The sequence below is a fragment of the Propithecus coquereli genome, unplaced genomic scaffold (assembly GCF_000956105.1).
Source record: "Propithecus coquereli isolate 6110/MARCELLA unplaced genomic scaffold, Pcoq_1.0 Scaffold85, whole genome shotgun sequence".
NCBI classification, from domain to species: Eukaryota; Metazoa; Chordata; class Mammalia; order Primates; family Indriidae; genus Propithecus; species Propithecus coquereli.
The window spans coordinates 4,391,185-4,628,761 of record NW_012154729.1 but is presented as its reverse complement, the minus strand read 5'-3'; the positions used below and the strand labels follow the sequence as shown (position 1 = coordinate 4,628,761).

Below are 237,577 nucleotides of genomic sequence, written 5' to 3'. Positions count from 1 at the left end.
CTGTAGTCCCAGCTACTCGGGAGGCTGAGACAGAAGGATTGCTTGAGCCCAGGAGTTTGAGGTTGCTGTGAGCTAGGCTGACGCCACGGCACTCGCCCCAGGCAAGAGAGTGAGACTCTGTCTTAAAAAAAAAAAAAATGATTAATTCTTGTTAGAATGCATGATATTCCTGTTATGGACAGAACTCTGTTATTTGGCAATAAAATCCCATAGAGATATATTAACACTTTAAAATAATATTAAAGTTTACATTGAAAAGAATCCTGAAGCTGCTGGGGATTTCTCAGTCTACTAATAACCCTATGGGAGGGGTGAAGGAGGTACAGATTACTATCTCTTACTCTGAAAAAATAAAATCAAAGCATGTAGACTTGAGGTAATAAGTAGCTAAAGTCAGTAGCTTTGAATTCTTTTCTCAATCTCACTGGTGTGGTCTTGGGTATAGCATTTTTAAATACACAAAGAGAGTCATATATGCTTATTGTTTTTCAGTGTGTACTTTTTTGGGGGTATATAAAAGAATATTTAATTGCCCCTTTGTGGACTTAAAATATCCTACAATCAGTAAATAAATATATTGAATATGTATATATTATTCAAAGGAATAAGTAAATAGAGTCCTAAAGAGAAATAAAAACTTCCCTCTATAACTCTGGATGAAACTGTGCTAATGCACTTACTCTTGATAGAACTTTTCTCCCCATTATAACCAATAACAATAGCTAGCATTGATTAGAGACTTAATGTATGGCAGGCCTTGTTTTAAACACTCTACCTACACAATGTATTCAAGCTGTTAATTAAGCTCGCTATGCTTCTAGTTTGATTTTACCTATAGGTTTTAATTACCTTGGATAGTTTCCAATCCTAAACTTGTGCTGTAATTTCACCTTCACCTTCAGACCTCTCAGTCACCCTAGGGAGAGACCATCAATCGTCATCCTCATTTTACAGATGAGTACTGAGACTCACACACCTAGTTAGTAACATAGCCAAGACCATAACCCAAACCACTGGACTCCAAAGCCCATGAGCGAAACCACTATGTTTCTCATGGGTCTTTGGAAATATAGAAAAGCAGTAAGTAGGGCAAACCCATCATCCACAGAAACCAGTTTTCATTTTGGTGTAACTCCTTCTGATCTTGTATCTATCCGTACAATTTCTGTTCCATACTCTTTTCACTTATTACTATTTACTTATTAGAAATTCTTCATGAATATCAATTTTCATGGCCAAATACTGTTCCCGTGAGTAGCTATACCTTCTTCTACTTAATGGTACACTTATTTGGATACTTGGGCTATTTCCAGATTTTTGCTATATTCAGTAATACTTTTACAGCTATCTCTGTTAATTAACTATTTTCTTAATCTGGGATTATTTTCTTCTAATCATTAAAATGGAAATACCAGGTCAAAGGGAAGGTACATTTAGGCGACATTGTCAAATTTCTTTCCAAAAAGGTTGTATCCATTTGTACAACTATCACTGATATATGGTGCCTATTTCACTTCACCCATACTAGCATTGGATATTATACTTTAAAAACAAAAATTTCCTAATTCAGTATGTGAAAAGTGATATTTTTGTTTACATTTCTTTGCTTAGATTATACATAAAATTGAACATTTTTAATGCTTTCTAATCAGTTTTATTTCATTATTTCACTAATTTCCTAAGGTGGGATTTCCTAATTTCCTAAGGAAGTTAGACCTTTCTTTGTTTCTAACATATGCATTTAATGCTAAAAGTTTCCCTCTCATCACTGCTTTTGCTATGTCCCACAAATTTTGATAAGTTGTACTGTATTTTTATTTAATTCAAAATATTTAAAAATTTCTTTTGAGATTTCTTCTTTTGCCCATGGGTTATTTAGAGGCATGTTGTTTAATCTGAAGATATTTGGTGATCTTTCTTTTATTTATTTCTAGTTTAATTCCACTGTGGTCTGATAATATAGTTTGTATGATTTCTATTCTTTTAAATGTGTTAAGGTATGTTTAATGGCCTGGCATATGGTTTACCTTGGTGTACATCTTATGTGAGTTTGAGAAGAATGAGTAGTCTGCTGTCGTTGGATGCAATATTCTATAAATGTCAACTAGATCAAATTGGTTGATCTGTTCAGGTCATCTATAGCTTTATTATTTTCACCCTTTTCAAATGATAACTCACTTTAGCAACTAGTGAACAAGACAACAGAAAAGTAAACAGAAAACCAAATTACACTTAAAGTGTGTATTGTAGAAAATGGATTGCCATGCATACCTTCCATGAAGTTTTTCATTTGCGTCTATCACTTCTTTCTAACAATGAAAATGATGCATGAAAGGGAAAGCAGGGTGACAAGGTAAGCCAGAAACACAGAAGAAAAGGATGAAAGGAAACACCAATCATGTCACTAATCTGAGATTTTTCCATTTTCTATATGATGCTTTCATGCCCACTGGGAAAGAAAAAAAAGCTTTTTGACCAAGGATTTTATCTTTATCTGTGTCCTTGAGAATTCATAGTGTTTAATGCAAAAGTAATAGTATAAAAAGGGGGTATCTATAATCTTGTATTTTGTACTGGCTCTCTTTTCATTGAAAAGTACCAAAAAGTCACAATTATAGAGTTAGAAAGGTAACTGTGGTACAGAGAGTTTAACTGATTACATAGTGTTATAGTTTTAAGAGCTGCTTCAAAAGCAATCAGACTATTCAGAAAAACTGTTTCATAACAAATGTGTTCTTCCTTTAAAATGTAAACAATGAGCCAATCTTAGAAACAAACATTGACTGCATACTCATATCAAGTCAGTTGTTACAAGTACTTTAGTTATAACAATGCAAAAACGTGAAGCATAGGTTTACTTTTTAACTCCAACCCTGTTCAAAGATCACTTATTGGCCTCTGAAGGAACAGGTGGCATGCCTGTTATAGTTTAACAAGTGGCCTTTGGGTGAGGTATAGTCATTCAGATACCCCTGGATGCTTTGGATGCTCTCATGTGTGGCAGTGTGCACTTGCTAAAACATTCTCCTCTCTAGATCTGGAAGCCTAGAGTCTATATCCATATTAGGAACTGGGCAGGTATTCCAGACGTCCCTTCTGAGTCATGGATGAAAAATGCCATCTTGTAACTGAGACAGCAATTCCTTTGCTAAGAAATCACATTCTTAATTTCTAATGTTGACATAAATATTTCAGTATTCTTGGTAAATAAGATAGCTTTTCTATTTGCAATGTATTTCTGAGCATTCATCCTTTTGAAAACAGAATTTACAGGGAATTTTTTTTTCTATCAGAGGTACTATTAATTATACTAGGCTCCTGAAAGAATTCCAGATTCACTTCAAATATCAGCAACTCAATTCTATTCCAATACTCCTATCTGTTGAGTTGGGGTGAATTGAAATTGTATTATGTTTATAGTTAATTTAAGGAATATTTACATCTTTAGGGAATTGAGTTTACATTTTTGTATACATGGTATAATTCTCCATATATTTAGGTCTTCTTTAAGATATTTCAATAAAGTTTTATAATTCTCTTCATAACAATCTTGCCAATATTTTATTAGATTTATTCCTAGACATATTCTTTGTTATTTTTATAAAAGATATCTTTTTATTTTTTTAATCAAACATATTAACAGAATTTTTTTGGATATCTTTTTAAAAGTAATATTTTCTAACTCTTTATCGTTGGTATATGAGGATATATAATTGATTTTCGTATATTGATCTTATATCCAGCAACCTTACTAAATTCTTAGTTCTAATAATGTGTAATCTGTTAGATTTTTCTGTATAAACAACCATATCATGTGCATTTAGGTACCATCTGTTTATTCTTTTCTAATCTTTATAATTTTTATTTATTTTTTCTAATTATGCTCGCTAAAATATTTAGTACATTTTGAATATTCACAATATTGGAGGACTTCTCTTATTGTCTTGAGAGGTAAGTAATGTGTTTAAAAACATATTTACTTGTTTTTTGCCCAGCACTAGGTGTTTTGTACTAGGAGAATTCAAGCTATCTAATCTGCGCTATTACTAGAGTCATTTCCTGTCTTAAATCTTTTCTCCTATCTTTACCTTTTCTATTAGTTGATTTGCTCTTTACATACTTTATAAGTCCAAATTTTACGTTTACTTTTCTCATTTCCAATGGTGTATTTTTGTGAAATTGCATATCGATTGTGAAATCCCCCACTGAGAGATTCTTGTCTCTTTTTATTTAAATTACTTCTTAATACTCATGGTTTCTAGGAAAAAAATAATTAAAAAATAAAATTTAGGCCGGGTGCAGTGGCTCACGCCTGTAATCCTAGCACTCTGGAAGGCCGAGGTGGGCGGATTGTTTGAGCTCAGGAGTTCGAAACCAGCCTGAGCAAGAGCGAGACCCCGTCTCTACTAAAAATAGAAAGAAATTAATTGGACAACTAAAAATATATAGAAAAAATTAGCCGGGCATGGTGGCGCATACCTGTAGTCCCAGCTACTCGGGAGGCTGAGACAGAAGGATTGCTTGAGCCCAGGAGTTTGAGGTTGCTGTGAGCTAGGACACCACGGCACTCTAGCCCGGGCAAAAGAGTGAGACTCGGTCTCAAAAAAATAAATAAATAAATAAAATAAAATAAAATTTACTTTCAAAGAAAATGAGATGACCACAGATCTACCTAACATTTTAGGGAAATATTTTTTATTTCTTCCTTCAATGTTTCTGATACCTCCAAACATGCAGGTTGCTTTGTTGCACAACATCAGAGATGCCACTCGCATCACTGTTTCTGAGTAGCACACCCTGGAATTGTGCAGTGCACAATATGCAAGGCTGAATGTGGTGGCCCTGCCTATGCATCTCACTTTTCTATCTAATTAGAACTGTGGGGTCTCTCTCAATCAGTAATGATAATCTGCTAATGCCTGACTCCAAAAACAACTCTAAATGTGTTACAAAAAGATTTTTACCTTTGGCTACAAGCAGAAAAATATCATGTCTGGAAGATACATTGCTATAATATAGCTTTAGTAGGCAACCTCATTCCATCCCAAATCAGTATTGATATTGTGTTCTTTCAGTTTAGTATCATGTAATGAAATAAACTGTCACTTCTCTTTATAGAAAGACAATTAGGCTGAGGTTAAAAAAATGAGAAAAGAGGACAGGCATTCCTTGGGTCAAAGAATTAACATAAAAGTTATACAATTACAACTGTCATTAGTAGTAATGATAATATTTGTGATGAAATAGTAATAATGGTAAGATGGTCATCATCATCATCGTGGTATACCCATGAACCCTAGTTGTTTAGATTAGTTCCAAGTTTAAGTTGCATTATGGCTTCGATTCTGCTCTGAAGAATTCTTCAAAAAAAAGAGATGGGGGTTGAGGTGTAGAGGATTATATAGCATAGCTGCTGTTTTCTCACTAAAAGAATGTCATTGTTGATGATATATGCCAAACTAACAGTGACATCAGATTACCAATGTATTATAACTTTTTGAACTCTCAGCCTGTGCCCAAGCAAGGTCAAAATTAATTTTATCTGATTGAAGCCGTAAAACTCTCTTTAGAAAGGCATGTCTTTAGTCATGTACTAAAAAGGGCAAAGACCACAGCAAACCTGTAGTTCTCTGTAGCTGCCTATCTGGAGATTTAAGTTACATATATATATTATATGATATATAATATAGACACAAATATATTTGTGGGATACTTATTCATTCAGTATTGGATAACACAGGTCTGGACTTCGCAGGGGGTAATACCACCAAGGGAATAATGTGTGCAATGTGCAAAGTAAGTGCATGTAACTAGCTTGCACTAGCAGAAAAAAGCACTGGATGGAGCCAAAAGAGGAGTATAAATCAATCATGACCCTGATAGAAAAGGATAAAGTTTAGATGCTTTGATGTACTTGCAAATAATTATGCTAGCACAGGAGCTAAACAGGAAGCAAAAATAGAGGCCACAGGTTAGAAGAAAAAGTTATGAATAGTCAAGATTTGGAAAGTAACTCAACTGTAGAAAAATAAAACACTCTGCCCTTGCAATGCATAAGGCATATTAAGCTTCCCACTACTACGAAGTGACCAGGGACATTCATCTTTCTATCACTGGTGCCAAGCACAGAATAAGTTCTCAATAAATATTTGTTAAAAATGGACAAAGAATGATAAATTAGATAGCTATGTGGCCTAGTTAAAAAATCCCAATTTACCAGCGTCACATGTGGTTAAAGAAAATCTGTTTCTGAGTTGTTTTGTGGGTGTGGTTCACAGACAGCTTTGGTGACACATCAGGAAAGATGGCAAGCAGTCTGAGAACAAGTGCTACGAAAAGTGATCTCACTATAACAGCATGGGTGGGCCTGGTAGTCATTTCTCATGCAAGCACATTAGTTCTAGATAGTTCTCACATGACTATGAAGCTGATAGAAATTGAACAGATTTCATCATTAAACAAATAGAAAATATCAAATAGGTGAGGGAAAATTTTGAATGAGGATAGGAGGAAACATTTTTAGATACTTTTATAACCTCCTGCCTCTTTCATTCCCTCTCACACTCAGCTCTCTCTTCTCACTCTACCCCCTTATCCTCTCCCTCTCTTAGCCCAGGAACACTAACAAAGCAGGGATGTTTCCCTATAATCCATTCAAGAGCACTGTCTTTGGAAGTTAAGTAACTCGCGCAAGATCACCTAAGAAGAGGCTGCTGTGCTCTGAATATTTGTGTTCCTCCTAAATTCCTATGTGAAAACCTAACCCCCAAGGTGATGGTTTTAGGAGGTGAGGGCTTTGGGAGGTGATTGTCATCTCATGAATGGGATTAGTGCCCTTATAAAAGGGCCTGAGGGAGCCTGTTTGCCCTTTTCACCTCCTTCTGCCATGGGAGGATGTCATAAGATGCTGCCATCTTTGAGGCAAAGAGCAAGCCCTCACCAGACATTGAATCTGCTGCTGCCTTGATGTTGAACTTCCCAGACTCTGAAACTGTGAGAAATAAATTTCTGTTGTTTATAGATTACCCAGTCTAAGGTATTTTGATATAGCAGCAAGAATGGACTAAGACAGAGGCAGAGCCAGGATTTGGAAAACTGGACTTCAGAGCTCCTGGTCATGATTATTTATACTAAACTAGATCATGCAGTAGTTACATTGCAGGTAGAAAACAAAATGCCTTCAAAGTTTTCCTTTTTTTTTTTTTTCTGTTGTGAAGCAGCAATTATCCTTCAACTCAATCCTAAATCAAAGGTTGCAAACTTCCTTACCAAAAAAAGGCACCTGAAAGTTTCTAAATCACCTATCAATTTAAAACAAGAAAGCACCAAAGATCCAGAAATCTCCAATAATGAAGAATAGAGAAAGGAGAAAGCAGGGCGAACATGTTACTTCTCACTTAACCTCATTCACAGAGTGGGAATAATAATAACACATATCTCATAAAGTTGTGGTAGGATTGAATGTGTTAATTAAAGACTTAGAATAATGCTTGACACATAGTAAGCAACTCATAAAAGTTAATTATTACTGATCTTTTTCCTAGTGGGTGCAGTGGCATACTTTTTTCTTTTTTTGCTAACTAGCCTATAGAAAATTTGAATATCACTATGTGTCTTCAGTTCCTGAAGCCTGAGAATGTGATTTCTAGCAATGTAATCATATTGTTAAAAATATCTATACAACTTATTTGGATATTCCATGTTGTAATAGAATACCAACCTACCATAACTTGTTATTTTAATCAGATATTCTTATTGCTTTAACAAAAGTGAATTAAAAGGTTACTGATCACACTGCAAAAGCAGAACGCTGAAATGATTAAGAGCCTAGATTCTAGCATTCTAGCTCTAGGTTAGAATCCCACTCACTAGCAGGGTAGCTTTGGGCAAATGATCTATCTTCTGTATGCCTCAGTTTCCTCATCTGTAAATTGGGAGAGTAATAGTATCTACCTCATAGATTTGTTGTGAGGATTAAATGAGTCATTGCATGTAAAGTTCTAGGAATAGTGCCTTGCACATAATATGCACTTATGTGAGTTATTTCTTTTATACTTTTTCCATACAGTTGAAAAAAATTTATTTTGTCAGTTGACTTTTTATAAATTTATTAGTAAAATGTTTATAGAACAACATTCAAATTTCTCCTCTCTAAATGTCCCAAATATATTTAATTTGTGGTTGAAATTCAAGCCTTTCTATCTCCCTAATTTTAATATGTTGTAGTTATTGCTTTAATTCTATTTTAATGTTCAGATACTTAATTAAGGTCATTGCCTTTCATTGTCCCAGCCTATTTCTTTTCCTCAAATCCATGCACAGGTTTAGATTATAATGTTTCTATAATTTAGGAGAAAATTCCCTGACTAACAAAATTAACTATTAGACTATAACAAATGCGATATATATTTAGAATATTTTCATCCTTTTATACAGACACTGCTAAACATCATAAATCATAAGCCTTAAAGATTAAAAAAATACATGTATGTATTTTTAATCTTTATACTTAACTACTGCTTATAAAGTATTAAAATTAACAACAGGCTCAAATCAAGTAGTGAAATATGCTAGTGACTCATCACATTTTAATGCTGCTTAATTTTTAGGCTTCCTGTGTGAATTAGCTAAGATATATAGCAAGTTAAAGAATAATGACTAAACCCTTTTCTATTTCCTGCTTGATTTCCTTTTAAAGGAGAGTATTGGTTTTTGTTTTTTTTTTAAATTACTCAGATATTCTTTACATAAAGAAAAGCAGGGAATTAGAATTCTCTTAACAAGCATATCTTCTAGAGTGAAGAATTCCAGATGAAGGAACAAGTGACTAGAACAAAAGCACTTTCATAAGTTTAGAAATGATGGCTCTATCTAGATCTACATAAGAACAAAAAAAAAATGAATCAAATGCTGTCTGTGTCGTGCTGATATAATAATATCTTGTTGAATCTTGCAGTCTCATCCCAATGTCTGGCATCCTACACATACCTGCACGCCAGGTGTAAGTGGCATTAAGGCAGCCCAACAGTGATAACAGCACCTTGAGGAATACGATAAGCAGAGAATGTTTGCCATTTGGGTCACTCCCAGGAAAATTGCAGAGACGTAATAGAAAAAAGAACCAAAACTACAAAGGCATTAAAAAAAAGGTTAACTTATAAAGAAACCAAAGTGACAGTCTTCTTATTTATAACTATGGAAAGCATTAAACGCACGTTACTGTGAGTGTAGATAAGACTTTCTTTATCTTTAGCTATGTACTCTCGGGAAACTGAATATTTTATGATGCTTTATACAAAATTTTTGAACTTTTCTTATTGAAATCAATTGACTATCCAAAAATATGTGTCTTTCTCTGCTTCCATTCCGTGATTTATAAGGAATTAGCTTTAGCACTCTCTTTAGAGCGTAGGTTGCGAAGGCATTTTACTTTCCACCTCACAGTAATTTTTAAACCACATCAATTATTTTTCATGTGCAGCTGTTTTCTATCCACAAATTATTGCTCTGGGCATTTTAACTTTACCACACATTTCAGAAGAGAAGGAATGAAGGGGAACCAGCTAATCTACAAATGTTTCACCTATAGTAGATCCGACCAAAAAATGGGGAAGGATGTGACCCAAAACTTCTTTAGAAATAGGAATTGCTTATTAATTGTCTAAACATTGAATATATAAGCCACTTTACTAGCATTTACTTATCACCAAAGAGTTGATCTCCAATTTACTTTTACCCTTACTATTTTTTCATGCAATAAATACTTATATGCTGGGAAACATAAACAAAGCATAAGGCTGTCCTCAAAAGGCTTACAATCTGATTTGGCATGTGATAATTTGCACATAAAGCAATAAGAAAATACCACACCAGACACTGGGAGGCCCAGAAAAAGGAAAAAAAGCTGGCTGGAGATGGTGATATGGTTTGGATGGGTTAAAGATGGGCATGAAAGACATTCTCTAAAGGCACGAGTGAAGGTTTAAAACAAGTAAGGAATGTGTGGGATACATTGGTAGACATGTCTTATGGGAGCAGGGTAGAATAACAGAATTTAGCACTGCATGGGGGCTTAGAGATCTTCTAAGCCAATCTTTCTGAACATGCAAACATCTCTTTTATAACACCTTTGGACAGTAGCTGTTTAATATCTATTGATATATTTCTTGTTGGTTTGTTTAGCAGAACACTGACTATGCTCCAGGTACTGATGTAAAGACTTAACAAACATTAACTTGAGTGGTCCTTATGACAGAGAAATTATCATTATTTCCAATTTACAGGGGAGGAAATGAGACAAGGAGAGGAGAAGTGATTTGCCTCAGGTCCCAGAGCTGGGAAGTGGCCAGGCCAACATCCTCTGGCTGTTGACTCTATGCTCGGACGAGCACTCACCCTTGCCCAGGATAGATGCTCCTCCACTGCTGGCAGCTAAAATGTTTGGACAGGAGGTTGGAAGCTACTAAAATTTTTCCTGCTTTCCAGAATTATTTGTGATGTCAAGTTGCCTCATACAAATTCAGATTTCAAGCGAAGAGTGATGTGGAACTTTAAGGATTTGAGTATAAATGCATTGAAATTGTCACAAAGTATAGTTACTTAGTACTTGTTTAATACTAAAATCACTGAGTGATATCTGTGATTTTTAAAAATTTCTTTTAAAATATACAAATTGAATCTAATTTGACAAATTTAGTGATTCTATATATAAAAATAGATATACTCAATCTATTAACTTGTGGAAGTCTTTAACCGATCCAGTGGCACAGGATACTACAAAATATATAGAGGCCAGGGATCACTTTAGAGATAGAATTTTCAGATCAATTGAACAATTTGTCTCTCAGATGCCTTCAGTTGAAGAACTTGTCCCCGGATATTTGTCCTAAAATGTACTAAAACCACAAGTCAAATTGTTCAATTGATCTGAATTTTCTCCATGAATTTTAAGAATATTTGTAATTAAGAATTCCTCTTGGTATTCTTTAGCAATCACGATGCTTCTTGGGGAGGGGAGATGACAAGGACTGCGATAAGCTTCTTCTCCCAAAGCCAGATTCACATAGTCCTAAATACGGGATTTGCTCTTTCATCACTCAGTACTAACCATGCACCCTCCTTCCTGTGTGCCAGGCATCATTTCAGAAACTGGGGATTCCCTGGGGAATAAGACACACCAGGTTCCTGCTGTCGCGACACTTACGTTCTTTAGGGGTGGCAATGGGGGATTTAATGGGAAGGAGAATAATGTATTTTCTGTTTGCTAAAACTGTACTATATTGGATTCCCCTCAATTGCTTCTACTGAGTTTTCTAAGAAGTAGAAAAAGCTGCAAGACCTTGAGATAGTCATCTGTCAATGAAAAGAAGATATAACTTGGCCCAGAAACAAAATCTGTTGATGCAAGGAGTAGCTTAAAGAAGTGGAGCTTGTTTTCAGTATTACCCAGGTCTAATGCTGTCCGCCAGCAGTCCTCACTGAGCTTCTTCCCAAGTTGGGTAATCCCAAACTTTTTCAAATGCTATAATTTCTAATGTGTCAAGAATGATGGTAAAATGAACACTTAAATTTGGTATATAGTATGAACACATGCAACCAAAATGTTTTAGCATAGAACAAGAAATTGGCAGAATGATCAAATGTGATTATATTAATAAAATCATGGCTATAGAAATGGAAATACAAGTCCTTTGATTAAGCTTACCATGACTCATGTAGGATAGTTTCTTCCAGAGAAAAATAGTCATTCAATCAAGCATTTTTGATAGCAGTTTTTAGAGAAAGTCAGATGATTCCAAGTTCCAAGGCCAGAGAGAAATAGTTAAATTAGTAGCTGAAAATTTACAGATTTTATTGGATAAATGGTTAAGTATCTAGTGGTGAAATTATAAATTTTTCTTCGTAGAGTTAAAATGCCTCAGTCCTGACCTTTCTTTGTTTGTAATTGACACTATCCCTAGGATATTTTCTTAAAGAAAATTATCAGTATAAACATCTTAACTCCATGGAGAAAATTTAAATATACTGAGAGGGTTGTGGAAGCTTTTGGTGTTGAATAATTAGAACCCAAGTTAGATTCTGTTCTCTTAAAGCAGGACCAATTTTTCCCTTGTAAGTTCACAAGGGGTACTATGATCAGTTAGGCCTATAAACAGTCACTGCACCAAATCAAGACTCTAAGATACTATTGGATTACTTTACTATGGCCTAACACATAAAGCAAAGTTGGATAATAGAAGAAAAATATAAATCCTGGTTGTACCATTCTTATAGCATTAACATAATCTCTAGTGAGTAAAAATTTATCTATTGTAACTATAGCCAAAGTATTAATAGTTTCAATAAAAGGGTGGTCATGATAAAGAAGAATCTATTTGTCATTCAACATCTGACTTTGATAGATTAATAATGTGGTTAACAGAACTAAGGTTTCCTGAAAAGAGAAGGTCTTTTTAATACGGAAAGAATCTGGAGCAAAGAAGATAAAGAAGTTTCAAGCTTATTTGATATAGAGTATATTTATATTATACAGTGAAATTTCATTAACTCATATTCGTAAAAGCAACTAATTTCACCTAGTTTGGGCAAAAACTTGTGTAATATCCATGATGTAAGAAAGTCAGTAATAAAATTATACTTTCCAGTTAAGAGGTGTAAAATGAAAACAATTGGACAAATATTTATGTACAAGAAAATAGTTTTAATATGTGGAGTGGAGCAATTCCTGGGATTTAGTTTGCTCCCCAAGGAAGAACAAGCTTCCAAATAAATGCAAATAAATATGTTACATTTTTTTCTTTTCTTAAATATTCTGAGAGAAAATAAATACATAAACACTTTGATTGGTACCTATAAGCCAAATATTTCCAAAATAGATATTGCCCACATTTGGTTAATACCTGAATTTACAGGGTTAGTTTCCATTCCATTCATTCATATGATCACATTGTTTAGCCCACATGATGTGTGCTGGCGTCAGCTGAAATTCTGGTTATTGCAGGGTGTGAAAACAGAGTTTAAGAAAGCTCGGTTTTTAAAGGCATCTGGGCAAGTCAGGGCATCCTAATGTGGGGTTCATGCATGAGCTTTAAGGAAGTCTGCAAGTCTGTAGAAACTGCGTGGAACAATTTGTATGTGTTTATATGAACATTTCCAGAGAATACACAATTTTCATGAATATCAAAGGTTCTTCTCCTCCTTAAAGGTTATGATTACTGATTGGAGTCCTTATTTGTCAAAAATCTAATGTTCCAATAAACTGAGATACAACCTTGGGTTAAAAGATTTGAAGCACTGTCTTCCCTCCATTGACCACAAACTGAGCTTTGCAACTAGAGTTATAACCTTTCCCTTGCAAGTCTGCTTAAAAAACGTTGCTGCCATTTGAAAGAAAAACTGTACCAAATGTAATTTTATACATTTTGGAGATATTAAACATTTCTTCTGTCGAAGTCTCACGTATCCTTTGTCTATTCAGTTAACGATATTTTTGCAACCCTATTATGTGCATTAGAGATGCTGAGGATGAAAAAATGAACTCAAGTAGACATGTCCCTCACCTTCCTGGATGGATGTGTAGCAGAGAGCACTCTCATATTTCATCGTTCTCTATATCTACTGGAGAAAGAAAATGATAAAACACACACAAATTCATCTAATTTTAACCAGAAAACTCTCAAATGCATGAAGTAAAGTGACATCTAGTGTTGGTTAAGTGGCAGTGAAATATGTGTCAGGACAACGTAAACTTTAACTCATTCTTTAGACATAATGTTAAACTTGGCTTTGTTAAGTGGCCAACTCTTAAAAAGCATCATTTAGTTTCACCTTTTAAAGTATTTTAGAGTAATTTTGAAATAACTCGAATTTAAATGTTAATAATATTGTTTTCATTATTTTCAAAATAAAATACTCAAAGCATATAGACAAGTATAGAGAATAAAATAATGCTCATGTACCTATCACTCAACTCTGGTGATCTCATCATTTTGTTTTATTTACTTCAGATATTTTAGGAATAAAGCATAGTAGACATATTTGGTGCCCTATGAATTCTTTCCTGATTTCATCTCCATCTTTTTCTCCTCAGAAGTAACCACTATCTGGTGTATTTTCTCCGTGATTGCTTTTGTATTTTTATTACATATTTATGTATGCATAAAATTTATAATACTGCATTTTTTATATTTGATGTTAGTGATATCATACTGTACAAATCCTTCTCCAACTTGCTTTTTCCAGTTCAATATTATGCTTTGGGGATTTAGTGACATTGGACATCTAAGTTTAGTCCTTTATTGTAACTGTTGTGTGGTAGTATTGCACTGAATGAATTATATCACAATTTACTTATTTTACAGCTGATGGATATTTAGGTTGTTTCTAGTCTCTTACTCTTAAAAACTATGCTACAGTGAACACTTTTATACATGATCCTTTGTGCACATGTTCAAAAGTTTCCCGAGGCTATACGACTAGGAAGTATTGCTCAGGTATAAACTTTTAAAACATCTATAGATATTGAGCATTTGCTCTCTAAGATGGTTGTATCAATTTACACCCTCACCAGCAGTGTAAGAGAATTTCTTTTGCCTTACGTTCTTGTCAACACTTGGCATTGTCAGGATTTTTAATTTCTGACAATCTGCTCAGTGTAAAATGTTATCTCATTGTGGTTTTAATTTGCATTTCTCTGATGAGTACAAAAACTGAGCTTTTTTAAAAAATGCGTTTTTACCACTCAAGTTTCTTCCTGTGAATTTACTATTTCTACCCTGTGTCTATTGTATTGCTGGCATTTTCCTTATGGATTTGTTGGAGTTCCTTACATATTTTTGATACAAGTGCTTTATAGGTTTGATATATTGCAAATATTGTTTCCCAGTTTATGGCTTGGCTGTTCACTATGTTCATGGGATCTTTTCATTTTAAAGTAATCAACTTTATGAATCTTTTCCTTTTTATAATTTATTTAAGAAATCTTTCATTAAGTTTTTCTTCTTTATTTTCTTCTGAAGTGTTTACAGATTTTCTATCCATATTTAGGAGTCTAAGTTGTTAACTTTTTTGTGTTATGTGTGGTAGGGACTTCATTTTCTTTTGTGTTATGGATAATAATTGTCCTAGCCGTTATTCATTAAGAGACCATCCCTTCCTCATTGTTCATTTTCACCAAAGTCACTTAAGAAATCAATTTTGTAGGCTGGGCGCGGTAGCTCACACCTGTAATCCTAGCACTCTGGGAGGCTGAGGCGGGCGGATTGTTTGAGCTCAGGAGTTCGAGACCAGCCTGAGCAAGAGGGAGACCCCGTCTCTACCAAAAATAGAAAGAAATTAATCGGACAGCTAAAAATATATAGAAAAAAATTAGCCGGGCATGGTGACGTGTGCCTGTAGTCCCAGCTACTTGGGAGGCTGAGGCAGGAGGATCGCTTGAGCCCAGGAGTTTGAGGTTGCTGTGAGCTATGCTGATGCCACGGCACTCTAGCCCGGACAAGACAGTGAGACTCTGTCTCAAAAAAAAAAAAAAAAAAGAAATCAATTTTGTGAAATTTCTCTGGTATAGCACTACTTGGCTCCTTGAGGTCCTTCCTTTAAGTCAGGTGTATATACTGACCTCCACCTATGGGTTTATCCCTACTCACTCTCAGCCTGTTTTGCCATCTGGTCAGGAAACCACCGCATGAGAAATATTGGTCATATCAAGATCATTCTTCCTAATGTTTCCAGACTCTGTGTCTTTGTTCCAACCACTGTTTGTTTCCTTGGGGTCAATATCCGTATTTGCACTTCTATTCTGGGTTCTGAGCTAGGGTGACCAACCATCCAAGTTCACCCAGGACTGAGGGGTTTCCCCAGATACAAGACGTTAAGTGCTAAAACTGTGACAGTCCCTGGCAAACGGGGCCAGGTTGGTCACATTAGCTGTGTTCTCCAGTTTCAGCTTCCTCCTGTGTTGACCTCTTTAGTTCAGTGTTATCTCTGTGCTCACAGATCATATTTACATTGAATTTATATTTGTTGAGTGCCTACTATATGTCAGAAGCTGTGAGAAGTATTTTCACATATAGTATCTCATTGAACAGTTATCTCATTGAACACAGCTCTGCCTGTGTTCCTTTTACAGATGAGGAGAATTTTATTTAATTGGCCAGGATCACAAAAGTAGTGACACAAAAGAATTAAGCCCAAGCCTCCTGACTACAAACTTTTTATTTCTACCGAATTTGTCACCTTCCCAGCCTGATCAAAACACAGCTGGAATCGCATACAGAGGGCATGTATGTACTAACCGAACTTCCCGGTGGAAACCCATCATGCCTAGCCTCTTGCTGTCCTTCATATATCTTTGGCTTAATGTGATTCCTGGTACATATGACAGTACGTGAAGTTAATTTTGTGTGTCGTAAAACACAAATTACAATTCCACTTGTTATGCAATGGTACAAACATCTCAAATGTTTCATTAGGAAAAGAACTAAGAAGATAGAAATATAAATATTATAGCATAGCACATCACACTGCCACATCAGATGGCATCTCTCCAGTCAATACTTCACTGCATGGGATCTGAGATCTTTTCTTTTTAATGTATCCACTTCATCAATCTTTCCATTTTTGTAGCTTATTTAAGAAATCCTTCATTAAGTTTTTCTCCTTTTTTGCTCCAACTTCCAAAAGTTATTTCTAGATTATGAATACAAAATATTATTTGTGGAATATTAGTTCCCCAATTATTAACAAGAATTAGGTGTGTGTGGGGTGGTCCAATTAGTTTGGGATACAAATTTCTTTATTATAGAACTTCTCGATCTCTGTTTTGCATTGTGACTTTCCAACACAGAGATATAGCGTATAGCATTTTCCAAATGCTATGAATTTTCCAAAGGACCAGAAAGCTTTTTGTTTTGTTTCATGACTTCTGACGTGCCTTGGAATATCCATTGGGAAATACTGTTTTCATCTGGAACAGCACAGTGCCCTCCAGAGGGCAGCAGATTCCCTTGCCATGTGGCCAATCACCTGTTCATTGAGCACATTGAAGAGGGGCCTGGAGTGTGTTCTATTATTATTCAAGTCAGGGATGTAAAATTGCTAGTTCCTGTAGTAGAGATGGGCATTAAAATTTAGCTTAAGGCTGATAATAAAATAAATGTTTGCCACTGAGATATAATACTAAAAAAAAAAACCAGTAGAGTCTCTGATTGATTACAATTGCATGCATTGTATTGTGAAGTCCAGATCATGTCTTCCATTTTTCTTCTTATTCTCAAACAAACAAATATTGACTGAGTAGTCCATAAGGAATAAAATGAAGTATTAGAATTATAATATAACTTTAGTTCTTTGGTTTTCACGCCTGGCTGCAAATCAGAATTACCTTCGGGTGCTTTTAAACGATAATTATGCCCAGGTCTCACCTTAGAACATTACATTTTGAATCTCTGTGTTTGGTTCCAGGCATGACATTTAAAAAAAAAGTTTTCAGGTGATTACAATGAGCAACCAGGGTTGAGACCACTGTATTAAGATGGTAAAATGATGTTTGCAGGAAGGGGTTTTTGATCTTTTCAAGGAGGAGGAGGAATTTAGAATTTTTTCCCCCAGGGGAAATGTTTTAAATGCAGAAAAATATAAAAGATAAAATAGTCACTCTTACATTCTCTGTCCAAAGTTAACCTTTGTTAACATCTTTATTTTTTCTTAGCCGTCAGGATTGCATAGAATAAAATCAAACAAAACCAAACCCACAATTTATAGTTCTTAAACTTAATTTTAGGAAACGTTTCATAGGCTCAGAGTAAAAGAAAAATTTTTTTTGCCTCCAGAAATGCATTATAGCTCACCCTAGTTAACAAATAGTCTGGCATATTCCAAATAGATCCACTGGGCCATGGGCCTCATCTGACAAAGATGAATTCTGTTCATTTGCTATGTGAATAGAGCTAAGAGGCTTATTTGTGCAAAGACTAACTGATGAGGCGGAAAAAGAGAGAGCAAGAGAGCAAGAAAATATTAACAAATATGTACCTTCTGGTTGCAAAGATATATGGAGCAAGCACCTGCCTAGATGGTTGGAATGAGAACTATAGGCTATAGTTGTAGATGGGAGGTTTCCTTTATGCAAAATTAAGTTGCTTGCAGTGGGAAGTGAATGCATGGAAATGTGTCTCGTTAACATCATGTTCTAACTTACTGTGATCTCAGTTAGGGTCAATAACCTAATAGGATAGCTGTTTTTAGGACTAAAGACCTCCTGAAAACAGTTAAAAGTCTTCGAACTAAATGATGGTTTTGAAAGCGAAATACAAGCCGAAATATGTCCTCTGACAGCTGATAGATATTTTAAGCAATGAATCTTATCCATCTTTTACAAAAGTCTCTTGAAATTAAACTAAAAATGCCTACCTAGGTCTAATTAAGTTTATCTTGAGTGATCCAGAGGAAGATATCATTATCATCCACATTTTATAGATGAGGTATCTAAAATCAAAGTCATTGAGCAATTTTTCCAAGGCTACAAGCTAATTAAGTAGCAGACTGGGATTTGAAACCAGGCAGACTAGCTCCATAGTCTATGTGCTTAAACACTACATGCGCTGCCTCAGAACTTACAGAGAAGAATTCACATTTCAATACAGAAAACGTATGTATTCACACCTTACATGTATTACCCATTCTAAGGTACACATTTTAATGTCTCTAAAATTGGGATATTACTAACAATTGGTGGTGTCTGCAATTATAGTCAACACATATATTGATATATACATGACATCTATAATTATAATCAACATATAACTGGTACATAAGACAGTGGTGCATCTTTGAAATAGACTAAAATAAATCTCATAGGCACATGGTGTAGTTGTTCCTTTTCTTTGGAAGATGTTTGTAAACTCAGAAATTCTTTTCTTTTCCAAGAAAAGTGATGAAATAAATACAAATTTCTGCAAATGGAAGTTCACTCATTTATTTGGCCACCAAAGAGTTTTTGACTCTGGAGATCAAAGTAGTAAAGAGACCCAACTCTAGAGTCAGATCTGAATCAAATCCTGGCCAAACCAGTTTCAAGCTACGTAACCTTGAATAAGTTCCGTAATCTCCCTAAACCTCAATAAAATGGAGATGTTAACAGTATCTCATAGGGTTATTATGAAGATTAAATGCAATAATGCACTTAAAGGATAGTACAATGTTTGGCACATTAATAAATGGCATCTATTATTATCATTATTAAATTAAAAAATCTGTTAAACACCTCCATTTTGTCATATAATGTTCTAAGGTTTCATAATGGCCTTAGAAAAATGCAATAAGGAAAAGATTTTGCTCTTTTAAAGCTTATATCCTAGTAGGAAAAGACACAATTATTGTATTCATGTGGTTATCACTGGGCAAGTCACTTAGAGGATAAGGTTGAAGAAGATGCCTTGCATTTAGTGATTTAGAGTAGTAAACTAGTTATCTAATAGTTATAATCTCACTGTAGAAAGTCTCTTCGAAAGTAGCTTATGTTCCTAACAATGTCATTCAAGCATTTCTATTTGTGATCTAGTAAAAGATTTAAAGTAGGCAATCCAAAAAGATTTGTTGAATCCAATTGTAATGCATATCTCTTCTCTTAATAATTTGCTTTGAGTTGGGAACCACAAGGAAACTTCTCTCGGTTTTTTTAAAAAAAGTTTTCCTTTAAAAATCCAACTACCAGATCACAGGAAATTTTTAAAATTATCAAATATATAGCATCCACCTTCCAATTACACATTCAAATGTTTCACTTATGTGTGTTATCGCCACATATTAACTGTTATCCTTTATCACTATAATAGTTGTCTTTTATTACCAACTGTATATTGTCACCAGAAATGGAATTTACCACATACAGTGAATTAAGCCCCAATGATTAATTCATACTGATCTTTCCCCCAACTCTACCAACCCTCATCTTTATGTAAAATGAGAACGAGAGGAAGTGAAATGGTTTAGTGTCTCCTACCTCACCTCTAAAGAGTGGTTGAGTCATTACAGGTTTTGGTTCTACTCTAAGGCCATGATCCACCCACAAAATGTTCCTGGCTTGTTTCCTTATTTGAAAATCAAAAAACATGAAAGATTTTTTCAAATATTTTTTTCAAGTATTTTTTGTGAACACATAAAATATATACTGATGTCTGAACATTTTGAAAATATAGAAAAATATGAAAATAAAAATAACCTATAATCTTATCACTCAGAGCCACTGTTAACATTTTGATATATTTCTCTACAGAAAGAGGAAAAGAGAAAGGCAAAAAAAGGCACATGTATACAAATTAGGGATGGGCTATAACCAGATGTATAGATGAAATCAACAAATAGAATACTTATTACTTTATGACAATATATTAAAACAAGGTATGAACAATTTTGAACAAAATATAAATTGACATAATTGACTCAAGAATAAACAACAGAAAACCTTAATAGATCTATAATTATGAAAAAAATTGAAAAAATACACAGCAATTTATTTCCATGAGTTTGGTATCATAACGATTCCCATTTTACAGAATGGGGAAATTTGAAAGGCTACATGTCAAGTAATTGGCAGAGCTGGGACTTGTCAATAATTTTTATGATCATAATTACCATACTCTAAGTAGATCTGTCCCGCAACAAGAAAAATTTCATACAATGGGCGGGACGTCATTTCACAATCAACAATGAATAAGGCAAGTCCTTGTTTTCCAGGAGATTCCAGTGAGTCAAGACAGATGAATAATTATACAACCTATACTGCAACATGTTAATGGTTATAACAGAGGTAGAAAAAGGTGTTGTCAGAGTCCAGAGGAAGGAGCAATGCCATGGGAGACAGGGAAGGGCTCACACTGAATGCACCATTTGGGCTGGCTCTTGAAGGGAAGGGAGAGAAAGGCATTCCATGCAGAGGAAACAGCACACGCAAAAGCAATATGCTATAGAGTCTGTATGCTGACTTCTTCACTTACACCTCTCTCAAAAAATAGGGCAAACAGACATTATGCCGCTTTCGACAAAAGGCAATCATTCTCAGCGGCATCCTTGGCCTCTTCCATCACGATAAAAACTGCTGTTAAGTCGCATTAAAATTGTAGTGATATTTGGCGAAAACCTACTGTATCCTTCCTTAATGAGTTGTCAGAAGTTCTGCCATGCCATTTGTCTTCTAAGCGAGTTTTTATGAAGGCTGTCAGTAAAAAGTAAAGATGGGGATAAGCAGTACGTTCGCCAGTCAGCAGGGGGCCGAGAATCTGTTCATTCAGCATCAGCAGGGGACCGTGGGAAAATGTCCATTCCTTAAGCGTGCCTATGAAGGACTACCATTCAAAAGAGTGTGTAAGGTTTGTAAGAAGCTAAGAAAGTCTTCCTCTAACTTAAACTCCCAGGAGCCTTCTGTAGGCCCTCTGCCTGCTTCCAGAGAATGAAATCAAGCCTAGGGCACATTCTAATGAAAGAGTGATCTTAATTTTGACCACTCACCAAAACTTTATTCAGAGATCAACAGCTGAATCTGATACTATACAGAAGGTCATGTGTATGGGTAATTACAGCGACAGTCACAGATCTTAAAATAATTCCCACTCAGGCTGCAACACGGGAATTTCACTGTCTTACTGAGGTTAGTAACTCTGTGTAGAATTAAGAATTAAGGGTTTTTTTGTTTGTTTTGTTGTCGTTTGGGTTTTTTTCTGAAGTGCTTACAGTTTGGGTTAGGAGAGCTAAGGAGGCAAACAGATGCTGGCTCTGTGACTTGTTCTTTGTGACACCTTGAGCAAGTTACTTAGCAATTCTAGCTAGCAATGCCTATTTCAAGTAAGGACTAAATGAGATAATGAATGGAAAGCATTGGCACGGAAGTGCTCAATAAATGGCACTCATAATGATGAATATTATTATTATGTAGGTCCGAGAACAGTCTAGACTTTCCCCAAAACAGAATATGTACCTATAGTGAGATGAAAACTTTTATTAAATGTTAATAATTATGGATCAATGAATTGTAAATAAAATATTTTACACCAATATATCTTCTATACTGTCAATAATAATCTAGCCTGTTACCTATAATCAGGCAGAAAGCAGAACCAGTTTTTTACCCCCTTCTTAATTTATCACATTTCTAGTTGCTCTACTATACTTTGAAATCAAGAAACAAGTTTTAGCATGATTGTGAAATCTCATTTTACAGTGTATGGTTTAAAAATAATTATATTTCCACTCTCTAACCTCCTCAACATGCATGGAGAACTGAAAGATTTATCTACAAAAAAAACTTGTTTACTTAAACGGAAAAGCTAGCCTGTCCTTTATTTTAGGACTACTTGTCTACACGATTTATATAATTGAAAGCATAGTTACAAATCAAAGGATATTCTTTATTGTAATCTTCATTTTTGCAGTTATTAATTTAAGCTATAAGTAAACAATATTATCTTAACGCTAGAGAGATCCTTGAGATTATCTATCTCAAGACTTAATTTGACTAATGCAAAACTAAGGCCTGGATAGGTCAAGGGACTTAAGCAAGTATCTATAGCACCAAGTTTAATATTTTAAAATTTTTTGTTTCCAGAACTACAGCAAGTGTAAATAGTATAGCCTAATAATTGCTGGAAATAAGTAATAGAACTAATTTCGTATAGAATAAACCTGACTTTTTCTGTCTTAACTGGTTCTCACACCTAAGGACAAACATCAGCTATTTAGAACATTGTGAATAACATTAAGTGCCTCATTCCTACAGATTCTTAAATAATAACCCACATCATTTCTATAATACATAGAAAAATGTTCTTAAGTGCCTTAAAAGTTGAAGTACTACTTAAGGTCCCTCATTTTAGGTGTTAGATAGAATTAGAGACAGAATCATATATGGCTTTGGGAAATGTCATGTTTTCTAGCACACAATTAATATATCTCTCAAATATTTGTCTATACTGTCTTGTTCACTGTAACTACAGTATATATTGGTACAAGATGAAACATAATAATAATCCTTAACAGAAGATACTCTTTCTGTGTGAGAATAACATAGAATCACTATTTTTCTGCAAGTCAGTTGATGCCACTCTATAAAACATGCAGCAATTATGATAAACACTAAAATAAATTTAACCTTATACTTCAATAATTTTTAGCCATACACATGCAGTCATGCATATGAAGCTGTCATTTCTAATCCAGACTTTTCTGATTAGTCTTAGCTATTCTGAAGCAATGCCAATCAGAGTAATTATGTTATATTACTGTTTAGGCAATTAAATGCTCTATTTGTTTACTACTAAAAGCACAATTGATCTGGTACATAGTCAAGTTTCAAATAGTTCTGTGTCTGATATTAATGAATGCCCATAATGCATTTTTACAAAGTTATTTCTTCAAGTTAAAATGGCACAACTTACAATGAAAATTCTTCCCCTTTAAATTGGTGGTTCTTAACTAGGGGTGACTTTGCCTCCCAAGTGACATTTGGCAACGCCTAGAGACATTTTTGATTATCAGGACAGGGGTGGGGGGTAATGCTTTTGGCATGTAATAAGTGGAGGCCAGGAATGTTGCTAACCATCCTACCATGTACAGGAGAGACCCCAAAACCTCCCTAACAAAGAATTATCCAGTTCAAAATGTCAATAGTTAAAAAGTTCTGGAGATGGATAGTGGTGACAGTTGCACAACAATGTGAACCTACTTAATGCCACTGAACTGTACACTTAAAAATAGTTAAAATAGTAAATTTTATGTTATGTATATTTTACCACAATAAAAAAAAATCAATAGTGCTGAGATTGAGAGCTTTATTTATTTATTTAGAGACAGGGTCTCATTCTATTGCCCAGGCTAGAGTGAAGTGGCATCATCATAGCTCACTGCAACTTCAAACTCCTGGGCTCAAGCAATTCTCCTGCCACAACTTCCTGAGTAGCTGGGACTACCACCACGCCCAGCTAATTTTCTGTAGAGATGGGAGTTTCACTATATAGCCCAGGATGCTCTCAAATTTCATGGCTCAAGCAGTCCTCCCGCCTCAGCCTCCCAAAGTGTTAGGATCACAGGTGTGAACCACTGTACCAGACCAATTGAGAGCTTCAAATTGTTAAGAGTCGTTTTGCAAGGCAAGTATTTCAGTATTGCTAGGAAGACCAAAGGGTACTCTGCACCTGGTAAGATGCCTTTAATGAAGCAAACAACTTTACTTTTCTCTTGCATATCATATTTTGTTTTTTCTTGACTTGCTTCCAAATTTCTTTCAACCACGAGTAAATGATCCCAAACAATAGTTTCCTCACCTGCATGCCTACTGCTGCCATAAAAATGAAAACGAAAACTATAATTAGGTTTTTTTGGCTTAAGCTAGTTTGACTTAAGTTTTGGTTACATACAACCAAAACTCTTGACAAATAGAAGAGGCAGCAAAGAAATTTGGACAAATATTGTTTCACAGAAAGTAAGAAAACTTAAAGTCACGTGGGTTGCATAGACAGGAAAGAAGAACAAGACAGTAAGAAGCAACATGCTTCCAACAACACTAAAGATAGCAGGAAAGATTTATTGACTTTTTCTGGCATTAGTCACAAAGAAAGGTGAATGCAGGAGCCCACTCAGCAGTGTTCCACTGAGCAAGTTTATCCTTTGAGGCAAGTGTTGCCTCAACCTAGGCGTCTCCAGATCCACTGGCTCCCTACTTCATAATAATCTCACCTGGGTTCAGAGTTGGAGCCAGTGATAATTAAACACTTCACTTACACACAATTTAACTTCCCGAGTATTTTTTATCAGTAGCCCTTCTCCCCCAATTTAGTCAATGGTAGTTAAAATATTTCTACTTTTTCTGTGGTTTTATAACTATAGTTGACAATCAGCAGTTAGTTATCATCCACATTGACCGTAGATTTTTGAAAGTGGTAACAGGTACATAGGTAATTAAAGTATAGAGCTTGTCTGGTGAATCTTCATCCTCATTTAGTTTTCTGGACAACTGCGCATGGATATGGTACAGGGCATTCCTTATTCCTTTGGCACAGACAGCTTTGTTGAACCTGGTATCCATGCATACATTTGAACTTCCCATCTCCTTCATGGCAAATTTCCAGATCTCTTTGAGTGCCCAAGGGGCTTCCTTCTTGAAGCCTACTCCATGGAGGTGCCTGTGAATGTTGATGCTGTATTCTTGTTGATGGCAGATTGGCCCTTCTTCTCCCCACCCTTCTTGGCAGGAACCATTCTGCTGGGCCCAAGTTGGAAAGTGTAATTAAAATATTTGTACTGGAACAGCAGATATTATTAATAATCTTTGCTGAAGCTGAATTAGAGATTATCAGTAAAGCCATGGCCCTTCAAAACTTTTGATAGTAATATAAGTGAAAATGTGGCTCTAAAGTTGGAACACAGTGATTAAAATCAAAAGTTCCTTCTCACCTATAATACAGCTACATCATTAAAAATAAATATCTTACACAATTTTTGCTAAAATTACTCTTTCTTGGCTCTGTAATAACAAATTAGAAAAAAAGATGTTTATAATTTGTTAAAATAAGAGTTTTAATCATCTACGTAGAAAAATCCTTGTCACAAGACTGTAAGAATTTTAACACACAAAAGAGATGGGGAGAAGACTGTATAGGAAAATATTTTAATGACAACAAGTAAAGAGAAAATGTAAATGAAACAGAAAATAAACTATAAAGGGAAATCAATGCATTAGAAACATTAAAATTAAAATTTTCTGTATGGCAAAGACACCATAGCCGGGGACAATGTCTCTCAGAAGCACATAGGCAGCACCTGGGGAGCTTTAAAAAGTACTGATTCCTAGGTCTCACTCCCCAAAATTCTGATTTTAAATGGTTGAAGGCACAGCCAGGGTACCTAGAGTTTTGTTTTTTGGGTTTTTTTGTTTTTGAGACAGGGTCTCATTCTGTCACTCGCTCTGGAGTGTAGTGGGATCATCATAGATTACTGCAGCCTCCAATTCCTGGGCTCAAGCAATCCTCCTGTCTCAGCCTCCCAAGTAGCTTAATTTTTAAGTTTTTTGTAGATATGGGGTCTTTCTGTGTTGTCCAGGCTGGTCTCAAATTCCTGAGCTCAAGCAATCCTCCTGCCTCAGACTCGCAAAGTGCCAGGATTACAGGCATGAGCACTGTGCCTGGTCATACCTAGAATTTTAAAAGCTCCCTGAGTGACTCTAATGTACAGCCAAGGTTGAGAACAACTCACTGATCCAGGAGAAAAACGTTGCAATAACCTACAAAGTATTTTTATCCAGAATTATAAAGTCTGATAGTCAATGAGAAGTCAAACAGCCCAATATAAAAGTGGACAAGATTTAAGCAGGCAACCAATTGAAGAGAAAACTCACATCAATAAACATCCAAAAACAAAAGAATACTCAATTTTCTAGTAGTCAGGAAAATCCAAATTAAAACAAAACACCAGTTCACACTAAGCAGATTGGCAAAATTTAAAAGTTTGTTGGTAAGGCTATGAAGCAACAAGAACTGTCAAAGGTGTTTGTAGGAGTATAAACTGGTACAACCCTGTGATGGCTAATTTTATGTATTAACTTGGCTAAGCTAAGATGCCCAGTTGTTTGGTCAAATCCCAGTTTAGATGTTGCTGTAAAGGTATTTTTTGGTATAATTAACATTTAAATCAGTAGATTTTGAATACAGCCGATTACCCTCCATAAAGTGTGTGGGCTTCATTCACTCAGTTGACGGTCTTAACAGCAAAGACTCAAAAAGAAGTAATTTTGTCTCAAGACTCCAACACAGAAACCCTTCATGAGTTTCCTGTTTGCTGGACTGCCCTGCAGTTTTCGAACTCAAGACTGCAACATCATCAACTCTTACTTGAATCTCCAGCCTGCTGGGTTGCCCCCTAGATTTTTGACTTGACATCCCCACAATCATGCGAGTCAATTCTATAAAATAAATCTATATCTATATCTGTATTTAGATCTGTGTCTATACCTATATTCATATCCATTTCCATACCCATGTCTATATCTATGTATCTCCATTTATATTCCTGACTTTGTTTCTCTGGAGAACCCTGACTATTACAAACCCACTTTACAGAACAATTTGGCAATATCTAGAAAAGTTGAAGATGGGTATAGTCAATTTCAATTCCAGGTATATAGCCTGTAGTCCCTGGCATTTTGGCCAGGAGGTGGAAAATGTAATGGGAGGGTGGGATTTCTCCTGTATCTTTATGTCTCTATTTGTTAATCATTGTGTTCCCAGGGCTTACAATATGGTCAGTGATAAGTAGATACTCACTGAAGAAAGGGAATAAAAAGGAAGTGAGAGAGACAGAAAGGGAAAGAAGAAAAGGGGAGAAAAGAGATGGGAAAAAGGAAGGAAACGATTGATCATATTAGATTATCAATATATTCCTTAATATTTATTTTATGTTCCATGATCTCAATAACATTGAGCTGTATTGATTTATAATATTTTCTCTCTCTTAAATTTTTTTTCCAAAATTATATTGTTTTCTTACTTGATGCCACCCTAGGTTTACATTTTTTCTATTGATCATTGCCCTTAAATAAATAAAAGACTGCCTGTCGGTTTTAATGCCAAGCAATTAATTTTGAAAGGTGAAACTTCTAGTGCTCTAGGAAAGGAATGGGAAATACATTTTTTTTTTCTTGAGACAGAGTCTCACTCTGTTGCCCGGGCTAGAGTGAGTGCCGTGGCGTCATCCTAGCTTACAGCAACCTCACACTCCTGGGCTCAAGCGATCCTACTGTCTCAGCCTCCCGAGTAGCTGGGACTACAGACATGCACCACCATGCCCGGCTAATTTTTTCTATATAGATTTTTAGTTGTCCAATTTCTTTCTATTTTTTTAGTAGAGACGGGGTCTCGCTCTTGCTCAGGCTGGTCTCGAACTCCCGACCTTGAGTGATCCACCCGCCTTGGCCTCCCAGAGTGCTAGGATTACAGGCGTGAGCCACTGCACCCGGCCAAGGGAAATACATTTTTGGTGAGCAAAACTTTTGGCTACCTTCAAGATATGTACTACTGTGTATTAGGCCACTATTTTCTTCTGTCTATATGTTGCGCAGGCTCTGGTGATGAACCATTGAGAAAATTGTCAATAGCATCATGAATCACAAGACCTTAAAACTGAAAGAACCATTGGGAATCTTGTTTTTTATTCATCTGACATTTGAATCATCTTTATATCTCTCATAAGTATTTCCTATTTAAAATGATCCAAGGAATAATATATACAAAGAGGAAGCCCATTCAATTCTTGTGCAGCTGTAAAAGCAAAAAAGTTCTTCTTTAGGTTGAGCAAAAATCTACAATTTCCATCCTTTGGCACAGGTTGTTATGTCCAAAGTGTCTTTCACATGGAAAGCTTTCAAATGTTTTAAGAGAGTCATATATTCTAAGATAGATGAAGTTTCCTATTCCCAGCTCCCTTCTCTTTTCCAAACCAGTCAGTTCCTTCAATCATTCTGCCCGGGACACGCTTAAAGACCATTTTTCAGTGTATCCGGACCTGGCCTGACCGTAATACTTCATAGGTGATCTGACTGTTGTAGATTCTAAAAATATTACCTATTCCTTTGCTTTACTTATTCCTTAAAAATATACTTGCTGTTTACTATATACCTGGTGTGTATTTAGGCACTAAATATCCAGCAGTGAATTAAAAAGCCAATCTCTGACCTCAGAACTTGTGTTTTAGTGAAGGCAGACAGACAATAATAAAAATAAACAGTAAACTATATGAGTAGGAAGTAAGTAAACGTTACAGAGAAAAATATAGCAAGGAGGCTCTAATTTGGGGAAGGAAGATGCTGAGTATCTTCTGTTTGTCTCTCCAGACCCACCCTTTTATCCTTCTCTGCCTTGCTCTGTTCCCCGAGAGGTTAATCTATATGGACTTTATCAGTGGCCTCCCTTGCTCTCTGACTTTCAGCCCTTTAATTTGAGAATACCTTAAAAGCCTTAATTGAACATAACCTGTGATCAAACAATCTCATTTTAAAGACTTTAGCCCAAGAAAACAATCAAAGATGTCTGCACAAATAAGTATGCATAAGGATGTTCACAGCACTGTCACAATTGCAGAAAAGCCATACCCAAGCCAAATGTCCAACAATAGGTTAAGTAAATGGCATGGGATGGAATATGATACAACTATTAAAAGTCTTGTAAAATAAATATATAGGCATGCGAAAATGTTCATGACATATTGCCAAGTTAGAAGAAAAGTTTAGCAAGCTGTATTAACATCTATTTCTGGTTAAAAAGATACAATATATATTGAGAAATGATCTGAGGGTAATCATTCAAAATGTTAAAGTTATTATCTTTAAGTATGGATTTTGGGTGTTTTTTTTCTGTGTGCTTTTTTTGATTTTCTAAGTTCTTTGAATTAACTTTGTATTGCTTTTGTGGATAAAAAGAATACTATACAAACAAATCCCATTTCATATTTTACAAATAAATTAACAAACTTGGCTTAATGGAGTGTTGCTCAGGAGTAGAACAGAATGGTAATGATTATCAGGTAATCTGACTAGACTTGTAAACCTTTATTTCTATTGCAATTATACATTTTGATGATATCAAGGATGCTTTTTAAAAGTTAGAAAATATTCTTTGTAAATTGCTAGTGATTTCTTCTGCATTCTTGTTTACACAACTAACTTTCTTAGCAAATTTTTCTTTTCAGAGAACAATGATAAATTCAGCTCCAATGGAATTCCCATAAATTCCAAATTAGTCACGTTTATATTAATGCGGATTTATTATAATCCAGAACAAAATGATCAAGAACAGTGTATCCTCCTTTCCCCACAAATAGACCACTGATATATCAAATCATCTTATGAAAAAATTATCTCTTTTGATCTCATATGAATTCCTATTATTTGTCATGGACGGAGACCTTACTCAATATTTGCTCATGTATAATTCAATTCAAATTACTCATAAAACAAGTGTGTGACTATGCTGGCTTGTCTGTCATCCATATTCTCATATTTGAGTGTATCCTTATTCTTGCCTGGAAAAAGCATACGCTGCCTTGGGCACTGTTCTAGTTACTCATTTCAAATAGTTTATTGATGAGCATTCATGAAGGCAATTAAGTAGCAGGCAGGCTTTGAAAAGCAATAGGGAAACAATCCTTAATTGTTCTAGCTGAGACTAATTCAAATGTTATGTCCAAATTAAAAGGGATCTTCATTACCTCTTTTATCCCATTTGCTAAGGAAAGGCTAGATATGTTTTGTTCCGATCATTTGGGTAGGTGAAGATATTTGGCTTAAAATTCATATCATATACGTTTTCTCTCCCCATCTCTTTTCACTTTCATCTTCTTGCCCAGCATAAGAGAGTTAACTCAGCAAGGAATGTGGGTAAATACTGGAAATGTTCTCAGATACAAAGGAGACTGTGGCTCAGGATGTTATTACAATGTTCAGAAAGCAGGGAAATCGTTGGCTTGAGTTAATGCCAGCTCCCTAGTTTACTGTCCAAGTCTGCTTAAGAGATAAGTCTTTGGAGCGTATGTGTGTGCGGTCCATGTGTGTGTGTGTGTGAGTGAGAGAGAGAAAGAGAGAGAAAAAGAGAAAGAGAGAGAGAGAGAGAGAGAGAGAGACAAAGAGAGAGAGAGACAAAGAGAGAGAGAGGTTTATGGAGAAAGATCACATCATACATGCGGTTACTTTTTTGCAAGATTCTGAAGTTCTGCTGGATGATTTTGATTATAACAATATGGTTAATGTTACTTGTTTATTTAGCCCAAGATATTGTTTAAACTATTGTTATTCTAATATGACCAATGCTAACTTTAAAAATGAATATATTTCTACCACCTCTCAAATGACAGATTCACTGGCTAAACTTCCTAGATGAATATATTCTTGGGTGAACAGCTACATATTTAAATTAAGATTAGTGGATATGCAAGTGAGTTAAGGGTGGCGGTGATCATAGTCTTCTATAAATCACTGGAACATAATTGTGAAAAAATGGTTATAGGCATGAACATTAATACATGTTAAAAAGCTTTAAAAACTGAGGTAAAAAGTATTCTCCCTGTTATTAATGTGGTATGTTCTAATGACAAAAATTTTTTAAAGGAAAAATACACAAAATTATAAAGAAAAAAATATAAACCATCCCTAATTCCATAACCTAAAGATAACCATTGATAACATTTTGGTGTTTCTCGCATCTTTTTTTCTAGACACATATACACAAGTGTCTATATTTTATTTAACATTATTAAGGTCTATTCACATATTTTGGTGTCTTGTATTTTTCTGTGTCATTAGAAGTCTTTGTAAATATTATTTTAAATTGTTATATTTTGGCCAGGCGCGGTGGCTCACACCTGTAATCATAGCGCTCTGGGAGGCTGAGGTGGGAGGATTGCTTGATGTCAGGAGCTCAAGGCCAGCCTGAGCAAGAGAGCAAGACTCCGTCTCTACTAAAAATAGAAAAAATTAGCCAGGCATGGTGGCGTGCATCTGTACTCCCAGCTACTTCAGAGGCTGAGGCAGGAGGATCGCTTCAGCCCAGGAGTTTGAGGTTGCTGTGAGCTAGGCTGACGCCATGGCACTGTACCCAGGGTGACAGAGTAAGACTCTGTCTAGATAAATAAATAAATAAATAAATAGTTCTATGTTATCATATGAAAGAATTGTTGCCTATAGAAGTATTATTTAGCCACTCCACTACTATTGACCATGAACATTTTTGTATACGCCCACCTTTTATCTTGTAAAAAAAGCGTATGTGTTACGATAAATAGTATACCAAAAAAGTTGTTTTCTTTGATTGGTGGGATTACTAGTGATTTTAGTAACTTTTTAGCACTTTCTATATTTTCCAAAATTTCCTCAAAATATATGTATGCCATTTATAATTAGCAAGCAGGCTTTGAAAAGCAGTGGGGAAACAATCTTTAATTGTTCTGAGACTACTTCAAATGTTATGTCCAAATCAAAAGGGATCTTCATTACCTCTTTCAGTGATCTATACCCATTTAATTTTAATTAGGTATTTAAGATTAATATTTAACATGAAGAGAAAAACCAATTTTAAACACAACTATCTTTATATAGATGACTGTAGTATTTTGTTTCACTTCATTGGGAAAACAGCTAAAAGATAAAAGTCAGACTTCCAAAGTACATACTGAGCTTTTGAAAGCTAGCCTTATGAAGTAGAAAAAGCAAAAAGTTTTGGGGTTGACACCCAGCTGTGTAGCCCTGGGCAAGTTACCCGCTGGGCCTGCTTCCTCATCTCTAAAATGGGGCTGTAACCCGAAATCAGACCATTTGGTAAGACTGCCACAATTGTGAAAGAGCTCAACACACAGTAGGAACTCAAAGTCTGTACAAAGGCTAAAGATTCATGAAATGATCGACAAACTAAGAGAAAAATCCACTGAACTTTGGGGTAAATAATTGCAACAACTGTTAGGTAAGAACTACACTAGAAATTACTGTCTTGTTAGTTTCTCCAACATTCACATGGACAATATTAAAATAATAGTTAGCAGCTACTGAGCTCTTACAAGGCCAAGCGCAGTTTTAACCGCTTTTACGTTAATTACGTAATTCTCAGGACAAGCTTGAGGATGCTACTGTTTTTAAAGCCATGTTACAGCCGGGGAAACAATGGCCCTAGGGGATTAAGACACTGCCCAACACCATCCCCGCGTGGATGGAGGTTCTGAACTCAGGCTATCTCCCAAGTCTTACCCACTTCTCCCTCTTGCCGCAATACGCAAGAGTTCATCCTCAATTCCAAATTCATCTCTTAACGGCTGGGGGTGGGGTGGGAAAGCAGTACTTCCCAAAGTGTGTATCTCCAAGAACTGCATTTAGCATTTCAAATCAAAGTGAGCCAAACATTGAGATTACGGGAAAAACCCCAGTGAGATTCTGATTAATACCGTTACATCAGAAGAATTAATCCGTGATAGCGTAAATATTCCTTACATCCTTAATTACAAATTCACGTAAAAAGACCGGGCCGGATCTCCTGGCAATGCAAAAGAAACAGACCAGCGGATCACTGAAATAAATTCTGTCCCTGACTCTCTTCGGTGCGTTTCACCCCTCCTAGTCTAGTCTCTTTCTTCCCAAGGAGTAGCAAGGGTTTAAAAAGGCTTGAAACGGGCGTTAAATAGAGAGCACCCAAGTAGAAGGGGGTCGTGGCAGAAGCGCCCACAAATCACGGAACCTGCTCAAGAGTGAGGACGAAAACTCTAGAGCCCCGAATTTGTTCTCACTGGTGTAAAAAGACAAAGCAAACCCCCATTTGTCAGGCTGACGGGAAGTCACGTCGGCTCTACAAGGGTACACGGCCTCTCTTAGGCCGCCCCTTGAGGCACCGGAGCAAACTAGAAACCCGAGTCCGGCTCCGCGGCCTTTACAGCCGGCTGCTACAGTCCGGCGGAGCTGAGCTGCCGAAGGTTTCCCACAAGCCAGAGTGCCACGGGCAAGTAACAAACGCACGCCAGGCCTCTGGTTGCCAGGAAACACTGCCCAGCCATCTCCCCCAATCAGCACGCATCTCTTTGTGTCCAATCACAGAAGCCAGGAGAGCAGTGGTGGGAGGTGAAAGGTTATACTGCTGTTTGGCGGCCATTTCTTTTAAGCTCAGCGGTTCGGGACCTGCGGTAGCTACTGCAGTCACGAGGGACAGGCTGCAGCTTGGACGGTGGCAAGTAGCCTGCAGCATTCGCCCGTAGTTACGATGGTAAGGAGAAATAGAATGGCCGGGGAGTGGAGAGGGAGAGAGAGAAAGAGGGAGAGAGAGCGACCAGCCTCGCCGGGCCTGGTGGTTGCTTCGCGCGTTTCCCATTGATCCGCGTGTGGCGCCGCACACCCGGTCGCCAGCCCCTTTCTTCCTGCTCTGCGAGTTGTCAGGCGCGCGCTCTTTCCAATGCACTTCCCTCCCCAGGAGTGTCCCTGCCTTCTTCTCTCTTTTCGTTTGCATCCTGGCCGAGGTATTCTTGCTGGTCGAGGTAAAGCTGAAGGAAGTTTTCACTTCTCACTTACTACATTCTAAAATCCGCTTTCATTCCATAAAAGCACTGATGATGCGACCATGCCTCAGATAACTCCGTCGGGTGTGGGAGGTGTCCCTAAGATCACCTTGTTGCATCACTCTTTCCTCCTTTTACATAGGTAGCCACTCTTGCCTGGAAAAGCCTTTTTCCCCTCTGGAAGTAAGCTCAAATGATAGCAAATACGCAATTGCAAATGATGATAAGTGCTAAGAAGAAAGCAGACAAGGATGCTGTGGGAGCGCGCGTTTGTATATTAGAGGCTTGGTCGGAGATGTCCTCCCTAGGCTAAGTGACGTGAAATATGGCTCCTTAAAGAGCAGGAGGAAGAGTGTACCGAACACTGGGAAGAGGAGCATAAGGCCTTCGGCCGGAAAGAAAGCTTGACCAGTTGGACGAATTGACAGAAAGCTACAGCCACTTGCAAGAATAGTGGTTATGAGATAGGGTCGGAGGAGCAGGCATCAGGCAGGACCTCTTAGGCCCTAATGGGAGGTTTGGATTCTACTCCAAGTGCAACTGGAAGCCATTGAAGCGTTTTAAGCAGAGATAAAGACATGATTTACTGAAAAAAATGATGGTTGTTGCATGGATGATAATATAAGTTGGAGAGAGTGAAAACTGGAGACCCATTAGGTTATTGCAGTAGTTCCCATGTCCTTTAAGATTACTCTGAAGATGCTTATCTTAGAGAGGTTTAGTAGCCAAGTTTCTTGGTTCTTTTTTTTCTTTGGGATGACAGGTGAGCAGATGGAGAAGGGGGTGTCTGAATTTACTGGAGGTACTACTGGTTTGCTGAATAAACAAACATTAAGTGATTGTTTTAAGTAAGAGGCAGTGCTGGTGACACAAAGTCAGGTAAGACCTACTCCTAGCTGACAGAATTAAAGTGAAAGACTGTCATATGAGACCTGCCCCCTGCTTCCTTTTGTAGCTTCACATTTGGGACTCTGACTGACAATACTGAATTGTTTATATGTCCCTAAGGTCACCTTATGGCATCACTCTTCCCTCCTTTTACATAGGGAGCCAGTGTTGCCTGGAACAGCCTTTTTTCCCTCTGGAAGTAAGCTCTTATTCTTTAAAACTGAGGTATTGTTTCAGGCAACCTTTCCTTTTTTTTCTCCTGGATTGGTTTGGTACATTTATGCGTAGCATATCTCTTATTACATTACAGTATACAATTCTCTATTTGTATGTGCCCCCCCCCCCCACCTCCAGCTTCTTGACAGGGACTCTCTCATTGCATTTTGTTTGTTTGTTTGTTTTTGGTTCCTTTACCTTTGTTTCTTTAGAACTTGGAACAGTGTGTGATACAGGTATTCAGTGTTTCTTAAATGAATAATGAATATTTTGTTTTAATGGGTTAGAGGTGAAACTGGATATTTAAATTTCCCTATCTTTAGTAAACAAAAGTGAAAATTATGTCGTAAAGTGATGGGGAGTCAAGAGTTTGCTTCATTTGGACACTGTAAAATATTGATTGGTGATTTAGTAGAGGAAAGTGGGTGGTAGAAGCCAGGCTAAGGAAAAATAATGCATTGGATCCTTTTTTTTGTTCTTTGTGCAGAGTTTACCCCTCAATCCCAAACCTTTCCTCAATGGATTAACAGGAAAGCCAGTGATGGTGAAACTCAAGTGGGGAATGGAGTACAAGGGCTACCTGGTATCTGTAGATGGCTATATGAACATGCAGGTAAGCTAAAGAGTTATAAAGGGCATAACATTGTATTTATTTTGCTTCACTTTATCCCTCAAAGGTTTAGAGTGACTAATACATATAATTAAATTAACAAACATAAAGCAAAGTTCAAAAATAAAGTCAAGATCAGGGAGGATGTTACAACTGTGATATGCTAGGTATAAGACATGGGCCTAAACCAAAATTCGACAAGATTTTACTCCTAGTGGTTAAAGTAAGACCTCAGATACTTGATTCATAAAACCAGAGGGAAACACTAATTTTCTGGAGAAAACAAAACTTCCTAGCATTTAGCTCTGAAAGAAATCTTTCAAGTGAAATTCTTAAGTCTTTTAGTGAATGCTAAAGGCACAACACCAAAGTAATTCAATAAATGCATTCCTTCAGTGGGAAGACAGATCAGCCAAAGGAAATGAATTGACTACATGTCAAACTACTTTTTCTAAATTAATCAGCCAGGTTTTTTGTTGTTATTTTTTTGGGGTAAAATATACGTTAAAAATTTGCAACTTTAACCATTTTCAAATGTATAATTCATGGCATTAAGTACATTCACATTGTTGTGCAGCTATCACTGGTATCCATTTCCAGAACTTTTTCATCATCTAAGAGTTTTATCCTTTTGTGTCTGGTTTGTTTTGCTTAGCATAGCGTATTGAGGGTTCATCTGTGTGGTAGCATATGTCAGAATTTCATTCCTTTTTATGACTAATATTCCATTGTGTGGATATAGCGTATTTGAATCTATTTACCTCTTGATGGACACTGGGTTGCTTCCACCTTTTGGCCATTGTAAATAATGCTACTGTGAATATGTTTGAGTCCCTGCTTTCAAGCTTGTTTGGATATATATCCAGAAGTGGAATTACTGGATCATATGGTAATTTTGTGTTTAATTTTATCTTCTTTGGAGAAATGCTTATTCATGTCTTTTGCCCATTTTTAAAATGGAATTGTTTGGTTTTTGATTGTTCAGTGGTAGTAGTTTCCAGCCAGGTTTTTAAAGGTTACCTTGTCAGGTGCCCAATCCAACCATGAATCCAGGGACTTCATACTTGTATGCAGAGTACTAACAGGAGTACTTGGGTAAGGAGAGAGCTAAGATTTTCCTTAAGTATTTACCACCGGAACAGATGACGCTAAGGTCCGCAAAATTCTTACAGAACAGGGTTTTGGTCTAGAAAATTCTCCAAACAGGAATCATTTACCAAGACCTTGAAAAAAATCTGAAAAGTGTACCCATTGTGATGAAAATGCTCTGAGTTAGTGATGATAGTTGCACAACTTTGGAATATACTAAAAACCACTGACTCGTACGTTTTAAAAGAGTGAATTTTATGCTATGGAAATTACATCTCCATTAAAAAAGGATAAAAAATAACCACTTAATATTTGGTTTTAGAATTAATATAGCTTGCTGGTGAGCCTGCTAGAGTTACAAAACAAAATATTAAATATCTCTGAGTAACCAACCTCTTTGAGTAAATAAGCACATTGATAGCAGCTTATGAGTTTGTTCACTCATCAGATACTTATTGAGTATCTTATTATGTACCTGGCACTGTGAATGTAGCAATGAACAAAACAAAGTCCCTGCCCTCAAGAGTTTATGTTTTAGTGGTGGGAAATGGTAATATAATTTGATATTAGGTATGATAGAAGCTATGAAGAAAAAGAAAGCAGAAAAAGGGAATAGAGTGACAGTGTGTACACTACTAGATAGGATAGCCTTTCTGAGGAAGTGAATTTAAGCAGAGATCAGAATTAGTGAGCAACTCAAGTTCTGTGGAAAGAGCATCCTGGTTTTAGGGAATAGCAAGTACAAAGGCCCTGTGGCAGAAGCATGGTTGGTGTGTTAAAGGCCACAGCAGAGTGAATGAAGGGAAGTTAGGTTGGAATGGTAGCCATGGAGAGCCTTTTAAGTGATGGTGAGGACTCTGGATTTAATACATGATAGAAAGCCTTTGGAACATTATTGTATGATGTAGAAACCAGTTAAGTGTTGGTGAACATGCCAAAAATAATTACTTTTTAAAAATTAGTTGCCCTTAATACATTATTTCTCTCTCTCTCTCTTTTTTCTTTTTTTGAGAAAGGATCTCATTCTGTTGCCCAATGTGAGGTGCAGTGATATGATCATAGTTCACTATAACCTCCATAACTCCTGGGCTCAAGCATTCCTGCCTCAGCCTCTGGAGTAGCTGGGACTACAGGTGTGTGCCACCACACCCGGCTAATTTTTCTATTTTATGTAGAGAGAGGGTCTTGCTATGGTGCCCAGGCTGGTCCCGAACTGCTGGCTCAAAAGATCCTTTTGCCTCAGCCTACCAAAGTGCTGCGATTACAGGCATGAGCCACTGCACCCGGCCTAATAATTATTTCTGATAGCTGTTATATGCAAACTAATTGTCTGAACAACCACATATATTTTGTACAGAAACCATATTCTCTGCATAATAGAGGTTACTTTTCTATTCTACAGGAGAAGGAATAACATTCTGTAGTCGTATTCATTAACATGTTTTAAATACCTTATGTCACATCCTCTTTAAACCCTATTTTTCTTTCCCTTTTCCACTTGCCTAGTTATGACAGAAACCTCCCTCTCTCCCTTCTCTTCTTCATTCCTTTATTCCTTTTGTGAGTCCCAGATGGCAATGACTGTGATTTTTAAAAATCACATGTAAAGTTATTACCTATATGTAGAAGCAAACAAACATTTGATGTAAGGTTAGAAATAATAGAGCTAGAAATAATAGAGATTAGAAAGGTTAAAAATAATAGAGTTCCCTGAAATAACTACAAAGGTCCCAATTAACTGTTTAACCTTGTCTTAAGAACTTGTTTTTTCCTGTTTACTAGTACATACATTTTTTTAAAAATTCATATTCAATGTTTTGCTTTGGTTGACTAATATAAAAGTATTTTGTATTTTAGCCATAGCTTTTGTACACCCATTTGGATACCTCCATATGATATATCATGTTGTTATTCTGAGAAAAGTTAATGTCTGGTTCTTTAGAACTGAGTTTTCAGAAAACTTTTTAATCACAACTTATTTGTAAATTGGAGACTGCCTTCCTCCACACACTGTCCTGATATCTGATAGAAAGAAATATTACATAACCTGGGAGATTTAGAAACTTAGGTTGAAACAAGCTTTATTATATATTAGTTCGACATCCTTGAATGTTAATTTTACTGAATGTTTATATGAAACTACAAAGTACTACAATAGTAACAGAAAACTAATTATTATTTATAGATAAATTTGACTTATTGGTGTAGAAAGGTCTCAGTTAATAAGTTCTCTCACCAGTGTTAGTTATGTTGTACTATTTTCCTTCTGTGTGATATTATACTAATATATTTCTTTTTATTGAAAGCTTGCAAATACAGAAGAATACATAGATGGGGCATTGTCTGGACATCTGGGTGAAGTTTTAATAAGGTAACAAACAGCAGTAGTATATGTAAGGAATTACAGCATTAGAAATAACTGTTTAAATAAATTAGTACAATTTTGGAATTACTTTTTAAAAAAATTACTAGTAATTTAACACAATACTTTATAACTAGATTTTAGAAGTCTTTGGAATTATTAAACTTGTCAAAGGTAAGGTTTAAATATTTTGGAGCTGTTCATCCTTAAGATTTTTCTGGTGTTGATATTACATTTTCTAGCTCTTAGCTGTAACCTTTTTCAGTGGCTTTAATTGCAGGAGCTTAGTTTTAAATTTTAGTTGGGACTGGCTGCTGTTAAGGATTTCTGTTATACCGATTTTCAATATTAGCTTCAAACCTCCAAATTCTAGTAATTATTTCTTTTGGAAAGTCATAAAGATGTCATTTCACATGGTGAAAAGTAAGTGCCATGTGCAACTCTTTAAAAACAGAAAGAATGGTATGTTGTAAATTCAGCATTCAGTACTTTCATTATGGAAAAAAATCTAGTAATAGTAATTCAGATCACACATAGTTTCTGGTTGGAACAACAAAATGGACTATTTTTCTATTTACAGGTGTAATAATGTCCTTTATATCAGAGGTGTTGAAGAAGAGGAAGAAGACGGGGAAATGAGAGAATAGCATCTTTTCTGGGTTTTTTTTTATATATATATTTCTAGACAATAAAGATTTGTTTGTTTTTCAACTTGACTTGTGAACTTTTCATATTCAGATATTATGTTGAAAGCTCAAATGTTGAAGCAACTGAGATTATTCGCAGAATTATTTATTAAAAGCCACCCAACTGCACTTGTTGGCTTTCTTTTGTAAGCCCAATACTGTTTTTTTTCTGTAAGGGATAATTATATGCTTTAGAAACTTTTATGAAGGTGGATTTCAGACCTTTTCTTGTAATTATATATTAACTGAGACCTTTTAAAAGCATCTTTTTCTTTTAAAGTTATTTTTGAGCCACTCTTTACATGTGTAAAGTTAAACATTTTCTTAGTATTAATATATACTGTATTATTCTATGTAGTCAATAAGTTACATGTTAATTCTATATTGATATAAGCTAAATGTACATATTATAGCTAAAATTGATACATCATCTGTAAATTAAAATGACTGTGAAGATAGGGTACAACTGAAATTGTGGACTAACATTTAGGCTGAAGGCATACATATAGTTTGTTCAAAATTTTCTGAAGAGAACTTAATGTGAAATAAAAACCAGTCTCCAAGTTATGTTCTAGACCATAATCTAGTGGTTTTCACTTAAGTTTGAAACCCCTTGGATATTTTAGAGTTGTACATTGTTAAAATGTATATTCCATAGTGATAACCAAATGCTATGAACTTCCCTATAGAAGGGTTGAAAAAATATATCATTTAAATTTTCATGTTGTCAGAAAATGGCCATTGTTACACTTCAGTGGTCATTTATCATATAGTTTTATCAAGAAACTATCTTTGGATTTGTATCCCCAACTGGGACAACTCAAAGTGTAGATATAAATGTTTAGCTATATAGAATAATACTTTAGGATATAAATACTGAAAGGCTTCAACAATAGAAAATAATCCTGTAGCCCTTAGAATAAGGGCCTGTCTTCCTCAAATTGATTAGGCCAGTATATGGGGCAGAATGTTGCCATTACTGAAAGCCAAAATCAACAAAATATACCTAAAACATTCTGGCAATGAAATGTCTTACTGCTGCTTTTCAAGTAAAAAAATATTCTTCCTCTTGTGTTTTTGTTCTTGTATCACTGATTAAAAGTAGTCTGTGTTTGTCACCAGATGGAGGTTTTGAACGATAGATAAGTCGTCTTCCCAACTGAAACAAAAGAAAAACAAAATACTTAATATTCTTCAGCATAGCCATTTTCTGTTGAAGTATGTAGAATACCAATATTAACTTGATTTTTACAAGGAATAATATGGTTTAAAATACTGAGTAGTCACAGTTAAAAGAGATTGATAACCTAATGGGTGTCTAACATGCTAGGCAAATTTGTGCACCCATAGTATGCAGAAGAAAGCAGTTAGGTTTTATGGCGAAGTGGGGAGATTTAGGTAAAGTCATCAAATAGCATGTAGTTCAAATGTGGTCAGCCTAGAAAGGCACCATGTTGGAAGCCAGCATTTATTTCATTTCTCAGTAAGTACCATAGCCAGTTGCATTGAGAAATCTTGTTGAACGAAAACATCAGAAAACTGTACTGTCTTCTTAACACTAGTATTAACTGTTGGCTCTTGGAGGGGTTCCCACCAGGAGAGAGTTAGGGAAATCCCTAGTTCACACCTATTCATTCTTTCTGGGGCATATATACTCAAACATACCACTACTCATTTTTTTTCCCCTTTTTGTTTTGGGATTTCCTACCCTCCTACCCCCCCATTTTTGTTTGCTTTTATAGCTGAATTTTTGTAAAAATTAAATGTATAGATGAGGAAACTACATACTCTGTTAGACATGAGATTTGATAGGACATCTCCACTCTTGTTGAAAGGGACAATATTCACGTTTTAGGCAGGACAATTCTCATGTGAGACTGTGCCTTGCATTGCAGAATTCTTAACATTCCTGGCCTAAGAGAACCTAGAGAACCTAAATAACAATAGCACTCTTCCCCATCATGTAACAACAAGAGTGTCCTTGGGGAACTGGAATACCTGAATTCCTTTTTTAATGTCAAATTTTTTTTGAGACAGTCTTGCTCTGTCAGCCTAGCTCACAGCAACCTCAAACTCCTGGACTCAAGGGATGCTTCTGCCTCAGCCTCCTGAGTAGCTGGGACTATAGGCGTGTGCCACCACACCCAACTAATTTTTCTATTTTAGTAGAGATGGGGTCTCACTCTTGCTCAGGCTGGTCTCGACCTCCTGAGCTCAAGCAATCCTCCCACTTAAGCCTCCCAGAGTGCTAGGATTACAGGCGTGAGCCACCTCGCCCCTAACTGCAAAATTTTTAACCGTCAAAGATCTTTGGTAACCTTTTTAATACTGTCTGAAAATTACCAATGATGAAGTGTCCTGAGTAAACATCAGAGGTCTTTGTATATTGTTGATTTATCAGATAGCCAATTTTTTTTTCCAGTTTTAGTTTTCATGCTCATTTTTAGTCTGTTAATAAGCATTTATTCAGTATCCACTGATATGCCAGGCATTGGGGATACAAAGATCATAAAACTCAGGGCCTACAAGAAAGATGAATATACTAAAAAATAATTTCAGTTTGGTGGGTTGATGAATAGTTAATCCTCCCTTGGGAGGAGAGGATAGGTGAGGAAAGTCTTCACAGGCAGAACTGAATTGGACTAGATAAATACAGATTCCTTTTAAGATAAAGTACTTATTTAAATAAAATAATCACTTTTGACATGGTACATAATAACTGTTACACTTCAGAAGTTTTTTCAAGTTCTTCAAGAGGCTGGTTGTAAGGCACACAGTAAGCACTTGCTATGTGTCAGCTATTACTATGGTAAGAATCAATGTCCACGTTAGCTTTGCAGGTAACCATGAGATTGTCTTCCTGGAGTATATTTCAGACCCTACCCCAGAAGGGGGAGAGTGGCATATAGAAACTAAAGGCCCTCCTTCCTCCTGTGTGGAAGGAATGGCCACATGCACTCAGTGACTGCCTAGTCCCAAACTTCTGATTGGACAGGTAATCTTTGCAATATAGAGAACCTTGGCTTCTGGTCCTGATTCTGCCGCTAAATCAGAAGTGACTCTGGGCAAATCATTTTAACATCAACTATCAATCTCATTACTTTTACAATGTGGGAATTAGAAGGCCTCTCCAGGTTTCTGCAATTCTCTGGGTTCACTATCTCTAAACCATTGAGTGAAAGAAGCAAGCTTCATAGCTACTATTGGTAAAGAAAAAGAATAAATATACAAATACGTAGAATATTTCCAGGAGGATGGAGATGAAACTGTTAACAGTGGTTGCCTCCAGGGAGGGGAACTGAAGAAGACAGACTTCACTGAGTATTTTGTGTCTTTTTAACTTCGAACCATATGCTTGTATAGCCTATCCAAAAAAACTTTTTAAAAATTCTCTAGTTTTATGAACCTACGGCTAAAGAAAAAGAGGAGAGGGAAGAGGCTTCTTTTACTGAAAAATGGGTCTAATTGAGAACTTTAGGCCCAGTAATTTGAATTATTCTGAAAGTAACAGGGAACCAGAGAGAGACCAATTGAAGCTGTGAGTGCGAAAGATTATTTTACTGAAGTTTATCCTGGATAAGTTAGACAAATAAGGTATTTTGTTTTGCACCACAGAGACGCCCACATACCAATGTGTCTGGATCTGTTGATACTAATAGCAAAACACAAACCTTTTTCTTTGGTTCTGCTACTGCCCTTTCCAGAGCAGCTTTTAGCCTTTCCTCCTGGTGTTTTTGTTTTTCTTTCATTTTCTCATCACGCAACCTGTCGCAAGAGGGAAGAAACATTTTTATAAGTCATAGAAAGTATAAAAGATCTATATCATTACTGTTTGATAACGAACTACCTAAATATAAGACCTTTACAGTTAAGTGAAAATGACACTTCATCCGTAACAATGGCTTTTGAATAGTCAGGTAAATCTCAACAGCAAAGTTTTGAAATGGGAAGAAATTTAATTTCACCATTTTGGAAGAAATAAAATTTACCCAGATCTTGGTCTAAAATGAAACCAGCACTCTCATCACTACAATTATATTTCAGCACTTTATAGTTAGTTTGTACAACAGATATTCAAATTAACTTTCAACTATTTTTCCCCTTTTTTAGACCTTTTAATTAAAGTGTGGCATATATACAGAAAAGTACACAAATCACAAATGTATAGCTCAGTGAATTTCCACAAGTGTACTTTCCAGTTAATCTTTTTGAACAATGTCTTCAATAGCAAGAAATGCTATTTGTCTTATTTTCTCTTTCTTTTATAAGGGAAAAATTAAATGAGATAACCTATGCAGTCTATCTAGTAGAAGATGGTGAGGAATAGGTACTCAATAAGTGATAGCTATTTTATGGGCCTATTTAATTATATCCTAAGTCTCAGGTTATATACTAGGGGATGGAAATATTTACTGAGCATTTTTTATGCAAAATTAGATGCTATGTTAGGTGCCTCCAAGCCATGGAGAAAATCAACTAAAATTCTCTTTTTAATAAGAATGGATATAATTGGAATTACATTTGTGTATCACTGCTGAAAATAAGTTGCAATTACACTTTGATGAGAATATGTTTGCTACTGTAAAAAATGCAAGTGTTAGTCTAATCAGTCATACCGAGGTCATCTTATGGAAGCAGTAATCTCCTTTAGAATCTTTTTTAGAGAAAGAGTCTTGCTCTGTCACCCAAGCTAGGGAGCAGTGGCACAATCATATCTCATATCAGCGTCGAACTCCTGAGCTCAAGAGATCCTCCTGCCTCAGCCTCCTGAGTAGCTGGGACTTCAGGCATGTACTACTGTGCCTGGCTTTTTAAAAATTATTTTTATTTTTTTAAATACAGACTGGGTCTTGTGAGGTTGCTCAGGCTGGTCTCCCAACTCCTGGGCTCAAGCAATCTATCTTGGCCTCCCAAAGTGCTGGGATTACAGGCGTGAGCTGCTGCTTCTGGCCTAGAATTTTTTTATTAAGTTTGCTTTATGTTCAATATCCCATCAGGATCACCTAAATATATATTCTGGACTTCATTTTTACATGGGGGAAACAATATTCCCCATGCTCTAGTAATGTAGTAAGCAATAACAAAATATCTAATACTAATGGCTAATATTTGCTTACTATGTACCAGGCATGCTTTGGTGCTTTTACATGGATTAATTTAATCCAAACAACAACCCTGTAGGTACCATAATTACTACCATTTTACAGATAAGGAAACAGACTAGAGAGGTTATGCTGCCTGCCTAAGGTCACAAAGTCATAAATAGTTGGACCTGTATTGAACCCACTCAGGCACAGTTTCGTGCCCACGCTGGTAGCCATAGTACTAGTCTGCCTCCCGAGACGTTGTTTGCTATTACAGAAACATTATCCCACTTGTAAACATTTCCTACATGCCACATTATGCTAAGGGTCATGTTACATTTATAATCATTGTCTCAAACTAGTACAGTTGGCCCTCTGTACCCACAGTTGCACATGTGGGGATTCAAAAAAGTGCAGGCTGAAAATATTTGGGGGAAAAAAACAACAAAAAATAATACAAATTTTAAAAAAACAGAACAGTAGCTACTTAACTAGCATCTACATGGTATTAAGTGTAAGCTAGAGATGATTTAAAGTATACAGGGAAGGTTATATGCAAGCGTTGTGCTATTTTATATAAAAGACTTGAGTATCTGAAGATTTTGGTATCCTCAGGGGTCCTGGAACCAATCCTCTGCAGAGGGACAACTGTATGTACATAATCCTTATTTAACTTGGTGTGGAAATTTGTAAATCAGTGCGTTGTGAAAGGCCTCAGCTTATGGCAGTGACACCCTGAACTTGTGCCTGATCTAGTCTGAAAGGCCCCAAGCTATGCAAGGATATGGCAGGTGGGGGGAGTTCCAGGATGATAATCTTTGTGAGGTTATTCTGAGGAATAAATAAATTAATTTGTAAATGCTGTGTAAGTGTTGGCAGTCATGCACTGAGGAAACCCTTGTTGTGTGGCTCATTCAAACAATTCCTTCACAGAGTAAGTCTCCCTGTGGTTTTCCAATGTAGGGCTTCTAATTCTATGCCTTGGGTCATTCACCATAAGTATAATTCTCTTTCCACATGATAGCTCTTCAAAAATTTGTATATAATTAGTGCGTTCACCCTGAAGATTTGCTTTTCCAGCCTAAAAGGACGTTCTTGCCCATCCCAAACTAGGTCACTTGCCCCTGGTGAACTCTCTGTTCACCCAGTTCCTTCCTTCACAGTGCTCATCGCCATTGGTAATGACATTTATTCAATAAGAATATTTGATGAATGTGTCTCCCACCCTAAACAATAGCTCTGGGAAGACGGCAGGTCTGGGTTTGGTTCCTCCCCACCGCATCCCTATATGGCAGTCCTGGCCATATAAGAGAGACTTGCTAAAAATGTGCGGAATCCACACAAAAATGGCTGCTCATGAAGTAATTCACTATATTTATATCACAAGACATTGTACTTTTGCCGCCGTTCTTTCTGTTTCATCCTCTCAATTGCCTCCACACTTTCTTTGGGAATGGTTTCAATGAGGTCACTCAGTTCCACCAGGCGAGACTCTACTTTTACCAGCTTTTGAACTGTGTTGAGGCTGCTAACCTCAGCATCTCCAATGCAGACTTTGTACACTTGATTAATTTTTCTACTGAGTGAATCTATCAGTTTTTCCTGAGTATAAGAAGAAAAGAGCAGAAAACACATCGCATCACTATTTGGTTGCTCATTCAGTAAGTGTAAAACTCCATTTTACTATATTACAATGAAAAGTCCTTTATATCCTACTAAATGTTTCCTTTTTTAATAGAAAAACTTCAATATGACATAGACCAGTGAGAAAATGCAGCAGTGATATTTAATCTATTTCGTATAGTCAGATCATTACTATAATAACACTCTGTATTATTTTCTTAAAATATATTTAGGTCTAGGTATAAAAAGTAATTATAATAAGATGGAATATCTTTTTGCTTGAATGTTTTTGTATATTTGATTCTCTTAAGCATTCAAGTAGAGGCAACATAAACATTTTAAATCCTCTTTTGCCATTCTGATGCATTTCCTTTTGGCACAATATGTGAGCCTCCCTTTTTTTGCATTTATTACTCTATTGCTAAACTGTAATCATCCTATATGATAGTTATTTGCATACGTGTTTTATCTCTCCTTCTAGGCTGTAAGCACCTGGAGGATATGCCTCTGCTTACACTTGTATCTAAAACAGTGCCTTGCACATAACTATGCACGTAATAAATGTTTGCTGAATAAATGACTGAATGCATTCTCAGAAAAAAAAATTCCAAGCAAACAGATTCCCAGGCTGGCCTATGTAAGCCTTTTTAGGACTCTCCATTGGGAAGCCACTGCAGTATTCCAGTCTAAACAGAAGCTTAGGTCAAACCTTGCTGATCCCTGTACCTCCACACTGCGCTGTTTTAACTGTCGGCGGATATTCCTGAGTTGGTGGATAACATGTCTTGGGACCACAAGAAAATTGTCATCCTCTTTCTCCACTGTTAACGGGGCATTCGCAGCTAAGAGGAGCTCAACAAACTGCTGGGCAATGTAAATCGCCCTCCAGGCAACATTCTGCCCGAATTGCCATTTCTGCTCAAGAAGATGGGAGTTACCATAAAGCCAAGGACAAATGACACACTCAAGACAGACGTGGCTCCTGGAGCCATGGGAAGCCCCTTCTGGAACCACAGACTCCTTGCAGAATCATCAAAATTACAAGCCAAGATCTGATACCAAGAGTGTACTTCCAACAGCGTTTCTCGCACCTCCTACTTTAACAAGCTATCTGATTGCCCTATTTAGCATAAAGCTCCTTTTTTCTCTCTGATGTAACACTTATAATAGTTCCTATTTATATTAAAAACACACTCTTTTTAGAAAACTTAGGGAAATACAAAATAACAGAAAAAAAACCAAAAGTCCTATTTGCCATAAATCCCCTTTTGTCCCTCTGTAAAACAGCACTTGGTGTGTTAACTGTTTATATGACAACACATCTTTTTTAGAAACATTTCTTTTTAGAGGAAACCATAGAAGGAAAAAAAGTAAAATTAACCATTAGGGGCTGAAATATTGTACATTCCATATGGAAAAACAATACTGCTGAAACATAAGTCACTAATAAAGCAGAAAAAAATACTTTAAAAATGTACTGGAAACTGGTTTTGAGGAAAAAAACTTTAATATGAGAAGGGTTTCTGGTTGATAGATTTCTTGAACACTTAGAAAGAGCTTTAGAGATGGATGGGCAGTGGCTTTTTAGGATGTCTTCTCTTTTTTCTTTTTTTTTTCTTTTTTAAAGTTCCCTCATCAAACGAGAAAAAGACGAGAAGAGTCGTTTTCTTAAGATAGCAAGTTAAGAATAGGAGAGAGGAGAGGAGAATGAGATTAAAGAAGATGACTCACGAATGAAAGACAGACTGAAGCCCGGGCCTGACAGAGCAAAAGGGCGCAGAGAAAGCGAGCACAAGGCACAGCCCACTGATGAGAGAGAAGGGACGTTGCAGCCCGATCCCCGGAACTGCCGCCAGATGGCAGGCCCAGCCCAGGACAGCTCCGAGGAAGCGCTGCCACCGGAGGCTGCGAGGGCTCCGAGGGGCTCTGGAGTCTTCAGGAGGCACAGGTGGGGCAGGATTATGGAAGACCCATGAGAAATCAGACGCCTTTCAACAGTGAATGGGAAGCGATATGACCAGAGCAACCTTTTAGGAGGACTCACTGTATCAAAACTGGAGAGGGGATGGGGGGAAATATCTAGATGTCTCTGAAAGTCCTTTCCAACTCAAGGATTCTGCAATTCTAATGCATGTCCCATTCTGCTGTGTGCTGACTGTGCACAGCTCTCCCGGTTGAACCTGATCAGCTTCCTGTGCAAAAGAACAATAAAACCAGAGATAAACACATTCTGCGAACTGAACAATGGAATAGCTTATGTTCCATTTCATGTTCAACGAACACGAACCAACAACCATTACACAAAGCAACATGGATGAATCTCACAAGCATAATGTTGAGAGAAAGAAACCAGACACATTACGTGATTCCATTTCTATAAAGTTCAAAACCAGGAAAGCTACTTGGTGGTGAGAGAAGTCAGGATAATGGTAAAGAGGGACGGTAAAGGCTGGAACGGGTATGAGGGAGGTTTGTGGCAGGGTGGGGTCGGGGGGACCGATAGTGGTCTATTCCCTGATCTGGGGGGTGGTACAAAGGTGTGTTTGCTTTGAGCAAATTCCTTGAGAGGTACACTTATGATTTGTGCACTTTTCAACAGTACATTATACTGGAATTTAAAATTTTTAAAGTAAAATATTGGATCAAAGAAAAATAGTTTAGGGGATTAAATACAGTTGGGAGTGTGAAAGTTTTTAAGAGAATAAAATATGCATTTCACAGTTACAGCTCCAAAGTAACTGTGATAATTTATTAATCAAAATTAGATATGTCAATTATACTTCAACAAAGCTGAAAAAGACAAAATTTAAAAAATTGGGCACAACTATGTTTACTCATAAAGGATTATGTTTTCTGCATTTTGAGATCTGAACAAACATGGGAGGAGAAGCAGACAAATTCTAAGTATACTTTTCCCTCCCCGTTGTCCTGCTCTACCTCCCTGCTCACACCCCACGTTTCTTATTTCTAGGAGACACTAGGAATCATCAGCCCCATTTCCCCAGAGTGTACAACACATGAATGCCACATTTACACTTGTGACCAAAATTTTATGGATAGTCTTTAAAAAAGTAATTTTCAGATCAATTCTACCTTCTCTGTTTAGGAATCTGGTTGCCTCATTGTATCAAAAATGCCACTTTTTAATATGATGCCCTAAACTTGGATGAAAGGGGCTTGGTTGGGGTGGGGCAGATGGGGAAGAGCGATCACGGATATTTATCTGACATTTTGCATGTCAGTCACCTTCAGAATTATTTGAAACAGAGTCGAAGGATGGAAATGACCCAAGTGTCCCTCAACAGAAGAACAGATGAATGGATAAACAAAATATGGTATAGTCATACAATGGGATATTATTCAGCCTTAAAAAGGAATACAATTCTGATACATGCTACAACATGGACGAACCTTGAAAACACTATGCTGAGTGAAATAAGCCAGACACCAAAGGATGAATACTGTACAATTCCACTGTACCTTATATGAGGGACCTAGAATAGTCAAATTCATAGAGACAGAAAGTGGAGTGGTGGTTGTCAGGGGCTGGGGGAGGGAGGAATGGGGAGTTATTGTTCACTGGGGAGAGTTTCAGTTTTGCAAGACGAAAAAGAGTTCTGGAGACGGTTGCAAAACAATGTGAATGTACTGAACGCTACTGAATTGTACATTTAAAAATGGTTAAGAGTCTAAATATTATATTGAAAAATTGAGAAAGTTCTGGAAATAGTGGTGATAGTTATACAACATTGCAAATGTACTTAATGCCTTTGAATTGCACACTTAAAATGGTTATATGGTAAATTTTATGTATATTTTATTACAGTAAAAAAAAGGGGGGGAGTTTAAAAAGAATCACTGAATTGAAAGGTGGCTGTCATCACGCTTCTTGCTCTAGCAGTGCACAACCCCATCCCCTGCTAACTTAGGGTGCTACAGCATCCTAGGAAATGGGGTGTGTGTGTGTGTGTGTGTGTGTGTGTGTGTGTGTAGAAGCCATAAACGGCGTGTGCTTTTTGTAACCCTGCCCACCTGTGGGTAGGGGAGGACAGTCATCTTTTTCTCATACAGTTCCTCCAAATCTACCTCCGTTTGGAAATCAAGTTCATCAATGCGATATTAGCCCCACAGATTAGCTTTGAATTTTTATTTATTTCATTTGAGGTTTTTACAAAGAAACCCATGTTAGATGGAGCCTGTTGTGGGTCTGAAAACTAACCTAATCATTCATTCAACAAACATTTATTGAGCACCAACTTGATGGAGACATTAAACTGAGCTAAGAATGGTGAGGCAATCCCTGCCCTGGAGGGGTTGGCATCCAGCCGGGACAGGTGAGCTCCTCAATAAGTAATGTGCCAGCACATGCCACTGGTGCTTTGATAATGAGTCTTACCTACGCAGGCCCAAAGAAGCTGAAATCTATTACAGGCCTAGTGTTGGGCAAATTTCCCATTCAGTGTTGATTCACTGTTAATTGTGTTGATTCACTGCTTCCTCTGTTAATTACTTGCTTCCTGAATTACCACCAAAATGATCCCAGGCAGTGAACTGCTTCATATGTATACACTCCGACTAAAAGAAATGTATTCACAGGGGAAACCTCAATATCATGGTGTGTAATACTCAGAGCAACGCTGTAAGAGAACCCCACTGCCAATGTGAATGCTTTCTGTCTGTGTCCACCGACTGTTACCTGCCGGCAAGATAATGCCAAGCTGGTTCTTCACTTCCATCATCAAACTGGGACTTGTGGTTTGCTTTAACTCCTCTATTCAAATGTTTAGTACACAAGGAATGCAAATTACTGTTATCATGAGGCAACAGAAAATTCCTGTAGGCAAAAAAAGATTACCTGGGCATCTGAATTAAATTCTCCAAAACTAAATAGCCGGGACCTTAATTCCAATTCTGCTGCTTTTTCCTCTTCTCTCTCACAGTTAGCCTTAAGCATTTCCTTGTGCTCCAAAAGAAACTCTATGTTGCTATTTCTATTGCAAAAGAAGAAAGAGACCCTCATCTGAAATTTGTGGTTTAGAGAAATAACCATCAATCGGGAGCTCCAATCATATGTCAACATCCTGTATCTATTTGAAGACACTGCCAGAAGACCCACAACTTTTCAAGTTAAAATGAGAAAAATAAATGTACAAAATGCTGCTTTTAACTTCCATCAGAAGGCATTTTTCTTCCTCTCCCCTATTTTTGTGGCTTCCCCTGCATCCCCCAGAGAGGAGCAGAGTTGAGGTGTCAGGAACCCACGTCGTGCTGTGATCCAGGAACATCAGTATTCTCGAGCCTGATCCTCAGGGTGTCTGGAGAGCCAAAGGGAAATACAGACTCCTGACTCGCCCGCTTAGAGATTCTGATAAGGATCCTCTACAGATAGAGTCTGACGTAGATCTTCTCTTTCTGCCCTTTTGTACCCACCCTGTCCCAGAAAATCATACTGGGGCCGGAGGGACGCCATACACTGTCAGAACAAAATTAATTTGTTCTGAAGTTAAATGTACTTTGATCGATTGTTTAAAAAGATTGCCATCTTCTGGCCCAGAAAACTGATCTGAAAAAGGTTTTACACATTTTTATAGTGAGTAGATAGATATAAAGATCCATTCTCTGGGATTCAAAACTTTTTCAGTTGTAATAATATAAAATTTTAGAATAGGAAGGAATTTTGTGAGTCATCAAATCCAGCCTCTTTCCCCACACGGAAATCCCTTCTGTAATAGCCCCGATATATTGACATGTACATTCTAATATGATATAATATTTAATTGCAAAAATTATGAGATTATTATTTTGCTGAGAGTCACAGCCAGGGAAAATGCATATTATTAGCATTATCATCCAAAGCATGATTTGATTAAGGAAATGACAGCTAGCCAAGTGACAGGGTGAAAACGACACTGGACTAAAATTAAGGCAGTAGGTACCATTTGAATTCTTTTTAGTTTTTTAAACTATCTTTTATTATTACTATCTGGGAAAATATTTTGACCAAGTGAAAGAAAGTAAGGACAAAATTAAACTAAAGCCCATCTATTCTGTGTAAATGTAGCTTCTACCTTTTACACCCTGCAATGCAAACTCTTATTAATAAAACCCCCAGCCTGAATCCAGAGAGACCATGAGAAAGAGCCACACGTGAATAAGCTGGACCCAGACCCCGGTTAGAAATTGCTTAATGGAACAAATCATCTTGTTTTAACGACTTACATTTTATCCTGTATAACTTTTTCTCTTTTGTTTACATCGTCAAGATTTTCATCTACATCTTGGGAATATTGGACCAAAGTAAGATTCTGCTCTTCCAGCTCTGTGAGGACTTGAAGCAACTCTTCTGGTTCTTTGAAATACAGCACTGGGTCCTAATCAGTCAGTAATGAAGAACATAACTCACTTAAAAATCTCCTACCTGTGTGCATGTGAGTTATCTAGAAAACACAGCGGAGTAAAGGAATTCTGTTCCGATTACGAGGGAGACGTGGCTAGAGAATTGTAGACGCCTCGCCTCTGTCCGGATGAGAGCCGGCTCTCCGGAAGAGGACATTTTGGGTGCTGGGGGCAGATGAGAGGCGTTGGAGAGGGGAAGGGGAAGGGAAGATGGAAGAAGAGGACGAGGAAAAGAGAAAGAAGAGGGAATAGAGAAGACGAGGAGGTGAGGGCAGGAGGAAGTGAAAGGGAAAGGCAGAGAGAAGGAAGAGAAAAAGAGAATACAGAAGGCTCAGTGAAGGTCATTATCTCCTCACATCTTAATTATTTTATATTTTCCAAATGTTTAAGATGAAGTATGTATTACTTTAAGCAATTTTTTTAAAAAATGACTTGGGTATTTGCATACACAAATAATGATGTTCATCATTATTTGCAATAGCCAAGACATGGAAGCAACCTAAATGGACAGGTGAATGGCTAGAGAAAATGTGGTCTATACAGACAATGGAATATTATTCAGCCTTAAAAAGTAAGTCCTGTTGTATGCTACAACATAGACAAACCTTGGGGCCCTCATGCTAGGTGAAAGAGGCCAGTGACAAAAAGACAAAGACTGCATGTTTCCACTTATATGAGGTGTCTAAAGCAAACTCCTAGAAGCAGACAGTAGAATAGTGGGTCTGGGTACGGTGGCTCAAGCCTGTAATCCCAGCAATTTGGGAGGCCAAGGCAGGAGGATTGCTTGAGGCCACGAGTTGGAGACCAGCCTAGGCAAATAGATCCCTATATCTATAAAAAATTTAAAAATTAACTGGTTATGATGGTGCACGCCTGTAGTCCCAGCTACTTGGGAGGCTGAGGCAGGAGGATCTCTTGAGCCCAGGATTTTGAGGTTGCAGTGAGCTGTGATCACACCACTGCACTCCAGCCTGGGGGTGGGGGGTTGGGGGGAACACAGAGTGAGACCCTATCTACAAAAAAAAAAAAGAAAGAAAGTAGAATAGTGGTTGCCAGGAGCTATGCATGGGGTGGGGGGGCGGGAGGTGGTGTTTAATGGGTATGGAGTTTCACTTTTGCAAGATACGAAAGTTCTAGCTATCTATCACACAACAATATGCAAATAGTTAACACTACCATATTGCCCACTCAAAATGGTTAAGATGGTAAATTTTATGTCATGTGGGGTTTTTTAATCACAATTTTTTTTTTTTTTTTTGAGATAGAGTCTCACTCTGTCTCCCGGGCTAGAGTGCTGTGGCATCGACCTAGTTCACAGCAACCTCAAACTCCTGGGCTTAAGCAATCCTCTTGTGTCAGCCTCCTGAGTAGCTGGGACTACAGCCACGTGCCACCACACCCAGCTAATTTTTTCTATTTTTAGTAGAGACGAAGTCTCACTCTTACTTAGGCTGGTCTCGAACTCCTGAGCTCAAGTGATCCTCCCGCCTCGGCCTCCCAGAGTGCTAGGATTACAGGCGTGAGCCACCTTGCCCGGTCACCACCATTTTTAAAAAAGGTGACTTGGGTAAGGTTGTGTAATATACAATAATGGATGATGTTTTTTGTTCCTTTTGAGTTTCGGTGGTTGTATTTAGGGTGAGGTTAGCTCAAAGTCAATCTTGCAGCAATACAGGGCTGCTTTGTTGGAGGCCTATTTATCTTACAGTTCAGTACCCAGCACATCTCAAGCTCCAATGAAAGATAAGCCATGAGAAAGTGGCTGTTTTTGCAGAAAGACTGTAGATTGCATCTATCTCCTAAATTATTACCTTCTAGTAGACATTTATTTTTCATAAAACGTCTGATGGCAAAGACGGACTATATATCCAATTGGAGAACAGTATCGAAATCCTATTTCCTTCTGGAAAATTTGTGGAATATTTGGAATAGAAAATTTTAATTTAATAAGAAGAAATGAGCATCTGTACTTTTCACCAAACACAATATTTAAATCAAGAAATATAATCTGGTTACCACATCAAAGTCCATATCATCTGAAAATAATTCCAAACTGTCTTCTGAACTGACACTTTCAGCCTGGCTGTAAAAGAAAAAAGAAAAAGAAAATGATTTCTGAGCCATTTTCTGTCAACAGATTTGCTTTCATTTCTAAATTGTCTTTGGAACCTAACTGTAACACTGCTCTTTTCAATGGCCTGTCTCGCCTTTTAGGGAACTGCTGATTGCAGAAATCAACGGATCCCTGAGTGTGCAAAAAACATCAGATTCAGTCCCCGCAGAGCTGGCACACACGAAAGATGAGGCCACATGCCAGGGCCCTACCCTATGATACCAATTATTTGAGGTGCATCTATGAAGTAAGGTCACTTTATTTTTTAAGAAACACAGCGGCCGCATTGCCACATCCAGGGGTTAAGGTGAGGTGGAACAGGGAAATGGGTGTGGCTATAAAAGGGGACACGAAGAATCCTGTGTGATGTTTTGTACCAATGTCAATGTCCTGGTTGTGGTTTGTATGACAGTTTTGCAAGATGTTACCGTTGGGAGAAACTGGGTGGGGTACATAAGATCTCCTTGTATTATTTCTTACAACTGCACATGAATCTACAATGATCTCAAGATAAACATTTAATTAAAACAAAAGTGACTGCTAAATGCCACAGAAATGGAACAACCCTCAGGCCCCTAGAATTCAGAGAAAAATGTGTCTGTTTCCCTCAGCGATTGTCATGAGAATTCTGATCGTGTTGTGATTGTAGTGCCAGCCCAGTTCCTGTCCTCCGAGCCGGTGTACCTGTCCCAGGCATCAACACATTTTCTTAAAATTCCCTTGGAGTAGCCAGGGTTGACAACTAGCGACTTCTGAAATAATGAGTATAAAGGAATCCGCAATCCAGTAAGGGGAGAAACAAAAAATAAATTAAAATAAAATACTTTATGGTCCTATTGCAGCAATTTCGAATGACACAGTGAAATTGCCAACACCTAGGCTAGCAGAATAGTTTAATAAACCAAAGGGCAGAGGATGCTGGGAGGCAAAGACCCAAGATGCAAGGGGCAGGTAGTTTCTGCAAACAGTGGTTGCAGGTACTTATCAAAGAATGCAGAGAGACCCGGGAGATCTCAGGAGTACACAGGAATGTCACCCCTCGCTCCAGTATCTGTTACCGCAGGTGTGGACACCTGATATATGTGTTGATGACAGGCTAAAGGAGTTATTTGCTAAAAACCATCCACAGTTTCCAAGAGAGTTAATCAAGTATGTACTGTACTTTGATACAGTTGATTTCGTTTTCTCTGGGATGAGAATGGACTTCCTCCTGAGTGGCTTTCCTGTTCAAAATATCCAGGTGAAATCCATGCCGTTGGTGATGGTGGAGTGGAAAGAAATAATATGTAATTGGAAATGAGTCCTTGTCGCTTGCTATAAGTTATTCATTTTTCTGCACAGACATACCCATTATTTTTTTCAAAATATTTTATTATTAGAATGATATTCACATAGAAAATGGAGGTCTTTTATCCCGTTGAAATTGGGTTTCAAGCATAAATGTAAAATCAAAGTCACAGTGGCTGGGGTGGGGGTGGGGTGTATTGTCAGAAGCAGGCTACAACTATTGAAGGTCACAAATTGGGGACATAAATTGTGAAATATACATCAGAGTTCTATTTTTGCCTAATCATATATATATTTCTAGCCACAGGTCGTTTCGAATCAAGGGAGAAAATAAAAGGGATGGGCACTTTAATGATTACGTCTTGGAGACAGACCAATCGTTGCCACACACAAGTCACCTGGCACTCATTCCCCTCGAACCTACATGCACTCGTGCCCACCACGTCAAGGTCTGGGCTTGACCTTGGTCTGAAACTGAGAAGTGGTCAAAACTGGTTTTGATTCACTCATCCACTGTCCCCCAAACCCTGTCCCCTGGGCATGTTTCTTCACACCAGTGCTTTTATGGCTTCCAACCCCTCTTCCTGCTATTCTGTCTTAAAACCGCAGCGGGCCTCACTCTCCCCACCCGCCACCTGGCAGGCTCCTACTCATCCTTCAAAACCCAGCTCAGGTGTGACTTTGTCTATAAAGACTCTTCCAAATGCCTCAGGCAGAGATCACATTTTTGGCTTTTGCCCCCAGAGCCCCCACTGTCTGTCGCTACCGTATCACTTGCTCGATGGTCGTGTGTAGTTCTGGGCTGCAGAACCATATCTGACTCGTCTTTGTCTACTCGAGCCCTTGAAGAGTGCCTGACACACCGTTTGCCTCCAATAAATAGACGGTGAGTGAAGGAAGGAAGGGAAAAACTGGGTGAGGAAGCAGATGGGTCCCGCTACCATCTTAAATTATCATCTTAGCTTTTAAATCTGGTTCCCTAACACATGCTATAAAAAAGTACTGTTAAGGGGTGTTATTTAAACGGAGTAACTTCTATATTCAAGATTTCAAAGAGAACATTGACACTCCCACGCACTGCAGATCCTCCTTCAGGCAAAGTGATATGTCTTAAATAATTTGGATCCAAATTGGCTTCACAAGCCAAAAGAATTCAAGTTTTCAATCAGCTGGCTGAACGTACAGGGCAGCGGGCCATAGCAGGGTCACTTCTGGGTGGGCAAATTGAGCTTTATCGGCTGGTCGGCAGCAGGATAAAGGGGAGAAGGGTCCCCAAGAGTCAGCCTGTCTTGGGGGTTGCAGACCCAAATGAATGCAGGGAATGAATACAGGTAAAGCAGGGAAGTGGCCCAGGAAGGACTCGGGCAACTGGCGAGGTCAGACCCCTCCCATGGGAACATTCCCAACTTGGCCCCAGACTTCAGATCTTGTGGTTTTCAAGAGAAGACAGAGATATAGGTTTTTTTCATCTGCTGAGATTTAAATGTTGGCCTCCAAGCCAACAATGTTAAAACACTGGAGCCACACAGAGCAGCTCAGTGGGCCACATCTCCAGTGTGCGGTTACGATGGAGAGTGGAGGGAGGGGGTTCGTGCCACCAAAAGAGGGTGGTGATGTTGAAGGAGTTCTTGGAGCTGATCGTGGGCATGTTAGAGTCACCTCAGTTTCTCTCCAAGAGTTACTTCTCTGAGTCACTGGCTAATGGCAGTCACCTGGTTGCAACCGGCCTGGTATCCTGGGCCCTGGGAATGGCCTGTTGATTGCAGAAGGCAGGACTGAGCCAGAGGAATGAGGGGCCCCTGTGGGGAAGGCCCACAGCACGTGTGCCAGGGGGTGGTTCATGGCCTCATCTCCTGATTCTCCACCTGTTCTGTCCACGTGTGCCCCTCTCAGAGTTTTGTGATAATGTCAGAGAGAGAACTAGAACTCCTGGCTCCCCAGGGTTAAGGGTGAGGTGAATGGACACCACCCTCTAATTCCCAGGTTGGCTTGTAAGTCCAAGTCCGCCATCTCCGCTTTGAGATGGACACATTCTGGGGTTTTATTTTTGTGAGGGAAGTCCCAAATCTCTGCTTTACCTCGGCTACTTTTCTGAGAAGAGTCTTCTGAAAAGACTGATGTCTGCCTGGGCTCCTCCAAGGTGTCTTCTTTTTGATTTGAATGTAAGGAGAATTCTAGAAATGGAAAATAAAGGGGCAGAGGGAGAGAGAGATAGGGAGGGGAAAAAAAACCCTACTTCTGAGAATAAGAGCTTCATCTTGGGGTGAAAGTCGAGTTATCGTCAAAGCTTCCAGGAACGGAAATACAAGGTGGAGACATTGTAAACCAGCAAACCTATCATGCGGATGCCAAGGGCTAGTCTGGGGGGAAGGCAGAATGGGTGATAACTGCCCTGCCTGCCGCAGCTCCTAAAATCCCAGGATTAGCTATTCACTCCTCTGAGCGCACAGCTTAACTCATGTGTGAGCATCTTCTGTTTACATGACAAATCTAGCAGGACTGAATCTTAAGCTGTTGCATGCGAATCTAATACTTCTCAAGTTTCTTTTTCCCATTTGTTTTCTCTCTTGTTCAACACCATTTAGTGAGCTTTCACCAAATGTCATCACTGTTCTCAACACTTTACACACATGACCTAATTTAATCACACTTGTCACGGTGAGAGGCACAGGGAACTGAGCAGGGCACCCATCAGTGATGTGCTGGCCCATGTGTAACAACCAGCTCTCTGGAAAACAAATTCTCCCTGATGCGTAGTTTGCCGATTGCTGTGGTGTAAATGCTCCCACCTGGACTAGCAGCAGCAGTTCTCAGCTAGGCTCCACCAGGGCTCCCCATCCCTCTGCTACAGCCTGGAAACTCTCCCCCCGCAGTAAACTGAGGCAATCCCACTGCTCACCTCACTGATTTCCCCTCTGCTAAGGATTACTCTGCTTTCATTCTTGATGTCCAATGTCCAAAATCTATTGTTTCATATATTTACCCAGTTTTTCAGATTTTTCAGGCAGGAGGGTAAGTCCAGTCTTTGTCACCCAAATGTTTCCGGAAGTGCAAATCTTGTCCTTTGATTTGTGACCCGACTTTTGTCATTTATTAAATTCCCTCAAATAGGTAATAGAATCTATTTCTGGTCCATTGAGCTGACCTCCTGATGCCACCAGTACATTACTGTTTTAATTACTAAGACTCTGCAACAATATATTATATAATATTTTAAAGGGTTAGTAACCTTCTCCCATTACCTTCTTAATTCAAAAGTATTTGTTTATTTTTCTAGATGAACCTTAGAATTATTGTGCAAAGTTCTCTCCACCCAACACCCAACTCCCTGACAAATTTTTGGTAACATTTTTATTATAATTCCATAAAACTTACATGTTAATTTCAGAAAAAATTGGCAACTTTACAACATCCATCTTTCTGTCTGAAAACATGACATATTTTTCTATTTATCAAACCTGTAAGTCACACACGTTAAGGTTATTGTTTTCTTGGATTTAATTTCCTTGTATATTTTCTAATTAATAAAGTTAGTTTATTTAGGTTAATACGTTACGTTAATAAAGTATAATTAACTTTGTGTCCATTTACTTTAAAGAATCCTGTAATAAAATAAAAGTTTCTCAGTTTTTTTGGGGAGAGTGAGTTCTAGTTATGCTATCATATCATCTGCAAATAATATATTTTCTATTTCTCCATGCATATATTTTTATTGCTTTATTCTATAGTTTGGATACGGGACCCTCCAAACCTCACAGTAAGATCTGATCCCCAGTACTGGAGGTGTGGCTTAGTGGCAGGTGTTTGAGTCACGAGGGTGGATCCCTTACGAATGGCTTGGTACCGTACTCACAACAATGAGTGAGTTCTCACTCTATGAGTTCCCACAGGAGCTGGTTGTTAAAAAGAGCCTGGCACGTCCCTCCCTCCCCTCTCACTTCCTTTCTCTCATCATGTGATCTCTGCACAGGTGGCTCCCCTCCCCCTTCAGCCACAAGTGGAGGCAGCCTGAAGCCCTCACCAGGTGCTGGCGCCATGCTTCTTGTACAGCCTGCAGAACTGTGAGCCAAATAAACCTTTTCTTTATAAATTATCCAGCCTCTGGCATTCCTATATAGCAACGCAAATGGTCTTAGACACTTTATATCTGAAATTAGCCTGAGTTTCCAAATTAATAATATATCAAAAATGTGAGAGTGTGAGAATCCTTGTTCAGGTTTTGCTTTAAAAATTCTGACTATTTAAATAACAAACATTGAAGCATATTATTTTAGAGTTAGGGATAATTACTTAATTGGAATTAAAAATACGTGACTTACTTGTTAATAGTTTTGGAAGGATGGTATTTGTTTTTGTTGCCTGCGCTTTTTTAAGTGCCTGCTCCATTTGCCAATGCTTTGGAGACAATTTCAGCAGAAAAAATCCGTATCTCATGTACTCGTTAAGGAGGAATTCTGTTTTTGCTATTTCACTACTCAAAAGAAACGAAGATACGATTAGGTATATCTGTGTGACAGCATGTGAATTTAACAAATATTTGACAAAATTCATTCTCTTGATTGTATTTGGACAATAATTGAACTATCAAAAAGTATAAATATGGCTATAACAATATAGGCTTCAATAAAATACGAAATGAGAAGAAATCTGTAAGCTGTTTGAATAAAACATGCCCAGAGATATGCATGCATAGACTATACTGATGATACTTTTATCCTACTTGTTTATTTTTGTGGGAAACATTGTGTTAAGTTTTAGACACAGGGAGAAATTAGAAGGTAGCAAAAGATGGTACTTTTGCAAGGGGAAGAAAGAGACTAACACTTAATGAGCACCTACTATGTGCTGGGCAATACACAGGACACACTACAGACATGAATTTCATCCTGGCTACAGCACTTTAAAATAGGTACTCTTATTCCCATCTTTGGAGGGAGAACAGAGGACTTGCAAAGTCATTTGTCTAGTAAATGGTGGAGCCAGCACCCAAACCTGGGTCTGTCGGACTCACCTGCCTAAGCTCTCACCAACACCACCAAGTGACTTGGACCAAAAGCTTCTCCCCAGCTTTCCATGGCTTTATGGTAATCATGTTACAAAGCGGATCCAGGGGAATGTTTAAAATGACAGAAAAAGGCTCGCATAAAAGGAGCTCCCATACCTGTACCTTTAAGAGCCTCCCTTATTCATATCCTATTTGAAACACATTTTTGGTTAGTGCAACTGGATTTAGAGAAACTACCATCTGGTTCATTTGCTTCATTTTAGACAAGTTATTGTTCTCCTCCCAAGAAAAGTTCAGGTGTAAGAGGTCTAGGACTTAGTTCTAGAGGAGAGATAAACATCAAATTCTCAGAAAAAGTTCTGGCCAGATGCAGTGGCACACACCCATAATCCTAGCACTGTGGGAGGCCCAGGCGGGAGGATGACTTGAGCTCAAGAGTTTGAGACCAGCCTCGGTGACAGAGTGAGACCCCATCTCTACAAAAGAATTTAAAAAATTAGCCAGGCATGGTGGCACATGCTACTGGGGAGGCTGAGGCAGGAGGATTGCCTGAGCCCAGGAGTTTGAGGTTGCTGTGAGCTTTGATTGCCTCACTGCGCTCCAGCCCAGGTGACAGAGCAAGACCTTGTCTCTTAAAACAAAAAAAAAAAGAAAAAAGAAAGAGAAAAACAAGTTTTAGCATGACCTGATACCAAGACTACAATGTCTCCTGAATCATGAAATTATTGTCCAAGGATGATGACAGAAGGAAATTTCTTTATATATTTACAATTAGTTCAAGTGAGTTTCCTTGATCATGGAAGGAAACATCCAGGTTTGAAAAAGAGTGGTAGACAGTACAATTTTATCCCAACTCCTGCTCCTATAATTTTTCTCATTACAGATCTTACTTTAAAAAATTTTTATTTATTTATTTTTAGAGATGGGAGTCTCACTATGTTGCCCAGCCTAGACTGAAACTCCTGGGCGCAAGTGATCCTCCTGCCTCTGCCTCCCAAGAAGCTGGCAAGAGAGCAGCACACCAGGCAGATCTTAGTTTTTCATAGCAATACTAGGTTCTACTAAGTATAAATATAAAAAATGCTGCCAATCATAACTTTAACAAGATGGTAAAATGAATCCCAATTTCAGAGATGTTAAAGTATAGGAAAAAATGTGTCTGAATGAAGGAAAAAGGGCGCTTAGAAAATAATTTGTTTATTCCTAGCATTGGTTTGCTTCTTTTCAACTCATTTCTTTGCTCTTGTGTTCACGAGTTAGGGAAACTTTTCAGCCAGAGGCCACATACTGTCCTGACACTCGGGCAGGGACAGTCTGTGATGGGCAAGTTCCTTATTTTAAAAACGTGTTCAAATTTATGAAATCATCACTTGCCAAGGATTATCAGGATTACTGGGGCTTCCTAGGCACAAATAGGTTTTAATGGGTCATGGAAATTTGGGCACAAGAAGATGGTGTCCCCTCACCTCTTCATGGCCTGCAGCTCTGTACTCGCTTTCTTCAGCTCTGCCGTCGTTTGGAGTTTGTTTATAGTTTCTTGTGCTGCACTGAAAAGTGATGGAGGTTTGTTAGTTTGTTTTGTTTCGTGTTGTGTTCTGAAAAACTAAAAAAATAAAATAAAAGAAGGAGGGGAAGGGATTTGGCCAGAGTGAAGAAACTGACATCTTAAGAGCATCCACAGATCTCTGGTCATTTTCTCGAAGGAACTCTTCAAAGGCCATCGCGTCATCTTGGAGCTTTCTTTCTGCTTTTGCGAGCTGCCTTTCTTTCACTGCCATGTTTTTTTCAAACTTTTTAATTGTGTTTCTTTTGGTTGACAGAGTATACTAGGAATGTTGAAAACAGAAGTACAAGAACATTATCCCTCATTTCTAGTAGTACATTTCAATAGTCTCATCCTAAAGGGGAAAGTTAGCGTGCACAGTAAGTGGTCATTTGCATTAGAAATAATATTAACAGTTTGCCCAAATCTTGGGGCAATGGTCTTTATTTCAGGAAAGAATTTTATCTGGAGGGATAGTTAAAAGGGAGACTAATCTCTCTTGCTTACTATTAGGCTCTGTGCTGTTCCCAACTGGCTCTGCCCCACAACTCAAAAATAGCTCTGTAACCCTCCAAAGGGCAGGTCCATCTGGCATCACCCACAGTGTGTCACCCTCCAGTACTTTCTGGGCCTTGGGAAACTGGCCTGTCTGCAGACACAAAGGCCACCAGCCTCTCCTCCAACAGGAGGCACCACGGAAAAAGGCAGTTTCAACTCCGCCAGGCCAGTAGTGGTGCATTCCCGGGAGCCAGCCCAAGGGTGTGGGTGTTTAATCATACTCAAGAGGCCTGTTTAGATCCTCAAACACAGCTTCAACATCTGCCTTCTATGTTTTTAGTACAGAATATAAGAATCCACTTGGGTTTTTAATGTCATACATGAAAAATAAGTTATAAATGAACAAAGCCACAAATAAGATAAATTTAAAATATGGAAAGAGATAATTTTAAAGAAATAACAAGCAATAATTAGACCCTCTAAGCTAGTAACAAAAAATATTTCATTCATTAGTTTATTCACGGAGTATTTATTTAGTGCCTACTGTGTGCCAGGACTGTTTTAAGGGGTGAGAATAGAGCAGTGAACAAAATAAACATAATTGCTTTTAGGGAGCGTCCATTCTAGTGCAGGGAGGGATAAAAGGGGATGGGGCGCTCACAGGCAAGGGCAGGGGCTGCTATTATGTATAGAGTAGCCAAGGAAAGGCTCCCTGATGGGATGACAATTAAACAGAAACTGGAAGGCAGCAGGGAGCCAGTCATGAGGCTATCCCAGGGAGCACGGTTCCTCCTAGAAGGAAGAGGCTCCAGTGCAAAGCCTTGAGGTAAGAGAGGGATTGGTGTGTCGCAGGGACAGCAAGGAGGCCACCGTGGCTGGAGCAGAGTGAGCAAGAGAAAGGGTTTGGATCACAATCCTGAAAGGCACAATCCCGAACACTGAAATCTTGAAAGATCAAAATTCCCTTTTCTTATTCAATTTTCTGGAATAGTATGTGTAACATAAAAATTATTTCTTCTTTAAATGTTTGGCAGAATTAACCAGTGAATCTGGATTTTTCTTTGTGAGACGATTTTTACCTACAGCTTCAATTTCTTTAAGAGACATAAAGCTATTCAGCTGATTCATTTCTTCTTAAGAAACCTTTAGTAGTTGGCATCTTTCAAGGAATCTATTTCAACTATGTTGTCAAATTTATTAGCATAAAGTTGCTCATAATATTAAATTCATAATATATTAACATTAATAATATTTTCTAAATGGGTAATTTAGGTCCCAACTCTGCCACAAACAAAAAAAGAAGAAAGAAAGAGGGAGAGAGAGAGAGAGAGAGAAGCCATGCAGCCACTTCAGTTTTTGAAAACTATTACAAGTCACCCTGAGTTAGCCAAACTACAAAATTTCAGAGCATAGTCCCCAAGGTCCCCAAGACTGCCCTCACTTCTGACACCAACTGCAAGTTTGAGGTGTTCCCCCAGATACCCTCAGTTTTGATAATTTGCCCGAAGGACTCACCGAACTCACTGAAAACTATTATACTCGTGCAATGGCTTATTACAAGGAAAGGATACAAATTAAAATCGGCCAGAGGAAGAGACACACAGGCAGGGACTGGGAGAGTTCTAAATGCAAAGCTTCCCGTGCTCCCTCCCCCTGCACTCAGGATGGGTTACCCTCCAGCATCTGTATGTGACAGTTACACACAGAGCTTCAGTGGCCTTTGTGTTCGCTGGGGCTTCATCGGGCAGGCATGATTAATTGATCCACCATGTGGTTCATCTGTCTCCAGTTTCTAGCATGGAGACTGTGACCCAAAACCCCACTCCAAGGCACATTGTTAATATTTCTGGCATGCGGGCATGGTGGCGCACGCCTGTAGTCCCAGCTACTCGGGAGGCTGAGGCAGGAGGATCGCTTGAGCCCAGGAGTTTGAGGTTGCTGTGAGCTAGGCTGACGCCACTGCACTCTAGCCAGGGCAACAGAATGAGACTGTCTCAAAAAAAAAAAAAAAAAAAAAATTTCTGGCATGGCCAACCCCCACCCTAAGACTGTTGGATGTGCCAGCTCTACCTTAAAGGAAGATACCTTTATTAGGTATTAGGTATGACATGGATTACCTCCCAGAAGTCAAGGGCAAAGGCCAGACTCTTTTTGGACAAGGCCAAAGTTTTTGCTGCATACAGTTGTTTCTCAGTATCCAGACGGAATTGGTTCCAGGACCCCCAGGACACCGAAATTCATGGATGTTCAAGTCCCTTACATAAAATGGCGTAGTATTTGCATATAACGACGCTCATCCTCCCGTATATTTTGAATCATCTCTAGATTAGTTATAACACCTAATACCATTTAAATGATACGTAAATAATTGTTATACTGTACTTTAAAGAAATTGTACTATTTCTTATTGTTGTATTGTTATTTTTTTATAGTTTATTATTATTATTATTATTTTCTATCTGCAGTTCATTGAGTCCACAGGTCTGGAACCTGCAGATACAGAGGGCAGACTGCACAGTCTTTTTGATAAATGGACTCCATTGAGTCACTTTGGGACAGGCAGGTGGGGGGAGGGAAGGGTAGTACAGAAGGGGAATGAGGCACATTTAATACAAATGTCTTGAAATCCTCGTGTATTGGTCAGGCACCACCTTAAACTGTCTGGGGCATCAGGTATGTCAGCAGGATTTTATAATAAAGGCCAAACTCATGCCCAGGGAATGATATTTAATGAACAAAAGCATCAGGTTCTCAGTTACTGTAAGTGAGATCTTTTATGCTGATTGCGGCTGGCAGCCTACGACAGTATTAACTCACTAGATTTATGCTCCAACATGTGTGATGTGAAATTATGCAAAGTCAAGTACATTTTCATTTACTCATTAGCATCAAAGACTTTAATCAAGAAGATTATCTTCTGTAGGTGATCAGAGACTTGACAACAGAGGTATAAATAAGATTCAGTTCATTTGTTTTGTCATCATTCTCCTACTGTTAAGTGCTTGGTGTCTCTGTTTCATCTATGGCAGAGGAGGATGCCTATAGAGATATTAAATTATGTTTTCAGGTATAGGCCTGGCTTCTAGTTAAAGGTAGAATGGTAGGATGAAAGGTTGATGGTAGGATAGAAGCCTCTATTATTTTTATAAAAGATGCCAACAGGGACCTGGCATTCTCTTCTGGCATCAGTGGGTGTCAGGGAAGCTGAAAGAATTTCAGGATTCTCTGGACTTCCAGAGTGCTTGGATTCCCACCATATTCAACCAAAGGAAAATCTGGATTAAAGTGGGACTCTCCGGTGCTACCCTGGTTGTGTGAGAAAGAATTGGGAAAAAGGCAGAAACTGGGACCAGACATTTCCTAGAATAAGTTTCCTGATCGATTCTAGAAATATGGAACCTCACCTAGGCTACTAGAATGTAAGCTCTCTGAGGGCATGGTCTTTGTTTGCCACACTGCTTGGCACATAGTAAACAATAAATATTTTTCAAATAAATGAACACAGAAATGAATCAATCTGTTCTGCCAATGGATTTGGGGCATATAATGGGAAAATAAAATGTCAAAGTAAATACTGGACAATGCTATGCAAGAAGTCTTCCATTTGGCTAATGGGAGAAAGAAATTATTTCTACTACCTCAAGCAGAAATCTGTCTCTCTGGTCATTAATAAATTCATGGACAGTCCTTTTTGAGTCTGAACCTATAAAGGAAATTGAAATAGACTTAAGTTTAGTTCATTATGCTTCAAAGATGTTGTCTAAAATAAAAGCCATATAGTTAAATTAATGCATATAATATGTATCTAAACATTAAAAAAATAATATGCCTTCAAATAAACTTTTCCTAACCACTCAAAAATGAATTTAATAATAGTATCTACCATTTATTTTGTGTCCGGCATACTCCAGGAACTTCATTAGACACTTTAAATACATTTAAATCATTTAATCCTAACAACCTGAATTAAGGCACTTATTACTACTATTCCCATCCCATTAGTGAGGTCCTAAACCTTAGAGCTGTCAAAATTCTTGTCCAAGATTACACAGCTAATGAATGGCAGAGAAGAGGGATATATCGCCTAAGCCCATTTCACTCTAAATAAGACTGCTTTCAATCTTAATGCTTGGCCAATCTAGACATAAAACTGAAGTCCTTAGGCAAATGTTTTTGGGAATCACAAACCAAATTTGTGGCAGTAAAGGAAAGGAAGACAACTAATTTTACCATCCAGCAATAGAAAATACCAAAAATTTCCTTTCAAGTTTTCCTCATTCTGGAAAACTGTACATATATTGCATCTCAATAATGTTTGCTGTGTGAAAAACCAACAGAATGTGGTACAGAATAAACTCTCTTAGTAAAAATGAAGATAGAAGTAGGAATAAAATATTTCCCAAATAACCACTGAGCCTGCGCTGCACTGGAGGCCACAATCTTTCTGGGGTTGTATTTGGCCTCCACCTCTTGCTAGCTCTATGCCTCAGTTTCCTCATGTGTAAAATATGGGTAGCAATGGTGGTAGATCACTGTTCTCAAACATTTGCTGCCGCTATCTGTGAGGGGATTATCTCCTCCCCCAGTAGATGTCAGGCTCGACCATCAACTGGATGTAGTCCATGGAATGGAGGCAGACGTGCTCTATGTTGCTTCCAAGAAGCAGCTTCGAGAACCATCACCCCGTTTTCTCTTCTTCCCTTTGCCATCCCAGGCAGAAACAGTTCCTTCAGCAGAAGACCCGGTGAAGAGCACCAAGGTTGAAAAGTAAATGAGAATTAAACTTCTGTTGTTGGAAGACACTGAAATTTAGGAGTGGTTTGTTCCCAAAGCATAAATAAGCCTAAGTAGACACATTACTTCCTCATGGTGTTGTAAGAAGGAAGTAAGGCAATGTATTATAAAACACATAGTATTTACATTATAACTTCTTGATAATTGTTAGCCATTATCATTTAAACAATACAATTGGAATGAGTGCTCGTTTAACTTTTTGAGGTCAATAACAATGGCTAAATGATTATTATAATCATTACTAAATATTAATTGGGAGGTAACGAACAACAAGCTTTGGAGCTTGGTTTGAATTCTGCATTCACTCAGAGACTTTGGGTGAGTGACTCAGCCCCATTAACCCATTTTCACCAGATGCAAAGAGGAGGCAAAAACATTTAACAGCGTTTTGTTGAGGATTAAATAAAATACATACGAAAGCAATGAGCACTTAGCACACAGTCATCTTTTCCACACTTCTTCCTACTTTATAGTATGTAAATCACCAACATTCATAAAAGGAGAGAGTCATACAATGAACCTGTACCTTGTCACCTACGTCAACATTATCAACATTGTACCAGTCTTGTTTCATTTACTGCCACCCCTCCTCAATTTTTCCCACCTTGGAATATTTTAAAGCAAATCCAAGCCCTTGTATCAATTCATCCATAAATACTTTAGTATGTATCTCTACTAGATAAAAAGCATTAAAACATAACTATAATACCATTATACCTCTAACAAAATGAACTCTACTTTAGTGTCATTTTATACTCAGCCTGGGTTCAAATTTTCCCAGTTGTCTCAAAAACACATTTTTGAATTTAAAAAATTTAAATCTAAACAAAAATCAGTTTGGTTGGTACAGCTCCTAAAGTCTCTTTTTTTGTCTATAACAGCCAACCCCCTTTCCCCACACCTCCCAACACTAACTTTTTCCATGCCATTCATTTGTTCAAGAAACCAGGTCAATTTCTCTGTAGGATTTCCCACGTAAGGGGTCTGGTGCGGGGAGTTAGCTACGCTCCCAGCAAAAAATCGGGTCCCTTAGGCAGGGGTCTTCGCAAAGGATAAGGAAATAATAGAAAATAGAAATAAAAGAATATAGAAATAAAAGAATACACAGAGACGAAGATACAGTTTTATAATAGTATGGATTTATAAAGTGGGGGACTCGGGAGACCCCCACAGCATTTCTGTGAACTGTGAGGCCCAGAATAAAGTTTCACATGGGTATTTATAGGTACAGAGATCGGTTGCCAGGGGTAACAGGTTTACATAATAACAGGTAGTTCGTTTTAGGTTAAAAGTCTTTCAGACGGCTTCTATAGATCCCTTAACTAACTCTATCTCTGTGAACAAACGGTTACAAAATCTTTCAAGGACAAACTTCTAAGTTCTAAGATAAAGCTACCACTTAACAGAAGGGTTAAACAGAGATATAGTGGCTCTATATTTCTTTATCTAGTTATTGTGGATGGAGAAAGGTAGTCAGGAGTCAAGCAGGAACTGTCCCTTGGGCTAATTGCTTTTAGCCGCAGGTGTCTGTCTCTCTGGCGGGCACTCTTTGATCAGCTATCATCCCTTGGCTCCATGCAAACCTGCTTTGTCGTTCAAAGCAGGCAAAAACCACAGGTTTGAGACTGCAGTGTCACCTTGGAAAGCAGCTGTCACTGACCTTTGAGATGCCCTCCTGAGGCGAGGCAGCTTTCGATATGCAAACTAACACATTCACATATTCCTTTAGGGCAAAGCCCTGCAAAACTCCTGAGACCATTTCTGTCTCTAATACAGCAATAGTAATCTATGGAGCGACAGTATGGCATATTGCATCCTTGTGATGTTATTTAACATGGTCCTCGATCCCTCATATTTACTCGATTAGATTCAGGTTCAATTTATGCCAACATTTTTAATAGAAAAAAAGAATGAAAGTGCTTACTGTAGCTTTCATTTGGTTACTTCCAATGGTGTGGCTGAATTGAAAATAATCTCCTGTGCTGTCAACTTACTAAATATTAGAGCCACGCTCAACCCACCATTTCAGGCTACTTTAATGTGGTACTGTCAGGCTGAGTAGACGGAATTTTATTCTTTGACACTAATTAGACTCATTATAGTGGGTTTCCCATCTTGGCTAACCTAGCTGTCGGGCAGATCTTTCCCCAAAGTGTCAGTGCTTCTTGGCCCCAGAGCACCTGCATCACTCACTGTGGATGTAAGGCCAGCCAGAGAGACCTGAGTCTGTAGGGTTCTGCAACGGAGACACTGTTCAGAGGTGCTGCACTTTGAGGGCTGAACCAAAGTCAGGCGTCCGGCGTGGAGATGGTAGTGGCACTTGTATCATGTAGGCTATCTAATCTATGACACTCGGTTGCCTGTGTGATTTCTTTGATGGGGACGTAGCAGTTTGCTGCTACTGCATACACACAAATAACATATCCTAGGCTCCCAAAGTGATGTCACTTGTTTATTTTACTTTCATGTACGTTTGTTTTCAATCAGAATTCAGGCAGGGAACGTAAGGGTGAGGAATAGGGGTTTTGCTCAATTCTTGATTGGAAACACGGTCTGAGGGCGATTTTATTTTAAGTGAAAATGTCCAAATTGCTTATCTGTGCAATAAGCAGAAACTGACAACCTGGTTTCCATTGCTGACAGAGACCAGTGTGCCTTGGATAATGTCAAACGATTTTACTACTTCCTTTTTAAGAGTCTACACGATGCCATTTACTCTTAAGAGACCAGTAACCTCTCCATTAAATATCAATGGTGTCGAAGCAGGCTATCTGCAACACCATACTTCCTAGTTATATCAGAACGGCTGGAGTGGCAAGGAATTTAAAAATCAGCCACTTTGTGCAGAACTCTCTCGAAAACACATCACATGTCATTTTTTATTTATTTATTTTTTGAGACAGAGTCTCACTCTGTTGCCCTGGCTAGAGTGAGTGCCGTGGCATCAGCCTAGCTTACAGCAACCTCAAACTCCTGGGCTCAAGCGATCCTCCTGCCTCAGCCTCCCGGTAGCTGGGACTACAGGCATGCGCCACCATGCCCGGCTAATTTTTTCTATATATTTTTAATTGGCCGATTAATTTCTTTCTAATTTTAGTAGAGGCGGGGGTCTCGCTCTTGATCAGGCTGGTCTCGAACTCCTGAGCTCAAACAATCCGCCCGTCTCGGCCTCCCAGAGAGCTAGGATTACAGGCGTGAGCCACCGCGCCCGGCCCACATGTCATTTTAAACACTCTTGATGACCTAGAGTTCACCACTTTACAGAGGTGAACTATGAGACACAGGACTGAACCTAGATACACCCTAGAGCTTGTGGTATAGTCACCGGCATCACCTTGTTGCCTGTCACTTGCTGCTTTTTCATACAATTATATATGCACTTGCAAGATCTTCTAAATAAGTGAACACGGCTTCCTTTTTCTATATTAATTATTGAACCCAAAGCACTTTCCTAAGTGGTTTTTTTCTTGTTCTCTGAAGATTTTTTTTTTCATAATTTGGGAAAGTGCATGGGCTTTGGGAGTCAGATGATTTTTTTTTTATAAGTTACCAAAGCAAATCCTGGGCACTTTTATGTATGTCCTTCCCTCCTTTCTTCCTTCTTTCCTTCTTTTAAATTTTTTAACTTAAAAATTTTGATAAGATTCATTTTGGTCATGCCTGTAATCCTAGCACTCTGGGAGGCCGAGGCGGGCGGATCGTTTGAGCTCAGGAGTTCAAGACCAGCCTGAGCAAGAGCGAGACCCCGTCTCTACTAAAAATAGAAAAAATTAGCCGGGCATGGTGGCGCATGCCTGTAGTCCCAGCTACTCGGGAGGCTGAGGCAGGAGGATCGCTTGAGCCTAGGAGTTTGAGGTTGCTGTGAGCTAGGATGATGCCACGGCACTCTAGCCCGGGCAACACAGTGAGACTCTGTCTCAAAAAAAAAAAAAAAAAAAAAAAAAGATTCATTTTGGGGGAAGATTTTATGACTCCATCATTCTACCATTAATCACTTTAACTTCATTAACTTCAAACTACTTTCTATCTCATTTAGAGGCACTTCTTGGTTTGATAAGCAGGAAATATCCATGACACTTGATGACCAGATTGCCCTCGTTCATACAGCAATAATCATCATCTTATAGTATTTTAACATATTGCCGCCAAAGGTCATTAAAACCAGTTATGTTTTTGCAACAATGGGTAAGCTTATTTAATTCTATTAATATTAGTTTCTTGATTCTGGATATATGAGTTCTATGTCCTGGACAGCCAAGGCTTCTTCATCTTTAGAAAGTTTCTATAGTTCCACATCTAGAACTGAGCCGTTACCTTTATATTTTATCCACCTTTGCCAACTCTAATACTATATTATTTTGGCAGTAACTTTCTTCCTGGGAGCCATGAAAATGAGTAACAGTCATCTTGGAAAAGTATGTTTCTTATTTGAAATAGATTTTCTCTCAACTCTCAACCTCCATTTACAAAGAGCTTCCCCCTACCACTATAAGACAGCACACTTTCTGTTTTTCTTACCCCCAATAAGTCCCCTAAACCTGACATTAATAATAAATATTCAAAACAATGTTCTTAAACAAAGAGTGTTAGACTTACCTTCCGTTAATTTGAGAAGAAGAGTAGGATCTAGCCCAAACTTTTCAAAGCTACCACCTGTGTCAGAGCGGAAAACTAGTTGCTTCAGGTGTGAACGACTCTTCATTCGGGATGAAAAAGTAGACTTTTGGTGGATTTTCATGTTATGGTTCATAACTCTTTCCTGCCCAAGTAGAAAAGTTTGGAAGAATTTTTAACGTGCTAAAGTAATGTTGTCTTAAAATTAGTGATCATATAAAAAATATCATTTGCAACAAATGATATTAACATTAAAGAAGCATCCCCAAGCTCTTATCATCGAAGGAATGTGAGCAAAAATATAAAAAAATTTAACCTTTATTAAACATGTGCATTACAAATACGAGACTAGAAAATGTCTTCCTGGCTTTCTTTTCACAATTTTGTCTTGCTCAAAATGCAGGCAAATTGTGAAAATTCCAAGGGTTGGTTCTGTGGCATTGAAAACTTGAGAGGAAATGGATTCCCCAGTAGATTTTTTTTAAATCAGGCTTCTAATTTCATTAATCTTTTCTCAATTTAATTTTGGGTAATTTCAACAAAACTACAACACGTGCAAAAAAAAACCCAGCAGACAAATCAGTCATTAACCATTTCTAGATATTTTCCTCATTCTAATTCGAGTAAAGAAAGTCTGTAATCAACCTTTTCCTCTGGGAGGAAAGAAAGTAAGTCTCCTGACCTGTGAACCAGGCTATGTAAGGAATGACCACACAAGTAGGGAGATGAACTCTGCAAGACACAGTGGGAAAGTTAGCCTCATTGCTGATTTAGCTTCAGACCAAATAATTCTAACCCCCTCCTCCACTTGTATCCACACACACATATGCATTGTCTTATCCATATCTGCTTGGCAAATTTGACTTATTCTTGAAGACTCAGCTCCTGTTGTCTCCTCAGTGAAATCTGTACACACACCACCACCACCCTCTTCCCACAAACAAAGATGGGCACTCCTTTCTCTATATCTCCTTTGCATACCTCTATGACTGTATTTCATCAACTCTAAGATGCCACTTACTGTAAGATGCACTATTATTTTATGCACAGTCAATGATGTATGACATCCAGCTATGCAGGCTAGATTCCAATTCCAGAAGTACAAAAACGTGGAAAAAGTGGGTGTTAGAATCAATGAAGTAGGGTACACAGTACTTGTCACACTGGACTGTAGGGGTGTCTTTGTCTTCCTCCATTAGGTGGCAGTCTTTGCGGGTCCCTACCAGGTGCTGGATGTTGTTCCTTTGTTCCGGTTCATGCTGTCCCCCTACCTGTGTGTGTCAGTAGCTGACTCCACATCTTAACCCAGCAGAGTTCACAAGAGCAATGGCTAAGAGGCTATGATTGTAACATTCATTGGATTGGGGTTTTAATAAAACCTTACCTTTCTCTTTGCTGCCATTTCATTTTCTTTGAACATAAAGAGATCTTTGAAAAAGATCTTATAAGGCCTGTCCTTTTTGATTGAGTCATCCTTTACTTTATCTGTTAAAAAAGAAAGAAAAAATGAATGAATTCTGTCACCCCTCCTCTGTTGACCAGAATGGTAAGGATCCCACCAGCCGGGGTAGAGTGAGTGAGATATGGGGGTCTCTGAGAAGGGAGGATGCAGAGAGCCTCACCTCCACATCTCCTGGGCAGGAGCCTCAGCTTCTCTGTCTGTTTCTCACAGCATGGAGCACAGTGATTAGTGCTTCATGGGGAATGAGTTGATAAATAAGGAGGTCTTTAACAGAATAGTAGGATCATATTTTGGGATATTAAGATGTTCCTTCCCATCACTATACGTATCTCCATCGTTACCCTTACACCACCATTTCAACAGCAACAGACACAGCCACCAGCCTCTGGAAGAGCTTCAGTCCCGACTAGAGAGTCTTTGAAAAGAAAGTCAAAGATAATAACAAGTGCTGGAGAGGATGTGGAGAAACTGGACCCAAATACACTGCAGGAATGCAAATGGCGCAGTCACTTTGGAAAAGTCTGGCAGTTCCTTAAAAAGTTGAACACAGAATTGCCATATGACTTATAGAAGTAGAGCCCTTAATTCTAGCTTGGCACATGAGCATCCAGAGTAAAGACTATGTTTCTCAGCCTCCTTTGGAGCCAGGTATAGGCATGTGACTAAGTTCTGGCTAAGGGGATATCAACAGAAGTAGTGAATGCAACTTCTAGGCATCTTTCCCACATCCCCTTTTCTCCTCCTTGCTGGCAGGAATATGGACATGATCGCTGGTGCAGAAGCAGCCATCTTGGACCAAAAATACAGCCCAGCAACAAGCTAGGAGGGGCCTGAGCCCTTGATGTACGCCTCCAGGTGGGGCCTGGAATGCTTATATACAGACTTCTTTTACCTGAGAGAGAATAAACGTCTGTCACGTTTAAGCCACAGTTGTTTTATGTTTCCTGTCACTTGTAGCCAAACTTTTTAATTCTAAATACAGATAGTACCAAATTGTTTCCCAAGGAGGATGCCTATAGAGCATGTGCTACCCATAACAAACTCTTGGTGTTATGCAATTTTTAAATCTTTGCCAGATTTATAAGTGAAAAAAACTTATTCCTTGTATACTTACAAATAAGCAAGAGGATGAGGAGAAAAGGGGTGGTCAGGGAAAGAAGAGATTTTGATAAAGTTTATTTATTCATGTCCTTTATTATGACTAATAATTGAGTTGATTATTTTATTGTCATGAGAGATTGTAGACAATTTAATGCATCCCCTAAAATTAAAAAGTAGAACAGAATCTTTTCAGCAGGTGGTTTATAAACTCTTCACATCTTATGCTCAGTGTGTAGCATTCTCCTTTTTTTATTCTCCCAATCTGCTACGGAGCCAAACTGTACTAGGCATAAAGTGAGAACTTATTGATTAATCTCATTTTACCTTCAGGATTCGGTGATGGCGGCAATAAATTTGATGACATTTTGTCTCCTCGTCCTGTCCAAAGAAAAATAAATGTATTTTTTAAAATTCTGTAAACATCTTGTAAAAGGGCTAAGTTCAACTGCCAGTGACTCCCAATCCGCCTTTGTGGCTTTTAAAAGCAGTGTACACACAAACCCTTTGACCCAGCAATTCCAATCCTAGAAACTTATCTCAAGAAAATAATCAGACAAGTGGGCAAAAAAGTATATGCAATAATGTTTGTTCAGTGTTATTTAATAAATAGGATTTGACTAAATAACTATGGTACACCCATAAGATTAATTGCCCTATGGCAATATGACTATTAATATATATTACCATATGGCCCCTTAAAATGATATAGTCACTATTTACCTCTGTCCACTGTATATAAGTAAAAAACAAAATACTACAAGAGTAGAAATATTGTGGATAAAAAATTGCATCCAAAAATCTGAGAGGTGTTTGAAAAACTGTTCACCAAACATTAACCGTGATTATCTTTGATTTGGTACAATCTCTCCTTTTGTTTTTATCAGGTTTGGGATTAGGGTTAGGTGATCGAGGTACTCACCTTAGCTGCAAAATGTAAGGAATTGCCAAAAGGAAAAAAATCCTAAGTTATCAAGATAAAATAATACGTTAATGTAATATTTTAAAAAAATTCAAATTAATGCAGGAAAAACCTATGATAAATGAAATATCAAAATTTCGAATACAGATGGCATCTGACTCTGTACTTATATGAACCTAAAACTCAGAGCCTCACTTGCCTTACCTGGATCCAGACCCACAGATCTCATCTTTATTTATAATTTTGATATTTGGTTCATCATGGATTTTTTTGGATTAATTTTTATTTTTTAAAATAGCAAATTAAAATATTGCTTATTTTGATTACTGAGTTTTTTGTCTCCTCCTTAAATTTTGTGACTGAGGCAAGTGTCTCACCCTAATCCTTGCCCTGGTTTCTATATTTTTTAATATCATTCAAATTTCTCAGTGAGCTTCTGTAACTGTTACAATGAGAAAAATAATAAAGATATACTCATTTTGGGGCTAAAGGATACTCAGGAGTCTATACAAAAAGGTGTGCCCACAACAGGAACAATGGGACAATACATCCCATTTTGGGCTGCCCATTTAAATGTATGCCTCAGTAATCTCAGAGAGCCACGTTTAAGAGCTAAATGTCCCAGAAGCACAGTAGCAGGTGATTAAGAACACAGACGTTGGAGTGGACACGCTTGATTTCCAATCTTGGTTTGACATTTACGGATGTGTAAGCAAGTTCATTTAACATCCAAAAAATATTTACTGAGTACTTTCTGTGTGGCAGGCACTGTTCTAGGTGTGGGAGGCAGGGCAACTTTTAAAAAGTCAAAAGAGAACAAAAGCCATTGTCTTCACGGAGCCTACATTTTAATTCCTTGGTATCTCTGAGCCTCTGGTTCCTATGCCCTAAAGTGGGCATAGCAGTTCCACCTCTTAAGGTTTTCTGGAAGATTCGAGGAAGCGATAGATTTAACCAAGCGAGTGCCTGGCTTACAGACTGACTCAGAACTGAGGAGCTATTTATTATGCACTAATATTTACTATAATAATTAGCATGTGATTTTAGTTCCAGTGATTATAAAAACAGAGATGAAAAGGAGTAGAGAAATTATGTTGAAGTTTACAAAAGAGAAAAAATTAATAAAAAAACCTACAGCATTGATATTATACTTTTTCTAATGACTGAAGATTTTTTCACAGGCATTACTTTTATTCTGATAGCTAGAAAAGGAGGATGGGTGAAAAATTGGTGACAATCTGTGGTTTGGTAAGTATTTGGAATTTGGATGGCTAGTACTAAAGATGGGTAGATTTTCTTAATTTTTGCACTCTGCACTCATCCTCACCTTTAGGATTCTTCTCACCTTTTGCTTGTCACCCTTTTGCTCCTTTGATCCTTCTATTTATAATAAATTCACTTCCCTCCCAACTCCCATTCTCTTTAGCCTAAAAGTCTACCTGCAATGAGCATGTTTATCCATGGGTTCTAGCACTTTCTCATTCACAGAAAACTGGAAGTTCTGTTCCTCTAAGCCAACTGCTAAGAGCAGATGTCTGCTCTAATTCCATCTCTTACATAACTCGGAGAACATGTAAACGCAGTCAGCAGCCTCTGGGAGTTGTTATACTTCCCTACTTCCATACACACGAATCCCTCTATTAATTAATGAAGGTTGGTGAAAAAATGGTAGGGCGTGAGAGCATGAGAACCAGCTGTTCTTAGGAAAGGATTATAAAGTTCCCTTCCCAACCAGAAAAAAAGTCAAAGGCCGTGAACATTTTTGTTGTGCAAAATAAAAACAGCAGGATGGCTAAACAAAGGCACTGTACTGAAGGCGAGGGAGATTGTAATCAGACTATGTAGCAAATGCCTGAAAATTCGCATCATAAATATGTGTGCAGATTCAACTTCCAACAGATGAAAATTATAAAGTGCCCAGAAATATCAGGGATGTAAAATGATGGTGTGTGACTGCAAGGCATCCTCTTTACGGGTGGCATAGACTAAATGATGAAGAGCATGGACTCTCCTTATGCCCCTCACGCTTCAATTTCCTCACCTTTCAAAAGGGATAAGCCCGCCTTCCCTGAGGTGAGTTAACACCTCCAGCCTTCGCATAGTAAGTGCCACGGGAGTGCAGGCACGTGGGGAAGAGCATTCTAAGGCGGGAAGATGCCTGGAGTGTTTCACAAACAGTGAGGAGACCAGTGGGATGTAAGCACAGAGGACAAGGAGGAGAGAGAGATGAGTCTAGAGAGATAAGTCTGAGATCATTAGGGCTCTGGGATTACTCAGGGAAATGGAGATTCAGTCAATGAATCACTCTGACTGCTGAGCTGAAAAGAGACGGTAGAAAGGGATGAGGGGTCACAGAGGAAGACCTGTTGGGAGGCTACAGTCCGCAGGAGGCGGGAGACCAAGGGGTCCCTTACATAGTAAAGGAGGTGGTGAGAGGTGGTCTCATTCTAGATATATTGAAAGTAGAGCCTGCAGGATTGGCTTATGGTTTGGATGTGGGGTACAAGATGAAGAGCAGAAGAAAGGATGGAGTTGCTATCAATGGAGACAGAGAAGGCAGTGGGGGTGGTTGTGAAGATCACAGACTCAGGTTGGAACATGTTAAATTTGAGATATCTGTTATATATACAAAGAGAGACATGAGTGTAAAATATATTGTTCTCCCAAGTGAACACCATGCTGGTTGATTTAGTTAATTCTTGTATTCTTCTAACATTTATGCAATTATACGTGATCATTGAGTTGGGTCTTTTGATGAGTGTCATTGCAGAGGAAGTAAGAATGGCACTGTGGAAAGACCCTGGCCTTTGCAGGGCAGAGAGTTTTGACTCCTGCCTCTGACTTGTACCAGTGCTTTCTCTTAGGCCTAGAGAATTAAGCTCAGGGCACCTTAGAGTCTTCTACCAAATATAGATAATAATGCCTTCCTTACAGGCTTGCTGTAATTTTCAAACACTTAGTGTACGTAAAGTGCCTCCTTATAGTAGGCTGATGGAGACGTGATCACTTATATTTTCTGCAGAGTAGATATTGTCCAGATCTGTCCTCTTTCTGGTCCACTGTCTTGTGAATAACCACCAGCATTTGAGAAGAATGGGGACACAACTGTCAACTAGCTTTCTTAAGAAACCCCCAATCAGAGTTCTCAAAGCCTGGTCACTTGAGAGGAATCTACAAGCAATCTCAGCGCAAATTTAGAGGACCTGGCTCAACTTTGTTCAGATTCTTAACATTCCAAACTCCAGGAAAGTGGGGAAAGAAGAGTGGAGTTCTATAAGGTCCAATCCTAAAGTTCTAGACCAATTCTAAACAAAGTTAACAGTAACACTGTCTACCAGATACTATTCGAAACAGTTTGTGTTTGGTTGTCACAATCCTCTTTACAACTCAATGAAAATGGATTTCCAGATTATCTCAATGAGATTAAAAGCTATGTTTTTCTCCCGCATGCCTATTAGGATTTAGACAGGTTCTCTCAGACCCAATGCCTGGCAAATTTTTTTCCCCACCTCCTCCCCACCTACCTTGGACAAACACTAGGAGCAAGGGCTGTGAACTGTGTCCTTGGAGAGGACATGGAGAGACCAGAGCTAGCAATTTTTTGTTTACCGGAAAGCCAGGAGCCACTAGGTCCTTGGCTTGCTCCATGACCTGCCTCTTTTGATTGGGTCAGAAGCACAGCATAAGGGTGAGGAAACTACTCTCAGCTTGACCTTTAGGCGCTGATGGCGTCAAGCTAACTATTTTCTGTGGGCTTTTCTGTTGACATTTCTGACTGACCCTTTTGCAAAGTGAAAATAATAACTGGAGGTTAAGAGGAAGGAAGAATAGGGGAAAGGGAGTTCGAGACCAGCTTGAGCAAGAGCGAGACCCCGTCTCTGCTAAAAAAAAAATAGAAAGAAATTAGCTGGACAACTAAAAATATAGATATATCTAAAAAAAGAAAATTAGCCGGGGATGGTGGCGCATGCCTGTAGTCCCAGCTACTCAGGAGGCTGAGGCAGAAGGATTGCTTGGGCCCAGGAGTTTGAGGTTGCTGTGAGCTAGGCTGATGCCACGGCACTCACTCTAGCCCGGGCAACAAAGCGAGACTCTGTCTCAAAAAAAAAAAAAAAACAAACAGAAAAAAAAAAGAAAACTAAGACCTGCTATAGGGATGTTGGTTATTACCAAGGGAAAATGTGTTATCCTTACCCCTCTGTAATTACTGAACAGTAACCAAGAAGGAGAGAAATCCACTCATCCTTCCTGCTTCTGCAAACCTCTTGGTTGCAGGGGCTTCTCAGGTAATGTCTATCTGGACTGTTAATCAGATGCACTCAGTTCACCCACAGATACAAATGCCCACGAAAAAGAGGTATAATTTCTTTTAAACTTGTCAAGAACTCGTAAGCTTTAAGTACATGGTACTTTTCATGAAGTCAGGAGAGGAACTAGTATTGTTAGCTGAAATCTAATCTTTAACTTAATTGAACAGCAAGACAAATATCAGGATTAAAATAAACTAATATTATTATTAATAATGATACCTATTACTTGTTTAGAGCTAGACACTAGGCTAAGTGATTTACATTATCTTATTTAAAGCTCAAACAAGCCCATAAAGCAGAACCAATTATTCCCATGATAAGGATGAGAAAACTGAAGCTTAGGGAAATTATTGTAAGTAAATTTCCTGAGATCAAACAGCTCATAAGTAACAGAAGCGGGACCTCCAAACCTTCTATTTTTCTATTATAATCTAATATAATGTCAACCCATCCTTTATACCTATAATTGCATAAATCTGCAAATACACTTATAATTGCAAAATTTAACAGATTTTATCTTTAGCAGAGATTTTATAAAATAAAATTTTAATATTTCTCTATGATTAGTGACTTTACATGTTTCTGTTCCCCACTATTTCCACTTTTCTTATTATATATATATTAACTTATTAAATATACTTACACTTAAATTTATATATATAACATATATGTATAAACTTTTCAAAGCAAAGTCTAGACAGCACACATCTGTTTATGATTGTGTATCTGAGCTGTGAGTCATCTTCCGGTGGCTTTCTTTTTCCCCCTTAGGGTCTCTTTCATTAAATTATCTAATTATTTTCCAATTCCTTTCTCTTTTCTACCTGATCTTTCATAGGCCATAATATGAAGCTAAAATATATTCTTATTTATTGTGGTCATCTAAAGGAGTTTTGCTTTCCGTTCTAGACTTTTAAATGGCTTTAAAATGACACTAAATGAACTTACTTTTATATTTTGTGGTTCTGCAGGCTTTGCCTGTTCTTATAGTATATTATTTGTGTCCGTATCTATCTTCTTTTTGATTGTAAAGTCTTTGCGGGGCAGAGAAAGTGCGTTTCCTGTCTTTGTACCTTCCACAGGCCCTAACACAGAGTTTGTAATAAAAGTGTATGAACAAAAGAAAGTAATTAAGAAGTCAAAACAAAAGCCGGTGCCTGCCAGTGTTTTCATGGCCATTGACAGGCAGGAAGAGACGTGGGTGAGAATTACAGACCCTCTTCCTTCAACGCGATTCTGTGTCCGGCTTGTAGACCCTACCAGGTACAGCTGGGGTGGGCTGGGCTGGGGCGGACACCGAGCTGAGGCTTGTTTTACCTCTACGAGTTCGAATCCAGGAGCGGTTCCAACCTATCCTTCAGGAAGGCGTGGTGGGGAAGGTGGGCGGAGGCGCCCATCGATCCTCTCGTCTCGGCTCTATCACCCCCCGCCCGGGTTCCCCTTCATCCCGGGACCGTCAGGTAGCGGATGCGGAGCGGAGCAGGCCAACCGAAAAGTGCGCGGCACCCGCCACCCTGCTTCGCGGCCGCGCGGACCCAAGAGCAACCCCCCCCCCCCCGCCAGCCGGTCCTCCGCACCCCCACGTGGCCTCTGCGGACCTCCGCGACCCTGGGCACAGGTGCCTGCCGTCGTGCTCCCTCCAGGGGCTCTGTCTCCAGGATCCCGCCCTGGCCCTGGGCAGAGGTCCCCTCCCACCACAGTCTGCCCCCTCCCGGGGTCTACCCCAGTGTTCCCGCCCGTGCCCCTTGGCAGACGTTCCCGCCCCATCACTCCCTTACGCTCCGGGCGCCCTCGCCCCTCGGCGACCCCCTTCCGCACGGCCACATAATCGGTACAACCCACACTGACCTCTCCGAGCTTCAGTTTCCTTATCTGAAAAATAGGGACAATAATCTCTACCTCATTTACCCAGAATGTGACAAGCCGACCAAAAAAGAGGGGCTTCCATTAGTAGGTTTATTACTGATTGCCATTCTTCGCGGTATTACCGTGGCCGCGTGGCCGCGTGGCCGCGGCTGGGGGAGGCGAGACCTCCTCCTCCTCCTCCGCGGCTCTGCAGGGCGGCGGCTGCGAGCGCCCGCCCCGCCCCACCCCCTGCCCCGCTGCGCCAGCGGCCGTCCGAGTCCTCCTCCGCCGTCCGCCCGCCGCCGAGCCCTGGGCCCGCGGAGACGCGGCGACATGGCGAGCAGCCACCGCCTCCTGCTGGAGAACGCGCGGCAGGTGGTGCTGGTGTGCGCCCGCGGCGAGCGCTTCCTGGCTGGGGGCGCGGGGCGCAGCCTGGCCGTGCTGGAGGGCGCCAGCCTGGTGGTGGGCACGTAAGTGGCCGGGCGCGCGGGGTGGGGGACCCGGCAGCCGAGGCCGGAGCTTGCCGCTTTCTCTAGCTGGTGCACTGCAGAGGCAAACAGCGCGGTAAAGCTTCCCAGCACTGCGAGAGACACTGGCGGGCCAGCCTTCGGGACGCCTGTTGCTGACACGCTCAACTGACTGGGTTGTCATTCCGTAGGGGAAAAAACCGCTCAAAACGGAACATCCCTTTAGGATGCCTCAAGTCCCGCCTCTGCCTGTAGAATATCATTGTCCGACAATCAGAAGGGGCTGGGGTTCGCTCTAGTGCTTCTCGGAGCGTGGCCAGGGGTCCACCTTCGTCAGGATGGCCTGTGATTATTTTTTCTTAAGGACAGATTTCTGACTCATTCCACCCCGAACTTTAGAATCAGCATCTTTGGAGGTGGAGTTCTGAGTCCTTAATTTTTTAAAAAAAGTACCTCTCACATCCCCGTGGTCTGTACACTAAAGCTTTAGAACCACGGAAAGCATTTAGATAGGGATGGCCTTGAGTGACAAGAAATCAAGATTTGGCCACCAGAATAAAAGAGGTGTTTCTCGTTACCATCTGAACTGCCTGCCGGATGTGAATAAAAGAACAGCCGAAGTGTGAGAGGGTGACCTGGGGTAGGACAGGGGCTTAGATGAGGATTTCAATCCGAAGAGCCCCTGGTGCCGCGATTGCACACGATGAATCAGAGTCGCGCAGACTGACCACCGCTTATCTGGAGTAGGTCAAGGTTGTGTAGGTTGATTGGTTGGTTTTTAATTAATAAAGGGACGAAAGTAGTCCTCGTGTTACTATAAAAAAATTTGTTTAAAAACTTGCCTAGAAAGTTGAGAAAATATCTACCTAGGTTGAGACCAGAGTATCTGTACAATTTACAGAAATGCTGCCAACATCAAGTCTTGGATTCCAATACATGCTCTTTCTGTGTTCACATCAAAACCACATCAAATAGAGAAAGCGAAAGGAGGGAGTTGACTTGTGGTCTGGAAGGTGGTTTTTTGATTTGAGTCTATTATGTGGGGTTCTCAGAATTTGCTGGATTTATTACATTAAAATAAATTTACAAGAACACTCAGAACTTTGCCACTCAAATACGACTAGTTCGGTACAGGACTGGATTGTTTTTTATTTTCACTTACTATCATCACTGTTTTAAACACATGCAAAATAAAGTACAGAATTGAAATAATTATCTGGTGATTGTCTGATGATGGATGCCACTGCACCCAGGGTGACAGGGCCAGACTCTGTCTCAAAAAAAAAAAAAAAAAAAAAGGAAAGAAAAGAAAGAAGAAAAGAAAATACAGATGAACAAAAAGGAAGAAAAATCAGTAAAATAATTCAAACCCCATCATTCAGTGAACTAATGCCAACATTTCAGTGTTTCTCCTTTCAGATATTTTCCCATGCAAATAGAATCATATAAAATGCATATATTATTTGGTATCCCAGGTTTTTTCCACTTAGTAATAAATAGTGAAAATGTCACCATAGCACTAATATATATCTTTGTAATTTAATGGCTGCCTTAAAAAAAACACTTTTGGGGGAATGGTTTTACTTAGTTTCCTTCAATAACTGCCATTAGACATAAACCTTTGTTCAAACATAGGTAGGAACCCACCAACGAATGAGAGACCCATGTTCGTGGAAGGTAGATAAGCATAGGATTAGCGGGGGCAGGGTAAGGACCCAGTGCCCTCAGAATTCTCCTCTCACGCAAATTGATGATGTTAGAGATTTCTTAGATTTGACCTTGTTACAACACAAATAACCCCGCTGAAGGCAGTGGAATAGTTTGTCAGACCTTGTGCCCTGTGGCTCCTGGTTAGCCTCATGCCAAGTGAGACACAGTTCTGAGAGAAGAGGAGAAAAATAATCCTGAGCTAGAGCATTCTCTTTGTCCTTTCCCGTTCAAGGATCAATGTCTAATCCTGCTGGTACCTTCTGCCACCAGAGTCACTGCACATTGGGTGGATTATCTAATTGGGTGAGATAAAAGCTATTCGTGGTGAAGAATTGTGTTAACCAGGATACTAAATTTTGAAGCTTAATTTCTTATTCTATCCTTAAATTTGTCCTCCCCACAACCGCTACAATCATTATTTCTTTTCCTTTTGTAATATTTACCCTTTACATCCAGTTTTGCCCCTCCACTCTTACATTCCGTCAGGTTACCCCGGCCACTTCAGTCCCATTGCTGAACCCCTTATCGCCTGCTTTTCACTGCATATTCCAGCTCTCAGGTTTATAGCCCTGGATCTCAATTTTGGAAACACTAATTTGCAGTGAGTGGCAAAGACTCAGGATAATAGTAGCTGAAACAAGATGGAAGGCTATTTCTCTCCTATGTAAAAATCCAGACGTAGGAATGCAGGGCTGGTTGATGGTGGTACTCGGTGGGGTCCTTGGGACCCAGGCCCCTCCTGCCTTGCTCTACGGTGCACGGCTCAGTTTCTTCCAATCACTCCGTGATCCAAGATCCTGCTCCATCTCTAGTATAGCGTCTACATTGAGCCAGTCAAATATGAAGGGAAAGCAACCTTATTGGCTAGAACTTAGTCTCACAGCCACACCTGGCTGGAGGGAGGTTGGGAAATGGAGTCTTTATTCTCGGTGGTTATGTGTCCAGTTAAAACGTAGGGTTCTAGTACTGTGAGAAAGGGGAACATTGATGTTGGGGAATAACTAGCAATCTCTGCTACACATGATTTGACTTTTTGTCTTGAATATGGCTAGAGTCACTTTTCTGAAGACTCAGGTTCAAGAAGGAAACACAATAATTGTTGACTCATTAACATCAAGGCATCTGAAAACATATGTTAAGTCACTAGTCAGATTTCTCACAAGATTTCCCCACACTTTAATAATTACGTCTTGATTTTTCTTCAGTGATGGATTTATAAAAGCTATTGGTCCTGCCGACGCTATCCAAAGACAATTTTCTGAAGAAACTTTCGAAGAAAGAATTGACTGCTCTGGGAAATGTATCCTACCAGGTACTTACCTCTTTTTCAGTAAAGCTCTAAAAGAAGTTTGAACAATTGCTCTAGGAATGTAAAGAGGAAGAGCAGCAGCTTGTTTTAAATAGAGTCTCACAATAATACTAAAAAATAATAATAGCTCTATGTATTGAATTTCTACTATTGAATGTCTAGCTGCTTTACAAACATGATTTCATGTTGAATCCTTCTAACTGCCAAGTGTGGGAGGTGTCATTATCTACATGTTATAGATTAGAAAATGAGTTTAGGGGTGAAATATGTTAACCCAAGGTTGCTAACCAGGTAGAGGGCAAGCTGGGAATCAGACCCATTCATTCACTCCACGTCTTCCCACTCCCAGGCTGAAGAGAAACCAGCTGTGTTGTAGTTAGGTTTGAAAAGTCAGAAAAACTTTATTAATCCATTGCTTAGGGGAGGCAAAGGGGGTAGCTACTGTCCCTAATACCAGAAATGCTCCAATATTGTATAGGATGTGAAACAACAGTCCCAGCTCTAGGCAGAAAATGAAAAACAAAAAGTACCCTAGAGATTTCATGTCAGTTCACTTATATCTTTAATGATTGACAACAGAATCCATTTATTAACCATCATCTCCTACATTATCTATGTTGTATGGCTTCTTATAATCACCCAAAACAAGTTTCACAAATTTTGAATTCTACACAAACATAGGAACTTTATATTTTACTTTATATAAAACTTAAAGTATATATTTTAACATAATTTTATATAGGATTTATGTAAAATTTGTATTTTTCAAATGTTTACTATACACATTGACAGAGCTTCTACCTTCTGGATCTTGGGAGTTAGGAGACAAAATTGGGGTGAAATGTTAAGAGTAGAATAGAATATAGTAGAAAGCAATCTAATTAGGGACCTTTGATTTTAGTTCAATCAGAACCATTAAAGAGCCATTTAATCCATAAGATATTTTAAATATTCTGGAAAGACATAATTTACTGAATTGTACCTGGAAAAACAAAAGTTCTGAGTGCTTTTTTATAGTCGGTTTAATTAAAATATATTTCTTTCTTGAAGATAGATTCATATTTCTGATTTCCTATTTTGCCTTCTCAGAGTTGGAGGGGTTGTATTATTCTGTTTTCACACCCAGATTGTTCCTTGGTGATACAGTCCTTGGTTTTGTTCAACTAGTAGGTTTGACTAATTTAAAAGCTTTGGTGAGCGTGGACTTATTGAGCAAAAGGAGCTATACATCTCTGAGGGATATTTTCATCATGTTCATCACCTCCTTTATTAGAGCCTTCAAGACCAGCAAGGCAGTCTTATTTCCTCTCTATCAGGTAACCGCAGAGACAAATCTTCCCTCTTTCACCCTCCTCCAAGTTGGATGGCCACCATGATGTTTTCCCAAGAGCAGCACGGTAGAGTCTGCCTGCTACCTAAGTGCTTTCTATTTCTTAACTTTAAGGTGACTTGATTTATTGATTACAGGTTTGGTGGATGCACACACACATCCAGTATGGGCTGGTGAAAGAGTTCACGAGTTTGCAATGAAGGTAACTGCAATCAATAACGGCAAGTCAAAAGGGAGCACAAATATAAAGTCTTCTTCTAAAGAGTCCGTAGGCTATCGGGCTTTGCAACATATGTCAACTTGTCTTTTTAATGGATATTTTTACTTGCCTGGATATGGCAAACAAATGACAACAAAACTTATTTATAATGTCTCAAGTCTTTATATTATACACAGGGCTAGTAAGCATTTTTAGTGTAATAGTTTTTGAAAAATTTTAGCTGCAGAATCCACCTTTTAAAACAGAGCTGAGCTGCCTTGCCCATTCATTTCTCCTCTTTCCTTCGCCCCATTCCAAATTACTACCTCTAGTAGCCTTTGAAAGGGCTCCAAGAAACAGTTTGAAAAATCACCATTCTTTGGGGTCAAGCTAGAAAAAATACATGACTAAGCACAAAAATAAAATGTCTTATATTGTTCTCTTTTTCAGAAAAATAAGACATTAAGAATCCTAAAATATAGCCTGTGTTAGTTATACATTAGCCATAGTCAACTCCTAAGTCCCTGGTGGGAGGCTGTTTTCACATTGTTTAAAAACAAATGTGCATCCTCTCAGCTAAATTGGCTTATTTCAAAAAAATAAAAAATTTTTCTTCAGATATCATGTACGTTCCTCAATAAGCTTGAGCTGTTTTTTAAAGACTATTTTATTAAATCGCAGAATTTTAGAGCCAAAAGCAACCTTAGGGATTTGAAGTCCAGGCCTCTCATTATATAGATGGAGAAAGTTGGGTCCAGAGAAGGGAAAAGTGTTCACTAAGGTCACCAGCTGGAGGGTGGCAGAACCCAGATGAAAACTCTTCTTGGGAGTTCCCCAGGCCTGCAGACCTTGTGTGTGCCACACTCCTTGCTTCGGAGTAACTGGAGCCCAGCGGGATGCCAGGAAGAGCCACTTTATTTGCTTGAGTGACAAAAGTCAGGCTCTAAATTCTGGTGGCCAAATATTGAGCCTTGGAAACTGCCCTGGGCTTCTTTAGTGGAGATTTGAACAATTGCAGTGGGGTTCCCTAAATTGCCTAAGCTTTTTTTTCTCAAACCTGCTGAGGCTGTAGGGAGGGCTGAGCCCTAGCTGGAACCCACTGGTGACCAACTGAGTTGTTAAAATATTGAAATACGTTTGTGCCAGTTTTTAACCGCAGCTGCCCTGAGACCCCAAATGCCCACCCACCGCATCTCCCACCTCAGCGACTCCAGTCCCTTCCTGGGACCTCCTCCGGAGCTCCCCACAATGCAGTGGCCGGCAGAGTAGGGGTTTCGAGGACTGTGCGTCCCATCACCCTCCCCAGTCTGATCGGATGGTGCCGGTGCCCTAATGCTTCTTAATCATTTTTTAGTATCACCCGTGGAAGTAGGTTCTGTAGGTCTGCCTGCAGCCTCCTGGCATTTGTCCAGCCTAAGCGCGAGCTGTGTGTTCAGTTGGCAGGAGCCACGTACATGGATATTCACCAGGCCGGAGGAGGGATCAACTTCACGGTGGAGCGCACACGCCAAGCCTCGGAGGAGGAGCTGTTCCGCTCCTTCCAGCGGCGGCTGCAGTGCATGGCGCGGGCCGGCACCACGCTGGTGGAGTGCAAGAGCGGATACGGCCTCGACCTGGACACCGAGCTCAAGATGCTGCGCGTGATTGAGCGCGCCCGACGGGAGCTGGACGTCGGCATCTCGGCCACTTACTGCGGGGCTCACTCAGTGCCCAAGTAACCTCAGCCAGTGCCAGCGCGTTTAACGCAGGGCTTTGAGATTGCAGTGGGGCAGCACTTTGGCTCTTGCAGGGACGCCAGTAGAAACCTCTGGAAAGATGTTCTGATTCTAATGGCCAATCATCTTACACACGTGGTTTTAGAAAGACCCATCACTTTGCTAGTCCTTTAGCGATGAAAGAAGAGATGTTTCAAGCTCCTTTGGTTAGCAAAAAGAAATGGCCCCTCGTAGGTCCTTTAAAATTACAGATATTCATTGGAATAATTTCACATGATAATCAATTAGCATAAAAGCACTTTAGAAATTAATAGTAACACTCCTTAGGAGACAGATCAAATCTTGGAGTCTAGGTGACTCAAAGGGTTTTTTTTGTTTTGTTCATCTGTTTGCTTACCTAACAGCAAACATTTTTGTTTTACTATTGTAAATGTTTTTTAGTGTTCTTCTTTATCTAAAAAGTTTCCCCTCCATGGCTTTACTACAGAGAACTCTGCCCCCTTCTGTGCCTGTGTCTTATCCATCCAAAGTTCCTTTTGGTCCTAGAATTTCTAGATAGAAAGGTCTGTGGATCTGGAACTAACTGAAAGATCTAAAAGAAATTCCGGACTTGAACACCCACAGGGTATCTCGAAAGTCTTAGTGTAGTCTTAACCTTTGAAAACTTACGTATGTAAACGATACAGACTTACAAACATAATTTGTAAATTTAATCATTTAAATTTATTTTATATTTAGTTTTGTAAACTTTGGGATGTAAATTTGGACAGCTAAAGAACGTCTCCAAAGTTACGTGGCCAGAAAGTGGTGGAGCTCCATGTATGTCTGACTCCAAAAGCCAAGCCCTTTCTAACATTATTATAATCACCCTGGAATTTTAGAGAGAATTTCAGGGCCTACTACTATCCTCTTCCACCATGGCCCCAGACAGTGAGACAGGAAGCCTAAGGCACATGCTTGGGGAAATGTGGAGAAAGAAAAAGGCAGGGTGATAGCTGGGGCCAGGTAAGGCAACCGCAGTTGGGTTGTCAGGGAAGCATGCAAGATGCCCTCTCAGGGTTCTTGACTGGAAGGCTAAGGTTTTCAGCCAGGCGGCCTTGCTGGCATCAGCAACATAGATGTGCTAGAATGGTTGAACCATTTGAGTCTCTGTGTGTAGGGTCATTGCACATAGAAGTCTTGTGGATACCTCTGCAGTGTAGGCATGGCCCAATTGTTAACAGACCTGAGTTTTAGCTTTGATTCTTTCTTTACCTTTCTGAGGCTTGAGGTCATTCACCTATGCTGTTTCTCAGGTTCTCTAAGGTACAAATAACCCCTTTTCAATTAAAAAAAAAATATATATGTATTTGCCCATGGTAATCTCATCTTCTTCTCTCAGAGGAAAAACTGCTACTGAAGCTGCTGATGACATCATCAATAACCACCTCCCAAAGTTGAAGGAACTGGGCAGAAAAGGGGAAATACATGTTGACAATATAGATGTGTTCTGCGAGAAGGGTGTCTTTGACCTTGATTGCACCAGAAGGATTCTTCAATGTGGAAAAGACACAGGGTTACAGATTAACTTCCACGGGGACGAACTTCACCCAATGAAGGCTGCTGAGGTATGGTTGACCTGTTGTTTTCCCTTTGTGCATTCAAGCTATGGAAAACTCAGTTTGTTCAAAGGCTTCTAAAAAGATAAAGAGTGGGGAAATGCGTTGAGCAATGTGCAGATGGGTCTGGTGGAGCCTTGAAAACCTGACCTCTGTTAAAAACTTACTTTTTTGCCGATCGTTTATTTTTGTTATTATCTACTGGTGGTGTTAGTAGAAAAAGAAGTACCTTTTTGATCTCATTCACTAAATTTACAACATATTTTGGTTGGCACACAAAGCCACACTGGCACAGTATGTTAGTTTTATGTGTAGCTTCTAGGATCTTTCTTTGATCCACATCAATTTTGATAGAGCACACCAAAAAAAGCCACAAGAGGCTTTCCAAATCTGTATGTCTTGCCAGGATTCATTCATTTCGTTATCCTTTCAACAAATATTCCAGTGTCTACTGTGTGCCAGACCTTGTTCCAGGTACTTGAGAATTCAGCAGTAGGCCAAAGTCCCTGCAGCTGGGAGTCTAGATATCTCTGATCTAAAGCCCTGGACCTAAATACACAGTTACCCTTGGGGCATTAATACAAATACAGATACCCCACATGTGTCTCAACCGCCATATGTCTAACTTGATCTCAAAGTCACTTCCAAATCTTGTCCTGTGTTTCTTGTCCAGTGAATGACCCCATTGTCTGTCTATTGCTGAAGACCAAAATTTGGACATCATTTTGATGACTTTCTCCCCCTCACCTCCACATGCCAACCAACCACCAGGTCCTCCCAATTCTCCTAAATATCTCTAGGTCCACTACTCTCACCTCTGATCCATAAGATTCATCAAATGTTCTGTGTCAGAAAAGGTCTGCAAGCATTTGTGTTTAAGAATAGTTTTTGGCCGGGCACGGTGGCTCACACCTGTAATCCTAGCACTCTGGGAGGCCGAGGCGGGCAGACTGTTTGAGCTCAGGAGTTTGAGACCAGCCTGAGCAAGAGCGAGACCCCGTCTCTACCAAAAAAATAGAAAGAAATTATCTGGACAACTAAAAATACATAGAAAAAATTAGCCGGGCATAGTGGCGCATGCCTGTGGTCCCAGCTACTCAGGAGGCTGAGGCAGGAGGATCGCTTGAGCCCAGGAGTTTGAGGTTGCTGTGAGCTAGGCTAATGCCATGGCACTCACTCTAGCCAGGGCAACAGAGTGAGACTCTGTCTCAAAAAAAAAAAAAAAAAAAGAATAGTTTTTGAAGTAGCATGCCATCTAATTTTCAAATGAATGCCTATTACAAACTCTTTACCCATTTGGGGGATTGTGCGTACAAGAGTTGGTTGACAAGAAATCTTAATAATAAAATGCTATTTCTCTTTGTAGGAAAAAGAGTTGAGTGGTACTTTACTGATGTGTTGTTGCCATTGGTTAAGTCTTTCCCTTTCTGCCCATTCTGTGTAGCTCGGGGCTGAACTGGGAGCCCAGGCAATCAGTCACCTTGAGGAAGTGAGCGATGAAGGCATCGTTGCCATGGCAAAGGCCAAGTGCTCTGCTGTCCTTCTGCCCACCACAGCCTACATGCTGAGGTAAGGTCATTTCTCACCCTAGACCCATGAGCTGCAAGTACAAGCTGTGAAGACACAGACTTCCAAGGTGCCTAAACATTATTTCATTGACATCACAAATCTTTTAAAAATGCAGATCTATACTTTTAAAAACATGCATAAGATATTGGGGATAGTTGGCAGTGTTCAGAATCTGAGAGAGCTGTTTTCTAAGAGGATGTTAATGGGTACCATAATGGTCTAGCAGAATCCTCATAAATCCTGGAGGTAGGAGGGAAGAGGAGACATAGAAGCACATCTCCCCAGAGATTTTGCCGTATGTGCTCTATACACTGGATACACATAGTCCATCTTTTATAACTGTCATTGCTCTAATTCTACCAAATATAAGGCTTGAGATCTTCTGACTCTTTCCCTTGTACCACTTACAGGACAGTTGCCAAGAGTGTGGTCTGGGAGGTGAGCATTCAAGAGGAAGCTTGTCTTCTCTTAGGACTGGGTGCTTTCTGTGTGGCTAGGATACATGGTCTTCTTGGGGAGAAGGGGCAATTATGCAGTTACAGCTTTAGGACAGTGGTTCTCAACCCCAGGACGATTTTATCCTGCAGGGGACACTTGACAATGTCTGGAAACATTTCTGGTTGTCACAATGAGGGGATGCTACTGGCATTTAACAGGGAGAGACCAGAGTTGCTGATAAACGTTCCTCAATGCACAGAGTAGCTCCCCACAACAAAGCATGACTTGTGCTGAGGTTGGGTAAAGTCAGCTTCAAGTAACTTCTAGAAAAGAAAAGGGAATATTTCAGTGCTCTTCTCAAACTTATGATTTCGTAGGTACACATGTATAATATTATACATTTTTATTATCATTACCATTCTCTTAATTTAAAATAGTAGACACAATGTAGACTACAATCAGGAAATATCAATAACTTTTTGATATAGCCAACTACTTTTCTTACAAGTCTCAGTAATCATCAGTCTAAGTTATTAATCAATATTTAATTTGGTTAATTTTTCACCACACAAGAAATAAATTTTTACAAAAAACTAAAAAAGACTTTCTTTAACTCACCTTAAATCTCTTAACATGGAGCAAAAATCTGAGACTTTGTGGTACCAAAGGGCAGTTTGGCATTAAAAATCTGAACTTTGTTCCTATGCCAGTGGAGGCTGTCATCTGCCAATGCCACAGGTAGGTTTAGCATCCTGTTTGGACAACAAGGGCAATCGAAGAGAAGGCCACATCTTCTCTCTGGCTTCTCTGTTCCTTTATTTTTCTGATCTCTCCAGTGGAAGGACCTGCAGGGCCTCCTGCTAGACCTTGAACCCTGTCTTGACTCTTATTTTCAGAATAACCATTGCCTTACGCCTGTTAAGGGTTTCCTTTAATCATGTATTTTGTGTATATTTACATATAATGCCTAAATTTATTCAGGAAATAGTCACCTTAGTTTTTGTGGAGCATCCTTAATACTTTTACAGCCTCTTCTTTTTAACCCCTAAGTGGTTTTAGAAGGGGAGGAAGGGCCGTCACAATGTCTTGCAGGAAATTTGAAGCTATACTCTTTCCTCACTCTCTAACTCTGCTTCACCCACATCTTCTCATACATTGTCTTAGGTAAGAAACATTATTTTAAGTGGTCCTACAAATTATCACAGACCAGGAATGCTTCAGGGCAAGAATCATCTCTGCTAGGCTCTTTTCCCTATTGCAATAGTTATTACTGAATTAAATCTGTCCTCATCGCATTAATGAGATTTTAGGCTTTGTTCATTTTTGACATAACTTTTGAGTTGTGTCTTAAGGAATAAAGAATATTTCACCAAGGAGGTCAGAGAGATGCCTAACCCAGGAAGAAGCACAAACATTTTACATATTAAATTCTTGGACCTTCAAGATTTCAGCAAAAAATGTTTGAAACCTAAAAAAAAAAAAAAAAAAAAAAAAGGAAGGAAAGAGATATAAATAGAAAATTGCAAAATGGAAATTAATAAAGATAGCGTTATTATAAACTCATTGTTTAATTTGGTAGTGACAAAAAAGTTTATTAAATTTAAAAAATTAAAAATAATTTAAAAACCATTTTAATTTTTAAACTTTAAAGACCATTTGTAAGTTATGATTTTCTCTCTTAGCAAGAATGTCTTGATACATAGAAAGATGGCCTAGATAAGCAATCTCAAATTAAACAAATTAGTCCTATGCAAATAATTTCAAAAGCAGAATGATAAAAATCAACAGTCCTGGGATTCTATCTAACTCCACCACTAATCACTTAACCTGGAGTTTCCGTGTCTTCTTCCAGATCATGAAGGAGTTGGATGTCTCAAACGTTCTTCCGTTATGAACATCTATTCTGCAAAAGTTCCAACTCTAGAGACTGACGTATTTTCTTCCTCCCCTTAGACTGAAGCAGCCTCGAGCCAGGAAGATGTTAGATGAAGGGGTAATAGTTGCTCTGGGCAGTGATTTCAATCCTAATGCATATTGCTTTTCAATGGTAATTATTTTTTCATGTGCCTTTCTGAGCAGAGTATCTACCAAGCATATAAATAATTTAAATATATTTCACTAGCTGCTTAAAATGTATAAAATATCTAAAATTATTTTTCTGTGAAACAAAGAAAAAACGGGTGGACAGTAGTATAACTGGATTTTTCTGCACTACATAAATGCCTCCAGGCATAGAGAGAGGAGAGATGCTGCTATTGGCGTTATTTTCTGATTCAGCTTTGAACACTGCAGTTTTACAATAACCCACTTCCTTTCTCCAGAAAATAGCATAAACTCTACATACGAGGTTGAGTTAGTAAGGGTGGAGGTGAGCTTTATCGTAGACGCTAAGTGGTCTTGAAAAGTTGTAAATAAATATTAAATACACAATCTCTATAATAAAGGAATCTTTTTCAAAGCCTAAGAACCTTTATATGTAAATTTGGATTTTCCCATAGCAATTGAGCCAGTTCCTCCTACACACTTAATTGCCATTATTTGTTATGCTGTGTTGAGAAATGTTCTAAGTAGTAATAGTCATTTGTCACTTTCTTCCAACGCCTTTCTCCTCCCGCCTTAGCCGATGGTCATGCATCTGGCCTGTGTAAACATGAGGATGTCCATGCCTGAGGCCTTGGCTGCGGCCACCATCAATGCAGCTTATGCATTGGGAAAATCTCACACACATGGATCTTTGGAAGTTGGCAAACAGGGCGATCTCATTGTCATCAATGCGTCCAGGTGAGTGTGCTCCCAACTTAGGTATTCTATTTTATGCCCAGTGTGATGTATATAGGAGGTTTAAATCCCTTTTCCACTAATTACTGTAAATAAATATTAAATACACAATCTCTATAATAAAGGAATCTTTTTCAAAGCATAAGAACCTTTATATGTAAATTTGGATTTCCCCATAGCAATTGAGCCAGTTCCTCCTACACACTTAATTGTCATTATTTGTTATGCTGTGTTGACAAATGTCTTAAATAGCAATCACCATTTGTTACTTATTTGTTAATTAATTGTTAGTGTCAGGCTCTGTCTAGATTCAGACAGTACCCAATCTCCTCTGTCTTGATCCCTTTCCAACCAGAAATTCTACCTACAGGTCCTAAACTACAGAGCGGACCAGGTTTTCTGGTCTCTTCATCTGTCTTGTGTATTTCATAGATTCCAGCTTCCTGTTCTGTTTACCTGGACTTTGGACTTGTACTCTCTGGCATGTGATTTTGTTTGTCGGTTTGGCTTCTGACCTAAGGCTTGCTCCCAACCTGGGCTTGTCACCTGGCTCTGATTCATACCTGCTCTGTCTTATCATACCCACTGGATCCCAAAAGCTTAAACTTAGTTTCCCGTTCCTGGTTTCTTATTACTCACTCACTCACAGTCTGTTGCCACCGGGGCCTCCACTGTGACAATTTGGGTCGTCTTGTTCTAAATCCCAAAATTGTAAATCCTATGGCTCCTTGAACCTCGTGATCCCATCGCAGCCCTTGGACCTCATGTCCAACAGAGGACAATGGCTCTAATTCTACTCTCCAGGGTCAGAAACTACTCCCTCTGTTGAATATAATGCTGCTGTTACCATGCGTTGTCCATCACTTAATGAAGCAACTATTTTAAAGTCAAGTACTTAAATAATACTATTATACAATATTTGATTTATCATAGACCAGTAAGCTGTTTTTTTAGAAAGCCTAAAAACCAAAGACTGGATATAAAGAAATATTTAGAGAATGCATTTTAAAATTAGCATTTATTGCTAAAGTGATCATTTTGACTTGTATGCACTGAAGTAATGTTTGATTTCTTTCTAGATGGGAGCATTTGATATACCAGTTTGGAGGCCATCACGAATTAATTGAATATGTTATAGCTAAAGGAAAAGTCATTTGTAAAAAATGATAGCACTGAAAAGAAAGAAGACTCTTTGACTACATAAGTCAAATACAGTTATATTAAAAAGTTAACACACCTTAGTAGTTTATCAGAATTATGTCACTTAAACCTAAATATATCTCAATGTCTTGTTAATCTACTTGGAAAACCCAAGCGATTGATTTATTTTAATTTAACATGTGCACCTGGATGTTTAAACAGGTAAACCTGTTGTGATGATAATGATATAACATTAAATCATTTCACAAATATTGGTTACAAATATTCTGAAGATTAATATGATGGCATATCACAAAAATGCCTTTGTGAGGAAAGCAGACTTGACTTGAAATTTTCATTTTGTGTCCACATTTCAAATTTCACTTTTTAAACTTTATTTAGAGAACATTGAGGTATAGAAGGAAATCCAAGTGATATGCCTCAATGAAGCTAAAATATAGCTTTTTGTAATAAGCAACAAATATTTCTTTCCCTCACATAGATTATCTTTCTAGATGCTCTTCAAATGCATTAGTGTCTCCTGACAAAGGGTGTCCCCTTTCATTTCTAACATCTCTCAACTCCAGCAATAAAGCTCTTACAGCAGGGTTCAACACTTGTCATTTTATACGCAGGCAGGGGCCTTCCCGTAATGGATGCATTTTGACCAAATCTGATAATGTAATTTTTGGGGAAATTTTTTTTAAGTGTTTGACTCTTCGCATTACAAATGGATAAACATTTTCCAGCTCCCAATAAATATTTGCTGTCACCCTTTTTGTTGTTTCCTTTCAGCCTGGAAGTAGATCAGCAGTGTTGTCTTTGAGAGTTGTTTAGGAAATGAACAAATTACAAAATTATTTGTAAAGACTGGATAACTATTTACATATAAATTGGTGTTTCTAAAGCCATGTGAGTTTATTTAAAATCTTTCTAAATGTTTTAAATAACAAGTGCATTACCAAACTTTGTCCTGTTTATGAGGGAATGATTTGAGAAGTAAACATTAACTATCCAAATTATCACCAATTTCAGGTTAATAGAGCCTGAATTAATGAGGCTTTACTGTTTTTAATACAAATCAAGTCAAAAATATCCCTCACTGGAAGGTTAAGGGTAACAAACATTGTCCATTGTTGTCACTGCATTGGGGTCTCTGGAGCTCCGGCCTTCATGTGATTGTCGAATAAGTCTTGAAGGAGTTTGCGGGGGCATGTGGTCACTGTGGGTGATGCCTCCTCTGTGACCAGTCACGTAGTAAATGGTAGGGGTTTGGGACGCAGGAGATGAGATAAAGACCAAAACTAAATGTTAGGTCTGCCCTGGAACCCACGTCACACAAGATTATATTCTAATAGCTAAGGAATAAGAAGATGAAGTGGCATCCTATCTGAGGCAGTCACATTTTCTAACAGTGTTAACGTTTGTTGACGGACTCTTTCAGAAATTGATCAACTGCCCTTAGAGTAGCCTTTCCCTAAGGCTGTGGTCCCCAACTCCCAGGCTGTGGACTGGTACGGGTCCATGGCCTGTTAGGAACCAGCCACAGAGCAGGAGGTGAGAGGCGGGACCAGCAAGGGAAGCGTCATTTGTGTTTACAGCCGCTCCCCATCGCTCACATAACCACCTGAGCGCCACCTCCTGTCAGAACAGCAGCGGCATTAGATTCTCATAGGAGCGCAACCCCTACTGTAAACTGTGCATGCAATGGATCTAGGTTGTCTGCTTCTTATGAGAATCTAATGCTGATGATCTGAGATGGAGCTGAGAGGTGATGCTAGGGCTGGGGAGTGGCTGCACATACAGATTATCATTAGCAGAGAGGACTCACTGCACAGAGACCATAATAAATCAATTGCTTGCAGACTTACATCAAAATCTTATCAGGGAGTGGCAATAATGTTAGAAATAAAGTGCACAGTAAATGTAATGTGCTTGAGTCATCCCCAAACCATCCCCCTACCCCCACCCCCAGTTTGTGGAAAAATAGTCTTCCATGAAACTGGTCCTTGGTGGCAAAAATGTTGGAGACCGCTGCCCTAAGAGGTGTTAAACTTTGTTACAAAAATCTGAGAATAAAACGACCACATAAGGCAATTGAGACAGTTTATTTCGTATTTCCCTTGCGATTCCCTTGAACATGATGTGAGTTACTAACAGCTGTATACAAAGTGTCACTGTGGCCTGGAGGGCTGCAGGGGCAGGTGGGAACCCAGCACTCCCCAAGCTGGAGTGAAGAGCCATCAGAGCACTCAGGTTTACCGGCTCAACCGTAGCGTGGATGGGAATGAATCAACTTCATTTGTGTGAGTCCACATTTTAGCAAAGAATAGCATCAAGAACAACCTTTAGGAAACAGATTGCTCAGCACATTTTTTTTGCTCCCTGAATTGCTGTAGGCGGCAGTTTTCACTTTGGTCTCCACCGTTCCTGTGGATAGGTTGCAATCTAAAGAGTGAAAAGTCTATTGTGAAATACACTGGGAGGCCCGTTTTAGGCTGTACTCAGGTAGGCAAGCTGGCAAGCGTATCTGTCCTCTTCTCGACCAGCTGCAGTTTTTGGAGCCATGGTTTCAGACTCTTGCACTTGGGGTGCCTTGCACACGTTTGCTCAGGTAGGTGCAAAGTCACAGATCTTAGGTTTGGGAGGCTAAGAGGTCATCGGACCCATCCTTCACCTGGACAGTTACTTAAGCTTTTCCAGAGAGGCTTTACCTTCTTCTTGGGAGAAAAACAGGTTGGGTAATACTTCCTAGGTTCCCACCTGACCTTTGTCAATAGTGCTCATTTTAATGATTACCACCAGAGAGAGGAGGTCAATCCCTGAGATTCCTTATCTGTGAAATGAGGAAGCTTCTGACGCAGGGTTGCTGTAAGAATGTGAATAGAGTACTAACACATAGGAAGTGACAATACTAACCTCAAACTCCAATTTAAACATATGATTAAATTAAGCACTAGGGGGATATGTGTAGTGATATTTGATAAGTACGAAATACACAGTCCAATAAGGGCCACCCAAGTAGCAATCTTTATATTCATTGCTTAACTGCTTTCCACATGAAACCTCATGTTGGTTTTAACAACCTCTGTATTTAATTGCTTAAGATCTATTAATCTTTACTATGATTCAATTAATAGAAGAAATGAAGGCAAATTATGACTTAAATGGTTATTTATGAAGGCATATTAAGGAACATGGATCATATCACGGCACAGTACAAGCAGCCAAAGAAAGTCAACTGGTAGAGAGCTGTCAAAGCAAATAATAACAACAACAAAAAGGTTTACAAAAGTCTAATGTTTTAAGAAAAGAATGCTAGCAATCTGTTTCCAAATTTGAGTTTATCTAATGCTAAGAGTAAAAAACAGACCCATACAATTGTGGTTATTCTTCTCACCCTTAAAAGTGATATTGCTAAGAAGAAAGAAAATACTTATAATCGGAAAGGACCTGGTGCGTCTCGAACCATGGCAACAAGAACACTGTGCCAAATTTAGCAACTGTAATACTGCCACCAGCCTGACCAAAGTAGGTTTTTGAAGAACTGAGTTATATAACGGATTGATCTACCTAGGACAGTTCCCAGGCCTGTCCTTCAGCTCAATCCTGCTTCACGCTACCTACACTGAACGCCATCTCATCTGCTAATCCACAACCAAGCCCATTAAAGCTCCTCAGACTCTGGGATTTTGCTGGATTTCTTGTGTAGAAATTCTAGCGAAAAGGCTGTAGGAGAAACAGGTCTTGATTCTGGAATATGCTCCATTCTGTATTTTTCAATGTATGGTGAAGCTACTTGCCAAACCTGAGAAGCAAGGACAAAACAAAGGTGAAATATTGACATCGTTTCCACATACTGTTAAACATCAACTTCATCCGAAGTCAAAACATCCTCTGTACCTGACTAGACACATCATGGCTGTTTGCTTGCTTTTATTTTAAGCCATGTCACTTAAGACATGACCTGTGTCAATTCGTCTTTGATGGCATTGAAGCCTTTAAATATACAAAGTCCAAAACTTTTCTAAAGTTATCATGAAGGTTTTAAGCTGTTTACTTTTCCAAGGCAAAATAAGCAAGCAAGTGAATAGCAAGCAAAACCTAGAGAATTCAGTGTGGACAGAGTAAAGGATAGTTGCTCAAGGGTGTGATAGGACCCTGTACTTTCTAAAATAAGCCTGGAATGATAAAAGGCAGTTATTTGAATTTTCCATTGCTCTGTTTCCATGCCCTGCCTTTGACCCTTGCTACTCAAAGTGTGGCCCGTGCTGGGGCAGTATCAGCATCACTTGGGACAAGTCAGAATCTCAGCCTTCACCCCAGACCGACTGAATCCGAATCTGCATTTTAACAAGATGCCCAGGAGATCATATGCATGTTCAAGTCTGAGCAGCACTGCCTCAGGTCCTTGTTAATTTTCACCTCCACCAACCAACTTCTTCTCTTTTAAGCAAAACATCTTCTCAAATTAAGGCCCTGTTTTGGGTTTATAGCTGCTTTATATCTGATTGCCACTGGCAGCCAAGGAACCTTTCCTGTGCTTTTGTATGGCCTTAGAAAATGTATTCTCTCCAAGGCCAAGCCTCTCACACACCTCCCTACTAGCACCAAAAGTGGGAGGCAGGCAAGTGGCTTCCCCTCACAGGAGGCAGAACACACTTGGAAATGACAGACGTGAAGTTCAAAGGGAAAAATCATTCCTCAAGAGCAGAACAACCATTTTGGGGGAAAATCAAGTGATTCTAGGAAATGTGACACTCTCATATTAGTCACAAGGTTTAAAGCACTTTAAAAACTACATCAAAAAATGAGTCAGTATGCTTAGCATCTGTACCTATCAGCTCAGTCCCCGGTCTGCATTAACCAGAGAAAGTAAGCAGGAAAGAAAAACCGGCATCTCACCAGAGCACCAGACAGACTTAGCCCTTGAAGTAAACACCTGGGACTTTGTTTTTCCTCCAGGTCTATGCAGCCATCGCACCCGGTGGTGGTTGCGATAGCATCACCCAGAAGAGAAAGTACTTTTGAACGCAAGAGGACATTATGGGGAGGGGGGACCCATGAACCTTCCATCTCATTTTCTCCCTGTGAATATTGTCTCAAAACTCAATTTAAAATTCATTTCAGCTTCTAATCCTTAGACATTCAACGTTTGTGTGCAGCACGGGGGTACTTAAGGGTTCATCAGATGGCTTCTTAGCAGCCCTGCAAGCTGCCTAAGTACCTTTTTGTTCGCTTCTGAGAAATAGCCAGGAAACAGTAGAAAAAGACAGTTTCCCCACCCCCCACTCCCACTTTACTTTCCCAGAACAACCAAAAACTCAGAAGCCAGCCCCGCAGCCATCTTGCCTTCTGCTCTAGCAGCAGCCGGTGCGCTGCCTCGATGTCCGGGGCCATGAAGCGATCTTTTATCCAGGGCCTACAGAAAGAGCACATCCACCCATCAGCCAAACATCGAGCACTGCCAGGGTTCACAGTTCTGAAATGGTGTAACTTCCAGGGACCTGTTTGACCTTACCTTACAACAGAGCGCACCAGGTCATAGACCTTCTCCAGCGGAGTGGTTGTTCTCAGGGGGCGGAGAAACTCTATGCCCTGGCAGGCCGCAAGCAGCTCTATGGCCAGCACTGAAACAAGAAATTCGAGAGGGTGGCTGAGGAAAGTCTGACTTCGTGCTTGAGGAATATGAATTGCCCAAAGTTGACAGCCATCAATCACCAGCCGCTTAACAGGTGGTTCTCTGTTTTCCAGAATGAAGTTGCCTTGGTATTTGGTTACCATTTTAAATGTGGTTTTCTAAACTGTTGGCTGTGTCTTTTACAGTGAGAAGTGGAGAATTGAGACATTTATCTGAATAATTACCAGACCCCCAAACCTACCCAGGAAGCCCATTAGTCTGCACTAGCAAAATCTGCCATTTCCTTATTCACATCCTCCAACCAAGGTATGTTGGCCAGGTTTGGGTCATGTGGTAGGAAAGGAAGTCAGAAAGAAACCCCAATCCTGACCTTGAGCCCTAGCTCTGTCAAACAAATATGTGCATATCAACAAGATGCTTTCCTTCTCAGTTTCCAATTCTGTACGAATTGCGTAGTGACGATACTGGACTAGAGCCTGTGAAGTTACTTCCAGGTCCGCAATAAAGTGCATAACTTCATCCTCTCCCGTGGTGACCTGTCTGTGCTCACCAGAGTTCCTAATGTGCTTCATAATTTAAGGACAAGAAGTCAAATTTTTTTTTAATACTCTATTTGGGCTAACCACTTAAATAGTCTGATCAACTTTAAGCTTCTAAATCATTTTCTTGGCAAATAATGAAATCCAAAGTAGTCTAATCTTGAATTATACTTCTATAAAAAATTCTTCATAATCTAGACTGTATAAAATGTAGAGAAATATAGATTTCAATACTCAAAGTTTATTGCAAGGTATAGTACATTTAAGAAGCATCTTAGCTAAGAAAGACTGTATAAAGATTGTTTCATCAAGAAATTTAAAGTTGGCAAGATACTAATTTCGAGAATTTCAGTTTGAGAGCCTTTACATTTGACGGCTTGGAATTGACAATATAGAGTTAGTTCCAGGGCAACTAAAGACTCACTTGCTCATTCACTGGCTCCTTCAAATCTTGGATGAAGGTCTATGTACCAGGTATTTCAAGCCAAAGGTAATAGCAGAACTAAAAGAAACTTGAAATTTACAGAAAGGTGGAAATACGAAAATTGTCATCCATCTTGATCAAAGAAGTTGAGTGAAGAGTTGGTGGGTGAGAAGAGATATTTTTCATTGAAAGCCACTAGATGACTGGAATAAATCCTGGTTTAGTGCCAAATCAGTTACCTTATTGCCCAGTCCTCAACTTCGCAGGTATAACAAAGATCTGACTAAAATAGCATACTCTCAACTCACAGAGATTTCATTTTGAGATAACTTCCCCAGGAAGACATAAAGAACAATCTTGGAAATGGAAGTCTGATAAACCACGAAGATGCTGGTTCACTTTCTTGTAATCTATATTGCGGCATAGAGGAGTAGTTAAGACAGTGAACTTGAACCAACTGCCTGGGATTAAATCCTAGCATTTACTCATTATATAACTTTGAGCACATTACTTAACCTCTGCCTTGGTTTCCTGATCTGTAAAATGAGGTAATAGTATATACCTCGTAGGGTTATTGTGCAGATTAAATGAATTAAAAGACTGACTGCACACAGTAAAAGTTCAGTAAGTGTTAGTGATATGATGTTCCCTCAAAAGAAGGGTGGTCTGACAGATAATGTCAAAGACTGAAACTGGGAAGCAACTATTTGCAAGATAAACATGAGACATATCAGGAAAAACTTAAGTGGCCACCTCTGCAACATTTTCTTAAATGCTTTGTTGCTATCCATAACCAGCAGTCCTCCCTGAAGCCATCAACTAGGATTTAAAAACTCAGATGTGTCATTATTACAAATTCAAGGGGTTCAATGTATCTTGATTTAGCTGGGTATTTTTTATATGGTTCTCATTTATTTTGAAATAAACTAATATTCTGTGGCCTAATAACCACCTTCAATGCCCTCCTAATTTATTTATTTATTTATTTTTTGAGACAGAGTCTCACTTCTTTTGCCCGGGCTAGAGTGAGTGCCGTGGCGTCAGCCTAGCTCACAGCAACCTCACACTCCTGGGCTCAAGTGATCCTCCTGCCTCAGCCTCCCGAGTAGCTGGGACTACAGGCATGTGCCACCATGCCCAGCTAATTTTTTCTATATATTTTTAGTTGTCCGATTAATTTCTCTTGCTCAGGCTGGTTTCAAACTCCTGAGCTCAAACAATCCGCCCGCCTCGGCCTCCCAGAGAGCTAGGATTACAGGCATGAGCCACCGCACCCGGCCCCCCTAATTTTTTAAAAAACACACTCAAAATATCTGAAAATTCGTGGAGGGTGAGTGCAGTGGCTTAGGCCTGTAGTCCCAGCACATTGGGAGGCTGAGGCAGGAGGATTGCTTGAGCCCAGGAGTTGGAGGTTGCAGAGAGCTATGATTGCACCACTGCACTGCACACCAGCCTGGGTTACAGAGCAAGATCCTGTCTCCAAAGGAAAAAAAAAAAAAAGAAAGAAAAATGAAAAGAATCAAGAAATCAAGGAAACATCTAGTTTGTTTTATATGGTTATTTTCTTCACCTTAACAGAGTACAATTCACGTGAATTAAAACAATTCTCAGCAAATAACTAATGGTACCACTTAGATATACTGCAAATATATGTTGGGTTTCTTGAGAAAGGTATCCAGGGTTGTTTGCACAGCCTTTTTCTTTTTTTCATCATAAATGACCCTGCAGCAGTTGATGTTCTCACTAACTGCACAGTAAACCTTTGTAAATCCCTCAGTGTTAGGATCTTGCATCTCAAGCTTAGCAAATCCTGCTTCAATGAGACAAAAGGCTTCAGCGAATTCCTTGTCACAAACCTTCTTGGTTCTAGATCTTTTGATTCTTGGTGTGCTTGTGTTTCTATCATCAGCTGTTTATCTGTGAGACTAGGCCTAGTGTAAAGATGCCGGGACAACGAACCACTTATGCTACGCAGGCTTGTTCACATGCGTGGAAGAAACTAGTTCCTGAATTATTAATTTAATTATAAATTACCCTATTGGGAGCCCTGGGAGCCCATTCAAAAGTACAGAACACCGTGAGTCAGGTCGTCTGTAACCCGGGGACTGTCTGCACTCAACTTTTACGTTTATCTTAAAATAGCGATATTCTTTTGTCAGCCAACTACTTCCAATACTGTTATATAAATGTAAGAACTTCTAGAACAATACTAAAGGAAGGCAATTTCTCTTTCTTTAAAGAAACAACAAAACAAACGCAACTAAGGCAGAGAGAGATTGGCCAGCACAGCTCTCCCTATGAAGTATCTTTGCCAAAAAAGGTTGGACCTAAATCTTACGGAGTTTTTAGGGTCAACTGCAATGTACAGGAAATGCACAGGACAAAAGACAAGTTCAAAATGACACCATAAGGAAGCAAACAGAATGTCAGTGTTTCTAAAGAAAAATTAACCTGGTTTTTGAAGTAGTCCATGGCATGAAGAAAAAACAAGAAAAGAGGAGAATGTTCTAAATTAAAAGAAGCTTAAAACCATGACAACCAAATTGAAAGCACGGGCCTTGAATCCTGATTCGAACAAACTCACTGGAAAGACAGTGAGATGATGGGGAAATGTTGAATATGTATTCGGTGAGGATAACAGGACTTACTGCTGAATTTTGTTGGTTGTGATGATGGCATCATGGTAAATCAGAAAGCGTTCATATTTAAAAGACAAGGTATGTAGAAATAAAATAAGACATTGGGGATGTGCTCAAAAATAATTTGGAAAAAGTAAAAGAGAAAATGAAGCGAATGTGCTAACTGTTGAATCACGGTGAGGTATGCGAGTTCATGGTACTATTCTCTCCACTTTTGAATAAGATTTCAAAGTCTCACTAGAAAGAAAAAGCCAGTTGAGGAGCCCGTGTAGCTCTGCACAGCTCCGTGGTTCTTAGTCATTGGAGAGCATCAGAATCATCTGGAAGCTTGTTAAACACAGGCTGCTCCCCTCTCCTCCTGGAGTTTCTAATTCAGCTGATCTGGGAGGAGGGCTGAGAATCTGTGTTTCTAACAAGTGCCCAGGTGATGCTGACATTGCCGGGAAGAACTCCCAGTGTGAGGACCAGGGGCACGGTAGTCTGTCCGGGAGGCCTGCCATCTCAGACCCGCGCGACTTGCCTTGCTCCGTGTGCTCGACGACCCTGAGGGCCTTCCTCGCTGCCCATCCTCCCATGGATACATGGTCCTCTGTGGCCGCGCTGGTGGAGAGAGAGTCCACAGACGAGGGGTGGCACAGAGCCTTGTTCTCAGAAACTGCAAGAGACCAGTGCCAGCCAGTTAAGAAGTAAGACTGGGGTAAGACTGGGATGGGGAGGTGGGGACTCTATTATCAAGGTCAAGCTGAAAACCTTGGAAGCGCTGAGCTGTCAGGGAGACTAGGGGATAAAAGGCTTGATGGCCATTTTCAGGTACTTGAGAACAATTTGACTGGGTTGTGTCACCAGAAGAAGCGGGATTAGAATCCAGGTGTGGCATCTGGGGATTGAGGCGGGACCCACAGGTCTTGGGCAAGAAGATTTAACCGTTCAGTTAGTTCAATGATGACGTAAGTGAATGTCTGGGGTTTAAAAACGGTTTGGTGACTGCCAGAAATATCTCTGGGGGGCGAGGGGAATGCTAGGATGGCCTAGATTGGGGGACTCTCCAACTTTATTGTGCAGATGAGTCAGGGAACTCGTTGCGGTGCCACCTCAGGGTGGGGCCTGAGATTCTGCGGTCCTGATAGACTCCCAGGTGACGATGGCCGTGTTGCTGATCTGAGGACTGCACTTTAAGCACCCAGCTTAGAAGTCAGGAAAGACCAAACTGCAAGTCTTTTCTCCTCTTTGTTTGACTTTGAGAGTGACGCTGAGTGAGTGTCAGTTGTTTTCTGTGCTACATGGGATCCTATTCTGAGATGATCTAGCTTTAAACTGGGGTGACCAGCTCGTCCTGCTTTGCCCTGGACTCTCCAGGTTTCCGCACTGTAAGTCCCAAGTCCGTGGACCCTAGACTGAGGGCTGTCTGAGTACCTGTGGTGAGGCTTGTTCGGAAAGATAGCTTACCGGTGCCAAAAAAAGAAAAGCACTGTTTTCATTATAATGAAAGCAACTTCAACAGGCAGCTTGGGAAGCTAAACACTCAAAAGAGGCTGCACAATGTTCTCTAAAAACTAATGACCACTCCCCCCACTATCACGTTATGTGAAAAGTCTCTAAAGGGGTATTTAAATAAGCAAGTGAGCAAATAGAAGATACTGGGCCCAAGGAGGTGAATCCGGTGGCTCTTTGTTGGTTGTGTTGAGTTTTACTGCGAGGCTTAGGTGAGAAAGGGTTAGAAGTAATATTAATAGCAAAGAATATTTATTTAGTGCTTATGATGTGCCAGGCTTTATATGCATTAATTCATTTAATCCTCCAAACAACCCCATTAGGTAAGTTTATCATCCCCATTTTAGGCAGGAGTAAAATGAAGATCGATAGGATTGGGAGGCTTGCTCAAGAGCATGCGGCTAGTCAGTGGCAAAGCCGGGCTTCAGATCCAGGGTCTATATGCTTCCTTGACCACCATGTCACCCTGCCTTTTAGGGTGGAGTTGTTAGATAACATACAGGATGCCCAGTTAAATTTGAATGATTCGGGATTTACTTATACTAAAATATTATTTTTCATCTGAAATCCAAATTTAACTGGGCATCCTCCATTTTTGTTTGTTAATTTTGGCAACCCTATTTTAGGATTAAGTAGTCCTTATAATGAGGTCTTCATTAATTGAAGTGAGAGTACATCTTTGGGTGCCAAAATGCCTGGGTTTGAAATCTGTTCTACATTTTACTAGCTGGGCAATATTGGGAAAGTCACTAAACTTCTCAGATCTTCAGGTATTTGTCTGTAAAATGGAGATAATAGTACCCACCTCATGGTATTGTTGTGGCAATTAAATGAGTGAATATAAATGAAGTCCTTCACATTTACTTTGTGCCAGGCACTGTTCTGATGTGTTACTGATCTGTCCCTTACAATCCTGAGGCAGACATCAACTAGATTGAGGCTCAATTTTCATAGAGGGTATCTTGCATTGTATAAGCATTTTTTTTTATTTTGCAATAACATCTTTGTTTTTAGTGGATGATATATCTAATGGAATGTGTCCAAAGTTTAATCATGAAGGTTGGTTTGAGTTTTACCATTAACTAATTAGCATCTTTGTCTTTTTCTTTCTGATAGACTTGAAATTGAGATTTGGAAAAAAGCTATAGAGATGAAGTTCAAATGGAATGTCAAATTGCTTTCCACAGAGAAATTGTCATTTCCAACCTCATTATTATATTATTATGTTTCAGTATAACATTATTTAGGTTTTAAAATATTTTTCTCTAAAAAACGTAAAAGACTCGCTACATTTGTATTGAGAGAGGTAGGATGCAAATAAAGTGGTGAAAAGTTAGATGTCATTCGAAGACAAAACTTGGTACTTTCAAGTAAAATGAAAAGGCCCTTAGAAGGACAGGTTTGTGCTCCGGGAAAAGGGCAGTGCCTTACCGAGGGCTGCAGCCGTGCAGTGGGCTATCATGAACCCCGAGTTCAGACCACCTTCAGCCACCAGGAAGGCAGGCAGCTCACTGAGGGAGGGATTGCAGAGCCTTTCGATTCTTCTTTCGCTAATCGCAGCAAGTTCGTGGACACCAATGGCCAAATAGTCCAGGGCCTGAAAGAGTGTCTCAATTCAGTAGGCCTCTATTAGAATATGCTTTCGGGGTCAAGAGCAATTCTAAAAAGCTTACTTTGGCTGGGTATTCACCGTGGAAGTTTCCTCCAGAAATTGTCTCTCCTCTACGGGCAAAGACCATCTTTCACAACAGGTTAAGGCTTGAACATAACATTTGCTGATCCCTTCAACTACAACTCCTTCCCTCCCTCCTTATTTTTAACACTGAAGTGGCAGTCCTTGTACAAATGTGGGGTGGAGGAAAAGAAAGTCTGCCCACAAGCAGTTGTTGACATAAAGGGGCACAAAAGCAAAAAAACAAAAGCCCTTAAAGGTGAATCGTGTACACCCAGCCATGGGCCAAAGAAACATGGAGCATGAAACAATGCTTTCTCTTGAGATTAGCTTCTCAAGCACCATAATAACTGCACTAATCTGGTGATTAGTACCTGACTCACCCCCACAAAAGTTTATAATCTGAAACTAAGACCAGAGAGCAGAATACCTGTTTGAAAGCAAATTCTATTTCTTCAATGGGCACTGTAAGCTGGTGCTCCATGGAAGAAGTTGAATGGGTGACTCTGCTGATGGGCAACCACCAAAGTGTCTGGAACCAACACTTCTAGGACAAGCTTCAAATTCTACATTCAGTAATCCTGTGTTCAACAGCAGATGGTGGCCAATAGGTCCTCCCAAATCCATTTAAGTAGGTGGCGACTTTAGACTTACTGAATATTAATACTCTCAGAGATCATTCCATTCTCACATGCACTTAAACCAGCAAGCACCCCAGCAAAGGCAGTAACATCTTCCTTTCTGGTTCCAACAGCTAATTTTTGTCCCCTGGGCTAAAGAATATTCACTACTTATTAACTGGGAACTCACTGTGTACAAGAAAAGTTCTGACTTTCAAAGAGTTGGAGTGTATGTGTTACATTAACTTAGTCAAGTTTGGGGTTACTTTTTTCTCTACATATAACTGTGATCCTATTAGGCCTAGTTCCTGCTCTCGAACCAGCCCCTGATCACAGGCCTTGTTCTCCTCTCCATTCTCTGAATCCCTGTAGCAATTGAGCTCTGCACCAATTTAGCACTTAAGCAGGTTTTATTGTCCTCTAGTTGTTCCAAATTTGCTTGCTGGCTATTAGATTATAGAAATTAGCATTTAACTCCCATAATATCCAGCATATGTGATAGGTGCTCTTTGTATGCAATAGCAAATTGAGAAATATATTCTTTCAGATAACACCAGTATTGCAGGAGAACTCCCAAACATTAGCATACTGGAAATTCATCAATAATTAAGAATCTTTAATTGAGAAAGAAGAGGACATTTGGCTGAAATTCTTGCTGGGGCAAGTGATAGGGGAAGAATTCAGTAGGGAACTATTCCCTCTACTATATCCAGTAATTCCATAGTAATTTTTTTTTTACGTTATAGGATACACTTTAAAGTCTAAATTATGTAAGTGTAGAATGGATGTCTCTCCCCTATAGTGCAAGAACTGGGAACTGGTACATGAGATAAGACTACATAGAGTTCATGAAAACCTCTCCATTTGGAGTGTGGTACAGTGTCAAGAGCGCAGAGACCCACAATCCTGGTGGTTATTTAGTGTGGGTTTGACTTAACCATAAAGCCATCTAAGAGGACATAAAACATACATCCTTAAGTAGGCATGTCAGAAAAGACACGCTAAAAATGTTTCAGAAACCTTACACAGCTGTTGTGTAACCATCTGCTAACCCAGGCTGTGAACTACTTTTGGTGCTGCTAATTTAGCGCTTCCTCTGGTATTAAGAGCGGAGGCAGAGGTGGAATAGGAAAAATAGATTCCTAAGGGGTTTGGTGGCCTTCAAAGGCAGTGTTGTCCCTGTGAAGACTTTGCTAGTGTGACTCCTGACTGATCCCTCAGTTCTGGGAAACTAAGCCATCACACAATATTGCATAGCAAAAAACAGATAACTCTAAGATAAGCCTTACTCTTCTTACCATTAAGGAGAAAAGAGCTCCATCCTTGAGAAATGGAAGTGTTCTTACTATTCTTTGTACAAATGTGGAAACGCTAATTTGTAAGAAATGAAAACTCAAGATAGGGAAAGCTATAATCTTCAATCAATACTATGGTAAGTGTTAAAAGGTTGACTTCTGGTCAGTGCATCCTGGCACCACCAGAACCAGAGAGGCCTGCGTTAATAAAGCCAACCTACCAGGGTCTCTGCAATCACAATTGTGATGTGGGTCTTTACCCTTCAGCCACAACCTCAGCAGTGGGTTTTAGGGCAAATGTCTTCATGAAACATGCCAGCCAAGGCTGGAAATACCTCCTTTAATTTTTAATGGGTCAATTTTGAAAGCATAGCATGTTAGACTTGGAACCTGAGAGTAGGTTCATAGGCCCGCCTCTGCCACTTACCAGCTCTGACCTGGAGAAAGTCACTCAACCTCTGAGCCTCAGGTACTAATTCACTTACTCTAGGAAACTGAGCGACAGACTGAGACGCTATGCAAAATGATCACTTCATCCAATCCTCAAATTACCAGCTGGAGTTCTATAATTGCAATTTAGTAGACATTCAAAAGATACAGGATTATCTGTTGCACTGTTCAGTTCTGTGATAATGATGTTCTTCACAAATGCTATGGTATCGTTCACCACACCATGGACCTAAAATACAATCAAAATAAAATACATGACCCATTCGATGTCCTTAAGGGTACCAATATTCTTATAACATCTTTAGTCTTTCCACAGAAAGAGCTCTGCCGTTATAAACCATGAAAATTACACTCTGTTCATTTAGAATATGAAGACAACTTTGTTATAAATCCGGGTTCTCGCTGAAACAAATTAGAGTAAATTCATCATCATATGAGTTCATACTAGGTCAATCTATACAAAACAGCATGGTATAGATCCTATATTGAAAAGGTTATTAAAAGGATTTGTTCTGTAAAATTTGGATTCAGTCTAAAGGCCACACTCAAGGATCCAGAAGGCCACATGTGGCCCCAAGGCTGCAGGTTCCCCCTCCTGGTGTAGGAGGAAGAATGCCAGCACAGGCAGATTCACTTCCAGATTAGTGATAGGACTTGGGCAAGTTTCTTAAGTGTATAGTTGCAACAGAAACAGACTTAGAACACAGACAATAGCACTTAGCGTGTAGATTGTGAGAGCAAGATAATACAGACATGACTCATACAGATCACTCAAGTGGTAGTTATTACCCAAGGAGGTTAAGTTGGTGAAGCATGAAGATATCAAGTTAGAAGAGGCTCGAAAATAAGACAGCTACCCTGTACCAAGCCCAAAGACAGCCACCATGCTCTCAGGTAGCACCTGCCTTCTGGACTATCCCACAAGTCAAGGAGGTAATGATCTAGCTGTGTGCTCTTGGGCAAGGTACTTAACTCTGGGCCTCAGTTTTCCTACTGCAAAATGAGAGGAAGAGTACCTTTCTCATAGTTGGGAAGATTAAATGAATTAATACATGGAAGACCCTGATAATGGTGCCTGTCACATAGAATCTGCTTTCATTATTAAAATATCAGGGAGGTCTTAAACCAGGACTTGTTCTTCCTGTAGAACTAATTTGGCGATTCTTTCCCAAAGGCATTTTTGATCTACTGCGTGATAAGCTATTGATAGCTAGAATAGAACTTGCTGAGTAAAAGGAAGTGAGGGTATTTACTGCAGGGAGGACTCTGTATTATAGACTGAAACTTGGCACAAGCTGACATTGTTTCTTGAAATGCCTGTCAATCTCTTTCATTGCTATAAGCAACTAAATTGTCCACCTGCAATACAGGGTACCTAATACCAACCCAGGTCATCGGCATTTTTAATTTAAAGTTAAGCCTCATAGATTCACGTCTAATGATTTATTTATTTATTTATTTATATTTTTATTTTTTGAGACAGAGTTTCACTCTGTCATCCCAGGTGGAGTGCAGTGGCGTTATCATAGCTCACTGCAACCTCCAACTCCTGGGCTCAAGTGATCCTCCTGCCTCAGCCTCCCGAGTAGCTGGGACTATAGGCCTGCACCACCACACCTGGCTAATTTTTTTTATTTTTTGTAGAGATGGGGTCTCACTTTTGCTCAGGCTGGTCTCAAACTCCTGAGGTTAAGCAATCCTCCCGCCTTGGCCTCCCAGAGTGCTAGGAGTACAGGTGTGAGCCACCATGCCTGGCCCATGTCTAATGATTTATATCTGCCTATAAAATGCAAATAAGATAGGACCATAAATAAGCACTTGAATTTTGAAATGATATAATTAGACTTTCCTGTGACCATCCCTGACTGGCGGGTTCAAGTTTCATACAACAGGGAGAACCAGTAAAACTTTATTAACTGGTTATGATGATGTTATGACTCAGAATTTTTAAAAGTTAGGGTACTCCATCCAAATAGCAAGTTGTCTGTTGGACTCCTCTGAAGTAGGGTGAGCAAAGCAACTCCAAAGCAAACAAATAGTTTACCATATAGAATAGAAACTTTATAAAACTTGGACAAATGGAGGTAGGATAGACATACTTCTTAATAAAGGTAGTAAAGAAATTTGGATTATAGTTGACCATTACATGGTTTTTTTTAAAACACTTTCCTCGTTATTAATTTTTCACCCTGAATTTGGGGAAAGAAAAGAAACTGTGTTGGCTTTTTTGTTTTTACCTGTGGACAGCAGCGCAAGGTGTATGCATCCTGGACACGGTCGCAGAACCTGTGACTTTCTGTGGAAGAGGTGGAGGGAATGAGATAGGGAACACGACACCAATTGTTTACACAAAACAGATAAGCAAACAGTTCGCCCACATAAACATGCCCTGACCTGCTATTTCTGATGGGTGGTGATCTGAGTCCAACAGTGACCGAAACCGAAAAGCAACTTCGATTTGTCCACGATGAGGGCGAACAGCATGAATGTCTAGAATAGATGGAGGAGGAAGAGTTTGAGTAATTCTGACATTAGAATGAACACCCGGGGATGGCTCAGGGCTGTGCCAGGTGCTAACACAGCCCTCCAATGTCCCAGCGTCCTTAACTGCCACTCAGAAGGGGAAACTTAACTCTCCAAAAGCACAGTTTTCTTATGGACTGGACTCTTTCTACTTTGAATGAGTGCAAACTATGTTTTGAGCCCACTGGGAATTCAACTCAAGACACTGAGCCTACCCTTAAAGGAACTTGGCTGTTAATAGAAGGGAGCTTGACAGTTGGCCTAATTTAACTAAGTCATTTTTAGATAATTTTCTGCACTACTTCTTATTATAGTAGGGAAACTTTGGAATTCATTTTTTTTTTTTTCCACTCTGGGTAGAGTGCAATGGTGTCATCATAGCTCACTGCAACCTCAAACTCCTGGGCTCAAGCAATCCTCCTGCCTCAGCCTCTCAAGTAGCTGGGACTACAGGTGCACCCCAAGATACCCGGGAAACTTTTCTTTCTCTTTGTAGAGACGGGGTCTCACTCTGGCTCAGGCTGGTCTCAAACTTCTGGCCTCAAGCAATCCTTCCGCCTCAGCCTGCCAGAGTGCTGGGATTATAGGTGTGAGCCATCTTGCCTGGCATGAAATTCATTACTTTCTAGATGAGCTACAATTTCTATAGTTTTTCTCTCCCAATTTTCTAATTGGGACCAACCCTAATCCTACTCTAGTTCTAAAGTCTTGTGAACAGATTCCTAAGACAATGCCACAGTTTGGCATACCCAGGTCACTGGGTAATCTGGGATGGGTCACTCAACTCTCAGGGTCAGCATGTCTGTAAACCGTGGTCGTTTCAAGGATCAAGTGTGGCATAACTCGGATGAAGCTGCAGCATGCTGGGTACGCCGTAGGCACTTGGGTTCTCTCCATCCCTACCATAGCCCCCACCACTCCCGTGTCTAAGACCTCACCCACCAGCCCCAGCAGCTCTGGCTGAATGAGTAAGAACTGAATGGAGGAGCCATGCTGACCAGTATCGAAGGCTTTGGTGGTGCCCTTCAGCACCTCGAGGGTTAGGGCTGCCACAATGTCGGCCTGCCGTGCAATGGCACTGGCTCTCTCTACAGCTTCGCAGCCCAGGGAGGTGATCATCTGTGTCCCGTTGATGAGCGCCAGGCCCTGTGCAGAGACAGAGAAAAGTTTCCTACTCTACTTACTGCAACAAACCTACATACCAGCATATTTTACATCTTTTCCTTTCATAAGAGAAAAATTAGCCAGTCAGCTGAACTATGTTTATCAATGTTTTCTAAAGTACAGGGCGGTAAGGCTTACTTAAGCCCTTGAGGAATAAATGCCATCGTATGTGAACTCGTTAGCACAAATCTGGCCAATGGAATAACTGTGAAGTGTCCCCATTTCCAAGGCAGCAATGTAGCTTTGGAGTGTAGACTGCACATAAAATCTACAGCTCTTTATTACATTGCATTTCTTCTTTAATTTTTCACCATTTTAGACTAGACATCCTAAAACAATTATGGAGCAAGACTCTTAGCTTAGAGCATCCTAAGGGATCTTGGCTGAGAGCATCTATTTCTTAGAGATCCTTAGAGAACTCAATTTGAAGTTTAGGTTCCTCAGAGAACCCCTATGCATTTGTGGCATGAAAAATCTTTTAAATGCTTATGGAAAGGCCCTTTCTTAAGTGACCAAATTCCAACAAACTTGCAAGCTGTGTTTGTTTTAAGAAACCCATGAGACTGACATTAAGACTGAAAATACTGCATAAATAAAGACTTGTTAACAGGAACAAATTTTCCTTGAATCTCCTTACCTCTTTTGGTTTCAAAACAATTGGTTTCAAGCCATGGGCTTGCAGGACCTGTAGAATGATTAAAAACTTGAAAATGGGTATCAAATGGCATACCATCCTATTTCTAATTTCATGTGGAATTCAGTAAAAGATCTTTAAGTCCAAAGGTCCAGATCGCAAAAGATCAGACCTATAGGAATTGGCTGTATTCATGTCTGGTTTATTCTCTGGTTCTGTTCTTTAGTCTGAAAGCAGACTTGTCTTTCAAATAATTGTTGTATTTAAATCAGGAACTCTATTGTTTACAGAATCAACCTTCAATTTTAGTTTCTAGGCCCTTTGTGTTCAGTTTCCACCTTAGCGGTTCACCTTTTTTTTACTGCTGTCCCGACTAACGCACACACCTGTGCTGTGCTAAGGCTAGGCTCCCTGCCTCCAGATCATGACCTAAAACATCCTCCACCCTCATCGATGCTTCATCTAAACCCTGGCAAAACCTCCAAGCAGGGCTTTCGTGGCACATGGGAGGGCACCAATGCAGAGGGAATCATGGAATCTCCTATACTAGATGGAAACAGAACCCAGATGGGAAACGGGTCAAATAATCTTGCCACGAAATAAAAGAAGTACAAAGAGCCACTAAGTTCAGGTCCCTCCAGGGAAGAAGGAAGGGGGAGCTAAGATAAGAGAAGACAGTGCCAGCCCCACTGATTAACACTATGTTAATTGTGCGAGTAGATTTGAGTCCCTGTTACATGCCAGATTCTGTGCTGGGTTGCAGGCTGGGGCTGGGGGTAGGAAGAAGGGAGACAGACAAGCTCATTCTGTTCTAGAAGGCAATTAGAGTAATAGAATGTTGAGTGCTGAGGATGTAGAAAGTAGGTAGGCGGTGGAAAATAACCACATAAGAGGCTCGGAGAGCACCAAGGAGGGGCACAAGGGACTTGGGAGGTAGGAAGAAGATCCAGAGGAGCAGAGAGGGAAGCTTCAGAGGGGCTTTTCAGATGCAGGGTCCTCTGCCCCATACCCAGCACGTGGGAGCCACAAGCAACCTCCGGTTTCTGTCATGTAGAGCCCTAGGTGGGAAGGATTATTAGGGGATAACATGACAAACAAGACTCTTGCAAGCCACTTTAAGCTTAGACTTTATCTAAGGACAAGGGGAAGCATTCCAGGTTTTAATCAGAGCATGCTTGGATTTACTTTTTGAGAAAGGTCAGGCTGATTGTTGTGTAACGGTGGTTGGAAACACAGTTTGCAGGGAAATAGTCAAGAGGAAGCTGTGTGGATGAAAGGTGATCCGGAACTGCATTATTCCCTTAGCTTTTTCCTCTTTCTTGGGCCTCTGTCCCTTTCATTTACTGTTAGGGGAGCTCCCAGCAACTGGTCAGAGATGATACTTAAATGATGCTTTGGGCTCCTCTGATGGAATCCGGAGACGGATGAAAAAAACACTAAAACTTTATCCAAAACAAGCCTTTCTAATTAGCCACCAGGGTGGGAGCTTGGGGAAAAATGGAACCTGCTTTTCACATAGTAAGTGCTATGAGCCACAGGGGCTCTGCGTCTGTGAGACCAGCTCCTAAATAAAATTGTGACAGTGTGTGACCTCTCCCAGGATAAATTACTGGGATTGACACTAGCAGCCATGCCTTTTCGGCAAGGGGATCACCTAATCCAGAAGGCTGATAGTCAAGTACAGAAGCTAATGACAATCTTGCCTAGTCTGACTTTTTTTTTGGACAGAGTCTTCCTCTGTCACCTGGGCTAGAATGCAGTGGTGTCATCATAGCTCACTGCAACCCCAAACTCCTGGGCTCAAGCAATCCTCCTGCCTCAGCCTCCCAAGTAGCTGGGACTACAGGCACATGCTACCACGCCTGGATATTTTTTCCTATTTTTAGTAGAGATGGGGTCTCGCTTTTTCTCAGGCTGGTCTCAAACTCCTGAGCTCAAGCGATCCTCCAGCCTCAGCCCCCCAGAGTGCTAGGATTGCAGGCGTGAGCCACCATGCCCGGCCAGCCTAATCAGACTTCTAAGCTTTAGTTGTCTCATTTATAAAATAAGAATAGTACTGACCCCGTCGTTGGGCTATCGTAAGGATTAAGTGATATAAAGCATGCACGTCCACCCGGTGTATAGCCCAGGGAAATTACTGCAGATGGAAGTTGATATAAAAGCCTTACATATTTAGCATCAGCCCAGCCACTCTTTGGAGACCACATCTTTCCTTCTCCAATGAGCCCAAGAGCGAGATGAGACAGTGGGGCAAGGTCTCCGCTGGCACCAACGGTTCCTTTCTCTGGAACATAGGGCAGGCAGGAGGCTGGAAGAGACACAGGCACCACTTATTTAAGAGTCCGGCATTCTGGCTGCCTTTGCTTTGCCAATGAGGCCCCCACGTCCATCTGCAGTATCTAGATTACTTTATGACATAAATACCTGGGGAAGGACAATTCCTTAGGCACAGCTAATGCCCAGGGGACGTGGATGGGCTGCTATAGAAAGAGAGGGGTGGGGGTGGAAGGGAGGAAGAGAGGAAGGAGGAGAGAAGTAGGGAGGGATGGAGAGAGAGACACCAGGAAGCAAGCCTTTAAAATGTGCATTCTCTCATCTAACCTAATAATTCCACTTCTAGAAATTCTAGCAATGTATCTTAAAGATGTGATCAGGAACTCACTGCTGTCCATTACAGCCTTGTTTATAAGAATAAAAAGTTAGAAATTATCTAAATATGGAATTAAGAAACATTCATGTGACTAAATGATACATAACCATTAAAAACTACTGGAGAATGTTTGGAAATCTGTGTCTACACTGGAAAAGTAATACAGAATGTTCTAGAAGGACATGGTACACCAAAGTGTTAACAGAGGTTCCCTGGGGAGGTAAAGTCACAGGCAGTTTGGTGTCTTATTTTTTGCCAGTCTGCCACCCCACCACCACTTATACATGAACATATACTATTTTGTGAGAAATTCCCAAAATGTTGCCCCCAAAAGGTGGCTTCATTTTTCTAAAGTAAACTCAGACACCTGACAGCAGTATTTTTTCCATAAATAATGTCACTAGGATAAAGCAGTGTTATCCACAGGCCAGCTTCCAGATCACAGTTCATATTTTCAGGGCTCTGGGGACCCAGAGGTGCCTTAGACTCACCCATAAAGCGTAGGTGGGTTCAAGGTTGGAGCTGTACTGGGATTTTAGGCTTCCAGTATGGCAGTCCAGGGTAGGAGCAGAAATAGGTGTTGGAATCACTACTGGTCTATTCAGCATAGCCCAATATACTATAGATTGTTCATTCAAATTGCTCTTCGTTGGTTGGCATATCATATTTATGGGTCACTTGTGTCCATAACATGGGAACTGGAGCACGTGTTTTGCTCTATGTGACTACCCAGATCTGCTTCTCTTCCCACTCCTTTCCCCCATAGAGCTCCTGAGCCTCCACTGACCTAGAAGGCTTGTCTTTATTTGCGAGAAGGGACAACACCTCCCAAGCATTGCAAATCTGGTCTCCATGTTGGAATTTTCCTATCTGAGAAGTAAACTCCCAAGAGTTGAGCTGCATCATATCTTGCCACATATGGCTTCATGATTACAAATGTGTCATTAACCTCTTTACAATTCTGTTCTACCTTTGCAAGAAGTCGGGTTTGGGTGTGCAAGTGTGGCTGTTTCATCACCTGGGGAGCATTAAGATTTCAGATTCCCAGGCACCAGCAAGAAGTACAGAATTGGTCTTGGGATAGACCACTGGGAATCATTATGTTCGCCAGATGCTTTGATGCAACTTCTCTAACTATATTCGGGCACCACTGAATGCAAGGTTCTTCTAGGCAAGCCTGAACTTACGGACAGACTTATGGGGGCTTATTCTAGTCGTAAAGATGCTAAGTGAGGGGTGGTGTAGACTAGGTTAAGGCTCATAGGAGTCAGCATCTCTGACCCCTCCCTCTCCCACCTAGCCATCCTCCTCACTAAGCCCATTTTGCACTCATTCAATTATTTTGTGTCTTCTCATCTTGGCCAACTCCTGAGCATCCAGTTAGTCAAGTCTGCCTTGTGGTACGTGCCCATTCTCAATGGAGGACCAGTTGGGGAGCCCCTGCATTACCATTAAATGCTTCTATAACTTGTTTGAGGGTCTCCAGGGAAATGCCACTGTATCCTTTGGCTAAAACATTGATCCTTAAAGCCAAGAGCATCCGGCACCTCTCAGGACTTAGTGGTTTCCCAACACCTACAAAACAGAATTGATGTTTTCTCCATGAAAAAGCAACCCCTTTTCCAGCTCCCGGCGGCCTTCCTCCCTCCCTCCCTCCAATCTTTCCCCACTTCAGTCCAGTCTGCTGTCACCTTTCCCCTCTTGACACAGAGGGTTGCACTGCTCGCTCTCCTGTCTGTCTGGCTTCCAGACAAAGGTAAAAGCCACTTTTGCCTTCTCAGTTCTTCCTGAGATGCTTCACGAACCCCCACCCTCCTAAACACCTTTCGAATAGCGTCCATGTCCTTAGCATGACTCCACCATGTGCGGGCACTGATTCCTGACAGTCCTTCCAACTCACCTCACCCCTCCTAACTCATTGCCTGAGTTCCAGCCTTCATTTCCTTCCCTGAATGCACCTCTCTCTTGGCAGGATGGGACATGGGCCCTGTCCCAACCCCATCCCTCCATCGGCCCATTTCTTCCTGAGGTTTGGCTGAGACTTCCTTCTTCCCTTTCTCCACCCCAGCACCTACTGCTCGGAATGCTAGTTTTATATTTGTGGCTTTTATGGGGTGACTCACACTGTGCTGTATTTCATTCATCTAATCAAACAAGATCTAGGAGGCATCCAACGCTTTGAATAATTTACCTGAAGAATGTGAACGTACTAAGTTGACTTGAAGCTCCCTGGAAGAGAAAGGCAAACACCCTCTTAAGTACCTCGCAGTGCAAAATGTTCCCTCAGCTGAGAAAATGAAGGGAAGAAACAGTGAAACCCTGTGTTTTCAATACTAACTCACGTGCAAGTTAACTCAAGCCTCATCCCGCTCATCTGTAAATTGGGGCAAATGTTAATTATTTCCCTTGTTGAAAAATATCTCAAAGATGAGGGTAGGTGGAACGTGAACGTAGGTGGGTTTCAAACTTACTGCAGCTTATTGTTAGGAATTACAGTTCTGGCAAATTTCCCAAAACCCGTAGTAATGCCATAAACAACTAGAATAAAAAACAGACATTATACAATTAGATGCAGGAATTTTTTTTTTGTCTATAAATATAGTTTTAGAACCTAAAGAGAGAAAGATACCTGTTTTTTCTTTCACGATGCTATCTATCACTTCCCTGGACTTTTGCACCACCTTTTCAGCAGTCGGAGTGAGCTAGGAAAATGTTCAGAACTGGGCATGTTAAAGACATCCACGTGCAGCAACAATGGCCAGAGGACGTCCTTCCCCAGTGCCCCCTCCCATACCTTTATTTTGTAGTGTCCCTGTCCCAAGCTGACCAGATCCTCCGTGGTCAGACTGTTCCCATCTAAGGCGATGTACTGCGTAGAAGAAGGGAATCTCAGTGAGTTTCAACAGCTTAACTGCTCTAACAGGAGAGCAGGGAAGCCTCCAGCAAAATCAAACTTTGACACTGTCATCACTGATTTTATCTCTGCTGTGAAGCATTCATGTGCTGATTATAATGAAAAGACAGCTTGCTGCGCTGGGCCTGGGGGTGCAAGCCTTGCCAGTAGTCCCAGCTACTTGGGAGGCTGAGGCGGAAGGCAGGACCGCTTCAACCCAGGAGTTCGAGGCCAGCCTGGGCAAAATATCGAGACTATGTCTTAAAAAACAAAACAAAACCCCCAAACAAACAAAAAATCAAAAGCTTAAGAGAGAGAGAGAGAGAGAGAGAGAGAGAGAGAGAGAGAGAGAGAGAGAGAGAGAGAGAGAGATTGCTTAAGAGGAGGCTGAATCAGGAAAGTTAGAGACACAAAAGCATAATGCCTTTCCACGCCCCTTTGCCTACTACACAGAGCTGGGTAAAGCCCTGTGCTAATCGTTAGCATTTACCCAGAAATCCTGCGGGCCCACCTCCTCCTTAAATGAAGCGACTTCATTTTCTCAACAAAAAGAAAGCGGTTCGAAGCTTACCTTTTCAGGCTCTCGGTACTTGCTGTATCTGAAGCCAGGTAAAGGAAAATGTTGGGCAGTGTGGAAAAACCCCAGCCTCACCGCCGCCGGGAGCAGAGCAAAGAGCTCGCAGGAAAGGATACAGATAAACTCCTTCTGGCTGAGATGGAATGAAGTCAGGAGACATTGCATCGCCTTCTATCACTGGAACAGGAATGCAAGAGAGACCCCTTACAGATCGCAACACAGAGCCACTTTTGTCATGGCTGTTCAACCAAGAAAGGGCCCAGCCATTGCCCCTGAATTCTATAGAAATGGCTGCTTTAAAACTACTTCAGATGCTTCAAGAGGTCTTAGCATCTTTACGCAGGAGGGGAGCAAAAAGCAGAGATGTAGGTGTCTAGTCACAGACAAGGAGCTTAAATGCAAGTTCAAGATCCAACTGCTACCTCCAGCCCAAGTCCCAGCTTTATTTTCCTTTAAATCTGAATTCCTTACACCTCTGTGCTACTGGCCTCCAGTTGGGTGAGGTTCTTTGGAGGGACAAGAGGACCTTCAAACTGAGTCCATCACTGCAAAGGGGCGCAGCGCCGCAGTCTTGAGTTGCAGTCTAGTCTTCGTTTCATGCTAGCTGGCTGACTCGGGTAAGTCACCTCCTCTCTGAGTCTGTGGCCTCGCAGGCTGGGAGGACAAGCCTGCCCATGTCACAGGGCTGGGTGAGAATGTGGGACACCCAGGGGCTTGGTGCGTGCCTGCACAGTGCTCAGCAGGTGCCACCTCTTCTCAGTATAGTCCCTGAAGTGGAGGGACAGCAGAGCTGCCCTCCCAGGTTCCTCCCCTGCGGCCACTCACCCACTTCCACGAACTCGTTGTCCTCCAGGGCCACCTCGAGCGGGTCCTCGTTGTCCAGCAGGCCCAAGCCCTTGCACCGGCGCACGAGGAATTGCACTTCGTCCACTGAGGCGAAGCCGCCGTTGTCGGGCTTGTTCTTGACATAGCGTCGCACGGCCTCGCGGCCCAGCCAGCCCACCGTGAGCTGTGCGTCCCGGCAGGGCACCGCCAGCCACTCCCCGCGCACGTGCACTGTGTACCTGGGCATGGCTGCGGCCCCACGAGGCCACCACCACCAGGCTGCGTCTGCTCGTCCCCTGGCGACAGTTGTGGGAGGGGAGAGTTTTATCCAGGAGTGGATCCTGGGATGTGGTGGGCGGGGAGGACACGCCTCCTCCCTCGCCTTTACTCATCCAGGAGGTGGACAAATATTTATATTTATGGAGGGCCCCAGGTGTTCCTTTGCTTTTGTTTTGGTTTGGGTTTTTTTGCAGCAGGAAAGGTAGAGGGGGATGTGGGGGATAGGACGCAGGCAGGTGAGCTGCCTGTCCACCTGTCACCCAGCCCTACCCAGAAAGGCCCAGGTCTCCCCTCCTGGGGGTCCCAGTCTCTGCTGGCACCTACCTGCTCCGGGCCCTGTCTTGTCAGGGTCCTTAATTTCTCTCTATCCCCTCCTTTCTGTGTTCTCCTCCATTCAGGGCAGCTTATAAACAACATGTTCCTGTCATTATCTGGAATTACTCAACTGTAAAATGCACCCTGCTGGCCAACTGTGACACCAGGGAGTGTGGCAATCTTCACTCATTTGTTTATTCCACAAACAGGAATTGAGCAACTACTCCCAGCCACTGGTAAGGTTTTCTGAAGCTTTACCTACACAAAGGAAGATGCAAAGGCCAGAGATCATTTTCACAACCGAAGGTCATCATGTGGACAAACGAACCACCGCGGCTTGGAGATTAAGGGCTCAGACAGCCATGGATGGGACTCTAGCTCCACTGCCTACTAGCCTTGAGCAAGCGAGTTATTAGCCTCTGTCTCCTCATCAAAAGACAAAGGGGCTAACTGCCTCCCTGTAGCATTCGCAGCATCTGCCTGGCATCAAATCCTAGCCCTGTCATTTACTAGGTGTGTGACCTCTGGGCAAGTTATTTGACTCATCTGTAAGATGAAGGTTATGATAGCATCTAGGTCAAGGGGCTGTTGGGAAGATTAAGTTAAGTCCATACACATAGAGCCCTTAGAACAGCACCTGGCACATTGGAAATGCTATAGAAATGTTCGTGATTGCTGGTATCTGGACTTAATAATTAATCTGTGTTAGCTACGTTGCTTTATAAATGTTCTTTCATCCTGGGTATCTCTAATCCAATTCACTTTCTTCCCCACAGATAACTACTTTCTACACTCAATTCTTTACCATGATTAGTATTAAGGAACTCTAAATAGCATTACAAAGGAGTCAAAGAAATGTAAACAATATTTTAACTAAGCAGCACTTTCATAGTAAACCACTTTCTAGATATTTGATTATCACAATACAAAAATCCTGAAGAATGCAGCCGCCCTGGGTGAAGCGGGCAAGATGGCTGCCTCTCCTTTTGCAGGTGCCTTGAGAGCAGCTTCAGGAATCTTACGGCCCCTGAATATTTTGGCATCTCCAGCCTATTGAAACCGTGCCACGACACCCCTTTTATTTCTGCACTGTCCACTGGACATTTTAGTAATATTCAAGACATCAGTTGTTTCCTGTGCTTCCAGACTTATCCATCCACCAGAAACCTGACACGTGTCATGCTGCAGTGATCCCTAATAAACTGGCCGCCGTGTTTCCAAATGTCCTGAAGCTGCCAGTCAGAACTGGAACATACTTCAGTTCATGAAAAGGCGAGAGAAAGACTGTGAAAGCTGTCATCTGTAGGTTTCTTTGACTTCATTCTGGCCTTTGGCTAAGGAGAAAGGCTGGTTATACAGAAAAATTATGGAAGAAGAGGACTACAAGAAAAAGACGCTTGAGGGAATCTGTGTTCTGTAATAAAACCCAGAGTAAACTCTCAGATAGAATGATGACGACGTCTTTCTGGAAGAGGCGAAACTGGTATGCTGATGATCCTTATCAGAAGTATCGTGATTGAACACACCTGAAAGTATAGATCAGAAGTTTTATGATTTCCCAATGATCGACTATGTATCTTTGCATAATGATGTCTTTGCAAAAATGAGTAACTATAAAATTTAATGTAAATTGTATCAATTAATATGTAAATGTACATACCAACATTAAACTTATGAAAGTTTTAATGCTTAATGGATCAAACACTCCCAGATTTGATCAGGGAAATAGACGTTTAAAATTGTGCATTATTTTTACCAAATGGTAATGGTTTAATTATTTGTTCCAATTAGGTTTGTTTAGTTGCAAGGAATCTCAAGTGAGGACAAACATAAAAAGACTCCAAAGCTACAAGTCAGCTCAAGCAGTGTGACGTTGTTTTAAGGATCCTTGCCTGGGAACTCAGGAACCACCTCAGCAGCCCCATGTCTCCCCCAGAAATCACCGCCAGGCCTCAGGAAGAGCAGAAGTTGGACAGTGGTCCCCAAGAGGAGAAGGTGGATCTTTAGGCTCGGGCTCATGTGACTCAGTTCTTTTTACACTGTTAACTCCATTCTCCCTCTACTCACCAACTTCTCTAATTCACCGCTTTTGCTTACTTATAGTTTCTGCTCCCTTATAATAACTTGAGCTTGCACCTTTGACGTTCTTTTCTGCATCATGACCCTCAGCTCCTGTTTCCAGTCTCTAGTTGCCAAGAGACTCCAACGGGGCCAGCTTGCCTTTTTACACCAGGTCTCATCAGTGTCATTGTCCAGTGTCGTTGGCTGTTCTTAGGTCAGGAGCCCACCCTGGCCCACTTTGTGTTAGTGGGTTCACAGAAAGCAAAAAATAGTTATGTGAGCAGTTCCACTTAGAGGCGAGCACGGGGCGGCTGCACACCTAACTCCTAGTGTGCTAGGTTCATTGTGTTCCTAACAGTTATCGTTTAGTTTATTGGAATAAGATTTTTTCATAGAAGAGTAAATGAATCCACTCATGTATTGATGGGCACTTGGGTTGATTCCACATCTTTGCAATTATGAATTGTGCTGCAATAAACACTTGAATGGAAAAAAAAAAAAAGAAAAATCCCGAAAAGTCTGTTTCCCCTAAATCAGATTTCTGTTGGGAAGACAGACACAGTTGCTCACAGAAAACACCCATAACCTCACCCAGAGTCTCTCCCATTCTCTGACAGCTTCGGGGGAAGCATACAAATAAAAAGCTACCCTTCCTTCAGCCTTGTTGAAACCTGTTCTTCAGCCACCTCCCCCATCACTGCACCCTGGAATTCGTCATTACCTGAATTTGATACACATAAGAAATCTTAAATTCCAGTATCCCACCTTCTGACCACATGCTTCGAGTCTTCCAGCTCCCCCCCTTACTTTGCCTCTCTGCCCTTGGACCTGAGCTCCCATCAGTCCCTCCACCCGTCCTCTTCCCACCAGCTTCCTTACTTACTTTCACAGGAAGCTGGTCCCCTACCACCTCACCTGGACTACTCTTTCTTAGGCACTTTGAAATTCCTTGGCAACCCTAAAACTTGTCCCCCAGGCAAAACTTGTCCCCAGGGTCATCACAAGAAACTGCCATCTCTGTTCACCCAGGCAGAATGTCCTGTGGTCACGTGGATTCATGGTAATGCCCTTTTACTTGCCCCACCCTGCAGTGAGTTTACAAAACCTTCACCCCTCCTTTGGAAACTTCTCGGCATCCACCTCCTCTAATTCTCAGAGGATGACCTCACCTCCTACGTCTCTGAGAAAACCGAGGCCCACAGACATGAACCATGTTAACTTTCTGCCCCCTCCATTCATTCACTCATCCAACAAGTACCTGTTTCCTATCAAGCTCTGTGCTAGGTGCTGGGGGTGATATAAGGAGGAAACATTTCCTGCCTTCGTGGTGCTTCCTGTCTGGTGATGGATAGACTTATAAAGGCAACTAACAAAATGTTCAGCTTATCCTCTACCCACCACCATGCTGCAAGAAAACCCAAACTACTGGTGTTCCACTTGACAGTCCCAGCTGAGCCCCAGCTTTTGAATAATCTCAGCCCAGACATCAGATGTGGGAGAAGCAGCTTTCAGATGATACCAGCTCCCAGCAATGTAAGTCACCTCCAGCTGTTTGGGGATTCTAAACTTAGGCCCTAGACACTGTGCAGCAGAGAATTACTTATGTTTTTCTTTCTCCACCTGGAACACACTTTCCAACTTTCTTTGCTTGGCTAGATATTTCTTATTCCTTTTCTTCTCCAGGAAGCATTCCCTAAACTCTTTGGTTGGGTTAAGTGGCTCTTCTCTGGGTTGCTTTAGCATACCTCTTCTTTAGCATTATATAGAAATTACTTGTTTTTGTTCATCCATTAATTGTGTGTATGTCTGACTTGGCACAAAGCTAGCGTATGGTTATTAGCCGAACTGAAGAAATGTGAATTCCACTGAGCTGGCCCTAGGAAAACCAGTCAGTAGGCTGTTTGTCTTTAGCGCCCTCTAGCTTCTTCATGGCGCCCTTCCACACCGCCCTTCGAGCATCCCTTGCCCCAATTACCTTTCAGTATCTCTAAGTGATAACCAAAAAATGACCTTAGCTTAGAGTTTATCTCATAAGCTCATAGGGCAGAAGATGCCTTAAAAAGCATTATTTGGGTGCATGGATTTGCTAAAGTCTAATCATTGAGAACAAGATGATATACTAGGGATTGGAACTGAACTACCTTCTCTGGTGTTTCTGGCAAGGAAGACAAGTGAGAGCACAGCCTGCAGAAACAGAACCACCCTGCAGTGTAGGTAAGTGTCCAAGAGGACAGAACTGCTAGGGAGGGTGAGAGCAGGGGAGAAGTCTCAGGATTCCAGGTATGGACAGGAATTTGTCCATTTGATACCTGCCCATTTTGGGTGTTTACCCCTATTTCAAGACTTTGGTCACTGCGTTAGCACTTTGGGGGGCTCTGTGGTGATGACAGCCCCATGCCCATGCTTACACTCTAAATCATTCCTCTTGGCTAGAGTTCATTTGGCCCCGGGTCGGCCCAACCTGAGTCATAGTCTCTCCTCTGGGCATTTGGAATTGAGATGGCCTCTCTGAGTAGTAAGAACTATTTGCAACAGTAAAGCTGGACAGTCGCTGGCCTGTACAATGTGGGCTAGAGGGGCAGAGATGAGGGACAAAAATACTGACGGTGCTGTAGTCCTGGGTATCAAGTCCCCTTCTGTCTGTCCACAGGTTCTGATAACCTCCCTATACCTTGTATCCTTAAAATAATCTTCCTCTTTCCTTTTTGACGTCCAGTCATTTGGGTTGCTGTCACTTGCAATCAAAGAATTCTAACTAATACAGCTGCGGTTCCCACACTGCCTGCCAAGGTGCCCTGGGGCACTACATTGAGTTCACAGGGGTGCTTTGTTTTTCTCCTCTTCTATTTGGTTCAAATTGGTGCATTGTGTTTGAACAGGCCGTTGGGAATGGGGAGTCCTGATGTTCAGGGCGGCCATCTGCATCTGACCCCTGATGGACAGGAGACCCAGACAAGTCCCTGGAATCAGCAGGAGGGATCCAGGAGCGGGGAGCAGAGAGCTCCCGCTAGACGTTGCACATTTTGGTAAGGGAGTTTATCCTATGTCCGCCAGGCAGGTGGTAAGCAAATCCAACTGAGTGTTCATGTCTAAGTTTATTTAAAAAGCAAAACCCTACTCATGTTGAATTTTTGGTTTGCAGCAGATTCAAATTAAAGAAGTTATATAACATATCAGGTAAAGTAATATGTTGGCATATTTGTGATCATACAGGGAGAAAATTAATAGGAAGATAATTAAAAAATTTTAAATTTGTAAATCAAAAGATTAAACTTTGCTAAAGTTTACAAAGAACGTGTCACTCTTAAAAAAAAAAAAAAAGGTAGCTCAGCTTTATTTTAGTAAAATCACTGACAAAACAATAAAAAGCCCAAACTAGAAAGACATTTTCAATTAGAAGACAAGCTGAAGTTTTATATTTCTTTGTGAATTCAATTTTAAAAAGAGAAGTTTCTAAAATCAGCAATTGGCAGGTCCTTAATCCACTTTTAAATCTTTCCCCACCAGCATGGCAGTCACGGGATGCATGCTGGCTTTGTGCTCTTGGTAGGTGCGGATGGCTTGATCGTGGGATTTGTCAAAGGCAGCGAGATCCCTGAAAAAAAATTTAAACGGAAAAGAAGAGGAAAGAGCGAGAGAGACAGAGGGGAAGAGAGGGAGGGAAGTCAATAGTCAATACCTGTGATTAAATTAAAGGATGCTGGCAGGGGTGGTAGCCAAATATTACCAAATTAAGGCACGAGTCCCAGCCAATTGGGTGGCTATGGCCTGGCTGCAGGGTCCCAGGGGTCTCCTTCTGTCGCAGAGATTGACCCTTCCACTGGCAGATCACAGATGTTTTGGAGGAAGTTAAAGGGAAGGGCCAAAGTGTCTGGGACAGTGGCTGTTTACCAAGCAGCCCGGGAGCATTTTATTATGTGAACATTGTCTGCTCACCTACCTACTGCCTTAGTATCCGTCCCGTGTGACAGATTGTACCTCAGAGACTTTGTCATTTTTAAAACTTGCTTTTTAAAGTTTATTTTTTAATCAAGATTTTAAGAGAATAAAATTACCAGATTTATAAAGAATTTCTGAAAACTTCAAATAATTAAATTGAGAGTAAAAATACTGACCATAGTGAAATGATAATGATACATCAAATAAATAGGACTCATCAAACAAAAGGTGGAATTAGTCGTTTTTAGTATAACCACTATTTATAAATCATAAGACAGAAATATTTATTTTTCCCACAAAAGGTATTCTTATTTAAAACCTCTTTAAAGTATACTTTACTCAATTCAAAACTAGATGGGTTTTAATTATGGAAAGCATATAAAATAAATTTTAAAATACTTAAAAATTAGTTTTGTAGCCACATTAAAAAAATGGATAATGACTTGTTTTGCCAAATTTTATTATACCAGTGAAGTAAATGAAAAGCAAACAGATTAATCATAGATATTTATGTCATGATTTCTTCTTTCCAGAATTCAGGCCAAATCCAGTCAAAGAACTTCACTGAGATATTCTTAAATTGTATCTTGTTGCCAAGATACAACCTTTCACCCTTTTACCAAGCATTCTTTTATTATATGTCAAGCAACTTACTCTTCCACCTCTTTGAAACATCCAAATCAAAAAGATTTTGCTTTATCTGCTCATTTCTCCTTGCATTTAATTATAGACTCTTTTTCTTGTCCCTACCAGCCCACCAATTATCTTCTACTTAGTAAAAAATCTTTCTGTGTATATAAAACTGTCTTTGATAGATTTTCTTTTCATCAGAGTCTAACCCTATTTGGCCGATAACAGGTATCCATATATAATGCTTCTAAAAAAGCTAATGCAATTATCTCATATTTTAAATATTTAGAAGTATGAATTCTTATTCCAACATTATAAATTTTAACAAATTAAAAAATATTATATAGACTGCATTTTATAAAGAATTTTAACAACAAAAACATTTATTTAAGATTTTTCTTCCCATTTCTTATATAAATCCCAAGCGCAGTTTGATCTGGTTCTTACTTGAATAAGGGTCGTGTAAACTTCATTCTTCCTTGTTCAGTCGCCATCTTTAGAGCCAAAGGAATGGCTGCCTCCCACTTGGACTGAATGCAGAGCCGTAACCATCTGAAAGGAGGATTTTTAGGGGGCATGGGGTAGAAAATGAGGAGGAAGGAGCAGGACATGACAGATATATCTGAATATTACTTCTGTAATGATGAATAATCCCATTATAGTTGTTTACCACTTTATATTATATCTTTATGCTGAGACTCTCAAATCCTTATATCTACAATTAAATAATTGGAGAAGAGAAGGAAGAGGAGTTGGTTCTAGAAAATGATCATTGTTTTAAAAGGTTTGGATTATGTAGGTGCTCATGTACCTTACAAATGCAATTTCTGAAGGAAGGAATTAAACTTTGCTTTAAGCTTCACACTAAAAATTTGAATTAAGAAAGATTAACACATAACAGAATCAAAGATTTCTAACTATTCTCATTTCAGAGTTGATTTGGCTGGTTGTGGAAGAAAGCCTATTTACCACTGAATCCTCCATTCTAATCTTTTTTTTTTTAAGGCAAGAAAAGTTTAGACAATGTCTAACAAAGAGATTATTGCTACCAATCTTACATATATTGCAACTATCCCTTAAATACCACTTTCATTATTTATACAAAAGCAGTAAATTTGATGAGGCTCTCTCCAGACTCATGTATGTCTCATATTCTGCTTTCCCTTTCTCCACCTTTCAAACTTGTTTTCTGCTTTCTTCCACAGAGACAAGTTAAAATGATGTACCTGAATCGTATTTCAGAATTGTTAATGGCATTGAAGTTGTACACCTCTTGCATTCGCTTTATGTGCCCCAATGGAAGAGGTGCCTAAGAGCAAAATAAAGAAGCATGACGTATCATTTCAACAGCATTCCTGGGAAGAAAGGAGCTGGGGAGAAATTCTTAGCCAGATTAAAATCCTAAGTATTTTATACTGTAGAAATAAGTTAGGTAAAAAAAAAAGAAACAAGTGCACACTAAAGTAAAGTTTGTGCAAACTTACTCTAGGTAAGGATATTCTACTGAGAGCACAGGGACGATTTACTTGGTCAGGGACTTGGAGAATTAAATGAGAGTTACTCTCCTTAGACTTTTTATTTTTAGCACATAAGAAATATCTTTCAGACTCTTTCTAGAGTTTTTAAAGTTATTTTCTATACCTTATATATCTTAAATTTATTCCATTCTCTAGATTAAACGGTGGCTCCTTAATTTTTTCCTCACTGATCCCCCCCAGCTTTATCTTTGTATATTTCCTTTGGAATCCTTTTTAAATTATCTACATCCCTACAAAATAGCAGTTCTTAAATTTTTATAATATAGACCCCTTTGACAATCTGATGAATACTATGGACTCTTTCCCTAAGGCAAAAAGTGCATTTACTATATAAATACAACTTTCTACATACAATTTCAGGGGATTTAGAAACCTCTTCTGCCCATCTTAACCCAGGCTTAAAGGAAGAACAGGTTTGGGTGAAGCAGAGAAAGAAGATGAGTTCAGTTTGGACGAGCAGAGTTTGAGGTGCCTGCAGAGCACAGGCAGAGGCGTCAACAGGGAGGCGGTAACTCTCCAGCCACGGCCCCCTTCCCTGACCAGACCCTCACTCCACTCACTCACCATCTCTGCTCCCAGGAACTGCCGGCCCCATCCCGATTATTAGTCCATTAGCCCCTGACGGACAGCTCAACTCCAAGTCTACCCTGGTAGGCCGACCAGTTAAGGTCACCTCCAAGTCTCCCTGACTTTCCCCAAGTTCTGCCAGGCCTGTTCCTGAGTCCTCCCATCATGTTTTCTCTCTTCATGGTCCCAGGCCACAGCAGTGCATTTGTGAAACTGTGCCCTGTTGCCTCAAAATCCTTTCCTCACTTTTGCATCAGTCGCACAGGAAATTCTGTTCCGAATCTTCTCCATCGCTCTCTAGGTCCTTAGACCGAAGAGTTCCCTTTCATGTGATCTTAAAGACCCATTCATTTCTTCCCTCCCAAAATGCAGCATGTCCTGTCAGTTTCATATCTTGTTTGTATTATCTAGATTTGAAACTTTAAAATCTGCTTGGACTTTCCTGTTAACCCCCAAATCTAGTCAGTCACAGAAGCCTGTGGTCTCATCCTGTGTGACCTCTCTCTCTATTCTGTCCTGTGCTCTCCTCTCCCGCCGGCTCACCCCCTCACGTCCTGTCCTGCGAGTCTCCCAACCAACCGCACCACCATGCAGCCTGCATGTCCGTTAGTTTTCACAACCCACCATCCCACCATTTCATCACAGGATTCTCCTGTTGAAATTTTTAAATCCTTTCCTACTGACCAGAATAAAATCTAACATTCTCAGCTTAGCATTCAAGAGTCATCACATCTGATGCCACCGGCCTTTCTAGTGTTACCCTCATTGACTTCCTCGCCCAGTGCTGCTGCTCACTCCGGCAACACCAGGCCATTTCCAGCACTTGCTGCTCTGGTTCCAACTTGAATGTCGACCTCCCTGCTAACACTGCTCTGCTCAAATCAAGTCTCACTCTTCCAAAACTCATTCCTTGATGACTCTAGTTGGAAGAGAGTCCTTCACTAATGAAGTTTTTCCGACTGTTACCTAAACTATACCTCCTTTCGTTGCTAACTTTTGCACACGTTCCCCTACTAGACTATAAGCTTTTCCAGGACAAGGTGGAACACTTTCTTACGTGTTTCTACTTAGCACAATATAAAACATACTAAGCATTTGATAAATGTTTTTTAAAGAAATGAATGAATTTTTGAAATTCTAGAAATTATATTTTTCCATTAGTTTCCATGTTAATATTTTTTTCCCAAGTTGGGTATAATGGAAAAGCTGTGCCTTCCTGTCCGTTTTCCTTTCTACTGTTTTGAGCCAGTACTTACTTTCTGGAGCAGCTGAGCTAAAAACTCATTCAACTGATGAGAAGAGAGGTCTTTCAGGTCTGTGGCGTTGAATGAATTTAAATCTTCCTCTTTGGCCTAAAATAAATGTTACCTGGTTATTTCTGTTCGTGTATGATGTAATAATATTTGTTGGTTTACTTGACATTTTTTATTTTTAAGTAGAAATCTTAAAAGGACAGAAATACATAGATGCACAAGATTGTACAAAATAAATTTAAGCCTGAGCAGCTTCAATAACCCAGAGACTGAGTTACTGTAACTTAAAAAAAGCTGATATGACTCCTAAAATCTCTATTACTTAAGAAAAAGTAGACAATTAAGAATAAGAGTGGAGGAAACTTTTGATATCCTTTGTACCATTCAAGATAGATTTCCAAAGCAATGTTCTAAAATGCATGTCAACTAATTTATAGGCCAATTCAAAAATGTGGATAAAAGGCCAAATTGCACATTCTTTTAAAACTCACACTAATCAGTGGCTAAGGCCACAAACCGATGATTCCCTCCATCCCCACACATTCTATATTCCCCACCTAATCTTGGAAAGCACCTGAGAAAAAAAAAAGTGGGTCTGTACTTTTCAAATTGGGATTTACCGCCAAAAATCTTTGAGAATATGATTAAGGAATATTAAATAAAGCTTATCAAAATAGGTACGTTTAAATCTTTTAAAACTAGTTTTAAATTCTTTTAAACTAGGTTTTTTTAATTTTAAAAGAAATATATGCAAATGATAAAAAAAAATCAAATAGGAAAGAATGAAGAATTCCTTTGGTTTTGCTCCCTGTATCCTACTCCTTAGTAACCAGTATTAATGGTGCCTGTATATCCTTCCAAAGAATTTAATGCGCATATATATATCCTTTTAAGGAAATATTTATTTTATATCTTCCCCCTCTTTCAGAACTGTGCTTAATATCAAAACTTCCTTTCCCTTTAGAACTTTACCTTAAGATCAGAATTTATTGCTCTAGCTTGTTCTCTGCTCAAAAGCATGCAAATCCAAGCCATATATTAATTAAGGATATATTTATGTGTGGTAAAAATATAAAAAGCAAAGGAATGATAAACCAAAATTCAGGATGATGACTACCTTGATAGGTCAGCAAGGTGGGTAAAAAGAGCATGAGATGGGGAGGGGTGCGCCAAAGGTACTTACACTAGTTGTGGGGCACACAGGTATTGTTTTCTAGTTGATTTTGATTTTTATACCTTACCAAATATATAAATATTCTTTTGCATTTATTTCATATTTAAATAAGTGAGCAATAAAATACACAAGGAAAGGTGCAGTAGTGATTACAATGTCCTTAATCTGTTCCCAGCACTGGCTGTTCCCACTGATCTTGAACATCTGATAATTATCCACCTTAGCTGCTGGGCCCAAAGAACACTGGAGCAGCAATAGGCACCAGGTAAACTAGAATACATTTTTCAAATGAAAACAGAGGGTTCTCACACACTCACGTTGTTGTTAAGAAATCTGTTTCCTGCAGGTATCTCTCATACTTTTTTCTCCATGACAAGTTTGTGAACTACACAAAACAAAGTTCACGACACAGGTAGAAGAGTAAAGCATTATTTGTGGCAAGAGGTGTTTACCAGACTTCTCTTCGTGGATGGAAAAAAATCAAGCCTCTCTAGAAAGAGCACATAATTAAAGCACTCCTCCAGTCAGGACTCAACACTGCTCTGGGCAAGATACTGGCGGTTGAGGTACATGTGTGCACAACCAGCCTACTTCTCTGCTATGTAGCTACTTAGAGTTTATTACTTTCTTCCAAAAAAAACAAAAAAACAAAGTTGACCTTAGATCTAAATAGTAGTTAGTAATGCTCTACCTTTGTTATAATGTTAAAAGAGTCTACAAAAAGATGTTCATAGTTTATTCTTTTAAATTTAGAGACAGAGTCTTGCTCTGTCACCCAGGCTGGAGTGCAGTGGTGTGATCATAGCTCACTGCAACCTCAAACTCCTGGGCTCAAGAGATCCTCTTGCCTCAGCCTCCTGAGTAGCAGGAGGACTACAGGCATGTGCCACCACACCCAGCTAATTTTTTCTGTTTTTTGTAGAGATAGGGTCTCAATATTTTGCCCAGGCTGGTCCCGAACTACTGGGCTCAGTGATCCTACCGTCTTGGCCTCCTAGGCTGCAGGGACTACAGGCACATGCTACCCCGCACCCAGCAAATAATAGGTAAATTGATGAAAGAGGAGTGCCAAAAGAAAAAGAAATTTCTAGAAATACTAAGTTTTGTTGCTGCTTTTAATAAAAACCTTTGTGTAAACACTGTCCCTCCCGCCCAGAATGTCCTCCTCCACATCATCCACGTCCAAACCACACTGGAACCTGGCCGGGCTATCCTCTCCTGTAAGCAGCTCTCCCGGATGCTGCAGCCGATTGCAATTCTTCCACCCCCAGGGGCAGGTAATACAATGGCCCTTTCTGTTGACTTTCTTATTACCTCATCTGTATCTTCCTCATGCTGCTTATCACTTACTGTTTTAACATTAGTTATCTCTGTATGAATCTAATTTCTTTAATTAAACTAGAGATGCTTCAAAGGTAAGTCCATCCCTGTACCTTTCACAGGGTGAAACACAGCGTTTGGTATGGAGAAGGATGCTAAGAAATATGGGTCAGGCAAACTTTAGAATCAAGTTGCAAAAGGCAATGTCTCCATTTGTTGTAAATAATCTAGGAATAAAATTATTCCTAAATTTTCTGTTCTTTCCCATTAAAGAATTATGCAGGGCACACCCTCACTCTGGTTATGTTTTAGAATATACATGAAGAAGCTCCTCTTTAAGAAGTTTCATACAAGTGAACAAAGTTACTGACAGAGCAAAAGTGCCTCAATTCTTCCCATCACTAACAGTTGGCATTAGTGGTCAGTCGCCCAAGACCATTTCAGATTTGCCTGGTGTGTGCAATTTCTATATTTGAAGTAGTATCTTATAAATGACTTATGAGGGAAAGAAGAAAGGTAAAATGCAAATACTTTTGCGTACTGTTTTTAAGAGTTGAAAAGAGGTAAGAAAAAGAATTAATGCTGTTAAGATGTATTTTTTCCCGGTCAAACTTAATTTTTTACATTGAGGTGGATATAGTATCACCTTAGATAAACTTGACTTTCAAATAGCTTTTCCAAATACAACTGTTCATGATTTAAAGTACCCACCTCACCCTTTTATGAGTAGAGACATATTTGTACAATTCAAAAAGGAGTAAAAAAAATCACAAACGTTACTACTCACAGTAATCCATCTTTGACTTAAGGCAATACACGCATTTGTCAGAGTCATATCATAACTGCAAATATAAAAAATGTTAAAGATTAAATTTTATAAAAATGCACATGCTTTTGCATTAATACAGTTTTAAAGCTATAGAATATACTTAAATTTCAAAGTTCCTTTTAAATAAAGAACTCCAAAGTGATGGAAATAGGAACTCTTTTACCTGACTTACATATTACTGGCATCATCTAAAAACTCACATATCCAAGTGGATACCATATTAATGAAACAACCGACTGTCCTTCAGAGAGAATGCCAGAGCATCTCAGCAAAAGACTGTCATATGCTCCAGTGGTGTATGTTAAAGCAGGTGGAATCAGCTGAGCGTATTTAGCATTTACTCCACGGCAGGAACCATTCTAGACACTCAGGACAATATGATGTTGTTCTAAACATCTAATCATCTAACAAACCGGCAAGCACTTGCTATATGATAGTCACTGCTCCAGATGCTAGACCTTTGAGAAAGTCTGAAATCATTGTGTGCTGATTTCATTCCTTTCTTTTTAGAAGGAAGTGAAATTAACACACTGTGATCTTAAGCAAAGTTACACCAATATTTGTGTGTTCTCAACTTAGAAAAGCAATAAATCGTATATTTTGCAACAATGGAAAAGAACATGTGATGTGTGCAAAATTCTTGCAAAACATCCCTCTTTGTCCACAAATCATGCTTGCTTGCTGTGAAGTGTTTGTGTTAGAGAACAGAGAGGCATTTGCCCCTTAGGGTCTAAATGAAGTATGTTTTGATTAGAAGTTACCAATGAACATTCCTTAAGAGAGCTGTGACTGGGACTACTGGTTTGTTCCCTGAGAAGGAAGAGGTTGATGCCACTCCCTCCTTTGAAGCAGCTGCTGGTTTATTTTCATGAAGTAGTCAGGCTGTGGCTGGCAGGCAAGCCACTTTGTTTCCCTGAAGAACAGGTGGGACCAGAGGTCCTTCACTGCTCAGGCAGTGAGTCACGACCTTCAACTAGAACGTTATTAGCACTGATTTCTTAAACAACAATAGGACAGTGGAAAACCTTTGGCTGGTCTGTTTCTTAGTGTCCTCAAACTTCCTTCTCAGTATAATTAAAAGAACTAAGTTAAGGATTAATCCAGGGAAAAGAAGCAACCCCTACGGTGGCAAAGTCCTGAGAAAAGTAATTAGCAAAACCAGGTATGAGCCTTGCTCTTGTGATACTATAGCATAGTGAGGAAGAAAGACTTTAATATAATCACACAAATAAATGTAAAGTTAGAACTGTGGCAACCTCTATGAAGGGGCGATGTAGCATCAGGAAGCCCTAGAATGGGAGATCTGACCTGGGAAGATATGTCAAGAAATGCTTCCATGAGGAAGTGGTTCTTGAGCTGAGGCTGAAATTAACTGTGCCAGGAGCGCTGCAGGTGGAGGAAACAGTGTGCTCAGGTACCACATTTGAGGATGTATGGAGAGTTTGAGAGACCCTAAAACTACCAGTACGACTGAAGCAAAGGGAGCTACAGTGTTAGGAGCTTGTAGTACTCACTAAAGAATTTTGTCTTAGACCGAGAGCGATGGGACACCAGTGGAGATTGCTAAGCAGGAGGATGACAGGACACAGTTGTATTTTTAAAGGTTTACTCTAGCCTTAGTGTGGAGAATGGCTGGGAGGAGCGCCAGAACAGACACAAGTGCACAGTTTGGAGGCCAGAGCAGTCTTCCAGCAGGACATGATGATGTGAGATTGAACTTGAGCGGCGGTGGTGGACATGGATAACAGTGGATAGTCTCGAGTGCTATTTAAATACACATACGAACAATGAGAGCACTATAAAAACGGAGGGACTTGGAAGCCAACGTTCTGTGCTGGAATGGATCAAAATATTTCCTATGGTTTGAGATTTTCCAAGATATTCCCTCTTTACAGGCTCCCTGGGCATATGAATTCCAGGGTTCCTCCAGTATGTTGGTATTGTGGAAGCAATCTTAAGGGGTCTAGAATGACCAAGGCCCAAAAAGGATCCTCTAGCAGCGGTAATATCAAAGAAATACCTCTTAGGAACTCACTTTTCTCCCAGATTTCCTTAATTTTAAAAGCAATGGCCAAAGGCTTCTTCACTCCCTAATCTCCTGCAACTGTCTTTGGCGTAGAAGACTCCTGACTTCAAGTTCCAAGCTGTTTTCCCCAGGCTCCTTCTTCCCCCACGGTACCGCACACCACTCTGCTACTTTTACGTTATTTCTACCCACAGCTTCCTTAATAATGAACTAATGTTTGAAAGCTCCTTTTGGTTTTTAATTTATTTTATTGGTATCTTTCCTCTTTCCTAGCTCTCAGTTGGAGATCCTCTAAGGATCTAAACTCTACTTCTTGTATTCCTCTTTGTAATTCATCTCTAGGCTGATGTTCAAATCCATGACCATTAAAATAAATAGATTCCTTACCTGTAACACTTAATAGATATTTTAAAAAAATACTTAACACAGAACATATTTGCTCTGTGAGTTCCTTATTCATCATTCATCATAATAGTGCCTGCCACTCAACAAATGTGTGTTGCATTGAGCTGAATCTTTAACAGCTCCATCTCTGCTAGTTATTTTTAATTTCTTCTTTGCTCACCATGGTCAATCAGTTGCCAGTAGATTCTAGCTCCAAAACATCTCTCCTCTCGGTTATCCCTTTCTTTTCCCACTGCCCTTGCATTACTTCAGGCTCTTATTATCTCTAGTGAGGTTGTTATAAGAATTAGTGAGATAATATATGTGTTGGTACTTCTTAAACTATGAAGTGCTAAAACAATAAAAATCTAAAGTATTATTTTGGTGATACCTTTTTTTAGACATTAGAAGGGTTTATTGATAATTTGTGCCATCTGCCTGATTCCAAAGCAAAATTTGAAACAATTCTACTACAATCATCCCTCCCTGGCATCTAAGCTCCTGTTTCCCCCCACAATCTATGATAACCAGCACTGCCTGGTTAATGGGGAGCTCTGACCACATCTCTTCCATGCTCAAAACTCCTAATAACTTCCCTACCAAACCCTTCTCAGCCTGGCCATTCAAGGTGCTTTACAAACAAACTTGACCAGGACTCATCATGTTTCCTATCTTATCTCCTGCTGCTCCGTTGTACATCAATTAAACTGGGCTGCTTAGTGTAAGTGTAGTTGCTGGGCAATTTCAGTGATCCAAAGGAAAGGCAACGAGAGGTGGGAACATGCAATAGACAGCATTCTCACACAACTTGGGAAGACCAGGGTTCAGGTCCCTGATTTGAGGAGGGTGTTTTGTTTAAAAGGCAGTGTACTGGAGGAGGTAAGACTGCTAGGGTTTGACTCTCAACTCTGTGTAACCTTGCACAGGACACTTTACCTAGCTAAGCCTAATTTACTGCCTCTGGAAATGGGGATAATAACTTGTAATGATTAACATAATGCTTATATATATTTTTTTTTTACTGTAAAAGTTTTTGGTTTTTTTTTTAAATCTTGCATATACTTGCAATGAAAATTGCAGAAGTTTGCAAGAAGAGACAATAGCTTATTCTTTTCTAAATACCTCGCCATCCTTGTGCAGAAAGGAAGCACTCAATAATTACTTGCAATGAATAACTAATTTACAGTCATAAATCATGGCAATTACTCTTTTGGGCTCAGGGTTAAGGTCCAAACACCTAAGAACTCTGCTCTCATCACTATCTAGTAACAGCTTAAGGAAGGCATAGAATCCTTTCAGATATTTTTGAGGAGCTCTAGGGTTTAGGAGAATGAGAAGGAAAGCATTATCAGGTAAGTACTAACTTGGGTTTTATGGGAGGCAGTCCAGGAGAGTAAAGCCAGGCATTCCAATCAACTTGATTGAGAGTATCAACCTGTGAACAGTTAGAATACCCAGTTTGCTACAGAATGGCCTTTTGTATTGGAAAAAAAAAATTAAGGCAAACTTTTAAGTCTTCAGATCTATAATTTTGTCTACTCTGCCATATCAATTTCTAAGTCTTTTATTTTTTAATTAATATTATTTTTAATAGATCATAATTATGTATATTTATGGGGTATGTGATGTTCTGATATATGTATATAATATATATTAAAAAAATCAAGCTAATTAACATATCTATCACCTCATCTAAGTCTCTCGTAAAATAGATTTATATTCATCACTAGTGTTGTTAAATAATTAAAATGGGAAAATTAAGCACAAACAAAAAGTTAACTTCTAAACCATATTACTAAGGATCTCTCTGAACTAGGAAAATTCTCCCTGTTAGTTCATGTGGTAGAGATCACTTTTTTTTTTTTTTGAGACAGGGTCTTGCTCTCTTGCCCAGGCTAGAGTGCCGTGGTGTTAGCCTAGTTCACAGCAACCTCAAACTGCTGGGTTCAAGCGATCCTCCTGCCTCAGCCTCCCAGAGTGCTAGGATTACAGGTGTGAGCCACTATGTCTGGCCGAGATCACATTTTAAATGGGAAAAAATGCAATGAAAAGTTGAATCTTACAACGAATTCTGAACCAATACTACTACTAAGTAATTCAAATTAGCTTAACAAGTAAGTCAATAAATATATATTGGGCATGAAAAATAAAAAAGCTTTTATTTCCAACCTTATCTTTAAAGTGGGAATACAGGAAATCCTTCCAATCATCAGTGGTTATGCTCTTGTAAGAAAATTTCTCAACATAAGCCTTTAGGAATCCTAGGAAAACCTCTAAGAGTGAAAAATTTAAAAAGAAAGAAATCAATTTGTACAAAGGTAATTATTTGACATTTTTTGTGCTTGGCATTATACTATTAACCCCAGAGAATAGAAAACATTCAAAGAATAGGTTTTTCAGAGTGAATGTTCGGAAATGGAGGTAGGATTTAAGTAGGGCCTTGAAGGAAGAATATTTGTAATTTGGTGGAAGGGAGAAGAGAATCCTGATTACAGGTAAGGGGATGACACATGAAGACACAGAAAAGAAATACCCAAGTTTTAAAAGCAATAACCTTTGTATGACTAGAAAGGAGGAAAACAGATGTAAGTGAGGCAGAGGCTCCAAAGCCAGTCAGCAAAAGAGAACACCTCAATGCCCATCCCCAGGGGAAGGGGACATAGACTCAGTGTATTATGATGGCATTAAAAAGTAGGAGACAGATTTATATTTCCTGACATAGAAGGATGTATGTGAAATATTGAGTGAGAAAACAAAAACAAATGCAGAATATATAGTATGATCTAGTTTTTATAATTAAAATCACTATACATCTGTATTTGTCTCTTGTTCATTAACACTTAAAAAACGATTTGGACACACCAAACTGCTAACAGTGGTCACCCCTGGGGGTGGAAAGAGGTTGATGGACTCTCACTTGTTACTCTCATAAATGTCTGTACCATAGAAATTTTTTCAGTGAAAACACACTATTATCCTAATTTAAAAAATACTGATGAGATTTTTTTAGTTAAGCAGAATAATTTAGAATTCGGAGGTTACTCAAGGTTTTAAGTGGAGCAATAATATTAGAAAATGATAAGGATTTCTTCAGTAGCTGTACACAGAATGAACTGGAAGTATAAAAGGGAGCAAAATCAAGTTTGTAATTCTTCCTTATTCTTCACATTGCCCTCAAAAAACAAAACAAAACAGAACAAAAAAACATAAAATGCCAACTATTTACCTGGTCCTCCAAGAAGTTGTTCAAGGTAAAAAAGTAAAGCAAAGCCCTTCTCATAGGGAACTGAAGAATATGCTACATCAGGGTCTACGTCCGTCAGATCCACCACAAGCTTGGTGAATGGATGTGTCTCCCCAAAAGTCTTTATCTGCAAGATACAAAGTAAGATGAATGCTCTAAATGAAGACTGGTGTCACCATGCAAACAAGGTACTAAGGAAGTATTACTCCACTCAGTGGCATAACTTTAGGGGAATCTAGAACTTACACAAATTGAGAGAATGGAAATACTAGGATACGTTGGCATAAATTTCTGGAAGTCTATTAACAGAATGGCTAGTTACGTGATGTTCCCTAATATATTTCACTCAATGATAGGCTTTATTCATTTTTTTTTTTTTTTTTGGAGACAGAGTCTTGCTCTGTTGCCCAGGCTAGAGTGTCGTGGCATCAGCCTAGCTCACAGCAACATCAAACTCCCGGGCTCAAGCAATCCTTCTGCCTCAGCCTCCCAAGTAGCTGGGACTACAGGTATGTGCCACCATGCTTGGCTAATTTTTTTCTATATATTTTTAGTTGTCCAGATAATTTCTTTCTATTTTTAGTAGAGACGGGGTCTCACTCTTGCTCAGGCTGGTCTCGAACTCCTGACCTTGAGTGATCCTCCTGCCTTGGCCTCCCAGAGTGCTAGGGTTACAGGCGTGAGCCAACGCACCCAGCCTAGGCTTTATTCTTATAAAAAGACTAGGAAAATGATTCACTGCCTGGTCTGCAAATTTGGCTTTTGGGAGAAAGCATTTAAAAATGACACAAATATACCAAATAAAATTCAAACACAGTAACCAGCTACATCAATAACAAAGAGCCAATGAAGTCTTACAGCTCCTAATTCAGACCAGGTCAGGAATACTATCTTACACAGGACAATGAATGACATGGATCAACAGGGTATCATACTGGCCTCTGCTTCATTCTCTACAGCTGTAAAAATGACTTTTTTGTTGCTATTTGGTAAAGATGCTTTAGAAAAACTCAATTTTTGAACACCTCTGCAACTTTGGATGAAGGCTTTTAAAAGTGTGACTCATTTACCGAATTCTGTAGTTCTCCCCATCCTCCCAGAGCGTGAAAATGTCTGAACTTTTCACCAAACAATCGTCCACAAATGTGGCGTTCCAAGTACACAGTATGTCCTTCATTTAACCTGGGAAAAGTTTAAAAAATAAAAACACTGACACAGCTGAGAGGAAAAGGCATTTTCATCAAGCAGATATTTTCTTTTTGGCTTTTTTACAGAGGAAAGCAGTTGAAGAGCATGACCACTACCTTCTAAGCAGACTGTCCACGTGGCTCCCAGAGCAGTGGGAAACCCAGCCCGAAAGATGGCAGGAAGGAAAGGTAAGCTACAGTTCTGGTTTCACACGTCCATGTATTAAAAAAGTGACTACAGCGGGAACTAATAACAAACATAAACTTAACACCTAGACTGTACCTAACACTGTGACAAGTGTTGCAGAATTAAAAAAAAAAAAATCCTCATGTACCAATGGGCTGGTAACAAAGAAAAACAATAAGCACATACAAAACAATTCAGAGTGGTGGGAGGCAGGAAAAAATAATCAATAATGAGAACCAATAATAATAAAAATCTTACCAAAAGTGATCCCAAGTTTTGTTGGTCACTAGATTTCCTGTCCAACTGTGAGATATTTCATGTGCAATAACCTAAGGAAACAGTACAAGTGATTAACAGTAAAACTGATTACCTTAAACTAAAATAACCCATTATTTAAGCACTCTTGTTCTTTCAACTTTGCGTTATTCAATTTTTTTTAAACATTAGCTGAGATATTCAGGGAGTTACTCAGTTCAGCAAAAAACTGTAATTTAACCAAAGACCAAAAAATATGACATAGTTAAAATAATCTAAAACAAAAATATTTAGAAAATATTAAATGAATATATCACTTGCATTAAAAATACTTCATAATCAAGAGATCAAACCGTAAAATCTCCTTAACTCTATTAAATTTAATTGCTAGTGTAATAATATCTTGTGATAAGAGTCCCCAAGTACCTTTTATAACCATATCTTTAACATAACAATATAACGGATATTTTAAAATCGGTTGACTTAATATTTCATTAGGGTAAGGCCATAGTAAGAAATTTTAACTTACATTGGAGAGTGATTTGTCACCTGCCTATTAAAAAGAAAGAAAATTACCTTAGTATTTCAATAATTAAATTATTAACTATATCTAATAATAGACTGCCTACCTCAACATTAGTAACCTGGCATGGATGGTCCACTGAACTTCTACTAGAGCACTTCAGAGAGTTCAAAAGAGATGTGTATTGAGAACCCAAAACAAATAAATGCACAACTAAAAATTAGCAGCATTCTTTCTTGCCCTAATCCTAGGGAATTTTGGTAATACAAGGAGGGTCAATATACTTGTCTCTAATTAACTTCCATAAAACATTTCTCCTACTTTCATTGTTTTATATCTGATCTTGTTTACCTATCACCTTTCTCTCTTTATTGCCCACAATATATTTAAGAAAAGTTGAGAGTATCCTATGTGTCCTGTGGTGCATTTTATTTATTTAGTTGCTAATCCATTACTTACTTGGTTCTAAGAAGAATTTAAAGTAGCTTACAAGGCATACAAAACATAGCAATATACTGTGGGCCTAATCCTTTCCCATACGTGGTGCACTGAATTTTTTTTTACCAATGCCTACAAGCCAAGTATAAATGGTATAGTTTCTCTGTTTGGATACATAATTCACCAATAGATTGTTGTTATATAGCACCCCCATCCCCAACATCCCAAACATCCTGAACATAATACTCTCTTTCCCCAAGTGGCCAAATTATTTTCCTTTAAAAAATGAGAGTTTGATAACCACAATAAGCAATAAAATTAAAAACAAGGGTTATATAAAGAAGAGAAAAGATTTTTTTAAAAATATTATTAGATCTCTAGGGTTCTTCCTAGCTAGGTTTATTTTTGAGAAGACCTCAATTTCAAACAAAGAAATATTTATACTTACCAATAGAGTAGGGGTTACAAAAGTAAGGCAAGGATTCTCCATGCCACCATAAGGGAAGGATGGTGGCAGGACCAACAGGTCATACTGTCCCCACACATATGGTCCTCCCAGATCTTCTGCAATTTTAAGCATAGATTCAGTCTGAAAAATTAATGCATACATATTTGTATGTCTTAATTATTACAGTAGTAAATTCTTAAAAGTGTATATTACTTTCTATGAAGTTACGAGTTAATGATGCTTATTTTAAATGAAAATGATGAAAAGAATGTAGCAACTGCAAACTCACACATAAAATAAGGCGTATTTGATTATTTCACCAAATCACTTAAAACCATCACATTTCACACTCAAAATCTTCAATCTACTGTCTACCAAAATTATTAAAAAGGATAACTATATGACCAACCTCAGAAAATTCATAAGCAGACTTTTCCACCTGCTCTTTTTCAGACCATACCAAAGTTCTTGGGCCAATTTGCCTGTAAAATTAAAAAGCTTAATAAAAAAGAATTCACGGCAAATTACTCACCTGGTTCTGGGAAGGATTTAAATTTAGTCTTATACACAAACCCCTATAGTAGGAGTAGATTTACCATGTGTTTACAGGGAAGGGATGAGGTTAAACGGCCTCTCTGAGATGCAAACCTGCTGTTGTATATGTAGCAACAGAAATGCAGCTCTCGAAGGACGTACAGTCTGGGTCAAAGGAAAACCAAGACATAAAGTGTCCCCAGATTAGCTTACTGGCTTTGGTAAGATTTCTGGGGGTCTAGTTTCCTTCCTCAGTCTCACAACCGGAGAAAGCCAGTTGCAGGTCCTAAAACACTATTCCAGAATAGGAGTGGATATAAACTTTGTTATGCACTTAAAGTTTAAATATTCTTTATATAAGAAGAATCAAATAGGAAAGGAAGGAAATCCTGTCACTTACTGCAACGTGGATGAACCCTGAATACATTATGCAAAGTGAAATAAGCCAGTCACAAAAAGATAAAATCACACTGTATGATTCTGCTTATGTGAGGTATCTAAAGTAGTCAAATTCATAGGAACAGAAAGTAGAATGGTGGTTACTAAGGGCTGAGGGGAGTGGGGAGGAGAGAGTGTAGAGTTTCAGTTTTGCAAGATGAAAAAGGTCTGAAGATCTATTTCACAATAATGTGAATATACTTAACACAGTACTGAACTGTACAATTAAAAATAGGTAAGTGTGCTTAGAAATTAAGAACAAACAAAACATTAAGAAGAAAGGGCACTTTAGCTTTGGTAAAATGTTAACAAAATATCTTACATGTTTGTAATATTTGTAGACTTTCAAGTGCTTTCATATATTCTATCTCATTTGTTTCACATACCAACCCATGAGGTAGGAAAGGCAGATATTATAATTTCAAGGATGAGGAAATGGAGATTAAGAGAAGTGACTTGTTCAAACTTACATTAGAATCCAAATCTCTAACTAAAGGCAAGAGCACGCTCATTTTACAATATTTGGAAAATCTAAGGAGTAAGTGATAAAGATTTTTAAATTTAAAATTAATTTGTGGCCTACATTTTATATTTAGATTTGAATTTTTCTAGAGCTGTCACCCTGATATTTTGAGAAATACACAAATGATCTACAAATTAATTCTGATGCCTAAGGTTTGACTTTTTCACAAACCTTAAAATTTGTTCAGAAGCTCACCTGCTTTCTAAAGCTCCAACAACCAAAGCAATCAGGTAGCAGGGTATTGGAACCTAAAGGGACAAACACACACACCACATGCTTGCATTAGTGCTCAAAAATGTTACAGAGTAAGAAATTTGTATTTAAAATTAAATCTCCAAATATTAGCATGGATTACTTTTCTTTTATACTTCTCCACTAGTTCTTATTTTTACCAAATAGTTTAAAATTATGATGCAAAGCATTTCAATATAGCTATTTCCCTTTTATTCCACTAGAAATGAAAGCTGCTGATGTGAAAAACATGATTGCACATATATTAAAATGTACATTTTAAGCATTTCTCAAAAAATAACCTATAAGGAGGCAACTGTGCTTTTCCCTGGTGTTTTTTCCTCCTCGTTTCTAAAACATCTTTTTATGTTTACTTTTATTCCTTTATTTTTTAAACCACTACTGGCATATTACAGAGACATACAAAATAATCCCTAAGTGGATGCCAAAGTTATAGGAGCTTGAAATCCCAGAAGCTGGGATGTGAGCAAAATTGTTCGTTGTGATGTCAATTAAAAAACAGACATACACACATACACACACACACACACGCACACGCACATACATTATTCTATTCATTAAAGGTCAATGATACAAGTCCAATTACCAGCTACACAGAAATTTTAACTTACAGGACTGTAACAGAGAGCTTTTTTGGTCTAAGATAGTTCCTCCATTTTTAAACACTCTCTACAGCCACATGCCAAAGTGTAATGACATAGAAGAACAGGAATCTGCCTGCTACTGACCAGAAAGAGGGGAAATGGAATTAGACACACTCCCTCCTGTCTACCTGGCAACCTCTTTCTTCCATATAATACTCTCCCTAAGTGGAACAAAATCCTTTAAAAAGCACAAAAGGAAAAGAATGAAAAAAACAAAAACCAAAAGCTGCTCTCTAAATTCTAAAATATTTCAAAGGCAATTTTGCTCTCTGGATGGGTAGAAGTTATTTGTAGTTCACCACCAACTAAAACAAAAATCTAGACCCTGTGATCTTACTTTTTGGCTGAATCTGTATATTTTCCTGCTTGGATCTTCTGGGTCAGGTGCTTCTCCGTCACGAATAGCACTCATAAGTGCCACCAGTTCTTTAGGGACAGACACCTAAAGGAGAAGAAAAGTCATTTCTAGTTAGAAAATAAAAGGTTCTATGTATCTTAAACTATTATATGTAAACTAACCTTTTCTTTCACTTCTTGATTATCCATATAATAAACAGACTATGAACTCAAAAAGTATGTATACATCGGTTTTGTAAACAGAATTAGTGATATGTAAAACTGGCTTCTTTAAAAACGAATGTGAAATATCTATCTTTCCATTCATCCATGCATATTAGAAGTACAATTTTGGTAGAAACTAGATTAAAATCCCAGCTCTGCCACCTACTAACTGCACAGACTTGGGCAAATAACTTCCCTGAGCCTCAGCTTTCCCATCACATGAGGGTAAAACTTCATAGGTTTGCTGCAAGGAATAAATAATATAAGTGAAGAGCTCCGTGCCACTCCTGGCAATGGAAGCCAATACTCCTGCCCCCCTCCACACCGCCAAAACAGATTCTAGAGGATGCTAAACTCACTGTAGGATGGAGAATACAGTTTTGAATAATTTTATATTTAAAACATATACTTGGAGTTACAAATAGAACTTTTTAAGGGTAGTAACTGTGAAAAACCAAAACTTATTGCCAAAAACTGTGAAATAATTTTCTTTGGAAATTTATATGGAAAAGATCCTTATGGGGCAAACCTATGGTCACTTAAGTGTATACCCTAGTTCCATGATTCTGGAAATTTTTTCTTTTTTTGAGGCAGGTTTTCACTCTGTCACCCTGCGTAGAGTGCTGTGGTGTCATCATAGCTCACTACAACCTCAAACTCCTGGGCTCAAGTGATCCTCCTGCCTTAGCCTCCCAAGTAGTTGGGACTACGGGCATGTGCCACCACGCCTGGCTAACTTTTCTATTTTTTGTAGAGATGGTAGACTTGCTCTTGCTCAGGCTGGTCTTGAACTCCTGACCTCAAGTGATCCTCCTGCCTCAGCCTCCCAAAGTGCTGGGATTATAGGTGTGAACCACCGTGCCTGGCCTGAAAGTTTTATTTCTAATAAATGCCAGAATAAAGGACCACCTCTGAGTATGGATGATCTAGCAAGCATGTATTTCAACAAATGCTAGACTTCCATGTTCTTCTTGTAAGGCTCAGGACTCAAACCTATTACTGAGACAGGCATAGGATTGGGAGCTCTTGAACCAGTGCAACAACAGTCATAGATCCTAAAGCTAAAAAGCATTCAGGAAATAATTTGGTTTAGCCTCCTCCCATCATTTAGGTAGTGATATGATATATATCTGAGACAACTGAGGTTGTGAGGTCATAAGACTCACCCAAGGTCACACAGTTAGGTGGTAGAGAAGATTTCAGAACCCTAGGATTCTTTGCTTCCAACTATGATATTCTATAGCACTATACTAGGTATAATTTGGTTGTAAGATGATTGGAGAATCAAGAAAGTCTGACAAATACAGGTTGGTCCTCAATCTATTGGCTTGGTCTAAGTAATTCTAGCCTCTGGGATAGTGTGTATTTATTAATTTAGTTCACATTTTCCTAAAAGGATTAGCAGTACCTGTAAGAGGAAACAGTTAGAATTCTAAACGGACAAGTCTGCAATATAGGCCCATTAGAAATACCTAGATAGATGTTTATATTGCTACAGAATACATTCCCAAAAACTTTAATTCTGCAAATGTCAGTTTTTAAAAGTTAAAAGATAATTGTTCCTCCATTCTTGCTTTTAAAGCCAGAATTCCTTTTGAAAAATCAGAATGGTTCCCATTTCTTTTTTTCACACTTATAATGTTTAAAACTGCCCTTATAGCAAAGATTCAGAATGAGCTATAGAGCCTCTTTTTTATATATTACAGGTAGAAATTTCATTAAGTAAAATATTTCTAGCTCTAAAAATTCAATTATCTCAGCCTATCACTTATACCATTATTTATGTATATGGATCATTTAATTCAGTTAATATTTGTGATATTTACCTCTGCAGTGTAGGTTAATTTCACAGAAGGAGTGTCCTGGCAAGGAAGAATTGCTCTGCAATGGATGGCCTAGGAGAGGGAGAAAGAAAAATAGCTATTCCCGTTTCTTATAAATCAAGTCATTAAGAAGTCATTAAAATTACAGCACTGTTCTTAGACATATTCTTCTAAAAAATAAAAACAGGTCTCTCCCTTCTTGGGATCTTTTAAAGTAGCAAAAACAGATTTGTAGATTAAAAAAAAAATCAGATTTTCTGTTTTATTTATTTATTTTTTTAGACAGAATCTCGCTCTGTTGCCCGGGCTAGAGTGCCGTGGCGTCAGCCTAGCTCACAGCAACCTCAAACTCCTGGGTTCAAGCAATCCTTCTGCCTCAGCCTCCCAAGTAGCTGAGACTACAGACATGCACCACCATGCCCGGCTAATTTTTTCTATATATTTTTAGTTGTCCAGTCAGTTTCTTTCTATTTTTAGTAGAGACGGGGGTCTCATTCTTGCTCAGGCTGGTCTCGAACTCCTGAGCTCAAACGATCCTCCCGCCTCGGCCTCCCAGAGTGCTAGAATTACAGGTGTGAGCCACCGTGCCCGGCGAGATTTTCCATTTTAATCTACGCTCAACTCTCACATTTCAGCTGAAGCACGGAGCAAACTGTTAAGCAGTGTTTCCTACATTATTCTCTGAGCAACAGCGGTACCCAGTGAGAAGCTCTTAGGAACCCTGAAAAAAAGGGCTCTATAGTGAAATAAACTTGGGAACCGTGGCATATTACATCCCTGTCTTGCAGGTCAGTAGGAACAGTAGCTTCCTGAAGGCTCTGAAAAGACCTGCAATAAAGAAACCTGTTTGACTTCTTACATTTACAGATACTCACACAGAGATAGATATTCAGATATTCGTAAGAGGTAGAGAGTACACAATTTGTATATTCTTGACCAGAACTTGATATATCTTCCAGATTATTGAACGAAGGGTTTCTTAGATTAAAAAGATATACCAAATGGCTACAGAAAGTAAACAGGTTGAATTCATGTGCCAATTCCTTTTTTATAGACTTGCATTCAAAATTGAGCCTAACACACAGGAATAGTGGGAGCATTAAATATGCAAAGTACCAAGCAAAATGCTTGGAATTATAGTAAATGTTTAATGAAGTGAGTTCCTTTAATTGTAAATTATTATGACAAGAATTAGGTCTTTTTTTCTTTCAGAAGCCAGTTTCATAATTATTATCCTTGTGACAGACTGTTTCTAATTGCACGGTTCTTTACTCTCAGTTTTTAAACAGAAAATAGATGTAAGTTAAATTATAACATTTTAAAGGCACATTTAATATATTTATATAATATATACATTTGTAAATGCATAAGAAAAATATGTTAAGGCTACATTCCAAACTCAATGGTGGTTACCCCTGGGCAATGGTGTCTGGAGAGCGTTAGGAAATTCAATCTTTCACATGACATTTCTTTACTGTTAGCATTTTTCATACTCAGTACACATTACTTTTGTTTATTAATTTTTCATTTCATTTTATGACCATCTGAGTGCCTATTCTATGCCAAGTTCTATGCTAGGTGCTGGGGATATAAATGTAAGTAAACTTAGATAGTCCAACTAGGTGGACATGTTTCCAAACTAAAGGAAGCTTCTTTTTAAAATAATATATATGAATGTGTTAATAATGACAGGTACAAATCAAGATATATTTTTTTATAATATAAAATCAATTAAAATACTCTATTAGGTAAAACCCACATATCCATAAGACCACTGTCTATTATGCTTCCTTAAACTGCATGCCCTGGGAATTTTCTGCATCATAAATCATTCTGGAATCCTTACCTGGCACTGACTAAAGAGGTATGGGTGCTCCTTCCCAGAAGTTTGTTCAGGAGTGAGCCACTGAAGAGCAGAAGATTTTGGAGATGTCTCAAAAGAAATTTCTATGACAACTTCTTGATTTCTGTATGAAACAAATACATCTATTAGTAGAGTATAATTCCATCTAAAATTTGAATTCATAATACATACCCTGAATAATGTAAATAATACCATATGAGTTTTCGTTATTGATTCAGAGTGAGCTCTAGGAATGCTGCATCCCAAGTGGGTAAGTTTCCCACCTGAACGCCAGCCTGTGGGTCCTTTTCACTCTACCATGCTAACTAACGATAAGGGCGTAACAGGAAATAGTATTAGTTGAGTACCCCACTGTGTGTTATAAACTTTGCATTTCGTGATATCATTCAATCTCGTATGACAGTGGGAACATGGAAGAAACAATTTTGAAGCTTCAGCTACCACGGTGGCAGGTGCCAGAGCATGACACAGAGCAGTGTGGTCTGCGAGCTGTCACTGGTCCAAGGCAAGATAAGTCAAGATATCGAGAGTTAGCATTTAGAAACTTCTAGAGTCATTTTGATGCCTGTTGAATCTAATAATAAAAAATACGTGCTTGTATTTAACCTCTTCTTCCTCATAATCCATTTTTATTACATTTTACAAAAGTATCCATCTATGACAGATGACAAAAGTGATCCTGCACCCCATATAGTTTGAGAAACACTGATAATGGGGAAACAGCAAGAGCTCTGGAGACCAGCAGCCCTGCCTGTGTTTGAATCCTGACTCTACCACTTACTGGTGCCATAAACGTGGGCAAATTATTTGACCTCCCTATGCCACGGTTTCTTTGTCTGTAGAAAGGGGTTAATGACATTTACCTCACAAGTTATGCCTGGGTGTTTCTCTTTCTTAAATAGGATGAGAGGGCATGAAGACATTGGCCACTGAATGATGGGGGCTAGATCAGCCTTGTTCTAGGCCAATAGTTTTCACCCTTTTCCCCTCCCCAATATATTAAGAGGTAGGACATACTCTTAACATGACAATTTTAGTTGCCACTTTCTTGAATAAGTTACTTTATCTCTCTAAGGTTTCCTTTCCTCATCTGTCAAGTGTAGATCATAACATATGGGGTTACTGTCAGGATTAGGTAAAAGAATGCACCTGAAGCACTTATCCCAAGATTGGTACACAGTAACAGTTCTTATGATGGCATGCCCCCATTATCACTCTAGACATTAGTAAAATGATGAGTAATTAAAGAAGTAACAGTTACCCAAAGTCCCAGTCTTGAGTATTTTATACAATAAATGTCTTTACTATCTTAAGAACATATAATTCTCACTACTGTATAAACTTCAAACTGAACAGAAGATCAGTAGGAGTAGTGTACCAATTACTTCCCATACACAAACTAAAATAAAAAAAGAAAGGAAAAAATGTCTAAATTAATTAAAAATATATTTTCCCCATTATTTAGCTATAAAAGAAAAAGAGGATAACATGCATACTTGCTCAGAGCAATAGGAAGAGAAATTTCCATTGGTGATCCCTTGTAACTTTGTCTTTCTCCGAGAGCATATTTGACTTCTTGTCCATTGATCACTACTTTTTCTATTGTAAGGTCCTTTGTATCCAAAATCTAAAATTAATATTTTTAAATAATAAGAAAATAGTTTTAGATACCAGAGAAAACTAGTATGGGAAATAGGTTACTACAGTGATTATAGAGTGGAACTAATTGCTTACAGAGAGTATAAAATACAGAGTGAAATCACAAGAATTAAAGGAGTCAAAAGTTAGTATTGGTCTTATCATTTGGGACCCTAAGCTTCCTGAAAATTTTTGGGTCCTAAGATTTGCATATATATTGTTAAGTAACTCTAGGATAGCCACACAAATTTTGGGCTTTAAGTAAAAGTCTAAATTAAAATGCCTTTGCTTCTGTCTCCTAAAACTTAATTTCTGTTATAAAAACTTCACCTTCAACTTAAGTTTCTTTCACTCTAACTCCTCAATATATCTCGCCCTATATTTCCTCCTAGGATTCAAACTCATATGTACTTTCATATATCCATATACAGGGTTTTATGCCATGGGTTTTGTTTCTCCTATCTTTATTCTCTCTTCTTCCAAATTATTTAATTATTTTAAATCTTATTACACTGTGTATGTTGTTTTAAGCAGTCTCAAATTCTTTCTGGAACAAAGCAGGGTTAAAAAAAAAAAAGCCTTATGCCTCACTATTATGTTTCTATTTACATTTTCTACTTGTTATCCACAAAGTGCTATGATGAAAAAACCACAGGCTTGTGTGTTAAAAACAAAACTAAAAACAAAAACCACCTTGATGTGATTCCCAGCACAGCCATTTATTTTGTGAAGACCAGAGGGTTTGCGGTCAGAAAGACCTGTGTTCAACTGCAACTGCTGGTTTCCCCCACTTACTAGTCTATGTGATCTTGGCCATGACACTAAAACCTCACTGAGCCACCAACTGAAAGAAAAAATTCTGAAAGTTTCAATAAAAAGAGAGAAATGTTTGCAAATTATCACAAATTTTGAGTACCAAACTTCAGTGTAAATAAACCAAAACTTGAAAGATTTTAGAAAGCTAGGAATTAGTCCTGTTAGAACTCCCTCAGCATTCCCCAGCATCACAGACTTCAAGAATGGAGAGGAAAAGAAGATGTGAAGTCTCTCCTCACCTAGCACTGGAACTGGGTCTTGCTATCTCACTTTTGAGACAGTTTGTACTATTATCCCTGTAGCCCATATGAAGCTTTGGCACTATTTTCTTATGGAATTCATCTATTAATCAAACTTTTGAGTGAGCTCTACATGTTAGGCGCTATACTAGGAATTTGAGACACTATGAAACATAGTCCCTACATAATCTAGTAGAGGAAAGAAAAGAAGCCAACTTTAAATAAATATGAATAAATAAATAATGAGAACTCTTGGTTTCAGGTTATTGTCATAAGTAAGTAAACAATTATAAACAGATGTTACTTTGTACTACAAATTGCCTTGTATAAAATCTAACATTATTATAATTTCAGGCTCTAATTTGCTAAACAAATGTGACAACCAGAAATCATAATTTAAAAATCTTACTCCTCTCTAGATTTGGGGAATGTAAAACAACGAACAGGTTTTTAGATTGGGACATTCTTTTCAAAATGTAAACATCCCTGACTCTTGCTTACTTAAAGGAACAGAGGTAAAGCTTTTATTTTTACAAAACAGAGAGTGCAAGGCCATATTAAGCAGCAATGAGCTATCAAAATTCACTTTCCTTTAATAAAAGGAGAGACTGCATTGAAGTAGGACTTCACGCCAGTCCTGCCTGGGCAAAACTGCCACTGCATGCTACTTCAGGAAGACCAAAGTGCAACTTACAAGGAAATAGTTACCTTCTTGCTTATAATACTTTTATTTATTTTCTTTCTTATAGTACTTTTGGTAATTACATATCGGTACATAGAGGAGTAGACCTATTTTTCAAATCAATTAATCTATTAACATGTTAAAAGACAAAGAGAAAGTTAAGTGCTTTATTATAATAATTCATACTAATGAACGCAAAATACAGATCTATTGCATAAATAGGAAAAAGAGGCACAAAACCCACCAATTCTTATCTGTACTTATAATTCTACCCAATTATTTGACTCCACTAATTTCCCTCCTCAAACCTACAACATACTTGGTCCAATTGCTAATTGCTGTGTTTGAGTAGATCTCATCACGATACACTGTGCAAAACACACTGTGTTGTCATTCTACCCTGGTGAGGAAGCCGAATATGGCTGGTCTTTTTATGTCCCTCTTAATTCTAAAATGCTCTTCTACGAAATTCTTCAAGTGAAAGGTGCAAACCAAACACTATCAACCCATTTGAGTATAAACGTAGGTTATAGGCCATAGATAAAATCACTGAATAACATTCCATGAATCTAAACGAATCTTCATTCAAATGATTAGAGAGCTTGTAAAAGTATGTATTTTCTAAGAAATACAATAATTACTTCCTCCTTGGAAGCAACTATCAATAAAGCATACTGAGTCATCCTTAGAAAGCTTGAACGTTCCATCTGTCCTTAAATTATTAGAAGATGCTAAGAAGGGTGATAGGAATCAAAGGTAGAAAGGACGCTGAAGAAAAAGAGCTGCACCTAGAGTTAGAAAGCAGAGACTGTTAGTTTCAAAGCAAGGCTGAGAGAAGGGGTTTCGCGCCGGGAATCCTAAGAGATTTGAGAACTACCAGCAGGGAGATCGAGGGAGCTGGGCAATCGGTCGCATCCTGCAGACCTGAGGGTTTTAATAAAGTGCCTGGGAGGGAAAAGTGGGATCAGGGATCGACAGAACATGGGATGATGAGCCTAGACTGAGGAAGGTGCGCTGGGGGCTGGGAGAAGTCTGGGGCCTGAGGAGGGGGTTCTGGGCTGCAGGCCGAGGAAATGGGGAGGCCACGGGGAATTAGCCTTGGGAACTAGGATTCTGAGGGACTGTTGCAAAGACGAAACCCGAGGGCTGGGTGAGGAGAGAGGCGTGGATAGGGCGCCGGGATGTGCCCAGGGACTGGAGAGTGGATCGGGGAGAGGGGTGGAGAAGACGTAGGTGGGAGTGAGGGCAGGGACACAGAGGCAGGCGTACGTGGGGCTGAAGAGGGCATGCTATGGGGTGAGTGGGGGCTGAAGAGGAGGTGCAGAACAGGGGTTGGGTGGGGACTGCGGAAGAGCAGACGCGGCGTGGGGCTAGGCAGGGGTAAGCCGGAGCCCCCGGGAACGAGGGGCGAGGGGCGGGTGGCCGGGAGAGGCGGGCACCGGGCAGACGTCCCACCGTACCAGGCTGCGCAGATTGTCCTCCTGGGACTGGACCGTGAGCGCGGCGGTCCCAGTCAGCGCCCGGCGAGTGAAGTCGACGCTGCAGCGCAGGTGCAAATGCTTGGTCTGGCAGATCGAAGCTGGAGAGGCCAGAGAACAGGTATCCACGACCTCCGGCATGGCTCCGGGGGATCGCGCCGCAGACCGACCCGCACCTCACACTCAGCAGCCAGGATCCGATCGGAGCAGAGGAGGCGGCCGGGGGGTGAGGAGGTAGGTAGAGAAGAGGAGGAGGGGTTCGCGGCGCATGCCGGGAAAAGAAGTTCTCTGAAGTCGGAGGAGCGAGGGGCCGGCGAGGACTGGACCAAAATTCCCGTGGTGCAGCGCGACGAGGCCGAGGCCTGCGCTTCGCTGCCTGGGAGCGTGCGTGTCGGGGAGGGTGGGGGGACCGAGATTGCTTTTGGAGGCCGAGGAGAGGGAAGAACCGGAGGGAAGTAGGGGCAGGAGAGAGGGTTGGGCTGAGGGAAATAAGTGGAGCCGGAGAGCAAATTGAACGCTTCCACATTAGTTCTATCTGACTTTGGTGGAAAGTATGATGGCAACAAAGGAAAAAAACTTGTTGGTAGTTGTGTGTAGTGAGGGCGGGGCGAAGTCAAAAGGTTTGTCGGAAGGCCATCTTCTGTGCGGTTCCTCGTTAGTATAGTGGTGAGTATCCCCGCCTGTCACGCGGGAGACCGGGGTTCGATTCCCCGACGGGGAGGCACAAGGATGTTTTTTTCCCCCAATCAGCAGTAAAATTCGTATTTTAAAAGCTGTTTTGTTGCTGGGTTGCAAGTAAGCTCAAGTCTGTCAGTTTTACTGTTTATCAGGTAAATTTCCAAGCCTTGGGCGTCTAAAACAGAAAGCCAACATTCCCATCTTAGAAACTGTAATGATTTCTGTTACAGAAGTGAAGTGTGCACTGGCGGCAGTGGGAATGTAGAGCTGGGACTTCTACCTCAGCTCTGGGGCCCCTCCGGGAGGTTAGAGAATGCAAAGGAAGCCTTGCTTTTAGAGCGGGGCCTCAGACCTGAAACTAGAGAAATTGGAAGAGGACAAGTCTCAAAGGACCTTAAACCTGTTTTCCAACCTGTTTTCACTGCTCTTCTCTTTACACACTCTACTTGGGTTGAGCTTTTAATCCTGGGCTTTTAATCCTGAATGCATGAATGGGGGACCCATTGAAGAATTTTAAGGAGGGGAGTGCCATGCATGATAGGATTCATGTTATAAAGAAAGCACTGGTAGCATTCAGAAAATGAAAATGAAAATGAGATATCAAACCAGAAGCAGGAGAGTTAGGAAACTATTAAAATAGTCCAGGCAGAAAATGCTGGGGCCCTGACACACGTAAGTAATAAGTAATAAGTTAGAATAGAGAGGAAGGAATTAGAGAGGAAGGAATGAGTGGTGGGAATACTTGAGAGGTAGGTGGATTCACAGATTGAGAGGAGCCTAAGATGACTGTCAGATTTTTGGCTTCAGTGGCTGGGTAATCATTAACCAGAGGTGTAGACTATATGAAGAGGACAGATTTCAGGGGAAGATGCCAAGTTCAATTTTGGACTTGGCGGTTTGAAAACCTACGGGAGTCAAAGTGGAGATGTCCATCAGTCACTTGGATATGCAAGTCTGTAGCTCTGGGGAAGTGTCAGGTAGGTATGACAACATCACATGTGCAATAGAAGAAATTATGGGGTAAGCTCAACCCAGGTAGAATATGTAAAGAGAAGAGCAATGAAAACAGGTTGGAAGCTGGGAGAACAGCAGAATTTAATTTTTTTAAAAGGGAGCTAGAGGAAGAGAAACCCATGAATAAACTAGAAAGAGCCAGCCAACAATGTCAAATGCAGCCCAGGGGGCCACTAAAGTAAGGAGTGAAGATTCTCCTTTGGATTTGGCAGGAAAGTGAGGGTGGGAAGGTGGTGGCTTTGTTGCCTTTCGTGGTTTGAGAATAGTGGATTGAGCAATGGAAGAGAAGAGGGGAAGTAGAACATAAGCCACTGTCAGGATACATGGTCTCCTCACAAAGGGAAGATAAAAGGGGTAGCTAGAGAGAAATGCAGCATTGGGAAAGGTTTTGTTTTGCACGAGAAACTTTAACATATTTAGATATAGAGGTGAAAGCGTTTCTAGAGATGAGCAAAATGAAGATTTAAAAAGTGTGATCGATTGGGTGTGCTGCTACAGTTCCATCCTCTATCAAAAATGATCTAACAATTAAATTTGGCTCCAGCAACAGAAAAAGATGCTATGAATTTGGGTATCCTTGTGTTGGCCTCTGCAAGCCAAAGGAAAACAAAAATATCCCCCACTATGAAATCCAGTACCTTATACATGCACAGGTCCTAATTTCATATGGCCTGAGAATTGATGATGTGATCAACATTTGCAAACATTTTTTAAGGTTGCCAAATCTTGGGTTACATATGATACAATAGAATTAATTTAGTTAAGTAATACAGAATCAAATCATCTTCTTTAGCTAGTATGGAGAAAGGATAGTTTGTTTTAAAAAAAGACTGTCAATATCATCTTCCATTATTGATTACCAGGAACCCACAGGGTTTATACCACTCGTGTTCAAAAAATATATCCACAGAAAACCACAAATGAATTCCTCAATTGATTAATATATTCATTAAAAGACAGATATACAATAGCAATTGTTTTCTAAGATACCACTGACCTCCAAAACAGAGTGTACAAAATTAGCAATTCACAAACAATAGGAGTATTTTTTATACCTAATGGTAGATTGGGAATGCTTTTAAAGATGAGGCTTTCCATTCCATCTATAAAATAAAGGAAATATCAGGTTCTATCTACCAAAGGAGAGTTAATTAAGGATGAAAAAAATGATCTATATAAAGTTTTATGAAAAGAAATAGTACATATATTTATAGAGCCATATGAACAGGAAGTATTCCAGCCATGCTGCTCTCCTGGAAAAGTTACTTATCCCTCAGGATAATTGAGGTACACATGCCTCACGGGGTTGTTGGAAAGATGAAATGAGATAATGTATGGGACGTGCTTAGCACTGTGCTTGGCACAGAATGAGCATTTGTTATCTGTTAGCTAGTAGTGTTATTGCTATTGGCTTTTATTTTGTCTATTTTGATCATTTTAATATTTATTTTTTCTTGTTTTGTTAGCAACAGCTTTTAGGAAGACCTGGGACTTGAGAAGCAACTGAGGTTTGTACAGCAAAGCAGGTCCTACCAAATTAGGCCTCTAAAAAGGAATGGCAACATTAGCAAAGATCATATGTTTTGAAATGCATTTACAGGAAATTTCAGTTGGTACACTAAGACTTCCCTTAAAAGGGTATAAAGACTTCACGTTATTTTCTCCCCTTCCTTCACATACACCTTTCCTTTCTTTGAATATTCAATGTAATTCGCAGATACTTATTAAGTGCATTCTACTATACTGCTACCTAGAAAAGATTTGGGGAAGTGAGCTGGGTCAGCACTATTGTGTAAATTTTCTCTAGCCAGGTATGACTGCCTGAAGGGAGTTACACCAAGAGCATGGGCAGGCTGGGCAAGGAGAGGACACCAGGGGTGTGAAAGATGATGGAGAGGCAGTCAGCGAATTAGCCTTCCTGTGGGATTAGGGTGAACAATCTGGAAAGATAATGGGGCAGTGTGGTCAGAGAGTGTGACAAGGTACTGATTATGGATGACTTGCTGTTTTTGTGTAGAAAGAGGGCAGAGAATATATTAAAGATTTTGCTGATATCTACATAAAATATTTCAGGAAAGATTCTCAAGAAACTCATGGTATTATTTGCCTGTGGGGAGGGAGAAATAGAGTGTCCAAGGAACAGAGGCAGGAAGAAGATATTTCAACTGAATAACCTTTTAAGCCTTTTGAATTTTTAGGTAGGTGAATGTTTCCTATTCAAAAAAAGTTATTTATTGATATGAAAAAAAAAATAGGCCAGTGGTGGTGGTTCATGCCTGTAATCCCAGCCCTCTGGGAGGCTGAGGCGGGAGGATTGCTTGAGCCCAGGAGTTCAAGACCAGCCTGGGCAACATAGCAAGACCCCATCTCTACGAAAAAATTTAAAAATTAGCTGGGCATGGTGGTATCATGGTGTATTTTCAATAGTGATGTTTTTCCCTGGTTCTTTGGCTCCTAGGTTGGAGGAATAGCAAAGCAAGATGGGCCAATGCGACAGAGAGAAAAGAGCAGATGCTGAGTATATCTACTTAAGCAGCTTTTATTATAAGATAATATAGGAGAGGAAAGCAAAATTCATTTTCTAAGGGGAAACGGGTCTGTCTCCGCGAGTGGAGAAGACCTTGTCTACTTCTATGTTTTTCTTTTTATGTGCTAGTAGTTTATGTTAGTAAAGGTTAGTAGTAAAGGTTAGTTGTAACTAGGACTGAATTCCTTTCTATTTTTGGACATGACTTAAAGATTACATTCCAGTCATTCTTTCTAGTATACCTATGATGGGGAAAGTTCCATTTTTCCATTCCCTGCTGGTCAGTGTTCCATGGCCTAATTACCCCATTCTTTAAGATTGAAATAACTGTTTCCTTTTCTATTTTTCTGCAACCATTTCCTCTTTCTTAGTTTTCTGCCCCTAACATTCCATTACCTCTCACTTGTCTTCCTGTCCCTAACAGTGTCCCATTCCTATAATCCTGGCTACTCAAGAGGCTGAGGCAGGAAGATCACTTGAGCCCAGGAGTTTGAGGTTACGGTGAGCTATGACTGTACCATTGCACTCCACCTTAGGTGACAGAGTGAGACCCCATCTTTTAAAAAAAAAGAAAAAGAAAGAAAAGATAAAGGTCACTGGAATCAAAAACCACAAACACAAACAAAAACAGCCTTTGGTGACATCCTGTGTATGTCATACTCTCTCGAGCATGGGCCCCACCCAGCTCTGCACCTGCACTGATTCAGGTGGCTTCAGCCAAGCTGACCCCAAGTTGTCCCAGTTCTGTGACTTCTCCTGCCCTTCCTTAAGCCTAGATGCCTCCACTTCTCTCCCCCTCCACACCCTGCCTCCCCTTCCTCCAGTCTGGGCTGAAGTCTAGTAGATTGTCTTTCCCTAAGGCAACGAGCTGCTGCATGGGACACCCTTCACTTCCTCCCTCCAGCATATGAGCAAATGGAAGAAATTATTTCAGCCACCTTTTTTATGCTTAGCTGACAACATGGTTGAGGCAACCCTAACCCGTTCCTCCATTTTTCTGTTTAATTTCTTTTTGCCTGTGCAGCCCTGTGCACAAATTCTGTACTTATAGTCACATCTCCAGTCTGTTCTTCGTGTCAAGAGAAGGTCTGAGCAGCTGGGGAGGCCAGAAATGAAAGAAGCACAGGACAAAGTTCCAGAAATTTTGTAAAATAGCAATCCCTTCCTGGCTCCTGCCTCGCCCTCCTAGCCCACCCCACCGTGGTTGACAGCAGGCAGGGTCTGCAGAGCCTCTCCAGCCAGCCGTGTCACCTCCCACGCAGGTCTACCTTTTGTTTCTCTGCTGTTGCCCTCCCTACCGGAGGAACTGGGCTGAACAGAGCAGATTGTCAAGCTGCCCCGGGTTGGAGCCAGAGAGCCTGCTGGCTGCGCTGGCTGCGTGGCCTCCTCTCTTTCCCCACATGATGTGTACCTCGTCAGAAATTCAGACCTCAGGTCCCTCTCCAAACCTGCTAGATCAGAACCTATTAAGATCCCCTGGTGATCCGTGGGCATATTAAATTAGAAACTCAAAGGATACTTTTGGAATGGGAGGAAATACAGTTCAAGAGTAATCAAACATGTCAGGACTCTTGCTCTTGGGATCCACTGCCCTGGACCCCCAAATCAGGGCTCCCCTAATACCCCCATCCTTAACAAAGCACTTACAGCACTGCACGATTGTCAGTTTACTTGTCAAACTGCTCTGGGGTGGAGCCAGAGTGCCCGCTGGCTATGTGACATCCCGTGTACTTCATACTCTCTCGAGCACTGGCCCCACCTAGCTCTACGTAAGCGTCCCTAAGACACTGACTGTATATTTTCCCTCTCTGAGCATGTTTGTTGAGTGAATGAAAAAATGTGTAAATGAATGAATGAGATTCCATATGAGGTTCCAGGCATGCTTTTATTCTGTGCTTCACTATGTGTTGACTGTGGACCCTTCCTCATCCTCTGATGCCACCAGGCAATCTGTTTGCTTGCAATACAGAATGCCCTTGCCACCCTCCTGCTAATGGTAAACACTTTAAAAAACACAATTATTGAAGCATACTGTCCATTCATAAAAGTGCACATAATGTAAGTGTAACTCCCTGAACTTGATAAACTGAGCGTACCAGTGCAATCTGCACCCAGACTAGAAACAGAACATTACAACCACCCCTCTAGCTGTCCCCCTTAAGTTCCCTCCTATTCTCTATAAATCCTGCTTCCGAGGGGTACCACTGCCTGACTTCCAGTAGCATATTACTTTGACCTGTTTTGCTATTTATATTTCCGTTATATGAATGGAAACACACAGTATGTACTGTCATGCCTGGCTCCTTTGGCTCACCATTACGTTTGTGAGATTCCTCCGCAGTGTTGTGTGTAGTTCTAGGTTGTGCACTCACACCGCCCTATAGTGTTCCGCATGTGGATATACCGCCGTTTACTCATCCACTCTACTGTGGACGGACATGTGGGTAATTTCCGGTTCTGAGTTATTATGAATGGTGCTGCTGTGGACGTTCCAGTACATGTCTTTTGAACAGATTGCAGCCAGGTTTTCATGTGCTACTTTGAAGTCTGGACAGCTAAACCCACGCCAGGCAATTTCCTTTGGAACCACTGCACTGAGCCAAAATCATTCATTGCAGCAACGCAGTTCTGTAGCTATTGACACAAATTCAGTGCCTCCTCCACCCCATCCTGCTGCCCCCGCCCCAACCACCCTGGCTTGGGTAGGAGGAGAAGTGGATGAAGCAGAGAAGGAAGCTGTTTTCAAGTTACAGGAAAAAAAGTTATTGGCAACTGTTGGTCTTGATCATATTTTCCTCTCAGCCACTTCTGTTGCTTTTCCAGGTATGCCTGATTGCAAGCCGTGCTGAACCTCTTTTTTTCTGACTCAGAGATTCCAGCTCTGCTTGTATTTTTCTGCTAGGCAGCCAGTGCTATTTCATCACAGCAGATGCCTGACACCTTTGTTCTGATGCCCTAAAGCGTGAGTTGGGTTTGATAAGTGTCTACAGGGTTTCATTCTCAAAAGCCCTATCTCTGACTTATCTTGGTTGACTCTGAGCCCAATTTCTCTTGTTTTGCCAGCAGAGCAGGTTCTCGCTGCTTGCTCACGAATTGTGTTTTCATGAGTGAAGATCAGTCTGAAAGGTTTTCATCCTAAACATTCGTCCCATCTACAAGTCTGTGTTTGAAGAATTAACTACCATTTTGTCATTTCTTATAAAAGGCCTTTCTGATTTGGAATTCAGAATTGGGCACATGGTTGGCTTACTCTTCACTTTCCCGCCCCCTGCAGGTGTGCCGCAGGGTTTCTTAAACTGAGAACTGAGCCGTGACCTTCCACATACGTCCTAGACCTGGCCTCTACCTTCCTCCCAAGCTGCTGCCCCTTGGCTTCCAGACCAGCCCCCTTCTCCAGCCGGGCTCTCCTTCCTTCCTCCCAGACACCACACCACGCTCAGCCCCACCCGCCCAGCGCCCAGAAGGCCTCCATGCCTGTTCCTCCCACCTCTGCTCACTGCCCCCTTTCTCCATGAGTATTTCCCTATGTGTTTCCTTTCTCTTTTGGTCCTTAATTCTTCTGAACATGAACTTTATATACAGATACACGTGTGTGTGTGTGTGTGTGTGTGTGTGTGTGTGTGTGTGTACATATAGTCAATCATCATTACTCTTGAATTTGGTGTTTGCAAATTTGCCTACTCACTAAAATTTATTTGTTTTCCTCAAATCAGTACTCACAGCACAGGGTCATGCTCGGACACACTCAGAGCTGTGAAAAACTTGAATCTGCAGAGGCTCACGTGCTCAACCGAGGTCAAAGCTGCCTTCTTGTTTCTACTCTTATACAGTAAACAAATGTCCTTTTTGCAGTCTAGTGTCACATTTTTTCCCATTTTCATGATTTTTGTTGGTGATTTCGCTGTTTAAAATGTTTCCCAAGCAAGTGCTCAATTGCTCTGTAGTGTTCCCAAGTGCAAGAAGATTGTGATGTGCTTTAGGGGGGGAAGTATGAGTGTTAGGTAAGTTTCGTTCAGGCATGAGTTACAGTGCTGTTGGCTGTGAGTTCGGTGTTAATGATCAACTGTGTACTACATAAAGTGTCTTTCAACTGAAACACATACAAAACAAGGTTATGTATTGATTCATTGACAAAAATATTGTGACCAGAGGCTCTCAGGAACCTACTCTATTTCCCCTGGGAGCAATGGTTTAGGATTCACTAATTCAGTGTTCGCAGCAACTTTATAGAATATAGCTACTGTGAATAATGAGAATTGGCTGTATATATTTCTTGTCCTTTCAGTTAGTTTGCATTTGTTTTTTTATACCTCTCTCTCCCTGTTCCCAAAGAAGTGGAGGTGGCAAGCATATCTTACAGCTCTGCTAACTCTATCACAGCACCCAGCTCGCTCCAAACAATATAGTAGGTACTTAATAGATGCAAAAGGAATAAAAAAAAGGAGAGGCCAGGTGCCATGGCTCACGCCTGGAATCTTACCACTTTAGGAGATCGAGGTGGGAGGGTCGATTGAGGCCAGGAGTTCAAGACCAGCCCAAACAACATAGTGAGACCCCATCTCTACAAAAAATAACAAAAATTAGCCAGACGTTGTGGCACACTCCTGTAGTCCCAGCTACTCGGGAGGCTGAGGCAGGAGGATTGCTTCAGCCCAGGAGTTGGAGGTTGCTGTGAGCTATGATGAAGCCACTGCAGTTTAGCTTGGTCAACAGAGAACAGATCGTGTCTCTAAGAAAAAAAAGAAAGAAAGAAAGCAGGGAAGAAATGAAGGAAGGGTGGCAGAAAGAAAAGACATATTGTGGGAGCTGAGGTTGTTGCTCTGACGAAGAAGGCATAGCTTCCCAGAACTTCTCAATCTCTCACTCCTTAAATGCTTCCCCTTTATTTCTGAGAGGAATCATTGAGCTTGAATGATATAAAATTAGAAATTAAGTGATATTTTGTGGTAGATTTGGCTTTTATTTCTGCTCTTTAAGGAATTTAAAAGAACAAACCTTCTGGATTTTTTAAATTTTTTTTTTCAACTTTTTCTTCTCCTTCTCCCCACCCTCTACCCCTCAGTCTTCACTTGGAGGGAGATAACTCTAGAACTCCCAAACTCCAGGCCAGAAGGAAGCGGGCACGCATGGCAGGCAGAAATACAGCTATGTGGTATTGTCAGGCACCTTCTGTGGGTACCAAACAGCATGGATTCCCACTTGTGCCTGGGAGGTTTGCAAACACACTGGGAAAGTGGGGACCATAAAATGAAACCCCCAAAGATCAGTGCGGGAGACTGAGTAATCACAGGATATCCAGTTGGGCACTCCGTAAACGCTGTAGGACTTCAATGGAAAGGTCAGTGGGCATCTTCCTCGAGGCAGCAATGCTTGTGTGGAAATATAAAGCAGGGATCTCTAATTTTTTTTTATTGCTTATCAATATCAGAAAAAAATTGGAGGCACACCCTCAATAAATGTCTGCAAATTATTCTCATGTGCTAATATAATTAGTTAGTATCTCAAGATACAAAATACACGGAGGGCAAGGTTCACTGTCAACAAGAGTGAATGTAAATCCTTACTTCAAATAACCATCTTATAATTATGTTTTGCATGAGGGGGTTACCTTCTTATCAAATCTGATTTGTCACTATTATCTTGTTTTGTTTGTTAATGTACTCACCTTATCTTGGAGTAGGAGAATTACTAATTCTGCTAGTAATTGTTCCTGTTGCTCATTGTTATTTTGGTATGGCAGCCCATGCTAAGACAGAAATTGGTATAAGGAGCGGGTGCTGCTATAACAAATACATAAGAATGTGGAAGCAGTCTTGGAACGGGGTCACAGGCGAAGGCTGGAGGAGTTTTGAGGTATGTGCTAGAAAAAGCTGAGGTTGCTGTCAAAGATTGCTAAAGGTGATTCTGGCGAGGGCACCAAAAGAAAAGAGGAGAGCTGGAGAGAAAGCCTCCCTCTTCTCAGAGAATACACAAATAATCATGAACAGAATGTGGGCAGAAATACGGTGGCAGAGGCCATTCCAATGAGGTCTCAGATGGAAATGAGAAACGTGATATTAGACACTGGAGAAAAGCCTTGTTATAAAGTGGCAAAGAGCGTGCTGAATTGGGTTCATGTTCTAGTGTTTTGTGGAAGATAGAACTTTCGAGCAATGAAATTGGATAGTTAGCTGAGGCAATTTCTAAGCAGAGTGTTGAAGGAGCATCCTGGTTCCTCCTGACTACTAATGGTAAAGTTGGAGAAGAGAGAAAATAATTGAAGAGGGAATCATTAAGTAAAAAAGAACCAGCACTTAAAGATTTGGGAAACTCTTAGCCTGTTCATACTGCAAAAAATGATTCTCGTGTTCAGAAGGGAACATCACGGGTGTGGCTGACCAGCTGTTTCATAAGCAGTGTAATGCGGGTGTGAACTATGGACTTAATCAGCAGCCATCTGAACAGAAGCCAGGGATAGAGGTGGGATTATACTGGCAGAAAGGCTGCCAGTTGGGACCAAAGGGAAAAGACACAACAAGATGGAATGAAATAAGGCCGCACATATGCATTATCCTTCAAGAAAAGAGAAGGACCCCAAAGGCAATTCAGAGATCATCAGGGCTGATACTCCCACCACTGGCCCAGAGTGTTTGGGGTCCCTGAGAACAAGGCTGCCTGCACCCCCCGTTTCAAAGGGTGGGTCCACTACCCAGCAGAGTCACATGGGTGGGGCCCCCATGGAGAGCTGTGTGGGTGGTGCTACCCCTACCTGAAGGGCTGGGGCCACCCCACTGAGTGATGGGTGTGATGCCTCCACCCCAGTGGTTCTGGAAGGTGGGACCACCACCACAGTGGGCCTGGAGGGCAGAGCATTCATTGAGCCAAAGAGGATAATTCTTAACCCTTAAGGCCTAATGAAGTTCACCTTTCTAGGTTTTGGACTTCCTTGGTATTCATCACAGTTTTCTGCCTTCCGCTTCCCCCTTTTGCAATAGGAATGTGTGTTCCTATTGTATACCTTTCCCACCATTGGATTTTGGAAGCACATAACTTGTCTGGTTTCACAAGTTCACAAGTGGAGAGGAATTTTGCCTCAGGATGACTCTCGGGTCTCACTCTTATTTGATTTAGATGATATTGGATGACACTTTAGACTTTAGAGTTGATGCTAGGATGAGACTGTTAGGATGGAATGCATGTATTTTGCATTCAAGAAGAATGTGAATTTTGGGGGAGGGCAAGAGAAGAATGTTATGGACTAAATGTTTGAATCTCCTTCTGAATTTCTTGTTGAAGCTCTAACCTCCAACGTGATGGTATTAGGAGGTGAGGCCTTTGGGAGGTGATTAGATTTAGATGTAGTCTTGAAGGAGGAGCCCCATGGTGGGATTACTGCCTATATAAGAAGAGGAAGAGAGACCAGAGTTTCTTCTTCTACTGTGTGAAGATACAGCAAGAAGGTGGCCATCTGCAAGCCAGGAAAGGGACCCTCACCAGACACTGAATCTGCTAGCACTTTGAACTTGGCTTCCCAGCCTCCAGAACTGTGAAAAATAAATGTCTACTATTTAAGCCACCCAGTCTCTGGTATTTTGTTATGGCAGCCTGAGCTGACTAAGGCTCTCATTTATAATTACATTCTAACTTCTGAATTGAGGCTGCAATTTGGGAAACATGACCACAAAACTTTGAGTCACCTGAGGATTCAGAAAAATCACGAACCTGCACAAGGTTTATCCAGGGGCAGGGGAAGCACTAGCTCACAGAGAAAAGTTAAAGGGCCAGTAGAACAAAAAACATACAGTTGTTTGTGATGATAGTTCACAAGCCATGCCTGGGAAACAGACCAGTTACATAAAGAATATTAGAGATTTCATATTTACTGCCTGCATCCAAATGATTGCTGTGTGCATGTGTCCATTCCACTTTGGAAACTTCTCCTGAATGAATGTGGAAAGTTTGGGTGGGTAATTGAGAGGGAAAATACTTCCCATGAGGTTGACAGTTATAAGCAAAGTTAGAAACAAAAACCAAATTCAGAAAAATAACTTATACTTTGTTATGGACCATTTGGGCTCCCACTTCCTTCAATTCGTATGTTGAGATTCTAATCCCCAAAGTGATGTTTTAGGAGATGGGGCCTTTGGGAAGTGATTAGGTCACGAGGGCAGAGTCACTGTGAATGGGATTAGTGCTCTTATAAAAGGACCCCAGAGAGCTAGCTAGTGCCTTCTACCATGTGAGGACACAGCTAGAAAGTGCTCTCCCTGTGAACCAGGAAGCCCTCACCAAACACTGAATCTGTCGGTGCCTTGATCTTGGGCTTCTGGCCTCCAGAAATGTGAAAAACAAATCTTTGTTGTTTGTAAGCTTTCCGGTCTATGGTATTTTGTTATAGTAGCCCCAATGGACTAAGAGACACGTCTTGAACCCCCAGGTGTGTTTCCAAAGAACGCATCACATTTTACCCGAGATGTCTCTGTGGGGCCGTCCACTCCGCCCTTGCCTGGTGTTGGGCCAGGAGCTAGTCACTGAGGTCTCCCGTCCTCTGGAAGTGGAGGAAATGGCGGCCCCGGGAGGCTGTCTTTCCAGCCTTTAGCTAACATCCTTGAGCCTTGAAAGTGACATGCCACCACTTCTTTCATATTCCACTGGTCACAGAGACCAACCAGCTACAGCAGGAGGAAACCACACACAGCTGTGAGTAACAGGAGAGCTGATTGTTAGGCGTCTTTTTGGGGGTTGGCTACTACCATGAGGCGGGTATTATTATTATCCCTATTTTACAGATGAGGAGACTGAAGCTCCCACAAATAAGTCATTTGCTCAAGTCACTCAGCTTGGACGAGTCAGAGCTGGAATTCACACCTAGATAGTATGAGCCGCTACCCTGGCCTCACCATGGGCCTTTTTTCCTAACTAACTTCCTCTCTTCCTCTCATGGCATGAAACATTGCGAATGAGATATATAGTGTATTTCCTTTTGCTTAGACCATTTCGAAAGTCATTGTTACTTAAGGGTGGAGGTTGGTGGGTTGCCAAAGAATGAAATATACTGAGAACATCTGACCAAAGTCCCTAACGCTTACACAAATTAAGAAAATGTAACACACAGATGAGGAATAACAAGACTGTTGACCCAATTTCAGAGCCTGACATTTACAAAATGAACACAAAACAGAGTGGGTTGTGTGCACATTCTGTTTAATTCCTCTCTTTCAGGGTTGTTTGGGTCAGGCTGTTGTCTCATGAGACTGGGTGGGCTAAATTGAGCAACATTTTGCTAAAATAAGCCTGCAAGATTAGACCTTAGGAAACAAAGGCCGGAAAGAGAAACTACATTTCCTATAAAATGTGGAACAATGGGATAACAGCGTGACAACCAGCAAGAGGGCAATTTATATATGAGAAGGAACTGGATTATATATGATATGATACATAATGTTACCGATACAAATTATCATGAGAAAGGGAAAATTTTGCTGATTTTTTAAATCAAGTCTATAGTGCATTGCACCAAATAATTATAGACCATTATTTTAAACTAGGTTGTAGCACAGCATGAATCAATAAACGTACTTATTTTGTTTCACCTAATTGTATTTATTTAACAATTTTTTTTTAGCACTTATGTGCCAGACCCTATTCTAAGTGCCGTAAATATATTAACACATTTCCATTAATCCTGATAACAACCGTGGAAGGTAGGTACTATTATTTTTCACGTTTTACAGGCAGGGAAACTGAAACACGATGAGATTGAGTAACCAGCTAAGATTCAACTGGGACTCAAACCAAGCACTCTGGCTCCAGAGTCTAGCTTTTAATCAGGCTCTTTGCCCGGTATAAAAAGATGGACACATAGTTTATTTTCTTTTGTGACTCTGCATAAGCCATTCGTGCCGCTGGGATTCCCCTCTCTCCCATTCTCACCGCTTCTCCTGCCTGTCCAGAAAACTCCTGCTCGTTTTTCAAGAGTTAACTAAGATTTAGCCTCTGCTATGAAGCCTTCTGTGGCTTGCGTGCAGATTTAGGCACCTGTTTACTGTGCTCTCAATATGTCTTACCCACACTGTAGAGATGCTTGCTGTTTTTCGTCTACCTCGTGCTAAACTAAATAAGCATGAGGCCATTGGCCTAAGGCTGTTTCTGTACCTTGAGTTTCTATGGAACAAACAGCAACCTGATAGTATGTAAATAAATTGAAACGTAACTTAGCAGTGCATTTTTGTACCATAGAGCCGGGTTTCCGCAGATCACAGACTGAAGAGCTTCAGCCAATCATAAGCAGCCAACTGATGAGACCCCACCCACTAAGGCAGATACCCAGCTGTAGCCACTTTGAATCCCCTACTCAATCAGAGCACTAAGGACCCACAGTGCAGAGGTGATCATGTGACTCAGGTTAGTCTAATTAGAGCGAATCTGGGATATACGCAGGAGCTTTCCCAGCAGGGAAGCAACATACACGTTTCCATCCCAAGCCTGGAACTTGCAGCAGACTTCCAGTCTTCACATACTGCCTGAGAATGAAGCCAAAATGAAGAGAGTGAGAAAGGAACGAGACAGAGTGGGAAAGAGTCCACTGATGACATTGTTTGATCCTCTGGATCACACGCCACCTAAATTCAAGGTATATTCTTGGACTCTATGCACTAAAATTCCCTTTTTGGGCTTAAGCCAGTTTGAGTTTTCTATCATTTGCAACCAAAGGAATATTAACCAAAAGGTACATTTCACTATATATCTATGTCTGTGTATCTATATCTATTTCATTCCACCAAGGTGTCTCCCTGCTAGACCATAATTCTTTGAGGACAGTAGATGCTCAGTCAATATTTGTTGAGTGAATTTAGCTGAAGGGTGTTTTGGAGCCGGGAGGAGGGGCATCCTTAGGGAGGCTAGTGAACTTAGTGAGTGCAGATGTGATCAAAGGACTCGATCAGGTTGAGTGGGATTAAAAGGAAAGGGGAAAATACCAGTCAAAAAAGATTTAACAAAGCAGTCACACAGAATGAGGTGGAATAATGGTTAGATTAAAGTTTGGATGCTACCCTGTTCCATGTGTTTATGTCTGCATGTGTTTTAGTAAGTGTCTCTTTAGCAGCCAGCCTAAATTAAAATTTTATGTTACTAGCTGGTTATTGCCTGTCTATATCACCCATCTCTGCCAGTTCATCACAAATGGAAAAATTAATGTTAGAGAGTCAGAGGCTCATATATAAGCAAATAAACATGATTGTCACACACACAAAAATAGCTTTTATTAAACAGTACATTCAGGTCTCCATAGGGCTAGGGCTGGGAGGTCAGAGGCCCACATTACTCGGTTTGCAGTGGAGGCTACTCCTGGACAGCTTAATGGAGCACCAACTACCGGCAAAGGCCTGAGCAGAGTGGAGGCTGGAGGTGAAGTTGTGCTTGCCTTCTCTCACCACCTGCCAGAGGACACCCGTAGGTGACCCTCGGAAGGTGTGAGCAGCAGCACCCAACCACCAGCTCCAGGACTCGGTGGAGGGGAGGAACGAGGCCACTCTTTGGTTCTCGTCACCTCACATAAAAATGTGGCCATGTCCGAATTAAGCTCGAAATCTCCACTCTCAGCCTGTCTCTGAGACAGGTCACAAGGAAAAGAGGCACCATTGGTTTTGCGCTGGGATTGTGGCACTTCTGCTCTCTGACTTTGTCACACACCTGCCGATTCCCAGCTGTAAGACGGTCTCTGGGTGACCTGGGCCTGGCTCGGCCATGGGGAAGACCCGGTTCCCTGGGACGAGGTATCTATAGCAGTCCTTAGGAACCTTCTGTGATGACGGAAGGGTTCTGTATTTATGCAGCCCATTATGGCAGCAGGAGACACGTGGCTATTGAACACTTGAGTTGTAGCTAGTACAACCGAAGAAATGAATTTTGAACTTAATGTAATTTAATTTAATTCATTAAAATTAGAATTTAAACAATGACTTGTGGCTGCCATATTGGATAGGGCAGATCTATGGTTTCTTCCCCTCTCTCTGCACTCTCCTGCTCTGCCTTCCACCTAGTTCTCCTCCCCTCCCTCTTGCAGAAATGCTCCTGTGGAGTGTGGACTTTGCACTTTTTGAAACCCTCCCAGCCTGGGCCAGAGTGCCCGAACCCAGTGGATGCACCACGAGTCAGTTGATGTGGCCTCTTTTAGCCAAAGGAAAAGATTCTTGATAGTGAATCAAAAACAGAAACTGTAAAGAATAAAATGGTGTGCTTCCATTTCATATTACTAGTTTTTTTTTTTTTTTTTAACACAAATCCTTTAAACTGGTCATTTACTTCTTCTTAAGAAGAAACTGTAAGATTCTCAAGGGCAGGGAGTGTGTCAAGAGTTCTGGAGCCTTCTCCCTGGTTCAAGACCCGACTCTCGCTTATTGGCTGTAGGCTCTTGGGCAAGTTATTTAGTTTCTCTGAATCTCAGTTTCCTCCTCTGTAAAACAGATAATCATACTTACCCCAGAGGGTTGTGGTGAGGCTTAGATCATCTCTCCACGTAAAGCACACAGAACCGAGCTCAGCACAGAGTAAGTGTTCATCGATGTTCACCAATATTATTTCCTTTGCTTAACACAATACCTTGCACAGAGCAGGCACTCAGTAGATGCTTCTTGAAGGAATGAATGAATGAATGAATGAATGAATGAAGCATTTTGCCACCAGGTGGCACTAGAGCCTCACTAATAAAGACTGAACCGAAACACTGGCCTGTCTCAGAGTTTCACGGACACTCCCTCCTGAAGTCCAGAAACACAGTGTGAAGAAAAGAACTGAGCTTCATTTAGGCCTTGAAGAGAAGTTCCTCTTCTCTCTAGTCCCTCCTTTCTGTCCAGTCTCTGCCCTCCCTCTGCTGTGATGAACCTTTTCCCTTTTCCTCTACTTAATACCTGTTAGGCAGCTCAGGCTACCGCAACAAAACACCACAGACCAGGTGGTTTAAACAATAGACATTGATTTTCTCCCCATTCTGGAGGTTAGAAGTCCGTGATCAAAGCGCCCTCGGGGTTGGTCTCTGGTGAGCCCTCCCTGCCTTGCCAACGTCTACCCTCTCCCCACACCTCGAATGGCCTCTTCTCTGTGCCCACACCTCGAATGGCCTCTTCTCTGTGCCGCATGGAGACAGATAATTGGTGTCTCTTCCTCTCTTCTCATAAGGACACCAGTCCTATTGGATTAGGCCCCACCCTTGTGACCTCACTTAACCTTAATTACCCCCCTAAAGGCTCTGTCTCCAAATACAGTCAGACTGGGGGTAGGGCTTCAACGTGGGGACATGCTTTGAGGGGACAGGCTTCAGTCCAAGACATCCACTTTTATTTCCAATCCCTGATTCTTACACTTCCTACCAATATGAGTTTTTTTTTCTTATTCTCTATTATTCCCATTCACCCTGATCCCTCAAGCTTTGTGTGGCTTTTCTAGGACTAGTTGCATTGCTTGGAAACTGAACAACTCTAGGGGGCACCATTCCTATCCTAGTCAGCGTAGGTTTGTATACGTATTACAGCAATGTTGAGGCAGGTGGTAGTAACTTGTCCTGAGGAAGGAGGATCTTTTTCTAATGCACACGAAGGTGTTGGCCCCTTCCTTTTCCTCCATTGTTTTCATTTCCTCCTCTCCATCATTCTGTCTTTAGCCTCTCTCCCTGCTTTCTCTCCTCTTCAGCATGAACCTGCTCCACGTCTATAGAGAGATTATTTATTAACCAGACCACACGTTCATCCAGCACCTTTGGTGGGCCAGGCCCTCTGTGGGTGCCAGATGGTTTGCCCTGTCCTCGCATCTTTAAAGGAGCCAGTCCACCCACACCCAGGAGGTCAGCACCCAGTGGAGTCACCTTCACATCCTTGGGTCATTCACAGTCTGCATTTACTTTGGGGCAGACGGTAGGACCCAAGCCTGGAGGAGAAGAGGTGAGAATGTAGTGTAGGAACGTAAACTGAGATGTGTGGGACACTCACTGTACACAGTGGTGCCCTGTAGTGAGTGCGCATCCCTCACCATCAATACTGCCTTCCCATTTGGTAGACGAGAAAACTAAGCTGCAGAGAACGTGGCAGAGACTCCTCATTGTTCCCTAACTTCCACTTTCTTTCTTTTATGGAAGTTGAAGAAGCCCAGGAATTTTGGCTGGGGACATGGCTGCCCAAGAATAGTCTACGCTTCTCAGCCTCCCTTGCAGCTTGATGTGGCCGTGTGACTGAATTCTGATCAGCTGGATAGGAATGATGTCTGCAGTTTCGGAGTTCCATCCTTAAGGAAGCTGCCTGCCCTCTGTGTCCTCTTTTTCTTGTCCCCATGCTGGGAAGGGATCGCATAGCAGTGAGCCAGCTCTGACCATGACAGTGAGGACAACCACCTGGGGAAGAGAGAGCCACACCGAAGGGAATTTACCTTCACTCACCACTCCCCCTGGACACCCAGAGCAACTTCCAGTCCTGCAAGCTCCACTCATGGTAAGTGCCCTAGACAGGGGTACCATTTTTCAACTTTTACACTGTATTCTTACTGCGCCTTTTCTATGTTTAGATACACAAATACTCACCATTGTGCTACAACTGCCTGCACAGTAACATGCTGTACAGGTTTGTAGTCTAGAGCAATAGGCTGTACCACAGAGCCCAGGCGTGTAGTAGGCTGTACCATCTAGGTTTGTGTGTGTACCCTCTCTAGGATGTTTGCACGACAACTAAATCATCTAACGATGTATTTCTCAGGTCATATCCGTGTCATTAAGCAATGCATGACTGTATTTCTGTTTGAGGCAACAGAGCATTGGGAAAGAAAACAGAAGGCTCCCTTGTCTTGAAGGGAGCTGGTAGACAGAATCATGCCTACCCTGGCCTCCCAAAGATGTCCAAGTCCTAATTCCTGGAACTGTGAATATGTTACTTTACACGGCAAAAGGGGCTTTGCAGATGTGCTTAAATTAAGGAATTTGAGACGGGGAGATTATCCTGGAATATTTGGTTGGGCTCAATTGACTCTCAGGGGACTTCCTAAGGGAAAGATGAAGGCAGGAGAGTGAGAGCCAGAGAAGACAATATGATGAAGAAGGGGGCTGGGTTGGGGGTGGGAGAGGAAGGGAGGAGATGCTACACTGCTGGCTTTAAAGAGGGAGGAAGGAGCCATGACTAAAGAATGCAGGCGACATCTGTAAGCTGGAAAAGGCAAGGCAATGGATTCTCCCCTAGAACCTTCAGAGGAATGAATCCTGGCTGAAACCTTGATTTTAGCCAAGTTAAACCCATTTGGACTTCTGAGCTTCAGAACTGTAAGATATTAAACTTGTGGATTTTTAAGACATTCATGTTTGTGGAGATTTATTAGAGAAGAAATAGGAAATAACACAGGGAGAGGGACAGGGTCCCTGCAGGAAACAAGTGGCAGGTGCCCATATCGGGTTTAACTGATGAAAGTTTAATGAGAGACTGTTTTATAGTGGTGTGGGCAGGGTTTAGGGCACACAAAAAGGATGAGAAATCACGAAGGGATTAACAACAGCGGGAAGCCAGAACCACCCTGAGGCCGGAAGCGCCCAAGGAAACGAACAGAGTCACTGGGGACCAGTGAGTCACGGCAGAGGCCCCCCAGCAGGAGCTGTGGCCACATAGGCGGGGCTGTGGGTGGATGGATCCCCTCAAGGTGTCTGTTAAGCACAGTAAGCTCTGAAGGTCAAAAATTCTTTATAAAAGACTTTTGTTCCCAAGAAAAGATTCACAACGAATTCCTTACTGAACCTCTGAGATTGAACCAGAAAATATAAACAACTGACTTCATGAAGAAGGAACTTGAATATACCTATTTGTTGGTGTGTCTTTAACTCTTGTTCCCGCTTTTACTTGGTTTGGAATATATGAAAATGCTTTTAGTGATTACGATTTATGTTTATTTCAATGGATATTTTTAATGGAAAGACATATATAATTGGATCATAGGATATAAACAAAAATCCATGTATACGAAAGACTAGCTAATTGGCAAAAGCTATAACTGAGTCCTGCCATTCAGGACTCAGTGGGGGCAGTGACCTATTTTTCAGGCCAAGTAGCAAGGGGAAAATTAAAAGTTCCTGTAGTTTTAATATAGTAGTGGTTACCCTCACCTCACAAGCCATATCCAGAGTCATTTGGGAGAATATACAAGGGGGAGTGGGTACTTTGATTTTTTCATAGTTTCCTTCGTGATAAATAAGCTTCTATTTTTCAAGCCAAATCTCATCTTGCCATTTCTTGCCAACCTTTAGTTCTTGGTAAAGTTTACCTTTTCTTTTCCCATCTCTGCCCCCAGGCATTCAACAAACATTTTACCTTGTAATTTTTCCAGATTTAAATGAAACATTTTACTGAAACGAGGCATGAGCTAACGGCCCCCAAAGCCCTTCCTTCCAGCATGACATTAATAAAATACATCTGCCTTTGAAGATTTAGAGGTTATCTAAGTAGAAACAGCTTGATTCTCCAAAAAAACAAAAAAGTCAGAATAAAATAATTACAAGCAAATTGGAAGAACAGAGTCAATGTCGTCGTCAATAATTTTGTTTGTTAGATTGTCATTTGTCATTATTGTCTCCACTTTTTTAGCCAAGTTGTAAGAAAATTCACATCTAATATAGTGGATGATGTCAATGAATTTAACTGATAACTTAAAAAATATTTAAACCCAAATAAATTAATTTGGATCTCACCCATATTTACCATGATTTAGTGTGAATTGGTTCGAAGTTGATTTTTCCAGTCAATGAGAGGAAGAGTTTATTAGGAAAATAATGTAAACAATGTATTTAAGAAGACAAATGGATTCAAAGCACTTGTAAAGCTTTGATATTATCAATTTACCCATAAATCAGTTATTTTGATAATGTCAAAGGATTCTCAATGACTTCTCTGACATTTACATAGGACTTTGTAGTTTACAAAGCAGTTCTGTGAGTCAGAATTTTTGTTCTCACTGTATAGAAGCATTCATTCATTTCTTCATTCAGCAAGTGTTTTTTGAGCACCTACTATGTGCCAGGCATTGATCCAGGTGCTGAAAAAAACCTGTTGGCTTAAACCAGGAATTATTCCCAGGTTAGATTCATCTTCCCATCCCTCACCCCCACCTCAGCATCACCCCACTAAATATTGAAATTGGAGGGCTCTTTCAGGACAAGGCATATGTCTTAGTTATCTGACTCTTCAGATGCCCAGAGTCCAGAACTGAGCTTGGCACATAGTATATGCACGACAAATGTTTGTGGAATGAAAAACTTTTGACTCCAAATCTAGTGCTCTTTTGCTATAAAATAGCTAACACTTATTTAGAGATAATTACGTGTGAAGTGCTGGGCTAAGGAGTTTGTCTCTTGTAATCCTCAGAATAACCCTAACAGGTGGGTGTATTGTTATCTTCACTTAATGGATAAGAAAAATGGAACTCAGAGTGCTAAAAGTAACTTGCCCAGAATCACGTACTTAATAAGCAGCAGAAGCAGAATTTGGGTCCAAGCGTGTTTAATTCCGATGCCTGTGCTTCACTACTACCCTCTACCACCTCCATAGTTGACTCTCAGCTGTTAGCTAGCCATGTGCTAAAATGCAAGATCCATAAAGGCAGGGATTTTGCACTTTGTTTAGTCACTACCATATTTCCAGAGCCTACAACACCTGGAACAGTTTGGCAGCGGGTATGCCTTTAATACATATATGTTGAATAAATTAAAAAGTTGAAGATGGTCGGACAGGACCTCCATTTGCTAGCATGTTATTTGACATTCGTTCTCTTCTTGTACGTAGCTGACACTGTTGGTTGCCTGCACAGAAGCCATTGCCCCCATCACTCCTGTTAGAATAGCTCTCATTTGTGTCCCTATTTTGCAAATATGACTCAGGGAAAGGGACATCTATTCCTGCTCTAGGGTAAAATCCTGGTTGATCTAAGGCGGTGATTCTCAACTGAAAGTGATTTGGCAATGTCTAGAGACATTTTTGGTTGTTACAATGGGAGAAAGCGTTGTGCCACTGGCATCTAATGGGTAGTGGGCAGGGATGCTGCTAAACATTCCACAGTGCACAGGATAGCCCGCGACCACGAAAAGTGACCTGGTCCAAAATGTTAATGGTGCCGATGTCGAGAACCCTGGTCCAAGTTGGTCATGGTGATCTCATTCCCCATGCAGTTAGTGGTTTGGGTCTGATCATGTTATGTAATTCTGACCGATGAGATATGAGCAGAAATCTACTAGGGGAGTGTGGCAGAGAATGTTAATTGCCTCCCCTGCTCACTTTTCCTTTCTCGTCAGGAGACGAGATGCCTCCAGGGTCCGCTAGGCACGTGCCCAGCTACAGAGTGCAATGCCCAGCCTCCCTTGCTGCGGGGTGTGGCCGCGTGACTAAGTTTTGGCTGGTGGGGTGTGAGAAAAAATGATGAGTCTAATTTCCAAATCATGTTATTAATAAGGAGATTGCTCGTTCTTCACTTTCTCATCCTCTTTCTGCGGACTGAGAGGTGGTATTGATGATCCAACTTGGAGTAAGCACATGACTCTAGGGAGTGGGCAGAGCAGCAACGCAGAAAGACTTACATACATGGGGACTGGTACATGAGAAGAAAACAAATGTCTTTCTTGTTTGAATCATATTTTTTTAGCTTTTTTGTTTTAGTAGCTTAAGCTGTACTCTAATATGATGTGCTTCTGGGAAAGATTTTCCTTTGTGATCACACACACACACACACACACATGCACACATGCACACACACAGACTGTACATCCAAAGGATGTTGTGGGGCTTGTGTGGGATGTCTGGAACCATTGCTATCATCTTGTGACCATGAGGGGAGGTAGCCAGAGAGTCAAACTTGTTTTGCTCAGTGAGAATGGAAAGAACCTGAATCTTTCTTAACATTGTTGAGAGTTGAATTGACTGACTTTGTACCTGTCCTATCTCAGGACTTCTTGTTAAGCAAGATAGTAAATTTTCCATATTATTTAAGCCATTTAGAGGTTCGATTTAAAAAATTTCGATAATAGTTCTGACTGATTCCCTCTATGTACTCATGCACAAAGAAATTACATATCAGCTGGGTGAGGTGGCTCAGCACTTTGGGAGGCTGAGGTGGGAGGATGACTTGAGGCCAGGAGTTCGAGACTAGCCTGGGCAACATAGCAAGACCCCAACTCTACGAAATATATTCCTATATATATATATATATATATATATATACACACACACACACACACACACACACACACACACATATATATATATATATATAAAAAATTAGCCGGGTGTGGTGGTGCACACCTATAGTCCCAGCTACTACTCTGGAGTCAGGAGGATCACTTGAGCTCAGGAGTTTGAGGTTGCAGTGAGCTGTGATGAAGCCACTGCACTTTAGTTTGGTCAACAGAGCGAGACTCTGCCTCAAAATAAATAAATGAATTAATTAGATTAAATGAAAGAAATGACCTGCCATTTTAAGTATGTTCAGTCTTTACACTAAGTCATTTTGCTCTCCTTCTTACGTCCTACACCCCAGCCAAGTTAATCTGCATCTGAGAGGTTTTACTCCATTTCCGTTGATATGTTCAGGAATTTCTATACCTGAGGGGAGTATGGGGTAGCCCCGTGCAGAAATGAGGGCTTATCGAAGCAGCTGCTGGCCCTTGTAATGCTTCCTGCATGGGGACTAGAAGGACCACACCAAGCTGGTGGAATGAAGTTGAACTAGAGGCTCAACTTCCAAGAAATCAGGAGTGGATTTTGCTGCGGACAACTGTGCGGGCCGAGACCCGCAGGGGAGCAGCGCGGGTGGTGTCTGGGAAACGCCGTTTGCTTGTCGATGGTGCCCCCTAGCGTTCTCTGTTGTACAACGCGCATCACACATGAGGTCAGCCCAGATTAGAGGATGCCCATGTCCAGTATCTTAAACCAATCACTTCCATCTCCATTGCTTCCCCTAAAGCCTCACTCTTAGCCCTACCCAGTTATGCTGCCTGGAAACTCTCCAAAGCCACTAAGCTCACACTAATAGGTTTGTGATGTGGGCAAACTCCTGGAATGATCTTAAAATGAAAATACAGGCCGTTCACTGGAGGTGATGGCCATCCCCTAGTTCCCCTCTTGGTGGATGAGGGCTTTGCTCTCTTCCTAAGGGTTCCATCTGTGCACCCACCGCTGAAGGGCTAGCACTAAGGTGCATTTCCATTCACTTGCTGCCAGCAGCTGGCTCCTTCTTTTGGACGCATCTTGAGTTGTTTGCCAGATGAGCCAATTAGTCTCCTCACCCTTCCTGAAGTGTCCCAGGGAAGCAATATCATAGCCAGCAGACCTCATTATCCCACTTCTTCTAAGCGCTGTGATTCTAAATGCCCGCCATGGGACAGAAGCTCATTTGCACGTGGCTCTTTAACCCTCCCTTGAAAGACTTCGATTCAACATTCTCTCTCTCTCTCTTTCTCTCTCTCTCTCTCTCTCTCTCTCTCTGTCTCTCTCTCTCTCTCACACACACACACACACACACACACACACGTACACTCACACAATACCTACCTACAACCTGATCCAAGATAGGAAACAAGATGAGAGTATGCGGCCTTTAAGAGCAGATCTAAAAGTAAAACACCATTTCAGATGGAACGTGGTTTACAGAGATAACACTTCTACTTACAGAGATAACACTTCTACTTACAGAGGTAACACTTCTGCTTAAGTTGGAAGGAAAAACACGGTCACTGTATTTTCTGATCCCCACTGCAGGACACAATAAAGACTTTTTCTTAATTTGTGGATTTGTTAGTATAAAAAGAAATCTTATAAAGGCATAAAATCAAATTGCACTAAGTTATTTATTTAACGAACTATCTTTATTAGGAAAGAGTATAATTACATTGGCAGGACCCAGGATGAATGGTTCCCTTCCAGGCCGGGCCAGGGGGATTCTTCCAGTTCTATCAACGGGGCCCCTTTTGCTCTTGTTTTAGGGTTTTTCACCTTCAGACCTTCCTGCCTGATGCCCAGAGACATATTATCCAGAGCATCCATTTGAATACTGTACCTTTTCTGATACCTGAGCAAAGTGTCCATGAAGCTGGACAGAGTGGACAGCTGTTTCCACCCTACAGATCACAGGGGAATGAGGAGATGTATAGAGGGTACAGATATTTGTGGGGCAGGCACAGTGTGTACAGAGGGGTAGAGACATTTGTGTTTTTCCACTTCTCTGCTCTCTCTTGTTACCACAACTTCTTTGTGTGCTGTGATTACTCCATCTGAGAGAGTGTAGAAGGGGAGGTTCAGTTCCTCTTGATGGTTGAGGTGGTGGGTGGGGCCTGGACACAAGACCCATCCCACCGTGGCCCATCCCCACCCTCAGGCAGGTGGTGGGAAAAGCCCATTTTCCCATAAACAGTCACAGGGCTGTCGTCCTTCAGTGATCGAATATAAGTGAACCTCTGAGAACAGCGCCTGGAACCTAGAATGCAGTACCTAAGGGTCAGCTGTTACCACTTGCGCCTTCTAGCCCAGTGCCTTGTACAAGCACGCACTTAGTAAACGTTTGTTCAGTGAAGGGCTTTTAAACTCTGTGCCACCCTGGCAGCTTGAACTGTCCCAGGAAGGTCTTCCTCTGGGTTTATTCTTTCCCTTTCATCCTTTGCAAAAAGGGGGCATTAGCTCAATGCTGACTCCACTCCCACAGCTCTGTTCCAAGCTGGGAAACTTCTAGCTTTGTGGTGAGCTGCAGACACCTGTCAACAACAAAAGAATAAAGGAAGCTGGAACTAGCTGGATGAGAAAGAAAACCGCTGCAAGCAAGTCACTGAGGAAGTAGCGGCGGTCTCCAAAAATGCAGTTGCACCAGATTTTATATACAACAAAGAGGGTTGGTCTCTCCAGAGAGCAGAGAGTCAAGGGTTCCTTTGAGAAGGAACTAACTCCTGTGAAGCAGGAAGCCTCAAGGTACTCATTGGCCAAGGGGAGATGGGACACCTCACCAACGTGGTTCATTTGCTCCCTCTGAACCCGGAAGCTCAGACCCAACTGTGTGTGCCTTTTTGGCGCCTCTTCTCTTACGCTAGTCCCCAAGAATGTGCTCTGTGAGCAGGTTCACACCCTTCCCAAGACACCCTCCCATGCCTGTGACTCCCTTGCCCATTGTGTTCACAATCTGGCAGCTTCTGACATTTCCCTGGGGAGCCCTGCCTTAAAGCGCACCCTCTTCTGCCGACCCACGGGGGCTGATTTCATCCATACACCCGCCTTTCTGGAGCCCTGTCATGGCGCAGCCTTCAACTTTACAAATCAGTGGGAGACCAGCCCATTCACCGACTCGACCCAAGAGTTGTTTTTGCATTTCTCGCTCCCCTCACAGGGACAAGTTCTCCATTTTTGAAGAGACCAAAAGCAAATTGCCAGAGACTGCTTAACAGGTACAGGCTTTTCTTTGGGGGTGCAGAGAACACTTTGGGACTGAGCAGAGGCGGAAGTCATGCAGTACTGTGAGTGTGCTAACTGCCACTGAATCATAAACTTTAAAATGGTTACTTTTATGTTATGTGAATTTCACCTCAATTAAAAAAAAAATGAAACTGCTTTTTCCACCAAATATTGGCTGGGATTCTCAGGCAAACAGGTACAGGGAGGTGCTCTGAACCGAGGAATGAGGAAACGCCAGGAGGAGCTGGTGGGGTTTGCCCTCCCCACAGTGCACAGCAGAGGCTGGCAGCTGACACAGAAGGGAGAACCAGCCCAGCCGCTCACAGGGCCACGTATTCTGAACACTGCAGAGGTGTGGGCTGGGGTGCCCATCACATCAGCTTGCCTTGGGATAAAACTACCTGCAGATTTAATTATTATGAAATGACACTTTTTTGTGAAGAGTCCCTTTGGCTGGGTTGATGACAACTGGCCATTCAGGTTCCCTGCATAAATAAACAATGCCCTGAGGCTGAGGACCAGGCACTAGAAGAGTTTAAAGGCTAATTACTAAATAAAGAAACCAGCATTTACAGAGGGTTTCCTTTCACTTCTGCCTTCAGGAGAAGTTTCTGGAGGCATTCTGCACCTGGGCTAGGGTAGTCAGAGAAAATACAGGATGCCTTGTTAAATTTGAATTTTAAATAAAGAATAAATGCTTTTTAAAATTAATTCATTTTTTGGCCTGGCGCAGTGGCTCATACCTGTAATCCTAGCACTCTGGGAGGCTGAGGTGGGAGGATCGCTTGAGCTCAGAAGTTCGAGACCAGCCTGAGCAAGAGCGAGACCCCATCTCTACTAAAAATAGAAAAAATTAGCCAGTGTGGTTGGCGCATGCCTGTAGTCCCAGCTACTCAGGAGGCTGAGGCAGGAGGATTGCTTGAGCCCAGGAGTTGGAGGTTGCGGTGAGCTATGATGATGCCACTGCATTCTACCCAGGGTGACAGAGCAAGACTCTGTCTCAACAAAAAAAATTAAATTAGATTAATTCATTTTTAATTGACAGATAAAAATTGTATATATTTATGGTATACAACATGATGTTTTGAAATAAATATGTTTGCACTGTGGAAGGGCTAAATTGAGCTAATTAATATATGTATTACCTCACATACTTATTTTTTGTGGTAGGAACACTGAAAATCCACTCTTTGGGTGATTTTTGAGTATATAATATATTGTTATTATTGATAGTCATCGTGTTGTACAATAGACCTCTTGAATTTATTTCCCTTATCTAACTGAGATTTTGTGTCTTTTGACCAACATCTCCCAAACCCAGTCCCTGGTAACTACCATTCTACTCTCTGCTTCAACGAGTTTAGCTTTTTTAGATTCTACATATAAGGGAGAACATGTGGTATTGTCTTTCTGTGCCTGGGTTATTTCACTTAGCATAATGTCCTCCATGTTCATCCATGTTGTCACAAAGGACACGATTTCCCTCTTTGTAAAGGCTGAATAGTATTCCATCATATACATACCACATTCTCTTTATCCATCCATCTGTGATGGACGCTTTGTTTAATTCCATTTCTTGGCTATTGTGAATAGTGCTACAATGAACATGGGAGTGCAGATATCTCTTTAACATGCTGATTTCATTTCCTTTGGAAATATGCCCAGTAGTGGGATTACTGGATTGTATATGTCTTAGTCCATTTGAACTGCTACAATGAAATACCTGAGACTGGATAATTTATAAAGAACGGAAACTTATTTTCTCACGGTTCTGGAGGCTGGGAAGTCCAAGATCAAGGCTACAGCATTAGGTATCTGATGAGGGCTGCTCTCTGCTTCCAAGATCATGCCTTGTTGCTGTGCTCATGTGGTAGAACCAGAAGGGCAAAAGGGGGCAAACCCTGCGTCCTCACATGGCAAATGAGCAGAAGAGCGCAAACCCTCAAGCCCTTTCATAAGGACCCTAATCCCATCCATGAGGGTGGATAAGTCATTAGGTGATCATGACTTAATCACATCCCAAAATGTCCACTTCTTGATACCACTGCAATGGGATTAAGTTTCAACATAAACTTTGGAGGGGACCTGTTAAAACATAGCAATATAGCAGTTCTCTTTTTAATTTTTTGAGGGACCTCCATCCTGTTTTCCATAATGGCTGTACTAATTTACATTCTCATCAACAATGTGCAAGAAAGAATAAACACTTTTTAAGCATAAGTCTATCCTTCCATGCAATACTTGGTACATAATTATACTAAAAATGCGTCCATCCTTTATTCAGAATTCAAATTTAATGGAACATCTTGAATTTTTATTTGCCCAAACTCACAATCCTACAAAGGAATCTCTGAAATTCCTCCTGGTGAGATCCCAGACTTTGCTCAAGCTGTGAGTTCCGCGAATGGTCAGTCTCCTCTGGGACATGCACTGTTCCATCAACCTTTTCCTCTGTGGAATGCTCTGTCTCCCCAATGATTGTGCAGCTTCAAATACCGCAAACTTTGAATTTATAACAAATGGCTGCGGGACTGGTTTTATTTGTCGATACCCTGCTGGTGGCAGCAGTAGCCCCTGCAGTTTCCGCCAGGTGGGAGACAGCCTGCAGCATTGAACTTTCCCAGTGGAAACAAGCTGGAATCAGATGGAGCTGTGAAAGGGGCTGAAAGAAGAGCCCTGTGCTAGCAGGACCCAGTTCTGGTAGAAAACTTCCCAGAGAATTGCTCAGAAGTTGGCCGTTCTGGATTCGGGCATTTCCTCCTGCCTTTGTTCAGCTGGGCTTTCTCAGGCCAATGAGAGCTCTGAGGAAGGAGTCAGACCACAGCGGGGAGTTCTTTTATAATTTGGAAATCAACAAGGTGGGATTATGTGCGCCTGGCGGTAGGCGAGACAACTGTGATTAATGCCCACTTGCCTCAGGTAAGCCCTAAACTCAAATAGTGGACAGTACAAAGGAAAGAAGGCTCTATCGACGTCTAATCGCTGGAAATGATGGGCAAGAATGGTCATAAACAGCCCCCGTCAAGCCTGTCATTCTGCTGCTTTGTTTCATTTGCTTAAAGATGTGAAGGAGAAAGAAAAGACTTGGCCCTCATGAGAAGACCACACCTGCACCCATCCTACCCTGCAAAGTTCAAACCAATCTGCTGTAGGCTGGGATGGCAGCTTGTTGTATATGTCTCCCTTGGCGGGGGCAGTCTGCCAGACCCCCTGAAACACACAATACGTTGGCTCCTGCTCAAAAACACTAACATTCATTGCCGACAATGTCCCCACCTATCACCGGTCCCTAGCCACCCCTTCCTGGAAAATGTGATGGAGGAGGGAGAGTTGGCCAACTCCAACACCACCTGGCCCTCGGCGGCGGACCTGGACACTGGCCCGGAAGCAGCCCTGGCCCTGTCCGCAAACAGCTCCTTGGGGATGTGCACGGGGCGGCACATCCTCCTTCTCACAGCTCTGGCTTCCTGCGAGGCTGCGGAGTCACCTCTGTTGGCTTGGGTCTCTCTGACCTCGGATGACATGGGAAACAGAGGAGGCCAGTGGGTGAAATTGGGAGGCCAAGCTCTGATGTGCCACTATCCGGCACAGGGTGGGACACATTGTCTCTGAGGAGGGAGGGTCACTTCCCACCCCACCCAGCCACAGCACAGCTTTCCGGGGCTGGGGGGATGGACCCACTCCCTTTCTCCATCTGGCTCTGAAAATGTGTGCCACGTACTGAGGCCCCGTTGCTGTCGGAGGTAATCTGAACTTGACCGGGGAGCTAACACTCAAGGCTTTGTCTACTGCCTTAGGAAGTCTCAACTCCCTTTAGAATAGCTGCGTTTTGGAGACTTTTTTGGGAGGAGGGGGTGGGTGGATATAAAAGCATACTTTCAGAGGCTCGTTCGCTAAACAGTGTCATGCTGAAAACTCACAAGGATCCCAGCAGCCGCTAACTGAAATCGTACACTCAGTCGGTTTTCACTGATCCAGAAATCTGGCAGCCTTGGCCAGATCCCAAAGGGACAAGAATATAAATGAAATTTGGCTCACTCAACAGGGTCCTTGAAAAAAACGAAACAAAACAACCACTTGAATAGTAGGAGACCCTGATAATGAGACAGCTCTTCCTTCATTGATAGACTCAGTGGAGTCACTGAATTTTCCCCTTGAACACAGTTGTTTGGGACCATTCGGATTACTGAAATGACATAAGAGAGACTATGTCTTCTCAGGTTTTCTAAGACCCTGTGTGGAAGGTCTTTACATGCCTCTGTCAAATTCCTCCCAGCCTGGGGGCTCCCTTAGGTGTCACTCTGCTGCCCGGGGATGCTCCAGGCCTCAGCTGAAGTGTCACTTCCACAGAGAGAATGTTCCTTTTCACCTCCTTCAACCTTGGTTTAGCTTCTCCCGTCATGATTTCTTAGTGTTCTTGTTACCATCAGAGCAGGTTCTACAAACGGCATTTTCGTCTTCATTGTATGATGATGCATCTAAAGTATGGCTCCTTCCTAGGCTAAAAGCTCTGTAAGAGCAGTGGTACGGGTTGAATTGTGTCTCCCTCTGCCCCCTCAAAAAAAAAAAAAATATGTTAAAGTCCTAACCCTTAGTACCTCAGAATATGACCTTATTTGGAAATAGGGCCGTGGCAGATGTCATTAGTTAAGATGAGATCATACTGGAGTGGAGTGAGCCCCTAACCCCAAGTGCCTGGTGTCCTTGTAAGAAGATGGCCACGTGAAAACACAGACACAGAGGGAGAAGGCCACGCAATGACAGAAATAGCGCTTGGAGTTACGCAGCTGCAAGCCGAGGAACATCACCAAAAGTTAGGAAGAGGCAAGGAAGGATTCCCCTATAGCTTTCGGAGGGAGCATGTTGCCGCCAACACCTTAATTTTGGACTTCTAGTCTCCAGAGCTGTGAGACGATACATTTCTGTGGTTTTAAGCCACCCAGTTTGTGGTACTTTGTTACAGCAGCTCTAGAAAATTAATGAGAGCAGGGATAGTGTCTATTTTGTTCATTGGTGTAGCCTCAACATCTAACCCAGTGCCTGGCACATAGTAAGTGCTCAATAATTTGTGAATAAATGAACAGCAGCTTTAAGGATTCAGCTTTGAACAAAGAATTTCACTGTGGTTGCTGACTGTTCTTAAGGTCAATTAATGTGGTCTTGTCCTACACTCCTCGGTGGGTGGTATCTTTTTAAAAAAACATCGTAACAAGCAAAAGAACCAACACAACTTCCTTTGCTTTCCTTCCCCTGACGATTGTCAGTAGCGGCAGCACTGAAGTTCTGGAAGGAATCTGGCTACACCTTAAAATAGAACTTCACTTGAAGGTGACCATGTGTTAAATGTGTGCTTCACGAGGAAGTGAGTGAGTGGGTATGTCTGTCAGTGACACTTATTTGGGAGTATCTGGAACAAGCCACAAGCTAGGCAAGTTAGGCGTTAGTGGTCAGGGTGGTATAAAGAAATGGAAGACCCTGCTTGTCCTGAAGGAGCCCACGCAGCTTAGAGGTGTGTAGGTTGACAGGATTGGCAAAGAAGTGACTCTCATACTGTGTGGAATCCATTCACGCCACACATATGGTCCCTGGCCTTGTTTAATATAATGTAATACAAAATTAGTATTACATGGGGCCAGATGCGGTGGCTCATGCCTATAATCCTAGCACTCTGGGAGACTGAGGTGGGAGGATAGGTTGAAGTCAGGAGTTCAAGACCAGCCTGAGCAAGAGTGAGACCCCCCCCATCTCTACTAAAACTAGAAAAAAAAACTACCCGGCCAACCTAAAATAGTAAAAATTAGCTGGGGGTAGGGGGTGGTATACTCGGGAGGCTGAGGCAGGAGGATTGCTTGAGCCCAGGAGTTCGAGGTTGCTGTGAGCTAGGCTGATGCCATGGCACTCTAGCCTGGGTGACAGAATGAGACTCTGTCTCAAAAATAAATAAAATAAAATAAAATAAAATTAGTGGCATGGAACCATAGATGTGAGAACAACTACCCCTTCCTGAGGGAGTCAGTGAAGTTTTTACAGAGGAGATGGCTTTGGAACTGGTATATATTATAGTTGGTTCTCTCTATCTGTCACCCTTAACACAAGCATTTTCAGTAGAGGGTAAGGGTGGAAACCAAATTATAATAGGTTGAGAAAGTATTTAGTGAGGATAAATTATACTTTGAAAGGGGAAAAAAAAACATGAGATGAATATTCTTTCCTCAGTCTAAATCTCATTACTTAGAATATGCTGTCATACCAAACAACTCTAAAGTCTCAGTGGCCCCACACTCACGGCTTTGGGTGGAGGCCATCTGGCCTATTGAAACTGAGGTGATGTCCCCCTTTTTGAAATCAAGGAGGCAGTCCTGATGACCTCTGAGTCACCTTCAGGGTCATTCTTACATTGTCTTGAAGAACAGTGCATGTATATGCAGCTGAATAGCTCTGTAGTTCCATCTTGTGAAATCCAAGAAGTCCAACCACCTTCTTTCCTTCCAACCTATCTCCGTCCCCTTCAGTTCTCTTCCTGGTCTGCAGATGGCAGCCTCCTTGCCTTATCTTCTCCTGTGCAGGGAAATACCATCTCTCTCATATTTCTTTGTAAGGGCACTAATCTCATTCGTGATGGCTCCATCCTCATGACCCAGTTACCTCCCCAAACCATCCCATTGGTGATTAGGGCTTCAATGTATGAATTTGGGGAGACACAAAGAATCATTTCTTAGCAACATTTTCCGGCTCACTAAATATCCTTTTATAACATTATTTTGAGTGGTTGCATGGTAATCTATAAAATGACATGACATCATTTATTTAGCTGATCTTATATTGCGGAACGCCTAGTTTATTTCCAAATTTTCACCATGATAAACAACTCTGCAATGACCTTCTTTCTAACTCAAATGTTCTCATATCCATGATTATTTCTAGGAAAAAATTCTGAGAAGAGGAAATGTTGTGTCAAAGCCATATGTAGTTTAAATTTACTTGCTTTATAAAGCCACATGAGCTCTAGAAACTGTGCTCATTTATATTCCTCCCAGCAGTGTACAAAAGTGCCCATTTTTGAGCTCCCTCATAGAACTCTATATTTAGAGTTTCTATATTTAGTTTTCTTCTAAATTTTTTCCTTTTGTTAAGAGAAAAATGATGTTTGTTGTTTTAATTTATATTAATGTGATTTCTAGTAAAGTCAAATTTTTCAAATGTTTATTGGCTAATTATTATTTTGTGAATTGTTTATTTGTATCTTTTGCATATTTTTTGGAGTATTTGTAATTTCTTATGGATTAGTAGGAGTTCTTTATATAATATGGCTAAAATTTTTTGTCATTCAATTATGTTGCAAAGGACTAGATCATTTTTATTTCTGAAACCTAGACAGGAGCAGAGTACAATGAGCGACTTGACAGTTAACCAGGACCTTGAATTGGGAAGGGAGGTATATTAGGAAGTCAAGGGGTCATGACATTCTGCAGTGGTGGTCATCACTGACCTTGGAATCCCAGCTGGAGAAGGAGGTGAATGAGCCAGATCAGCGGTGATTTCTGGGTAAGTTGGGAGAGGTTGTCCAAAGACCTCTAGAAGACTTGGGATGCTGACAACAAGCTTATCCTTTCATAGCGTTGAAATCTTTAAGCCAGCCCCTTGGGGTCTGATTGTTCAAATAATTTTGGATCCGCAAACAGCTGTATGAGTCAATCCTCATTTTTTCATGTTAAAAACAAGAACACCAGCCTGAGTAAGAGTAAGACCCAGTTTCTACAAAAAATAAAAAATTAGCCCAGTGTGGTGGTGCATACCTATAGTCCTAGCTACTCAGGAGGCTGAGGCAGGAGGATCGCTTGAGCCTAGGAGTTTGAGGTTGCTGTGAGCTATGATGATGCCACTGCACTCTAGCTGGGGCAAGAGAGTGAGACCGTGTCTCAAAACAAAAACAAAAACACCCCACCAAGAACAACTTTTCCACTTCAAACTCTGTCATTGATTAATAAAAAGCATAGGACTTCAGCACTGTTCTTTTTCTCATGTCAGTGGTGTCTTTCTTCTGTAATAGCTTCCTTTCTTCTCATTCACATGATACAGCATTGCTTATGACACTAGTGAGCACATTGTGTATTAAAAATAATACATTCTCTAATTATCATGATATATTTTAGAACTGAATATGCAAAAAGGCCAGGTACATAGTAGGCCTTTAATAAGTATTTGTCAAACTGAAATGAAACTTCTCAAAACATCACAAAGCTACAAATTCTGGTATGCAATAATAAGGTTTACTTTAAAAACCTGTTTCAGGGTGCAAGTGAAATGTGTCAATAATTGACTTTCCTTTTAGAATATAGTCTAAGAAATTATGGCATGCCTCATGTCTCACCTTTTCTTTTCTTTTCTTTCTTTTTCTGTTTTAAATCTCAGAGCAGTAGGAGATCAGAGTCTGCTAGTTCTGCAGCTATGCTCTTGATTGGATAGAGATTGGCCATTTTCTGCTCCAGTGGCAGGCTATCATGTGGAAGTCTTCCCTTAGTCTTTTAGTTCTATGTATCTAAACTCTTAAAGTTACCGGGACATTTGCATAACACGCATTGTCCTGGGTTTGTATAAGGGTTTCTAAAGCAAATAGTTTTTTGGCTTTCGTATCTATATGGCACTAAAGAAATGGAATTTAGGAGATGATTAGAATAGATATTATAAATGCCAGAGTGTGCTCCAGGATTAGAGACTGGCTCTTATAGACGATAAGATTTTTCAAATTAGACCTAGGAATACTGCCCTGAGTTGATGCCGATTTCAACTGCTGCTGCTGCTTTCTGCCAAGCCATAGTCACGATAGATTTTTGTCTTTTCTCAAGCAAATAATAGTAGTCAACACTTACATAGCAGTTATGTGGCCCGCACCATTTTTCAGATATTAACTCACTTAATCCTGACAACATACCTGTAAGGTAAGTTGTTTGAGGGCAATGATAGTTGCTGTAACAAAGAAACCCCAAAATGCTATTGGCTTAATCCAATGATGGCTATTTCTTACTCCCATATAATTAATTTGAAGATATTTAGCAGGTGCTCAGGGACCCAGACTCATTACATCTTGTAGCTTTCCTATACCCTAGAGCCCCGAAGTCCTTCCCTTCCAGCCAGATGGAGAAGAAAACTGGAGGGTCATCTATCAGAGGCTTTGAGTGGGCAAGGCCTGGAAGCAGTGCACGTCTGTCCTCATGCATTGGCCAGAACTCAGACACATGGCCACACACACCTAACTGCAAATGTTGTTAGGAAGCACAGTCTAGCTGTATCTCCAAGTGAAAGAGGAGATGGATTTGGTGAACACATCACAGATGCTGCCATAGTCCACTCTTCTGGCTACCAATAACCTCACTTACCTAACCCTCTTCCCACACAGACCACACACTCAGTCCTTCCCCCAAAGAGACAACCCTACATCCCTTCCAGTTACTGCATTCAGCTAAAAACCCAGGATTTCTGGGTGATGTGTGGCCTTTTCCATCAGGATGGGGTATTTTTCTCATTGTCCATTGACCACTGAGCAGAGAGAACAAACCGCCTTCCCTGGCCATTTGTACTCATGTAAAGTGATGGGCAAGAACGAGATGCAGTGATGTACATGCCTGTTTGGATGAGGGAGGAATGGGGGACACACCGCAATGCCGATCTGTGGCAAAGTGAAGTCCGATGAGAAGGCATCGTGTGTCTCCCTGTAGGAGTTGGAGTGAGTTCCCTGGCCGCACCCTTCTTATTGGCGCTGTGACCTGGCTCTCTGGGAGGAGCTCCCTGCAGTTCCCGTCTGTTCTCTGGGAGGTTCTTCCTTGACTGTTATCCTCCACAGCCACCCATGAGCCCAGGAAGTGGGTGTTGGGGAGCCCCTGCTCTTTGAGGGGTGCACAGCTTTTGAATCCCACTTCCTGCTTGTGCAAGTTTAGGGACTCAAGGGTTGGTTTCCCCAGAAACTTAGAAAACTTCTAATCTTTGCTTTCCATCAGTTCCATGAGCAAATGATCATGCTCGAATTTCCTAGACATAATTTTCGGGTTTCACTTATTTGCTTCCTCACTCGTGTTTTCCTCTCTAAGAGTAGCTACCTTGAGACTGTCTGAAATGATAGGCATGGAGGGTGCGATGAACTGAATGTGTCTCTTAAAATTCTTGTGTTGAAATGCTAACCCAAAGGTGATGGGGTTAGGAGGCGGGGCCTTGGGGGTGATTAGGTCATGAGCTGTCATGAATGGGATTAGTGCCCTTATAAAAGAGGCCCCGCAGAGCTCTCTCACCCTCCTTCTGCCATGAGGACACAGTGAGAAGACAGACGGTAGTCTACACAAGAGAGCCCTCACCAGAACCCAGCCATGCTGGCACTCTGATCTTGAACTTCCAGCCTCCAGAACTGTGAGAAATAAATTTCTGCTGTTTATAAGCCACCTGGTCTATGGTAATTTGTTATAGCAGCCTGAACAGACTAGTTGGGAAGTTCACATCCTTAAACAGATCTTTGCTAATAGGCCTGAGTCATAAAGCGCCTTGTCTTTCAAATAATATTTTGTTACTTTTTGGGGTCCAGAAGTTGTAGGCCTTTATAACCCTTGAGGCCCTGTGTTACTGGACCCTCCTTAGACTCTTTCACTTCTGTTTGCAAACCAGTCAATCTTTCCTGTAATTTCCTCTCCGTCTCACAATTCCTTGTCAAGACCCAGGTTGTGCAAGTAACTGCCTCCTTACTTTTGTGTCCAGGTGCCTCACTCACTTCACCCTACTCCCTGTCCTGGGAAAAATCAACACATCCTATTACTCTGACTCTTTCCAACCACTTTCCCCAGAACTACAGGCTTAGTGGGCATGCTATCTGCTGTTGAACGAAACATGTTATGACATGTCTTGCCACTTTGCAGAACAGGTTTCCTCTTCCAGCTTCTTATATCAGGTTTCTTACCAATTACCACCCAACGGCTAAGCCAATGCCATATTATTTTGGGTGTTTGTTACGGCAGCACTTCTCTTCTAGGTACCAAGTTTTGTATTGGTTGATGTAACAGGAGGTATCACAAACCCTGGAATTCCAGTAGCTTGATCCAAGGAAGTTATTTCTTCTCACAGTCAGTCCAGTGCAGGCATCTTCCACATGGTGATTCAGGTCTCAGGCTTCTGCCACCTTGTGTTCTACTGTGTCCTTGGGCCATGGAGTCCTTTGCTTCCATGCAGTGGATCTGTAAAGACATGGAAGATAATCCATAGGAGATATTCAATGGTCAGGGCCAGAAGTAGTGGACATCTGTTCACATTCCACTGTCTAGAAATTCAGTCATGATCACACCTAATGTGAAGTAGTTATGTGCTCAGAAGAAGGAACAGGCTTTGGTGAGCACATGACAGCTTCTTTGATGAACTTAAAAAGCCGCTGAGAAAACTGTGCCACAAACCAGTGAGTCTTTTGTGTCTTCATAGCATGATGGTCTCCATAAGGTAGGGATACTTCCTTATAGAAGTCCAAGTGTTTGATCACATCTGAGAGTGAGAGTAGGCCTTTGTTGTAAAATTATGGGTCACTGCAACCATTTCCTTGGGGGCAATTTCTGTAAGGATAGAGACAAACCTAGGATAAACTCACATGTGCCCCCAACCCCTTTTCTTTGTCTCTGCCAAAAACCCAAGGTCTCCTTCCCCCCCCTCCCCCATTGTTGATATATCTGGAGCTAGCAAGCCGGTGCTGATAGACCACAGGGAAGCTATGTCATGCATTTAGGACTTTGTTAGACTAAGGGGCTAGAAAGTCATTTCTTCAGGAACACGAGTGACAGTAGTTCCCTCACAAGCAGGATTTGAGTGCATGCAGTTCTGGAGAGCGACCCCAGAAAGCACAAGTAAGGACGTGGCAGAAGTAAGTCAGGGGAGGGAGAAAAGCCAAAAGCAGGCACTGCCAGGGGCAAGTGGGACTCAACCCCAGGGGGGACCTTCTGAGAAGCCCTGTGTAGCATGCTTCACAATTGTCCCTCCAGAGGCCAGGAAGGCTGGGGCGTTTTCCCAAGTCCCATCCAAATTGGTCGAGGGTTGGCCCAGGAGCATTAAGCACCCTCTCCCTCATCTATGGGTTGTGGCTCAGGGGGTGGATCAGGTGTCACCAAGGAAAGAGGCAGCATTTGAAGCTACTCTTGAAGGACGGGTAGTATTTTTACAGGTGTGGTAGGGGAAGTAAGTCTGTGGACAAAGCTGTGAGTATCAGGAAAGGTGGAGGGGAGGGAGACAGGGTAGAAGGCAGGAAGGAGGACAAGATGAGTGTTTGCAGAAAGCTGTCACAATAGCATCATACCTGGGGGGGTGACAAAATCCATAATCCAGACGTGAAGTCAAGGCCGGAGGAAGCCAGATCAAGTATCGGCCCAGGGGACAGAGAAGGTGTCTGGTGGGAAGTGGCAACACACGGGGAGGAGAAGTTTTGGCAAGGAGCTGGGTGCAGAGGGGTGAAGGCAAGCGATTCGGGAATATGAGGTCTGTCTGGAAAGTATCCAGCCATGCGATACGAAAAATAGAGACATTTATTGAAGAAGATACGAGAAACATTGTACACAAGACAGTGACACCTCAGTCCCCTTCAAAGTAGGCACCTTGGGACCTCACACAGTTCTCCCGTTATCTCTTACCCTAACCCATACATGTTCAACATTCTCAGGTGTTCTGCTTGGTGCAGGCCTTCCAGAACGTGGATCGCTTTCAGCAGATTCTCGACCATCTTTGAAGCCTTTGTGCCACACTTTTATTTGCGCTGCACTCATGGCATTGTCCCTGAAAGCCTTCTGAATCATCCAGACAGTTTCTGCAGAGGAATATTCAAGCTTAACGCAAAATCTGATGCCCGTTTGTTGCTCTATTTGCTCCATCATTTTGAAAGCGACAGCCACACAGTACACACACTCAATGGCGTCTGTCACCTCACTGACTAGTAGAGTGACATCATCATTGTTCACGCATGCGCATTGCAGTCCACTGTCCTTGGCTGCCAGGTTACATCTATGTGACCCACACCCTTCCCATTATATTAATATTAACAGTGGCAGGATACTTTCCGGGCAGCCCTCAACGCCTGGTTGCCAGGTGTGTGCAGCAGTGAGTGCATTCACTCAATCACTCAGTACACAGCCCTCCTTCACCCTTTCCTTCGGGCACCCATTTGTACAATGGGGATACAGTAGAAGCCAAACAGGAAAAATCTGTGACCTCATGGAGCAGACACAGACAACGTCATGTACATAAAATACCGAGTACATCAGATGATAAATGGTGTGGAGAAAAACAGCAGAGAGGGGTGAGAGGCAGTGCTGTCTGGGGAGAGGGGAGGTTGCTATTTTAAAGAGGGTGGTCAGGGAAGGCCTCTCTGAGAAAGGAATGTTTCAGCAAAGACCCGAGGGAGTGAGGGAGAGGGCCACGTGGCTCCCCAAGGGAAGCGTGCAGTTGCAAAGACCCCAGACAGGAACGTGACTTGTGTGGTCCTGAAACAGCGGGAAGCCAGGCTCTGGCTGGCTCCAAGGGCAGAGGGTGGGCGTGGAGGTCAGAGGCAGGAAGGCAGCCCGGCTGGTAAAGGCCAGTGGTTCTCAGCGGGGCGGTGCCCTCTGTTACTGGTTGCTTCTGAAATTCATGGAGACATTCCTGTCTTCTAGTGTAGTTGTGCCTGAATGTTTACATGTTAAAATACATATTTTATGTGTTCACAATGTCAGGTTAAGAAAAGAAAAAAATAAATAAAAAGAAAATACATATCTTGTTGTTTATTTTTCTTTTGATTTCTGCTTTATATTTTAGATAGGCCATTATACGACTCAAAAATTGTGTGTGGAGGGAGGTTATATTAATATTTTCTGTAAATTCCACGTCTGGGCTATAAAGATGTTACACTGTACAGCTACTAGCAGGGGGCCTTGCGTCTGCCGGGGCTGAGAGCGCTGGAGAGAGGCCGTTCATTAAAGGCCACTGTGGAGACGATGCTTTTGACTCCTTGAGCTGAGTGGTCTGAGCAGAGTTGAGCAGAGGAGTGACAGGATCGAGGGTATCAGAGTTAGGATGTAAACAGCTCTCATGGCTGCTGTATGGAGAACAGACTGCAGGGGGCAGGGAGAAGCCAGGAGACCAGTGAGGATGTCGTGGCACTAACAGGGCGAAGGACAGGGGTGGCTTGGAACAGGGTGGTAGCAAAGGAGGGAGTGAGAAGTGGTCCGATTCTATAATATATTTTGAGGTGGGAGCTACAGGACTTTCTGAAAGATTCGCCTTAGGGTGTGAGAAGAAGAGAGAAGTCGAGACTTATTCCACATTTTTTGACCTGAGTGGGGAAGAATGTGGTTGCCATCCACTGAGATGGGAAGTTTGTAGGTAGAGTCAGTTTTAGGAAAACATCAAATTTATTGGGCACCAACTATGTGCTAGGTGCTATTTTAGGCACTGGGAACTTTTATAGGTCTGATACGGAGCACTGTATAAAGGAATCGTTGGGCTGAAAGCTGAGGCCAGCAAGGACCAGGCCTGTGTGACATGTGGGATTCCAGCTAGACTGTGAGCCCTCCAGGGTCAGCAAGCAGGGTATGGTGTCTTGATCATCTTTGTGACCCACCGAGGATATGTTCGTTAACTATTGAATGAGTGGTGATTCTCTGTCTCTAATTCTCTGGGTGATTCAAGTCACCCAGAGATGACAAGGGATGAAAGTCTACCCTATGTGCAACCATAAAATTATTATTAATAGAGTAAATGTTCTGGGTTTAGACAAGAGTTTCTTTTAGCCCATCTTAGATATTCTTATAAGACCATAGCACCTCCAGGACAAAGGAGTGTGTTTTACCTTTGAATCTGCAAGGCCTAGCAACTAGCTGGTATTTGTTGAATGAAAACATGTTAATATATTTCCATAGAATTTTTTATTAGGTATGTTTTTAGGGTATTATGGTCATATATCCATTTCATTTGTTTCCTCATTTTTATGTACCATTTTATAATAACTATTTTTCCATATATAGATTCTCCATTAACTATCATTTTTATGACTGCATGATAATTTATCATATGTGGATAAACTATAATTCCATTACTCATTTTTTTGTTATTCAATAAGATTCTTTCAATCCATCAAAATAATAAATAAAATATCAATGAATATTGACCTTTTATGTACTTTTTTTTTTTTTTTTTTTTTTTTTTTTTTGAGACAGAGTCTCACTGTGTTGCCCGGGCTAGAGTGCCATGGCATCAGCCTAGCTCACAGCAACCTCAAACTCCTGGGCTCAAGCGATCCTCGTGCCTCAGCCTCCCGAGTAGCTGGGACTACAGGCATGCGCCACCATGCCCGGCTAATTTTTTCTATATATTTTTAGTTGTCCAATTAATTTCTTTCTAATTTTAGTAGAGACGGGTCTCGCTCTTGCTCAGACTGGTCTCAGACTCCTGAGCTCAAACAATCTGCCCGCCTCGGCCTCCCAGAGAGCTAGGATTACAGGCGTGAGCCACCGCGCTCGGCCCCTTTTATGTACTTTAAGTTATTCCAATAGAGTGGTAAGATTTCTTGGTCAAGGACTAGAGCAGACATTATTGATACTTACCAACATCTGTTTCTCTGCTCCTTTTGGGCATGCAGAAAACTTCACTTCTCAGCCTCCTTGCCATTGGGCAGGGCTATCTAAGTAGCTCCGGACAATGAATTGTGAAGGGAAGTGCTGTGTGAATTTCTTGGATGTGGCTGTGCGAAGTCTGCGAATAATTTGCCAATCTCTCCTGTCCCCTGCCAGCACAACCAATGACATTCCAGATGGTAGATTCCCTGAGTGACACACAACCCCCCTCTCGACCAACCTGATATGGTATGTTGAATGAGCAAGAAGTGAATCCTTGTTATTATAAATTACTATGATTCTAGGATTAATTTGTTGCCACTGCTAACCTAGTCTATCCTGACTGATACAAAGACTTTGAACCTTCAAGTATATGTTGACAAATTGCTCAATGGTTGATATATAGTAGGTACTCAGTAAATATCTGTTGAATAAATCAATGAGACTTGTCATCAATATTACATGAAAATGCCAATTTCATTGCTTTGTCAATAGCAATAGATTTATTATCTGATTGTTTTTACCAATTTAATAGACAAAAATGTTGTTTTGGCCATATTTTAATTTGTATTCTTTGCTTATTGGAAAAGTTGAAAGTTTTTTTCATCTGTTGTTAGCCATTTCCTCTTTTGTGTGTTATTTTTACTAAAGCTTCCATTCATTCTCAATAACTATTTATTGAATGGCTTCACTGTTCTAGATATCGGGGCTGTAGTGGTGAATAAACCTTGCTATCACGGAACTTTTATTCAGGAGGAAAGAAAAATGACATGTAAACAAATACTTATATATTTTAGGTAACAGTAAGTGCTATGAAAAATAAAGCTAGGTAAGAGGCTTAAAGACTGGCTGGGTATGGTTATGCAGGGTCTTTCTGATAATGTCACTTAAACAAGGAGCTGAACCAAACAGATATGGGGAGGAAGGGTATTCCAGGCCAAGGGAAGAGCACATATAAAGCCCTTAAGACAGGGGCATGCTCAGTGTTTTGGGGACACAACAGGAAGCCAATCTGGCTAAAGCAGAGTGAGAACAGTAGGAGATGAGATTGGAGAGGTCAAATGCTAGAGCATGTAGGGTCTTGCCTGCCATTGTTAAGTCTTTTCTTTGGAGCGATGTGGGAGCCGCTGGAGGCTTTTGAGCTGAGGAGTGACACGATATGACTTCCTGTTTGAAAGGATTACTTTGGCTTCTCTGTAGATTAGAGACAGTAGGGGAGCAAGTAGGGAGACCAGATAGAAGGCGATTGCAACATTCCGATGGAAGATAATGGTAGCTCGGAGCAGGGTGACCCCCTAGATAAGTGCGAAGAGGTCAGATTCTAGATATATTTTGTGGTAGAGCTAGTAGGTTTTGATGACAGGTTGGGTGTGGGGGTGGAATGGGAGACATGAAGGAGTCAAGCATGATTTCGAGATTTTGACTTGAGTGATTGGAAGAACGTAGTTGCCATTTACTTTATTGTTTTATTAAACCACATTTGGTATTTTTAATGACTCTAGAAAATTCCACGTTAGAAATCAAAGGAGCAGTGTACTGGGGTGGATAAAGTGCTTGATTTCCAGATCCAGGGGTAGGTCTTGATTGATTTAAATCAATTATGGCCTCATGTTGCCCACATCTGCAGTGATTTTGGAGAGATTTGGAGAGATACCCCCTCTTCCGCTAGAGATGAATGAGGAAGCATGCTCCTGAGGCTTCTAATAGACCTCTTGTTCCACTGGGGGAAACCAGCCTTAAGACGGGCTTGACATCATGGAAAGCAGAGAAAAGAGATAAAAAGGAAGCCGGGTCTTTTGTGACATGGTTGAGTTATTATGTCCATCCTCACCTGAAATCTATTCGGAGACTTTTCAGTGACATGAACCAATACACTCTCCTTTATTGTTTATGCTGGTCTGGGCTGTGTTTTCTGTTACTTGCCACCAAGCACGTCTTGACCTATATAAGCAGCTCTCACATACATGCTGTCCACAGTTGTCAGACACAATGCTCTCACCACCTGCAATCTTAGAACACAGGAAACAGTCGCCCCAGAAAATCTGTAAACCATTTGAGGCTGAGGATTGGAGGGTTACATCATGCTCTGTGAGGGGAAAGGCCACCTTTAGAGCATATGCTGTCCAAAATCCTGGAGGAACGGATCCCAGACCTGTCAGAGCAGTGGACATCACCTGGCATCAGGCGATCTCGGCTGCCCGCCCAGCAAGGAGGGCCGGTCATCCTTCTTGAAACAGAGCATCATTGGCAAGTTGCTTCTGGACACTGAAGTGTTTACAGTCATCCTCACCAATTGCCAGAAGCATGGGATAGAAACGCATTCTGCATGGCCAGTCTCCGTGAATACCAACATCCTGTTTTAGCATTTGTTTCTGAAAGTCCTTTACCAATTTGTCCTTAGGAGACAGTTTAGGTTTGTGGTGAGCAGGACAGGCTGTGGAATCAGACTGCCTGGACTTCCCTTGCCTCGACTTCCTTCCTGGCTCCTCCAGAGCTGGTAAACCCAAAGGGCAGGGGGTGTCTCAGGGCTGAGGGCAGCTGGCAGATAAGGGCCCTGCATCACAGTCTTAGCAAATCCTCTGCTCAAGGTAGTCCCTTGAGATCTCAGGGATTGCTGTATGGTGGGCTTCCTGGAGCCTGCTCTCCCTAACTGTGTTAGTGGCTAAGAGCATCAGCAGTTTGCAGTCAAACTGCTGGGGTTTGAGGCTTAGATCCACCACCTCCAGAGTACACAAGTTAACCTCTCTGAGCCTCAGTTTCCTTCTGTGTAAAATGGGCATGATAAAAAAGGCATTTCTCTCCCAGAGATGCTTGGAGGATACATGAAGTACTACACTGTAGTCTTAGGAAATGTCTGCCACTGTCTTAGTCTGGGCTGCTGTAGCCAAGTACCATAGACTGGGTGGCTTAAACAACACATTTATTTCTCACCGTTCTGGAAGCTGAAAAGTCCAAGATCAAGACACTGTCAGGTCCAGTGTCTGGTGAGAGCTGCTTCCTGGTTTGCAGATAGCCATGATCTCCTTGTATCCTCCTATGGCAAAGAGCGGACAGGACTCTCTGGGGTCCCTTTTGTAAGAGAACTAATCCATTCATGAGGGGCCTCATTCTCATGACCTAATCACCTCCCAAGAGCCCTACCTGCTAACACCATCACCTTTAGGGTTAGGATTTCAACATAAGGATTCAGGGCAGGGGGACACAAACATTCAGTCTATAAAAGGCACCTAGTAAGTGTTTCATGAATATTAACTAGTGGGTTGCCTGTGACTCGCTAAGAAGCAACGTTACAGAAATGCCAAATGCAAACATGGGTTGAGAGAAAGGAAGAGAAAAGCACGTACAAAGCAACGGCCTTTGAACGTCTGGCAGGAAAAGGAATGGTTGGGCCTTTCAGTAAGGCTCAATCTTCTCTCTGCAGCCAGGGTGGAGTTTCTGGGCTGGAACCAGAGAGACGGAAGGGGAAGCCCAGCTATCCCCTTCCTGTTGCCACCGGCCTCTGAGGCCGGTAGTCGGTGTGGTTTTTTGTTTTTTTTTTTAATGCTGCCTAATCCTCTTCCTAATAAAAATAAGCATTCTTCACTTTTTAATTTCACTTTACATTTTCAGAGCCCTTTCACATTTCTCTGTGTTCCCCCTCCCATCTGATCCTCCCAACAGAGTCGGGTCGAGCCTGTTGCTTTTCCATTTTACAGATGGGGAGAGGAGGGCTTGGGCTGGCCACCCGGCTCAGATAAGATTCGAAAACATGCCAAGATCATGGATTTATTTTTTTTCCATGTTTATATTTTTTTCATTTTCAACATTTTTTACAACTAAAAAAATGTATTGCTAATTTTTCATTATGTTGAACATCACATGAACCAAGCACTGTTTTAAGAACTTTATATGTGTTAAGTAAGTCATTTACTTCTCACAACAACCCAACTAGGTAGCTGCTGCTATTATTTTTCTCTTTTTACAGATGACTTCACAGTGGTCTGCCACTATGAGGTCTAAACTCAGGTAGTTTGGTTCTAGAAACAACACTCTTAACTATTACACTACTTTACGTGTTCCTGGTAGAATTTTAATAACATGAGAAAAGCATTTTAAAAAAGAAAAATTTAAAAATAATTATAACCCCAGTACTCAGATGTAACTACTGTTAATGTTTGGTGTATATGAATGATTATCATTCAGACATGGGATCTGGAAGAGAGGAACATGTATCTGAATTACTTGGGGACCTTTAAAAATATGCACCTGTTTGAGGCTCTGTACCCAAAAAGGAAGAATGGGAATGAGGATTTGGGGCAAAATGTAGGTGATACTAAAAAATAGCCTCTGCTTTTCCCTTCCAGTCCCCATTGCCCCACCGCCACCCCAGTTGAATGCCACTGGTGTATTTCTCCAGTCTTCCTTCTCCTCATAGTCACATATGCATACACAAATACACACTGTAAATGACAAATCAGAAACTAATAAATGATAGTAAAAAAAAAAAAAAGGACCAAGGCAAACAGGTGATGCTGGCAAATATCATGACAAAATTCTTTTCTATTTTTACAAATTTTTTGTAGAAATGGGATCTCGTTATGTTTCCCAGGCTGGTCTCGAACACCTGAGCTCAAAGGATCCTCCCACCTTGGTCTCCCAAAGTGCTGGGATTACAGGTGTGAGCCAATGTGCCCAGCCTCGTGATAAAATTCTTAATCAGTCTGTATTCTTGCTGTACCCCAAGGGCACATTAGTAAGACAAATACAAGTTTCCAGGTTGGAACCTGATGGGTATTTTTCGGCATCAATATCCCTGGCTGTGAATTTGTTATTTTGCCATTTGCCAAGTGGAAGTGGCTGAGCTATTCCCATGCCTGGGTTCTTGCAGGGGGCTTGTACCCTGGGCTGATTTGTACTGTATAGTCTTCCAGACATAGCTACATGCCAGGCACTGGAAAACTGCCTGTGCCCATATTATTCCCCCCTCAGGCCAGCGCCAGGGCTGGGGCAAGCCCAACAGGATGCCTGGTGTGTTCTGGAAGGAGCAAGAAGGGAGAACCAGAACAAGGTGCTTCCTTTCTCTGCTCCCTGTCATAGCCCGTCGTAGCGCTTGTCACACTGCTCCCCAGGGACTGATGTATTCCTCTGTCCCCCTTGGTGAACTGAGCACTCCTCATGGGCAGGCACAGGTCTGGTTCATTTGTCTTTCTTCCTCTTTGTGTCCTGATCGCCTGGAATGGCGCCTGAAACAGAGAGAGAGCAGCACATTCCTGTTGGGATGAACAATGGGCACAACCATAGCTAACACTGACTGAGGGCCCCTCTGTGCCTCAAAGGCAGATTAATAAGACAAAAGTTTCTGTCCCAATCTTTATAACAGTCCTGTAAGGTAGAGTCTAGATTCTATTAGCACCCTCTTTGTAGAGCTGAGGTTAAGTCTTTTGCCCAAGGTCACACAGGTAAGAGGCTGGCAGGAATCAAAACCAGGAAGCTTAGCCCCAAAATTGAAATTCTTAGTCCCTCCCTCCTCTGTACTACCTCTCCCACTCCCTCTCTCCTTCAAGTCAAGGACCATAGTGGTCACCTTAGGACTTCACTTTATTATGTCACTCCCCTAATCAAGCACCTTCAAGGCCAGACTCCCCAGCATGGCATACGGGGCTGTCTACATTTTGCCCCAGCCCCCTGTCTGGTCACCTGCTGCTTCAGAGGCGGTAAAGGCTTGGTGCCAATTCTACTGTCTACCAGCTGTGTGGCCTTGCCTATGGCACTGAACCTCTTTCCACCTTGGGCTCCTCGACTGTAGAATGAGAGTACTGGTGGCGCTGACTGCACAGGGCACTTTTGAGCACTGGGTAGTCATCGGCTATGGACGCTGCTTGGAACCGGTGTTGACAACCTTTTCTATAAAGAGCCAGGTGGCAAATATTTTATACTCAATCTGCCACTGTAGCTCAAAAGTAGTGCTATGGTCTAAATGTTTATATCCTCCCCAAATTCTCATGTTGAAATCCTAACCCCCAAGGTGACAGTATTGGGAGATGGGGCTTTGTGGAGGTGATGAGGTTTTGAGGGTGGCGTGCTCATGCTTGAGATTAGGGCCATTATAAAAGGGGCCCCCAAAGCTAGAGAGCCTCTCCCAGTATGTGAGGACACAAGAAGGTGCTGTCTACGAACCAGAAAAGTCTTCACTAGGCACTGAATCTGCTGGTGCCTAGATCTTGGACTTCTCAGCTTCCAGAACTGTGAGACATAAGTTTCTGTTGTTCGTGAGGTACCCAGTCTATGGTGTTCTGTTATAGCAGCCCAAAGGCAGGAAGACTAGTAGCCACAGACAATAGGAAAACGCATGAGCGTGGCTGTACACCACTAAAATTTTATTTATGGGCACTGAAATTTGAATTTCAAATAATTTTTATGTGGCACGAAATATTCTTTTTATTTTTTTCCCCAACCATTTAAAAATGTAAAAACCTTTCTTAGCTCATAGATGATACATAGAAAAACAGGTGCTAGGCTAGATTTGGTTCACAGGCTGTGGTCTGCTGACTCCTACTTTAGGACAGTACCTAAAGGAAGAGCTTAATGAATCTGAGCAAAATGGTATGAAGTAAGGAGACAGGTAGGAGGTTTACAGGGTGCTGAGGGCTTCGACTTGGCGGGGACATGCGGATGGAATAGATGTGTTAAATACAACAGATGGAATTAAGGACCCGACACCTGCTGAGCACTGACTGTGGCCAGGTGTAGGGCCTGGGCCTAGAAGGATGGATGGATGGAAAGAACATGAGCAGGTGAATGAAGGGTCAGGCAAAAACGCCTGCCCAAAGCTGCTTGTTTGCTGAGTGCAAAGGTCAGCTGAAAACAGCTGACCTGTACGGAAGTTGTTAAAAAAATTAACAGATGGCCCTGACCCTTTGCACGTGTCCTTGGAAATAAATACGGGGAGGAACTTAGCTGAGGAGGCCATTTTCTCCTTTAGATTTTGGTCTCTCTTCTTCTCTCAGAACACTGTGTTTCAAGTAATCATTCTATTCCTTCGCTACCAAGCTCAGGAGCAAAAAAGTAGGTGCAACAGCCAGGCACCACCTTCTTTCTACCCTGCACCTTACACTTATTTTTGGAGATGACAATGAGGCTCAGAGTCGTTAAGTAATGTGCCCAGAGTTGCACAGCTTTTAAGTGGCAGAGTCAGAAGCTGAACCCAGGTTTTATAGAACACCAAAGACTATCTTTTTCTACTATACCATCATTCACTGAACATACATTTTGTTAAAAACTCATGATGTGCAAGGCGCTATGCCAGGTTTAGGAACATGGTGGTGTAAAAGATTTAGCTTTGACCCCCAGACTGTCGAGTCTAGTAGGAGACCAGACACCCAACTAAGCAGTTATAACTCAGGGCGACAACTCTTACAACAAGAACACATGGGTGGGGGAGCTCAGAGTTTATGGGTCTAACCCATATTGGGAAAATCAGAGCAATGCTTAAGAAAGCAATGCTTAAACTGAGCCTGAAGGTCAGGCGGGTAAGACCCAGGAAAGCATGAAATGGGATGATACTAAGCTAGTTTCTTGCCAGCTTAACCAGGTTGCCAGCAGGTGCCCCCTACCCTTCAGATCGTTGCCTCTGATGGTCCAACACCCTTCTCAGGAGGGTCCCTGTGCCTGTCCTTTGCCTCCAGCCTCTCTCATCCTGAAATGCTGTCACGGTTTTGCACCCCCGACTTCCTGGACACAGAACTCAGCCCCTCTCTGCTTTCATTACCTCCTTCAAGTGTTCCATGAATTCAGTAAACCTGACTCAAGATTTTGGTGGAGGGAGGGGGTTGTCACGGGCAGGGGTCACTTCTGGAGCGCTGGGTTTCCGCCCTCTCCTGGCCCCCCACTTCCTCCCTGGAGTCGCAAACAAAATCCTCCCTTTGTCTTACTGGGAGCGTTCCCGCCCACCTCCGGACATAGGATCTCAGTTTCTACTTGCACATAACAGAGTATTTTTCTCCAAAAAGACAGCTCTACCTTCCTAAGAGGAATTCTGATAAATACAAAATTCTCTTTACACATCCACTGTTCCATGCAATCCTCCAAGCAAACTGCAGGGACAGCTGCAGTTGTCTCCATTTTATAGATGAGGAAACTGAGTAACTAACCCTAGTGCCGATGTCAGGAGTTAAAGGCAGGACTGTCTAAATCCAAAGCTTCCCTTCTTAGCCACTTGTGATTCTGCTAACCACCCTGGTTGGGTCTGGGGAAGGCCAGGGAGGGGACAGCCAGGGAGGGAGAGGAGGGAAGATGAGTATAGTCATGAATTGGTTCGTAAGAGAATAGTGATTTCACCAGAGACACTAGTTTCCAATTATTTAAACCTCCACAATCTTAGGATAAAGTTTTCTTACTCTTGTTCTTCCAGAATAAGAGAATTGGACAAGACTGGCATAAGTCACGACACCCCAATAAACGAGGCTCCTTCCTAAGAGGAACACAACTGCCCTAAGGGGTCAGGGTTACGGTGCTCAGTTTGGGAAGAGCCTGGGACCCAGATGTGGTCACCCAGAGTGCCCAGGCTTGGGGTGCATCCCGCTGCAGGACCTGAGAACATTCCTGAAGGCAGCACTGCAGCTCTTTGATAACTGAGCAGACTCTAAGGAGACAGGGAGAAGAGGAAACAGGAAATGAGGAGAGAGGAAAGGAGGTTACAGAGAGACAGTTCTGTATTCAAAACAGTAATTTTAGATTCATAGTGAATTCTGCTGTTGAAGCCAGTAACTAGAGAAGTTCACACAGGCAAGGTCTTGGCCTAGCTCTTCCGGGAGCTTGATTCCAAGTTGTGGAAACGAAGTTACTGTGAAGTTAAAGGCTCAGAATATGAATCAAGGTCTCGTTTTCAGAGTCCAGAATCTGGGGACAGAGTCACTAGCAGAGTCTCAAGTGCTGCAAGCTGTCGGCCTCCTCCACGTGTGGGTGCGTGAGCACCTTGGCTAAGCACGTGCCCAGAGGAAGACCAAAGAACAGCAGAGAACAGGAGCCCTGCTTTCAGGAAGCCTTGAGCGAGAGCTGCAAAAATCTGCTTCCTCTCCAACCCTGAAGGTCACGGTAGGATAACAAACCCTGCCCTGGACCCTGCCCCTTGAGCAGCTCAGCTCCCCATACCCCACTCCTGTTCTCACTTCCCACCCCTCTCCACCCACCTCTCTCCAGGCCGGGGCTCTCTAGTCTTTGCAATTCTGCTATAAAGACTCAGGGAACCGAAGGCCAATGTCACAGACACTGGCTGGCCCCAGGAGGTCCTCTTCTGCGGGGTTTGCAGGGGTAGAACAGTGCGCAGCCCTGGAACTAGGGAATCCCCTTCAGTATCTGGGCAAAGCCTGCCTGGAACAGTTCCTGCGCCGTAGTAACTGCTGCTGGCTGTGAGCTGTTGGCCTCTGCGGTAGCCCCAGCTCCCAGGTATGCGAGAGTGAGCGAGCACATGAATGCGGTGGGGGTTGATGAGGGCCTTGATGATTATGTCTGAGGGGCTGGATAAGCAAGTGCGGGTGTAAACGCCCAGGAGTAGTGAGGAGCAAAGTGTGTTTGTGCACACGGAAGTGGACCAGATGGAATGGAGAGACGCATCCGTGTCAGTAGTAGGAGCAGGTCTGTGGGGGCCGGATTGTTTAGGGCCTGGGTTGCCAGGCTGAGGTGTTTGAACTTCTTATCCTGTAGGCAAGGGAGAGTTGGTGACTCGCAGTTGAATGCAGACATTACTTTGCTATCGTAGGTTAAGACTTGGCACAGTTGAATTCTACCTTTGTGTTTGAGTCCTACGTCTTTTCTTTCCCTCCCTCTTTCCTTCCTTCCTTCCTACTGTCTTACTCTCCCCTGCATTTTCCCAATGCTAAAATTCTGCACATTGTATCTTTCATGTAGTTGGGAACTAATTACCATCTCCTGGGAATCTTCACAGCAATTGGTGAGAAGGTTGGAAATGTGACAAGTTCTTTTTTTTTTTTTTTTAAAGTGGGATTAGCCAGCTAATTGCACATTCTGTGCAGAAGGCAAAGTGTCTAATTTCTCACCTCTGAGGCTGTCAGATCCTGCCCTGCTCTACCAGAGACTTAATTTATTTATACTTTCAGGGTTACCATGGGAGAGTCCATACGCAGCTCTAATTTGGGACCCTATGGGTCCCTGTGTTTTCAGTCCTAATAGAACAATGGTTCTCTACCGGGGTTCTGCCCCCTCAGGGGACATTGGCAATGTCAGGAGACATTTTTGATTGTCAAACCTGGGTGGGAGAAAGTGCTACTGGCATCTAGTGGGTAGAGGCCAGAGATGCTGCTAAACACCCTACAATGCACAAGACAGACCCCTACAGCAAGGAATTATCCAGCCCAAAATGTCAATAGTGCTGAAATTGAGGAGCCCTGGGCTGGCCAGGCGAGGTTGCTCACACCTGTAAATCCTTGCACTCTGGGAGGTCGAGACAGGGGCATTGCTTGGACCCAGGAGTTCAAGACCAGCCTGAGCAAGAGCAAAACCCTGCCTCTACTAAATAGAAAAATTATCCGGGCGTGGTGGTGTGCGCCTGTAGTCCCAGCTACTCAGGAGGCTGAGGCAGGAGGATCCGTGAACCCAGGAATTTGAGGTTGCAGTGAGTTATGATGATACCACTGCACTCTAGCCCAGGTAATAGAGTAAGACTGTCTCAAAAAAAAAATTCCTTGATGAATAAGTAAAATTATTAATTTAAAATATTTAAAGAGAAGCCCCAGACTATACTGAGACCTCCTGCCAAGAAAAGAAGGTGAACTGAGTTGGCGTCTGCGTGGAGAGGAGAGGAATGGGGCCGGATGATCGCCCGAAGGGGAGATCTGGATTGGAAGCAACTGCTCTGAGAAGCATTTGATGTCAGAAAGAAAACCAAAATTTTTATGAGCAAACAGTGCCTATTTTTAATTAGCTCCCTTGTGGAGATGTTAACATTTCAGTATATTGCCCCAGTAATGCTTAGTCAACCAAAAACTTACCACCCAAAGCCACAGCTTGTCCAGTTTCTAGTGAAACCTGATGCATTCACTGGTTCTGAAAGTCTGCTGGCATGAGTGCTGTCAGCTGTGTTTTGGCTTTACAGCCCTAACTGATAGTAGCAATTGAAGCCCCTTGTAGCTGTGATTTTCAGGAAAGCAGGTAATACTCTTGGAGGGGAGCAGGCACCAGACATCCATTCGGTTGGGGGGAAATGTATCACTGAAGCATTTTCATGGTCCAAAATGTAAAACATTGAACTTGATCCTCCTGGTAAGAATTTGGTTAATTATTAAGTCACTTTGGAGAAGTGGGGCTTCTCTCTGACCTCTGTGGTTTGCTGGGTTAGATAATGCCCCACACGGATCTTATAGTCTCGGCTGCCAGACAGACACTCAGCCCCGTCCTCCCTCTGTCTACACTCACTCCCTAGTGTTCTCATCCAGCCCGGTTTCAAACACTCTCCATATGCCGATGCTCTTCAGGCTAATGGGTAATTCTATGACATTTCCCTGGTCCTACTGCCCTCCACTTTCCTGGAGGACCACCTCACGCCTTCCCTCTCGTCAAACCTCCAACACCTCCTCCTTCCCCAACACTCTGCACCAATAACCTCACCTCCTATATCTCCGAGAAACCAGAAGCAATCAAAAGAAGCTGCCACCTGCTTCCACCACGTCTACCAGCTGGTGTCCTTCTGCTCTGCTTTCCCTACAGTCACCATGGTCCCACCGTTGCTGTGCTCATCCAAGTTCAACTCCTCACCTTGCCCTTGGGGACTAGATCCCACCCCTTCTGCCTGCTCAGAGACATCGCTTGCCTTCTCTCTCTTTACTGAATTCATCCTCTCCCACCCTCTCAACTGGATCACGTCTATCAACTTATTTATAACATATTCCAATAAAAGGTCTTTCTGACCCCACATTTCCCTGTAGCTGTTACCCCATTTCCCAGGTCCCTTTGACGGCCCAAAGAGTTGCCTCCTCATCCTCTCCTGAATCTTTTTTATTTACACCTTCACTTCATCAAACCGTCAAGACTACTCTTGTCAAAGTCGCCATGACCTCCCCTTGGCCAGAGTCGATGGTTAATTTTCAGTTAAGCAGCATCAACCCCGTCACTCACCCTCCTTGACACACTCCTTGACAGCACGGGAGGACGTGATGACTTCCTTAGTGGCGAGATGTCTTCAACCTGGGGAAGATTTAGAATTAAATATAGAGATGAGGGAGTAAATCAGATCCATAGTGTTAAGTCTTTTTAAAATATATTGATTTGGGAAATAATTTTTTTGTGTGTTTGACATTTTAAGCCCTTGTAATGTTTAAATGAACTTGATATATTGGAGAAAAACTTGCTATTAAATATATTAAGAGACTTTTGTAAGAATTACAAAAGTAAATTTGTAATCAGTTATGGAATATAGAAAATAATTTTGAACCATTACACTACATTTGTGTTTAATCTTATTAGTTCTACAAGAATGACTGAAGTAGTCAGGATTTTTCTTTTTAGTTAGTTAACGTGTAGTCAGCTAATTAACATAGAGGGTAAGAGCCCAAACCTGGAGTCTGGGACCAAACTTTATGGGTTCAAAAAGTAGTTCAGATATTATTAGCTATATGACCTGTGAAAACTACTCTGTGTATCTCAGTTTCTCTGTATGTGAAACACAGGTAATGATAATATAATGTCTGCTATAGTTGCTGTGAGAATTAAAGGAGTTGATGTAAATTGTTTAGGACAATGTCTGCATATGGTAGGGGCTGTAAGTGTTAGCTGTCATTGAAAAGCAAATCAAATATATTAAATTTATAAATGTAGTTAAAAACCTTGTTTTTGTTTAACTTAGTTGTTTAACTAGGTCTGAGTGGAACCAACACTTAAGCAAAGCCTCCCATAAAACAGGGTATTAAGATTTTCTATATAAACAGTACAAGATTTGTAAAAATGACTTAAAAGCTTAAAGGAAGAACTAGGATTCTAAGTCTTTTACTCCAATAAATCAAATGTTGCTTTTTTAAAAAAAGCGACTCCAAAGAAGTCTTTTGTGTATAACAAAGTTGTGCCCTGGGCCATTAGAAAACTCACAAAGGCAAAATTAATTTCCAAGGAGCCCTGTTGTCTTCTGGTTGCTCCTGGGGCTTGTGGGAGGAGGACTGTGGGTGTGGCATTGGGGGCGCACTCAGTGGGGGAGGCCCTGAGCCCACATCCCCTCCCCCCCGCAACCATTACCCCTGAACCTTAGCAACGCCACTTACGTCAGTTTTCTATATTGGGTTTTGACCTAAGAGTACAGTTTCTGGGGGGCTTGGGTCCAACAAAGTTTCACAAATCTTATTTTATTTGGATGATTGTATAATTTTCTTTAAGTCTCATTTTTTGGAAAACTATGAGAATCATTATCCCTAAGATAATATGTCTTGTAACCAAAGCTCATGATATTGAAATCCTTACAGGACAGGAATAGGAAGGTCAGCAGATGAGTACGAATGACGAGGCTCTGTTACAGATCCAAGTGCCAGACCAGGATTGGGCTCTCTCATCACACAAGTGATTGCTACAAACCAGGAGGCCCTCACTTTTTCCCTACAGTGATGAGAATACAGCATCACATCGAATCAAATAGCCGCTGAGCAGCATTTGCCAGTGTCTGGCACATAGAAGGAGTTCATTGATTATTTGATTCCTAAACTTTTTTTTTTTTTTTTTTTTTTTTTTTTTTGAGGCAGAGTCTGGCTCTGTTGCTCTGGCTAGAGTGCCATGGCATCAGCCTAGCTCACAGCAACCTCAAACTCCTGGGCTCAAGCGATCCTCCTGCCTCAGCCTCCCAAGTAGCTGGGACTACAGGCATGCGCCACCATGCCCGGCTAATTTTTTCTATATATATATTTTTAGTTGTCCAGATAATTTCTTTCTATTTTTTTTAGTAGAGATGGGGTCTCGCTCTTGCTCAGGCTAGTCTTGAACTCCTGACCTTGAGCAATCCACCCACCTCGGCCTCCCAGAGTGCTAGGATTACGGGCGTGAGCCACCGCGCCCGGCCCTAAACTTTTCATTCTTAAGAGTAGGCATGGGCAAACTTTTCCTGTATTTTCAGCTTTGCAGGTCATAGAGTCTCCATTGCAATGACTTAATTCTGCCATTATATCACAAAAGAAGCCATAAAAAATGGGTATGGCTGTGTTCTAATAAAATTTTATATAAAAAAACAAGTGGCGGGGCAGATTTGGCCCACAGGCAGTAGTTTGCCCTCTCCTGCTTTAGAGCAGTGCTTCCCAAAGTCTTTTGACTGGCACTGTTAGATTATTGTTCTGTACCTAATTGGGCTCAAGCATGTGACTGACTTTGACCAATGGGGCTGCGGGAGTGCACTTCTCAGCACCTTGTCATCCAGCCAATGGGATGTTAGCAGACATGAGGCAAGCAGAGGCTTCCCATGTGCTTAGGGGGGTCCAGCTTGCCCTTTTGTGCCTTTAACATTATGATGAAAAGAGCTTCCCTTAGGAAGCTGCTGCCCTTTAGCCTAGGCACCAAATGGAATACATCTGGAGCAGACCTGAGCCCAGCGATGAGAAGTCAAGCTTGGCAGGACCTGAAGCTTAAAACAGAGCAGCCAGCCAAGCCCAGCCTACACCAGCCAATCACCAGCTGACCCACAGATGAATGAGCTCAGATAAGATCAGCAAAGCTGCCCCAGCCACTCCCAAACTCATGAGAAACAAATGCCTCATATGTGTGTTACTGAGATTTTTGTGATTGTTTGTTATACAGCATTATTATGGCAATTGCTAACTGATACAAAGGCTCTCAATAAGAAACATATCATACCTTGTGATTCAGATTCACAAAACATTATTTTCTGTTAATCAAAGCAAAATATTTACAAAGTAATTATCATCTGCCAGGCACTGTTTTATGTGCTTTACTTATACCAGCTCATTTATTCTTTACAATAACTATATGAAGTATGTATTATTCAGGCGAAGAAACTGAGGCACAGAGAAGGGAACGATGCACCGCCATCTACAACAGGCTTCATCCTTCTCTCTACTTCTGCCTATCCTCATCTCTTCCCCTACCGCTCCAACTTCCCTTCCAAGGCAAGGGGATTTGATCAAATCAGCCAAGATCATCTCTAGATATCCAGCCTAATCGCTTTGCTTGGTGTAGCAATGGAACTGCTCTACCCTGGTCATCACCTTGTGTCATGGAGCAAGAGAACACGAAGGGTGTAGAGAATGGGATTGTGGCTTTCCCCAGACCACGGTTGCTGCATCCAATGCGTCTAACTGAGATTTAGAGGCCAATAAGGCCAAAAGTGAAAGATTTTTTTTCTTGCCTTTTCAGTTACAGTTAGACAGGAAGTAACTGCACATTCATGATATTTAGAAAGAGAACAGCTAGGGATCAAAAGGAAACACACCACTCACTCTTATCACCTCTTGTAGATTAATCACGAATATTCATGGAGGGCACCCCGACCTGAGCTTCAACCGACTCTTCACGGATGCCCGACTTCCTGTTTCTGGGGACTGATTAATGATGTTGCCCAGAAAATGTCACTTGACACAGTCAGTCTATCTTCAGCTAAAACGCCAACAAAGAAGTGTTCTCACCGAAGTGGGTGTACACTCTCTTCCGGGGGCAGATCCGGCTGTCACAGGCCCTGCGGCTTACCCGGTTTTAGAGAGGCTCTTTAAGGAAAAGAACACAAAACTACAAGTACAGGTTTAGGTAGGAGACCAGTATTTACAAAGTTTAACAAAGCTAACAAATACCACAAACACCACAAGGTACATTAAAATAACATAATATTTTCTTTGCTAATTATACTAGAGACACCTCGAGAATACTATTTTTCCCTACAGTTTTGACTGCATATTGTTGTACCCATCATATGGATGAGTACAAGTCCCTAGTTAATGAATCTCTGAAGTATTTGTGTGTGTGTGTTTATTGTTTATCATCTACTTATCTGTCTATCTAAAACAACATCTATCTTTCTACTGAATGAAAGAAACACCTAAATTACTAAAGTTAAGGTTCTGGTGCTCAAAGGCTTAGGATATTAGTTAGGATACTAGTTTGGCTACTGTTACAGAGGCCAAAATAATAGTAGCTTAAACAAATGGAGTTTATTTTTCTATCCTGTAACAGAGTACAAATAGCCCAAGGCTAATGTGGTGGCTCCGTGATAATGGAAATTCACATGTCTTTCATCTTGATTCTCCATTGTCCTCAACGGGGTCTTCTACCTCATGGTTGAAGATTGCTGCTCCAGGTCCTGCCATCATGCCTACATCCCAGCCTGCAGGAGGGAGAGAAGGAAGAAGTGGAGGGCATCATCCTCTTCCTTTATGGTCATGGACCCGAAGTGGCATTTATCATTTCTGCCCACACCAGTTAAAACTTCTCTCTTACCTCGCCCAAGTGCAAGGGAGGCTGGAAAGCAGTCTTTAGCAGAATGGTAATGCAGGCTATATTATGAAGAGGAAAAAGTGGAGACTGGCTGTTAGGGGACAATTAGCTATACTGTCACAGGGACAAAATCAGGGAAAAGGACCTTGTGCAGCATTCTGCCTTGATCAGGCTTATTTTTTCTTTGAATGTGCACCATTTTGTATTCATGTCAATGATTTTACTAATTTTCTTATCTTTTCAGAACACAAGGGAACTAGTGGTGACTGGTGCTTATGATGTGAACATTTGCCGAGAAACATTCTTTAGCAAAGCTAAACACTCAGTGGATGATGAGGCCAATCTATGTTCCGGGTGCCACTTAGGGTGAAGCATAAAAAAGTTAAGGTATATGCACAATAGAGTCTGAGGAAGCACACAAGCTTCATGTCCCTGTAGCACAGGACACAAGGTTTCAGTGGATCTAGTCCTTTTCTATCAGCAATTCAGTACATTCTCTTGAAAATGGAATAGATTTATTTCTGTACAGCGCTAGGAACAGCAGGGTCACATCTGCTTTTCCAACCCCCCACCTGCCACATTCAAACTCTGATGCTTAGCTTCCGCATTAATACAATAATACACTCTTGACTCAAAGAGCACATCCTTGGGACAAATTGAAAACCTGGAACCGTTTCTTCACTTTGTTTACTCTGATCTGAATGGCTCGGTATCAGCATTAAAGAACGTACAGGCTCATAAAACTGACCTATTTAACATTATTATCAGTATAGGGCCTACTTGATGACCCACAAGCATACTATAATTTATAGGTTCAGGTCCAAGTTCAGGGGAGTAAAATGAATGTTATAAGATTACAGGCTATGTCGACATGACCCTAATACCACTAGCCAGTTTAATAAAATAATAGATGAAAATCTATCAAATAAGTTGTTTAGAAAACTACCTTGGATAGGCCATACAGCAAAACGACTACATTTTTCACTCATCTAATTAGCTTGGCCTTCTGAAGACCGAGATAAAAAGAATTATAAAACTAGGGGCCCGAGAAGTCGTCACGTCGCATTCCCTGCCTGCGGTCAGGTCAATACTTGGCTTATTTTTAGCCAACTTGAGTAACAAGAATTGAACTGTCTTCCTCTGATGTATGTTCTAGGGTCCAATCAGCGAGGCTTTTGTATTCATAACCACCCATGTGCTGCAATCTCAGCCCATTTCCTATAATTTGTGCTTCCGCGGAGACAGAAAACAGCTGGCCATTTTTCTCCTTATGATAATCTTTCTCGTGTTCAAACCCAGGCACACGAAGTCTTCTCTTTCCCAGGTTAAATAGCCCAAACTCCTTCTGCCTGTTTTCAGAACATCTTTTTATTTTTCAGCTATTGTTGTGACTTTTCTACAGATTTCTCCAATATCTCTTTTAACATGCAAATCCCTACACTGAGCAGTTGAAGATGGCCTCGCTCAGTCGAGGGAACACTGAAAGATTTCACCCCAACCTGTGCGTCTCACAGGCTTGACCACAGACCGTGTTTACATTTGAGTCCTTAGATGGCCTTCAGGTTGTTCCCATGACCCTGCGGTCTCACCAGTTTTCCTCCAGTAAGGGTTTCATTCTGCTTTAGAATAAGAATAAAGAATTATTAAAAGGATAAGTAGAAGAAGAAAACCACTTTTCTTGTTTGTCGAGGTGACTTAGGCCCTAATTTCCCTCCTCCATTATGTTAACACATCCACAAAACTTGGTGTCTTCTGTGACCAATAAACACATTCTGAGTGAATTCCTCCTGCTTCATACAAAGATGAACATCCCTAAAGTAACATTTGAGTCACCAACAAATATTTCCCCTCACTGGCTACTTCAGAGTGTGAACAACTCAAGGCGTGCGGTTGGGTTCACTTGGCGTATGGATGGGTACTGTGGAAGGAGGAGCTTTGGCCCAGACCAGGGCTTCTCAAACGTGACACTATTGAAATTTGGAGCCAGATAATGCCCTCTTGTAGGAAGCTGTCCTGTGCAGTGTAGGGACATTGCTTAGCAGCATCCGTGGACTCTACCCCCTAGATGCCAGAAGCAATTCCCCCCACTCCCAATTGTGACAAAAATGTCTCCAGACATTGCCAAATGTCCCCTGGGGGACAACATCACCCCTAGTTGAGAACCAGATATGTAACTTTCCTCCGATCTTCTTGTCTTTCCAGACAGAAATTAAATTGGCTCAAGAAAATTTGCTCATCACAGATTCATTCTCTGTCACCCAGCATCCCAGGAACTGCCGGACTGAGCACACGTAATGCCGAGTGCTTCCGTCCATACCACGTAATCTCATCCTTTCAGGTCGACCACATTGCCCCCATTTTACAGGAACAGAGTGGCTGAGCCGGGAATTTGGCAGCACACAGCTACCATGGGGCATATCTGACCCCAGATCAGCCAGGGTCTGACAGCATCAAATACAGCCTCTTCTCTAGATGCACAGTGATTTCTAGTTACTGGAGTCACCCTTTCCTCCTTTATGAGATGGAGATTTCATCTTGTAAGAACTCTGTAGTCTTTTTTTTAGATAAAATCTAACACTGGTGCTCTGAGGTGGCTGAGGAGGAAACCCCACGTGGAGACTCTCCTGCTAAGGTCCACCTAGAAAAATCTGAGTTTATATTTTTAATGCAGAAGGCAATTCCCTCACACATCTTTAAAAAGCTGTTCCAGCCAAGTGTGGTGGCTCATGCCTGTAATCCCAGCACTCTGGGAAGCTGAGATGGGAGGCTCACTTGAGGCCAGGAGTTTGAGACCAGCCTGGGAAACATAGCGAGACCCCATCTCTAAAAAAAAAAAAATTACTCGGGCACAGTGGCTCGCACCTGTAGTCCCAGCTACTTAGGAGGCCAAGGTGGCAGGACCACTTGAGTTCGAGGTTACAAGGTTACAGTGGGCTGTGACTGCACCTGCACTCCAGCATGGATGAGAGAGTGACACTCTGTCTCTAAAAAATGAAACAAAAAGCTGTTCCTTCCACCCTTCCTCCCAGCCTCCAGAGTTTCACTTTGTTGGTATTGTCTCTGCTCACGCCACCCTCACATCCAGACCCATGTGGCCCTGTTGAGCTGAGTCAGTGGCTGTTTGAGTGTCTTACCAGTTTTCACCACTGTCGGTGGGCGTGGCTTATAGTCACAAAGGCTTTGCCATTTCCAAAGGACTTCCCCCTGTGCTGCCATTTTTGATTCCTGCCATGCCTGTGGGGGAACTTGGGCTTTATGGAGATGAAGAAAACCAAGCTACAGGAAGGCTCTAGATCACTCAGCTGGTAAATAGCAGGGAAGGCCTGGAACTGGGGGTAAGCCTTGGCCTCACCTCCAGAGCTCTATCAAGGGGACATGCATTTTGTTCAGATGGTCCTAGAGTTCTTTTTTATAAAGTCCATGTGCCTTTGTGGTTGTTCATGCTGTCCTTTTCTGGCCTTTTGTTTCAACATTTCTCTGAGAGGGCTGGTTCCCTGGGGCCTCTCTTTTTATCTTACAGAACAGACTGAGGCCTGGTTTGTTCCTTTGTTGTCACACAGGCTTTTTGCTAATAGCATCCTTTTCTTTCTTCAATGATCACCATCCTTAAAGATGAGGGTTTTTTTTTGAGACAGAGTCTTGCTCTGTTGCCGTAGGTAGAGTGCAGTCATTGTGGCTCACTGCAGCCTCAAACTCCTGGCCTCAAGCGATCCTCCTGCCTCAGCCTCCTGAGTAGCTGGGACTACAGGTGCACACCACCACGCCTGGCTAATTTTTCTATTTTTTTTTTTTTTTAGCAGAGACTGGGTCTTGCTCTTGCTCAGGCTGGTCTGAACTCCTGGCTTCAAGCGATCCTCCTGCCTGGGCCTCCCAGAGCGCTAGGATTACAGGCGTGAGCCACTGCATTCCCAGGTCTAAGGAAACCTGTTGCAGCTGCGTTCTTTCTTTCCGTGCAAACAGTCTCAGCCGCCAGGCAGCCCCAGACTCTCCACCCTCCCCAGGGTCACCCTGCTGGCTACAGCCACTGGGGATTTCTTTCCCCTTCTTTCTTGTGATGCCCGTTGGGCCCCACCCTAGCTTGGCGCCACCTCCTCCTGGAACCCCTGAAGTCCCTGCTCACCCACTTGGGTCTCACTCCTGTCTGTCTCACTGGACACTGGACCCAGGTGGGAACTGGAAGAAACATGGCAAGGGAGCGAAACGGATCCAAGCAGGCTCTCGTGAGGAAGTTGGTGTATGATGTGGAAAGGGCCTCCGGTGCGCTCACATCCTTTGTCCCTCGAATTTTGTTCCCACTGGCTTTTTTTTTTTCTTTCCCAAAACCCTGAGTTCATGGAAGTGTACCTTCCTGCAGCCCATTTTCTTTATCTCGCTGATTTCTCTCCTTCCTTCCTTAGAACTCTGAATGTTATCACTTTGTGGTCATTTCCACCGAAGTTCTCGGGCACTTTTCTTCAAAGATGGGAGAAATGTGGACATGTCCAGGGTCTGAGCAGGACTCAGGAGAGAGGCACAGTGGAAGCTAAATGAGACAGAAAGGACTATTGAAAGAGTAAAGTCCTAGAAGAGATAAGAAATGACGGGGTCTGGGAGGAGTCGCGAGGACCTCCTGAGATGAGAGGGACAGAAATAGACGGTGCGGATATAGACAAGGTGGAGTGCGCTGAGGAGCATTTTAAGGTCCTGGTCTCAGTGCGGGAGGCGGCACAGTGGTGCTGGGCCTTGGGTGAGAGAGAGGGCGGCTCTGCAGCCACCCAGGGTCAGGTGGAGGCTGGAGGTTTGGAGGCAGGTGCTGGAGGGGAACGTCGTGAAGGAGAGAGCACAGAGCTCACGCTGATCGCCAGTGGGCTCCTGGTGGGCAGGAAGGAGGCGAAGCAGACGGGGTTGATAGAGCTAGACGCAGTCCGCATCGAGAAAGCAGAAAGGCTGGACATTTGTGGTCTCCCCAAGAGTAGAGTTTAAGGTTTCTGATTTTCACATAAAATGGGGGAAACCTTACCAGCCCTGTCCCAGGAATAAGTCTTGACTGAGCTGAGCCCACATTCTGTCTCCACCAACCCTCGCGGCCACCGATGTCACCAGCTTCACCTTTGCTTTGCCTCCCTCCCAGGCTCCTTGCATGCCTTTCACTCCGCTTTCGAGTCATGGTGTTGACTGTTCCCAACAACGATCCTACCCCTCCGTCCTGGTACAACATCCTCAGATTCCGCCAGATGAATCCTCTTGCCAAGCACCCTCCTTCCTGGACACATCCAGAGTGGCTGCTTTCCCTCGGTGGGCCTGGGCTGCAGGTGGGGTGTGGACAGGCCTCACGGGTGTGAAATCACCCAGAGGATGGCGGCCCTCTGGGAGGAGAGGAGCGTTGGGGGGCAGGTTCTCAATGAACGTGCTGATAGCATATAATTCTCCCCTCGCTTGGACGCAAATTCCTGCAGGAGCCAGGCGGGTAAATAAACGAGCGATGCCACCCAAGGCTGCCTGGCAGACACAGACACGCTCCATCTATGTGGAGCAAGAGCTGCTCAGCCTCAAACTGTTGCCATACAGGAATGTGCTAGAGCTTTTTGTCACTCAGGAAAAGCCAGAAATCCAGGTTTGTACATAAAATCTCCTGATTTTCAAATGATAATAACTCATTGAAACAAAAATTTTAAGCACCTTTTTGGCCAAAACCACCTCTGATGTTTGAATTTTGCCTGAGGGTCGCCAGTTTGCCTGGGTAATGGTAGGGACATGGCAGAGGGAAATTAGGAGACAGCTTATTTTCCAGAAATTTCTGGAAATTGGGGCAGCAGTGGGAGTGGAGCTGGGGTGTGCCAATGAAGGGACTTCCTGTGGGGGCATACTGTTTTTGCCCACTGGGACTTAAGACACAGAGTTAACAGCAAATTTTAAAGTTTTTTTTTCTTCTCACATTTTAATTCTCCTTATTTTTAACCCTTTGGAAAAGTCTGTTAAACACACACAGGCTTGGTCGATGCTATTTTGGACGACTGAGAGAAAAGCAATGAGGGGAGATAAGACTTCCCTGGTGGAGGCCTGCCCTGGGGTCAGTGCAGTGAAGCTGCGCTGCCCTGGGAGTCCGAGGGCCTGAAGGACCAGATGGGGAGCAGCAGGTGAGCGAGCAGACACAGCTGGGAGAGGGAGGACAGGAAAGAAATCGGAGCATCTGCTGAAATGGGGGCTGCCTTGGCTGAGACCTGGGATGAATCCCTAGAGAGCATGACCACAGTCCCTGGAATTGGTGGAGGCTGACAAATGGGGAGCTCTTCACCATAGGTTGCCAGGTGAAAAAGCAGGTCATAGGAAAGTATTTCATGGAATCAACCTAAGTGTCCACCCACAATGATTGGATAAATAAAACGTGTTACATATACATGATGGAATACTATCCAGCCACAAAAAAGAGTGAGATCATGTGTTTTGCAGCAACATGGATGGAACTGGAGGCCATTATCTTAAGCAAAACAATTCAGAATTAGAAAGTCGCCAGGCACAGTGGCTCACGCCTGCAATTTGGGAGACCCAGGTGGGAGTATTGCTTGAGGCCGGGAGTTCAGGACCAGCCTGGGCAATATAGCAAGACCTCATTTCTATAAAAAAAATTGGCCAGATATGGTGGTGCACACCTGTAGTCCTAGCTGCTTCAGGAGGCTGAGGAGAGAGAATCTCTTGAGCCCAGGTGTTCAAGGTTGCAGTGAGCTATGACTGCACCACTACACTCTAGCCTGGGTGACAGAGTGAGACCATGTTTCTAAAAATAAAGTAAAATAAAATTTAAAATATAAGAATCAGAAAGTCAAATACTGCGTGCTCTCACTTATAAGTGGGAGCTGAATAATGGCTACACGTGGACATAGAGTGTGGAATAATAGACACTGGAGTCTCGGAGGGGTGGGCCGGGGTGAGGGATGAGAAATTATTTAATGGGTACAATGTACATTATTTGGGTGATGGCTACACTTAAAGCCCAGACTTCACCGCTATGGAATGTATCCATGGAACAGAACTGCACTTGTACCCCTTACATTCATACAAATTAAAAAAAAAAGGGAAAAAAACAAAACGTTACAGACTAATTCTTTTTGTGAGAAATAAATGAGAAAAGATTGGAAGAATATGTGCAAAATAGTACGGGTAGCTATCATCAGGCAGTAGAATAGCGGGTGAGTTGGTAACATTCGCATACCTAGGGGTGGCTTTTGTGGTCTGGTACAAATGGAGCTACCACTGCACCTGCCGCTTGTCTAGGAGCTTTACACGTGTTAATGGATTTGATTCTCTTTACAACCTTATGAAGTTGGTGTGATTATTGTCTGCTATTTTATTATTGACAAGGAAAAGCTGTGAGGAAGTTTAATAACTTGCCTTAGGTCATACAATTAGTAAAGTGGCACAGTTCTTTCTGAAGTCATATTTTAAAATGTTACAATTGTTCCTTTTTATTTTATTTTATTTTTTACCTTTTTTTTTTTTTTTGAGACAGGGTCTTGCTCTGTTATAGAGGCTCCAGTGCAGTGGCATCATCAGAGCTCACGGCAACCTCAAACTCCTGGGCTCTAACGATCCTCCTGCCTCAGCCTCCCGAGTAGCTGGGACTATAGGCATGTGTCACCATGCCCAGCTAAGTTTTCTATTTTTTGTAGAGATGGGGTGTCACTCTTGTTCAGGCTGGTCTTGAACTCCAGGCCTCAAGCGATCCTCCTGCCTCAGCCTCCCAAAGTGCTAGAATTACAGGTGTGAGCCACTGCACCCAGCCAATTGTTACTTTTTAGAAAGAAAAAAATTATCTCCGTGTGTGAGCACTTATTTGAAAATCTGTGTCATGCAGTGTCTCTTTTTCCAGGTGGTAATTTGGGGGTTCAAAATTTCTCACCTGATCCTAGCACAAACCAAACGTTTCCTTGGTGAAAATATTTGAGACGACTTCATCTGCCTTCTTCTCTGTTCTCTGTGACTGATGGTCCAGATCCTATGCTTAGTTTTCACTTCTTTCCCATTCATTCATTCATTCATTCAGTGAATTTCATTATGCACATAAAATCAGTGTGGACCACCCTCTTACATCTTTTCTTCTTTCTCTGTTTTACCCCAATATGTACTTGATTATAAAAAAGAATAGGTAAAGATCGAGCTCTTACTCTGTATCAGACATTGGGTTAAGCACCTTTCAGGCCGGATCTTATTTAATTCTCGCAACCACACTATCAGTTAGGTGCTCTGATTAGCCTACAGAGGAAAACTGTGAGGCACAAAGAGGTTAAGTCACTGCCCAATGTCACACAACAAGCAAACGGTGGAGCCAGGATTTGAACCCCAGACCGTCTGATTCCAGATCTTGTGCCCTTAAACACTCCACTCCACTCCTAGCTCTACTCACCGGCCAACATAGGAAGGGAACGAACAAGACTCCTTTGTCCTGGACCTCAGAGTATGCACTGACATCCTGGAGGCATAAAGCTGCCTGGCTCTATTACTTTTGGCTAAAAACCATGGCAACCTGGAATAACCCAGGCCCCTCTGGCCCGCATTCCTGGCATGTTTGCCAGACCACTCTGTCTCACTTACGATGATTACATCATTACCCCGGTCCTGAGCGGAGAAGTCAGAATTGCCTTCTCTTCACATTTATGTATGAACCTTTTTAGCCAGTCAGTCTGTCAACATGAGTTTTCCTTTTGCTTTCTTTCCTTTTCACTCCCACTCTGGCCCTGTTCTAACTTTCCACGTCTCTTCTGGAGCTTGGTTTCCCTTTGGGCTCGGAAAGCCCAGGACTGCCTTTGACTCGAAACCCTCTACTCTCTTGGCCCGCCAGCCTGCTCCTGTAGACACTCTTCCCTTTCTCTGGGACACAGGACTCTTTTTCTGCAATCACATGCCTATGGAGGAACTGGAAACATTGTCCTCTAAACCATTTGTACAGGGAGACATGGAAGACACGTCTCTTCTCCTTTCTACTCCAAGGATCTAAGGTTCTTCCTGGTGCGCTTGCTCTCATCAACACTGGTTGGTATCACTTAGGCAAATATGGTATAACTTAGTTAAGATTCTGGAAGAACACATGGTCTTGACGTGAAGCTCCATCCTCAGTAGGTAGCCACTGTCCAGCTCCATTGAGTGATGAGATGACCTATTTTTTTTCTCCCCAAACCCTCCTATTCCTCTTCTCTGGTAGGAAAAGACTTACGCTTTCAAAAAGCCTCCTTTTAATGGACCAGGAACATTTCTTCTTAGCCATACTGTGCTAGATCCTAAAGACCCCATGTCTAAACTGAGAACAACTTGATGCAGTGGGAAGAGTCATGATCAGGAGACCAAGGTTGCAGGCCTGGTTCTGCTACTTAAGTGTTTTGTGCAGTCACTTCAATTCTCTGAGCCTGAATTTCCTCTTATGTTAAAGGCTAGTGGTAATCCAATGTTGCAAGGTAAAGTGATTTAGACAGCATCAACAATAACCCAGATATAATGTCATGTTATTCCCCCGAGTTTCCAGTCTTAGAGGCTCTTGCTATAAAACCTTCGAGATTGATACTTGGACTTTTAGAAGGGAAGTTAAAATGCTTAGGTAGTTTGCTTTAAGGGTAGAAGCAATGGTAGTGACCAGGTGGAGCTGGGGGTGCTTAGGCCTGCCTTAGCTCCTCCCCGGTCTGTGATAAGGCCAATTGCATGCTTCTCAATCTTAAAAGTACAAAGCAAATGTGGTTTCAAGACCCTACCTCTTCTTCCCACTTAATTACCACTTTGAAATCCCTTCTATATAGAAATTCTAACATCACTCCAGATCAGAGTCTACTAAATTGTAATGTGAGAAATTTTTTCAAGTTAGATAATATTTTTTTCTCAAAAGCCAATAGAAAATAAATGTATAAATAAATACTAATAAGACATATATCAGGCTGGGTGCAGTGGTGGCTCATGCCTGTAATCCCAGCACTTTGAGAGGCCGAGCCAGGAGATTCCTTGAGGCCAGAAGTCCAAGACCAGCCTGAACAACAAAGCAAGACCCCATCTCTACAAAAAATAAAAAATTCAGCTAGGCATGGTGGCACATGCCTGTAGTCCAAGCTACTTGAAAGGCTAAGGCAGGAGGATCACTTGAGTCCTGGTTGCAGTGAGCTATAATGATGCCACTGCACTCTAGCCTGGGCAACAGAGCAAGACCCTGTCTCAAAAAAACAAACAAAAAAACTATATATCAAATTTTCTTTTCTTTTCTTTCCTTTCTCCCTCCCCTTTCCTTCCTTCCATCCTTTCTGTCTTTCTTTCTTTCGTTCTTTCTGGATGGGTCTTGCTCTGTTGCCCAGACTGGAGTGCGGTGGCACGACCTTCTCACTGCAGCCTTGAACTCCTGGGCTCAACAACCCTCCTGGCTCAGAGTCCTGAGTAGCTAGGAGTACAGGCACACGCCAACATGCCTGGCTACTTTTAAAATTGTTTTGTAGATATGGGTTCTCACTATGTTGCCCAGGCTGGTCTTGAACTCCTGGCTTCAAGCGATCCTCCCACCTCAGCCTCCCAAAGCACTGGGATTACTGGCGTGAACCACTGCACCCAGCCATACATCAAATTTTAATGAAAGAAGAATGTATCAGAAGAAAAAAGAATTTTAAAAAATAAAATGTTAGATAATATATTAATAAATATATATAAAATAGATATTTATATGAATAGTCATAATATTCCTTCAAGTAGAGGTTCTTAATGATCCTTTTACAGGAAATAAACAGTGAAGAGTGTTTCCAGTGGAGCTCAGGCCTACTCTCACATTGATGCTCAGTAGAACCCCTCCTTCCAGGCAATAGAAGCATTTGCAGGGTGATAAACCAAGGAATAAGAATTATAATAATATAAAAAAGAGTTGTTCTTCACAGGTCTATCAGGTAAGTATGTTTTTGACTACAAGTAGTAGTAAATCCAACAAAGTGATTTAAGCCATATGGACACCTGTCATTTACTTAAGAAATCCAGGGTTAATTCTGTACTTTGAAAGTGGCATCAAGAACCCATATCTTCATATTCTTCCACCTCAACCATCCTCTACATGTTGATTATTGTCCTTACATTTATCACTCATGTTTGTAAGATGATTGCTACAGCCCCAAATATCATATGGCACATGCGGGCAACCCCATCAAGAGAGAAGGAAGAAGGAGGAAATGGTACAAAAATCCCCTTCTCTTCTCTCATCAGAGAGGAAAATCCTTCCAGAAGCCCTCAGTAGACTTTGCATAAGTTCTCATAACCCAGAACTGGGTTACACATCACCTCTAGTCCAGTCATGGGCAAAGGGGTAAGAGGCTTCCTCTGGGATTCATCTCTGGGGCTGAGTGAATTGCATCCCTGAGTGGCCACTGGGTAGACGATGAATAGCGTCGGCCACAACAAAGTCATCCAATTGTGGGTTTACAGAAAACAAGGAATTTGGGTTAAGTGAAAACATACATTTTTACATGTAAAGTAGATGTATGTTTTATTCATGAGCTAGAAAATAAGAAACAAATGTATAAAAGGATGTACTGGGATATGCCAGGCAGGGAGTGTGTAGATCACGTGGGCAAGCCTAGAGTGTGTCTGTCTCCTTTCAGCAGGTGAGAGTCTTAAGCAGGTGATACCCATGGTGGACAAGTTTTATGGCGATTTCCCTAGGGAGCAGAATTGCTGTATCCAACTGACTAGTCCCTAAGAAAAGTGATCACTATGGTGGAATGCAGGGATGTCTGCCTGGTAGACATTTCTTTGAGGATCTACTGCTACCTTCCATGTGAGGCTGTGTTCTGCAGCCGTTCCCAAGACTCCAACATCACATCCTCTAGGGTGGGCACATGACCCTCATTGGGGCCGACTGATTCTCTATTCTTGGCATGTGATGCTGGAGCAGAAATGCCAAGGACAAATGCAGTCAAGTCATGGCATGGAAATGCCTAAAAAGAAGGTCCAGGACTTCCTGTTACTACTGGTCTTCCCTGTCTCTAGTCACTTCCAGGGCTTACATTTTCAGCTCTTCCTTTCTACTCATTTATTCACCCCACAAATATTTTCGAGCACACCATGTGTGCTGGGCTCTGTCTTAAATTCTGGTGATGGAGTAACAGACAAGAATGACAAAGTCCCTGTGCTCATGCGGTCTGTAGTCTAATGAGGAAGGCTGATGACAACAAGTAAACAAGGTAATTACCTGCCACACAAATGCTGTGCAAGAAGTAAGCAGGAGCCCAGCAGAGGCGGCCATGTCAGTTCAGGTAGGGAAAACCTCCAGGAGCTGCCTAATCCTCCTTTCTTGCTTTAGGCAGCCGGGGTCGGTTTCTGTTGCTTGCAATCAAACACTCCTAACAGACACAAAGGGAATTCATCAGGCCCGATCACAGTCTGGAAACAATAGCATCAGGATCACGACTCCTCCTTGTTCTGAATGCAACATTCAGAACAGATTGCCCAAGCAATCTCTTGATAACTAATTTGACTTACCAATGAAAAAAAAATCTAGAGAATGTCTTAACATGCATATACCATTAATCTAGGGAAAAGGTGCTCTGGAAAGCAGATGGAAGTTTTCTTGCTACTGCATATTAATAAAAGAGCTTTCCGGTACAAATCTGACTTGTCTGAGTCTGGGCAGTATGAGTCATTTCTCCCAGGATCTGATGTCATCGGGGATGAGACGATGGCTCCAGCCAGGCAGAAAGGAGAGGCCAGCTAGTGGCAGGGAGACACAGCAAGGTGCCACAGCCCATGGAGGCTGGCCTGGGGAGTCTGCACATCTCAGCCATCACCCTGCAATTCCAGAGCATGATGTTGAGGTCATCTAACCCTCGTGGTATTAATGGGAGACACTAGGCCTGAGGAGGGGAGGTGGATCCCAGGGGCTGGCCAGAGGTCACACATTTAGTTAGTGTTTGGAGCCTGTGGAGGACCCAGATTGCACAGCTCAGGGTGGCCCTGCTTCAGCATTTACCTGGGTCAAGAGCCTGTGTATTTGCATTTGGGGGTCCTGGCGGTATCCTAGACGCTATTAATACAAGCATGGAACAAAACATCTTAGGAGCTAGCATGCGGTGGAAGAAGGGGCTGGAAAAGTATTCACAGGTTTGAACCAGATGGTGAAAGGCCTTGAACATCCTGTTGTAGGATGTGGACTTGCCCTGAGGAGCCAGGAGCCCTTGCAGGTTTTTAAGCAGGGAAGTGATACGATCAGATCATTGTTCTGGAGAGCCGAACCTGATGGGAAAGAGGAGGAACCGAAGGTACCAGAGCAGGATTGGGAGGAATCAAAACAGTTCAGGCGAGAGATGATGAAGGCTTGAACTAGGACGATCAGAAGAGAGAGGAAGACAAGCATTTAAAACATTGCAGTGAGATCCACAGGCCTCGGGGGCGGGTGGGGGAGGAGAGGGAGGGCTGTAGTTTGGGAGTGACCAGGTGGGTGAGAGACAGGAGGACCAGAGAAGCCACGGTGGGAGTGAGAGGAACTGGGGACAGAGCTGATGGATTTAGTTTTAGTCTCGTTTAGTTCCAGGGGTCACTGAAGCACTCACCTAGGTGTGTCACTCTGGACCTACTAAACCACAACTGGTAAAGCGGCCTCTGCCACTACACACAGGGAGGAGACGCTGTTTCTCAAAATCCTGCTAAGAACAAATGGTAGAACTCAAAGGAGCGGGATGAAAGTGGTTTAAATAAAGAGGAATTGACCGTTTGGGGGGATGATGTGGGTGGAGCAGAAAGAGGAAGATGCAAGAGAGAGAATCGCAGGAGGGGCGGGTCAAAGCAAGCAGGAAATAGACAAGGGGCGAGAGTGATCGGCAGGAAGGAAGGAGGTGCGGAAAATGGGGGGGAGGAGACTAAAGTGGGAATGGAAGACTCGAGTGTGGCAGGTACATCTCCGCTGGAAGGACACGACCCTTTTCACGGTCTCTTTCCCCTCCTCTCTCACGGGACCACTTGCTTTAGCTACGTCTATGCGGAAGACATGGATGCAAAGGAGCCGCCCGGGTGGGGGTGCTGGCAGGTGTCTCAGTGTGCACTTGATGTTCATCAACAGTCTTTAAAAGACGGCTTCCACCTTAAAAAATTTTGTTGGGAAAATGTGGAGTGTGTATAAAAGGCACACATTTTCACCCTCCTCCTGGTATTTTTCTCTTTCTTTCTTTCTTAATAAACTCGCCCTGACTGATGATATTTTCCTTTATCCTCTTCCTCCTCACCTTCCTCTTGGTTTCCCAGGTCAAAAGGGCAGAACTTCCTGTTTGAATTTTAAAGCGTCTGTCGCCCTCATTTTGTTCCTGACTCAGTGGAGTTGAATTCTGAGTCGAAGACAAACAATTGTGGGCCTTGTGAACAGTCACCACGTGTTGAAAAGGCTCGGAGTGCTTTTTCGAAACCATGTCTCAGGGAAAATTCCCAGTGGGGGAGGGAAGGAGGGCCAGCTCCCTCCTCCTGGAAGGGGGAATCCCAATTGCTCTGAGATGGTAATTTTCTAAGTAGATTCGTAGAAGTTGAAAATGTCTAATAAGAAAGGGGAAGCAAAGTTGATTGCAAAGAGAGAAATAGCATACTCCCAAACAAAAAATTCCTCAGCAGCAAAATGTCTTGGTATTAGAAGAATCGCCGACATGCTGTCCACCGGCTGCCTGGCAGTTTGAACCCAGGATCGCTGGTCTTTCCTGAACCGTGAAGGCTGAAGCTTGAGAGCTTTCTGGGTAAACTGATGACCAGGGTTACTGTGTGCCTAGCCTTGGGCCTTTTGCCTGGATGAAAAACCACTTCTATTTTCACTTTCCTGATTTTTAAATTACTACAGAAAAGCAGAGGTCCTGAAATCTAGGAAAGGGGGAAAAATCTCCTCGAATTCCATTCTCAGGATAGCGTTTACCTCTCCTAATAGAAGGATTGATGCTCAAAAAGAAACATTCAGACAGTATCAGTGATGTCGAGACCAGGCTTTGCGTTTCTTTTGCCAGTTCTGCAGAAATTATTTTCTGGAATCCGCGATGCTCTCTACTCCTTTGTTCTTGCCCCAAACAGACACAAAATATCCTATTTATCATCAGCAACAAATATTTATTGAGTGCCCACTGTGTGTCCCCCCTAATTTTACCAGTCACTGATGTGAAATTATTTTTTAAAAGCCAAAGTGATTTTAGCCTGGTGTGGTGGCACACACTTATGGTCCCAGCTACTCAGGAGGCTGAGGTGGGAGGATCGCTTGAGCTCAAGGGTTCCTGACCAGTCTGGGCAACATAGTAAGACTCTGTCTCTAAAAGAATAAAATAAGATAAAAGTCAAAGTGATTTGGAATTAATTTTCCTTCAGATATTTGAAGTCATCTAGAAATGTTGTAAATTCAAAATTAGATGCCACAGGGAGATAGTTCTTTTCAATATACTTTTTAAAGTAAAAATGTTTTAAGGATCCCTCTCCACTATATTATTTTTAGAATCTTCTGATAAAATATTTATCTCACTCAGTAAATATTTGAAGGGTGGACTAAGGATCAGGCACTAATCTGGATGCTGAATAATTCAGCGGTAAACAATAATAATTAGTCATATACATTGGGTGCTTTTTATGTATTCATGGTATTAAACATTATGTTAAGGGATTTATGTGTACAGTACCCATTAATTTATTCCTAAAGCACTATAATGTAGGTGCTACTAATATTTACAGAAATCATTGCGTATTACATATCAGTGTAAAAAATGTTTTAAATGAGGGCACAGAGAGGTTAAGGTACTTGCCCCAAGTCACGCAGGAAGCTGATGGTGGAGCTGGGATTTGGATCTAGCTGTCTGGGTCCAGAGCAGTTCTTAAACACCCGGAGAGCCCCTGCCTTTGTGGAGTTCACATTTCTAGCAATTCAAGCCTGTGCTGGTACAAGCACACCATGGTCTCTGAGGGGTCCACGCCCCTGGAGGAACCAAAAGAATTGTAAAAATGAGACTAGATTTAAAGTCAGTCCAAAGACTTGGACTCAACCCCCCACAAGTCATTTAACCTTTTTGAGACTCAGTTTTCTTTAAGTTGAGAATCACAACCCTGCTTTGAAGTATACATGAGCTGATGTATGAGGATTTTCTCCATGGACTCTGAAGCACTATATACCTATATGGGATTGTGTCTTTAGTTGCTTCTGTCGGTGAGCCTGACCCTTAATGCTGTTGACTGGCCTGGATGAGCCGCCATTGGTTTGGTAAATCTCTGCAAGGGGCTAGGGTGGCCACAGCAATCCTGGGTCTATGCAATGCCAAGCTGAGCTCCTGTAGTCCTCCCTCATCCGAGCGCTAGCATGTGACTCTAGGAGACTTTAAGCAGAGATTATGTCCTGCTCACGTGGGAATGCTTTTCAGTGGGAAGAGAAGCCAGCTTCAAAGATCCCCAAATTTAATATACTTAGAGCTGAACTGTCAGCTTCACCCTAGTTAACACTTACGTCAGTCACAAATGGTCTATAGATCAGTATAAATTTTTACACGGTATCCACATGGGACTTGAAAGTGTTTGTCGGTATTAACAGCGTGACAGTCACCCTCACCATAGATGATAGGAATAACCTTTTTCACCTATTAATATGAAGGTAGAGGACTTTTTAAAAAAAAATCTACAAACATTTATTAATTTTTATGAAACCAATCATACACTGCAAAAGGGAATTCGCATCAAAAGTGTTTCGCTGTCTTTCTATAATCTCAAAAATTATTAATGTCAGGAAAAGACCAGAGTGTAATTGTTAGGGTCAGACAGACTGGGCTTGAATCCTTGTTCTCCGTCTTCTAGTTGTGTGTGTCAGAGAAGTGCATACCTCCTTGAGCCTCAGCCTCCCCATCTGCGAAATGGGGAAATAACATTTACATTGCAAAGTTGTTAGGAGGACTTGAGATGTTACATGTAAAGAACTCAGTGCCCTGTGACCGGGAAGTACTCAGTAAATAATAACGACTTCCAGCTTTAGGGGAGAAAAAAATCAAGATTTTTCTTTTTTCTTAGTCACCTCTAATGAGGTCTGGGCTGCCTCTGTTAGGTACCTGCTGCAAGCATTTCATACCATGTTTTGTGGCATAGCACAAGCATTTTCTACACTTGACTAATGCCTGGGCGTATTTTAAAGAAAAAAAAATCTAAGAGTTGATTTAAATTATATGTTTCCCAAAACTACATAAGCATAAAATTATATCTAAACTCCTATGTAACTATAAAACCAAACTGAATTTAAAAAAACAAAACCCTCTGCATAACCAGAACAATTCAGAATAACAGCATTGATGTGAGAGATGGTGTTTGGATTAACACCGACCACAAGGAGACCATGGCTCTGACCTCCTTGGTGCTCCCCACTTTTCTTGTTCGTCTACTGTTCCGTGATGTCATTTGGCTTTTGCAGTCATCGTTTATGAATCACTTAGGAGTTAGGTCCGCCCAGGTTCCTTTCTCATTAGCCCAAGATAATTACAGGGGTATCACTTTGTGCCAATGGGACAGTGAATGCAAACAGAGACTTAGCCCTGGAAATCTTGCACGGTACCTGTTCATGGGATAGGTGATTGCAGGTGATCCGGGATATGTTAATATCCACTTTTTTAGACTATCACTGAAATGAAGACATAAAAATCACAAAATTTTAGAATTATCTTGGCAAATTCTCTGACCTTCAGGAATCTACAGACCTTGATTTAGGAACACTGATATGATCATTAGGCCTGTGAGTTTTGCCATCTATCTGGGTTCAAATCGGGCACTATCTCGTGGTACCTGTGTGATCTTGGAAGATTTCACTCACTTAGTCATTCAACAAACATGTAGTGGGCAGCTACTATGTTCCAGGTACTTTTCTAGGCACTGAGGATATAACTGGATGCAAGCCAAACAAGGTCACTGCCCACGTGGAGCTTACATTCCAGAACCTAGTGAAACAAATCACTTAAACCCCTCCCCAAGCCTAAGCTTCTGTATCTATAAAATGCGGCTAATTGTTGGGCCTAATTGGAGGGCCACTAGAGGAATTGATGAAACAATGCATGTTTAAAAGGTGTGCTGGATTTTCCTGTTTGTCCTTCTAGTTCCATTCTCCATCCTTCTCAGCCTGCTCTGGGCCTGGGATGCTGACCTCTCTGGACTGCATGACCCAGGCTCACTTGTCCTCTGGCTTTTGGTTGGGTTCAGCCATTAGGCCTCTCATGGTAGAGATCAGAAGGTGGGAAAGTGGGGTTGGGGTGTTTATTCCCTGGGCTTCCTGCCTGCTAGACTTTCCGGTAGACAATGGCCACTCAACTCCATGGATGGCCGCAGCTCCTGCTTGCAACCCTCTCCTGCATTTGCGGTTCTTCTGGAACCACTCCCTCCATGCACCTTTCAGATGCAGTTTTGCTTCTCTGCCCACCATGAAGACCAGGGCTGCCCCCTTATAGTTTCTACAAGCAAGCCCAAAAGCCAACAACAACATTTGAAAGCTGTGGTTGGATTTTTCCAAGTTAAAACCTTGATATCCTCAGTTTATTCCGCACAACACAATGCCACCCTCTCGTGACTTCGGTTTGCAGCACTGCCTTTACAAAGCTTTATGTGCTACCTTAAAAAACATATATCAAAGTGGAATTAAAATCAACACTGTCTTCATGTGCTGGTGCAGACTTTCATACCCCCACCCCCCCGAGACACTCAACCAGGCCTGGGAACTGCACGTTCCACACTCCTGTCCAAGCTGCCAAGCTCTGTGAAAGTCCTCTGAGTACAATTAGGATTTTTTACTAGATGCCTTAATGGTATACCCACAGGAAATGTGTACCTTGGCGCAGCTCAGCCTCCGGGCTCCTGCCACCTTCTGACTGCAACTGGAGTTGGCACTGCAACCCCTGGAAAATGGGCACCTCTCACCCGTACATTCTGCACAAATCGCCCCATTCTATGCAGCAGCGGGGCTTGCCTCAAACGCCTGCAGACACAACAGACGGGCCGCTCTGCCCCGGGCGGACTTTCCCCAGGGGCTGCAAGCAGACCAAGAATCCCTCCTCGAGCCGCTGTTATTTTTCCTCTCCTCATTCTCTGCCCTTTCCAAATTATATCATTTTCTTGGAGCCACGTGTTTTCAAAGTCTTCTTATTCACACACCGTCACAAATGTTCCCAGGTAATGCGTGTGCATTTGTGGGTCCCAGGTAATGCGTCTGTGGGTTTTGAAGGTATGCTTGGTGAATGCGTGAAATCTGATGGTCTCTCCCTGTTGGGAACTCTTCTCTGACTCCCCATCACTTACAGGATAAGCACAAGCTTGTCCCTCATAATAAATGAGGCCCTTTGCGATCTGGGTCCTGCCTGCATTGACAGCCTCCCCTCCCTCCCTTGTCACATTTGCTCCAGCAATGCTGAGCGGCTGGCGGTCCTGCCAATAAACCATGCTGCCTCCCTCCTCCACGCATCGGCCTATGCTGTGTCCTTGCCCAGAACGTCCTCCTCTCCCTGCCCACCAGGGAACGGTCCCTTCTCTAATTCCCAGGCCAGCAGGCACCTGTGCTGGGTGGCTTTCTCCTCTTCTCTCCCCGGGAGTTACTCTCCCCTGTGCTGTTTCGGTGCTGTGTCTTTCATAATTTCTTGTGTTTCACTTGTCTTCCTGTATTGTATTCTGTTTCCTTGGCCGTCTTTCTCCATTAGTGCACTGAGAGATGATTGAGGGCTAGGGCTGTGTCTTTTTCATCTGAACTTCTAGAACCAGTCATAGTGGTAGGCCGGTGAGGTTATGATGTGAATCTGCGCTTTTTTTTTTTTTTTTTCCTAGAAACAAGGTCTTGCTCTGTTGTCCAGGCTGGAGTGCAGTGGTGCAATCATAGCTCACTGCAGCCTCAAACTCCTGGGCTCAAGCCTCCTGCCTCAGCCTCCCAAGTAGCTAGGACTACAGGCATGCACCACCATGCCCAGCTAATTTCTAAATTTTTTGTAGAGACAGGATCTCAGTATGTTGAAATGCTTGGGCTCAAGCGATCCTCCCCCCTCGGCCTCCCAAAGCACTGGGATTACAGGTGTGAACCACTGCACCAGGCCAATCCGCGCATTTAAAGAAAAAGATGTAGTTTACCTAGGAAATACATCCTGCCAAAGCTCAACAAATGAACTGAAGCAAGGGGGTAGCAAGGGAGGAAAAGAGGAAAGGAAGAAAAGGAAACACATGAGGGAACATTTATTCAGGGCCATCCTGTGGGCTCCATCTCTGAAAGACAACCTGAATCTGCCCCCGTCTCTCCACTCAGTTCTGCCCTGCCTGGTCCAGGCTCCGCCTCCTCTCACCTGGACCTCTGTAGCCGCCTCCTCTCACTGTTCCCACCTGCCCTGTCATGGACTGCATGTTTGTGTCCCCTAAAATTCCTATGTTGAAGCCCTAAACCCCATTAGGTGATGGCATTAGGAGGTGGGGCCTTTGAGGGGTAATTAGGTTTAGGTGAGGTCATGAGATTAGTGTCCTTATGAGAAGAGAGACCAGAGCTCTCTCTGTGTGTGTGCACACGAGGAGGTCATGTTGAGCACACAGCAAGATGACGGCCAACCTGTAAGCCTGGAAGAAACCCTCACCAAGAACCGAATCTGCAGCACCCTGATCCTGGACTCCCCAGCCTCCAGAACTGTGAGAAATCAAGTCTGTGGTTTAAGCCACCCAGTAGATGGCATTTTGCGACAGCTGCCCAAGCTGACTAAGACAGGCTCCCCTGCACTCCACTTTCCACTCAGCAGCCAGAGTCAGTTTTTACAAACATAAGTCAGGTCAAGCCATTCTGCCTTAATCTCCCCACTGAGGTCCCACCACACTCGAATATAACCCACCCTCCTTTCCCGGGCTTGCAAAGACCTTCTGTGATCTGGCCGCCACCTCCTTTGTAGAATTCTGTCTTAGTCCCTCTCCCTCTTGCTCTGATTCCAGCTGCATCACCTTCTTTCCGCCCTCACAGGCTGAGACCATGTGTGCTGCTGCCCAAATGACATTCCTGCAGCCCTTTGGATGGCTGGCCCTTAAAAGACACTTCCTCTTCGAGACCTTCCTTGACTACTGTATCTAAAGCACTCCACAGTCACTTTGCATCATGCCGCCTGTTTTATTACCTGACACATCTTCGTGTCTATTTACTCATTTATTTTCTGTCTCCCCCAGCGAGGCTCCTTGGGAACGGGACCCCACCTGCCTTGTCCAGTGCTGTATTCCTGGCATCTTGAGCAGAGCCTGGCTCACGCGGTACTCAGAAACGACTGGTTCTTGAACGACTGGATCTGCCTGGCACTGGCTAGACATGTTCACAAATGGTATTTTCATGCAATCATGCCCAGAAAGGTTTTGTGCAAAAATTAATGGGGAATTGTCAATGATTTCCAGGATTTTGACATAGCTGGGATGAGTACATTCATAATTAGTTTCTTTGATGTAGAAGTGAGTCAGAGAGTGTGTGACTTCATACCCAAGTCCACATCAAAGTGTTCATGGATGAATACAGGGGCAGCAAAATTTAATGCGACCTTCAAATGGAAGGTGCAGGAAGCTGTGACATGAGGGGATGCAGTGGGCGATGACAGCATCCCGTGGAGGTCTGTACCCCAGCTCCTGCCCCCTCCAGCCAATGCACCAAGAAACTGTGCCAAGGTCACCCACATAAAAAGCAGGTTTAGGCCTATCTGCCGAGCCCCTTTATATGCTGAAATGATGAATGGAAATTCTGAAAACTTGAGCTTCACAAAAGCAAAGTTTAGCATAAAGGTTAGGTTGTACTTTTGGGACAACATTGCCATAGAAAGTCTAGAATTTTCTTGAGCTTTAGAAAGAGCACCAGGCCAGGCGCGGTGGCTCACGCCTGTAATCCTAACACTTTGGGAGGCCGAGGCGGGTGGATCGTTTGAGCTCAGGAGTTCAAGACCAGCCTGAGCAAGAGCGAGACCCCTATCTCTACTAAAAATAGAAATAAATTGGCCAAACAACTAAAAATAGAAAAAATTAGCTGGGCATGGTGGCACGTGCCTGTAGTCCCAGCTACTTGGGAGGCTGAGGCAGGAGGATCACTTGAGCCCAGGAGTTTGAGGTTGCTGTGAGC

At 41.3% G+C, this 237,577-nt stretch overlaps 5 protein-coding genes, 1 non-coding gene and 1 pseudogene across 7 annotated transcripts; 4 read left to right on the top strand and 3 right to left on the bottom strand.

Annotated features, from left to right (window-relative positions):
• The first annotated feature begins 33,623 nt into the window (after positions 1-33,623).
• On the top strand, positions 33,624-39,940 carry SNRPF (small nuclear ribonucleoprotein polypeptide F). The gene is made up of 4 exons (XM_012664047.1): positions 33,624-33,770; positions 35,651-35,776; positions 39,169-39,233; positions 39,805-39,940. The coding sequence occupies exons 1-4, from the start codon at positions 33,768-33,770 to the stop codon at positions 39,869-39,871; spliced, it is 261 nt and encodes an 86-aa protein (XP_012519501.1). The 5' UTR covers positions 33,624-33,767; the 3' UTR covers positions 39,872-39,940.
• Positions 39,941-40,955: 1,015 nt separating this feature from the next.
• Positions 40,956-82,625, bottom strand: CCDC38 (coiled-coil domain containing 38). The gene is made up of 16 exons (XM_012664050.1): positions 82,568-82,625; positions 75,755-75,808; positions 74,252-74,352; positions 72,850-73,012; positions 67,098-67,162; positions 63,081-63,244; positions 62,885-62,965; positions 60,733-60,884; positions 58,492-58,587; positions 56,289-56,349; positions 55,030-55,096; positions 52,837-52,988; positions 51,473-51,608; positions 46,391-46,596; positions 43,582-43,675; positions 40,956-41,069 (listed from the first exon to the last, which is right to left on the bottom strand). Exons 1-16 carry the CDS (start codon positions 82,605-82,607, stop codon positions 40,956-40,958), a joined length of 1,746 nt encoding a protein of 581 aa, XP_012519504.1. The 5' UTR covers positions 82,608-82,625.
• Positions 82,626-82,757: 132 nt separating this feature from the next.
• On the top strand, positions 82,758-97,533 carry AMDHD1 (amidohydrolase domain containing 1). The gene is made up of 9 exons (XM_012664051.1): positions 82,758-82,974; positions 85,887-85,993; positions 87,458-87,522; positions 88,956-89,233; positions 90,616-90,841; positions 92,277-92,401; positions 94,793-94,886; positions 95,460-95,620; positions 96,697-97,533. The coding sequence occupies exons 1-9, from the start codon at positions 82,838-82,840 to the stop codon at positions 96,782-96,784; spliced, it is 1,281 nt and encodes a 426-aa protein (XP_012519505.1). The 5' UTR covers positions 82,758-82,837; the 3' UTR covers positions 96,785-97,533.
• Positions 97,534-98,855: 1,322 nt separating this feature from the next.
• Positions 98,856-123,522, bottom strand: HAL (histidine ammonia-lyase). Its single transcript, XM_012664046.1, has 21 exons — positions 123,398-123,522; positions 122,795-123,090; positions 122,086-122,146; positions 121,964-121,991; positions 121,294-121,368; positions 121,129-121,201; positions 120,971-121,037; positions 120,691-120,728; positions 119,949-120,074; positions 118,018-118,157; positions 115,853-115,900; positions 115,050-115,197; positions 113,923-114,018; positions 113,766-113,824; positions 111,677-111,757; positions 109,165-109,230; positions 108,923-109,088; positions 106,521-106,655; positions 102,279-102,387; positions 102,110-102,179; positions 98,856-100,565 (listed from the first exon to the last, which is right to left on the bottom strand). Exons 2-21 carry the CDS (start codon positions 123,039-123,041, stop codon positions 100,425-100,427), a joined length of 1,974 nt encoding a protein of 657 aa, XP_012519500.1. The 5' UTR covers positions 123,042-123,090; positions 123,398-123,522; the 3' UTR covers positions 98,856-100,424.
• Positions 123,523-124,358: 836 nt separating this feature from the next.
• On the top strand, positions 124,359-124,926 carry LOC105826101 (annotated as a pseudogene).
• A 3,837-nt stretch (positions 124,927-128,763) lies between these two features.
• Positions 128,764-157,169, bottom strand: LTA4H (leukotriene A4 hydrolase). Of its 2 annotated transcripts, XM_012664015.1 has the most exons (19): positions 156,866-157,169; positions 153,527-153,657; positions 152,013-152,133; positions 150,170-150,238; positions 148,120-148,224; positions 147,082-147,134; positions 145,801-145,873; positions 145,392-145,532; positions 144,512-144,535; positions 143,986-144,056; positions 143,424-143,535; positions 142,336-142,480; positions 141,279-141,382; positions 140,474-140,544; positions 136,658-136,712; positions 133,380-133,475; positions 131,245-131,327; positions 130,466-130,570; positions 128,764-129,044 (listed from the first exon to the last, which is right to left on the bottom strand). In XM_012664015.1, the coding sequence occupies exons 1-19, from the start codon at positions 157,022-157,024 to the stop codon at positions 128,927-128,929; spliced, it is 1,836 nt and encodes a 611-aa protein (XP_012519469.1). In that variant the 5' UTR covers positions 157,025-157,169; the 3' UTR covers positions 128,764-128,926. The 2 variants fall into 2 exon arrangements, with proteins under 2 accessions (XP_012519469.1, XP_012519470.1); XM_012664016.1 differs by lacking the exon at positions 131,245-131,327 and having other exon boundaries at positions 156,866-157,168.
• A 363-nt stretch (positions 157,170-157,532) lies between these two features.
• On the top strand, positions 157,533-157,604 carry TRNAD-GUC. Its single transcript has one exon. It is a non-coding gene; the product is annotated as a tRNA-Asp (tRNA).
• The last annotated feature ends 79,973 nt before the right edge of the window (positions 157,605-237,577 follow it).

Bases quoted from the DNA above. Each gene is read 5' to 3' on its own strand.
- CCDC38 (XM_012664050.1), bottom strand. From the start codon at position 82,607: ATGGAAGCCCCTCTTTTTTGGTCGGCTTGTCACATTCTGG. The intron at 73,013-74,251 runs GTAAGGTTTTAT...CTACTTGGGCAG, and splicing joins AAATGGCAGCAAAGAGAAAG to GAAAGAGTTATGAACCATAA. The intron at 56,350-58,491 runs GTAAAGCAGAGA...TATTTTGAACAG, and splicing joins TTCTCAGAAAAGTAGCCGAG to GAAAGCCACTCAGGAGGAAG.
- AMDHD1 (XM_012664051.1), top strand. From the start codon at position 82,838: ATGGCGAGCAGCCACCGCCTCCTGCTGGAGAACGCGCGGCAGGTGGTG. The intron at 85,994-87,457 runs GTACTTACCTCT...TATTGATTACAG, and splicing joins TGGGAAATGTATCCTACCAG to GTTTGGTGGATGCACACACA. The intron at 87,523-88,955 runs GTAACTGCAATC...CTGTGTGTTCAG, and splicing joins TTCACGAGTTTGCAATGAAG to TTGGCAGGAGCCACGTACAT.
- SNRPF (XM_012664047.1), top strand. The intron at 35,777-39,168 runs GTAAGCTAAAGA...TTTTATTGAAAG, and splicing joins ATGGCTATATGAACATGCAG to CTTGCAAATACAGAAGAATA. The intron at 39,234-39,804 runs GTAACAAACAGC...TTCTATTTACAG, and splicing joins CTGGGTGAAGTTTTAATAAG to GTGTAATAATGTCCTTTATA.
- HAL (XM_012664046.1), bottom strand. From the start codon at position 123,041: ATGCCCAGGTACACAGTGCACGTGCGCGGGGAGTGGCTGGCGGTGCCC. The intron at 118,158-119,948 runs GTAATGCAGGGG...TGTCTCTTCCAG, and splicing joins AGTTATAGAAGCATTTAATG to CCTCCTGCCTGCCCTATGTT. The intron at 109,089-109,164 runs GTAAGCTTTTTA...ACACTCTTTCAG, and splicing joins ACGGTGAATACCCAGCCAAA to GCCCTGGACTATTTGGCCAT.
- LTA4H (XM_012664015.1), bottom strand. From the start codon at position 157,024: ATGCCGGAGGTCGTGGATACCTGTTCTCTGGCCTCTCCAGCTTCGATC. The intron at 147,135-148,119 runs GTAAGATCACAG...TTGTCCCTTTAG, and splicing joins TATACAGATTCAGCCAAAAA to GTTCCAATACCCTGCTACCT. The intron at 140,545-141,278 runs GTTGGAAATAAA...AACTGTTCACAG, and splicing joins ATTCCCACTTTAAAGATAAG to GTTGATACTCTCAATCAAGT.